The sequence below is a fragment of the Manis pentadactyla genome, chromosome 14, assembly GCF_030020395.1.
Source record: "Manis pentadactyla isolate mManPen7 chromosome 14, mManPen7.hap1, whole genome shotgun sequence".
NCBI lineage: Eukaryota > Metazoa > Chordata > Mammalia > Pholidota > Manidae > Manis > Manis pentadactyla.
In genome coordinates, this window is record NC_080032.1 from 23584399 (window position 1) to 23832986 (window position 248588).

At 40.7% G+C, this 248588-nt stretch overlaps 8 protein-coding genes, 1 long non-coding RNA gene, 1 other non-coding gene and 1 pseudogene across 34 annotated transcripts; 3 read left to right on the forward strand and 8 right to left on the reverse strand.

Moving 5' to 3' along the window:
* Positions 1-7695: 7695 nt before the first annotated feature.
* On the reverse strand, positions 7696-9682 carry IL31 (interleukin 31). The gene is made up of 3 exons (XM_036929333.1): positions 9667-9682; positions 9343-9491; positions 7696-8013 (listed from the first exon to the last, which is right to left on the reverse strand). Exons 1-3 carry the CDS (start codon positions 9680-9682, stop codon positions 7696-7698), a joined length of 483 nt encoding a protein of 160 aa, XP_036785228.1.
* A 5586-nt stretch (positions 9683-15268) lies between these two features.
* On the forward strand, positions 15269-32346 carry LRRC43 (leucine rich repeat containing 43). Of its 5 annotated transcripts, none has more exons than XM_036929353.2 (12): positions 15270-15425; positions 16858-17118; positions 18104-18214; positions 20790-20908; positions 21671-21909; positions 22539-22726; positions 23302-23534; positions 26712-26853; positions 27012-27173; positions 27254-27439; positions 27834-27861; positions 32218-32346. In XM_036929353.2, the coding sequence occupies exons 1-12, from the start codon at positions 15333-15335 to the stop codon at positions 32343-32345; spliced, it is 1890 nt and encodes a 629-aa protein (XP_036785248.2). In that variant the 5' UTR covers positions 15270-15332; the 3' UTR covers position 32346. The 5 variants fall into 5 exon arrangements, with proteins under 5 accessions (XP_036785252.2, XP_036785248.2, XP_036785250.2 ...); XM_036929355.2 differs by lacking the exon at positions 32218-32346 and adding an exon at positions 28869-29921 and having other exon boundaries at positions 20790-20929; XM_036929352.2 differs by having other exon boundaries at positions 15271-15425; positions 20790-20929.
* A 1954-nt stretch (positions 32347-34300) lies between these two features.
* On the forward strand, positions 34301-36152 carry B3GNT4 (UDP-GlcNAc:betaGal beta-1,3-N-acetylglucosaminyltransferase 4). The gene is given in 5 exon segments (XM_036929358.2): positions 34301-35197; positions 35199-35456; positions 35458-35939; positions 35941-36048; positions 36050-36152. Coding segments are annotated over 5 exon segments (1158 nt in total). The 5' UTR covers positions 34301-34990.
* A 1082-nt stretch (positions 36153-37234) lies between these two features.
* Positions 37235-38577, reverse strand: LOC118934134 (DNA-directed RNA polymerase II subunit GRINL1A-like; annotated as a pseudogene).
* On the reverse strand, positions 37235-58450 carry DIABLO (diablo IAP-binding mitochondrial protein). 3 transcript variants are annotated; one of them, XM_036929362.2, is made up of 6 exons: positions 58299-58450; positions 57347-57473; positions 54135-54266; positions 53285-53329; positions 53020-53116; positions 37235-39538 (listed from the first exon to the last, which is right to left on the reverse strand). In XM_036929362.2, exons 1-6 carry the CDS (start codon positions 58346-58348, stop codon positions 39342-39344), a joined length of 648 nt encoding a protein of 215 aa, XP_036785257.1. In that variant the 5' UTR covers positions 58349-58450; the 3' UTR covers positions 37235-39341. The 3 variants fall into 3 exon arrangements, with proteins under 3 accessions (XP_036785257.1, XP_036785256.2, XP_036785255.2); XM_036929361.2 differs by having other exon boundaries at positions 37235-39532; positions 53285-53395; XM_036929360.2 differs by having other exon boundaries at positions 53285-53395.
* Positions 39545-42639, forward strand: LOC118934137 (uncharacterized). 5 transcript variants are annotated; one of them, XR_005033337.2, is made up of 5 exons: positions 39545-39687; positions 41791-41840; positions 41977-42006; positions 42105-42153; positions 42319-42639. It is a non-coding gene; the product is annotated as an uncharacterized LOC118934137 (long non-coding RNA). The 5 variants fall into 5 exon arrangements; XR_008993896.1 differs by having other exon boundaries at positions 42105-42149; XR_008993897.1 differs by lacking the exon at positions 39545-39687 and having other exon boundaries at positions 41361-42006.
* Positions 58451-58568: 118 nt separating the features above from the next.
* Positions 58569-61606, reverse strand: LOC130680869 (uncharacterized). Its single transcript, XM_057492516.1, has 2 exons — positions 59769-61606; positions 58569-58933 (listed from the first exon to the last, which is right to left on the reverse strand). The coding sequence occupies exon 2, from the start codon at positions 58906-58908 to the stop codon at positions 58774-58776; it is 135 nt and encodes a 44-aa protein (XP_057348499.1). The 5' UTR covers positions 58909-58933; positions 59769-61606; the 3' UTR covers positions 58569-58773.
* Positions 61607-63202: 1596 nt separating this feature from the next.
* Positions 63203-81619, reverse strand: VPS33A (VPS33A core subunit of CORVET and HOPS complexes). Of its 2 annotated transcripts, none has more exons than XM_057492515.1 (13): positions 81455-81619; positions 79711-79776; positions 79150-79277; positions 78069-78255; positions 72762-72878; positions 71662-71836; positions 70679-70872; positions 69333-69459; positions 68351-68418; positions 67617-67754; positions 65981-66139; positions 64332-64500; positions 63203-63994 (listed from the first exon to the last, which is right to left on the reverse strand). In XM_057492515.1, the coding sequence occupies exons 1-13, from the start codon at positions 81554-81556 to the stop codon at positions 63813-63815; spliced, it is 1812 nt and encodes a 603-aa protein (XP_057348498.1). In that variant the 5' UTR covers positions 81557-81619; the 3' UTR covers positions 63203-63812. The 2 variants fall into 2 exon arrangements, with proteins under 2 accessions (XP_057348498.1, XP_036785246.1); XM_036929351.2 differs by having other exon boundaries at positions 65981-66118; positions 81455-81617.
* Positions 81620-82823: 1204 nt separating this feature from the next.
* On the reverse strand, positions 82824-207779 carry CLIP1 (CAP-Gly domain containing linker protein 1). 12 transcript variants are annotated; one of them, XM_057492509.1, is made up of 27 exons: positions 207645-207779; positions 157101-157295; positions 153487-154052; positions 142938-143062; positions 141052-141274; positions 137260-137457; positions 136552-136655; positions 134589-134649; positions 133519-133551; positions 130411-130515; positions 126104-126820; positions 124160-124276; positions 123283-123340; positions 122666-122749; positions 121653-121809; positions 120101-120266; positions 119784-119999; positions 114099-114215; positions 112074-112180; positions 110615-110698; positions 107347-107467; positions 94148-94200; positions 88268-88385; positions 88036-88186; positions 87392-87441; positions 85387-85511; positions 82824-85064 (listed from the first exon to the last, which is right to left on the reverse strand). In XM_057492509.1, exons 2-27 carry the CDS (start codon positions 157183-157185, stop codon positions 84839-84841), a joined length of 4167 nt encoding a protein of 1388 aa, XP_057348492.1. In that variant the 5' UTR covers positions 157186-157295; positions 207645-207779; the 3' UTR covers positions 82824-84838. The 12 variants fall into 12 exon arrangements, with proteins under 12 accessions (XP_057348492.1, XP_057348483.1, XP_057348490.1 ...); XM_057492500.1 differs by having other exon boundaries at positions 125876-126820; XM_057492507.1 differs by lacking the exon at positions 137260-137457 and having other exon boundaries at positions 125876-126820.
* Positions 207780-227988: 20209 nt separating this feature from the next.
* ZCCHC8 (zinc finger CCHC-type containing 8) lies at positions 227989-246998 on the reverse strand. 3 transcript variants are annotated; one of them, XM_057492513.1, is made up of 14 exons: positions 246621-246998; positions 245297-245337; positions 242973-243047; positions 241584-241689; positions 240421-240498; positions 236968-237071; positions 236785-236850; positions 236163-236223; positions 235581-235723; positions 235142-235284; positions 232924-233042; positions 231541-231627; positions 231159-231276; positions 227989-229385 (listed from the first exon to the last, which is right to left on the reverse strand). In XM_057492513.1, the coding sequence occupies exons 1-14, from the start codon at positions 246819-246821 to the stop codon at positions 228604-228606; spliced, it is 2124 nt and encodes a 707-aa protein (XP_057348496.1). In that variant the 5' UTR covers positions 246822-246998; the 3' UTR covers positions 227989-228603. The 3 variants fall into 3 exon arrangements, with proteins under 3 accessions (XP_057348496.1, XP_057348497.1, XP_036777963.1); XM_057492514.1 differs by having other exon boundaries at positions 245297-245340; positions 246623-246710; XM_036922068.2 differs by lacking the exons at positions 236785-236850; positions 236968-237071; positions 241584-241689; ... (1 more) ...; positions 245297-245337; positions 246621-246998.
* On the reverse strand, positions 242688-242822 carry LOC118930558 (small nucleolar RNA SNORA9). Its single transcript, XR_005032115.1, has one exon. It is a non-coding gene; the product is annotated as a small nucleolar RNA SNORA9 (small nucleolar RNA).
* Positions 246999-248588: the final 1590 nt, after the last annotated feature.

Sequence of the window (248588 nt, forward strand, 5' to 3'; positions counted from 1 at the left end):
CTGCTAACCGTCTCCTTTTTGTGCCTGCAGTCATCCGATTTCCCCTCCCCCAGCATCCTGCCGGCTCCCTGTCCGTTTGTTGTGTCTTGTGTTGTGAATTCTGGGGAATGTCACTGACTGTGGCCCCATCCAAGCCGTGGACACAGCTGGGATGGGTCAAAGCTGAGTTGCTTCCTAGCAGAGCCATCCTCGCTCTGGTCAAGAAGTAGCTTTCAGCTTGCTGACACCCATCCCTTTTTCAAAACCTGCCCTCCTCCAGCATTTCAGAACTCGCCGCCCTCCTAGAATATGGGCATCAAGCACTAGCTTCATCTCCCATGACACCCATTACCCAGCCCAGGGGCCAGGCTAAACGAGCGCCCGCGGCTGTTCAGGATGCCCGCTCCGCTCCTCTGCACCTTTGCCAGCATTCCCTCCCCGGGAGGCCTCTGCTTGCTCCCCTCTGTAGTGGTCCTGTGTCACCCCCCCTTTGGACTTTGAACTACCTCCAGCACTCCATTTCTGTCACTCATTTCACCTCCACCTTCTCAGTAATGTTAACAGTCACTGCTACTGCACATCAGCCCTGCCTGAAGACAGGAGCCAGGTCTCATTTATCAGTCAGTCATCTACCATGGTGCACTGCTTCTGCGTCCTGGCTGCCGGGGGTACGCTCGGGATTTAAATCTTATCTCCCACTACCTGCCGGGAATGATGCAACAGCCCTATGAAATAGGTTACTGTCCCCACTTGAGAGAGAAGGAAGTTGAGGCTTAGGCACAAAGCTTGCCCAGTGGCAACATCCCCAAGCACAGCATGAATCTGAACTGTAGACCCCGCTGCGTCTGACTGCAGAGCCTTGGCCCTCCCCAAGAAGAAGACCGCTCCCCGCGAAGCATTGTTTACATTATCCCATTTTTATCCTCAGTCCCTATAGAGACTCGTCTTCACTATGCATAGGAGAACCCTAAGGTGTACCTTTCATGGTAAGATCACTCGGCAGACGAGGAGGAGAAGAGAACTTCCTCAGCCTGAGGACAGTGTCTGCAGGAAGCCCACTGCTGACGTACTCAGGGCGGAGGGCTGAATGCTTCCACCCAAGGGAGGCGCAAGACAAGCATGTCTGCTCTCATTCCTGCTGTCCAGCATCCCGGAGGGTCTCATCAGGGCAGTAAGGCAAGACATGGAAATACAAGGCATTCCAGCTGGAAAGGAAAAAGTAAAGGTCTACATACGGATGACATGTAGGAGGCCATAAAGGACACACACACACACACACACACACACACACACGTACTGCTATCAAAGCCTAGTCAATGACTTAAGCATGACTACAGGACACAAGATCAATATACAAAAATCAGCTGCATTTCTGGACATCAGCAATAAACAGCCCCAAAATGAAATTAAAAAACAATTCCGTCTACAATAGCATCAAGAATATAAAATACTGATGGACAGTGACTGTAATGGGGTATGTGGTGGGGACTTGATAATGGGGGGAATTTAGTAACCACAATGTTGCTCATGTAATTGTTTATTAATGATACCAAAACAAAATAAAATAAAGTATAAAATAATAAAGAATAAATTTAATCAAGGAAGTGCAAGACTTTTACACTGAAAACTACAAAACCTTGTTGAAGGATATGATTCCACCACAAAAAGGAGTGAAGCACTGAGGCATGCTTCCGTGTGAATGGACCTCAGACACATCGTGCTGTGTGGAAGGAGCCACACACAAAAGGCCATGTATTGTATGATGCCATTGATACGAATCCAGAAAAGGAAAATCCGTGGAGACAGAAAGCATTTTGGTGGTTGCCAGGGGCTGGCGGAAGGGAGAATGGGGAGTGATTGCTAAGGGGTACAGGGTTTCTTCCAGGGGTGATGGAAATGTTCTGGAATTAGACTGTGGTAATGGTTGCACAACTCTGAGTATATATATATTCATATCAGTAAAGGTACTTTGGCCACCCCAAGGATACACACACACACACACATTTGCACACACACTACTAAATTGCGTACTTTAGAAAGATGAAGTAATTTGTCTAAGGCAACATCACATATAGTAAGTAGAGGACCAGAAACTAGAACCCAAGAATATCTATTTTTAGCACCAAAACTGTTGGGGGAAGAATGTTTCCCAGGCCCTTGAATCAGTAAATAAATAGAGTAGGGGTCTCCAAGAGCCTCTGGATTGTGCTCCTGAAGATCCCTTCTCATTATAAACTACTGTCGTTTGGGATAAGTCCACAAAGGTTTGGGAGCAGGAACATTGCGTCGGCTGCTCTGAGAAGTTGGGTACGCCATGCAAGGAGCAATCTGCCCAGACAGGCTGCTTTGGCTGTGCCATTTGGCTGGAGTCTGAAGAGCAGGTGAAGAGCTGTGAACAGTGGACCCTTCTCTAATCGCAGAGATTGGTGAGAAGAAACCACAGACACTGCAACCCCTGCTGCAGTGAAGGGCCCAGGGTGGCCAAGGGATCGTACCTCTACGCATACTGGTACAACCCTTCAAACCTCTCCATTTTTCATCCTTTCTCCAACTACTATTTCTTTCAAAATTTGAAATTGTGTTTATTTTACTGATTTCTAATATAACAGTAGTTTCAGAAATTTTGGAAAATACATAAAAAATAAAGAAAATTACCCCCTTCCCCAAAGACACTTTTTTCCTGTCCTGCTTTCTGTCCTTATACACTGTATACTATATATATATTTTTAATATTTATATTTATATATTTAACTCACTGGGGAGCCTCATAGATATGGTTATTTATTTATTTATTTTATTAAGGTATCATTGATATACACTCTTATGAAGGTTTCACATGAAAAACAATGTGGTTACTACATTCACCCATATTATCGAGTCCCCCCCATACCCCAATACAGTCACTGTCCATCAGTGTAATAAGATGCCACAGAGTCACTACTTGTCTTCTCTGTGCTACACTATCTTCCCCACAACCCCCCCACACCATGTGTACTAATCACGATACCCTCAGTCCCCTTATCCCTCCCTTCCCACCCACCCTCCCACACCCCTCCCCATTGGTAACTGCTAGTCCCTTCTTGCAGTCTGTGAGTCTGCTGCTGTTTTGTTCCTTCAGTTTTGCTTTGTTGTTATACTCCACAAATGAGGGAAATCATTCAGTACTTGTTTTTCTCCGCCTGGCTTATTTCACTGAGCATAATACCCTCTAGCTCCATCCATGTTGTTGCAAATGGTAGGATTTGTTTCTTTCTTACAGCTGAATAATATTCCATTGTGTATATGTACTATGTCTTCTTTATCCATTCATCTGCTGATGGACACCTTAGGTTGCTTCCATTTCTTGGCTATTGTAAATAGTGCTGCGATAAACATAAGGGTGCATATGTCTTTTTGAATCTGAGAAGTTGTTTTCTTTAGGTAAATTCCTGGGAGTGGAATTTCTGGGTCAAATGGTATTTCTATTTTCAGTTTTTTGAGGAACCTCCATATTGCCATAGATATGGTTTTGTATCTTGCTTTTATAAACATTATGTTTGTAACAATTTAGGATATCATTAAGTATTCTTTGAGAAAATAATTTTGAATGACCACACAATGCCACATTATATGAGACACCATGGTTTTTAAACGATTTCCTTAATATTAGTCATTTGGGTTATATGGCAGCCATGAAATGTGCCTCTCAGGTGTCCTGCTTTGGGAAGCATAATGGACTGAGGGACCCCCACTGCTCTGCTCGCACCACCAGCCCAGTGCAGGGCCTTGCCTCCCCCAGACCTATCCCAGCCGATGACAGTGTGGCAGGAACACTGGGCTGGCTCATTCTTGAGAGATACAAGTTTCCCCTGAGAAGTGACTCGAGGATTTCCTGACAGTCTTGCAAACCCTCTTAGAAATGCACTTCAGTCTGAGAGGCTGCTCCCGACCCTCCTTCCTTCCCTCTTCCCTTCAGCAGGGCCCGGCCTGCCCCCCAGCCCGCTGCTGCCCCACTGCCCTCACAGGCTCTGCTGCTGGGTAGCCTGCTGCCTGGCGGTCCCCCTCATAGAGCCTGTTCCTCATGTGATCCGGGCCGACCAGGTGCCTCCACATTTGTTTGGGTGTTTACTTTGGACGTTTCCACCTCCTGAGGAAATCACCTTAGGGCAGAGTGTCCGCAGAGGGCTAGTGGCTGTGGGGGCAGAGTCCTTTTATAAGATGGCCACCGATTTCCAAAGCAGCTAAGTAGACCTTCCTCTCCACAACCTCATGATCAAGCCTTATCACTTGTAAAACCTCTGCTGCTTTGATGGGCAGAAAATAGGACCTCTTGTTTATTTGCTTGGCCTGGTTACCAGTGAGGTTTAGCGTCGTTTCACATTTACTGGCTATTTGATTTCTAATCTTACATTTAAGCATTTCTTTCTCTTCTCTCTCTTCTCTTTCTCATTATCTGATTGCCTCTTCTATTTCCTTTTTATTTGTCCTCTCATCTCTTAATTCTCCAGAATAATAAAATGACAATCCTTGAAAATGTTTTTCTTACAGCCTTAGAGTCCCTGTTCTTCCTTTATAAATTGGGCAAGTTTAAGCTTTTACTCAGTCTCCCAAAGTTCCCCTTGAAATAAATCAGCCATATCATCTTTTTCATTTCTGCTTTTTTGTGACCCTTGATTATTTGTTTTCCTTTCCTCTGTGAGTCAGCAGCACCGATTTTTATTTAAGTCATCATTTTGAAGTATTTAGATTGCAAGATATGCCACAGAAGTCATTTGGTGGAAGATGTTAGTAAATGTCAGATTTATCACAAAGTGCTGAGATCTGCTTATCTTTTTGCCCTTTTCTAGGTGTTGGCAGATTGTCACCAAAAGAAATTCTGTTTGAGAGTTCTTGTTAGCTGAGTTCCAGGTAGCTCAGGTGCCAGGTTTTAGTCACCTCATCAATGAAGGAATCAACACAGCACAACTGATTCAAAGGACAACACAGGCAGCTAATCTCAGTCATCTGTCTACCCATCAGCAGGGAAGAAAATGAATGCTGGAATGAAATGCTAAGGTAGATGTTCAACTGGTTAATGTCCTACAGTCAATAAAACCACCTCTGGGGCTTTCTTCTCCGCTTGGTAGAAATCATTTGCATCTTATTAATCTTCTACAAGCTCACCTGTTCTGGGACCTAATCAATAATAAATCATGCCAAATACAGTCTCACTCTCCGAGAGCAGTGAGGTCCAACAGAAGCTTCTGCAACAATGGAGACATTCTATGTTGGTGCAGTCCAGCATAGGGGCTACCAGCCACATGTGACTACTGGGCACTTAAAACGTGGCTGGTGTGACTGAGGAACAGGATATTTTTAATGTTTTATTTTGAAATAAATTTAGACAAACAGAAAAAGTTATAGATAGTACAGAGTTCTCATATACCCTTGTCCCAGCTTCTAAACATGAATGTCTTCCGTAACTGTGGTATGTTTATCAAAACTAAGACATTAACACCCTTAAAGTCTTAATTTGGATTTTTGCCATTTTTTCACTATTGTCCCTTTTTTAGAATCCCCTCCCAGACTGCATGGAATCACTGTGTCTCCTTGGTCTCCAAGCTGTGACAGCATCTCCATCTTCCCATGATTCTCCTGACCCTGAGGAGGTTCTGGTCTTTGCGAGAGTACTGGCCAGGGGCTTGGTAGACTGCCCCTCCACCTAGCTTCATGAGGGGCGGGGCTCGTGGCTTGGGGGGAAGAGCTGGAGTGAGGAGCCGCCTTCCCGACACCCCCCCACCCCCCACCCCCACCCCAGGCAGGGCCTGACCAGTGCCCTGAGGGCTGCTGTGGGCCTGGCCCGCCTCTGAGCTGCTCTCTCCCTGCTGGGCTCTGCAGTCACAGTCCAGCCCACTGTCCAGGGCCGGAGCTCAGCTCCACCCCCTGGAGGGGGACATCCAGTTAAGCCCGCCAGGATGATTTAGTAAATATTTGGGGGAAGATGCTTTGAGGCTTTGCAAATTTCCTGTTTCTTCTTTAAGTTTTGCCAAGAGTTAACATTCTCAGGTGGATCTCGCCTGCAGCAGTGACTTCTGAGGGTTCTGGTGGTGATTTTCTGTTTCCCTCATGCCTCCTATGCTCATTAATTGGCTTTCTGTAAGGAACGTTCGCCCCTTCTCCACGTTTATTTATTTATATCACTACAGACTAGTGCGTATTTATTACGTTTTTGGAAGGACATATGGTCATCTCATTGCCTTCTCAGTTTTGGAGGATTTTTCTAATAATAGTAAAGATATTCTGATATAGGACAGTCAAAGAGAATCATAGCTGTCCACTACAGTGGCTATTTTTGGAATGATTGACCAAAACATTGCCATTGGAAGCTAGGGTGTTTGGGAACTTAAAAGCCTGATTAGAGACTAGAGTAGAAATACTCACAAGAGTAAGAATGAGAAGAAATCCAAGGCAGAGTTGCATATCTCAGAGTCCTAACCTCACCCCCCTCATATGGGAAGTCTGGCAAATCACACTCTCTTTGGGCCTAAGTTTCCCCTAAAATAAGATGAAGGTGAAGGTGCTGGTCAACTCAAGATCGGTGGTTCTCAGACTTGAGTGTGCATATGAATCACAGGGAAGTTTCACTAACACACAGATTGCTGGCTGCACTTCTAAAGTGCCCGATTCAGTGGGACTGGGGTAGGGTGCAAGGATTTGTATTTCTAAGCACGTTGCCCAGTGATCTGATACGGCTGGTCCAGAGACAGCGCTTTGAGAACCATTGGTCCAGATGATCTCTAAGAACCATTTACAGCTTTGGACTCAACATTTATTCAACTGATAAACTCTTTGGCCCTGTCAATGAAAGAAGTCACTGATGAAATGATGGAACAGGTCTTTGCAGGAGCAGAGGCTCTGGATGTCCAGTGGGGAGCCATGCAGTAGCCACTGGAATGATTGCCTTTTGCCAGGCATGATGTTCAGTGCCTCTAAGACCCCGTCTCTGCCCAGGAAGGGACAAAGGCTGGGCAGAGATGTGGCGAGCAAGCTTGAATCTGAGTCCTACCACTTAACAGCCGTATGGCCTTGAGCATGTGACAAAAATAACTTCTTGCCTTCCTATAAAAAGAGGACAGTAGTGGTACTTGCATGGCCTGGCATAATGGAAATAAATCTTCAATAAATGGTTGCAGTTGCTGGAATTATTATCCAGTGGGGAGGAACAGCAGTGACAGAGGTGGTATCTTTTCCCAGTGTATCTCATATACCATCAGCCCCACCACCACCCAGCCTGGATTCCCAGCTACTCATTCAAACTCCTTCACAAAAATCCAAAACAGATCATAAGAAAAATTTAATGAAATTTATTAAATAGGTTTAAAGGGCTCCTCCAAGGAGCATTAACAACTCTCAATGCAATAAATATCAATAAATTAATATAACTGCCACCTCCTGCCCTCACAAGGGTATAATGAGAATAAGTAAAATTTAGATGTGCAGAAGAAAAACATTCTAGAAATACCAAGACTAATAACAATGACATAGCTTGGAATCTTTTTCAAATCGATTCATACATTTATAAGTAAGTCCTCCCAGGACTGGCCCATCTGGGAATTCATTGAGATTATTCATTGGAATAATTTACTTGACAACTCACAGCAGACTTCTCTCACTTAGCTGTCACTCTCCCGTTTTTAAGACTCCCTGCATTTCTGCCATTCCAAAAGGAACAGGGTCTACTGGATGGCCTCAGATGAATTACTGGGCTCCTGAGTTCATTGATTTCAATGTACGTTCCACACACATTGAAAACTGTTGTAAAATAGTCAAGATGAATCTTTTACATTCAAAGGTATCCGTGGGCACAGAAATTTTTGTTTCTGGTGCATGATGAAATTTGAGCTTGTCGAGCTGTTGTATGATTTCGCTGATATCAGTGTTATTTAATAATGGTCTGATTGCCTTGAAGTAAGGCAGGATGGCCCGGCTGTTGATGCTGTGTGGCTGTTGGGAGTCAGAGGTGAAGCACGGCAGCGGGTAACGGCTGGATTCTGGCACTCCCATTTCTTTATTCAGCTGCGCAACAAGGGGGAGAAGTGGGTGTGGGTTAGATTTGCAATAACAGCGAGAAATCCCAACAGCTGATGTCTGATGCCTCCTCTGTGGATGGCCCAGGCGAGTCCTTCCCAGCTGCCATCTCAGCAGATGCATGTGCCAACCCTGAGAAGCTATGATGGTCCCTATCCCCATTCCCAGAGGACACTAAAACTCAGTTGGCAGAGCTGAAACCAAGATCAAGTGGTAGACCCAGGATTCCACACCCCTCAGGCAGCAATTCTGAAGCCTGTTCTGATCCCCACTGCTCACCCTGCCTCCTCTGCCCCAGGGCCTGCAGGCCTCCTGTGTCTGTTCTTAGCTGCTGGGGGCTCAGAAGGGTGAGCACTAGGAGTGCACTTGTATTTCCATGCTGCTCCTTCCCCCTTTGTGACTCTTGCTAAAGCCACTATATCCCCCCACCTATTGTCTGGAAAGGCCTCCAAGATGCCAAGGAGTCTTTCCAAACACACCAAGGACTCCAGACCGTGCCCTGGGCTGCCCTCTTCCCACAGACTAAGAACTTCTGAGTTCAATAGGAGTGCTAAGGGCGCCTCACCAGCCTGAACTGCCGAGTCACCTCTGCTCTGCTGATAACAGCCTCTGCCTTTGTGTCTATAAAAACCAAGGCTAAGGTTTAAGTGCCAGGGTGGAAGGGGAGGGCAAGGCCAGTTTCAAGAACTGTGCAGTTTGGTTGTTATTTGTTTGTTTAATCAAAGCTGCCTGAGAGGTTCTATCTTGATCACAACCCTGAGAAAATGACAAAGTATTCACTTTCATTCAGCCTCATATTTTCCTGCCGATGGGGTTGGGCGCAGCAGAACCTCTGCTAGAAGTAGACTGGGCCCTAATTAAAAAATAAAGTACTGTGCAAGCAGACGCCTAATGTGTTAACTGCCCTTCTCTGCAGCAAGAGACTCTGTGACCCACGTGAGGATTTTAGCATCTTGAATTCACTGGGATATTGTTTACAACTTAGGCTGGCATTTGCCACTCATTGGTGGGCTCCTGAATGGGTGGGCAAGATGGACCACCTCTAGGGATAAGCCACAGGCAGGAGAACTCACTGAATATTACTGGGAGCCAAATACCTTAGGGATGAACAAGTCTACTACCCCCATTCCTACAGCACAAGAGAAACGATTGAGTTTTTGGCTGTCCAGTCTCATCCCTGCCTCTGAACCCCACCCTCATAAGAACTCCATCATGGCCCAGCATGTCCACAGCCGTGTCTATAAAGGGTAGACTTCTTGTGGGGACAATAGGACGCATTTTAAAGAAATGGCTTAGAAAAATTTGTAGGGCACTTACATAGTCTTGCAAAAGTTTTTTAGATAAGGGCTGTAATTCCAAAACGATTTTTCGTACGTCCCTGGGTGGTAGCCGATGCCTGAGAACCATATGGGAGGACAGCAAGGTCCCCATGCAGCAGAGCAGGAACAGGGCAAGCCTGGCAGGTCCTGGAGAGAGAGAATGATGCTGTGAGGTACTGGGCCCGACACCCCCACCCGCCCCGCTTCAGCCACTTCAGACGCTGTTGAGCAACCACTGCTGTAGCCCCTCTGGAGGCTTCCCCTAGATCTGGTGAGGCAAGACTGTGCCCAAGAAGGAGCGGACAGCAGGACGCCGCGGTACCTGTGTGGGAGACCATGGTGGGGGAGCGCGTCTGCCTCGACAGCAGCTTCTTGAGCCAGATGAGTTGGCAGTGGTCTTCAGGACATATATAAAGGGCCAGTCATGAGGAAGAAGAGCGATCGATGTCCCGCCCATGGCGAAATCATTGCTCAGATTTTCTCCAAAAAACACTTTCAAATTTCTGCTACCCAAGGCTGGGTGAAAGCAGGGCTGGAAGGAAGTGCTGAGGTTACCCTCAACTTGGGCAGATGCCTGACTCAGTATAGACACACACAGGCACACACAGGAAGGCACATATATCTTTGCCATTTCTTCTTGGAAAGAGCTTGTCGATTTGACTAGAAAAAATTTTGAAGTCCAGGGTTGATGGCACAACCCTCTAGGACAAGGGACTTACAGGAGATGAGGGTCAGGGCCCCACAGGGAATTTCTGCACAGGGTCATGGTGCAGGTGTGTAGGTGTTAAGCTGGCATGAGGTTTGAAAATGTATTATGTTTGGAAATTTCTGAAGCATGCCCATGGCAGTGTGTGGGGCCAGCCCTGTGAATGTAGTGAGTCAAAGACTCCATCTCCACTGCACTTGGCTTTGAACATCATTGAACTCTCAACAGTATCTTTGTGACCACAGAGCCTGGAACCAGAATCCATGTTCAAAAGTTATTTGTTGAAATCACTTATTTATATTTTGAGTGTCAACTTTGACCAGGCACTCTTCCAGAGCCTCAGGAATGATGCTGAAGAAGTCAGACAAGGTTCCTGCCCTCACAGATAATAAATAATGTTAATAAACAAGAAAGTATCAGGGGATGAGAAGAGCTATAAAAACAAAACAAGGTGATGGTTAGAGTGATGGGTGAGATACTTTAAGTCAGGCTATCAAGAACAGTCTCTCTGAGGAGGTGACATTTAAGCTGAGATCTGAAAGATGAGGAGCCTGCCATCAGAAGATCTGGAGAGAGTGTACCCCAAGCAGAGCAGACACTGGTGCCAAAGTTCTCAGGCAAAAGTGAGCTTGATGTGGCCAAGAACGGGAAGCTCGTCAGGGTAGCTAGGTTGAAGTGAGAGAAGGGGAGGATGGTGGAGAGGTGGGGAGAGGCCAGGGCATAGAGGTCCTTGCTAGGCCATGATAAGGAACTTGGATTTTATTTCAAGTGTGATGAGGCACCACTGGATGCTTGTAGGTATGGAAATTTAGGATCTGAGTTACTTTGAGAAGTAAGAAAGAGATAGGCTGCCGAACGGAGAGTGGATTGTGTGAATCCAAGATTGAGTGGAAGAACCAATTACAAGCTTATGTAGCTGTCCGGGTGAGAGATGATGGTGGTTGGGACTGGAGTAGATAGAGATTAAGTCTACAAAACTGGCTGGTGGGCGGATGTGGAGATGAAGGGAGGAACCAGGGATGACTCCTGGGATTTGGATGGAGCAACTGGGTGGTTGATGTGCAGTGAGGGAAAAGGTGTCTGGACAGGGGAAATCAAGAGTCCTGCTTGGAATGAGTTAAGTTCAAGATACACATTGGGCATCTATTCAAGTCATCCATTGGATATGAGGCAAGAGCACAGATCAAGGTCAGGTCTGGGTGGTCCGTAGAACCCGATGCACAACAAAAGAGACAGCCAGGAACCCCCTTCCACCCCGAAACTCCAGTCCCCTTCCAGCCACTGCTGTGTCTTTCTTCTTATCCAAGCTTCTGGACAGGGTGGTCTACACTCACTTTTACCCCAGTTCCCAAACCACCACAATATGGTTTTCACCCTAACAATTTATTCAAAATCCTCTAGCAAAGTCCAAAGAAGGCAGAATTTTGACACCATGACTTTACCCTCTGGTGTTCATTCCCATAATTATATTATATTACATGGCAGAAGGGACTTCACGGATAGAATTTAGGTCACTAATCAGTTGACCTTAAGATATTACCAGGTGGGTCTAAAGTAGTCACATAAGCCCTTGAAAACATAGATGAAGTTAGAAGACAAAGTCAGACTCAAAGCATAACGTTCAACTGCCATTGCTAGCTTGAAGTTGGAGGAGGCCCGGGGAAAGCATGAGAAGGAATGAATTTGGCCAACTACCAGAGAGGTGGGACCCTGGACCCCAGATAAGAACTGTAGCCCCGGCTGATACTTTGACTTCAGCGTGGCATGACCCTGAGCAAAGTTACACCATGCCATTCCTCTGACCCACAGAAACTGCGAGACAGTAGCTTTGTGGTTTTAAACTGCTACTTTTATGGTATACGGCAGCTGTAGAGAACCAATATAGTCTCCAGTGACCTCCTGGTGCTGGCTTAATTTTACTTGACCCCTCCTTGACATGAAATAATGCCAGCCACTTCCTCCTTCTTGAAAATCTCTTTTTCCCTCTCCTTCCATGACAACATTATCTTGATGCCTTTTGCCTCTCTGCCTGGGCCTTCTCAGACTCGATCACCTGCCTGCTTGGCCCTTTACTGGACATGTCTCCGAAGACCCCGCCCTTGGCCTATGTCCCTCACACTTCACTGGCTCCCTCCTTCAAACGCCAGGGCTAAGTGTCCAGCCCTCTCAGGGACATCTCCACCTGAGTGTCCTGCCTGTGCCTCACACAGGACATCGAAGCCGAGGATCGGACCCAGGGTAACAGTGAGAGTAGAGATGAAAGGATGTGGATGGATGGGAGAAATCCATAGGCGGTATTCCTCAGAGAGATGGCGATCGGTAGGATACGGGACTAGTGGAAAGGGGAGAGTTGAGGACATCACCTAGGTTTCTGGTTTGGGCAACTGGACAGATGGCAGTGCCACCAAAAGAGGATCACAAGACTTGTGAAGTAAAGCATTCAGTGTTGACATGGTGAGAGGGAACAGTCAGGTGATGAAGTACAGCGGGCCCTTAGATATTCATATTTGGAACTTGAAGGAAGGAACTAGAGACATAAATTTGGGTGCTGTCTGTACATTGTGGTGGATAAAACTGTAAACCTACCAGAGATGATCAGTGTGAGATGTGCAGGTCAACAGTGGTGCCCTGGGGCACACCCCATTAATGGAACAGGCAGCAGAAGATGGCTTAGTCTGGAACTCTGAGAAGGAACTCTCAACAGGGAAAGAAATGCATGTAGTCATGGAACAAGATGAAAGTGGTTTTCAAGGAGGAGGATATGATTGTCACCACCATATGCCACCGATAGGTCAAGTGAGATAAAGGCTGAGGTGATGCACTTGGTTTGATGACATGACGTTACTGGGAACTTTGTCGGGGGAGTTTGGATACGTCATTGTGGGTGGAAGCCTTATTTTGTGGTTTGGGAAATGAGGTAAAAAAGAGTGAAGACCACCCTGTACAGAAGCTTGGATAAGAAGAAAGACATAGGGGTGGCTGGAAGGGGACTGGAGTTTCGGGGTGGAAGGGGGTTTCCAGCTGGCTCTTCTGCTGTGCATGAGCATCTGTGGACCACCCATACCTGACCTTGCCCTCTGCTCTTGCCTCCTATCCAATGGCTGACTTGATATCGAACAGATGCCCAATGTGTATCTTGAACTTAACCCATTCCAAGCAGGACTCTTGATTTCCCCTGTTCAGACTCCTTTTCCCTCACTGCACATCAACCACCCAGTTGCTCCATCCAAATCCCAGGAGTCATCCCTGGTTCCTCTCTTTGATTTGCTTATATCACTATAGACTCATGGATTTTTATTTTATTCTTTGAAAGAACATGTGGCTCTCTTTTTGCCTTTTATCCCACTTTTGGAGAATATTTCTTGTAATAGTAAAGGTGTTCTGACATAAGACAGTTAAAAAGAATGGTAGATGTCTACCTCCATGTCTGTTTCTGTAAGGATCACATCAATAAACTGGACTTCCTCAACATTAAAAAAATTATTTTCCTTGTGAAAGACACTGCTTAGAGAATGAAAAGACAAGCCTAGGCTGGGAGAAAAATATTTGTAAATCACAAATCTGATAAAATATATAAAGAACAGAATATATAAAGAATGCTCAAAACTCAATTTTAAGGATTAGGCAATGTTTTCTCTAAAATGACACCAACAACATAAGCAACCAAAGAAAAAATAAATAAATTACTTTGTATGGAAATTAAAAACTTGTGTGCCAAAGAACAGTATCAAGAAATTGAAAGGACAGCCCACAAGATGGAAGAAAATATTTGCAAATCATCTATAAAAGAAGCAGTTGGTATCCAGAATATGTTAGAAACTCTTAAACTCAACAATAAAAAGACAACCCAATTTAAAAATGATCAAAGTTTATGAATAGACATATACAAATGGCCAATACGCACATGAAAAGGTGCTCAATATCATTAGTCACGCATTAGGGAAATGTAAATAAAAACACAATGAGATATTTCATACCTACTAAGATGGTTATAATTAAAAATGTAAAATAACAGGTGTTGGTGAGGATATTAAAAAAACCGGAACCATTATATATTGCTGGTGGGAATGTAAAATAACTTTCTGCATAAAACAGGCTGGAAGTTCTGTAAAATGTTAAACAGAGCATTTTCATTCCTAGGAATCTACCCAAGAGAAATGAAAACATGTTGGCACAAAAACTTGTCAGGAGTGTTCAGCATTATTCATAAGGGCCAAAAAGAGGGAACAAACCCAACTGATGAATGGATAAACAAAATGTGGTCTATCCTTACAATGGACTATTATTCAGCCATAGAAAGGAATGCATCCCTGACACATGCTGCAACATGGACGCACCTTGAAAACACGATGCTGAGTAAAAAAAGCCAGACACAAATGGACAAATATTGTATGACTCCATTTATATGAAATATCTGGAAGTAGTAAATCCATGGAGACAGAAAGCATAGCAGTGGTTGCCAGGGGCAGGGCAGATGGGGGAGTAAGAAGTGACTGTCTCATGGGCAGGGGTTTCCTTTTGGGGTTGGGAAACATTGAAAATTAGATTACAGTGATGGTTGCACTACGAATGCAGTTGCACAGCGAAAACACTAAAAACAACAGAAGTCTACACTAAACGGGTGTATCTTACAGCGTGTAAACTATGTATCAATAAAGATGTTGCATTTCCACATTATAGGAACCAGAGTCATCTTATCCCATGAATTTCACAAACCAGTGCCCAGGAGCCTCTACTGTGTGGCCAGCAGTGGGCTAGATGCTCTGAAGATGGAGAGATAAATAAGGCTGGATCAGTCTTAAATGGGGTCTTGGTGCTAAAACGATTCAATATGTAGACAGTGATTAAAACCCCTGACTCAAGGGTTAAAGAGCTCCACATTGAAGTCCGCTGATTTGAATCTTTAAATTGTTTGACCTTTCCAGATCTCATTTCTCCTTTCCAGATCTGTCAAGTGGGGAAATAATTAGTACTTCCCTGGTGAGAGCTTGGGAGGAGAAAGAGAGACTAGCACTTAGAAAGCGCTCAACCCCTGCCGGGAGCCCCAGCCGCGCTACCCGGACTGTGGGGGCCCCCGCACTGTCGTGCCGTTTCACTTCGGCGAGCGCAGACCAGGTCCCAGAAAGCCCAGGTGGTCTGGGGAGGAGTCGGACTCATTACCCGCCGGACCCGCTCGCGCGCCCCTGGGGGTCGTGCGTTCCGGTGCGCCTGCGCCACTGCGGCTCGGGCACGCGCGCGTCCCGGCGGTTGCCTAGTTGCTGGCTGCGCCGCGGCCGACGGACATGGGGGCGCCGGCCGAGACCGTGAGCGCCGTGCTCCTGGAGCACCTGCGGCAGCTGTGTCTGCACGAGTTCCCGTGCGGCACCGGCAGCTGGGTGCGGGCGCCGGCGGGGCCGAGCAGGGACTCAGGGTCAGGGGGACAGAGGGGCTCAAGACCGGGGCCGGGGCGGGGCTGGCCCGGGAGCTGAGGGCCCCGCCGGCCTGAGAGAAGGTTTGGATCCCGGCGATCAGGGCGCGTGGGAACTGGGACCCCGCAGGGGCGGGCGGAATAGCCCCCAGCCCTGGCCTGTGGGCGCTGACCACGAGTGCTGGGCAAGGACCCCATCCTGAACACATCAGGCTGACCTGGGGCAAGGCCTCTTGCTTTCTTAAGACGCCAGGCTCCTTTTGGGGTGCAAAGCTTTTGTCTGGGCCCAGAACTCCTCAGCCTTCAAGTGGCCCGGAACACAAGCCGGGGTGGGGGCCGGTCCTGAGCAGTGCCGGTTCTGCCGCCTACAGGGGCTGGCTTGTCTGCGAGAGGTGTTTCCACCTCCATTCCTGTTCTTGTGTCTGAGGCCAGAAACTCTTCCCTCCTAAAGCGTCTCCCCTCCCTCAGGAGCAAGTCGTGGCTCAGGGAGGCTAGAGCAGGTGCCTCCGCCTTCTGCTTCCCGGCTGCAGAGAGGCAGAGCAAAGCACGCCGCTGGGCATAGTTGTAACAGCTTGAGGAAGAAAAACGGGGTTTTGCTGTCCAAGAAGCCCCCTTTCCCTCCTCTTTTGGTGTGCACACTCATCTTGAGAGCAGTCCTGCACTTGGGTCCCCGCGGCGATGTGGCCAGAGGGGCCATAGTCAGCGAGATGCATGTGGTGGGGATGAGCACACGACCTTGAGCACCGTGGGCTCCTCAGTGTGCACAGGAATATTTCAAGGATCCTGAATGGTGCCCGTGGACTTGGTGGAAGCTGGGGCCACACACTGGTCAGCCCCGATTGGAAGTGGGTGTTTCCTATTTCATAGAGGAGAAAACTAAGACACCAATCAGGGAACTAATTAGTTTGTTTCGTCAACAAACATTGATTGAGCACTTCCTGGGTGCCTGGCATTGTGTTGAGTTTGGGGAAGTAAAAAAAACTCTGGGGGGAATTCTTTGATCTTTCCCTGCTGGCATCTCAAGGTTCTGTTCTCTCCTTTTCAGCCTTGCCACCTCTTCTTCAAAAGCTTTCCCTTGATTAATTATATCTGGCAGACTGCCTTTTGTGCCTCCTGGCTTCTAGTACATAAATCTTTCATTAAATATTTGACCACTTTTACCTACATCTTCAAGATGAGAGTAAACGCCTAAAGGCAGGAATGGACCTTTTGGTATTTTGTATCTTCCTTTGTACTTATATCCATGGCCAATAATTAGTCAGAAGTATTGATTACTCATTGTCTGCATTTCCAAACTCTGTATCCCAGATTGTCCTATCTTACAGTCTGTTCAATTTTTAGTTTCAGATCCTTGTAAGGGCTGTCATAAATTTGAGAAATTCTCCACCTCCCCAATGCAGAATAAGTCCCGATTTCTTCCTCAAACTTGGCGAGCATGGAGGGAGCTGGTCCCCAGGGAGGAGGAGGCCGTGAACCCTGGGGAGGAGACAGTGCAGGACCTGTTGGACTTGGTCTGCAGTCCCCAGTCGCCCTGGGCTCTGCCAGAGGGTTCAAGTGCAGAGGACCGTTTTCTGAGAGAACTAGCCGTCCAGAATCCACTGATGCTCAAAGACACCTTTCTCTACTCCTACTTCAGGTCCCTACGAGTGGTGGGCAGGCAGGTGAGTGCTGGTAACAGCTCCAGAGCACGGAGCTGATGTTAGGGAGATCATTCCCTGGCTCAGCGGTAAGACCTAGGTGTTGGGTGGGAGGGAGGGTGGGGAGGTAGCTGTGCACTCTTCCTGACTGACCTTTGGTATATGACCCCTTCCTTCACCCTTGGACAGAATCCACTGTGTATCTTCTACAGCTGATTTCTGGCACACCCTGCAATTGGCCTTTCTGGGTCCTAAAAGAGACCTTCCAAAGTGTCCATATTGGTTTTACTTAATTTAAACTGTAGGAATCAGGGATTAGGGAGGGACGGCATAGTCCTATGTTAATTTCTGTCACTAAAAACCTTCTTTGCTTATTTCAATACCAGAGCCCAAAAATTACATGGGAACTTGGTCTCAGCCTTCCTGAGCTTGCTTCTCCTTTCCCAGAGAAACTGAATTTACACTGAACCAGGGGCTGAGGAGGGGGAGCAACCCTACCAGTTTGCCTGGGACTTCCCTGTGTTAGTGCTGAAAGCCTCATGTCCTGGTTGCCCCTCAGTCCTGGACAAGCTGGCCAGTCAGTCCCCCAGAGAAGAGAGGCCCAGCCAGGAAGGGCCCCTAATGTCTTTGAAGCCACAAGGAGCTGCGGATTCACAGGCCTTGAACCCTCTGCTCTGACCCTGCTAGGTGTAAACTGGGTGATACCTTAATGCCATTGGGTTCTCTGTGGTTCTGGGGTAGACAGCGCAGGTGTGACTCTTACCCCTCAGAGGTTACAGTCCAACAAGGGACACAGGGCACTGAGCTGTAAATTGTACAACAGCTCCAGTCAGAGGGTGAAGAGGTGAGAGGTCACCACAGCAGCCAGGGCCCTTGGATCCTGGTGGGCATGACTGGGGTGGGGTGGGCAGAGGTTGTGGGCTGTTGGGAAGGACAAGCTGTAGACTTGGCTTCTGCCCCTGTGCTGCCTCACCGTGAGAGCTCTTAGCATCCTTTCCTTCCCTTCTAGGTAAGCCTGGTAGATAAAGACCTCCTGAAATTTCTCAACCTTGAAGAGTTGGTACTGAGTGCTAATCGAATCAAGGAGATCAATGCTGCCAACCTGCCTCCAACTCTCAAGGTATAGGGTCCAGGCTCCACTTAGGGTCTTTGAGCCATCACTGCCCAGAGGCCCTGTCCGTACCCTGCCCCTGACACAGAAGGTTTAGACAGTGTGGCTGTGTGCTGAGGGCCAGTCTCAGACTTTTGGGATGTAGGCCAGTTTCCTCAAAAGGTAAAATTTCCATGTGACCCAGCAATTCTATTCCTAGGTATATGCCCCCCAAAAATAGAAGAAGGGACTCAGTGTACCAGTGGTCCTAACAGTGCTACTCACAACAGCCAAAAGGTGGAGACAACCCAAGTGTCTATTGGTAGATTAATAGGTAAATAAAATGTGGTCTATCCATACAGTGGAATATTACTCAGTCATAATAAGGAATGACATGTGCTACAACATGGATACACCCTGAAAGCATTAGATTGAATGAAAGAGACCAGACACAAAAGGCCCCATTAATTAGATGATTCCACTTATATAAAATATCTTGAAGAGGCAAATCCATGGACACAGAAAGTAGCTTGGAGGGAACTAGGGGCCAGGAGATGGGCACTGGGGGTTGCTGCTTCAGGGGTAGAGAGTTTCTCTTTGAGGTGACAAAAAATTTTGGAAACAGATAGTGATGATGGTTGTACAACAGTGTGAATATACTTAATGCCACCAAACTGTACACTTAAAAAATGGTTAAAATATGGCAAATTATATATATTTTACCAGATACATAAAGTTTAAAGCCCTCAAGCAGAACAGCAGGAAAAAAGAATAAGAAGAAAGGAGAAGGGAGGCTAGATGAAGGGATTTCTGGGATAACATCAAACATACTAATATTCACATTATAGGAGTCCCAGAAGGAGAAGAGAAGTGAAAGGGGTGGAAAACTTATTTGAAGAAATAATAGCTGAAAACTTTCCTAACCCGAGGAAGGAAAGAGAGATCTGGGTCCAGGAGTTGCAGATAGCCCCAATCAAGATGAACCTGAGGCAGCTCATACCAAGACACCTTTTAACTAAAATATCAAAGATTAAAGAGAAAATGTTAAAAGTAGCAAGAGAAAAGCACAGAGTCACAAGCAAGGGAAATCCCATAAAGCTACCACTGATGTTTCAGCAGACACTTTGCAGGCCAGAAGTGAGTGACATGACACATTTGAAGTGCTGAAAGGGAAAACCTATAACCAAGAACTCTCTACCCAGCAAGGTTATCATTCAGAATGGAATGGAAATAAAGAGCTGCTCAGATAAACATAATCTAAAAGAGGTCACCACCACTAAACTGGCCCTACAAGAAATGTTACAGGGACCTCTTTAAGAGGAAAAGAAAAGGCCAAAACTAGAAGCAAGAAAATGATGAGAGAAAAAATTCCACTGGTAAAAGCAAAATACGCTGAAAGAAGTAGATTAATAATTTAAAAGCTAGTATGAAGGTTAAAAGCCGAAAATAGTAAAATCAATTACATCTAAAAATTAGTTAAGGGAATCACTAAATGAAAAGGTGTAAAATAAGACATCATATCCATAGAACATGGAGGAGGGGGAGTAAAAAAATGTAGTGCTGTGAGAAAGTGTTGGAACTTAAGTGACCATGAGCTTAACACAGACCACTGCACATGTCGGACGTCATACATAGACTGCTGGTTCCCACGAACCAAAGAACTGTAAAAGATACGCAAAAAATAAAGGGAGAGGAATCTAAGCATAACACTCAAGAAAGTCATCATCATGCATAAGGGAAAAGAAATACCATGTGATTTCACTTTTATATTGAATCTAAAAAAAAAACAGAAACAGGCTCAAACATGGAGAACAAAGTGGTGGTTGTCAAAAGGATGGGGTGGGGGAATGGGCAAAATAGGTGAAGGGGATAAAGAGGTACAAACTTCCATAATATGTCATGGGGATGAAAAGTACAGCATAGGACATAGAGTCAATAATATCATGATACCTTTGTATGGTGACAGTAACTACACTTAACCATGGTGAGCATTTCGTAATATGTAATTGTTGAATCACTATGCTGAAACCAATATAATACTGTATGTCAGCTATACTTGAATTAAAAAAAAAACAGTTTAAGAAAAAGGTGGGCCGGGCTTTATTATGTCTTCAGCTGAGCATATCAAAATGGTCCCAATTTTAAATTAAATTAGATTCAGTGGCAGAAGGGACTCAGAAATGTGGTTCAGTGCCATGTTAAAAAATAAAAAAATAGGCGAGGCCTTGAAGGAGAAGTACAAGAGCTCTTCACTACCTTTGGGTTTATTCCTTATTGTATGCAGGCTCCCTTTGACTTTCCCAAAGGCATAACAGCAGGGGTGAGAAGTTGCCAATATGCTAAGCGTGTCTCCTGCCTCCTCTCCAACATCACCTCCAGTTCCAGGTGTTAAAGTTTCCTTCACAAAAGGAAAAGAAAATTTCCAACACCTGCCCCAGGAAATTTTTTTCCCTTATTTTAAAGGGAGTGCAGGCAGACAAGGGTGAGGGTGGGGGTGGGCTGTGGCCTGAGCACTGCGTAATTCCTCACCTGTGTCTCAGGGCAGCTGGAGGGAAATAGACTCAGTTTTGACTGGGCTCATGAGCACTTTCTGCCTCTGTCTCAGGTGTTGGAGCTCTGTGGTAACCAGATCGCCAGTGTGGAGTGTCTGTGTGCTCACCCACCCCCGGTTCTCCAGCACTTGGGCTTAGGTCACAACAAACTTCTGGGCCCCTTGGATAGTCTGTACATCACCACTGATCACTGGTAACTTGGGAGCCACAAATGGAAAGGAAACAAAGGGGTTAAGCATGAGATTTGTGCAGTTACCCTGGCACCTTGAAGAACTCAGCTTTGCACTTTTCTCTAGTAACTCCTGGTTGGCTGCTAACTCCAGATGTAGATTTATTTCTCTGACTCAATAAACAAAAAATTCCACTGAACCCTAGGAAAGGATAGCAAGAGGTAGTGGGAGCAGGTGAGGCCTTTGATGCTGTGTGTTAAGAGTGGGGTTCCTCACTTGGACACTGTTGACGTGCAGCTGGAGGATTCTCTGCTGTGGGGGTGGGTGAGCAGCCCTCTGGCCTCCACACACTGGGTGCCAGTAGCACCCGTGCCTCTCCTGCCTGCTGTGGCTTCCCTCTGCCCTCCTCACCACTCTGTCAGTCTTTGTGGAGAACCTTCTCGATAGACAGTGCCATACCAGGATCTACAGGAGATAGCGAGGAGGCGGGATGGGTTGAGGGCCATCTCCTTTCTGCAGTGAGGACAGCAGTGTCTCAGAGGGGCAGCAGAACGGGACTGCCTTGGGTCCCAGGCGGCGCAAGGTGTGAGTGGAGGAGGGGTGGATTTTCCCCTCTGGCCATCAGCACCAGGCCTTCTGCTGTCCTAGACGTGGGGTGCTGGGGACACTGGGCAGCACAGGCCAGTGGCAAGGCCATGCTGCCTGTTCCCACCCCTTGGCTCACCTGGCCCCTTGACCCCTGAGCAGTCTTGCTCCTCTTCTAGGCCCAACCTCATGTCTCTGGACCTGGGCTTCAACAACCTGACGGACCTGCAGGGCATGATCGCCAGCCTCAGCACCCTCCCACACCTGCGGCTGCTGGTGCTGCAGGGCAACCCGCTGGCCCTGGTGCCCTACTACCGTGGCTTCACCATTGACTCCCTGTCCCAGCTGTGTGTGCTGGACGATGTCACGGTGACTTCCAATGAGAAGCACCAGTTCCATGGGCTCAGCCAGCGTGGGGGTGAGGGAGCTGTCACCCGAGCCTCTGCTTGCCTGGCCTCCACCCTTCCGGGTGGTCTGTCTCCAGCTCTCCAGTTGACCCAGACCCTAGTCTGGTGTAGCTCACCTTGGTCAGAGTTCTCCCAGATTTTGATCCCTGTGATGATTGGGACTTGGGGACAGAAGTGGTAGGGAGGCTGGGACCATCTTGGTCCTTTCTCTTCTGAGGCAAATGGGAAACATTTAAAAAATCAGTTTCTTATTTAAGTGATGGCCCGAGATCACCCCCTTGTGGCCCTCACTGCAAGCTGCAGCAGAGCCTGCTTAAGGTCAGGGTGATAAGACATTGATAATAGCTACACCTACTGTGTGCCAGACCATGATAAGTAACAAATTCTTGAGCTGTGACCATCCTGCAAAGCAGCTACTGTCATTCCCATTGTACAGATCAGGAAAACTTGGCTTAACCAGGGGTGTCTTACCCGAAGGGGACATACCCCAAATCGCTGAACTTGGCAGAGTTGGGATTTGAACCCATGTCTGCAGACTTTGAGGCCAGCCCTGTGTGGTGGACAGAATGCAGGACCCAGCTGGCTCTTCCCTCCTGCCTCCACCCGCCTGCACCCTCACCCCTGCCTGCTCCCCTTGCAGATCTCCTGGCATGTGAGGCACAGTTCGTGGTGACTATCGGAAGTGTCAGAGGGGTTCTAGACACTTCTATTTTGGACCTGGAACCAGGGCCCCAAGGCCCTTTTATCACTTACAGCTACTACGTGACCTACGACTTTGTGGAAGACAAAGAAGGTGAAGCCAGTGAATATGGTGGCGTGCTGGCTGAGGTGTGCACTCCTCCAGCTCCTGCTGGGAGGGTGGGGCTCTGCTCTCAGGTCCACAGGGTCTCCTACATGGGCAGAACAGCTTCAGGCCCAGGGAAACACTTACCATGGAGCTTTTTGATTCATACCCTGCTTTGAGTAGGGAACTGGCTGCTTCTCAGTCCCTTTCTTGCAGCTAGAAGACTCCCAAGTCTCACCCTCCTTCCCCCTTGCAATATGAGCAAAGGGCCCAGGGAGGGAGCAGCCCAGTTTCACGACTAGGCTGATTGCTCCAGCCTGTTCTCCAACTACCCCTGCACCTCCAGGCTCCCTCCCATCAGAGGAAAACCCAGGGATGCACCGACTAGGAGAATGGTAGGGTCCCTAGATGCAGAAGGTGTTATGGTTTTCACTCTTGACATGAACCTCTCAGAAGCAACAAGACTGGCTTTTTAAATCAGCTTCCTGCTTGCCTCCTCAGTTCTTGTTTGCCCATGCTTCAAGCTCATCCAAGCGCCTATGCCTGTTTACACATTCACTGGCGTCGGGTAAGAACTCTGCAGACAGCATCTGGATGTGTGTCTGTGTCTTCCTAGCAGCTTGTCAAGCCCTCTCCCAGCGCAGAACAGTTAGGCGAGAGCATTCCTGAAGAGGCTAAGGAGGAGGCTGAAGAATCTCTGGAGTCTGGGCTGACCACCCAGTCCCCGTTGGGAGAGTTGGAGGAGTCCCTCATCTTGGAAGGGTCAGGGGCCTTGTCCAAGTCGATAGACTCTGCGGAGGAGCTAGCCAAGTTGCAGCCACGTATAGATCCCCGGCTCTGCCCGTCTCCAGGGTGAGCATGAGACCTGGCCAGGAGCAGGGCCTTGGGTACCAGGGCTGCAGAGAGCCCAGACCTCTCCTGCCTCCTCCCCATTTGCCCCATAGCTGAGGTCCCCAGAGCCCTGTGGAGAATGAGTAAGGCCGCGGCTCTTGGTGGCTGGGTGCTCCGGGCGTGAGCTGTGCAGGTATGTTTGGACTCCAAGTGTTCAGCTCTTCTTCCTGGACTCCATTCCCTGATGGTCATAGTGTTCTGAAGACTTGAATTTCTTTAGTCACCTGAGAGATAATAAATGGACAGCCCTTCTCATCTCAGCCCTCAGGGTTGAAAATGTTTTTGATTTAACGTTTTAATTCAGCTGGAATTTCATCTGACCTCTAACACATGGTATGGGTCTGCCAATCTGAGTCCCAGGTTCTTTCTGGGCCAAACTAACCCATTTCACGGGCTCCATTTGTAGCACATATATGTCTTATTTGATTCTTAATCATGTTTTTTTTTGGATGTTGTATAAGTTCTTCGTGTATTTTGGATGTCACCCCCTATTAGATGTATGATTTGCAAGTATCTTCTCCCACTCGGTAGGTTGCCTTTTCATATCGTTGATGGTCAGCCAATCTTCAAGTCCCTTTCCCTCTCACTTCTCCATCCCCTCTCCCCTGGTACTTCCATTATATGCTACTTCTAGAAGCTATTCAGAAAGCCTGAGAAAGACCTGGGGTGTTTATCCAAGCTCTGCTCCTTGGGGGGCCTTGAACCCTAATATTGGTCCCTCCATTACCCAGGAGGTGGCCTAAATCTCTTGTGAGCTTCTTGGCTGCCACTTTTGGAACTGGCTCTCACCTTAAGCATTAAAGTGGCACCAAATACTAAGCTCAGTCTTCTTGGCTGCCCTTCTCCCCCAGATTTTGGCCCTGAAAAATTCTCACTGACTTAGTAGTTCTTCACTGTCTTCAAGAGATAATTTTAGTATTTTATCTGGCTTTTAGGATTGTTAGAACAGGAAGGTTTATCCAGTGCCATCTAGTCTACCATTTTCTGAAATAGAGCTCCAACATCAATTTTATAATAATGCTTTCTATTTTTTAAGTCTTATACATTTTATTCTTAATTGTTTAAAGTTGTATTCCTTCATTTACTTGAAAGTCTTTATATTTTCCATGGAATTAGCTTACCCTCCATAGTTCCTCAAATTCAACAATTAGTAAATACTAATCACCCACATGCCTATATCCAGGCATGATTCTGGCTGTTAGCGTTACAAACACCAAGATAGAAAATGATCTGTTCTGTTGAGACATTTACCCATTTCATCAGGGAAATGAATGAACAATAATTACAATGCAGTATATTTGGGAAGCTTAGAGGATTATCTGTGCCCCTATGATGGGCACATACCAGCTGAAAGAAGCTCAAATGTGGAGGAAGGTGGGGATCAGAAGGAAATAGTGCTGGAAAGGTAAAGAGACAGAAAGCCTATTTTTCTTAAGGGGAAACTATGAGAAAGTTCAAGGCATGGGCATACCCAAAGCAGATCTGCATTTTAGGAAGATGATTACAGTGAAGGCAATGGTCTGAAAATAGGTTGTTCAATTCTCCTCTCCACTTCTCCGGTAAATTTTTGAATGCCATCCTTTATGTATTTGTATACAGTATTTTATCACTGGAGTTATATTTTGCATATGCTTTTAAATTCAGGAAGTTATGAAATTTCTTTAATTTAGGAAGTACAGTTATTCACATTCCATCTCTGATTCTGTCTGTCTCTGTCACTAACTTGTTTAAACAGCTCTTATGGTCACATGCATTTCCTCCATTTATATGTTTCCCTTCTAACATTTGTTTTGAATAGTTGATTTACACAGTTTGCAAGCCCTGGACTGACACCATTATTTTGTTGGGCTTACTGTCTATTATATTTCAGCCCATAGCTTTACCTTTGATGGTATGCTCCTTTTCTTAAGGGAAAATTTTCTCCCACCTCAGTGCTGGACTTCTTAATGGTTTGTCACCTATTATGTTCTAATATTAATGTTACTCCTTATGGAGTCTGAGTCCTGATCTGGGGGTCACTTTCTGCTTCTGACCCAGTATCTTCCTATTTTGAGAATTTTTACTTTTCAATATGCTTTAAAAATCTGGGGGTATAAGTAATCCATGCATTTATTAATGAGTCTATTTGTTCATAAAATACTTGTTTTGGTTTGCCAGGAACTGGACAAGAAATGAGGCATGAAAATGAATAATGCCACATCACATTTCTGGAGTTCACAGTTTACAACATCATTATCTTTTTTTATTGTGGTAAAATATATGTAATATAAAATTTCCCATTTTAACTATTTTTAAGCTGATAGTTCAGTGAGGTTTAGAACATTCGCATTGTTGTGCCATCATGATCACCATCGATTTCCAGAAATGATTTTCATCATCCCAAACTGCAGCTAACTTGCCTGCCCCTCCCCAGCCCCTGGTGACCTCTGTTCTACTTTCTGTCTCTATAAATTGGCTGTTCTCAGGCCTCATGTAAGTAGAATCAAATGCTCTTTGCTGTTTTGTGTCTGGCTTATTTCGTTTAGCATAATGTCTACAACTTCACCATGTTGTAGCCTTTGTCACACCTTCGCCCCTTGTCACTAAGGCTGAAGAATACTCTGTTGCCTGGTTACTCCACATTTTGCATATCGGGGACAGTTGGGTCGCTACCTCCTTTTGGTGACTGATGCTGCTGTGAACTGTGGTTGATGTAGCTGTTGGGTCCCTCTCACTCCCTTTGAGGTGTATTTTTTGGAATTCCTGCTTTTTCTTCCAGTGAATTTCCACACTCAGTTTATCAACCCTGTGGCATCCCAAGATGATTTTGACTGGCATTTTGTAATGAGTTGGAATTTGTAATTATTTTGCTTTTTTACAACCATTTTGCCAAACTTTTAAAAACTTTGTGATTTGTGTCTGGCCTGTGTCCCTTGCGGTTCAGCCATGCCCCTGTATGGCCTTCTCACGGCATTCACTGTCTGGCTTTCTCCCCATGCCCAGGCCCTTCCTGGCCCCCGGCCCCTGCTCTCCCTCCTGGCTGGCCCCTGGGCTCCTGTGCACTGTGTGCGGGTGCTCAGAGCACCCTCATAGTCTGGCCCCGGGTCCAGCCGTGTCCCTTGGGTGATGGCATCCATGTTTGCACCTTCCCGTCGCTAGGACAGTTCTCTTCAGCACAGTCCGCAAGCCCTGGGCTGAGGTCATTGCCTGCAACTACGAGATGCAGCACACCCTCAAGGACCTGGTGCGACTCAGGGCCTTCCTGCTGGCAGGAACCACCCTGACCATCGTGGAGGAGAAGGTGGGTGCCAGCGCTCTCCACAGTAAACACCTTGTCCTTTCTCCGCTGTCCTGCTTTCCTGCCAGGCTGCCCTGTAGCCCTGCCTCCTTATTGGCACAGTCTCAGTGCCTTTCCAGAAAGATCCCAGCCAGCCCTAAATGGCCTCTGTTGTCCCCTAGATTCTCTCCTGGCCCACGGTGCTGTCTGCTGTTGATAGTCCCCTGCCTGCCAAGAAAGGAAAAGGGGAGAACAAGAAAGGGAAGAAGGAGAAAGAAGAGAAAGACAAGAAGGGAAAAGACGGGAAAGACAAGGCAGGGAAAGGGGAGAAGGAGCTGGCTAAGGTATGGCCGGGCTGCTGGGCCAGCGTGGCGTGCTCCTGCCCATCTCTGCAGGCTGCCTACCTCCTAGCCTCATTCCACAGAATCAGAAGGGATCCAAGAAGAAGGAGCTTCCTAAACACCTCCGCCAGGACCTGCCCACCCTGCGGGTGCTGGGAGAGGGCATGGTGGCCCTGGAGTCCCTGCTGGCGGGGGAGCCGCTTGTGTCCACCGTGTGCAACTTTGGGGTGATCCGCACCTTGGACTCTGACAGGCTGACGTTTATCAGGGTACGGGAGGGCCCCTGCTGCAACGACCCCCGCCCCGGAAATGGCTCTGGGCAGAGAGGGTCAGGCTGGGGTGGGGGGAAGCTCTGAGCTCCCAGCCCCTCCAGAAGCCCCAGCACGTCAGGGACCGAATGCGCAGGCGGTCGGGCTGCCCGGACACAGGCTCCAGCATTGCCAGCTCCTGGCACCTGGCGGGCCTGGTCAGGTGGGAGGGTCGAGGCAGATGGGCAGGTGGCATACTCCCCCTGGGAGACCCTGCCCTGCCCCCTAGACAGGAGCGATGGGTAGGGACAGGAGCCTCCCACAGATGGCCCTGGAATCTGCATCCACCCCTTCCCAGCCTCTCCACAGACAAGTGAGCGTCGTATTTTGAGTGTGTGTTTTTTCTCTCTCTCAGGATTCAAAGAATAAGAAAGCTAAAAAAGGTAAGAAGAGCCAATGATGGTAACTGAGGGGAGGGAGTGTTTCTGAGGCCCTGTCTGTGTCCATCTGGGCTGCTGTAACACCACCATGGGCTGAGGGGCTTAGAAACAACAGATGTTATTTTTCAAAGTTCAGGGGGCTGGAAAGTCCAAGGTGCCAGGAACGTCAAGTAAAGGCCATCTTCCTGGTTCATGGCCGGCGCCTTCTCACCGTGTCCTCAGGTGGTGAAAGGGGCAGGAGTCTCCCCAGCCTCTTTTATATATATATATATATATCTCATTTCTTTGTCATGAACTTTTTTGTTTTTTATTTTATTTATTTATTTATTTATTTTGTGATTGCTGGTGATTTTTTTTTCCCCCAGCCTCTTTTATAAGGGCACTAATCCCATTCACAAGGGCTGTGCCGCCTGGAAGGCCGCACAGCCTGCCACCACCGCCTTGGGGGTGGGTGGGTAGGATTTCAGCATATGAATTGGGGCGGGGATGGATGTTCAGACTCTAGTAGTACCTTCTGAGGAATCAGCCTGCTTCGGGACCAAGACATGGCAGAATGGAGAACGGGATCTCCCGGCCACTGGGAAGGCCATGCCTGCCTGAGGACCCACCCCTGTGCCTCCCCTGTGGCCCAGAGACAAAGTGGCCCACTGTGGGTTATGCTCTGGGCAGGAAGGGCATCGCGGGGCAGGAGCCAGGATGAGGTGAGGCTGACCCAGGGTCCTGGCTCAGGGTGGCCTGGCCTCAGCTCCAGTTCACTAGCCCTTATTTGCCACATGAGCCTGGACTTGTTGTACAGCAGGGGCAGCCACTGAAGTACCTGAAATAGATAAGTTTAGACTTGGGATTTAGAAAGAACTGCCTGGCTTGGAGGGAAAGCCAGGAGACAGGGAGGCCAGCTGGCAGACAGCTGCCGAGTATGGGGCAAGTCAGAGTGGCGCTGCGTGTGGGAGCCCAACAGTGGGCGGACACGTAAAGAAAGCACCGTCCATCCACACAACGGAATGATTCAGCCACACACAGGAATGAACATGGGCACTGCTGCAGCATGGATGCACCTTGAAAACATGCTGCTGAGTGAGGCACCAGTCACAGAAGACCACAGAGTGTAGGATTCCATCTATGGCAAGTCCAGAACAGGCAAATCCATGGTGACAGAAAGCAGACCTGTGGTTGCCAGGGGCTGCAGGGTGTGATGGGGGGACTTGGGGGGTCACTTAACAGGCACAGGGTTCCATTTGGGGTGATAAAATCTTCTGAAATTAATAGTAGTGGTGATTATACAACATTGTGAATGTGCTAGAGACCACTGAATATTTTTAAATGGTTAAAATGTTGAATTTTGTGAGAATTTTATTCTCAGTGAAAAAGAAATCCACCTAAAAAAAAGTGTAAGGGAGGAAATGATAAGGGCCTGGATTTAGACATCGGTGGCCGGAAAGGTGCAAAGGAGCTGGATCTGAGAGTAATCAGGGACGTGGAACAGGCTGAGCCTGTGACCCATGGGAAGCAGGAGGGGTGTCTGCCTTGGGCTGGCAGATGGGGGACACAGTCAAGAAGCTGCTCTGGGGGAATGAACACCATTTTGCGCATGGGAAGGTGAAGCATGTGCAACATCCAAGAAGCCTTTTGTCACCTGCCCATTGCCACCTGAGTCTACTCCTCTTCCCCTCTCTGTCTCCTTTGCCACCTCCCCAGACTACTAGTTCATCACCTGTTAAAAAGCAGAGACAGTCAGATTGGATAACAAAGGAAGAACCAACTATATGCTGCCTACCAGAAATCCACTTTGGATATAAAGATACAAAAATACTAAAAATGAAAGAATGGAAAACAATAGTCAAAATGGGAGTGGCTGTATAAATGTCAGACAAAGATTTGAGAGCAAAGCCTATTAGGAAGAAAAAGGGTTATATAATACAGGAGTTAACTCATCAAGAGCATGTAACAATCCTAAGCTTATATATCTAATAATTGAGCTTCAAAATATACAAAAGCTGATGGAAGTAGATAAATCCAAAATGATATTCAGAGATTTCAACTTCCCTAAGTAATTGATAAGCCAAGTAGACAGAAAATCAGCAAGGATGAGGGAGACTTGAACCACCACTGCCAGTCAGCTTAGCTAATGGACATTTATAGAGCACTACAGTCAATAACAAGAATACACATTCTTTAAGTGCACACAGAACCAAGGTATCCCATAATCTGGACTCTAATACAAGTCTCAGTACATTTAAAAGACTTCAAGTCACAGAAAGTATCCTGTATGACCAAAGTGGAATTAAATTAGAAATCAGTAACATATATTTGTCAAATCCTCAAATTTTTGATAACAAAATAATACATTTTTTTAAGAGTGTATTATGGTTTTCTTAAATTAAGGTATCATTGATATACAATCTTATGAAGGTTTCACATGAGCAACGTTGTTACAACATCGACGCATATTATCAAGTCCCTCCACACACACACCCCATTGCAGTCACTGTCCATCAGCGTTGTAAGAGGCTATAGAGTCACTACTTGTTTTCTCTGTGCTGTACTGTCTTCCCTGTGACCTCCCCCTACATTATGTGTGCTAATCATCATGCGCCTTAATCCCCTTCTCCCTCCCTCCCCACCCAGCCTCCCCAACCCCTTCCCTTTGGTAACCCTTAGTGCCCTCTTGGAGTCTGTGAGTCTGCTGCTGTTTAGTTCCTTGTTTTGGTTTGTACTTCACAAATGAGTGAAGTCATTTGGTACTTGTCTTTCTCCGCCTGGCTTCAAAATAACACATTTTTAAATGTAAAAAAAAAGTAAAAGAAATGATAGGTCAAAGAAGAAATAAAAAAGGAAATTAGGAAGTATTTTGAATGAAAATGAAAATATAAAATATCAAAATTGGTAGGATATAACTAAAGTAGTATTTAGAAATTTACAGCACTACATGCCTGTATTATTTAGAAAAGCCTCTGAAACTAATAGGGCTGCAGGAGACAGGGTCAGTTTTCAAAATCTAACTATACCACAATGAATAAGCAGATATTGAAAATTTTACAATATTTACAACAGCATTGAAATATATAAAATAAGGATAAATTTGAAAAAGATGAAGTCCTGTATACTGAAAACTACAAAATTGCTGAGAGAAATCAAAGACTTGAATTAGTGGAAAGATGTACTACGTTCATGGTTCAGGAGACTCAATATTGCTGTCAGTTTTCCTCAATTTAATCTACAGCCTCAATATAATCTTAATCACAATCCTGGAGAGCTTTTTTTTTTTTTTTTTTTGGTAGAAATCATTAAGCTGATTATAGTTCACATGGAAATTTAAAGGACCTAAAATAGCCAAAACAACTTTGAAAAAGAACAAAAGACTTAACACTACCAGACTTAAAGACCCATACAAACACAGATTCTTGATTTGTGATGGACCTGTGGGGTTAAGATGGTTTAAAAATGTATATATTTTTTGCATTTTTGCAAATTTAATGTCTGGCTTCAGAGGACAGCTGCATACACATAGCTGCTCTGGGGTCAGTGCCTTGTGAGGTATGTTGTGGTTGACTCTGAAGAAAACCCAGCCTTTTGTCCGTTGTGACTGGCAAAGAGGGGAATATTTAGTAGGCTTTCAAGTAATTGGGTATTCTTTGATATTACATCAAATCTGGCAACTAGTTTTTAAAAGGAGTGTGAAAATCTATATGGATGAAAATTTTCATAATTAGATTAAAGCCCATTGGTCTACATTGCTTTTTTTTTTTTTTTTTACGTTACATTTTGAACGGCTACTTTACACACAATTTGTAACACCAGGCACTGGTTATTTGTAAACTACTGGTTCACTGAGGTATGCAGCTCTTCCAACTGTTGACACATTTAAGTATACAGTATCCCCAAATCACATTCTCTATCACCGCCCCTATCATTGGGTAAGTCTTTGAGTATAGGAAAACTAAGCCTATGGTGGCAGATCCTATGTTCCAAAGTTCTGATTTCCACTTGAAAGCTCAAGTGGTACAAATGTATCAAAATGCTTTCAGTGGTTTTCTCTGAAGTATCAGGCTTACTTCATTCGTTTTTAAGAAAATACCCCCAAGTATTCACGCCTGAATAATCGTAGTTTGTCATTGTTCTTTCAAGGGACCTTGATTTTCCAAGGAAAAAGCAGCTAGTACATGTCGTAACTCAAATAGCTGCCATCTGTTAAGTGATCTAATTAGATGTGACTTAATTTCGTTCCTTATTGCGGTTAAGACCCGAGAGCAGAATCTCAGATTCCGAAACTGCGCTGCTCTCGGGACCGGGGACAGGTGTGCATTTTGGGGGCTCGTACTGAGGCCGGCCCGCTCACATACTCGTGGTTTTTTTTTCTAGAAAATCGGAAGTCTATGACTGCGATGTATGATAGCGATTACCAGCCCGAGCCCCTGTCGGTGGAAGTCCAGATCCAGCTGAAGCAGTGCCGCTCAGCCGAGGAGGCTCTCCGGGCGCTCGCCTTGTAACGCCCAGTAAAGCGAGTCCCAAGCCCACGGCTCCGCATCCGTCCCGCCGCCCGGGCGCTGGGGTCTGGCCGGGGCGGTGGGGGGAGCGGGGTATCCGGGGGAGCGGGACCAGGGGGTCCGGAGATGGGGACGGGGAGATTCGGCCGGGGAGCAGGGATCCCGCCGTGGGGCTGTGGTCTGGCCGGAGGCGCGGGGTCCAGTTGGGGTCGGGCGAGGAAGTGCGGCTTAGGGGTGGCGGATCCGGTCGCCGGGAGCTGGGAGTCCGGCAGGGGGAGCTGGGAGTCCTCCAGCAGGTACGCAGGCGCCGAGAGGTCCCGCCCCCAGAAGCCATGCCCCCTAGAGACCACGCCCCGAGATTAGGCTTGGGGACTTAAGGGGCGTGGCCAGCGCGGCCGGTCCGCGGCCGGAACACGCCCACCGCCCGAGCCCGGCCAGGGGCGTGCACTGGCTCTCTGGGTCCCGGCTCCGCAGGGCGAGCTCCTCGGTCGCGTCCTACGTTGCCCCACGGTTCAGGTAGGTCCGCGAGGGGCGAGTCATGCCGGTCCTGGGGTTCGCGAGGACGCCAGGCCGGGCCGCGGCGAGCTGTCCTGCGGGCCGGTTGGCGACTTCTGCTCACCCCGCTGGGGCCTGCATGGCCGGAGCCGGGCGGGTGGACGCGGCCAGCCTGTGCCGCTTGCCCCGGGCACCTGGACGGGCCGCACTGCTGGCTGTGTTCAGGCCCGAGAGGGGTGTTCCCCGGGGGCTCCTGTGCCATGGTTTGGCGAGCAAGCCTTTGGGGACTGTCGCGTGGAAAGAATGAGCCAGCCGTTGGCCCTTTCCCTTTTCGTACCGTGTTGGGTCACCGAGCCCTGAGGACCCGAGCCCGCTGACACCTGTGAAATAATTGCAGACTCGTAGGACTCAGCACCACGCTTGGAGGGGGGTCGTGCGGTCGCCGAAGCCCCTGCCGAAGCCGAGTTAAGAACCAGGCTTTTAGGCGTCACAGTATGGGGGAGACATATGCTTAGCTGGTACTGATATAGGTTTCACAGTAGGTCTGCCGCGTGGAGAGGAGAGGAGTGGCGGACATGGGGCCCGTATTTCGGGCCCAACGGAGCCTAAATACCGGGGCCCCACGCGGGGAATTGCTGTTAGTTCCGGCAGTGGGGCGCTGTGGGCAAATGGGTTATGGGGTGCACCGCTCATCTCAGTGGGCCTCTGAAACGCACAGGCAAAACCAAACGGCGTGCTTTGCACCCTTCTCGGGAAATGGTACCACCCCTCACCTGGGGCTCCTCACCCCCAGCTGGCATTATCTCCCCTATCTGAAATCCGTCTTCCACACCTGGAATCCATCTATCTCTACCCTTTCTACAGCCAGCACCAAGTCCCAGCCGTGTCTTGGGTCTTGACTAATTCAAGTTTTCTGGTCTTGTTTTCATTTCTGCCCCTTCCACAATCCATTCTCAACAGCAGCAGTAGCCTTTCAAACAATAAATTGTCTACTGCCTCTGCTAAGTCCTCCAGCTGATCATCAGGGCGATTACGATAAAGCCCAATCCCCCACCATGGCCCTTGCACGTGTGCAGACTTAGGCTTTGCCCCTGCTTCACCTCCTACCACGTTCCTCTTTGCGCTCCAGCCACACTACATTCCACCTGTCCTGACAGTTTGCCTACTCCTATTTCCAGAACTCTGTGCTTAACTTCCCTCCGCCTGGCACACTCTTCCCCAGATCTTTATGTGGTTTCATCCCTAATTCAGTTCTCAAATGTCCTTACCAAGGTCTTTCTAAACTACCGTCCACTAAACCTTCCTCAGTCACTGCATGCCATTACACTGCTTTACTTTCTCCTTGGCAGTCTCATGTGTTGTTTGTGTGGTTATCTAAGGGCAGTGGCATTCCTGGCAGCTGGAATAGATTGGTGGCAGTGGCCACAGGGACAGCAGGGATGAGGCTCATGTGCAGATGGACAGGACAGAAGCAAAGCCCCATAGGCCCAGACATGGCAATGGAGGTGAAAAGAGGACTGAGGCCTGGCTTTGCTGCCTGAGCTGATTGCTCTGCTGGTTATGGCGTCTCAGCCTTCGCCCTGGATTTCTGGGAGACTCAGAGAAAACCAGAACTTAGTTAAGTGGCAGGAACGAGTGAGGGGCGGCTCCAGGGGAGCCATCCCTGGTGCAAGCCTCCAGCTTCCCTACTTTCTTTCCTCCATGCTCTTCCGGCTTTTCCTAAAGCCCCGTTTGACTTCTCCAAGAAGCCCAGGCCACACCAGGCAGATATGGTGTTCTGCAGAGGCCACAGCCACATGCTGCCCTGTCATGGTTTCCTTTCCCTCCAGGAGCAAACTCCCCGAGCACCATGCTTGGGGCTGGTCATCTCTGACACACCCAACACAGGGCCCGCCGCCACAGACCAGACTGCAGATGCTTTTTGGGGACATGGTTTGACTTTAGCCCGAGAAGCCCCGAATGTCAGGTTTCATGCTTAGAATTAAAGTAAAAAAAACCTAAAGTAGCTTTGTGGCATTTTCACTAAAGCTCATAAAGTACTTGAGTTTTCTGGGAAATGTGCAAATGCTCAGGACTCCTTGGATTTACAGTGGTTTCAAGTCATTTTAGGGGAGAAGCTGACCCAAAAGCCCTTTGATGATGGCAGCAGAGGGATGGCAGAGCCTGTCCTCTGCGGGAGGGACACACTGAAAAGAAATAAAGCAAGTCCCGAAGGCCAGCAGGGACATGCTGGGCCCATCATGTGCTCTCTCCTTGCAGGACCTGCCATGTTCCACAGGCTGGGCTGGCTGGTCCTGTACATCCTTGCTGGGTTGCTACTTAGCTGCCTGCTCTTCCTGGAGGTGGCGGCCAAGCCAGTGGGGGTGTCCTCTGACCCACCAGCCCTTCTGGGCTCCTCTAGGGCCTCGCCGCAGCCAGTGTCTACCCAACCACATGGTGGCTAATGCCTCTCTATCCCTGCCTAGCTGTCACCGCTTCTTCTTGACCTATCGCCACTGCTGCAACTTCTCCATCTTGCTGGAGCCTTCTGGTTGTGCTGAGGACACCTTTCTGCTCTAGGCCATCAAGTCACAGCCTGGCCATGTGGAGCAGTGTGCAGCCATCTGCAGCACATGGGGCCAGATGGGGGGGCTGGGCCAGGGTCCAGCAGCTGAAGCTGGGGTTCCTCCTAGGGGCGGCAGAGCCTGTGCCCCCAGCCCAGCTGCTGGCCTGTGAGAGCCAGGAGTTTGATTATATCCTTCAGTGGGACTTTGCTGAGGACTTCTTCAACCTGACACTCAAGGAGCTACACTTGCAGCACTGGGTGGCAGCTGCCTGCCCCCAGGCCCACTTCATGCTAAAGGGAGATGACGTTGGCTTTATCCATGTCCCCAATGTGTTGGAGCTCCTGGGTGACTGGAACCCAGCCTAGGACCTCCTGGTGGGAGATGTCATCCACCAGGCCTTGCCCAACAGGAACACCAAGGTCAAATACTTCATCCCACCCTTCATGTACAGGGCCCACCACTACCCGCCTTACACTGGCGGCGGAGGCTATGTCATGTCCAGAGCCACCATACAGCACCTCCAAGGAGCAGTGGAACTCTTCTCCATTGATGGTGTCTGTGAGCATGTGCCTGAGGAAGCTGGGCCTGAGCCCCCTGAACCATGCTGGCTTCAAGACATTTGGAATCTGGCAGCCCCTGGACCCCTGTCTATACAGAGGGCTCTTGGCACTGCCTCAGCCTCCTGGAGATGTGGTCCATGTGGGCTCTGATGACAGATGGACTCAAGTGCACAGCTGCTCCCTTGTCCCAACATTGCGGGGTAGGTTGAGTGAGTGGACTCTTGATTTTCCTGTCACAATGAGAAATCAAAAACCTTGACACATGTCCCTTGAGGATCTATAGGAAATGCTACCTTCGTTTTTGTAACCCCCTCCCCCAAACCTTGCTGACTTTGATAAGGACACTGAAACCCAGCTGACATGTACCAGCATGTGTTCAGTGGGAGCCAAAGCATAGCAAATGCTGACAGAAGACATGGGGAGATTCCTGTGCCCCTGGGGGCTCTATCAGGACACAGGTGTGCAGGGGAGAGGCTGCAGAGGGCCCCAGAAGACTCACATTTTTTTTTTCTCTATTTTATTCTTCCTTTCAACACTGTTTAAAGGCTCCAACATATTAGACAAAGAAATCTTTGATAAGTGTTAATTTCTCTAGAGACAATCCTATGATCACTTAAAATTACATAAACAATTATATATATGAAATTGAAGTTTCTGCAGCCTACATATGCCTCTTTTGGTGGGGGGGGGGGAAGCTACATTGATGACAATTCAACTGTAGCTTTGAAAAAAACAAACCTGGGTTTTCTTACCAAACTAAACCTATCAATCATCTATTAGAGCAATGAACTCAAGTGAAGCATAAGAACGGCTTCTCCCTTCACCTACATCAGTCATCTTAGATTTTTTTCTATACCTCATAGTACCCCAAGCCAATCTCATCATCTAGAAAGACTGTCCACCCTCCAGCATCAACTAAAAGTACTCCTGTTCCTACTCAAAAGAAAGATAACATTCTTCCTAAGGGGAAGACAGGAGGAGGAAACAAACGTAAGCATTTTCTGAGTGTCTTCCTTAGCAGTTCACATCCAATACCTCAATAACCCGATGCAAACATGCACAAAAATCTGTAATACACTCCCTTCATTACTCAGACAAGGAGGGAACTATATTTTCCTAATTCACTTTAGGTGGTGCATGGGACAACTAAATGCTTTTCACTGAAAGATGTAATAAATGCTATTTGATAGAGGTAATAAGAATAAGGAAAGCAGCACTTCTTTGCTTCCATTTGGCTTATAGGAAAAAAATGTGCTCTACTATATACTAAGTATCAGACCAACACACAACATACTGCGAAATTTTAATACAATGTGACTAAACAATATTCAAATATGAAACTTTTCAAGCACAGAGTTATCTTCTGAAAGATAAACTGGGCTACTTTTATAGCTACCTTTTTTTTATAACTTTATAAATTCTTTCCCTCAATGTCTGACACTGATCTTGATACTTGTTAGCAAGTCTGATGTAAGATAATGACATCTCAACAGGCACAGATGCAGGAGCTTATCCCAAAGCCCACTTCAGAATTCATCGTCAGAGGACGGATCATCTTCATCCCTTACTTCTCAGTACTTCCTCCAAGTCTCCCCTTCTGGAGCATAGCTCTGCATTTTAATATTCAGTCTTTCTGCTAATTTTTGTGCTTCGAGCTTGGCTTCCATCTCCTCATAATTCTGTTTCTGCTGTTTCTGAAGTGCCAAAGAGTCTTCTATGGAGAGGAGCTGTGAAGGCAGATGGTGAAGCAGCAGAAGCCGAGCTGCTGTTATGTCATCAAGATGCTTCTTATCCCTGTGCCGTCTTTCTGCTGAGGAAATGGGGGACCCTCCCCTCTGCCAATGACTGAATGAATCCTTTTGTTGTGAAGGTAATGCGTTGGTTTTAAATTTATGTGGTGGGGGCACAGGGTTTTGGGCTCAAATTTCTAGCACTTCCATGTAATGAGGTTTCTTCTGTGTCCCACTACCAAAGCCTATCTCATTCTCAGCACCAGTATTTTCTTGTGAGTGGTGCTCATCTGGGTCCGCAACTGTGATCCTTTGTGACCTATCAATAAACAGGTGGTCAGAGCTGCTAGAATTATCTTCTGCTTGACCTGAAACACGATGCTGAGGGAGACGCTCACTGGCTTCAGATGAGGAAGGCGCACTGGTTCTGCTGCTGGAAGCTGGACACTTGTTCACTGTGTACTCAATGTCTGGAGCCTCTTCATCACCTTTGTGAATAGGATGTACAAGTCCCTGTTGTTGCGAAGTTGCTTTACATAACGACGGTATCTATGGAGGAACAGCTGGGAACTAGTGATGAAGTATCAAGTATCTGGTCAGAATTCTGGGCCTTATCCGTGTCCACATCAATAACTGCAATTGCTTTTTGCCTTAGCTTACAGTCTATACTAACAGGATGAAACAGTTCACTTTTTACTCTAGCTTCTTCACGTTCTGTGATGACAGCTTTCAGTTTGACAACAGAGCCTAAGACCTTTTTACCTTTATCGGGCAATTTGCAAATGAATTTTTTGTTGTGCAAAAGTCTCTCCTGGCACTTCAACATCTCCTGCAGCTCTGCCAAACTCTGCGGCCCCAAGTCCTCGGGAGTTTGGGGCTCGAAGCCGTGGGGCAGCGAGGACATTGCGCTGGGGCTGCGGCTGGCGAGGTGGCGGGCACTCGGCTTCCTCGGCAGCCCTAGCCGCTAGCGCGGGATTCACAGCCGGCGGGGACTCCGGGGCACGGGAGGGAGCCGCCATTTCCCCGGAAGACCGTCACATTTTTTTTTAATACAAAAAAATTATTATTATTTCAGATACAGCAGAGAAATTTGAAATAAGGAAACGAGAAACATGTGTTGGAATATGTCCTGTTAAGAGCACCAGGTACATACACTGCATTCAGCTCAATAATGGGCTTTTGGCCAGATCAGAAACCTAAAAAAATAATTCTTAGAAACAGGACAGGCTCCCCATTTCCCCCAAAATGCACATCCTTGTGAAGGAAGCAAATACTAAATCATATCTGAAAATGTAAGATTGGAAACAGGTTTAACAGCTAATGAACTTGTGGGCATGGCAGAAGGACACCTCTCTCTGGCCAGGCTAATGAGACGCTCTGTGTGGGAAACATAAAGACTGGAGGGTGAGAGGGTGGCTGTGCTGAGCAGGTGAGGTGTTAATAAGCAGGGTGTGGGGCTCCTGGGTGCGGGCTTCTACAGGGCCAGGAGCCTGAGACCATGGGCAAAGGGGACAAGTGCTCACGGCTCACAAAGGCTTCTGGGCTGATAGACCGGGCAGGACATGCCGCCTCCTCTGTGTAGAGAAGGCTGTGATGACTCTGGCCCAGATGGCATCTGCCCTTGCTTCCCCAGACTGAGTGGGCAGATGGGGGCAGCAGCTCAGACCCTCAATCTTCACGCAGGTAGGCCTCCTGCTCTGGCTCAGCCCTCTCGTTCCCTTCTTCCTTTGCTTTCTGACGGAGTTCTTCTGTCTGTGCTTCTGCCAACTTGGTTTCTGCTTTCTGGGAGAGCTGGCGCACCTCCTGCACCTGCGATTTCACCAGCTGGATGTGGTTCCTGGCAGTTATAGAGGCCTGATCTGCTCCTGCGGGAAGGGGACAATTAAGCTGAGTGGACACAAGGAAAGCTTGGGGTCACAAGGTTCCATGGTTGTCATCTGGGCCCTTTGGAGACTTTACATAACCTTCCTGCCAGCCTCTTCTCTGCAGAGAACACTCTACCTCCACATTCAAGGTCTGTATTTTACATTTCATTGCCAAAACCTAAGCATTTTTCTCCAGCTATCAGCAGCTAACACAATAATTATAAAATGCAATCCCTACAATCATCTTTATGGCTATTGCAGCTACACAACTCAGGAGATAGATGTTTCATGATTTTTTTTAAAACAAGTAATACATTTCTTTTTGACAAATTGAGATCACTAATAAAATTGTTAAAGATCTCTTTCTTACCCAATCTTCAGGGATAGATAACCTTGGTTGGAAGTTTAAAGGACATCTTTCTCATCTTTTAAAATGTGACTATATACACATGAATGCATAAAAAAATATTCAGTTAATATAAATTTACATAATGGTACAAAAGATATCAAACGTATTTTTACAGTATTATATTTTTGCTTGAAATGTTTTTGAGATTTCATTCCTTTTACCTGCTACTAGTGTAATTCATCTAGATGCACATGTATCAGTTCATCTATAGAACATCTGGGTGGTTCTTTTCTATTTACTGCTTGAGACCCTTCAGTAGTACAATGTTGAAAGGTAGTAGAGAACAGCAGCACCCTTCCCTTATTTCTGACCTTGATGGTAATACTTCTTACATTTCACTATTAAGGATTACTTTACCTTTATCATGTTAAGAAAACTCTATTCATAGTTGTATTTAGATTTAAATCATAAACGGATACTACATTTTACTGAAGGATCCTTGGGCATATATTGCTATCACATGGGTAGCTTTTCCCCCTTAACCTACTATAGATAGATAGATAATTTCAAGAAGTGAATAAAGTTGATAGGTTTTATTCAATGTTGAATTATTGTATTTTGAGGATAAGTGGCTAAGTGTGACTTACATGTATATTATAAGTAATAATGACCTACAACTTTTTTGTTTGGATGCTAGTCCAGTTTGGGATGAGACATATGCTGGCTTTATACAATTATAATATCTGGGAGGCTTGTGTGTACTCATTTTTTGTGTACTGTTACACTTCATAACACAGGGATTATGTTTCTTGAGATTTGATAAAACTCTCTTGTCAAACAGTCTGGCCTTTGTGTTCATTCTGGGGGAACAGAATGAGAACTATTTTAACTTCTTTGGTTAATGGTCTTTTATTTGGATTTTTTACTTCTTGAGCCAATATTCATATTAAGATCATAATATTCTTATACAATTAAAAAAACCTTCCTATCTATAATAGCCCTTTCTCGTGTTACTTTTGCTAAGAAGTCATACTTGCCAAATCTTTTTTCTTTTCAAAGGAACCATATTTTGCCTTTTCAATTAACTTTCTTTTTAATATTTCTTTTGTTCTTTTTAATATTTCTAACTTACTAGGTTAAAAGTTTATTTTTTGAGTACAGTGAACATTACCTGTCATTCACGGCTCCTGTCCTTTTTATTTACAAGAGCTCCCTCATCTATAGCTCCTTGGGTCTGCTATATACTGCACTTGCCATCACAGTTCTAGGTATCTTTAAATTTCCATTTTGATTTACGGTAGGGAAGGGGGGAGTGACGGAATTTGCTGAATCTGTCACCTGACACAAAATCAGTTTTTACGCCCATTCTAAGACTATATATTTTTTTTCTGCGGGATGGCAAAATTATACATTCAATATATAGATTTGGTTAAGCTTTTAAAAATCACTCTGTTCCAGCCCTTCATGTTCCAACCCTTTAATAGCTTTAATTTTATGGTCTTGAACTGTGAGTATCTGAGATGTAAATGAAACTCAATTTCTCTCTGTAAATCTGTTTTTGCTTTATTAGGTACATATTTCATGACTGAAATCTTAATTTTTCTCTCCCTTTTTGCTCTAGTAGCTTTTGTTGTTAATGGTTCAGTTTATCTTTTTATAACTTTCACCCTTCCTGTGCCATTTTGTTTTAGGTATGCCTCTGTAAACAGCTTTAACTAGGATTATTTTTTTAAATCAATCTAAAAGTATCATTTAGTACATTTACTCTTAAGTTATCATGATTACTTATGTCTGAACTTGTTCCTCTATTTTATTTTGCATTTTCTAGTTAGCAGGCTTAAACTTTTCCTATTAATGAATTTATCAAATTTTCTTTGTCACTTGACACCCCATTCTTCTTTAGGTGTAACCAATATCTAATGTTAAGCCACTATCTCTTCTTTCCAAAAGAAGGTAAGAAAGTTTAGCATGATTTCACTTCTTCCCCCAAACTGATTTATTTAAAAGTTTAACACTCAGAACTTTTGACAAGTTTTACTAAATTCTGTTCATTGTTATCTGTTGTTTCTTCCTAATTTATTTTCTTCAGAGTAGCTGTCCCAGAAAGCATTTGCAGTAGGTAAACTTTGAGTCTTTATATGTCTGAAAATCTTTCACATTTTAATGATATTTGGCTGGATATAAAATTCTAGATTATTGATGTCACCTTGTTTCTAGGATTGCTGATAAGAAGATTGATGTCAGAGTATATATACTTCCTTCGTAGGTAAATCTATTTTTTTCTTACAGTTTTTTAGGATTTTTATATATTTTACATTCTGAGTCTTTTTGAAAAATTCTGTTCAGAACCTTGAATGAGCTCACAATCAGTTCTGGGAAAATGTGTTTTTTCGGATAACGCTTACACTTTACTTTCCCTCTCTTCTGCTAGATCTAAGCCTGCCTAGCTAGGTGGTGAAGGCTGCCTGGGATGTTCCTGCTGCAGGACTTCAGTACATCTTCCTTTCACTGTACCTGGAAACCCTGCTCTCACCTCTGGTGTAGCACTACTTTATGCTACTTTCAGATGTCTACTGTTGCTTTATTCAGTCCAATCCTGTTTTCAGAACCTAATTCCCAGGTTTTGGTCACTAAGAACTCTTTTATTTTTTTATTTAAAAAATCTTTTATTTTCGGGTATCAGATTAGGGGTTCTAGCCCACCAAATCTTAAAAAGGATACAAAAGTATTTTAACATGCCAGTTTCTTAATAAGAGCTGGTCCTAGACTTTAATTTCTGTGAGCTCTCTACTTTTGGACCAATCCAGGTAAGATGTTAAACTATGGTTTTCCTCAGAATACATTTAATTAAAAAACCATTTAGCTCAAGCCCACTGGTTTGAGAGTGATGTCCAAAAACACCCTAGTGAATGAATAACTGCATTTTCTATACTGGACGCCAAGACTCAAAGGATGAAGTCTTGGCAAGAAACAAAGGCTTTAGAATTTGATCTACCTGGCTGAGTCCCAGTTTGGCTGCTTATTTACCACACCACAGTGAATTATTAGCCCTGCCCTCCAGTTTCTTCACCTGTAAAGTGGGAATGGTAGTAACTGCTCTTTTAAATTACCATAAACAGGGGGGGGCGGAAGATGGCGGCGTGAGTAGAGCAGCGGAAATCTCCTCCCAAAACAGCATATATCTATGAAAATATAACAAAGACAACCCTTCCTAGAATAAAGACCAGAGGACACAGGACAATATCCAGACCACATCCACACCTGAGAGAACCCAGCGCCTCGCGAAGGGGGTAAGATACAAGCCCCGGCCCCGCGGGAGCCGAGCGCCCCTCCCCCCAGCTCCCGGCAGGAGAAGAGCAGGCAGAGCGGGAGGGAGACGGAGCCCAGGGCTGCCGAACACCCAGCCCCAGCCATCCGGGCCAGAGTGCAGGGCCCTCGATACTGGGAAAACAGGGCAGCAAGAACAGTGAGCAGGCACTGGAGGCTGGGCGACAGAGGACATAAGAAAAGCGCGCGACCATTTTTTTTTTTTTGCTTTTTTGCTGCTTTGTTTTGGCGAGCGCTTTTTGGAAGTCTTAAAGGGACAGGGACACCAATATTAGGGAAACAGGGCAGAAAGACCGGTGAGCAGAGGCCTGAGGCTGGCACCGGAGAATAAAGAAAAACGAACGACCACCTTTTTTTTTTAATTAAAAATTTTTTTTTTTTTTTAATTAAAAAAATTTTTTTTCTTGTTTTTTTTGTGGTCGTTGTTTTGTTTTGGCGAGTGCTTTTTGGAAGTCTTAAAGGGGCAGGGCGGGCCACTTAATCCAGAGGTAGGGAATCCGGGATCTCTGGGCACCCTAACCCCTGGGCTGCAGGGAGCAGGGAGGCCCCTTACGGAGATAAATAGCCTCCCAGCAGCTCCTGCTCCAACGCGACTCCACCATTTTGGAGTAGCTGCCCGAGCCAGGCCACGCCCACAGCAACAGCGGAGATTAACTCCATAGCAGCCGGGCAGGAAGCAGAAACCCTGTCTGCGCGCAGCTGCGCAGCACAAGCCACTAGAGGCCGCTGTTCTCCCAGGAGAGGAGGGCCACAAACCAACAAGAAAGGAAGTCCTTCCAGCCGTCACTCGTCCCAGTTCTGCAGACTATTCCTATCACCATGAAAAGGCAAAGCTACAGGCAGACAAAGATCACAGAGACAACACCAGAGAAGGAGACAGACCTAACCAGTCTTCCTGACAAAGAATTCAAAATAAGAATCATAAACATGCTGACAGAGATGCAGAGAAATACGCAAGAAAAATGGGATGAAGTCTGGAAAGAGATCACAGATGCCAGAAAGGAGATCGCAGAAATGAAACAAACTCTGGAAGGGTTTATAAGCAGAATGGATAGAATGCAAGAGGCCATTGATGGAATTGAAATCAGAGAACAGGAACGCATAGAAGCTGACATAGAGAGAGACAAAAGGATCTCCAGGAATGAAACAATATTAAGAGAACTGTGTGACCAATCTAAAAGGAGCAATATCCGTATTATAGGGGTCCCAGAAGAAGAAGAGAGAGGCAAAGAGATGGAAAGTATCTTAGAAGAAATAATTGCTGAAAACTTCCCCACACTGGGGGAGGAAGTAATCAAACAGACCACGGAAATACACAGAACCCCCAACAGAAAGGATCCAAGAAGGGCAACACCAAGACACATAATAATTAAAATGGCAAAGATCAAGGACAAGGAAAGAGTGTTAAAGGCAGCTAGAGAGAAAAAGGTCACCTATAAAGGGAAACCCATCAGGCTAACGTCAGATTTCTCAACAGAAACCCTACAGGCCAGAAGAGAATGGCATGATATATTTAATACAATGAAACAGAAGGGCCTTGAACCAAGGATACTGTATCCAGCACGACTATCATTCAAATATGACGGTGGGATTAAACAATTCCCAGACAAACAAAAGCTGAGGGAATTTGCTTTCCACAAACCACCTCTACAGAACATCTTACAGGGACTGCTCTAGATGGGAGCACTCCTAGAAAGAGCACAGCACAAAACACCCAACATATGAAGAATCGAGGAGGAGGAACAAGAAGGGAGAGAAGAAAAGAATCTCCAGACAGTGTATATAACAGCTCAATAAGCGAGCTAAGTTAGGCAGTAAGATACTAAAGAGGCTAACCTTGAACCTTTGGTAACCACGAATTTAAAGCCTGCAATGGCAATAAGTACATATCTTTCAATAGTCACCCTAAATGTTAATGGGTTGAATGCACCAATCAAAAGACACAGAGTAACAGAATGGATAAAAAAGCAAGACCCATCTATATGCTGCTTACAAGAAACTCACCTCAAACCCAAAGACATGTACAGACTAAAAGTCAAGGGATGGAAAAACATATTTCAAGCAAACAACAGTGAGAAGAAAGCAGGGGTTGGTTGCAGTACTAATATCAGACAAAATAGACTTCAAAACAAAGAAAGTAACAAGAGATAAAGAAGGACACTACATAATGATAAAGGGCTCAGTCCAACAAGAGGATATAACCATTCTAAATATATATGCACCCAACACAGGAGCACCAGCATATGTGAAACACATACTAACAGAACTAAATGGGGATATAGACTGCAATGCATTCATTCTAGGAGACTTCAACACACCACTCACCCCAAAGGATAGATCCACTGGGCAGAAAATAAGTAAGGACACGGAAGCACTGAACAACACAGTAGAGCAGATGGACCTAATAGACATCTATAGAACTCTACATCCAAAAGCAGCGGGATATACATTCTTCTCAAGTGCACATGGAACATTCTCCAGAATAGACCACATACTAGGCCACAAAAAGAGCCTCAGAAAATTCCAAAAGATTGAAATCCTACCAACCAACTTTTCAGACCACAAAGGCATAAAACTAGAAATAAACTGTACAAAGAAAGCAAAGAGGCTCACAAACACATGGAGGCTTAACAACACGCTCCTAAATAATCAATGGATCAATGACCAAATCAAAATGGAGATCCAGCAATATATGGAAACAAATGACAACAACAACACTAAGCCCCAACTTCTGTGGGACACAGCAAAAGCAGTCTTAAGAGGAAAGTATATAGCAATCCAAGCATATTTAAAAAAGGAAGAGCAATCCCAAATGAATGGTCTAATGTCACAATTATCGAAATTGGAAAAAGAAGAACAGATGAGGCCTAAGGTCAGCAGAAGGAGGGACATAATAAAGATCAGAGAAGAAATAAATAAAATTGAGAAGAATAAAACAATAGCAAAAATCAATGAAACCAAGAGCTGGTTCTTCGAGAAAATAAACAAAATAGATAAGCCTCTAGCCAGACTTATTAAGAAGAAAAGAGAGTCAACACAAATCAACAGTATCAGAAACGAGAAAGGAAAAATCACGACGGACCCCACGGAAATGCAAAGAATTATTGGAGAATACTATGAAAACCTATATGCTAACAAGCTGGGAAACCTAGGAGAAATGGACAACTTCCTAGAAAAATATAACCTTCCAAGATTGACCCAGGAAGAAACAGAAAATCTAAACAGACCAATTACCAGCAACGAAATTGAAGAGGTAATCAAAAAACTACCAAAGAACAAAACCCCCGGGCCAGATGGATTTACCTCGGAATTTTATCAGACATACAGGGAAGACATAATACCCATTCTCCTTAAAGTTTTCCAAAAAATAGAGGAGGAGGGGATACTCCCAAACTCATTCTATGAAGCTAACATCACCCTAATACCAAAACCAGGCAAAGACCCCACCAAAAAAGAAAACTACAGACCAATATCCCTGATGAACGTAGATGCAAAAATACTCAACAAAATATTAGCAAACCGAATTCAAAAATACATCAAAAGGATCATACACCATGACCAAGTGGGATTCATTCCAGGGATGCAAGGATGGTACAACATTCAAAAGTCCATCAACATCATCCACCACATCAACAAAAAGAAAGACAAAAACCACATGATCATCTCCATAGATGCTGAAAAAGCATTTGACAAAGTTCAACATCCATTCATGTTAAAAACTCTCAGCAAAATGGGAATAGAGGGCAAGTACCTCAACATAATAAAGGCCATCTATGATAAACCCACAGCCAACATTATATTGAACAGCGAGAAGCTGAAAGCATTTCCTCTGAGATCGGGAACTAGACAGGGATGCCCACTCTCTCCACTGTTATTTAACATAGTACTGGAGGTCCTAGCCACGGCAATCAGACAAAATAAAGAAATACAAGGAATCCAGATTGGTAAAGAAGAAGTTAAACTGTCACTATTTGCAGATGACATGATACTGTACATAAAAAACCCTAAAGACTCCACCCCAAAACTAATAGAACTGATATCGGAATACAGCAAAGTTGCAGGATACAAAATCAACACACAGAAATCTGTGGCTTTCCTATATACTAACAATGAACCAACAGAGAGAGAAATCAGGAAAACAACTCCATTCACAATTGCATCAAAAAAAATAAAATACCTAGGAATAAACCTAACCAAAGAAGTGAAAGACTTATACTCTGAAAACTACAAGTCACTCTTAAGAGAAATTAAAGGGGACACTAACAGATGGAAACTCATCCCATGCTCGTGGCTAGGAAGAATTAATATCGTTAAAATGGCCATCCTGCCCAAAGCAATATACAGATTTGATGCAATCCCTATGAAACTACCAGCAACATTCTTCAATGAACTGGAACAAATAATTCAAAAATTCATATGGAAACACCAAAGACCCCGAATAGCCAAAGCAATCCTGAGAAAGAAGAATAAAGTAGGGGGGATCTCACTCCCCAACTTCAAGCTCTACTATAAAGCCATAGTAATCAAGACAATTTGGTACTGGCACAAGAGCAGAGCCACAGACCAATGGAACAGACTAGAGAATCCAGACATTAACCCAGACATATATGGTCAATTAATATTTGATAAAGGAGCCATGGACATACAATGGCGAAATGACAGTCTCTTCAACAGGTGGTGCTGGCAAAACTGGACAGCTACATGTAGGAGAATGAAACTGGACCATTGTCTAACCCCATATACAAAAGTAAACTCAAAATGGATCAAAGACCTGAATGTAAGCCATGAAACCATTAAACTCTTGGAAGAAAACATAGGCGAAAACCTCTTAGACATAAACATGAGTGACCTCTTCTTGAACATATCTCCCCGGGCAAGGAAAACAACAGCAAAAATGAGTAAGTGGGACTATATTAAGCTGAAAAGCTTCTGTACAGCAAAAGACACCATCAATAGAACAAGAAGGATACCTACAGTATGGGAGAATATATTTGAAAATGACACATCCGATAAAGGCTTGACGTCCAGAATATATAAGGAGCTCTCACGCCTCAACAAACAAAAAACAAATAACCCAATTAAAAAATGGGCAGAGGAACTGAACAGACAGTTCTCCAAAAAAGAAATACAGATGGCCAACAGACACATGAAAAGATGCTCCACATCGCTAATTATCAGAGAAATGCAAATTAAAACTACAATGAGGTATCACCTCACACCAGTAAGGATGGCTGCCATCCAAAAGACAAACAACAACAAATGTTGGCGAGGCTGTGGAGAAAGGGGAACCCTCCTACACTGCTGGTGGGAATGTAAGTTAGTTCAACCATTGTGGAAAGCAGTATGGAGGTACATCAAAATGCTCAAAACAGACTTACCATTTGACCCAGGAATTGCACTCCTAGGAATTTACCCTAAGAATGCAGCAATCAAGTTTGAGAAAGACAGATGCACCCCTATGTTTATTGCAGCACTATTTACAATAGCCAAGAATTGGAAGCAACCTAAATGTCCATCAATAGATGAATGGATAAAGAAGATGTGGTACATATACACAATGAAATACTACTCAGCTATAAGAAAAGGGCAAATCCAATCATTTGCAGCAACATGGATGGAGCTGGAGGGTATTATGCTCAGTGAAACAAGCCAAGCAGAGAAAGAGAAATACCAAATGATTTCACTTATCTGTGGAATATAAGAACAAAGGAAAAACTGAAGGAACAAAACAGCAGCAGAATCACAGAACTCAAGAATGGACTAACAGGTACCAAAGGGAAAGGGACTGGGGAGGATGGGTGGGTAGGGAGGGATAAGGGGGGGAGAAGTAGGGGGGTATTAAGATTAACATGCATGGGGTGGTAGGAGAAAAGGGAGGGCTGTACAACACAGAGAAGGCAAGTAGTGATTCTACAACATTTTGCTATGCTGATGGACAGTGACTGTAAAGGGGTTTATAGGGGAGACCTGGTATAGGGGAGAGCCTAGTAAACATAATATTCGTCATGTAAGTGTAGATTAGTGATAGCAAAAAAAAAAAAAAAAAAAAAAAAGGGCAGTTCCTGTGTGGTAACCTCCAACGAGTTCTACACAAGGGTATAAAGGGCATATAAAAGTGTAGGCAAAGGGTCTGTTTGTGTTTATACAGAGGATCAAAGCCTAATTGGGCTACCCCGAAAATGAACTAAGATACGATATGAAAAAGAACTTCCAACATCTGCACCCTCTGGAAGACTCATGCCAGAAGATGATCATCAAAAAATCCCAACAAAGATCCACGCACTGCTACAGCTGTAGATGCACTCATCCCACCAGTTCCTGGTCCTGCCATGTTAATGAGGAAGGAGATATCTAAGCTGGCCTGTGCATACAGTAAAACAACAAAATTGGACTGGATCTATACTGTTGGAACTCAACCAAGAATTAGGAGAAGTGCAAATTGTAGCGCTCCAAAATCTTACAACTACAGACTATTTACTGTTAAAAGAACATATGGGATGTGAACAGTGCCCAGGAATGGGTTGTTTTAATTTGTCTGATTTTTCTCAAACTATTCAAATTCAGTTAGATAATAACCATCATATCATTGATAAGTTTTCACAAATGCCTAGGGTGCCTAACTGGTTTTCTTGGTTTCACTGGAGATGGCTGGTAATTACAGGTATGCTTTGGTTATGTAACTATACTCCTATTATGTTAATGTGTGTGCGCAATTTAAGTAGTAGCTTAAAATATATACATGCTGAAGTTACTCTACAAGAAGATATGTCAAAGAAATAATCAATCTTCCCATGTTTTCTCCCGCCTGCTACTTCTATAGCTTTTCTTCTTCCTTCCTAATTACAACGAATTCTTAAATAGAATTCGTGCCTCATATCAAATTTACCGAGTATCATAACTCCTCCAAGTGGTAAAGATACCTCAAGACAAATGCTGGGCATAGAAGCCACAGGGCATAAATATGCAAAGAAATAAAAAGCTAACCATTTCAAACAATAAGGCTTCTCTCTCACTTACCAACTTAACATTTCCCTGTGTGGCCCCGGAAGATGACTGGTTAGCCAGAGACGGGTAAGATTCCTCAAGGGAGGAACAACCTAAGACAGGCACAGTCGCTGGGGGGTCATCAGGTGAGAAATTGGGGATCAACAGAGGTGAGGCTTAGAACCTCACCCCCCCTGTACTGAGAGAAATCTTCTGCATATGTGGATGTTTTATTGCCCTTGTCTAGCTTGGATTAACACATAGTCTACAGGCACACACCTGATCATCTACATTTGCTCTCTTACAACACTAAACTATGTTTTCTACCTTTATGTTGTATCTACCTACCACTTCAGCATCTTATTAAAAATAATAAAGAGAGAAATGTGGTATCCACATATAAATCAAGTATAAAAATCAAATGTGTATTCATATTTGAACTGACTGTTTATAGTTCATAATGCATGAGCAAAACCAAAAGTTTCTGTGATGACTGCCCTTGTACTGTTCACCATGTAACTTATTCACTATGTAAGAATTTGTTCTCCATGTAAGAACTTGTTCGTTATGCTTCAGAAGATTGGAGACTGACGAAAATTAGGCTTGGGGTGGATTAATGATTGTGCATTGAGCATTGACTCCCCTATACAGAATTTTATTGTTGTTAACAACCATTTGATCAATAAAAATGAGAGATGCCCTAACAACAACAACCAAGAAAAAGTACACACTTCCAATTGTAAAATAAATAAGCAACCGGGATGTAATGTATAGCATAAGGAATATAGTCAAAATATTGTAACAACTTGGTATGGTGATAGCTGGTACTTAGAATTATCATGTATATAAATGTTGAATCACTGTGTTGTACACCTGAAACTAATGTAATGTAATACTGTGTGTCAACTACCCTTCAATAAAAAATAATTATCTAAAAAAAAAAAAAAAAAAAAAAAAAAAAAGAACATATGGCATGTGAACAGTCCCCAGGAATGGGTTGTTTTAATTTGTCTGATTTCTCTCAGACTGTTCAAGTTCATTTGGACAATATCCACCGTATCATAGATAAGTTTTCACAGATGCCTAAGGTGCCTAACTGGTTTTCTTGGTTTCACTGCAGATGGCTGGTAATTACAGATATGCTTTGGTTATGTAACTATACTCCTATTATGTTAATGTGTGTGTGCAATTTAAGTAGTAGCTTAAAACCTATACATGCTGAAGTTACTCTACAAGAAGATATATCAAAGAAATAATCAATCTTCCCATGTTTTCTTCCGCCTGCTACTTCTATAGCTTTTCTTCTTCCTTCCTAATTACAACCCTTAAATAGAATTCGTGCCTCATATCAAATTTACCGAGTATCATAATTCTTCCAAGTGGTAAAGATACCTCAAGACAAATGCTGGGCATAGAAGCCACAGGGCATAAATATGCAAAGAAGTAAAAAGCTAACTTTTTCTAACAATAAGGCTTCTCTCTCACTTACCAACTTCACATTTCCCTGTATGGCCCCGGAAGATGACTGGTTAGCCAGAGACGGGTAAGATTCCTCAAGGGAGGAACAACCTAAGACAGGCACAGTCGCAGGGGGGCCATCAGGTGAGAAATTGGGGATCAACAGAGGTGAGGCTTAGAACCTCACCCCCCCGTTCTGAGAGAAATCTTCTGCATACGTGGATGTTTTATTGCCCTGGTCTAGCTTGGATTAACACATAGTCTACAGGCACACACCTGATCATCTACATGTGCTCTCTTACAACACTAAACTATGTTTTCTACCTTTATCTTGTATCTACCTACCACTTCAGCATTTTATTAAAAATAATAATAATAAAGAGAGAAATGTGGTATCCACATATAAATCAAGTATAAAAACCAAATGAGTATTCATATTTGAACTGACTGTTTATAGTTCATAATGCATGAGCAAAACCGAAAGTTTCTGTGATGACTGCCCTTGTACTGTTCACTATGTAACTTATTCATTATGTAAGAATTTGTTCTACATGTAAAAACTTGTTTGTTATGCCTCAGAAGATTGGAGACTGACAAAAATTAGGCTTGGGGTGGAATAATGATTGTGCATTGAGCATTGACTCCCCTATACAGAATTTTATTGTTGTTAACAACCATTTGATCAATAAATATGAGAGATGCCCTCACAAAAAAAAAAAAAAAGGACAGACTTCCAATGGTAAAATAAATTAGTAACCGGGATGTAAGGTATAGCATAAGGAATATAGTCAAGATATTGTAACAGCCTGCTAGGGTGATAGCTGGAACCTAGAATTATGTATATAAATGTTCTACCACTGTGTTGTACACTTGAAACTCATGTAATGTAATACTGTGTGTCAACTACCCTTCAATAAAAAATAATTATTAAAAAAAAAAAAAAAAAAAAAATTACCATAAACACTGATATAAACAAATGGTACCTATTTGTCCTTTTCTCCATCTTTACAAAAAGGTTCATATAGATTGATGATCTCAAGTCCCATCCAACTGTGTCATTCAGTGACTAGTTATAAATTATCTGAGTTATTAAAAAAATGGAATGTTTAACTATTTGGAAGCAATTATTTTTTTTAATTCATAGTAGTTTTATTCTAGCTTGATAACCCAGTTTCTACTGGTCTTGTCTACAGGGGCCTTATATATTCTGTTGTGCAAATAAATTATTGGTTAAACTTTTGGAAATGGGAACATGTGCTCACAAGTTAGCTCTACAATACAACGGGCCTTAGACCATTTAAATCTCATTTTACAGCTAGATGAAAACTCAAATGGCATCTTCATATTAGACACTTTCACCTACCAGTCTGGTATGCAGCTTCTGCTGCCATCTCTGAAAGACCAACTGCAGTCATCCAGGTGGTTTCCAGCTTCAAGTATTCTTGTTGTTTTGAGGTCATCTGTAAAATAAGGCACTTCAGACAACATGAAGAGATGGAGCACATTTAAAGGGACTTATTTAAAACAGACTTAGAGAATGGTTCCTGGTTAGACACCTTACTGCAGCAATTTATATACCTTACTGAGGTAGGAGCACCAATATTGAAATGCCTAATGACTCTACTTACCTCAACTCTGGCTCCAATGATCACCTGCCATACTTCATCTTCCTCCTGTGAATTCATTTTCCCAAGTAAACTTGTATATTGTCGGTACAAAGAAATTAAGGCATAAACAGCCTACAAATACAGAATAAATAAACCTGAGTAAAGTAAGTCAGAAATATTAGGATTAGTAAGACTTAACCTCAAGGAGATGAAGTTCCATTACAAACTGGCTCTTCAGTCCTCTGCCTCATTGAAATAGCACTACTCTATGAGGTAAAGCCATTATTTCGGGCATTAGTATCTCCACCTGTCAGTTTCTGTGTTTTTAAAAGCTTGTAAGCAATCCAGACAGAAGAATAACTTGATATAGAGGGGAAACTCAGAAGGCTAAGACAAAAGCTGCTGGAAAAATAAAGGTAAAATACACATATAAATCTTTTTGGTTATCCATCTACTAACTCATATAAGTGGTTTTCAAACTGCCCTCACAGAGAAGGCCCTGGGACTGCTGATAGTAGACTTTGGACCCCTTTATACTCCTAAATGAACCACATCAACCTGGTACCCTGTCTTACCTGCTGGGCTGCTATTTAAGATTTTCTTTTAAAAAGGTTTCCTGGGAAAAGTCCCTTGACTTTTAGACCAAGGCTCAGTCAACATTTTTTGTAAAGGGCCAGTAAATATTTTAGACCTTGTGAGCCCTACAGTCTCTGCTGCAGCCATGTAACTCAGGAAAGCAGCCACAATACATAAACGAGTATGGCCATGTTCCAGCAAAACTACAAAAACAGGCATCAGACTAGATTTGGTCTGAGTCATAGTTTACTAAACCCTGGTTTAGATGATCAAGATTTAACAAGAGGACACTTACCTTAGTGTATTCAGTGACTGCTTCAATCAATGCATATGTGGTCTGAGAGAGAAAGGTAGAGGTGCTATCTGTCACCAAAGACACAGCCCTCCTCATCAGGGCATCGTTACTAAGAGAATGAGGCTCTGATTTCTGAAAGACAAGCATTTGCACTCAACTTTTAACCTAAAGCTAGAGCTGAGAACTTTATCATAGAAAGCCAAGTGACAAACATAATTCTCACACTGCAACACTATGCTTCTGTGTTAGCCAAAATATAGACTAAAAAGAAAATATTTAACACAATACAATGGAAATAATTCTACTGTATGCTTTCCATCTACTTTTATTCCCTATTCTCTGCTCCAAAAATCAAACTATTTCTTCATATAAAAGGCTAGTAATTATAACAAGTTTTGTGAAGTTATTAACTCATTACCATAGTGCCAGATGCTTGGGATATAAAGATAAGATATATTCTCTGCCCTCAAGGATTTCAGGGAGGGGGGGGAGGGGCTGAGGTCAACAGAAAACTTGCAGTCAAATCTCATGGAAGCTGTGGCAGGAGTCTGTATGGGCTGTAATAGGTACACACATAAGGGAGCAATCACTTCTATCTTGAAAAGGAATAGCTTAAAAGAAAAAAAAAGCTTTACAGAGTTGATGATAAAGCTGAGTCTAAGAAAGTAAATGGGTGGATATGGGAGAGCAATTCTGAGCAGAATGAGCAGTACAGTCTTGGGGAGGGGAGGTGGAAACAGAGACTCTTCACTCTAACCTCAGCTGATTGGCCTTAAAAAAGGCCAATATAACTATCTGATGAGTTAAGGGAACATGGCTACCTTGATTAAATATTATTGGCAACTGTAATGATGGGTCATCCCTGACTCTGCCTTTTTCTTCCTCAGCAGAGCATTTGCTGTATCAGAAGTAACAAAGAAACCAATTCTTATCATTTGTCTTGTTTTTGCTACTTAAGATTATAGACAACACAGAATCACTGCCTGTTGAAAGCAGCAATGAAGAAAGATCTTTGATATATGAACAAATGAAAAAATTTATTTACCACAGTTATACTTCAATCAACCAAATAATTATTAAGTACTCATTATGTATTTTGCACTGAGGAGCTAGAAAGGAAAGAATGGTATTATCTCTGTTCATGAGCAGCTGATTTTGACATATTCTGATCACTTCTATTTTCATAATGCTGTACATTTTGCAATGCATTTTCATTCATTCCAGGTCTTATCACTTTTTTTTTACAGATGATGAAATAGAAGCTCAGAGTAGTTACTAATGTTCCCCAGAAGATACACACCTACACCTCAAGCCACCATCTCCAAAGTTTGTACTTTCCTTTATACTCTGCTGACTCAGAATGAGTGCCAAATGGATTATCACCAAGTATCAAAATATGTAAGTGGTCCGAAAAAGGGAGATGGCTGTTGGCCAGGAACTAGGAAAGGCTTTAAAGAAAGGTTGGACTTGGGCCTGAAGACAGCTAGGATGTGAACAGTCAGGCACTCTGGGGAAGAGGAAACAACCAGGAAAAGAGTATTTGTTGCATGCAGGGGACCGTCGGGATTTCAGCCCTTGGTAAAATGGATGGCACAGGATGATGGGCAGGGCACTGGAGTGCAGGGAAAGCTGGTGGATTTTAGTTCTGTAACACATAATGGAGAGCCATTGCAGGTTCTGAAGAACCACTGTCCTACAGGACAATGGCTACAGGCTCCTGTCATGTGGCTCAGAACAGAGCTAACTAGGGCCTAAAAAAGGTTTATCAACTGAGAAAGGACCAAACCCAAAATACTCTTCTGAAGGAAGAAAGAAGGCTGTATTAATTGTGGCTGAAAATGGGCTGGTGCTCAAGTAAGGGTTTTAGGATCACTGATTCATCCGAGTGCAGAGATGGTGCTGAGGGTAAGGCACAAAAAGGTGTGGGATCATAAGCCTCTGAAGATGCTAAAAATACCTGTCATAAATGGAATTAATCTCTTCTGTGATAAACACATGTATTTTGCCAAAATGGGATTTGCTGTTTTATATTTAGCTGTTCCCCATAAAGCACATAAACAGTGATTTTTAAAAATAAGGTACCATTTTCATATCACCTAATTAAATCTACCTAGATGTCTACTAGACATATCTAGATGTCACTAGGCATTTCAGACTGTCATTTCCAAAACTGAACCTTGATTTTCTCCTCCCAAAACCTACTCCCCTCCACTCCAGTAAATGGCAACTCCATTCTTTCAGTTGCTTAGGCTTTTTAAAAGCCTTGGAATATATTCCACAACCGCTGACCACATTTGGCCCACTTCTCCCCAGTTAAACTTAGTGCCTGCCTAATCCAAGCCTGGACTACAGCAACAATATCCTATTAGTTTTCCTAGATCCACACAGCACCATTCAAAAACTTACGTGAGCTCAGAATAGTCTTGTGACTAAAATCCTCTGTGGCTATCTTTTTAGAATAAAACTGAAAGCCTTACAATGATCTATAAGGACAAAACACAATTTGATTCTTAGCTAACTCTGGCCTCTATTACTCTCTCTTCCTCATTCTACTTCAGCCACATTAACCTCCTTGCTGTTCATCACATGTATCAGGCATACCCTGCTTCCAAGCCTCTTTCTGCCTATCTTCAAGATAAGACCATGGCTCACTCTCTCAGATCATTCTGACATCTACTTAACCACCACTTTATCAGATAGTCCTACAGGCCCACCCAATCCAAAACAACTCCCTCCCAGCCCTCCCTATTCTCTTACCCTGTTTGTTTTCTAAAAACACTTTTCATCACCTGGCACTTTATATTTGTTTATTTTCTTCCCTTTTTTCCCCCCAGGATATAAGTTTTATAAGAGCACAAACTCTGTTTTGCTTTTATATTTCCAGTGTATGGCATACAAGAGTTGCTCAATAAACTTCTGTTGAATGACAGACTGTTTTGTTGATAGACTGTATGTAATATGCTCTTATTCCCTCTTCTTTTTTTAATACAACTAACTTGACATACTGTTCCTACTGAATAAGGCGATACAAATGGAAATATTAATGTATTTGCTCAGTCATAAAAAGATGCTAATACAATACAAAGTGTACCCCATGTGGGGGATGGGAGCACTGGGTCAAACTAAAGCTTGTCCATTGCCCAGTGAGACTTCAAGAGGACACAATACACTAAGACAAAAACAAAAAATGGAGTGACACGGTAGTATTTTACCTGTGCGATAGGAATTGCACACAGGGTTACACCAAATCCAACTGCCAAAGTTTTGTGCCATGGTCTTATCAATTCTGAGAAACAGCGCTTTTTAAAGTCAGCCACAACAGGAACACACTGTCTGTACCTAAAAACAAATCAAATTTAGTAAGGCACAACCACCAATCTGTAAAAGTCGCTTCAATTTATTTTTAGAGTTTGTAAACTCAAGATCGAGTCAAGGAGGAGCTTAAACGAAGATGTAGGGTCAGTCTTCCAGATGGCAGAGCTCAGTGGGGAGTGTGGTGGACTGGACAGCCCCTGACTCTCTCAGGGGGGCAACTGCCACCTAGCTCCGGGGCACCGCGGCCGTGAGAAAATGCGGGCCCAATGGTTTTACAGTGTAACAAGTTATCAGCTGTGCAGGTTTAAAGTAGGTCTCAAAGTTTTAAAAACCTCAGGCGAAAACAAACGCTTCTGCGGGCAGGATTTAGCTCTGGACCTCTGGCCGAGGTTTCAAGGAGTCTGACGGTCCCCGCTGGACCACACCTGGAGCCCCTGGGTGCGGCAAGGGCCCCTTCTGCGCTCAGCAATCCTCCTCTTTATCCTCCGCCTGCGCAGCCCTCTCCCCCCACTCATCCCAGTGACGTAGGTGGGCCAAGAGGAGCTGTGGGTCGGCCAAGTCGCCCAAGAAGACAGCCCAAGGATGGGAGTACTCGGTTTCGGCGGGTGGAAAAACGGAAAAGCCGCGTGTGAGAAACAAAGGGCAGCCAGGCCGCGGGGGCGAAGGGCCTCCGGCCAGGGGCAGTGGCGGGGCGTCCTCACACCTCCGAGGGGCGGGACGCCGCGGACCGCTCGGCCCGGGAAAGAGCGCTCCAGCAAGGTCAGCTGCGGTGCCGGCCACAGTACTCTCTGCGTCGCCTCCCGGCCTCGCGTCCTGCCCTCCCACCCTTCCGCCCGACCGCAGTGGTACCTGAAAAGGGAAATTACGCTCCGCGACAGCCAGCTCCTCAGAGCCGCCATCCCACGGCGAGCGGGCGCCAGACGCACACGCCGGAAGTGACGCCACTCCGTGAGCTGGGGGCGAGGCGTGGCCTCCTCCTGAGTTGGCCTGGCCGCATGACCACACCCCCGCCCAAGGGAGCAGTCGGGATTGGCCAGAGAGGGAGGGGGCGGGACCTAGGCTAACGACTGTAACGGCAGCGACTGGTGCCCAACAACCGGAACCTCCGCGCGGGCCGGTCCCAGGCCTGAGGGCGCGGAGCCGGCGGAACGAAGTCGGCTGTCGCTAGGGGCTCTGGGACTGGGGCAGGGGTCGCACCTCGAGAAGCATCCTGGCCCGGGCGCCAGGCTCTTGTTAGCGGGTGGAGCGCGTCCGTCAGGTCGCGGGAGGGGGCGGAGCAGCGGAGGCCGAAAGGGGCAGGGCGGGGCGCGGGCCGGCGGCGCTATCACTTCAGCACCAGGAAGTAGGTGGTCCAACCGGCCAGTAGCAGCGCCCCGATGAGAACCGTGTAGCTGAGCAGCACGAAGGCCAGCAGCTCCCGCAGCAGCTGCAGCATGTGGATGGTGGAAGAAGCCGGCATCGCCCTGCGCGGGAGGACCGAGGACCTGCGGGAACAGGGCACTCGGGAGGCCCTGAGCACGCAGAGGACGGTTTCCTCACATGCCCAATCTCCTCGGATGCTGAACAAGCGCTGCTAAGCCAGAGATGTTCTCGGGGGTGTGGATAGGGGGTAGACTGGGTCCTAGCCCTCAAAGAGTAAACACTTTCGCAAGACTAAGGAAACTCAAAGTACTGATTTTCTCCCTAACAACCATCTGGTCGCTTTCATTTACGTTATAGAATTCTCTTAAACCAAAAGTTCCCCCTCTTTCTTAGGTTCTCAATCTGGATCTGGGTTCCTAGGAGAAGCCCGCTGTTCCCAGCCCCCCGTCCTGCATTAGTCTCCATCCCCGCCTTCTCCTCCCATCCACCTCCTGCATATTTAATGTTGTAAGTGCTAATGGCCTGGAGTAAAGCTTTCTCTTCCCGTCACTCCAAGCTGTAGCCCCAGCTGACTGGCGCTGCTTGTGGGGTAAGGTAGGAGAGACTCATTTGGGTATGGGGAAGGCAGCAGGCCCTCAGTGCAGCCCTCTGCCATCCCCCTGGCCCCAAGGCTTGTTAATTCGCAGAGTCTGGGCATCTTTGCTTTGTAGTCCGGCATGCTTGCCCTTCTGGCTCAGGACTACAGGAATGCCAAAGTGTTGGGCACTAATTTTGATTATGGGCTTACCTCCTTCCCCTTTGTGTTCTTGGCTTCTGTTCAAGCTCTGCTATCTTCCATTACAGATGGAATCAAATGGCAACCATCACAAACCTGCTCTTTTATCTCCATTGCTACCCTGCCCAGAAACTTCCCTCAGTGCCAGCCACTAGCTTCCCACTTCTCCCCATTTCACTCACTCAGCAGTTTCCACAACTCCTTCACCGTGGCAGCTCCAAGGTTTTTCTCTGGTGTAGTGTCTGAAGGTAGACTTGTGCGCAATCCGGCGATCTCAGCAAAGCTGAGGATATTCAGGCAGCAGCTGCACTCACCAACTAGGTGTGGTCTGGAGACCAATCACAATCTCCACGTGGTCCCTGAGCAATCGGGGAACTGCGCACAGGCAATTGCAAGCCAGGCGGGGCACTGGTAACCCAGCCCCCCCTCCGCTTGTGTCACCACTGTAGCCCACAGGGCTCTGATGCTGCCTACAAAGCTGACTTAGTTGGGCTAAGCAAGTGATACACCAGGGGGTATTTCATGGCCCTTCTTGCCTTACTTTTCTAAACACTGCAGGTGGAATATAGTTCAAATCCTTTTCTAACAAACTCACATTGAGAGCAACCTCATTCTACTCAGTCTCAGGCTAGAAGAACCACCATACAAATGACATTCTATTAGTGCAAAAGCTATGTCTTTAAAAAATGCAAGTGTGTACACTGATGGACAGTGACTTCAATGGGGCCTGGGGGGGACTTGATAATATGGTGAATGTAGTAACCACAATGTTTTTCATGTAAAACCTTCGTAAGAGTGTGTATCAGTGATACCTTATTAAAAAAAATGTAAGTGTGAGATATATGTATGTGAGAACCAGAAGCGTAGACAACAAAGAGCTTCCATTAGCTTGATTCTAATTTACAGAATTTAGCAGTTTAGAGACTCATACAGTCACCTACCTAACATGCACACTTCTGACTTCAACTCCTTGTTGACTGTGAGACAAAAAGAGCCAGTTGAGTTATCAGCAAACAATGAACGGACCCTTTCTGAGATGTAACAATGAAGGAAAAGAAAGCAAACTTTATGCTGCTTTTGATTATTTTTGCTTTTTGTGGTAGTTTGTAGTTAAAGACTATTTTTTGGCTTTTAAAGCAGGCAGTGTGGACACCAACTCTTCTATCGACATCATCATCCAGAAGCAAATGGCTCCCTAATTTAATCAGGGTCTGTTATTATCAAATTATTGCCCTGGCTGCAGCCCGGCTGAAAACAGGAGCACAACATGATCAAGCTGCTCAGGAAGCCAGTGAGTAGTAATTGCTCCCCAAGAGAATTGGTCATCTGAAGGGCTTCTATGTCCTGCCTATTCACAGGAAAGAAAGAACGTACAGCTGAGATTTATACCCTCTCTCACACCAAAGTAACAGATGAAAAAGAGCCATAAAATAGGCCTGATTCCATCCCCATGAACTTTCACATCCTTCAAATGGACGTCTCAAGGCAGTTAGGTATTCTAGCCTTTGTAGCCTCTAGTCACCACCAAGTTTGGGGTATTTTATAGCAACGGAGTAACAGAAGCTAAGAAACATTATGTGGCTTGAAGTTCACATGCATTCATTTAGAAATAAGAGCATTTGAGAAATTTTACGTTCCTGCCTTTTTCTCCAGTTATCGGCTGACAAAAAGGCATTCTCTATTTTCTACAGTATGTCGTCACTAAACCACAAATGCCTGGACAAATACATCAGCCGAAGAATAATTCACAAATTCACAGTCCCTTAGTAGTTCCTAGTCTGTGGGAGGCTGCGGTTCTGTGCTTGGCCATTTTCATCACTGTCCCTCTTGCTGTCTGCTTTAGACACTCCGTTCATTTTGGTATTTAAAAAATTTCTTCATGAATTCAACTCTTCTGAATACAAACACTTCCTCCAGGTGACAGGCCAGTCTTTAACATCCAACTGAGAACAAGACACAGACCAGCATGTCATGACTAATCATACTCCATTCCCAGTGAGGGTAGTACCAGTGGGAAGTCACACAGAGACCTTCCCTTTCCAGTTCTCTTCAAGACTTAAATGTGCTGTTTTTAATCCTCCTCCTTTTAACCATTACTTTCATGCTCCACAGTTAAACTAGTTTCTTATTTCTGTGGTGGCTAAAATTTAAAAGTTTACAGTCTCTATGTAGACTTCTTTATTTCCAGACTTCTTTATGGGACTGCTGGCACAGCAGAACTGTCTACCCAACTAGACAAAAGTCCAGACAAGATGTAAACAATCCACCCTCTCCAAGATCTCCAAGAATAAATGTACCATTCACATACCCTTTCTCAGTAAGAGCATACCTCTTTGAGTCAAAGACTGCTTCAAGTATTAAATGGACTTACATAGGAGTATAATATATAATTATTCACCACTTTCTATTTGCATACAAATGAAACAATTGATGTTTCTCAGTCTTCTGCAGAATGCATTTTAGGAGCTGACCTAACTATGCTCTGAGCAAGCAAGTATAGAGTCACGAGTGAATATAGACACATGAGAAACAACTGAGTATCTATTCATAAGACAAAAACCCCAGCCAAGGAGACTTGACTGGACTTGAATTGAATCCCATGAGCCGAAAACATTGAGGGATAACTTGGATTTCATTCTCTAAGGCAGCTGAGGCTGACAGCTGCTGGGGCTGGGAGATATAAACTTATCTCCTGGGATCTCCCTGGGATAACAAGTGTCTAAGAAAGCATTTTCTAAAACATGATAGCTTTATTCTTAAGACTACTTCCAAATACTGGATGTCAAGGCCAAATTAAACCAATGAGAAGCAAATCTCTTAAAAATTACCTCTTCTACCTATCATTTTTTTGAAACACAGAATTTCCCTTTTACTCATAACATGAAATGTGCCAACAGAATTTCACTGATGACAAGTCAAGACAAAACATGTATGGTTACTAATTAGCAACCAAAACCAGACCTGGGGAGGGATGCCGACACCCCAGCAAAGAGGGGGACCGGCTAATTCTGCTGGAGACTTGGGTAAGGGCTGTGCAGACATCAATTTGGCCCCTTTCTTGGCCTTAACTCCTCCAGATGCTGGGGTGGAGCAGGAGGGAGGCAAGGAACACATGGACTTCTAACTTCCCCACCATACCTGGTCCCCTCTCCCATGGCCTAACAGTCTCCTGTAGAAAAAGCAGCTGTGACTGCTGGACTCCAAAGACACCAACAAGCTGCACCAGGGGATGCCGAGGTCACCAGGCCAGGGACTGAAACAGCTGGGTGTTCTCAAGCAAACCAAACGCAAGAGGCCGAGTATGGACTGGCCTCAGACTACGGAGCAGTACAAGTGGCAGTAGCCGTGGAGTTGGAGTTGCAAGGTCTGAAGGGGCAAGAGTCACTACTGCTCACAGTGGACCAGCTGGCGGTGGGGCCATCATGGGCAGGGAAGAAAACGGAGCCCTCAGTGGAGGCATCCACATACACTGCAATGTCTTGGAGTGAGTAAAATGTGCACCAAGAAAGTATCTTTGAAAAGTGTCCAAGAAAATTCTCCAGAAGCTATTCCCCAATTATCATGTTCCTCAATGTAAAAGCCCTTGATAAGTATGGGACCCACATGGATTCAGCTGTTAAGACAGATGATAAACTTTGTTTTGGGAAAAGACGTGGTTTCAAACTTCTTGCTTTAAAGAAGCAGAGGAATTAAAACTTGCCTTAATGATTAAGATATGGCAGAAACCGGAGACACTAAATATAATGTGCCATACTGTGCAGGAAAACGAAATCTTGACTCAGTGCTAACGGCAGCCCTAGCCCCCAACGCTTACCCACGGCTTCGGAAACACAGCACTATTGATCAGGGGTGGGGCTTCCCACTTTTCTTTTCACTTGTGCCTCCTCGGTCCTCCCTCAAGAATTGGCCCCGTTTTGTGCGCCTGCATAGATTATCCATGTCTGCCGCCCTTAACAGGTTCCCAGGTCTCTAATGACGATCTGGAGCTCAGAACATTAAAAACTGCCCTTTCTTTTGCCCGGGTCGATCTTCTTCCATTCTTTCTTTGAGAAATTAGTTTCACAAAAGAGAAGCAGAAAGGAGAAAACAGTATCAACTCAGAAGTTGACCCCAAAGGAAATTCTGTATTCCTGTGTTTTTCTTCTGTGGGGTTTCACTTCCTTCAGTAACTTCTTCAAAGGGGCAGTTTATTCTGCAGTTCACCGGTTAAGTCTACACTGAATGCCCTAGAAAGGTTTTTCCATTAGAGACTCTATCCAGCTGGCCCCATTCATGAGTTTAGTGGTGGCAATTACATATTCTGTACCTCCATCTTCCAACTGCGAGAGAAACCGCAGCGCAGCAATTTCGGCAAAAGTTACGCCCCCGAGGAAAAATATCAGAGCGACTCGGTTTTCTCCAGGCTGACCTAAAATTGAAATATTTCAGAGTTAAGAATTCCTTATTATTGGTGCTTCTCTTCCCAGCATTATGCAAACAAAAACCAAAACCGAGTGTGTCTTGGTACAGCTGATTTGAAACTTAGGAACAGATTTTTATCTCTAACTACTGAGATCCTCACCTTGGAGGTTGAGCGGGAGCTCGGGGGAATAATGCGGTCCAGAAGTTACACTGCACATGGGCCGCCAACAGAAGAGGTAGACAGGACTGGGTCTAGATACTTTACAACGTACTTTTCAAAGCAACTGAACAGCTGCACGAACATAACGTAATCGTGCACGGGCAGGCGCCGGCTGCGGACTTACGCTTCTTCTGCAGTCCTGTGGGCAGTGGTTGTCGCTCTTCGAAGTGGGGCCCGGGGAGTATGCGGAGAACTTCCTCGATGCTTCGCCAGCCAGGCCGGGAAAGCAGCTGGGCAAGCCGCACGCTTAGAGGTGCATAACCACTGTACACATAGGATATGTCCGTGGGATTCTGTTAAATAATTAAAGGGAAAAAAGCCTGTAGAGACTTAGAGCCACCAAACTGTGGCCTTCTGGGTAATCCAAAACGATCGGATTTGGCTCTGAAGGAGGAAACACAAGCAAACCCCCTCAACATCCTGCTCCAATCTGCCCCAGTTGGGCTCTAAGCAGCCAAAGGTTCATTTTCGACTCAAATCTTGAAAAGCCCCTCAAAGCATCTCTAGGTACTGAAGATGAAAACTTGTTACCTAGTTTGGCAAGAAACTTCTTGGAAGGTAACTTGGCATTCTCTAGCTGGGGAATACGTACACAACCCTTGAACCTGGCAGTTCTACTTTAAGGCATTTAAACTACAGAGGGGCTTACACTAGAATAGACCAAGGCACAGACATATTAACTGCAACATTGTATGTACTAGAAAAGTTAAATCATAAATGAGGTTTCTGCAACACCACTAGATAGCAATTAAAAAGAGCTTGAAAGAAAGTGGTAAATCACAGAAGAATCTTCAAGATACTGTGAGGTGGCAGGGGAGAGGCAGATCAGAATGGTGAAGAGAGCCCAAATTATACAATATATTAACTATATTGTACAACATAGAAATTAAGAGTATTTATGTTTCCACTAAGAAAAAATAATTCAAGTTTGCTGATGGAAGGGACTATTTAATTATTAGTTATTTTTACAAGACGGAGCCCAATGACGTCTCTTGTGAAAAATCAAAAAGAAATTTAGAAAAGACTGGAACAATTGATGTAAAGCAAAGTGCACCCTACCTTGGAGAGTATGCAATAGGCACCATTTATGCAGAAATGTTTGTATATACATAGACTCTTTCTGGAAGGCTAAGAAACTGGTTACAGTGGTTGCCTCTGATGTGGAAGGAACCCTGTTTCTCACTGTTTGCCTTACTCTGTCCTGGCTGGCTCTTTTCCCACGCATGCTGGGTATTTCCCAGATACTGTCCACCCTTCTCCTTGGTGCTCTGTGCCCAAGAGGTGGGCCACAGACTCCATACCAGGGTGCTTCATGCCCTCTGTTTGGGTTTGGCACCCAACAGACAGTGGAGAGTTGGAGGCAGCAGGAGGCCCACTTGGATGGTCCTGCTTCTGCTCTGGGACATTGCTTCAGGTCAGCTGTGTCCTCCCACCAGAGGCCTCTCCATATGCTCTTCTCTCCAGGCTCTGAGGCAGTTGCTGGAGCAATTCCCCTCTTGCCTTGAGGCCCAGGCTGGTCTGGGCTCCCCACTGCACTGCTACTCCCGGGCCCCTACCCTGCCCACATCTTATGAAACTCTCCTCAAACTGCCTGGTGTGAGAGTACCCTGTTTCGTGCTGAGATTCTGACAGATACAACACAGGAATGTATTACTTTTCCAAAAACATTAGAAAATTGTTTTTGAAAGCAAGGCAGATGTATAGATCCACATGTTGTCACAATGAAACATTAACTAGTAATCAACTGAGATGAAGTGGAAGAGTGTGTCTTACTTGTTCGTTTACATCATCCATCCAGAGGCGTAATGTTTTCCGGATTGTTGGGTAATTGTTTCTGCCCCCTGCCTGTGGTTTCAGGAGGCCAGCCTTCTCTAGGTTGGATAAGGTCAGTATGTGCTCATAGCCATAGGTCTGCAAGAGAAGCCATTTGGCCTAGATGTCAGATCAGAAAAAAGGCTTCTGTAACTTTCAAAAGAGCACACTTCAACACACTGATTTTTTTTTTTTACTCCAGGGCATGTTACCAAAATCCAGGCAATGACTGTCCACGGGCACAGCGACAGGGCAGAGGCTGAATCCTGCCCTAAAACTGCTTGCATATTACATAACCCAGCTCACTGCTTCAAAGAGGGAGGGATTTAAAGTTTTTACTTGAAAGTTATAATTTATGGATGTAATGTAGGTGAACATCAAATAAATTAAAAAATATTTTTGTATGGGATATACCAAGCTTAAAAACCCAAGGCAGATCTACACGTTGTGGTAAGAAAAATCTTCTGTATATGTTCTTTAGGACAAAAAAATGTAATAATAGAATACTATATATTGTAGGATTTTCTTAAAAAAAAAAGATACAGCACATAGTATAATAATATAATAGTATGATTAATTGCCAACCCTTACATAATACTTTCTGTGGGGGGGGGGCAATTTCTGTTCTGTTCTAAGTGCTTTACATATGTGAACTCAGTATTCTTATTATAACCCCTTGAGATAGTTACTATTATCATTTTCAATTTACAGAGAAGTTTAAATACCTTACCCAAGGGCACACAGTTAATGAATAACAGAGCTGGGACTTGGATCCTGCCATTCTCCCCCAAAGTCTGTGTATGTGAACATTCTTTGTATAAAAAGCAAAGGGAGTCAGGAAGCCCACAGACCAACTGCTGACCTTGGTCCTGTCTGAGGAGGGGGTGGGACACTGGGATGTTGACGTTTTGCTGTGTATGCTGCTGCATTAAGTGAATCCTGTATGATCAGAATGCATGTTTTGTTTGTGTAATTTTTAAAAAGACAAAAACAAAACCAAAATGACCAAGAAATATGAATAAGCATTTAGTTATAACAATAAAGTACTTAACTGGTAACAGTCAATTAACTACTGCCTGAGGCATTTCCCAACAGAGGGGAGAATTTTTTAAATTAATGGTGAGGTTTTCCTTATAAAGTAGCATAGGCTTAAGTCTGCCAAGCAATTATTACCAGAAATTTATAAGAAGTTCTCTTCCTCCATCGAATGCTGTCTGGTTAAGAACATGCGTCTAGACCCCAGTTCCCTAGGTTTTAGCACTGACTCTGCCACTTATGAGCTGGGTGACCTTGGGCAAGTTATAGAACTACTCTGTGCTTCAGTTTTTTCATCCATAAAATGGGGCTGAAAACAGTATCTAACTCACAGGGCTGCAGTGAGGATTACACAAACAAATGCACATAAAACTCTTCCAACAGAGCCTAGCACACAGTAAATGCTCAATAAATGGTAAATGTTACTATAATGCAAACACAGTAAGCAATGATGGATAGCAAAGACAACCCCTCTAGGTATTTAAGGACAGTGAAAACAATATACCAGAATAGCAGTTTGTTGTTTGTATTTTAAATATTTAGTAATTTAAAATATACTGACCTGGAGAATTTCTCTTTTGTAATAATCCAAGACTTTCTGTTTGAGTCCACTATTACACACAGATTGGAGGCAAATTAGTCTTAACACCTTGATGAGAGGATGCTTTTGGGCAATACAATCCTCAATGTAACTGTTGACCTGGAAACAAAGTATATGGTATTCCAGCATCTAGCATGTGGTTTGGGGAACTGAAGAACTTGATATTTACTATCACTTTGCAGGGAACAGGACACACTCAGTCAATCCAAATGCCTGTCTGGACACATCTGTCTCTATGGACAACCTCCTGAGTGGCTGCTGAATGTTGGGGGATGTGTCACTTGGTCAATCTCAAGAATAACAGCAATTTATCCACCATAAAGTAACAGGAATGTTTTTAGAAGATGGGAATTTCCATAAATTGAATAGCTTAAAATTTACTATTAGGGGTGGATATTTAAAGGAATTATATGACCAATTATTTCAGAAAGCAAATACCTTAATTTATATTTACTACAGCTTTTAAAGATCTTTGATTCCAGGGGTTGGGTCTCACATCTGTGTACTGCAGAAAGTATCTTGCATAGAGCAGTTAAATATCTATTACTTAATAAAAATCCAATTTTCACATTTTGTATCTGCCCTTAAAAATACTCAGGAGAGGTGTGGGAATCAGGGCAACTGCTTTTCTAGCTATAGTTGTATGTTTGACAAATTATCAGTTACTTGTTAGAAGAGTTTTATTGTTCACATACCTTATCAGTGTCTATTCCAGACATAAACTCCTGCTCCACTGTTAATTTATCAAAGAAATCTTCAGAAGCTAAAATGTAAGTAGCAGTTTTACAACATGGAAATTAAACATATGTCACTTTACTTAAGCACTGTGCTTTAATACATAGCACATGACTAAGAAACAAGACATGCAAAAAGCAAGCAAGCCAAAGGTCCAAATCATCACCTGAAAACTTCTAAAAACACAGGAAAACCTACAACCCTGTACTCCTAAACTGCATCTAGATATAGTTAACCTTTTTCTATCCTTAGGACTCAGATGCAGCTCTTAGAGTCAGTCTCAGTGTCAGTGAAAGATAGCTTCCCAGAGCATTTCACTTGATTTCAACATCAGATTCAACCCAGTTTCAAGTGGTTTTTATTAACATGAAAACAAAGCACTGATTTTTCAATGCTGCATTTTACTTAAGATTCAAAGTAACACATTTCAGGGCACTGAAAATCTACCCAGCTTGTACAGCCTGTATTTTAATGAATAAATCATCTTTGGTTTAATATACATGTCCTGAGCTCTTCAAAATACTCAGTATATGCTCTCTATGCCAATTCTGCAGAAAGTTTTTAAGGGAAAAACAAAAAGAGAAACATCACATTGTTCTAATTAAACAATCTGTAACAACTGGAAAAAAAATGGACTAAAGAAATCAAACCCCTCTTCTTATGGTGGCAGAATTCTTTTGGAAGAATTTTCTTCTCTTATCAATATTCCAAATATTTTATCAGATGGCATTATTTTAATAATGAAAAAAATGAGTTAACCACAGATGAAACACTTCTAACTATGAACATGTGTACACTTAATTAACATTGGGAATGACATACAATATTAAAACAGAGTTCTGACCTTCCCACGGAAGTATCATAGTGCCAAAAGCCATGGTGTCAGACACGATGTACGCAAGTCAGCCCCAGAAGAAAATGATCACTCCAAAAGATACTCACTAGTAACATCTTTGATTAACTCTGCAATCGAGGTATGGTTTGCAAGTGAGCCTCTTGCTGCCTGCATGTGGGGCAACTGAGAAACAAACTGCTTGATCTCCCCAACTGTCTTAGCGTTGTGCCTTTCCTGGAATGGATGAAACAGCAGAACCGTTAGGCACGGAAGATACTCTATTTTTAGGTGCTCTGCTTTTTGTATTGCTCAGAGGATATTTAATTTATATTAATGTGAAAAAAAGAATGAAATACAACAAGTCAGGTCAAACCCAGCTCCAACATTACAAAGAAAAACAGAAAAGAAAAGAAAGAAAAGGTTAAGTAAATGGTGCCTGATTCTACAATAACACTTCTTCAGAGAGCGCCTGCCTCTAGGAAGCTAGGTGCCGGCTTGTGCTGTGATCAGTGTTTTGTGGGCATCTGAGTACTTGAGGGAGACAGTATGAGGTTATCCACCAACATTTCTGAGAAGAAAACATTGTTATGGTAAGAAGGGAACATAAACAGCAAGTTTCTTCTAAAAAAGAAAAAAATCCATTCTTACCACTGAAGCTCAATTGTGAATATTGTCCATGAACAAAGTGAATCTCACTTATGATAAAAAATATTTTTTTTTTGCAAAACTTAATCATTTAAACCAAACTTAAATCATTTAAACGTTCCCACAAAATCAATTAATGAATATAATTACTAAGAAAGATGAAATCTGGAAATACAGACTCAGTGAAAAATTAGTTTTCAAAAATTCTCCTGCTGTATGTTTGCAAAGTAAATATTCAGAGGTGATCAGCTTACTGAACTCCTATGTTTCAAGTGAGCTTAACCAAGAATAAACCAGTGGCAGGCAAGAGGAGGCAGGAAGGTGATAATGAAGCACCAAAGCAAAAGCTTGAGCTTCAGGGACCTCACTCCAGTTAGCACCCAGGTCCCCGCAGGCCCCCGCAGGCCCCTGCTGCAGGCACACCAGCCAAACCGCAGGTGTTACCCCAACTGCAAGGCCTTATTTGTGTACAATTTCCTCTTGAGCAAAGGATGTAATAATGAAAAAGAAGAAAACAAATGTAAGTGATGTAAAACAAATGTTTATGATGAACTCTTGGAAAGTGCAAACACTGCTACTCCACAACCTCCAAAAGGACAAAACACGATGCCTTTCATCATAGGTCTTGGAAGAAAGTTCAGAAAGAAACCCTTGGGTGCTCCAGAAGTTGAACCACGGTTTCTCAGATGAGAAGGTGCCCTATACTGAAGCCCTGCCCAGCAGCCAGACTGTGAGCTCTTTCTCTCCTCGTGGGATGGGCTGTTGAGCCTGTGTCTTAGGAAAGGAGGAAGACACAAAACTGTCTCACCTCAAATGCTGCAGAGATCACCTTTGCTTTCTTGCTAAGCACAGAGCCCACCGCATTGAAGTTTTTATCTCGGATCTCAGCATACAGCTCCTCTGCAGAGTTCAGCTGAAGCTTCTTTGCTTCGGTGGGAAGATCCTTACCACCATCACCCTGCTTTTTAGGTGCAAATTTCTCTGGGGGTAATTTCACATAACCTGAACACCAAAGGAAGGAAACAAGCATTCTGTGTGTGTTCACTGGGAGAACCAATCTAGTGCCCAGGCACCAAACAGGATCTTTGAACTTGGAAGAGAATGTAGGTGGCTTTAGAAAAACTGCATACTGCACTGAGGCTTTGATTTTTCATGATCAAAGTACACTTTGTTCATAAATAAGTAAATCTGGATTACTATTAGAAATTTCTCAAATTTTGAGTGCTGACAGAAACAAACACGTGGGCCAAACTCTGTGACCTCTGATGTGATAATCTGTCAAGCCTGGATTCTGGTGGTCCCCCCAAGTCTACCCTGTGTGTACCAAACCTCCAGTATCAGTCTTTCACCCAGATACGTCCCCACTGTGCTCTCTACTTTAGCAAGAGGGTGGGGCTCCTCATCCTGCATGGACTATACTGCCTGTTCCCCACCAGCAACCAATCACCCAACTCTATCCTTCTTTCCAAACCCAGTATGGATGTCACTTCTCCCACAAGCCTTCCAGAACAACTTCCAGCCATGAAGATCTGTATTCTCCAAACCGCACTGCCTCCGCTCGCAGCGGACAAGCACAGTACTGCACACGAGCCAGCAGCCAGCCGTTGTGCACTGACAACAGTGGCTTGTCCACATATTGTATAAACGTAGTGTCTCAAAGCCAAAAGTCAGTGTTTTAATTTTTTCAAATATTCTGATTTATAGGCAAAGGAGGCACCTTCTTAAAAAAAAAGACCTTTTGGATAGTTTATAAGACTACCTTTTAGTAAAAGTAGATGTCACTTTACTTACTGTTTTGAATGCCATAAATTTCATCGATGAGTCCTTCGTACGTAAGCTGAGTGGCAAGAGGAGTTAATAAATCCACGTTTCGATCAAGCAACAACAGATTATCAAACACAGGAAATATTGAATTTTGGCTTCCTGTGAACTCTCTCTTCATCCTGATCATCATATTGGCCACTTGCTGGAAACAAAACATTGGATCAGGTGGGACCCTCCTGGGAATTAGAAGATTTTAAAATTCAGCTAAGAACAGAAAGACAATCAAAAAAGTAAAAAATGGAGAAAAACTGTGCAAGAGTGAGAGTGGTTAAGAAATAAGCAGCTGCAGAATAGCATTTGCAGTTGGCCAACTAGCCCAACATGGTTTAGCTGATGGCAGCTGCTATTTTTCAGTAAGGCATAAAATCACATACAGTCTATTTTGTTTTTCAAAGCAGTTCTGTTCCATAAAGTCACCACGAACAATGCATCAGTAAGTAACAGAGCCACTGCTTTGAGGGGAGATGTGTGGTTAGGACTCTGTGAGCCTCTGGTCACAACATTTTCACCAACTGACCAATATGTAAACTTGTTTCACATGTGCTTCTGTTTAAAGACACCTTATTTAATGCATGTTGTTGATTCACTAAAATGAACTCACAGCCAACAGCATTATCACGCATGCCTGAAAGAAGCTTATCTGACCCAGGCGTTTTCTCCATAAGGCCCATCACAGCCTCCCTATTCTTGGGAACACTAGTCAGGGCTTCAGCACTACACTTGGGATCAACTTAAACAGCAAGATCACTCCCAAAAAGGACAAAAATACAAGAAGTGTGGCATTTTGTAGTGCACGGCAAAAAGGACACTTGTCTACTGTAGTCTGATTGCTAAACAAGAAGACTGTCACCTTGTTTGACTTCAGCTGAGAACATACACATAGTACAACTCAAATTTTTTGCCACTCTGGGTGAATCCACAAAACACTATATCAATTTTAGGGTTACAAATAAATTTTAGCAAGTAGGTGAATTCACAAATAAAAAGGATGGACGGTACTTGTTTATAAATAGCTTTCCACTTCTCCCCTTTTGTCCTTCACCACCAGAAACACTGCCGCCTCTCACCCGGGCGCACTCTCCTTTCCCAAAGATCTGTGGGATCGTCCCGTACAGGGCCTGCAGGGTCATGAGCCCCTTGGCTGCGTGATAGAGGCTTGTCTGGTCGCTCTCCAGGTAGCACTCCTGCGGGAGGAAGGGCTGATCAGAGTCCGGCCACGGTCTCCTGGGTGCCCACTGCCTGGCACTGGGACTCGGCAGTGGGTAAGACCACCTCCCCTTGTTTCCCACTTGTCAGGAAAGCTGGGGGTCAAGTCTGTTTAACAAAGTCTTTGTTTGGCAGTCTACGCCATAAGGCCAACAGCTCAGCTGTCAGGTGCAGCTGTGGAAGCAACTGTCCTGGGGTAGAGCCTTCTGGAAGAAAGTGTTCACCAGGCACGCCAGCTCTTGTTAGTTTATAGTTCTTAAATATAACTACTGATTAACGAGGACTGACTTGGGGAAGGGGTTCTCCCATTCACTGTGAAGAGGGTAAATGATGGGAGGACCTTTTGGGAGGCCACATGCTAAAACCCATAAACGCACATATTCTTTAACCCTAGAGTCCCAGATGACCACACAACAGAAAACTGCAGTTTTTGGGAACATGAGGCAGATTTTCTTATCTGCTGACAACAAACAAAGGCTGTAACATTTTGAGAAGTAAAAAGGGGATAAGCTGAACAATCTTTAGAGTATGACCTCATTTTTAGAAAACATATTTCTTCAAGGTGGATTTTGTAAAGTACACAAAAATATACCTTTTTACATTGAATAAAGGCCAAAAAAAAATACATACAAATCCAGCTGGTAAGTGAGAGAGGGGCATTGGTCAGTTTTGACTCTGGTAAGTGAGAGCACATTTCTAGACTTAGGTGCCTTGATCAGAGTCCCCCTGGCTGTGTCACTTACCGGCTGGTCCCTAAATCCCCCTGTCAGTGGAGGGAGCATATTCCACATAGCATAAGGATTAAATGAGGAAAATACATGTGGAACATACAATCCCAGCACCTAAACATGCTTTTATTATTTGGAATTATTTGGATTTTTTTTCACAACTATCATCCACTTTGAAGTCAAAATGGTACACTGCACCGGACACCCCCCACCCCAGCCCACACTCAGTGTGTCTCTAGCCTCCAAAGTCAGGAGGGAGAGGACACCAGAGGGATTCAGGAAGACCGGGTGGGCTCTCATGCCCTCCGTCCTCGGAAGAAGGGAGGCTTTCCCCAGAAAGACACTGTGGGGAGTGACTGGTCACTAATGAAAGCACAGCTGGATGATGGCCCTCCCAAGTCTGGTGTATTTTAACATTTCACTGAGTATGACAGGCCAAAATGAAGAATTTCCAAAGACATACTTTCTGGCAAAATTACTTGAAGCTCCCAACTGGGGCAGAACTAAGATAAAAATTCAAGAAAATAAAATTAGGGAACATTTCTCAAAATAAAATTCATTTTTCTCAACTTAAAAAGTTGTATTACTACTAAGACATCCCTTTTATAAGTCCATCTTCTTTAAAAGATTTGAAAGTTAACACAAGATATTCATCTTTAATTTTTTGCTCTAATGAAACTGGGGATAGGGTGATTATTTCTATTACTACCCCAACTCTATTCTGTGCCTGTGGAATCCATGTGGCATTTCAAGCCATGAGGACATTTTGGGGGGTACAAATGTTGATATCCATTAACATTTTAAAACACCTACATACCTACACAAAATAAATACCCTGCATTTTCTACAAAGGAGATAGATTTACATATATTGATTTTTATGAATACAAACGCAGGTCACAATATAATATACCCCGTTACAATGGGTTGAACTCTAATTCGCACATTTTATTTACATCCCAAAGCACAGGAAGATCTAGATGTATCTCCTGGTGCCAAGAAACACTGAATTATGCTTATTATTTAAAACCACATGGTAAAATTACCTCAACTCTAACAGAAATCAGTTCAATTTAACATTAGGTAGAACTCTTAGCTTTATCATCCAGGAAAATCCTTGATTTCTAAACAAAATCTTAAGTGAACACACAAAGCCAAGAGCTTAAAATTCCCAGCAGAAAATAACTCTGTTTTGCAAATGTCCTTTTTTGCAGATTGGTAAAATAAACAGGCATCCCTCCTCTGGACAGGTTGTGTCATGCCAGGACAAGCTTTACTCAGCTGCTTCCAATTCACATTAATTACACAGATGTGAGTTAATTATGGGTGGGTATACCATTAGAGATATGTGACAAACTGAATATAGCAAAATGTTAATTCCAGGATCTAAGGGGTGGGTATACTGGTGTTCCCTGTGTAATTCTTTCACCTTTCCTGTATGTTTGATACTTTCCATACGAAATGTTGGGGGGGTGGGGAACCTTTACCATCACCAGGTAACATTCAGGGTAAGCAAAGCTGTCGGGAGCATGATAAAAAAAAAGGCAAGAAACTCCACTGAGTATAAAATCAATCTGTGGTTCTACTGAGTTCTACTACCCCAAGTTAACTCTTTTAAAGTGGTGATCCTTATAAAAACATACTGGGTTAGAAAAAGTCTCAAATAATTTTTTTTATGACACCAGGGGTTCTCAAAAGTTCTTGTCTCCAGACCAGCAGCATCAACATCATAAATGTGTGAATCAAAGGAGGAAACACAGATAAACATGATCATATTAAAAATACACACAGCAAAAACCACCAGAAGCAAAGTTGAAAGACAAATGTCAAAGGAGAGTAGAGAACAGCCTGTAGACTGTGTTTAGTGACCTACGTACAGGGGTATTCATTGTAGCGCTACCTCTAATGGCACAAGATGAAAACACTGAAATCCCCTTTATAAGGGGCTGGTCTAATAAAGCATGGTACATCCCAACAATGAAGCGTGATGCAGCTTCAAGTGAGGATTAAGAAACATTTTCATATGTGGTAGAAAATGACTCCAAAATGTGGTAGAAAATGACTCCAAGGTACATTAAGAGAATAAAGCAAGATAACAAAGTGATATAGTATATGCCACCATTTGTACAAAGTGAGAAGGGTATTATCATATGTATTATGACCCATAGTTACCTGAAGCGCCTCAAGTAGAAGAAAAAAGAATTAGTAATAGTAATTACTTCTGGGAGGGGATTGGCATTCGAGAATTGAATGGACAATGGCTTACTTTTCACTCTGTACCCTTTGTTATTCAAATAAATATATCATGCCCAGATTGTGTTTACAAAATATTTTCATATAATTTTATTAAAGATAAAGTAATATTCTTTTGAGAGCAAGTGTTCTCTGAAATAAAGATAGTTTCAGAACTGGGGGGGGAACAAAGGTGTGTACTTTCACTGTAAACATATACTGAAAATAATCAGTGGGAAAGAACAGTGCTGGAACAACTGGTTACTCATATGGAAAAATATAAATCAGCCCCCTACCTCACACCAAACACTCCATTCATAAATACACAATTCAAGTTGGATTAAAGACCTGAATATGAAAAGTAAAACTTCAAAACTTTTAGAAGAAAATATAAGATTACTCTATGTCTACAGGGTAGAGAAGGATTTACTAAGACTCAACAAGCACCAACTGAAAGAAATAAAAGTAATATATTTACTTTAAGTTAGAAGACTCTTATCTCCCAATTTTAAAGCTTACTACAAAGTTACAGTAATCAAGATAGTGTGGTACTGGCATAAGGACAGACATATTGATCTATGGAACGGAACTGAAACATCATAAATAAAGTTACATTTATGGACAATTGGTTTTTGATAAGGCTGCCAAAACAATTCAATTCAATGAGGAAAAAACAGTCTTTCCACAAAAGGTGCTAGAACAAATGGATATCCACATGCAAAAGAATGAGGTTGGACCCCTACCTCACATCAGATAAAAATGAACTCAAAATGGGTCAAAGGCCTAAATGTCAGACTAAAACCATAAAATTCTTTGAAGAAAACATAGGTGTAAATTTGTGACACTGAAAGCATAAGCAACAAGAGAAAAAACAGACAAATTAAAAATGTGTTTTGGAGGGTACCAAGTGAAAAGAACCCGCGGTGTGGGAGAAAATATCTGCCAATCATCTATCTGATAAGGGACTTACACCCAGAATATATGAAGAATTTTTACAACTCCTATAATGAAAAGATAAATATCTCATTTTAAAAATGCACCGTGTATCTGAACAGACATTTCTCTAAAAGAAGCCATAATACGGTCAATAAGCACATGAGAAGATGATCCATATTACTAGTCGCTATGGAGATACAAATCAAAATCACAGTGAGATACTACACCCACTAGATAATACTCCTCACCCAGTGGCTAGTGAAATGAAAAAAGACAAGTGTTGAGGATCTAAGATTGGACCCTCATACACTGCTGGTGGGAATATAAAATGATGTGGTCCCTGTGGACAACAGTTTGGCGGTTCCTCAAAATGTTAAACATGGAGTTTAACCATATGATCCAGCAATTCCACTCCTAGGCACATCTAAGACAAATGAAAACATATGTACACACAAAGCCTTGTATGAATGGACACAGCATCATGACAGCCAAAAAAAATGAAAAGCTATCAGTTGCCCATCATGTTTGAATGATAAACAAAATGTGGGGTATCATTACACAGAACACTACTGGGCCATAAGAAGGAATGAAGTATTGTTCCACACTACTACCTGGATGGACCTTGAGAACATTATGTTAAGAAAGAGGCCAGACACAAAAGACCATGTTTCGTGATTTCACTGATGAGAAATCTCCATAATAGGCAAATCCATAAAGAAAGCAACAGAATAGTGATTGCCAGTGGCTGGAGAGGGAGAGATAGGGAGTGACTCCTAATGGGCAAACGGACTCCTTTGGGTATGATAAAAACGTTCCAAAATTAAACAGTGGTGATGATAGCTGTACAACTCTGCGACTATACTAAACACTGCTGAATTGCACACTTTAAAAGGGAGAATTTTATGGTATATGAATTATGTCTCAATAAAGCTATTATTAAAAATTTTAAGTACTTTGTAACTGGAAATGTCTATATGCTGAAAGATATTATAATTAAAGTGAAAAGACAAACCACAGACAGGGAGAAGATACATGCTGCTTTTATAACCCACAATGATTAGTATCCAGGATATAGAAAGAATTCCTCAAAAAGAAATGGGGAAAGAAAACAAGCAATGAGATGAAAAGAAAAATCATAAACATCAGTAAACAAATGAAAAGAGGCTCAAGTTCAAAGTAGTCATGGAAATGCAAAAAACAATATTGTGGACAATGTAAGGCTCATAAATTTGGCAGAAAAGTCTCACATTGAATTAGAAAATGCCAAACTTACTTTGAAGGCACCCTCTGATTCCATGGATAAAAGGTCCCCATCAAATGGAATGAGGTCTAGGCTGTACTCCTCTCTATGAATAAAGGATCCCAAAACACCCAGATCCTTCAACCGCTGTTCACACAATAAACTACGTCGTGGCACAAACAAAATGTGGAAATCTCTTGCTGGGCCATGTCTGTCTTCACTGCAAAAAGAACATTTATTAGCTCACAAGCTCCTTACAGTCACAGACTATTTTGCATATTTTTTTCCCAGAGCCTGGCCCGCTGCCTGGCCACAGCAGGCACTAAATAAAAGCCGGTCAGATAAATGTACAAACATTGACTTTCAAACTCAAATTGCTACAGTTGCTCTCTTTGTGTTTTTTTTTTTAACCATGACAGGAAAGCAGCATTGATTCATAGCCAGTATTATGTGACAGATTTTCTAGCTTCTTCTTAAATCATTTATGGGGCATTAAAGCTCTCAGGTTTATGGAAACAGAGTATCTGTGTCTTACAGATAACAAATGGTTCTTAAACGAAACCATACAGTGACAGAGTCTTATATTAAAATGAAAGATCACTCTTGACTCCCATCTCTCCTTGATGGTAGACTTTCCAAAATAGCCCATCTGCTTTTAAGATTTGAGGGGTCACATCCATCAATTGTACTGTAGAATGCAGACTGGGCTGGACAAACTTCCTCTATAGATTGGAGGCTACATTAAATTTTCATCAGCTCTTACTCATTTTGCTTATGCAATTCAACCATACTACAGTCAGCATATTGAAAAAAGCACATTGAAAAATAACCATTAGAGGCCTTTTTTTTTTTGTATATCAGGGTCTTTTTTACTGATTAAGACCCAAACTTTAAGCTGTCTGGAAAGAATGGGGTTATATGATGACCTCCCTCTCTGTTTGAAGAACTTCACAGCTTCCCAGTTCCCCTATTATATCCTTTCACAACTGCCCCAGTTTTCCAAAAGATCACCTTCCAATGGCTGGGCAAGTGAAGGTGGTTGCAATGAGCTCAGCAGTTAAAACCACTGAAAGGACCAACCTCTTCTGGACCAAACGTAAGTTCTGGGAGATACCTGAGCACATTTTCAGCAATTATATCCATCAATTCTAGCCTGGGTCTGACAAAAAATATAATATTCTTGACATCAGCTGCCGGTAAACGACTTCCTTTAAGTGTGAACATTTTTTCTACTTCATGTTCCTAGGAAAACACATACACAAAAAATTAACAAAAACCCAACTTTACCTATCATATCCAGACTCAGATGTTATAAATGCTCCCAGTCAAATGCACATTAATAATACTTTATTATCAAAATTTAGATTCCCCAAAGCCAGATGGATAAAGGACAAAGTTTCAGGATGAAGTCACGGCTATTGCATCTGAATTCAAATAACTCTCACACACCAGGTAATGTCACATCATACAATGCTAATAATTTCCCTAGAATTAGGTTCAGTACAGAATCAGTGGCCAAATGATCTCTGTATACAAAATGTTAGTCATATATTAGTATAAGTGTTTATAAAGACCACACAGCTTTGCAAGCCAATTACTCAGGAGAAAATACAAAATCCTATTATTTCTGCTAAAGTACAGAATTATTAATCCCTCAACAAAACAGCTTATTTACCTTCAGTAGTGAATACTGTGCAATCAGGCCAAATGGTCCTGTGAGATACTCATCCCAAACTATTGCCTATAAGAGGGGAGAAATGTTCTCTTATTAAGGTTAACATCAGGAATTTCAACAGTATTAACAGAAAATAGCAACCATGCAGAGTAGGACTATTTGTTTCAAACTCTGAATTAACAAAAATTTTAATCAGCTCTGACCACATTCATATCCTATAGTTCTAAAGAAAAAGAGTATCAGGGGTAAGTGATGCTACTGTTGGTCACAGGAAAGTTAAGACTTAATCACTATCCTCAACAGAAAGAAGGAATTTTAGTTTGTTGTGTATCTGTCATGGAATTAATTATTAGATTGAACCACAAGGAAATGCTCAATGGCAGTAGTTCAACTTGGTATTTTATATTTAAGTATCCTATAACCCAATTATATAAAATTCAAACTTCCGTTATAAGTATTACAAATCTTACTTTAACAGAGGAAATTTTAAAAGGTTCAGAAAGTTTAAGTCCATGTCCAAGACCATATAGGGACCTTGGACCTTACATATAGTATAAGGGAGTCAGGACTCCAAACTAGGCCTTAATGACTTTACAGGTCATTGCTCTGTGCTCCCCCCAACCCCTCCAAATTCCAGGCTAATTTTTTTCTTTCCTTTTTTAACCAACATTTTTATTGAGGTCACTGTAGATTAATATTCAGTAATACAGAGAGATTCCTTGTACACTTTGTCCAGTTTTCCCCAACAGTAACATTTTTTTTTTGGTATCATTAATCTACAATTACATGAAGAACATTGTTTACTAGGCTCCTCCCTTCACCAAGTCCCCCCCACAAACCCCTTCACAGTCACTGTCCATCAGCGTAAGATGCTGTAAAATCACTACTTATCTTCTCTGTCCAACAGTAACATTTTGCAAAACTGTATTACAATATCACAACTAGGGTATCAACACCGATGTTACTCAGATTTCCGAGTCACTTCTTGAGCTTGAACTAGGCACCTAGGACTTGCCTGCTTTCTTCTCTCAGGGGCTGCTGGGCACCCAGTCCACCCCTTGAGGTTCTCCTCCTTCTAAGACTGATTGCTGAGCCTCTCCAGTTCTCCTTTTCAGAGCTGCACCACCAATTACTTAGGGGTACTGATAAATATTAAGGGAAGAGGGGAGAGGTAACACCATTTAAAAGAAATCTTAGAAAGCCCTTGATCTACAGTTTCTGACTCAATTGTAAGCCGGGTGCTAGTAAATGCCTAACAGGAGAAACAATCCTATTTTAGGAAGGTCACAAAGAACTACTACCCTCATAATACGTGTGCAGCAGGTGGTAAGGTATCAGTGCTTCGAAGGTACGATTTGTAACAAGTATGTCGTTTTAATGAATAGACACTGGACGGTCTACATTCTTGGGCCGGGCCAACCGCACCCGTCCCAGTGTCTCGGGGGCACCAGATCTGCCCCTCTGGACCTGAAGGGCATCTGGCATAGCTCGTTCACGAGGGTCTGCAATATCACGGCGGTTATTCAGCTGCCACAGAACGATGGCGATGCCACGCCGACTTCGCGATGTACGGCCCAGGCCCCACCGGAAGGCCCCTGCACGCCTCCTCGTTCCCGCCTGCTCGCCGCGTTGGCATCCCAGGCACCTCGTACCTCTGGACCTCTGGAGCTCTGGCGGTCAGAGACCGGATTAGGCCAAGCCGGCCCCAGGGTTCGAGAGCGGTGTCACCAGCCCCATCCCTCACCTTGCTTCCCGCGCACTTGTCCAGGAACTCGCGCAGCTCGCGACGCACCGCCTCGCGCAGCACGTTCAGGTTCACTCGCCCATAGGACAGGTGCGCAGCCATCTTGCCCCACTTTACCCTCAATCCAACCACTTCAGAGCTCCCAGACGCGAGGCCCACCGACGCAGTCATGTGACAGTACGTTCACGTGACCAGAGCCGCTGACGGCACACTGAGCCCGGAAGCCGGAATCGGCTGGTCTGCTGCCTTTTCTTCGTCGGTGCAGCCAGGGTTCTGACGCTGCGCGAGACCAGACCCTTGCCTCAGCCCAGGTGTTGGGCACGGAGAATTGAGGTTAGGATGGAAAATGGATCCTAGTCATCCCGTTTAAGAATCGACTTTCTTCTTAGCAGCCACGTTTACGCACTGTAAATGGTAATTGGAAATTAAACTTGAATGGAAATCTTTTAAATTATAGCAATCAAAAGGTCCTTCACTTTTCTCTTTTAGTTGGGCTACAATTTACAAAAATGGCTGCGACTTTGTATTTCACACAAATCCTATTCGATGTGGATTCCAGGACCCCCACTTGCTTCAAAAAAATTGACATGTTACTTTGTGAGGATCAAAGAGGATGTAATTTACATCGTGTGATTCATATAAAGTTTAGCGGGTGGCTGGAACTTAATTGTTCAATAAATAAGGATTTATTTTACAATTTGTTTTAGGATGTTTCATACGTTTCAGTACTTTGAGGTGGAAATCGGCTATTTCGGATCTCGTGAAGCAGGGGTGAAAATGGTCTCCTAGTGGATGGTTTCCCTCAATCTTATATACTTTGTTAGAAGAAAGGGCTCGGTAAATAATTACGATGGAGTCTGAGTAAACAAAGAGCAGAATTTGGAGATGATGCCGAAAAATAACCACACATGCTTATATACATAGTTCCACTCTCAATTTCACTTTTCCATTAAAGCCATTTCTATTTTAAGATAACTTGTTTCCACTCATGCAGACTGTTTCATGCCTTATTTCTCAACCTGGTTTTCATAGTTGTTCTCAACCTGTGTCACAAATTCTCACATGTGCAGGTTTCTTGTTCAGCTGTGAATGTGTATTAGCATTATCTGTGGGAATAAATATTGAGCTCAGCAGGCCCTGTCATGAGCTGTTAAAGGAGGGCACAAATTACTCTTAAGAGGTGAAATGCCAGTGAAATCTCATGCATGAGTGTAAATGAGCAAGCCCAGCATGATGAACTGCCCTCCTCAAACAGGGTCAGGATGCTAGAAGACGTTCAGCAGAGGTGTTTTACTTGTATAGAGACCCAGTGTTTGGAGACATTGCTGTATTGCTGTAGTTGCTCTGTAAATATTACAGACTTGTTTAGTATTGTTTTTTTTATTGATATATAATTGACATGTACATTGTATTAGTTTTAGGTGTACAACTTAATGATTTGTATATACACATATAATGCAAAATGATCACAATAAACTTTGTTCATAATTTGAGTCTTTTAATTCCTTATATTAAGTACTGAAGACAAGGACTACTGCCAGGGTATTACTGAGGTAAAAGTTCAACTACTAACTCTGTTTTGGAAATATCTACTTGGGGGGGAGTTTGTGCTGATAAAAAAAATGTTTAGTTCAGTAATCATTTGGTAATATCACAGCAACTTACACAGCGTTTCTTTCCAAAACTTCATGGATTAATATATAGTTGGTACTACATGGTGCCACTTATAGTTTGGTCAGATAATATGGTGTGATATAGTAAGGCGTAGCAGCCTTGGGTATTTATTTTATGCTAAATGGGTCATAGAACACTTTGAGGTATAGAATATACCAATTTCTTAAAAGCTGTTTATCAACGAGACTGAAATAGAAGTTGCTATGTGGATCTACAGAGCTTGCTCATTTGAAGAGAAACCACCATTAGAAAGAAACCTGAGAATAACATCAGTTTACTACCACTGGCGAAAAACAATAACCATTTATTAAAGTAGATACCAAACATCTGTTTGCTCAAGTTTTAATACTGCTTTGCATATTGTTTGTGAAACAATTCCTATTATTATAGGTTTATAACCAAAAATTTCAATTACAGATATATTTTTCACTTGCCAAACACACAGTTGATAATCTTGAGGGGAAAATACATCAAAGGCATATATACAGTTATAGAAGTTCTTATTCACATGTAGCTTGGAAGATATTTACTACTTTTTATACATTCTAGAAGACATTCAAATGAAGATAGAGATTTGAGCTGATTGATAAACTTTCGGTGGTTGAGGTCCTTCATTTTATTTTTGTGATAAGAAAATCCAAAACTATTAATGTTGGATTTCTTATCATACATTCATCTAAAAACACAGTAAAAAAAACTTGTAAAGGTTGCAGATTGGTTAATATAGGTGTTTTATACTGGCTGATTAATTAATTGACTGCTGGGGATATCTGTTGTAGAAGGAAAAAGATTTTTGGAGAAAATTTTCCCCTATATTATATCTGATAAAGAAATGAAATAAAAACAAAAAGAAAAAATAGTTGCAAAGCCACGTGATACTACTTCTGGCCTACTTCTGCTAGGTGCTGATCAACATTTTAAGGTAAAAAATATGAAAAGAAAGACACACTGTGTATGTTTTTTCCCAAAATAGAGATTTCTTAAAAATATATACATATAATATATAGAAGCTGAAATTATGCAAAACCAATAAACAAAACACCACAGTAGAGTAAGTGGGTGCAGCATATAGATTATAAAATGTCCCCACAGCAGTTTGGGGGCTTCCCTATCCCTTTACCTGTTTCATGATTTTATAATCACACCCAAGTATCATCAAGCCTGAAATAAAGGCACTACTGACATCAGGTAGTGCAAAGAGCTCAGATATTTCTTTAAGAATAAAATACTTTAAAGGAGTAGATGAAAATGTAAAATGGCACATTTTTCTACTCATTCCAGTGTCAAAGCTTAACCAAAAACATCTAAATATACAAATGCAGCTTGGAAATATTTTAGTGCAAATATTATGAAAAGTAACAGCATAATTTAAAGTTACTTAAATAAGGTATTTTAAGGGTAAAGATGTTCTAGGAGGTTTCCCTAGGGACAGTAAATGTAATGGCATCTGGTGCAATGTCTTATTAAAACTTTTAAAAATCAAGAAGACTAAGTTAGAGGTGAAAACTCACCTACTCAGTGTTTATTATTCTAACTTGTAAGGGGAGACTGAAAGGACAAATTGTTGAAGATCAAAGTATTTTCTTGGATTTGTTGACGGGGGGTCAAAAATAAGGTGAGTTCTCCTGAAGTCCACACACACAATGCTGGTGCTCAGCTGCCCAAATGCTAGTGCGTCTGAGAAGGCCTAGCTCTCAAGTTGAAGCTTAATCAGAAGGTCTCATCGTCATTGCAGTTGGTGGCCCAGTGCCCAAACATCTCACAGATTTCACAGTATGGGCGTTCCTCACTCCGACTGCCGTGATGTGTGGAATGGGGGGGGTCATCAGACATCTGTGCCTGGGTAGGACAATCCTCTGTGTCGTGGAGATCAAAGCAGTCACATATGTCACAGAAGAGGCGAGGTTTCTTCTTGGACTGTTTTTCCTGGTCATCACTACAAAGGTCAACATGTATAATCAGAAACTCATCTCTATCAGAAGAAATTCAAGAGACAATATCACTTGTAAAGAATATAAAATAAGAACTAACTATGGCCAAGGCTGGGAGCCTCATGTGTAAGTACTACAATCCACATTTAAAATTCTCATGTCAGACCATTTATAGTACACTGTCTTGCCATATTTATTGAAATTGACTTATGGCCAAATAACCACAAAGCAACTATGTTTCTCCAATGCACTGGAGAACTTAACTTTAAAAACACACTTATTTAGACAGAACTAAGGTTCCAATTAGTACTGCTTAGTATGAAATACCTGTCATAATTGTTTAGGTCATCACCATTCCCATTAAAGGCTGCTTCTGACATCATCTCCACTTTCATCTTGAGGTCTTCATTCTTCCTCTGAAGGTCCACTATTACTGAATTTAGGAAATCAATCTGATTTGTTCAGGAAAAAAAAAAAAGAAACATATGTAAGATATCTAAAACAGGTGCACTGGTGTATCAAGAAATGGAAGTATATACTCTCATGCTATGGCTGCAGAGTGTGCTGGATGTCACAGGGGCCAATAGTGGCCATAACTGAACCCATGTTTTATACAGACAAACGTACATACACAAAATTTTACAAAAAGTATAACCAGTTCCATTAAACTGTAAAACTAACACAGGACTTTTACATTCTGTAGATAAAATGTTCATGGAGATTCTCAGACCGCCATTTAACATTTAATTGGTCATGGTGGGATGGCAAGTAAATGTGTCTTCAGAGAACAAGGGAGGAGATTTCAAGAGATGGTTCAAGCTCCCTTTCAACTGAGGAGCCACTTTGGCCACATGTAGTAAGAGCAGCTGTGCCAAGACACACCTGGTAACAAGATCACCATCCAGGGGAAAGCCTCTTGGCCTGACATTTCCTTTCACATCAAGGGCACTTTAATTTAAAAACAAACTGTTTCTTCTCCTTCATCAAATAAGAAGGTTTTATTTCTCAAAATACCCATGGAAAAAATTCCACTTTACAATATTACAAAGTATCTGTGTGCATACAGATAATATACATACATATATAATTCACTTTTTAAAGAAATAATTTGGCCTTTTTCTCCTGCTAGGGCAAGTTATGAAGCAAAGCTAGCAATCACTAGCTTTGTGATTCTCTGCAGAATATCCTTTCAACACTGAAGGGAGACCCACTAAATCTGCATCTCAAACTGCATTTTCTAAGACTATATCCTGTCAGAAGCTCCATTTCAGGAAGAAGAAAAGCTACAAAATGGATTTTAGTGGGAAACCACACACACACTCACACACACGCATGTGCTTGCAAATTAGGAAACATAACACAAACCATTTGCTGATTGGAAGAAAAGTGTTGGCAGCGGCAGATGAAACAAATGGAAGCGGAAAGGGAAGGGGGAGAGAAAACATTGTTAATTAAGTTTATGCTAATTGGACATACGAACTAAACAGACAGTGCTATCCAGGGCAAGTTAGTATGTTTGTTGAATTCTTCCATGCCTTTCAAAGAGACATCAGATAAAAAACAAATCACAAACTGAGTTTTTCTTCTTCTTTTTAATGAAAGATGGATTTTGTACCTTTGAATTTTGAGCAGGATAAATGTATTAAAAACATATTATTAAAATTGAAGATAGATATTTTTTGCTTATGTACATTTCCAAATATAGAATAGTTTGCTTCCATATAATCCCATTTTAAAAAATGAGGCTGCTTTGATAATTTTGGCTCTAGGAAACAGTTTTTAAGAACTCTGTCTTTTTAAGGTAAAGATGAGCAAGGAATCTTTTCACACAGCAATTCTATTTCTAGGAATTTATCCTAAATAAATACTATTATTATATGCAAAATGACAGATGTCCAAGATAATTCATTACAGTGTTGCTTGTAATACAATTGAAGATCAGACACATCCCAAATGGACAGGTCAGCTGACAGGGAACTGATTAGATCATGGTACATCATATATTGGAATATGATGCAGCTATTAAAAAGGTAAGTGCAGACCAGCTTATGTAAAAAAGGAGAGGAGAAAGACTATTAGTCTTGGCTTATGTATTCATTTTTCAAAATCTTTGAAAAGATAAAAGACACTAATAACAGACATTGCCTGTTTGGAGGGCTGGGAACTGAGCAGAAGAGAGGTGGGGTTTGGAAGGAAACTTTTCTTCAAATGTTTTTTTAATATTGTTTAATGTTTAAACTATATATATAGTCTAATTATATATATATCCTATTTAAAAGATTAAATGATTTTTAAAAATAGCAAGTAAGCAAAGCAAAGGGAAGGATTTTACCTGACTCTCCTGGGCTCTTTCATCTTCTTCTGCCTGAGTATCAGTATTACCTTATGTTAAAAAAAAAAAAAGAAAGTGGTGGGGGGTTTTTACAAATTGCGATCTCTTTTTCTTGTTATTACAATTAAAGGGCCAGTGTCAGAAACCCATTTTCATGTGGAATTCCCAGATGCGCCTCTGAACACGTGCATGAGTGCTTGTCCCCTCTGGGTGCCTGGGGATCTGCAAACACATGGGCCCTTCCCTTGGTGTTCTCTAGGCTGGCCAGCTGCAGGGGGAGGTGCCTGTTGCATCTACTTGAACTTAAAGCAACAGGCTGTTGTCCTCTCACATGGGCTGCCTCTGTTCTCCTGCCTGCAGTGCACTCACAGAACCCACAGTTGCTAAGGTTGGCAGCCACTACCTGCAGCCAGCACTGCAGACCACAGGGAGGCCCAGGAGTGGGGATGCCAGAGAGGTCCCAGTGTGTGGGACCTGGGTCCTGTCTAGCCCTCATATGAGCAGATGGAGGGAAAGCCAAGAACAAGGGTCAAGTCAAGGACAGTGCAGCAGTGCCTTCCCTTCCAAGAGCATCACTACTAGACCCAGCTCCTCCGCAGGATGCAGCTGGGTGGGAAGGAAGCGCCATGCAGTCACCATTTTACCTGAGGAGCTGCTGAGCTGCCTCTTGTTTTCTTTGAGTTGAAGCTCCAAGTTCTTTACCTTGAGCTCAAGCTTCACCTTATCAGACTCTAGAGACTGAACAACAGAATGCAAGGACTTGGCAGAGGCGTTCTCTCCCCTGAGCACTGTGACCTGAAACACAGCAATTTAGCTGAGGTTTGGAGTTTGGACAAAAAGAGGCAGCAAGAAGGTTCACCTTAGATGGTACTCTACCTCATTTCTCAGTTTTTCCAGTTCTGCATCCTTTTCTGTGAGTAAGGCACTAGTAATACTGATGGATTTCTGCAAGGAAGCTTTTTCTTCATCTGTGTCTTTTATTAATTTGGATTCTCTAAAAGACCAAAGAGTTAAAAATTCCAGAAATCAACCAAGAGAGTGGTCAGTGCACACCTGTCCTAGAACAAACACGCAATTTAGTTAATCTAAAGAAAAAACGCATCACATTGAAGTTTTATAGGGGTTAAGGCTATTATGCTTGCAAAATTTTACTTGAAATTTTACTCACTGTGAGGGGAGAACAAGTCTACCTATGCAGAGACATGCCAGAATCTGCATGTCATTGTGTCCATTTGAATGTAAAGAAACAAGTTAATAACTTTGGAAGGCGTAGAATTAAATATAACAAGATGGTTGCACCCCCAAAGAATTCTTTTAAAAATCTAACCACCCCCTCCCCAGATGAATTCTGTTAATTCTTGAATAAGTTATTACCAAGCAATAACAATTGAAATACACACATGCAAAGCGATTATAATATGGATGTCATGCAGAGCAGTTTTATGCTGGAAGTATCGATTGGTTCTCACTAATTTCAGCAACTTTTAGCAAGTTCCAAGAATGTGTTTTTGAGATCTTATGGGCCAAGATGGTAACAAAGATTATTACTACTATTCAAACTGAAGAATTATTACTTTTTATCCTTAGAATCTGAAGAGGAGACTAAATTGCTCATAGAAATTAAAGGTGATACATAAAGGTGAGCACAGAAATGTTTAAATGGATTTTCAGGTGTAGAGTTAAAGCATGGGGGGCCTGGAGGGAGAACATCAGGGCACTCATGTTCTCAGCCTGACTCAGCAGTAGGTTATCAGCAGAGGAAGGGGGACACTGACCTTGGAGTCAGGGACTAGAAAAAGACTAGGAAGGTAACGGCAGGGAAGGAGGGCAAGAGACGATCCATATGACCCAAAGGGCAGGCTACTAGGTACCCACTTGTGTGTGTTTATGTTTTTGTTGTAAAAATTACATGCTTTCAAAAGTGCCAAGATAACGAAAGACAAGGAGAGACTGAGGAAATGTCACAGACTGGGGGAGACTAATCAGACATGAGATTTAAGGCAACATGGCTTCCTAGGCTAGATCCTGGAAGAGAAAAAAGCCGCTAATGAGAGCGCAGGGGACATCCGGATGACGGCCAGAGTCCAGCTGAGAGTACTGTACCTAGGTTACTTTCCTGGTTGAGATAAACGTGCCAGGGAGTGTAAGCTGCTCACATCAGGGGAGTGGGGTGAAGGGGATGTGGAAACTCTCTGTACTACCCTCACAACTTCTGTAAATCTAAAATTTTTAAATAAAAAGGTTTTAATAATTACATGCAGTGTGAAACAAGAGGAAAAAGGCCTTGTGTCACAAAAATATTTTGGGAAAAACAAAACTGGAGAAAAGTATTCTAGCAGGACCTCAGGCTGCACACCTGCAGCACTGTACTAATGTACACAGTCACCAGAGAGGGCTCCTAACTTAAACAGCAAGCCAAACTACTCCCCTTCTATTAGAAGGAACTGCGAGGATGCAGGGCAGGTAATGGTTCAGTCTATTTTAGAACCGACTGAAGAATTGGAAACTGAGGCCCAGGTTAGAAATGGCAAAATGTATGTCTGGTTAGTGAGACCCAAGATATCCGGCACACGAATTACAAAATTCTTGTGATTTATGGTAAATTGAAATTCTATACAAAGATGAAAATATAAGTGTTGTATTTATCTCATTGTGTGGCTTACACTTACACTCCAGAATGATAAGTAGTAAAAAAAAGAATCTGAGACTTACAGAAATTTCTGAATTCAACCCAAGCATTATATGTACACTGGAAGGGGGTGGGCATTGGTGCTGTTATATTACTTAGTGAGTGACACCTTTGTAGGAAATAGGAACTTGTTTAAATTAAAACAAAACAAAGATTTTAATCAAGGAATGTACAGGCACTTACTTCTTCCACCTGAAAAGCAAGTATGTGAGGTTATCCAAAGACTCAGTAAATCCTGGGCTCTGTGAAGTTTCTATTAAACTTATTTGGTAGTTTATTCTATTGTAAAAGCTACTTCAAGAGCTTGACTTGTTTTAAATCTAACTCAAATTTGAAAATTGTAATTTTAAATATTTTTACTCAAAAATACCAAGATTTGGGCATTACCGAACAGATTCAGATTCTTCTATAATCAAGACCTCCCAGGTTGTGGGTGTCAGGGAGGGAGGAGGATTCCCTCAGCTGGCAGAAGAAAAAATGCACAGGCATCTTTGCTTATTACATACACACAACCTCTCAGTGAAGCTGCTTTCTAGGAAGAAAATTTCTTGTACAAGTTATCAGAGATGTGTGGTTAAGAAAGGGATCTGACTTGTGATTTATATACCGAATGACAGGACAAATAGACTTTGACAACTCCTCTTTATAACAGATCTTCACTACTGGCTTCTTAGGCTATTTCTAAACCCTAATCCCATTGTACAAACCAAGATGGGGCTGAATTAAACCATTTATGCCAACATTACTGACATGTGAGTCACAAACCACACTGACAGGAGGGCCCATGCTATATTTAAGCCATGCTGGCTAAAATGACTTGGTGTTACTAAAAATACTAAGAAGGGAAGATAAACATAATATGAAAGAAGGGCTACCAGAGCCAGAAATCTTTCTCCCAAGGTAACATATTACCCAGATTCTTTCCTTACTACTTACATAAGAAGTAAACTCTAGTAATGAAGCAAATACCTTAAAGTGTTACTGGGCAAGCTTTAAAAATTCAAGATAACAAGAACCAAATATTAGAAACATGAAGAAAAATGCAAATACGGTAAGGAGAGCAAAATTTGCACTGAAGTGTCTTTACTGTACATAGGTATAAAAAAGCTGAGTGTGTGTGTGTGTGTGTATTGCTGAGAATATTTTACAAAACAAAAGCAAGACACAGAGGGACAAAGGCAGCCAAAAAATATATACAACAATTTGGTTTACTAAAAATATATGAAATTTATTTATTATAACGTGGATAGACTTTCTTTAGTCTTACCATTAAAGACACACAGATATAGCAAAGGAAGCAAGAGTCGGAAAGGGAAAAGAGAGGGGTGAAATGAGCGTTGATAAGCTGCACAAGCTCTGAGACAGTCAGACAGTTAGCAACCCACAGTGAGGTTAATGAGCGGAAATAGCACCTGACCTCTTCAGAATTTGTAGAGGTATGGTCAGTGGTCTCCATTCCTGACCATTTATCTTGCATTAACACTAAACACAAGAAATTCTGAGTCCTAAAAGTACACATCTGAGATTTTGGCTCTGGAGTCCCTTCTTTGACATCAAAAAGCCTAGAGAAGGCAGAGAAGCTAAGCAAGTTCCCAAATCTGCTGTAGGCTTTAGGGTCAGAGGAACACTCTTCTCTCCTTCTGACAATTAGAGCCATTCAAGGTTGGCTCTGCTTTATCTATTAGACATCTTGGAACCTGTTTTGAAAGAGGTTTGCTTAACTTGGAGATTGGTTTCCAAAGAAATGACTGTATTTTTAAGCAAAGAGAAAAGGCTTTACTACATATTGCTTAGAATTAGATGGCTACATACCAAAAAAAACCATAGCAAATACAGAAGGAAGCTACTAATTTCTTCATGATAAGTAGTTTCATCCTACAGTCAGGAGAAACTCTGCACAGCAACTATACACTATTATGATTATGTATGTTCATTTACTGCTTCTAAATTAGACCATCAATTAAGATCTCAGCTCTTGCATGAACAACTACATTTCAAATATCTTTATGACTTAAGGACTTGTCAGACATTTAAATTAAAAGCATATCAACTTCTTTTTAATATCTATGCTAGATTAACTTAACTGTTAATACTCATAGACCTACATATAAATCCTTTACCAAAATGACTTTTAGAAGGCATTAAAGGCCCAAATTAATTAGCTAAAATACATTTGCATTCAGATTTTTAGAATAGACGTAACTTTCCATGAGGATTAATTTGACAAAAAAAACCCCACAGTTCCAATTATGAGAAACTACATTTTTAAATTATTCACTATCAGAAAAAATTATCATCTTTATCTACATTTACTGACAGAAAGAATAATTTTCAAGAGACATTCTCTTAAACATATCCAGGACTCAAAAATGGGAGCAAAGATGGTGAAGGGATGATTTGACAGGTACCCAAATGCACTCCACCTTTTTCAGCTGCAGTCTAATCATATTTTGAAAGGCACATAATCAGTTAAATGGTAAGGACTAACAAAGCATAGCATTTTTCTTAAAAAAAAAAAATTTAAACAGTAAGTAAGTAAAGGTACAGTGAGAAAAGAACCAGCATAAAACTCTAGGACCTGGGCTCATACCTGCACCTGAGATCTCGGTCAAGCTGAATACATTATGGGCTTTAGTTTTATCACTTTTAAATGCACACCCCGCCATATATTTCACTGGGTTGTTTTAAGTTTAGATAAATATGTGAATTATGAGGTGTTAAATAAATGCAAGGGATGTTGTACTTACACCAGCCCATTTTTGTATGTTCCCTTGCCAGAAGCCACAGGAACAATCCCTTTCACAGATCTTTGGTAACTGTACACGAGGCCCTTTTTAAAGGGAGCAAGTCCTATTTATGTAAAATTAAACATCCTGAGGCTCACATGGGCAAAGCTGTGCCTGTACACAGGAGCTAGGTGAAGGCTTGCAGACCAGTCACCATACCTCATGGTCATTTGAAGAATACCAGGGGTGGGGCAGTGATGAAACATATATGTTTTTTGGTATAAAATTTTAAAAATCTAAGTACTTATTAATTTTAAAAAGGAGGAGGAAAGATCTCTAGACTGAGGTCTACTGTCTTTTAGACTGTAGTTTTTGGAACCCCAAATATCTTTGTAGGCTAAATAACGCCTCTAATTCCTAAGCAGTTGCCATGCTGGCAGAAGGGAGGGGACACTGCAAGGGTAGAACACATGTCAGTAGTTAGGGACGCTTCCTCTGCCCTGACAAGAATAAAATACTCTGCAGAGCATGGAGGAATTCCTGGTTATGCTAGTCTTAAAGGTTTATTTTTGGTTTTACTTTTGTTTTTAGTAAGAAAAAAGCATGCCACTGTTGTAATGCACACCTATCCTGTGCCCTGAAGGAAAGTACTACACAGGTTGTGGTTCTCAGCAACAGCACACACTAAACTTGCTTGGCATGCAGTAAAAAGCACAGAATTCCTGTAAACACAAACTGCACATTTTAAAAGAGCAGAGACTGTCAGGATGTACGAGCAACAGGCTTCTAAATGATTATTTCTGTGGGCCTGTTTATCCTTACTCAAAAGGACTGTGAGGCTTCATTTGAGTATCATTTGATTATCATGAAAGAATAACAAATAACAGCTCTTTTTTTAGAAAATAGAAGCATTTAAAATCATGTTACCCATTATTGTTGAAAAATTAAAAATTTCATATAATGAAATCAGTATTATTTCTATGTAGATCAATTACTGCATGTAAAATTGCAGTATTTTCAGTTACTGAAGCTAGGAAGTATTAGCAGTATGACCCAATCTGAGTTTAGAATACTTCTGCATAAATGCAACTGAACATAGCTTAAATAATAAACTATTCTTTGTTTTAGAAATACTGAAACTTTTACAAATGAATTTTCATAAATTACCAATTATGAGTACCAGATTATCACAATGCATTTTTCTGAAGATAAGAAGTTCATGTTTTTTGTAAGTCACGTCATGTTCTAACATTTTCCTTATTACACACACACACACACACACACACACACACACACACACATACATACACACACACACCAATAAACAAAAAGAAAGCCTACCTCTTTTTCATTTCTAACAACTGATTATTGAGCACAGATCTCTCCTCTTCCAGCTGGAAAAAAAACACATACAAAAAAAGTTCAGTCCATACTGAGCCCAGAGAGGTCTGTTTCTCACTCCACACATCATATTGCCAGTCTCCAGGACAGCGAAAGCAATCGTTTTCCTTCCGGTGATGAAAAAAGAGCAAGTAGTCACATTATCACAGGATGTCCAGTTATTCATACACAAATCACTCATGACCTGAGTGACCTGCCTACCTCAGGACATGCTGCACCTTAAATAGCCAATAAATGACTTGTTCATTTGTTCAATGAGTAAGTGAAACCATCCCTGTTAATATTCTGGTTCTTTTACTGAAGCAACAGAGGTCAAGTGTCACTACCTCATGGAGGGCTAGGAACAGGTCATTTACTCCCTATGGGTCCCATTTTACACATGCTATATTCCAGGCATTTGTTTCTCACTTATAAAACAAGGAGGCTACAGAAGAATATCCAGTGCTCCTTTAGTTCTAAAACTATTATTTCAACATCCGTTCACGATAAAAACTCTCAACAAAATGGGTATAGAGAGCAAGTACTTCAACATAATAAGGACCATATATGACAGACCCACAGCCAACATCATACTGAACAGTGAAAAGCTGAAAGTTTTTCCTTTAATATTGGGAACAAGACAAGGATGCCCACTCTCCCCACTTTTATTCAGCATAGTACTGGAGGTCCTAGCCACCACAATCAGACAACACAAAGAAATAAAAGTGATCCAGATCCACAAGGAACAAGTTAAATTGTCACTGTTTGCAGATGACATGATATTGTACATAAACCCTATAGAATCCACTCCAAAACTACTAGAACTGATATCTGAATTCAGCAAAGCTGCAGGATACAAAATTAATACACAGAAATCTGTTGCATTCCTATATACTAATGATCAACTAGCAGAAAGAGAAATCAGGAAAATGATTCCATTCACAATTGCATCAAAAAGAATAAATAACTAGGAATAAACCTAACCAACGAAGTGAAAGACCTATACGCTGAAAACTATGAGACACTCTTGAGAGAAATTAGACACCAATAAATGGAAATACATTCCATGCTCATGGGTAGGATGAATTGATATTGTCAAAATGGCCATCCTGCCTAAAGCAATCTACAGATTCGATGCAATCCCTATCAAAATACTGAAAGCATTCTTCAACGAACTGGAACAAATAGTTCTAAAATTCATATGGAACCACAGAAGACCCCAAATAGTCAAAATAACCCTGAGAAAGAAGAATAAAGCTGGGGGGATTATGCTCCCCAACTTCAAGCTCTAGTACAAAGCCACAGTAATCAAGACAATTTGGTACTGGCACAAGAACACACCTAATGATCAATGGAATAGAAAAGAGAGTCCAGATATAAACCCACACATATATGGCCAATTAATATATGATAAAGGAGCCATGGACATACAATAGAGAAATGACAGCCTCTTCAACAATTAGTGTTGGCAAAACTGGACAGCTACGTGTAAGAGAATGAGACTGGATTGCTGCCTAACTCCATGCACAAAAGTAAACTCGAAATGGATCAAAGACCTGAAAGTAAGTCATGAAACCATAAACTCTTAGAAGAAAACATAGGCAAAAATCTCTTGACTATAAACATGAGCAACTTTTTCATGAATATATCAACTTGGGCAAGGAAAACAAAAGCAAAAATGAACAAATGTGACTACATAAAACTAAAAAGCTTCTGTACAGCAAAGGGCACCATAAGTAGAACAAAAAGGCATCCTACAGTATGGGAGAATATATTCATAAATGACATATCAGATAAGGGGTTAACACCCAAAATATATAAAGAACTCACATGCCTCAACACCCAAAAAGCAAATAACCCTATTAAAAAATGGGCAGATGATCTGAACAGACACTTCTCCAAAATAGAAATTCAGATGGCCAACAGGCACATGAAAAGATGCGCCACATCACTAATCATCAGGGAAATGCAAATTAAAACCACAATGAGATATCACCTCATACCAGTTAGGATGGCCAGTATTGAAAAGACTAAGAACAACAAATGCTGGCAAGGATGCAGAGAAAGGGGAACCCTCCTACACTGCTGGTGGGAATGTAAGCTAGTTCAACTATGTGGAAAGCAATATGGAGGTTCCTCAAAAAACTAAAAATAGATATATCATTTGACCCTGGAATCCCACTCCTTGTAATTTACCCAAAGAATACAACTTCTCAGATTCAAAAAGACATATGCACCCCTATGTTAATCGCAGCACTTTTCACAATAGCCAAGATATGGAAGCAACCTAAGTGTCCATCAGTAGATGGATGGATAAAGAAGATGTGGTACATATACACAATGGAATACTATTCAGCAATAAGAAAGAAACAAATCCTACCATTTGCAATAACGTGGATGGAGCTGGAGGACATTATGCTCAGTGAAATAAGCCAGGTGGAGAAAGACAAATGCCAAATGATTTCCCTCATTTGTGGAGTATAACAATGAAGCAAAACTGAAGGAACAAAATGGCAGCAGACTCAGAGACTCCAAGAATGAACTAGTGGTTACCGAAGGGGAGGGGTGTGGGAGAGCAGGTGGGGAGGGAGGGAGAAGGGGATTGAGGTGTATTATGTTTAGTACACATAGTGTGGGGGATCACAGGGAGAACAGTGTAGCACAGAGAAGGCACATAGTGGATCTGTTGCATCTTACTACACTGATGGACAGTGACTGCATTGGGGTAAGGGTGGGGACTTGATAATATGGGTAAATGTAGTAACCACATTGTTTTTTCATGTGAAACCTTCATAAGAGTGTATATTAATCATACCTTAATAAAAAATTTTTAAAAAACAACAAAAAAACGTGGCCCTGTAGTATATTTCTGAACACAGCTGATCAATAGTTTGACTTGACTATAAAAGTAACAAAGTGAAAATTTATATTTTACAGAAGTGAGCACTACTATAGATTCTTGGGAGATTATACAGGAAGCGTAGTAGAGCCAATAAATTAATTAGTCTTCTTTCAAGTTGCTTCTAAGTTATTTTAAATGAGTGATTCTCTCCATTCTTGAAATGTGTATAAATATACTCCCTTGAAATCAATATCATTGCTAATCTCTATCATTGAAGCCTATCATGCTTTAGTTCAGACTCACTTGTTTCTCTTTTCTGAGTAAAACATGAACTACAAAGGGTGTAACCACCCATTCTTAAAGGGAAGTCGGTTCCTAGCTGTTCCTTGCAGACGCTGTTTCCTAACAACCTTCAAAGTCACTGATTGTCACAACTTTAGTCACAAAACCTTTTCAAACAGATGGTAATTCAAATCCCAACCTGCAGAAGAGGAAGAGCTGCTGGGATGGCAGGGAGCCTGAAGGCCTCTGCCAGAGGAGTCAGTGCTCCTCCAACTCTTTCCAGGTCTGAGGGACAGAAATGAGAAATGTAGTCAACAGGTCAGTTAAGGTCACAACATAAGACAGAGGATGATCTCTACATGTTCCTCCCATTTGTGGGATCCACTTCTCTCTGCCAGAGATGCTCAATGAAATGAGATAAAATGAGCTAAAAAGACTCGGCGCTCTGCTGAGATCCTTCTCTTGTAGGTTCTTTCAGACATGTTGATGTGAGAGCTACTCAATGTTTCAGACACTCTAGTTTGTGCCAGGAAAAAAAAGAACTTCATCTAGTCAAAGTGCTTCTAGTTTTCATGAGCTCCAACTGCTCACATACTAACCAAAGGAGACTGCAGTGATCTTATTTAAGTCAATTCACTGTCTTTTCTTGACGCAAATCGGAAGACGATAAATACTTCTTGACACTATTAGCTGAATGAGGTTGAGCAAATTACTGTCTTCTTTATGCTTGATTCCTCTCCTCTTTTACAAAAGGGGATAAATGGTACTGCCATCTCCTTGAGTTATTATAAAGATTAAGTGAGATGGTAGCTATCATCTACTTGTGCTTGTCACATAGGAAGAGCCCATACGTGTGAGCTACTGTCACTGACAGCATCATCATCATACTGGAGTCTGGAAAGATGCGGCAATCATTTCATGAAGAAATTGTGGGGAGGACAGGGAAGATGGCGGCGTGAGTAGAGCAGCGGAAATCTCCTCCCAAAACCACATATATCTATGAAAATATAACAAAGACAACCCTTCCTAGAATAAAGACCAGAGGACACAGGACAATATCCAGACCACATCCGCACCTGAGAGAACCCAGCGCCTCGCGAAGGGGGTAAGATACAAGCCCCGGCCCCGCGGGAGCCGAGCGCCCCTCCCCCCAGCTCCCGGCGGGAGAAGAGCAGGCAGAGCGGGAGGGAGACGGAGCCCAGGACTGCCGAACACCCAGCCCCCGCCATCCGGGCCAGAGCACAGACACAGTACGTGCCCAGGGGACCCTGGATGCTAGGGAAACAGGGCAGCAAGAACAGTGAGCGGGCACCGGAGGCCGGGCGCCGGAGAACATAAGAAAAGCGCGCGACCAATTTTTTTTTCTTTTTTCTTTTTGCTGCTTTGTTTTGGCGAGTGTTTTTTGGAAGTCTTAAAGGGATAGGGACCCCAATACTAGGGAAACAGGGCAGCAAGACCGGTGAGCAGAGGCCTGAGGCTGGCGCCGGAGAAAAAAGAAAAACGAGTGGCCACCTTTTTTTTTAATTAAAAAAAAATTTTTTTTTTTAATTAAAGATTTTTTTTCTTTTTTTTTTTTTTTTTTTTTGGTGGTCATTGTTTTGTTTTGGCGGGTGCTTTTTGGAAGTTTTTGGAAGTCTTAAAGGGGCAGGGCGGGACACTTAATCCGGAGGTAGGGAATCCGGGATATCTGGGCACCCTAACCCCTGGGCTGCAGGGAGCAGGGAGGCCCCTTACGGAGATAAATAGCCTCCCAGCAGCTCCCCCTCCAACGCGACTCCACCACTTTGGAGCAGCTGCCCGAGCCAGGCCACGCCCACAGCAACAGCGGAGATAAACTCCATGGCAGCCGGGCAGGAAGCAGAAACCCTGTCTGCGCGCAGCTGCCCAGCACAAGCCACTAGAGGTCGCTGTTCTCCCAGGAGAGGAGGGCCACAAACCAACAAGAAGGGAAGTTCTTCCAGCTATCACTCGTCCCAGCTCTGCAAACTATTCCTATCACCATGAAAAGGCAAAGCTACAGGCAGACAAAGATCACAGAGACAACACCAGAGAAGGAGACAGACCTAACCTGTCTTCCTGAAATAGAATTCAAAATAAGAATCATAAATATGCTGACAGAGATGCAGAGAAATACGCAAGAGAAATGGGATGAAGTCCGGAGGGAGATCACAGATGCCAGAAAGGAGATCGCAGAAATGAAACAAACTCTGGAAGGGTTTATAAGCAGAATGGATAGGATGCAAGAGGCCACTGATGGAATTGAAATCAGAGAACAGGAACGCATAGAAGCTGACATAGAGAGAGACAAAAGGATCTCCAGGAATGAAACAATATTAAGAGAACTGTGTGACCAATCCAAAAGGAACAATATCCATATTATAGGGGTCCCAGAAGAAGAAGAGAGAGGAAAAGAGATGGAAAGTATCTTAGAAGAAATAATTGCTGAAAACTTCCCCAAACTGGGGGAGGAAATAATCGAACAGACCACGGAAATACACAGAACCCCCAACAGAAAGGATCCAAGGAGGACAACACCAAGACACATAATAATTAAAATGGCAAAGATCAAGGACAAAGAAAGAGTTTTAAAGGCAGCTAGAGAGAAAAAGGTCACCTATAAAGGAAAACCCATCAGGCTAACATCAGATTTCTCAACAGAAACCCTACAGGGCAGAACAGAATGGCATGAAATATTTAATACAATGAAACAGAAGGGCCTTGAACCAAGGATACTGTATCCAGCACGACTATCATTCAAATATGACGGTGGGATTAAACAATTCCCAGACAAACAAAAGCTGAGGGAATTTGCTTTCCACAAACCACCTCTACAGAACATCTTACAGGGACTGCTCTAGATGGGAGCACTCCTAGAAACAGCACAGCACAAAACACCCAACATATGAAAAATCGAGGAGGAGGAACAAGAAGGGAGAGAAGAAAAGAATCTCCAGACAGTGTATATAACAGCTCAATAAGTGAGCTAAGTTAGGCAGTAAGATAATAAAGAGGCTAACCTTCAACCTTTGGTAACCACGAATTTAAAGCCTGCAATGGCAATAAGTACATATCTTTCAATAGTCACCCTAAATGTTAATGGGCTGAATGCACCAATCAAAAGACACAGAGTAATAGAATGGATAAAAAAGCAAGACCCATCTATATGCTGCTTACAAGAAACTCACCTCAAACCCAAAGACATGTACAGACTAAAAGTCAAGGGATGGAAAAACATCTTTCAAGCAAACAACAGCGAGAAGAAAGCAGGGGTTGCAGTACTAATATCAGACAAAATAGACTTCAAAACAAAGAAAGTAACAAGAGATAAAGAAGGACACTACATAATGATAAAGGGCTCAGTCAAACAAGAGGATATAACCATTCTAAATATATATGCACCCAACACAGGAGCACCATCATATGTGAAACAAACACTAACAGAACTAAAGGGGGATATAGACTGCAATGCATTCATTCTAGGAGACTTCAACACACCACTCACCCAAAGGATAGATCCACCGGGCAGAAAATAAGTAAGGACACGGAAGCACTGAACAACACAGTAGAGCAGATGGACCTAATAGACATCTATAGAACTCTACATCCAAAAGCAGCGGGATATACATTCTTCTCAAGTGCACATGGAACATTCTCCAGAATAGACCACATACTAGGCCACAAAAAGAGCCTCAGAAAATTCCAAAAGATTGAAATCCTACCAACCAACTTTTCAGACCACAAAGGCATAAAACTAGAAATAAACTGTACAAAGAAAGCAAAGAGGCTCACAAACACATGGAGGCTTAACAACACGCTCCTAAATAATCAATGGATCAATGACCAAATCAAAATGGAGATCCAGCAATATATGGAAACAAATGACAACAACAACACTAAGCCCCAACTTCTGTGGGACACAGCAAAAGCAGTCATAAGAGGAAAGTATATAGCAATCCAAGCATATTTAAAAAAGGAAGAGCAATCCCAAATGAATGGTCTAATGTCACAATTATCGAAATTGGAAAAAGAAGAACAGATGAGGCCTAAGGTCAGCAGAAGGAGGGACATAATAAAGATCAGAGAAGAAATAAATAAAATTGAGAAGAATAAAACAATAGCAAAAATCAATGAAACCAAGAGCTGGTTCTTCGAGAAAATAAACAAAATAGATAAGCCTCTAGCCAGACTTATTAAGAAGAAAAGAGAGTCAACACAAATCAACAGTATCAGTAACGAGAAAGGAAAAATCACGACGGACCCCACAGAAATACAAAGAATTATTAGAGAATACTATGAAAACCTATATGCTAACAAGCTGGGAAACCTAGGAGAAATGGACAACTTCCTAGAAAAATACAACCTTCCAAGACTGACCCAGAAAGAAACAGAAAATCTAAACAGACTAATTACCAGCAACGAAATTGAAGAGGTAATCAAAAAACTACCAAAGAACAAAACCCCCGGGCCAGATGGATTTACCTCGGAATTTTATCAGACATACAGGGAAGACATAATACCCATTCTCCTTAAAGTTTTCCAAAAAATAGAGGAGGAGGGGATACTCCCAAACTCATTCTATGAAGCTAACATCACCCTAACACCAAAACCAGGCAAAGACCCCACCAAAAAAGAAAACTACAGACCAATATCCCTGATGAACGTAGATGCAAAAATACTCAACAAAATATTAGCAAACCGAATTCAAAAATACATCCAAAGGATCATACACCATGACCAAGTGGGATTCATCCCAGGGATGCAAGGATGGTACAACATTCGAAAGTCTATCAACATCATCCACCACATCAACAAAAAGAAAGACAAAAACCACATGATCATCTCCATAGATGCTGAAAAAGCATTTGACAAAGTTCAACATCCATTCATGATAAAAACTCTCAGCAAAATGGGAATAGAGGGCAAGTACCTCAACATAATAAAGGCCATTTATGATAAACCCACAGCCAACATTATTTTGAACAGCAAGAAGCTGAAAGCATTTCCTCTGAGATCGGGAACCAGACAGGGATGCCCACTCTCTCCACTGTTATTTAACATAGTACTGGAGGTCCTAGCCACGGCAATCAGACAAAACAAAGAAATACAAGGAATACAGATTGGTAAAGAAGAAGTTAAACTGTCACTATTTGCAGATGACATGATACTGTACATAAAAAACCCTAAAGACTCCACCCCAAAACTACTAGAACTGATATCGGAATACAGCAAAGTTGCAGGATACAAAATCAACACACAGAAATCTGTGGCTTTCCTATACACTAACAATGAACCAACAGAAAGAGAAATCAGGAAAACAACTCCATTCACAATTGCATCAAAAAAAAATAAAATACCTAGGAATAAACCTAACCAAGGAAGTGAAAGACTTATACTCTGAAAACTACAAGTCACTCTTAAGAGAAATTAAAGGGGACACTAACAGATGGAAACTCATCCCATGCTCGTGGCTAGGAAGAATTAATATCGTCAAAATGGCCATCCTGCCCAAAGCAATATACAGATTTGACGTAATCCCTATGAAACTACCAGCAACATTCTTCAATGAACTGGAACAAATAATTCAAAAATTCATATGGAAACACCAAAGACCCCGAATAGCCAAAGCAATCCTGAGAAAGAAGAATAAAGTAGGGGGGATCTCACTCCCCAACTTCAAGCTCTACTATAAAGCCATAGTAATCAAGACAATTTGGTACTGGCACAAGGGCAGAGCCACAGACCAATGGAACAGACTAGAGAATCCAGACATTAACCCAGACATATATGGTCAATTAATATTTGATAAAGGAGCCATGGACATACAATGGCGAAATGACAGTCTCTTCAACAGATGGTGCTGGAAAAACTGGACAGCTACATGTAGGAGAATGAAACTGGACCACTGTCTAACCCCATATACAAAAGTAAACTCAAAATGGATCAAAGACCTGAATGTAAGTCATGAAACCATTAAACTCTTGGAAGAAAACATAGGCAAAAACCTCTTAGACATAAACATGAGTGACCTCTTCTTGAACATATCTCCCCGGGCAAGGAAAACAACAGCAAAAATGAGTAAGTGGGACTATATTAAGCTGAAAAGCTTCTGCACAGCAAAAGACACCATCAATAGAACAAAAAGGATCCCTACAGTATGGGAGAATATATTTGAAAATGACACATCCGATAAAGGCTTGACGTCCAGAATATATAAAGAGCTCACATGCCTCAACAAACAAAAAACAAATAACCCAATTAAAAAATGGGTAGAGGAACTGAACAGACAGTTCTCCAAAAAAGAAATACAGATGGCCAACAGACACATGAAAAGATGCTCCACATTGCTAATTATCAGAGAAATGCAAATTAAAACTACAATGAGGTATCACCTCACACCAGTAAGGATGGCTGCCATCCAAAAGACAACAACAAATGTTGGCGAGGCTGTGGAGAAAGGGGAACCCTCCTACACTGCTGGTGGGAATGTAAGTTAGTTCAACCATTGTGGAAAGCAGTATGGAGGTACATCAAAATGCTCAAAACAGACTTACCATTTGACCCAGGAATTGCACTCCTAGGAATTTACCCTAAGAATGCAGCAATCAAGTATGAGAAAGATCAGTGCACCCCTATGTTTATCGCAGCACTATTTACAATAGCCAAGAATTGGAAGCAACCTAAATGTCCATCGATAGATGAATGGATAAAGATGTGGTACATATACACAATGGAATACTACTCAGCCATAAGAAAAGGGCAAATCCAACCATTTGCAGCAACATGGATGGAGCTGGAGGGTATTATGCTCAGTGAAACAAGCCAAGCGGAGAAAGAGAAATACCAAATGTTTTCACTTATCTGTGGAGTATAAGAACAAAGGAAAAACTGAAGGAACAAAACAGCAGCAGAATCACAGAACTCAAGAATGGACTAACAGGTACCAAAGGGAAAGGGACTGGGGAGGATGGGTGGGTAGGGAGGGATAAGGGGGGGGAGAAGTAGGGGGGTATTAAAATTAGCATGCATTGGGGGGTAGGAGAAAAGGGAGGGCTGTACAACACAGAGAAGGCAAGTAGTGATTCTACAACATTTTGCTATGCAGATGGACAGTGACTGTAAAGGGGTTTATAGGGGAGACCTGGTATAGGGGAGAGCCTAGTAAACATAATATTTGTCATGTAAGTGTAGATTAGTGATACCAAAAACAAAACAAAACAAAACAAAACAAAAAAAAAAGGGCAGTTCCTGTGTGGTAACCTCCAATGAGTTCTACACAAGGGTATAAAGGGCATATAAAAGTGTAGGCAAAGGGTCTGTTTGTGTTTATACAGAGGATCAAAGCCTAATTGGGCTACCCCGAAAATGAACTAAGATACGATATGAAAAAGAACTTCCAACATCAGCACTCTCTGGAAGACTCATGCCAGAAGAGGATCATCAAAAAACCCCCACAAAGATCCACGCACTGCTACAGCTGTAGATGCACTCATCCCACCAGCTCCTGGACTTGCCATGGGAATGAAGGAGATATCTAAGCTGGCCTGTGCATACAGTAAAACAACAAATTTGACTGGATCTATACTGTTGGAACTCAACCAAGAATTAGGAGAAGTGCAAATTGTAGCGCTCCAAAATCTTACAACTACAGACTATTTACTGTTAAAAGAACATATGGGATGTGAACAGTGCCCAGGAATGGGTTGTTTTAATTTGTCTGATTTTTCTCAAACTATTCAAATTCAGTTAGATAATAACCATCATATCATTGATAAGTTTTCACAAATGCCTAGGGTGCCTAACTGGTTTTCTTGGTTTCACTGGAGATGGCTGGTAATTACAGGTATGCTTTGGTTATGTAACTATACTCCTATTATGTTAATGTGTGTGCGCAATTTAAGTAGTAGCTTAAAATCTATACATGCTGAAGTTACTCTACAAGAAGATATGTCAAAGAAATAATCAATCTTCCCATGTTTTCTCCCGCCTGCTACTTCTATAGCTTTTCTTCTTCCTTCCTAATTACAACGAATTCTTAAATAGAATTCGTGCCTCATATCAAATTTACCGAGTATCATAACTCCTCCAAGTGGTAAAGATACCTCAAGACAAATGCTGGGCATAGAAGCCACAGGGCATAAATATGCAAAGAAATAAAAAGCTAACAATTTCAAACAATAAGGCTTCTCTCTCACTTACCAACTTTACATTTCCCTGTATGGCCCCGGAAGATGACTGGTTAGCCAGAGATGGGTAAGATTCCTCAAGGGAGGAACAACCTAAGACAGGCACAGTCGCAGGGGGGTCATCAGGTGAGAAATTGGGGATCAACAGAGGTGAGGCTTAGAACCTCACCCCCCCGTTCTGAGAGAAATCTTCTGCATACATGGATGTTTTATTGCCCTTGTCTAGCTTGGATTAACACATAGTCTACAGGCACACACCTGATCATCTACATTTGCTCTCTTACAACACTAAACTATGTTTTCTACCTTTATCTTGTATCTACCTACCACTTCAGCACTTTATTAAAAATAATAATAATAAAGAGAGAAATGTGGTATCCACATATAAATCAAGTATAAAAACCAAATGAGTATTCATATTTGAACTGATTGTTTATAGTTCATAATGCATGAGCAAAACCAAAAGTTTCTGTGATGACTGCCCTTGTACTGTTCACCATGTAAGAACTTATTCACTATGTAAGAATTTGTTCTCCATGTAAGAACTTGTTTGTTATGCCTCAGAAGATTGGAGACTGAGAAAAATTAGGCTTGGGGTGGATTAACGATTGTGCATTGAGCATTGACTCCCCTATACAGAATTTTATTGTTGTTAACAACCATTTGATCAATAAATATGAGAGATGCCCTCACAAAAAAAAAAAAGTAAAAAAAAAAAAAAAAAGTACAGACTTCCAATGGTAAAATAAATAAGTAAGCGGGATGTAATGTATAGCATAAGGAATATAGTCAAGATATTCTAACAGCTTGGTAGGGTGATAGCTGCAACCTAGAATTGTCATGTATATAAATGTTTTATCACTGTGTTGAACACCTGAAACTAATGTAATGTAATACTGTGCGTCAACTACCCTTCAATAAAAAATAATTATCTACAAAAAAAAAAAAAGAAATTGTGGAAAGCTATAATGAAGACTTTAAATTCTGAACTCAACTCTCGCAAACTGCACCATTGATGGGTACTCAATACAATTATCCCAAACTACCCCATCCCAAGTGAGAATTACTGTTCACAAAGTATACTGGGGGGAAATTTTTTTCTCTTTAAGTGTAAACCTAGAATGAATGACTACACAGTATGATTCCCTTTAAAAAGTCACTCTGGGGGCTTCTGTTCTGAAGTCAGATGTGACTAGCAATCTAGCATTTTGATTCAACTGTTAACAAACAAAAAGCAGAATAAGCATTTTGAGCTCAAGTTTTGTTTCAGTGTTTAAAAACTTGTCAGAAACCTTTGTGATTTAAACACAGGAACAAATGTGTTGTGGTTAGCTTACAGGTCATTCCAAGTGTAATATACCTGCTATCTGTCAATGCACATACATACATAGTTCCATTAGGAAATGTTTAAATGTTTTTTTAATTTAAAGAAAAGCAAGGTTCTATTTATGAATGGATGCCAACCCCCATAACAAACCTATATTGTGGGAATATGTTTTTTTAAAACCAATTCTGATGAAAGAAAAAAAAAACCTTAAGAGAAAAATAATTTTGCAATCCAAGCAGTAGTATGGAGAAGACATTGTTCCTTTTCACATAAATGCTTTGCTACTAGATCATTAAATAAAGAGCCCAAAAAGTCCCCGTATATGTGTAAGGACCCACCTGCCCACTCTCTCTCCAGAGTCCTAGAGCAGTGCACTTGGAAATAAGGAAACACGTAACACAGGTAACTTGAAGCCCCATTTTCAATGACCCAACCACCCTGAACATATCTCTGAATACCTCTACGTACCCTGCAATAGCTGCAGACAGCATTCAGAGCTAGGAACGCCCTCCCACCGCCCACTGACCTTTTGGTGACTTGTAATTCCGTCCCTGCTTCTCCCCAGCTCCTCAGCAAGTTTAACGTTCTCTTCTTGCAATGCTGAAAGCTGCTGGGACTTCTGAGCGGCTGCCTGCTTGAGGGTTTCTCTGCAAGGACAGTGAGTGAAGGGTTACCATAGAAACAAGACAGGCAAGGAAACTGTGGGAGACGACCAGCTTCACAGCAGTGAGGAAAATATATCTGGGTCACATGCCCGATAGGATCTATAATAACGGGAGGCAGCATTATCTACACGCAGGAGGGGCTAAATGGCATTCACCTCTCAGGAGGAGGATTGCCACCCACAACTATTACATTTTTTTAAACCTAATAAATACCATACCCACCCTGTCACCACCCACACTGACCCATTGCTAAACACTCACCATACAAAAAGCAATGCTACTATAAAATAAATATCAAATGAAATGGTCAGTATTCCTCTTGTCTTTAGGACTATTTCCATTATAAAAATCATACTAAAACCCACTGCATTGGTAAAGCAATTTACTTTGCTGCCAAGGCACTCTACACAGATCGGTAATCTGTCTTTTGGGGGCAGAAAATAAAAATCTAATGGTCCAATTTGCCAGTATCTATCAGAGTCAAGTGCCGGCGTGAATCTAAGTATATTTTTAGAAAAACTCAAGGTGAAATGCCCACAGGAAATCTAGTTTTCTAATTACATAACAAGTGTTTTATTTTTATTGTATTCTTCCTACAAGGCTAATTTGTAATTAAAAGAAGCAAATAAAAATATAGCCTACTAACCTATATCACAAATATCAGCACATAAAATGTGAACAGTACAGTAATTCAACATCTTCCCAATATTAAAACTAATCCAAAAATACATTTCAAATTATTATTCTTTGGATATGGAAAAAAAATATTTTATTTGATTGCTGGATTTTAGCTTTATGCCATAGGTGGTTTTGATGCAAATACGAATTTTAAGTCTGTGCTGGCTAAACTCCACTTAGTGAGCTGTCATCCATGGCTGAATTCTGAATCAAGTCATCTGGGTATGAATCCATCTGGCTGATGCATGAACACATCTATTTTTAACTGCAATTGTCTAATGGGTGGCAGTCCTTGACATCTTCAATTTTCTTGATTTTTAATTCCCCATCCACCTATGATATGCATACTGGGATAACCTCATGAAGATCTAGGGGAATATAGCTACACAAAAATTATCCTACATTAAATTAGGCATTTTATAGAGATGTTTATTTAGCAAGTGAGAAATACTGAGAAAGAATTTTAGCCTCAGGTAATTAGTCATCCAAAAGCTGGGAGGCTTGATTTTAATTTTGGATCAAAATACACACATACACCAAATAGCTAAAGTTTATCTTCTTGCCAAAGTCCACCAGTTCTTGACAAATAAGATTTCACTTATGATGAAATCATCATAAACTCAACCTTTTATTATTAGGTGGTTCCCACCTTCCTTGAGGACTATTTGGTCTCAGCATTTGTGTGGCCCTTCAGTGATGAGTTTGTGATCCACCTTTTGCTCTTACAGATTTTCATTTTTGCAAATTTTAAAAAATCCTTAGTTTCTATTAAGAGCCCACAGTAAGGAAAATTAAAACAAGGAGCCTAAGAAATATCAAAATGTCCTCAAGCATTGATCTATAAAAACAACATTTGTTTAATTTTAAGTCTGCAAAATGTTTTCATGTAAATTTTTCTCATTAGCCCAAGGAGGCTAATGTTATTATTTATGTATTAAGATGAGAAAATGGAAGCTCAGGGAAGTGGGAAGATTTGCCCAAATCATAAAGCCAGTAAGTTGCAGAAGCAGGAGAACTGGACAGACCACAGCTGTGATTCAGATATGGAAACAACTTTCAATTTTTCTTTAGAGCACAGAGGGCACATGGATTTTATAGAGGAAATAGGCTCTAACAGCCGAACTTCTGGAAATACTCTAAGGAATTATTCTGAAAATTATTACAAATATATTTCTAACAATTCTTTAAGCTATTTTTCTTTCTACATGACAAGATATCTTGAAACAGAAGACTGTTACAGTTTTAAAAACAAGAGGCAAAGTAAACATTGTTAGTATTGACTTGCAAACATTCTACTTATGAATCTGTTATAAATATATTAATTACCATGCTAAATATATTCTAGATTTATTACTGTGCCAGGTGAGTAATTAAAGACAACAATTAGTTGTTTATATCGGTTTCCCTAAGATTTAAAATTACACACCAGGGAAAAAACATTTATTTTTTCCTCTCCACCTGAAAATAGGAAATGGCTAACCAAAATCAAGAGTTTTCCTGAAACAAGCCTAGTAAATACCATAAAGGACAGTTTCCAGTGCCAAGGACAATACTGTACAGTAGGTGGTTCCCACTGGAACTCAGTGTCTACACTGGTGTCCCTTTTCCTCCAGGCACTGAGGAGAGATGCTAGAGAGCTCTAGAGGACATAAAGAACCCCAGACACATGCTGAACCATAGAAAAATAAACAGTTGCCCATTCTCTAACTTAAACACTAGGAACAGTAAAGTGACTGCTTTTTTTTTTTTTTTTTGAGAAGTACTGTTTGCATGACACAGTAATAACAGATGGTCCTTGAAATCTGACCGAGTCTTGAGCAGGGCACAGTGAGTTACTGGGAGCAGGAGCCCTTTCCCCTTGGCCCTCCCATATCCCTCTCCCAGCTTCAGATATATGCCACTGGTGTGTCTCCCATTGCCCTGGCCTCCTGTTAAGGATCCTGGCCACAGTGAGCCAAGTTACTGACAGAAGGGATGATTCCCCCAGGTCTAGTGGGCCAGAAAAAGGTAGACAATCAAAAGCACTCAGGCCCTGTCTGCCCTGTGGTCTGGTTCCTCCTTTCCTGAACTACTCCCCTCAGCTCGAGGAAGGGGCAGGCCAAGGTTAGCAGGACAGCAGCAGGAAACAGTCTTTTGCCCCTGATTCTTGAGTCCATTGGCATGAGGCTCAGCTTTCATTATTCAGTGGAATCATTCAAATAATGAATAGAAAACAATTCGTTTCTTACTAGAGGTGGAACAACCCCACACTAACAGGGTGGAAACACAACAAAAAGATAGAGTAAGGACGCCGAGCACTTAGTACTAGACCAGCATAATGAACTGTATGATACTAGACCAATGTAGTGACCTTTATGAGGATTCCTGAATATAATTGCAGGAAAGAAGAATGTTATCTAATCCCAAGAGCTCTCTTTGCTAGGCCCACTCTGGCCCCGCCCCCTCCATTACCTAGTAGGGCTCAGAGGTGGGATTTTGGCAGTGGGAGGTTGGTTAGGGAATCTTCTGCTGCTCAGATCCTCCCCCACCAGCTGTCTGTGTGACACAAATGAACTAAAGTCACTTAGTGCTCCTAAATGCTCCAGATTAGCATAACTACTTTTGTCACAGGGGAAAAAAAATCCTAAACTGTAACTGAACCCACCCTCTCAGAATTAGTAATGAATTCATTTTTCCCATCACAGTGACCATTATCTATTTGTGTCATTTGGCTCTGGAAGATATGTAATAGAACAAATGTACAGCTCTCTTGATGGCCATTTGTAAATTGATAAACCTGTGTATATAAACAGAATTGCTGGGAACTGTTCAAGTGTCACCTAGAGAAGCATCCTTAAAGCATGGACTAAGGAAGGGATTGACCATCAACATCATGAGCAGCTCAGGTGAGGTTATTTCTAGGAGGGTTTAAGAACTCTCAGAAGAATTAGATATATACTAGTTTAATCCAACCTTGATCAACAAATAGTATTGAGGGTGGTGATTTACGAATAGCAGTTCGGCCTTGATGTTTTTGTTTTTGTTTGAAATTCAACTATTTGTTTGATCAGAGCTGGAAATAAATAATACAAATCCTTGGAGGGCAGGGACCACATACAATTAATCTTTGTATTCTTTCCAGCTTAAATGTACCTAGTGCCAAGGACACACACCAACATTCACCAGATTAACTGGCTAGCTGGCTTTAAATTTTTAGTCCACATAGTTGATAACAGTGTAGTTTTCAAGATAAAAAAGCTAAATGAAATCTACACTGCCACTACCATTTAAAATGCCAAACACTAACCTGCAATAATTATAATAACCGAAGTTGAAAGGCAAGGATTAAGTGGTGGTGTTGACAAAGCAAACAGGGACCAGCCTGTATGTCTGAAACCTAGGGAGCAGACTGACAGGTAAACCTTGACCAGAGTTGTCCAAAATTCTGTTCATTTAATTCCACACTAGGAGATTTCATTACTCTTAAAATCAAGATTACTGATAATCTTAAAAATGACAAGCTGCATTTTATTTCCTATAAGAAAGGTTTTTGAGGGATTTAGTAATAAAGGGTCTAACATTTCCAAATGTTAAGATTAGCTATCATGTAAGCATACTTTTAAAAACTCTGACTCTACTTGTATTTTCATAAGGCTCTGCAGGGTCACAGTTGAATCCCAAATGTCCTAAAAGTCATCAACTAGCGCACATTTCATTTTGATCCTTTGACGCAGCTATAGTTCTGACTTAGCTAAGTTACAGCTAAGTGATTATAGGGATTACTTCTCAGGTACACAACAGCATTTGGGGGGCAGAAAGATGACTATCACTTTCTACTTTATGCACTTGTCAACTGTGTTTTAAATAAGTACATTATTTACCCTTTTGCAATTTTAATTAAGTTCCAAAATTTCTCAGAGATAAAACTTACATTTCTTTCTGGAATTCTTCCATTTTTTGATTCTCTACAGTCAGAAGTTCTTTTGATTTATTCAGCTCTTCCACATTTCTCAAGTTGTTTTCTTTAAGTGTATCCAACTTAAAGACCAAGAGAAAAAAACTTGATGAAATTATTTCATTTTCTAAGATATGACTGGATATTCATGAAAATGTGCATTCAAAAGATAGGAGAAATTAGTCACTTGCAAAAATAAAGTCACATGGGTGAAGAGATTACAAATTACCAAGTCTATTATATAAATAGCAAACCTCCCCCTTACCCTTAATCAGAAAATTCTGGTATATTTGGCCAAAATGTCCAATTAAACTGCTACATAAATTAAGTTTTCTTTCACCTTGTATACATTTCTCAATATTTATCATTGAACTTGCTATTCAAGTATGATCAATCTTAAAAAAAACAAGAAATAAATTGCAAGGCATGACATCAGCAAGAATTATCCTTTGTAATGAAACCAACCCTTTTCCTTCCCCATAGATTAGCAGTTTAGGATATGATATTTTTCAACATCAGTACCAAATATGTGTAGTTCTTATAAAAATTACTTAAATCAAAATATTTATAGATGGGAAAAGATTTACATCTTAACTTCAATCTGAAAAGAGAAAAACCATGTAGTGAGATTCAAGACCACTCACATACATCACCTAAGCATGGAGGATGCAGCCAGCTTAGAGCCTGGCCCCTGGTGGGAAAGCCAGACACGTTACTGAAGTGTTGGGGCTGAGACCAAGCACAGGTTCTGACAGGTGGCTGGAGCCATCAATCACATCGGGTGTGCTCCTGGTACCATGTGGCTTTCTGGGACCTGTGTAGTTATCTCCTACAGCCCTATTTTTGTCATGTCACATGCCACCAGTCAGGAGTCCCAGACAATGTCTTGCTAGTTTTAACACCACTGTATTCCCTTTAATGCTCTCTAAAATTCCAGATTTACAGAACAAGAAAACAAAGTATTATAATGGGACCAAAAAATGATTCATGTAGTTTTGTACTCTGGCTATATAACAAGGACACCAAGGGGTATGTTATATAAGCAATTGGTTCTCCCTGATTCCACCTTCAGAGTTTGGAGATATTCCCTAAAATATTCTCATTTACTTTAGCTTCTAACTTTATCATCTATGATTTTTTAAAAATATTTTCTTCTGTTAGGACTGTCAGTTTTATAAATGTATTCCCTTCTATGTCAAGATTTACCCTAAAATTATCTTGGAATTTCCATGTCTTTGACTTTCCATAATGGGAAGGCCTAGTCTTTATAGAAGCTATTCGAGATGGCTAGCTTCCTTCCCTTGCTTTAATTCCTTAATGTCTTACCTGCCTATCACATTAAAAAGCATCCGAAGTTCTACAGAACTTCACATAACTATTTCAGAGAATCAGTCTGCTCAGGATTTAGATAACAGCTTTCCAAGGAATAGGAAGGGTTGGTATGAGTTGGGAGGATGGGAGAAGGAAAATCAAACAAGGATGCAAGAATGAAAAAATGCTACTTTTGGACAGAATCAAAATGATCTTGATGCTATAAATCTAAGACCTAGAAGTGAATGATTCAAGATGACACAAAAGGGAGCCAATAGTGAGTGAATAAGACCAAGAAAAGGCCCATGTCAAACTCAGGGCTGAGGATTGGAACTTTTAGTGCTCAAGGTTGGGAAAGAGTTGTGAAAAAAAATGTGATTTAAAAGATATAAAACTAGAGAATGTTGTCAGTACCTTCTCCAATTGGTTCTATCACTGAACAATTACCACAGAAAGCCACACTACTAGGGTTTTCCCCTCATTTTTAAAAGTTTGATCCTACTAAATAAGTAATGAAGTAATACACTTTATTTAATATTATGGTTCTTGGTGTACATTTGACTCCACTAACATAGATCAAACCTGTGAAAGGCCACACTTTAAAAAATAAACAATCTTGAGTTAGTGATCAAACATTCCATGAAGTTGATAAGCTGTCCTTTGTACAAAAAGCCATTTAAATCTGATTACCTCATTCTGTAGTTTTTCATTTGTTTGCTTGGTATTTTCCAAGGAGGCCAGAGTTTCAGTCTTCTCTTTGGTCATCTGTTCCATTATCTGCTTGGCATCTTCTGCTGTCTGAACAGCCTAAATATAAGAAAGCACTGTGAGAAATTAGGATATACCTCACCCAGCCCAACAAGTAGCAAGTAGCGCTCAGTGTCTGTGTGGTTAAGGGAGTCACACAGAGAGGATGAGTCAGTCACCAATCCAGTGCCAAACAGACCAAGGCATGAAAGGTCTTTACTCTGAAGCAGAACAAAGTTACAGTGACAAACCCTTTTCATGCCATCTTTCAATAAGCCAAGTGTAATATGCAATACACAATTTCAGACCCCTCTAAATCTTCATCTCCCAAGTTCCAGGTTACACTGACAGCCATGCTCATTCATCATTCTAACTTATGCTTGAGAGAAATGTTCAGTGATAATGAAGAGTAACATTGTTCTACAGCCGAATTTTCTCTTAGTCATATTTATTGTTGAAATTTATTCTGCCTACTTCTAATTGGGAGCTTTTGAAATTACTTACAGTTTAGGTTGGGAAATTTTCAAATAAAAATAAAAATTATTTGGGCAGTTATTAACAAAAGACTCAGGTGTTTATTGAAAAGCACTGAATGGAAAAGTCTATGAGAGAAGCTAGGGGTAATGAATATAAGCATGGCTGTGAATAAAAAAGATAATATGTATAGGGAGACGAGACCTTTGCTGGTAAGATATAAAAATAAATCAAAACCTTTTTAGGTACTTGGTTACAATTTCATGGGGTCTAATAAAGTTTATGGGAATTCTGCATTATTCCTTCCTCACTACCAGCCTTGGAGATTTCACTGGCATCTTCAACTCCAAATACATGGACACAAATGAAGCAGTTAAAAGTCAAATAGAAGATACTATGTCTCAATATGTGCTATTTTACTCCTATTCTTAAGCCTTTAAGAACTACAGTTCACTTTTTCAGGAAAATTTCTCCTAAAATTAAAAAATGTATCCTATTTATTCACAAATTATAATTTTTTCTAATGGCGAGAGACAACTGCAATTAGAAATTTAGTAAAGAGTTGCCCTTTCAGGTGATCACAAATAGCCTGAGACATATAAGCAATGGAATCAATGGGGTGGATTCCCTTAGGTGGAAATGAAAATGGCCCTTAAGCTGCTGAAAAGTTAGTACACAATGTTAGTAGTCTGGGTGCTCAACACCTGCACCTCCCACTTTACCGTAAATGATGGAAGCATCTCGAACTCTCTAACTTTAAGAGCAAGCTTGCTCTTGTCTTTCCTCAAAATACGGTTTTCATTTTGCGATTCTAGGAGGTTGGCTGAAATATGGCTGTTGGTTTTGGCCAACTGGCTGATCTCCTTCTGAAGGATGAAGTAGCTTTCTGCCAGCTTTTCCTTCTCCTTCAGTAGCTCATCCTTCTTCAGTATCATTTCTCTTTTCTCAGCCAGGAGGCTCTTGTTGTCCTGCATCACCTTGGCCAGGTCAGCCAGCATCACCTTGTGGTTTAGCTGGAGGTCATCCAGGACCTTGCTGAGATAGCTGTGCAGCTCCTGCAGTTCTAACTTGGATCTGGACAAGGAGGAGAAATCGCTTTTCAGGGTCTCTATGTTGGCAGTGAGTTGAGCTGTTTCGGCACTCAAGAGCTCCTTTTCCTTGATTATCTCTACCATTTTTTGCTCCAATTTGGTCTTCTCTTGCATTAGGACAAAATTTTCAGACTGGAGCTTCTTACTATGCACTCCTAACTCTTCCACCTCCTGCTCCAGGAGGGCCACTTTCTCGTGGAGCTTATTGCTCTCAGACAGGGACAACTCATTTTCCTTCGCCCTGGCCTCTTTTTCCAGAATGAAGGACTGCTGCACTGTATAGACCTCCTCATTTAGCTTCTGACACTGTTCCTGAAGGTTCAGCCCATCCTTCAGCAAGATGTTCTTTTCAGAACAGCAAGTCTGCAATTCAGCATTCAAACTGTCCTTTGCTTGAAGTATGTTTGTGTGTTCTTTCTCTAGATTCTTTTTGGCATGTTGAGACTCTTTCAGCATCAAAGAGAGATCACACTGGGTAGCTGCTAGTTCTTGGTTTTCTTCTTTTTTCTCTTGAAGTTCTTTCTTCAGAGCATCAAGATTCCCAAAGAGTTTCATCCTCTCTTGCACAATGATTCTTCTGTTTGCAGACTCTCGATTATATTTCGTTTTAAGGTCTCCAATGGTTTTGATGGAATTTTCTCTTTCTGCAAGTAAATATCCATCTTCCTCTTCCAGGACAGATTTTTCTTTCAAGAGACTATCATGCTGCTTTCTAAGCTTAGTAATTTTCTGACAAACCATCTCCTTCTCCGAAGTTAAATAAGTGATCTTCTCATTCAGACTCATTTGGAGATGGACAGCCTCTTCTATGCATTTGTTGAGTTTTTCAGTGATGAGCCTATTTTCACTTAGAAGTTCTTTTTTTTTGGCTATGAGCCTTTTTTCAGATGAAGCCAAGTTTTCTTTTTCATGCAGAAGCTGGATGCACTCAGAGTCTGTGATCTCCTGACTGGTCTTAATTTCTTCCAGGAGCTTTGTGAGGCTTGTATGGGTAACCTGAAGTTGCCTTATCTCCAGCTCAGCCTCCCTCAAAGCTTTGATGGCATCATCCAGCTGTGTCCAGAGCTCACTAGCTTCTGCACTGAGCAGTTGCTTGACCTGGATGGCTTCCTCCAGGCTGGCATTCAGCTTGTCCTGATTGTGAAGCAGCATGTCCTTCTCAAACTGCAAATCTTTGTTGTTTTGTAGAATACTGTCTCTTTCTACCTTTAAGGCTATGCACATGTTATCAAGACTTGACTTTTTCTCTAAAGTTGATTTTTTCTCAGCTGTGAGATCTTCAATATCCTGCACCAAGGTTTTCTGATCCTTGACCAGCTCCTCATAGGTACTCTGAAGCTTCTGAATAAATTCATCTTTATCTTTAGCCAAGGCAAGGTTTTCAGTAACAAGCTTCTTGATATGATCCTCTAGGTGATCTTTTTCTTCCCGATCCTTCTTAGACTCAGCAATCAAATTCTCTTTACTGAACTGGAGTTCTTCTACGAGTGCCTGCAAGCTTGCTTTGGAAGCTTGCAAAGAGTCATTTTCCATGTTTATCCTCAAAAGTTCTTCCTGAGCAATATCGATTTCTTTAAGTACTTTCTCTCTCTCAACAGCCAAAGCTTTCTTATTGAGCTGTTCCTGCTGATAAAGCTTTTCAATGTCTTGCTTTTCTTCTAAGACTTTCTCCTTTTCTAAATTAAGAGTTTCATTTACTGACCACAGTTTCTGTTGGTCTTCCTGAAGTAAAGTTATTTTGGCCTCCACCTCTACAAGCTTTGATAAAAGTGAACCTTTTTCTAACTTTAAAGCATTTCCTTCCTGTGCAAGAAGCTGCTTCTCTGATTTCAGACCCCTCAGCTCTTCTGACATTAGTTCAATTTCTTTTTTGGCTGATGTTAACAAATAAGTTAGCGACTACAGAAACAAAAGATGGAAAGAATGGAAACAAAATGAAATCAAGCAGACAAATGCAAGCCAAAATAACTTAATGTAACCTAAATTAGAGGTTTAAAAATTTTTTACAATGCCATGGAAACATCTGGACACCAAGGAAAAGAAATTAGATGAACAGAGCCCAAACAAATCAAGTTTAGCTCTGCAGAGTGCTAACATATCTACTAGTTTATCTTTGAAACAACTTTTGAGATTATTTCTGATAGCTGCCTAGAAGATAAAAACAATAGTTTGATATCAGGGCATAAGATTCTTTCTTGCCAGTCCGATCATCCAATTATTTCTATCGTAAGATTAAAGAATTGAAGAATTTTTAAAAACACAATCCAAAGAACTACAAAAAGTGAGTATATTTTAACCAAAAAGGGGGAAGGGAGGGCAAGGGAAAACAAATTGTGCTTTTTCATATAACTCAGGCCCTTATTAAAGGGCAATCTACTGGCCTGAGACTGATTTAGTGCCAATATTACATATAACTGCATTGCATAAAGACTAATTTGCTAGGTTTTGGTGACAAAAAGAAGTGGGTTTTAAAAAAATGTATTGGTTTATAAAATAATTTGACCACAATGTCTATGCCAGCTCTGTCCAGAACCTTTTGCAGTGATGTATCTGTACTGTCCAATGTGGTAGCCACTAGCCATGTATGGCCAGTGAGCAGTTGAAGTATGATGAGAGTGAGAAGTTGAGAAGAGACTGAGAAGCTGAATTTATAATTTTATTAAAATTTAACTAATTTAAATTTGATGTGGCTACTGTATTGGACAGCATAGCTATAGATCATTGGCTCTTAAACTAGGCAACACAGAAGCTTCATGGGCTTCATGAACCTCATGATATTTTATATAAAACTTGTTAAGCACATATATAAACTTTCCTTGGGCAAACATCATAAAGTTTCATCAGATTGTCAAGAGTATGTGAGCCACTGTTATTGACAAACAATGAAATCCACAAAAATCAGATATCTAGACAATTTTGGAGGGAAGACAATCCTGTCATTTTAACTAAATGACCCTTGTTAAAAAAAAACAAACCACAAAACAAAATTAACGAGACTTTACACAAACTACTAGAATACTGTGGGTTTCATCAGCCTGTATTATTTTAGTGGAAACAGTAAAAAACTGGAGCCTGGCCAGGAAAAGGGAACCACAAAGACAAAAGATCTGGAAATTATATCCAGTGTTAAATGGCTCATAAAACTGGAGATGTTTTAGAGGGAAAGTCTTGACAGCTGGCATGTATAAGAGAGAAAATTTAGGCACCTTATATAATGACATACATTATATCATGGTCCACTTAATTAATGTTTTAAAAATGGGATTTGTTTCAAGTCCTGCATATGCTCTTCTATTTTCTACTAAACTCCCATATAGACATTTCTCTGATCAGTAATTAAAGAAAAATCTTTTCTTTTCTTTGAGCAACTTAAATAGTAGGAGGGTTGAACACCATTAAGCTACCATAGTCAAAAAATACACTGGAGTACAGATATAATCCTGACACCATAAAATGAAATTCAGTATATCAAGATCTACTCTTATCTATAACAGAATTTTTCTCATAGCCCTTGAGTCCAGCTTCCTTGTCAATGAACTCAGAGTGCCTTCCTGGGACACAGAAAAGCCCTCTCTGGAGTTCTCACCTCTAATTTGTCCTAGAAGAGCTCTGTTCCTACAACAAGGCTCCACTCTCTGCTCACTTGCTTCATTTGGCCTCTGCCTCTTGCTTTGCTGCAAGATGTCTCACCTAACCCTGGGGTAAGGTGGCAGCAAGATGGCCAAGATTAGAGGAATATGCTTTCCCACAACAAAGAGTCTACTGCAAGCAGGCAGACAGAGCTCAGGCAACATAAGGCTCTTTGTGACAGCTGGGAAGCAAGCAGCATAGGGGGTGATGGCCACACGGTTCCTTCAGGAGAAAGGCTGTAGCCGTCACCATCCTGCAGAAGGAGCACCAGTTGGTAGAAAATACTTGCAGCCATAGGATATGCACTTAGCCCTCCTGCCATGCACTTGGAAGGTTAGCCCATCCCATTTGCTGCTGCTTCCTAAGCACCCTGACAGCCTCCATGCAACTTTCCAAGCTGGAAGGCAACAATGTGGCCTCTTCCAGCACGTACTTTGGCTTTGTCAGCTTGTCTCTTCAGCTCCATCATCTCCTGCAGCAAGTTGCTGTTCTCCTCTTGTGCAGCCTTCAGCTGCTCCTTGATGTCTCCCAGCATCTTCTGCAGGTTCTGTAGGGCTTCTTCATGCTTAACCTTTGTCTCAGAACTGGCTTCTTCATACCTGGCTTTGAGATCTTGACACTGGTTGTGGCTCATTTCCACCTTCTTTTCCTGCAGAAACCCCGAGGGAAGGAATAAGTAGTCATCTAGGCATACCTGTGCTGTCCTGCACCTTCCTTGCCAGCAGGCAGTCCCATTCACTCCCTGCTTACCAAGTCTGACAATTTATCCAGCAACTGTTTCTTTTCTTCCTCGTGCCTTTTAGCCACTTCCTGCTGGCTTTGCTCAGCTTTGAGAGTTACCTCCCCAATACTTTTCTGCAGAACGCTTGCATTTTCATCGGCCTTTGTAAGTTTTAGCTGTAATTCTTCTATATTTCTAGAATAAATTTAAATACAAGGTGTCAGAGTTTTTAAAAGAATGCTTTAAATTCTAGTGCTATACTTAAAATGATGCTATTAATAATAATTGTGTTAATTATTATCACAGTTATGAATGCCTAATAACATCTGAAATAAGCCACACAAAAACCAGTAATATGGCTTGCCCCAAAGAGTAATTTTAACAGTTGTGATGAATATATTACTTAGACTACTATAATTGTGAAGGTTATTTTATGTCAATAGGTCAATAAGGAAAAATGAATGAAAGTAAACATATTAGAGGAAACGAGTATTTAGAAAATTTCAAAAATTTTTCAGACTAGATTATCAAAAACTTGTTCTAGTGCCACTTGAGAACAGAAGATATAAAAATGACAATAAATAATTTGAGGTTCTAGCTTAAAGATAACCATTTGGTCAAACAAAGATATACAGAAAACATGTGACATTAACCTAGAGAACAGGCTCAGATGAGTTAGAGAATGGATCTGGGAAACTTGGGTTATACCTCTGGATTTTACACCTATGAAACACCTACAGAAAAGGAACTTCTCAAAGGCACTGTGCCACAGCCACCAGGGCAGCTGTACCACCCTCACACCAAATTTGACAAAACTGGCCATCGAGGCCCTGTCACCAATCACCCACCAACACTGAATGGCACATGGATGCATGGCTGGACATAAGCATAACTTTACCAAGTATGCACACTTTCAGAACCAGAGGTCCTAAAATGTCCTGTAAAAGTTTGCCTTATAAAACATTTAATTTTTATATGGCAGCTACTAAAAGAAAAAAAAATCAAAGCAACAAGAACCTCAGAATGAAGACAAGAATAGAGATTAAGATAAAAGAAATGTCAGCACTGTGGAAGTGCAGTGTAGTGACTAAGAGGAGCAAGGGTTCTGAGACCAGACCACCTACATCTGAAACCTCAGGCAAGTTACTTAGCCTTATTAAGCCTCAATTTCTTTTTCTTTAAAATGGGAACAATAATACATTCACCACATGGGATTATTATGAGAAATAGACAATATATTCTATATAAAGCCGTTAGCATAGTGCATGGCATGTAGTAAGCGCTTAATAAATGTTACCTATCATTATACTGAATAAGTTAAAAATATTTTTAACTGCCCATACAAGATGTTATTGCCATTGGTAAGCTACTCACTTTTATTTACAAGTCACCTGAAAATCTACAATATTGTATTTCTTCAAGGTTCAATAGTTGATTCAAGGATACACAAGTTATACAGAAAAGGAAGAGAGACAGAGAACTTTAGAACATAACACCCCTGATTATTTGGGCTTCCCTCCCATCTAGACCTGGCTTTGGAGCCTAATGTAAGCAGGCACTCTTGTTAGCATTCATACACACCTTTCTTTCAGACGTAATTCATCATTCATTTTTGTCAGCTGAGAAGAGTTATCTCCTGACATTTTCATTATTTCTGCAATGTCATTTTCCAATTTTTCCTTTGCCTTTATCAACTGCTCTTCTCTTTCATCTCTCTCTCTGAATTTTGCTTCCATATCTGAATATAAAGGGAAAAAATAGCACTGTTGTATTATCACCCAACAAAAAATTTATTGACTACATCCTATATGCCAAGTCTTGCTCTGGGAATTTCTGCATACAGCAATTCCTGCCCCCATGAAAATTATATTCTAGCAAAGAGGACAGACAATAAACAGATAAAGAAGGAAAACAAGTAGTATAACTGATAATGGTAAGTGCTAAGAGGAAAAAAAAAACAAGCAAAGAAAGGAGTTAGTGATATGCCTGAGATGGTGACATTTAAGTAAAGACCTGGGAAGTGAGGGAAGAGGAATGCAAGCAGAGGGGAAAGCGAGTGCAAAGGCCCTGAGGCATTAACATGCTTGACATGCAAGTATCACTAAGGAAGCCAAATCTGGTTGGAGTGGAATGAGCAAGGAGAAGAGCAGTACGAGTGAAACCAGAGAGAATGGGGCCTGGTGGTGGTAAGAACCACTGGGAGATCTGAGGGAGACAGGAGTCTCTGGGCCATCTTGAGCAGAGAAATGGTATGTTCTAACTTTAAAGGATTGCTTCAGCTGCTCTTGAGAACAGACTAAGGTGGGGAAGGGCAGAAGGAGGCAGACCAGGTGGCCAGCTGTTACAGCAGCAAAGAGGAGAGGTGATGGCTGGCTTGGATCAAGAGAAGTAGCGGGAGTAGTGAGACATGGTGGATACTGACTTGTTTGAAAACAGGGCAGAGAGGACTTGCTGAATTACAGACCTTTAACAAGCATTTTATCACAATAATGAGTGAAAAAGTAACACCTGAATGGTAGGTTATTGTAACATCCTACAATTATGTCAAATCCTGGGAAGCCTACTATAATGTCTGGTAACCAGAGACATCTTACCTGTTAAGTTTTCTCTCAACTTCTCCAGTTCAGAAGACAGCACGTTAAACTGTTCCTCTTTTTGGTGTAATTTATTTACAGTTTCTATTCAGGATAAAGTTAAAGGTTTAATATATTTCACATTTAATGAGCCATCTAGGGCTTGGCTGTCTTACAATCAAATCAAATCATGCGCTTGAGATTTGAGATCACAGGAATACTAAAAGTCCCATGACAAACCAAACTGTTACCTAGTGAATCTCAAGTAGTAAGCATGCATTTCTCATCTGACTCCCCAAGTCCACAGATTTAGGCAGGCACCAGGCATTCCTCCTAGCCATCTCTCTTCTCTTTCCATTTAAAACTCAATAAAGCCATCAATGACTAAAGCATAAAAGTAAGATAATACTTTTCCCACGTATACTTAGATTTCAATATGGAACAAGTTTTAAGTCAAAAGAAGAATTAATGGGAATTTGAGGCTTCAGGAAGCCAACAGAACCCAGGATTAGTGGGTACTGCAGGCACTTCCCAAGCAGTGAAATTAGACCACAGGAAGCATCTATTTTCTTCCTAGAGGGCAGCTCCAGTCGGAGAACACAACATTCTCTAAAGCGATCTGCTCATATAAGACATACCTTGCATACTTCTCTGAACAGAAACAGCCTCCTCTGAAGCATCAGCAAACTTTTCTTTCTAAAGAAAAAGAATTGGATATTCAGAATAAGAAGATTTCAAATTATAAAAATAAAAAGTTTATATAAAGAGTATTAGTTACAAAAATAATCAGTTACAACTACAAAACTACCTGCTTTTTGTTGCTGGTTTTGTTTCACTAAAACTGACTTATACTTAAAACCTGTATGTGTCGGTATCCCTGGCACTCTTCCTGGTTATAAGCCTTGGGTAAGTTCAAGTTCTTGATGCAGGAGAAAAGGTAGAAGGAGGACAGTTGAGAAAAGGAAAGAAAAAGGTGTCTTAGCAATTTGGGATTAAGGGAAGACAATATATAGGAAGGGAAAAAAATTTCCTAAGGTGGAATAAACTGAGTTGTACAAGAGAACTCTTTACATTTATTGAATTAGACACCACCCTTTGTGCACGAACAGTGTGCTCCAACGGCTTGCTCGCTTGCTGTCAGGAGGCAAGTAGGAAAGGCAAAGGGCAAGACCTCATTAGATATGAAACTTAGTGTGTCCAGTGTATAATCTAGAAGATCCCTGTGCTCAGTAAAGCTAAGTAACCAATACCATGCCAAAATAATGCATTTCCAGAGGCAAAGGATATGTATATATATATTTTAAGGTAGTACCTACCTTTACTGCTAGTTTGGTCTTATCTGAGTCCCTTCAAGGTATTTATCAGCCAACGACTAATATACTCAATTTAAATAAATACTTTTAAAGAGAAAGGAAATAGATGCAATACTTTTCTCTTTATGGAGATTTTTGTTTTTAAACAGGAACAAGTCAATGGCCAGAAACCCTGAGATTCAGATTCCCGACAGGTACTTACCAAAATCTGAAGTTCTTTTTCCAAAGCCTCCTTCACTTGACTGATCTCACTCAAGTTTTTCTGGAGATTTTTAAGTGACAGCTCTTTGCCCTGCAGCTCTTTGGTAATGCTACTAGCCTACAATATGGAGTCATGAAGCAAATGAACAATAGGAAACAAAAAAGAATGAGGAAGAAAAAATAAAATATAAAACACTTGTGAAAAACAAACATAACCAAACACAACTAAAAGAAAGGCAGGCATGGGTAAAAAGTTGTCCTGTTTTGTTTTGTTTTTTAACTCTAAGAAGCCAATGACTTTTCACAAAATCAGTTATAGATATGATTGTCTAATGCTTATTTTAAAATAGTCCAAGTAGAGTATTTTTCTATCCCTAAGTTTGGAATATCAGCATGACTGTGGATAAAATGAGAGTTCCTGTGGCCAGGATTCTCACCTGGCCCTGGCTGACTAGCTCACTGCACACCTGTGGGCAATACAAGGCTGCATGACCTAAAGCAGAAAGTGCAGGTGCTTACTTTCTTAATAAGTTAGTTGGATAATTTCATTTTCTGGACTTTAAAAACCTTAAGATGGGAGTGGTGGATAAATGTGGTCAGTGTTATCATAACTTTCTGTATTTTTGTAAATGCTTAAAATATTTCAATATTTAAAATAAAAGCTTTAAAAATGCACAAGGAAAGAGTCATCAGAAATTCGATTTCATTAAATCTTGATGTAAAAAAATGGACCAATGACTACATATTATCTACCAATTTATTTTTGGGTTTCAATTGGTATCTAGGAACCAAGTGAGGAGATTTGAGAAAAATTTCTTATAATCAGTCTGTCATCTTCAACTGCGGTTACTTAGCAATGTTTGCTGTTTGTTTGTCCTCACCTCTCCCCATTTAACCATCACACCCCTTCCTTCTTTGCCAATAGAGCAGCAAAGAACACTGAGCATCAGCACCAGTGCTTCAATGGCAGGACGACAGGGAAAGCATACTCACTCCTCAAACAAACCTTACAGCAGGAAGATGACACTTAACAAGGCTAGTTAGTAAGAAATGCAGCTGTAAGTGTTTCATATAATTTCCTACGCCTCGATCAGAAGCATACTTGTCCAATTGTTGCTCAAAAAAGCAGGGATTCAAACATATTCTCATAGTAACATAGGAAAACCTCCAAGGAGACTTAAGGGCAATGCAAAAGGCTGCAGGCTCTTGACCTTAATTTTGCTGTGACTGTTAACCAATCACAGTATGCTTGTTTACAACAATCAAGTGGCACTCAGAGTTCATGTTCTGTTTTTACAAATAACCTTATGGACAAGGTGGGAAAGGAGATAATCTAACTTTCTATTTTATTCATTCATTTACCTAAACACCATCATTTTAGGGAGTCGTCCATTTTAAAAAGAGATTATAGACAGGAACCATGCTTAAACAGGAGATCACCATAGCACAGCCCCAGCGATAATAAACGATCTGGATAACAGGAAGCCAAACTAAACTCACATAGTTTAGCCATTATTTTCTCTAATCTCCTCAGATGAAACCATACTCAAGATACTCAGAAGATACTACACTCAACTGGAAATCTGTTAGCACCAAGCTATCTCATTTAGGAACATCAGGAATTTGGAGGACGAACTGCCTCAACTCAAAAATAACGTACAATGCAACACAGGAGTGACAAATGGAAAGCAAAAGGGTGGAGGATGTCAATACAAACCTTGCCACTTTCAGTGTTCTTTTCAATCTCTAAACCTTTAATCTGTTTCTCAGCTGCCTCAAGCTGCTGTCTAAGTTTCTCAATTTCCGATTTACCTTCAGAACTGGCTTTCTGAAGTGCATCAAGATCCAAGAGCTTTTCTTCAGTAGCCTTGAGCTGTGCTGTAAAATTACCAATAACCTTGGTTTGTTCATTGCATTGGGCTTGTAGTACCTCTAGCTCTTTTACCTTTATTTCGGCTTCCTGTAATTTGTTTAAGGTGTCTTCCATTTCTACTAGGTGCTGGTCTTCTGCTCTCTCCAGTTTCGCTTTGAGGGCTTCCAGACTATTCTCTTTCTCCTTAATGATTTTCATAAGTTTAGCCCTTAGGGCTTCTATCTCTTTTGAGTGAGCAGACCGTTCGGAGTCTTGTTTGTTCTGCAATTTTTCTATTTCATGCTGGTAATCTAGTCTCATTTTCTCTGTTTGCGTTTTTAGCTCGGCAAATTCTGCTGTCTCCATTCCAATCCCCTTGCTGAAGGACACCTTCAGCTCCTCCATCGCCTGCTGGTGGGACGCAATGGCAGTCTCCAGCTTGGACTTCCACAGGACTATTACATCTGAATTCTCCTTGTTGGCATGGTCAAGCTTGCTTTTCAATGACTCGTTCTCTTTGGAAAGCTTCTCTGTGGCAGCCTGAAGAGCCTTTATCTCCTTCAGTTGTGTTTCTTCCCGGGCTCCAAAATGCTCCTTCAGAGAAGTTATTTCCCTCTGGTGGTCAGCATGGGTGGCTTCTAACTTTTCTTGCAAAGAGCTTATCTCTTGCAAAAGGGAGAGTGACATATCGACATCCCCCGCAGGCTTACTGGTCTCTAGCCTTCTTCTCAGCTCAGCTACTTCCTGTACTCTCAATGCTAGGTCTTTCTCTAGTTCCATTATATGGGATTTTTCTGACACTGTAGCCACCTATTAACAGCAGTCCAAAGAAAAAGAGATCATTTAAATAACAAATCACTGACACTTTCTTTAGCCTTGAAGTTCTTTAGTAACTATTCCACCTCAGGCAGAAGCCTAGCTACAACAAATGCCTACATGCGCATCATCTCTAACTGCCACAGTGGCTTAAGCCCAATTCTGAGAGCTCCAATTCAAAATCATGACCTTTGGCAAACTTCCACCACTTCTGAGATGCCAGAAGAAACTAAAATTGGTATTTCTGTTTCCGCTAAAGAACCTTGAGTGAGGGAAGTTTCTGTAACTGATAAGTTAGAAACAGTAACTTTCAAAGTTCTCAGATATATCTGTCTGCTGAAAAAAAAGAATCCTCATTTTGCTTTTTTTTCCTACTCTGCTTCACCAGGATGTATACATGCTCATCTATCTGATGGAGATGATTTTGAAGAACAGTGCTGTCCAATATAGTGCTGACAGCCCCAAATGGCTACTGAGCACCTGAAATGTGATTCATTTGAAGTGACAAGTGCTGTAAGTATAAAATACATTAGATTTTGAAGATTTCAGGAAAAAAAAAAAAACCTTGTTAACAATTTTTATATTGATTACATGATGAAGTGATAATATTTTGGATATGCAGGTTTAAATAATATATGATTAATTTCATATTTTTATTTGTATGTATTTAAAAAGTATGTTAATGTGAGTGCCAGAGAAATTTCAATTATCTATATGGCTTTATTAGACTTCTATAATATTGGATAGCACTGGTATAAAGGTATAAAGTCACCTATCAAATGTTTCAGTGAATACTACATCAACTACAGAATAAAAGCTTCAAACGGATAATGAAGAATTTGCTAACCTTTAAAAAAAAAAAAGATGGAATACTTACCTGAAAAAATATATAAGAAACCTATAGAACCCCCTTTTTTCTGTCAGCATTTTGATGTACACATCTTGTTCCCTAACCCAGTGGTTCTCAGACTTTATTATACACATGAATTACCTGGGATGTGTGTCTAAAATGCTGTTTCCCACATATTTTGATTCTATTTCAGCTCTGGGAGAGTACTCAAGAATTTGCTTTTTTTAAACAAACACCCCAGGACTAGGAAAAATGCATCCTTAAACTGTGTCCTTTTATTCTTAGGAAATTATTTCATTTTCCTCTGCTGTCAGGCAGTCAGTTTAGTACACAAAGTATGTGAGAAATGCAGCTTCAGACACAAAAATTATTTTTTACTAACCTGGGAAATAGAAGGGAACATGAATGATTTAAAAATACCAGGTAGTCCCAAGTTTCAAGGATTAAAACTTCTCCAGATTGAAGACTCCTCTCCCTTACTGCCTTTTCTGGGACAGAAAATAATGGATGTGTATGTTTCCTTCATTTGATCTGCCCATATAATACAGATAAGGACTAAAATGTCCACAAAAGAATAGGAAAAGAAAACACTTGGGTCTTCAAAACTGTGTAATCAAGTCATTAAGGATTTCAGAGCTAACTATAATTGTTGTGTTTTAGGTTAAAGATGTTAATTCATTACGTACTTTTTTCTGGGGTTGGGGGGAGTCCAAGAATTTATTACCATAAACTAAGGTACAAAACATTAATAAACCCCACTGCTATAAGGTCTATAATACAAATTAAATCAAACAAGGAATACCTCTTAATTAGGCACAACAAAACAGTCAAATTGAAGAAATGTCAAGTAAAAAATAAGTGAAAATAATAAAGAGTGTGATTATACTTCATCTAGGGTCTTCACAGCACTCCCATTTCTTATTTAATGTCCAAAGTCTGCCCTTGGGCAAAACTATCTGTGTCTGACTCTCCCATGAGTTTGAGGCCATAAAAGTCAGGTATCATTTCTCACTATTTGCTAATATCTCTACAGCACCAAGCACAGTGTTTATAAACTGGACTTATTGGTTTAGAAGAATTGTAAAGTGCTTCCCAAAAAGGAAAGTAGGTGATATGAAACGTAGATGGGTCACAGGTGGTTTCACATAAAGCAATCCAAGAGTGAGCCTTTCCTTATAGAAAGATTAACAGCTTGAATCTGAAATTCTGAAACCATGTGGTGAATGGATGTCTTTTAACGCACAAGGAAAAAAATATTAAAGTTGTTTGCTAATAAAGCTACATGGGAGAGGAGCTCAGAAGTTAAAAAAAAAAATTCCTATTTCAACAGACGGCCACACAAAAGAGCTCAATCTTACTATTAGTCCCTTGTATTTCCCAGATCAAGTCTTTGACTGTCAAGTAACAAAGAAACCACACCAAACTACAAGGATTTCTTTTCTTACCAAATACACAGGAGAGATCTTTAGTTCTGAGGCTAACTAAAACATTTTATTTCTTCTTAAAAAATAAAAACTTAAGATTTAGAGAACAGAAATACTTGATTATATAAATTTTTAGATCAGTCAATGATTTCTCAATAAGAGAAATTTCTAAAAATACTAGTAATTCAAGAGAAAAAAATCAGGATACCAAACTGATCAGAGTTAATTTTTGAAAATTTAAAGATCTGTGCAACTTAGCCATTGACAATGAAATGCATGATTTAAAAGGTATATATATATAAATATATATACACACACATAGCATGTTTTCTGATACATTAATGACTCATTATTTCTTTAAGCTTTCAACACAAAACTACTTCCATGATAAGCAGACTCCATGCTGTGGTGGTCAAGAGCACAGACTCTGGGGCCAAATGGCTTAGATACAAATCCTAGCTCCACTATTACTATTAGCTGTGTGACCTTGGGCAAATTATTTAATCTCTCTGTGCCTTGGTGTTCCTCACCTGTAAAATGGGGACAATACTACCAGATCCCTCCCTGGTCTTTGTTAATACATGTAAAATGCTCAGAATAGTGCCTGGCACCAAAGAAGCATATGTAGGTGCTTTCATATGTAAGTAAGCAAAAATATGACTAATGCAAGTGGCTCCAAGGGCCAAACAGGGATCTGGGGGCCGTAAGAAGCCATTCTGTCCCCAACACACTTCTTCCTCCAGGCTGCTGAGAGTTTAGCCTACTAGTGACAGGGAGGGAATGCAAAGAAAGATCAGGCTTTAGAGGAAAAGGTAACCGGGCTGAAAGTCCTCATTCAAAAGAGTCGGTGTTTCACTTCCCGCCCCCAGGAGGCCAGGGCAGAAGGCAGGAGAAGAAAGCTCAAGTAAAACAACAATAACAAAAATTATTCAAAGAATCCAGTAATTAGGATTTGAGAACAAGAGGACAATTGACTGCTTGTGGCCAACTGGAGCAATGTATTTAGGGGTATGCATACCAAGAGCCTCAAATGCAGTGTGGATGTCCACACAGTCAATGCAGTTGTAGAGTTTTTTATCTCGACTTGGGTTGAGTTAACTAATGGAATAGGTCTTTACCTTTGACAAAAGATTTGATATAAACACCTGTGCCTACCCATCAGTCTAAGCTCATGAACACCTGAACAGTACCAAGACCAAACTCAGGTTGAACCACTGGGTCAAGGCTTAGGCCAACTGCAAGGCACGTCACACTAGGCGTCCACCATTCACATACATGGGTCTGCTTCATTAAATAGTGAAAACCATTACCCTAGTGTCTTCTAACTCCCTCTGGAGTTTGTCAGCTTTGGTCTTTTCAAAGAGCAGGCTCTGTTCAAGCTCCTTAATGCGGGCATGCTCCAGTTTGGTCTGCGTCTGTTAGTAAAAAGGAAGAGGAAGAGAACACAACAGTGCCACCGTGACATGCCAGCACAAGAGGAGAGAGAGCGGCATGCAGGCTGAGCCACCAGTACCTTTCGCCAAAGAATGAACAAAAAGGGCCTATGGATAAGGGAAGAGGATGGTCCGGGATGAGGTGGCTGGGGGTGAGGATGAGCACTATGGAAAGAAGGATGAGGTGGGCAGGGGACATGAGCTATCTACTGAGAAAGAAAAATGAAAACACATGAGGCAAGATTGAGTGTCAGATGCATGCAGCCAAACATCAGTTATATCAATAAGTGACGTTTATCAGCATAAATTAGAATAGTTAATATCCTCTAAACTATCATTTTCCCTCCCCCCTACAACAGCTATTTGACATTAATGTGTATGTAACTGACTTGGTGACTTGAAAAAGTAGATAGACCCTCAAAATAAACATCACTATCACCTAAATATGGAAAAGGTAACGTCATAAACCTTGTAAGTGCTCAGTGAGCCCCTGGAGAAGATCCCTGCCTTTGGCATACAATTTCATGTGCACAGGGTCAGGTCTTAGACCTAATGAGGGGAACCCAAGGCAACCACAGCAGGGGCCTTTGTGGAGATGGGTGAGAAGGATCTGGGATTCTTAGCACAGTTCTCACATGTGACAGGGGAGGAGCCACTAAAGCTCTAATTTCCTTCCAACAATGGATTTTTCAGAGCCTATTTGTCACCAGAAAAAAAGAAAGAAAAGGGAATCAGAATCACAAAGAGAAAATTCAGTAATCATGCTGGGCAGCCTCTGTCTCTAAGACTCAGCAGGAGAACTGTTTAGCTAGAACTGGTAAGGGGCTGTCTCATTATCTTGATCCTAAGATGAAGCAGTTCTTATCAGTTTAGAGGGGAGAAATGGTGACTCAACACAAAGGCATGAGTTTGAACTCCATGCACAAATTGCTGGTAAGATCCCCGTCATCACTTACTTAGGCTCTTCTGATGAAGGACCCCAGAAGGTGATCTCTTTAAAACAGAATCTTAAATTAATTTGAAATAACCTAGATATCAGTCTGAATGAACCTATTTGCCCACTCCCCTCTCCTATTCAAGAGGCTATCAGAATAATCAACTGATAAAACTGCTCCCAGCAACTTCTAGTCACTTGTATTAACTTAAATATTTTGTGGTTCTACATGATCAAATGTATTAGTCTGAACAATTACAGGCAATGAGAAAAATGACAACTCTATATAAAGTAACAAAGTAGTACAGAGCTTAGGTCGCCTGCTTTACATTATAAACATCTTTGCTAACCCCAATGGCACTCTGGGGGATTTCAGTGCCTTCAAGAGGTCACTTTGCTTGTGAACCACTATAAATAAAGTATCATGGAATTTTTAAAAGGTGAACAAAAAACTTTTTTTTAATTCATCAAGTGCTTCAGCTCTTTACACTCAACAAAAATAATGAAGTAAAACTCAAAACCTAATTGTCTGGAGAGTCCCCTTGGTCAATATGTGCCTTAAAAACATTAAGTTGTTCAATTTACCTGCTTTCACAGGAAAAGAATCTAATCCAGATCTATATGATTGGGGTCACAACCTCAAGAACTGAAATCCAAAACTAACAGTAATAAGCAAAAAGTAGCCTTTTTTCACCTCTTGACACTGAGTTCAGTACCTCTGGATGAAAGGTCACCACTTCCAGAAGAAAAGCAAATATCTATTGAATGTGACCTCCCCAATCCAAGATGTTCCAGATGACTGCAGCTGACCTCCCTACTGGCAAGTATGCATACAGATGATCTGCGCTCTACAGCTGTATTTGATCACTTATGAGCAAGGTACCTAGAGATCTGTTTCTATGCCATGGTATGCAGTAAAAACTGTTCCACTGAACAGGACAGTCCTCCTTTTAGAAGTATTCCTTTCGTAAGTAAGACAGAGTACCCCAAGAGGAAAGTCCTGGGACAGGGACTGAGGGAAAGCAAAGGCTCTGTGAGAAGCGCACAAGAAAGGCAGGAGGGAGATCCCATGCAGACTGACACGGATGCAGCAGGAGCCTGTTTCGGAAGGAGAGAAGAGACCCAGATCACTGAAGTAGCTGCACAAAAAGGAAACCTTCAGAACGGAGACTTTCTTAAAAGTTCAGTCTTGAGCTGTCTATTTCAGCTGTCAGGAGGTGGTAAGAGGAAAAACTTTTTTATTTTTGTTCTCTTGTGGTGGTAAATCAAGGTAAAAACTTTTGGGTTCTTTCAACTGGCATCACAGCAGGGTGCTTTTGAGGCCACTTAGGTAAGACTGGAATAGGGTGTTTGATCTTAATCAGAGGGTGGAAGGAAAAAACATCTGCATGTCTAGTAGCACTGCTACTAGAAAAAAATCTCACTTTGGTAATAATAAATTTAAAACACACAGTGTCTTCACTGAAGAATACTCACCTCCAGTTTCAGAAACTAGGGAAAATCAGCCTCAACAAGTTAAATTTGACTTTCTCACTAGTTGCACTGGCAAGCATTGGCCAGAAGAGGGAGCTCACACAAAAGGCAATTAGTCTGGGACTCAACACGAGCCTTTTACTCTTAATGAGAATAAAATTAGACAACTCATGGGACACTTTCCCCCAAATTTCTTAAATTCCTTCACCTAATATGTCTTATGCTTCAGTCAGCTATACTCTCTCTTATAATAATTATATTAAAATTAGAAGACACTATGAATTAAGTGAAGAAGGCCAGGCACCCAGACAAAAATTTTTTCTTCTTTTTGGCAAATTCTTTGTAGAGCAAACATTTGCCTATACATTAAACATATGGATCTATAGAGCTTAGTCATTACCTACAATTTCTTCCGGATATAAATGTAACTGCTTTGAAAGTCACATGCACAGAAATATTAAGGTCAAAGTCTCAAGGTCAGATTATGCAGTTAGTATTTTGAGTATATCAATAAGCATTTTAATCTGTAATCAATCTGTTAACAGGGGAAATATCCACACAGTTAAGTGCCCTCTTACATTCTCAGGATCTTCAGAAATCTGGCTCTTTTGCTATCAGTAAAAAAATAAAAAAATTAAACAACAAAAGAGAGATTCAACTAAAATTCCAGTATGTGATAGGGTTTCAAAGTAACTCTGATTAATTTCAAGTAGGTGAACCAGATAGGCTAGACTAGCCAAGTGCTGATGTAAATATTTTAACTTGCCCCTCCCCAAAACAGCCTAGGCTGTATTTCGTGTGAATTACATGATGATATGAAACTTCTGAGACTTTGGGGTGTTTTTAAATGGATGAGAACAACACAAACATCAACTAAAGGAATGTGACTATATATGAGATGAGTGAAGAAGATATCTATTAAACTGCTAATAATCCATTAAATTCTGGGCTTTACAAAACCTGGAATTCAGCCAAAAAATGCTTTTTTTATTCTGTTGCCTGTAAAGATACATTTATTTCCAAAGAAATCAGAGTTCCTAAACCAGACTCTAAAATTGTAATGGTAGCAAAAAAATGTATATTCATAGAACTGCATAGACAAGTGCAATTTTTACTAATATTACATATTAAGGTGCCAAAAATCTGCAAAATTTGAAAAAATGTAATAATTTACATTTGTCATCTATCTAGCAGTGGTTCAAGAAATTTTTTTAAAAATCAACTATTAAAAAATAACATTTATTCCTTCTATAAAGATAAGAAGGATTTATCTATCTCAACAGAAAAGAAAAGCAAAAGCAAAAAACTTTCTTTTGGACTGTTATGATGAAATAAAGCATGCTCTTTAAAACGCTATTTCTGCTCATCAGAGGAACATATAGAATCTCACTGAGGACACACTGCCAGATTTATGACTTGATTAAGTCAAATTCAAGGTCTTGGATTTTGAAGCACAAGAAAAGAGTAGTGAAAATTTGGCCACCCAAGTCAGGACACCACAGGCACCTCAGCCGTAAGCCCACAGCCCCGCACAGCCAGAGCTGGGGTCCTGCTGTTCCCTCTGCTGCCACACGCATCAGCTGTGTAATGATCTCACCCGCATTTCTGGTACCCAAAAAGGCTTTAGAGAGCTGGAGGGGTTTGTTACCTCAAGATCGCCTTTAGTGATTGATTCTTCCTCAACCCGGAACTGCAGGTCCTCAACCTTCCTGTGGAACAAAACCAAAACAAAGCACTTAAATAACTAAGGAATACATCTGCCTTACCAAAACACACACACACACACACACACACACACACACACACACACACACACACACGTGTATGATTAGTACCCTGGTGGAATTAGCAGATGATGGTGGAAAGCAATGCCACATAGAAAATAAAGAAATATGTCTTTCGGTCTCCAGTTTAAAATCTAAGAGCACTACTTTACTTTGGAAACTCCAAAGTTTTAGCCAGGTATTGATTCCAGAAGGCATGAGGTAATAGTCAAGAAAAATCAACTGGTTCCCTTGGTCATAACTACCAGAATGGGTCTAATCAAGACAAGATCAGCCTAAAGGGAAAAGGTTTTATTACCACAGATGTAAGTTTGAGATTTCAAGTCTTTCTACTTTCTACTTTCCAATAACAGAACGTAGAGGAAAGTGGCACAGAAAACAAACCTCTCTTTATACCATCCCATATCAAACTATTTTCAGGTTAGATCAGCAGGCTACTCAAGCAGGAAGCCCCAGGATACCACCAGTACCTGTTCCAGGACTGGGAGAATAAAGTTGTGAATGATTTGGGGGAGAAACAATCAAGGACCCTATTTCTTTGCTGCTAATTCACATTTTCACATTTTAAATTCTTTGCTATTGGGTGTGGCTTTCAATCAATGCCATCACCAAGCCCATGAACTTTGATATTCTGAAGATTTATAAAATCCAGGTAACATCCATACTATGAATCTTTATAAAGTTGGATGTAAGACAGGGAAGAAAACGGGGACAAAGTTCTTAAAACCTATATGCAAAAACTGAAAGACTGTCAAACTCACTAGCATTTCTAACAAAATGAAGAATAAAAAGTTCTATTCAGTTAAATCAGAAATATAATCGTAGGTTAAAGCCCTCAAGCTTATTAGAGAGCAGCAGGACATTTCTACTGCCCAGCTGTCAGCAGAGCAAGAGCCTGTTTAGGAACTCAAGTAAATGGCATTCATGCCTTGGCATACAGAAGGGCCTAGAAGGGTGTGAATGACTTTTAGCCATTTTTTAGGGTTCAAGGAGAATTTCCTATGCATAGTGTTTATCTCTCCAGCGAGGAAGTAATTTCCTTGATAAGAGACTGCATTATCCCTCCACTGTATCACCTAACCACAGCAGTGCTTACAACCATCCTGAACACAGTTATACCAGATAACTACTGAATTAAGTTGCTGCTATCAGAAATGACAGAAGATGGCATTAAATGCAGCAGAAGACAACATACTGGAAATGTTCAAATGGTTTCCATGCTGACATTGTTTTCAGAGATATTGTTTGGCAATGGCCTCAAGAAACCCCCTTTTTTAAGAACCAAACTTGGCGTTCTGTCTCACGTAATTTAGTACTAGATTTCATCCCATCCTGGATAATTGTTTCACCTGAGAGCTTTGTTTTCTTAATGAATAAGTAACTCAAAGACAGGGACCTATCACCCACCAGGTACAACATAATTTTATGATACATGGAAGGTGTTTCCTAAATACTAGGTAACCTGAACCTAGAACAGCCTCTCCCCAGGACCACCTCTCCAGTGGAAGCTGGGTTAGAATTAATCCCACAACACTAATTTAAGGCTATCCTCAAGAGAAGGTTGGGCACACAGGAGTTGCTTAATAAATAGTTGTTAAGTTAATCAGGCCATCTCTAGATGATTCCAACTTCTCAAAAAAGTAAAAAAGTCACATCAGAGCAAACCCTCCTCACACAGTATGAAGAGTCTGATTTCCACTGAGCACACAGTCAGTCATCCCTTTGGTTCTAAGAGTTGACACCAGAAAGAATGTCAATGGGGAAGTTTTTCCCATGATCATTTAAAAGGAAAAGGCCACACTTGCATGGGGAATAGTTTGGGGTCACCTTTTCTCCTCTTCCAGTTGGTTGAGAAGCTCTACCTTCTCCCTGTCAGCAGCTTCCACCATTGTCCGCAGCTGGTCCATCTTGGCCTCCAATTCCAGGACATGCTGTGGAAGGCAAGATGTCAGTGAGTGGCCTCTTTCTGACCCAGATACAGGCCCATGGATGCCTCCAAAGAGCTACAGCTAAGTGGTACCAATGTGGGTTGGCATTATTTTAAAACCTCTCCAGATTAAAATGCTATGATCTTTAATAGGTTATTTTCAGCAGCATTCCTGGAAGCTAGAGGAAAACCACACCATTAAGCAATAAGCACAATGTCAAAACACTTCTCATCTTTTCTGAAACTGAAACTCACACAAAAGATAATCTACAAAACAGAGATATAATCACTGGTAAAGTCCTAGTAAACAAGCTCACCTGACACAGGCAGGACTCAAGACCTGGACATAAAGGCCTAAAGACTAAGGTAGACTCAAGAAGAACAAAACTTCACCTTTAGATGTAAACTGGTACCCCAGGACACAACTTTCAAACACACCCAGCAAAGACACTGATACTCATTTCCAGTGCTCCCAAAACTAGCTCCCCAGCTCCAAGCACCAGGTACACTATTCAGCCGCCTCCCTCAACACAGAAACTAGTACCATCTCACAAGATCAGCTTAGAACCCGTCACCAACTCCGCAACTAGGTCAGTGCCAGACTTCACCTGGTCGTGTCCGTCCCGGGCCAGAGCTAGCTCCTGCTCTATCTCCCCCACGTGGCTCGTGGCCTTGGCCACCTCCGCCCTCTCTAGGTCCCGCTCAGCCAGCAGCTGCTCAATGTGCTGCTGCTTCTCCTTCAGGGCCTCCTGGAGGGCAGTGGTGCCGGAGATCTTCCTGGCGTAACGGGAGGAGGTTTCAGTCAACTGCAAAGGAAAGTTAGAGAAGTGAAGGGCATGATGCTCTCAGGAAGGCAGAAGAGAGCGAGGCATGCATGGTGGGTGGCTCCGCAAAGCAAAAGCACTGCCTTGGACGCAAGCTTGCAAATTAGTAGGACAGGCTTCTCATCAAAAAAACAAGACAGCCTGTAAATTTCACAAAGAACACATCACTGTGAAGAGGTCATGGTACAATCACGAAGACGTTTAGAAGGAGAGTTAAGTGGCTCAATTCAAAGGTACCTTGAGCTCAGTTGACAGGGCCCTGCAGGAATCTGGAAAAATTCCACAGAACCCATTTAACAAGTTTCTGCACTTTGGCCTGAGCAGCTTTAATACTTATTTTCTTGTGACATTTTGGACAATCTTTTGATCCTTTGACTTGAGGTTGAGACTTTTTCAGCTTCTAAAACTGGATTTTTATCAGGACTTTCTTGATCTTTCTTTCAAAATGAAAGGCACAGGAGATCCCCCCAGAGATCTGGCCTTGAGGACCTGAATCCCAATCACCAGAGAGGTTTAAAAAGATAGATTAAGAGCAAAACTGTATCTGCCTTTCAAAGTGTGTGTGAGTGGTTGGGATGGTATGCATGTGTGTGTCAGGGCAAGTACACAAGGAAAAGTAAGGACATGGGGAGGAGATAAAAGAGGGAAAAGAGAAACCTGCTGAAGAAGAGGTAGAGGAAGAAAAGAAGGAGGCACATGGTGAATGGAGAGGGAGAACAGGTGGGGAGAGAGACGGAGCAATGAGAGGGGAGCACATCTCAGCTCCACCATCTGTTAATCTTTGCTATTTCACACATAATTTCTCCATCTTGAAGCTAAATGTCATGTAAAAAAAAAGAGAAAATAATCCTCTATTAAATGTTAACAGGTTACTTGGGCAAGTGGAATAGTATTCTTCCAGGCTGGGCTGGAGGCTGGGAGGTAGCACAGAAGCCTTCATCCCTCGGCAAGTGTGTGTCCAAGGCCATTTATTTGACTGGCTCTGGAACAATTCAGCCTTGACTTCATCTCATGCAATCAAAGCCTCATTTGCTGCTTGAACGCTCTTCTCTTAATTGGTCTATCGGAGCCCACATTCAAGATTGAGAATGACAATCTGTCATCAATTAATAGTCAGACAGTTTGACAACTATGTTTAAAGAAATCCAATCAAAACTAAATTGCCCTTTACTGTTTCTATTTAGTGAAATTTCTTGAGATACTCAAACCTATGGATAGGGGAGGAATGTCTATTCTCTCTTTTAGCCATCTGATCTTGACTTTCCAATTTTTGTTATGTGAAGAAATCACACTTTCTTGTACTAAAATTTCTTTCTGAATATACTAAATCTGAGGTTACCAAACCCTGAACAGAGAGAGATACCCCAGGGCATGGCAGCAAACTCACAGGGCACTGTGTAACATTTTTAAAATTCAAAGGAAACGTAGCGACACCTGCTGGAACACCTGCGAAGCACTCGCTTGAGGCAGTTCCATTCCAACATGAGATTGTACTGCATTCCTTTCCATAACATCATGTCTTTCCAAAGCTAGGTTTTGGCTGCTGCCAGGGCAAAATACAAATACTGTGCAAAAATCAAGGGGCAAAGGAAATGAGGGTGGCAGTGTTCACTAAGATTCCAAGGTTTGACAAGATGTGCAGTGACCAACATGAGCATACAACCTAGTAGTAATCATGGTTACTTAAAAATGAATTAAATTTTTTTTCCTTTCAATAAATTTGTATCACTGTTTTTGAACAGCTACTAAGTTTTTAGGACATAAATATTAGTTGTTTGGGCCTAAATACTTAAACCAAACTGTCAGCTATTTCTTTTGGCCCAGGAGACTATTAAAACATAATTGAGACAATAAAGGTGCTGAGAAGCCTGGTCACTTCTGTGCTCAATACTTTAAAAAGATCATTTTGCATTAAAGAATATTTAGGCTTTTACATATAAATGCATGGGATTAGACTGTGAAGATACACTTCTAGGAAGGCACACTTTCAATTATTCTGTATTTCTGACATATACCTTTACAGCAATTTTTGGTTTAGAAACTTTAGCCTTCCTATGTAAAGATACACAAAAACAAGCTGTTTCACAAAAAGGCAAGAAGACTCATTGTTTTTTTGTCAGTTTCCTTCACTGAATAAGGTGAGCTAAGAGGAACCAGAATTGGCCTGAAAAATAAGAGGAGAGGTTGTGGAGAGCAGGGAGAGCTTGGTTATTTTCCAAAGAAATGGACACTTATAGCATAATAAAAGTTCTCAAGAAAGAATTCCTAATTTAGTATATACTCTTCCCAGAGAGTTGTTCCTGTTAGCAAAGCAGGCTAATGTCCACATTAGAGTTTGCTGATCCACTCTGAACAAGGATTTGCCCAAACAAGGGGTTTCTAGATGCACTGGTGGCATAGTGGTGAGCATAGCTGCCTTCCAGACAGAGTGGTTTCTTCTCTGTTTCATTGTTTCTGTCAAGCTTTTCTCCCAAAAGTCCATTTGTAACTTTTCTGTTAAGGATGCAGAGTTTCTTCTTTGATTCAAAATGAAACAGTCCAAGCAGGTATTTATTTTCCCTGAACATAGGAGGAAGAAAGTCCAGCTGGCTGGAGAGGGCACACCCCCAACTTCAGGGAAAGATTCCTCCGCCTCTCCCTTCCCCACCTGACAACCATGGAAGAGAAGGCAGAATGAGGCCAAGCGCAGGCAGCCCTACTCCCATCACACCAGTGAGTGCACTGACTCCTGTCTGCAGTTCACCATCATAACAGAGGTCCAGAATTCAGTTTGGAGTATAATCTTGTGCTGCCATTTCACGCTTAAACAGCATTTGCTATCATCAAGTAAATAAACTTATGGGCAGGATGAAGCCAAAAAGGCATTGCTCTGACCTTAATAAAACACCGTATTAACAAACAGAATGAGATACTGCCTGCTTAATTTTAATTTTAATGATTCTATTTTTACTGATCTAAATGGGGAAGAAAGGGTAAGAGAGTAAGAGGGAGAGGGCACTGGAGATGGAGAGCAGAGACAAATAATGGGTTTCCTAGCATCCTTTCAAGTTCCCTAAGTTCCCCTCTGTTTTCTCTGGCCCAAGTCAGGAATACTCCCCACATGAAATACTTTCAATGACTGTATTAATATCAAAATTCTAAGAACATGCCTTTTCTCAAAATACTTCAGTTCAAACACACTCAACATACTTTTAAGTCAAACAATTTTCAAAAGAGACCTATGTCCTTGAGGAAAAGGATTCTTCCAATTTTCCTGTCACTCTTGTGCCCAAAATAATTTTGGTGAAAAGAAATCATCCCATATATTAGACTAATCAGTAGTTACTACAGATTCACCAACTGGTACATCTTAGAGCCTTCAGAATCAGAAAAGAGCTGTTAAAAACTCCTTCTCTCAAAATTTGTATTCTTCCTAAAGTTTCATTGTGTGACACTTGTAAGGATTTTCACAAGCTACAAGTAACATCTAGCACAAGGGCAAGAGGTGACTGTTTCTTAAAGCAAAGCAGTGCATGGACAGTGGGCGCTCATTGTGCCTGGGAGGTACAGACATGCAGTCAGAAGAGGGAGGCTTACTAATCCTGTGCGACTGGGCTTGCTGCTCACGGAGGAGGCCACAGAACTCATGGAGCTGAGAGAGGAGGCAGAAGGGCTGCGCTTCAGGCTGGCGGGCGTGGTCGCCATCACCCGCCTCACAGCAGCGGCTTTGGCCTTGGCTGGAGTAGTAGAAGGGAAGCCAATCTTGGTCACTTTGTGGACAGGAGCAAACAAGCCATATTTGGGTTGACACTGAAAATACCTTTGGAGAACAATGATAAGAAAAGCAACAAAAAACTTAGTAGCCAAAAGCTCTCCTAACTCCTAACTTGTGACAGGTTTGCTGTGAATTCTGATAAGTGGGGGCGATATACTATGTGCAGCATTCACATGTATGTAGGCTGATAAATTACCTCAGTGATGTTTTAGAAAACACACTAATAAATAACAATGTGATAAACAGGGACAGAACTACTCATCTGTTACTAAGGTTCTATGCAAAGGGAATAAGTATCTCTACTATTTGATAAACATACAGCAGGGGTGTTGAGCCATATAATGATCCCACTTAACTAAAATCATGCTAAACAAAGGGAAAAAGAAATTGAACAAACACCTAACTCTGGCAGATTCACCAAAGTAAAGGTGGAGGTATATTAGACAGTAATGTCAGTTATCAGTTGACACTAGAGATCTTACAACTCTAAAGAATTATAATAATGTGAAGAAGGAATGACTTCATAATTATTATAGCACAAAGAGATGTTTATCTCCTCCAGGAATTATTATTGTATTTGACAGATAAAGCCCATATGCTTATAACCAACTTGGAAATGTTTTATATGTAAAATGTTAACAACACTTTATCCTATTAATAATAATGCATCATCTTACTACACTGATGGGCAGTGACTGCAATGGAGAATGGGTGGGGACTTGAAAATATGGGTAAATGTAGTAACCACATTGTTTTTTCATGTAAAACCTTCATAAGAGTGTATATCAATAAAACCTTAATAAAATAATAATGCCTCATATACCACACCTGTGCCCAAGGCCTTCAAAACACCTTGAAAAAGCAGTGTGGGAAATTCCTTTTGCATTCACCACATCACTTAACTCCCATTCTATTTCTAGGAGGTGCAGGTGGGGTCATTCTCACAGCAGATGAGGTATGCCTGCCATTTTGTTTGTTCTCTTGCCACAGAACAGAATTCTTGTCATCAGATAAGAAGACATATTTTATGTTCTTTTCCCAACAAAAGCAGCTTCCTTCTCCTCACCCCAACCCCCAACCCCAACATCCAGGAACTCATTCAGACGTTGACTGCTATCAAAAGGGAGAGAAGCCAAAAGTATGACATATTTCCTTCCTATTTTGTAAAACAGACTGAAAATACTGTATATGATACTATAATGGCAGACACACGATACATGTCATACATCTATCTAAGCCCACAGAATATACACCATTAAGAATGAGTCCTAATATAAAATATACAGACTTTTGCTGATTATGATGTGTCAATGTAGGTTCATCAGTTTTAACAAGTGTACGATCTCATGGAGATATTGATAATGGAGGGAGGCTGTGCACATGTGAAGCATAGGGCATATGGGAACTCTCTGCACCTTCCTCTCAGTTTTGCTGTGAACCTAAAACTGCTCTTAAAAAAAAATCTTAAAAATAAACAAACTGAATCCTTGTTCAGAATTTACTCAGATGTGTTACACATATTACTAAAGAGACATATATTACTAAGTCCAAAGACCAACTCCAATTCTAGTGGGAAAACTTGTAGATGAGTCTTAGAAAATAAAGTGTAGCTCTTCAAAACACTTGTTTCCACTTTATTATACTCAATCAGTGAGATCTGCCAGAGCGTCTTTACATGCAAGAGGGAGGCAGTCCAATTCAAACAAACCTGGTTCCAGCCACAGCCCCGTCGTTCTTCCCAAGAGGTTCATCTAACTCCACACCACACCACTCCCCCTTGGCAAAGTCTGTCTCCCCAAGAAACCGGACTACGCCAGCCTTAGTACCACCGACCTAGAAGAAAAGAATATTAAAATGAAGAGGTGAACTTAATTCCATAGCTTAATCCTTTGCAGTTGCTGCAACCAATGCCTAAGGATGAACGCCACCATTTCTACCAACAGCTGCTTCTCTTTACCTTCTCTCAACTCTCCAGAGACTGGCAAAGTTTACCTGGTGGATTATATTCCCAGAGGGATCAGATACCAGATATATTCCCATGACGGAATAGCCTCTGTAATATGTAGTCATGAAGGCTGTTCACCATACTAATTAGTCCCTTTCTTAGAAAAACACTACAGAAGGATTTTCCTGCTTCATAATAAGTATTTTCTATAAAAATCAAACCTTTATATCATTAAAGAATAACAAAATTCATCCATAATCCCTACACTTTTGTATAATAAAAGCAATTAACAATTGCAGATTATTTGTTCATCTTTCCTTTTACATCTTTATCCATGGAAAGCATGGAACCCAATTAACATATACATATTAAGGACTAATATTCACATGTCCACACATGTTTGCTGTTGACTTCTCTATAATATGAAAATGTAAATTCTTTAAAATATTTGGCTCTGTTGATATTTTCCACTGTGGGGCTCTCCATTTGTTCACAACTGTTCAAATTACTATTCATCACATTTTATTTTACATGAACTGCTCAAAGCTATCATTTTTTGTTGTTTAACTTTGTCCCAGCCATTGTTTGATATACTATGTGGACATTAACTACTTCTAAAATTATCTCACCAGCATCTACTAATTATTCCTTTCTTTGCCATTACTTGTCTACTTCAAATACTCATTCTATCATATAGTCTTTCATGTGCACATGAGAACACAAAGCTGTGTCTGAGTCTTTCTACAGCTTCAAGAGTTCCTTATTTGGGTTCCTGTCATAGCATTCCAGCTGCTGCCACTATCCAATCTCTCAAGTTGCTGGTGCTGGCTTCCCTTATGACTCTTCAGACTATTTTCTTTTTTTTTTTTTTAGATAATTATTTTTTATTGAAGGGTAGTTGACACACAGTATTACATTAGTTGCAGGTGTACAACACAGTGATTCAACATTTATATACATGATAATTCTAGATACCAGCTATCACCATACCAAGTTGTTACAATATTTTGACTATATTCCTTATGCTATACATTACATCCCGGTTACTTACTTATTTTACAATTGGAAGTGTGTAAATTTTTTTTTTGTGTGTGAGGGGCATCTCTCATATTTATTGATCAAATGGTTGTTAGCAATAAAATTCTGTATAGGGGGGGGTCAATGCTCAATGCACAATCATTAATCCACCCCAAGCCTAATTTTCGTCAGTCTCCAATCTTCTGAAGCATAACGAACAAGTTCTTACATGGAGAACAAATTCTTACATAGTGAATAAGTTACATGGTGAACATTACAAGGGCAGTCATCACAGAAGCTTTCGGTTTTGCTCATGCATTATAAACTATAAACAGTCAGTTCAAATATGAATACTCATTTGATTTTTATACTTGATTTATATGTGGATACCACATTTCTCTCTTTATTATTATTATTTTTAATAAAATGCTGAAGTGGTAGGTAGATACAAGATAAAGGTAGAAAACATAGTTTAGTGTTGTAAGAGAGCAAATGTAGATGATCAGGTGTGTGCCTGTAGACTATGTGTTAATCCAAGCTAGACAAGGGCAATAAAACACCCACGTATGCAGAAGATTTCTCTCAGAACAGGGGGGGTGAGGTTCTAAGCCTCACCTCTGTTGATCCCCATTTTCTAACCTGATGGCCCCCTTGCGACTGTGCCTGTCTTAGGTTGTTCCTCCCTTGAGGAATCTTACCCGTCTCTGGCTAACCAGTCATCTTCCGGGGCCATACAGGGAAATGTAAAGTTGGTAAGTGAGAGAGAAGCCTTATTGTTTGAAAAGGTTAGCTTTTTACTTCTTTGCATATTTATGCCCTGTGGCTTCTATGCCCAGCATTTGTCTTGAGGTGTCTTTACCACTTGGAAGAATTATGATACTCGGTAAATTCGATATGAGGCACGAATTCTATTTAAGGGTTGTAATTAGGAAGGAAGAAGAAAAGCTATAGAAGTAGCAGGCGGAAGAAAACATGGGAAGATTGATTATTTCTTTGACATATCTTCTTGTAGAGTAACTTCAGCATGTATAGGTTTTAAACTACTAATTAAATTGTGCACACACATTAACATAATAGGAGTACAGTTACGTAACCAAAGCATACCTGTAATTACCAGCCATCTCCAGTGAAACCAAGAAAACCAGTTAGGCACCTTAGGCATTTTTGAAAACTTATCTATGATATGGTGGATATTGTCCAACTGAACTTGAACAGTCTGAGAGAAATCAGACAAATTAAAACAACCCATTCCTGGGGAATGTTCACATCCCATATGTTCTTTTAACAGTAAATAGTCAGACTATTTTCTTATTTTTCTTACTTTTTTTCTAAGCTTCTTTTTTTAAATTTCTTTTCTAAAAATGTCTCCGACTGCAGGAAATTAAGAACATTAAAACCAAAAAATAAATGTTATACCTGTGTGTGCAACACCTAGACAGGCCCTGCTGACACGTGGGCTCATTTTCACTGAGCGGCTGCTAAGTATTTAAGAACAGATGCCTCACAGGGGGTACCCACCTTACTCATTTTTCACTGGGGATGTTCACCTTTTTCTTGTTGATTAAAAAAAATAACTCTTTATACATAATGAATTTAAACTAATTCTTGAAGAGCAAATACATCCTCATGGTTCCAAAGTTTTAAATATAAATATGTATCAAGGGGAGAGTCTTCCTTACTAAACTCCTGTCCTGTCTACCTCACTCCTACTATCACAGGTAAGCACTATTGTTTATAATGTCTCCTTCCTCCCAGCATTTATGCATATAAATGCAAATGTTAATTTATATTTTTATTCCTTTTTACTTTTACACAAAAGCCAGTACACTGTGTGCACTGTTCTGTACCTTGTTTTGTTCCATATCCAAATATAAAGAATTACTTTCTTTGTGTCTACAATTGCATGGTGTTCTAGTTTATTAAATCAGTTCCTACGTATAGATAATTTGGTTTATGCAATAAATTTAAAAACCATTTTCGCTAATTCTAAAAAGTCCAGTGGGACTGTGTGAAATGTAGATTACCTTGGGAAGGTAATTAATTTTACTCTTTACAAGGAATCAGCATTTGGGTTTTTCCCTTTTGTTTTTGATATTCTCTATTTTATTTAACTTATATTTTATCTTTACTATTTCCTTTTCCTTCCTCGTTTTGGATTATTGTTCTTTCCTTCCTAATTTCTTAAAAACAATACTTAATTTTTTTTCTTGCTTGTTAATGCTAAAGGCATTTGTTTCTAACTTTTCTCTGAAAATAGCTTTCTATGAGTTTGGGATGGCATTTTTTTCCAGCTTTGTTTAACCCTTTGTTGAAGATGGAAAATGTTAAAGCCTCAAGCTATACACTTTTTCACTGAAAGGGAAACTTTATGAGACTACTTAAGGACCCACAGGAGTTATGTTATGGTTTAAGGAGCTCTAGACAGGAAGGGCTTGTGAAGGGTGGCAGTGCAGGTGCTCCATAACAATGTTCTGATGTCACAATGGGTACCAATGAGAAGAGACAGGGCTAGAGATTGGAGAAAACCACCCAGCAGGCACTCTGTGGTGTCTGTCACTGTAACCTGTGATGCCATGCAGAACAAAAGAGGCACTTGACAGACTGCTGAAAAATGAAAGGTGACCTTCTCTGCTGGGACATTATCTCACCTAAAGAGTCAACCCAGCCCTGGCAGCTCTCCTGGGCAGCTCTCCTACAGAGAAAGGGAAAGTCCTCAAGCCCATTTTCACCCACCATTCCTAACAGCACCCCTGTTGTCATACTTCACAAGTTTACTCCTCCTCTTCAAGAGTATGCGACAACTGTGTTTAAAACCCTCTGCTTCTTTAGACAATATTTTATGAGCACCTGCTGTGTGTCAGCACTGTCCAAAGTGCTGGGGATAGGACAGTGAATGAGATAGAAAGGTGCAAAACTGCTATAGTTCCTAAATTCTGGTCGAGGGAAATGGACAAGGAGCAAGTAAATAAATGAAAAGATAATTTTAAGTAGATGGCTGTGAAATGAAACAGGGCAGGGGGATGTGATAGTGTGTGGAGGGTCTCTAGCTGGGGTGGCAGGGCAAGAATCCCTGAGGAGGTGAAGAATCCAAGCCAAGACTCCATCTGAGCCAAGACTGAATGACTACACCAGCTGTGCGAAGACTGAAGAGCAGATCATTCCAAGCAGAGGCAACAGCAAATCCTCAGTGAGAATCAGTCTGAAGTGCTGAGGGAACAGCAGGGAGGCAGGGATAGTTGGAGTGGAGCCAGAAAAGGACAAGTGGAGGGAGACAAGGTCAGAAGGGCAGGCAGTGTCCAGTCACCTGGGTCCTGCAGGTCCTAAGGAGGAACTTCAGAGTTTTATTTTACTGCAGCGGGAGCCCCATGAGGTAACACTGTGTGGGTTTTCATCACTGCTAAACTTACAGCACCTACAACAACGCCTGGCACACAGAAGACTATGTATTTACTGATTGAAATGGAGAGTGTTAAATACAGCTGTCACAGCAGTCGTATTTTCTCTAGGCTATATAAACAGCCCAGCCCCTTCATTCCCTTATGATATCAGCCAGAGTCTCCCAATCTCTAACACATTATGGTAAGTAAACTCCCTAAAAAATTAATATGACAAGAGCAGGTGAAGCCAACAGGTATTATCTTATAAGCCCTAACTCTCCCTGAATAAATGGGTAAGGAAAAGATTACATAATGATGAAGACACCAGTTAGAAGGGAGAAAAGTTATGCCTGACTTGCGCTTCAATGCTTGAGACTAATCTTCCCTCCTGAAAGCACGTTAACTCTTTCAGGAGTCAGGATCCCAAGAATGCCAAGAAACGGGAAAATAACAAGAATACCAGGATCCCAGAACACTAAGAAACAGGGAGATGGCTAACTTTTTATCTCAGAGAGTGCATGTAAAACTGATAACTCTTCCACATAAGCTCTTAAGTACCAAAACTGTGACATTTTAAACCATGAACACTATTCCTTTAACAAAAGTTTAAATTAAAACTAAATAAATAGGTGAGTGGATAAACAAAATGGTATATCCATGAAGTGGAATATACTCAGCCATAAAAAGAACAGCTTCCCCAAGGTATGACCCCTAACCAAAAAGCATCCCCCCAACCCAGATAGATGATGACCGAATCCCAGTATAAATGCAATGTCACCACCAGACTCAGAGATTCAGAGGTTTTAAGTCACAGGATTGGGGAAAAAAGAAGAAATCAAATTATTAGAATTAATATTATACATTGTGGGAACATAAAATGTTCAGGGCTTTTTGGATTTAACCTGACAATACCTACTACAATTTTAAATGTTTATATATTCCTTGACTCAGAAATTTTAATTATAGGGAAAAAATGGGAACAATCTAACTGTCTATGATTAAATTAGGTACAGTACTTCCAAACAGTGTGATACCAAACAGCAACTTACTATTTTAAATGACAAGTTGTATTTTCTAGCATAGAAATGCTCCAAATCTACCAAGTATTATGAAATGTATGTATAGGATGACCTCACTATGTGTGTCATATTTTAAATTTACACATTATAGATAAATCTCACAAACATAATGTTGAACATATCAAAAAGATATAAAAAAAAGTACATACTGGATGAACTGTAGCTATTTAAAGCTAAAACATAAACAAAATAAATCTTGTGAATAAAAGTATCTTTTAATTCTCAGGAAGATTTTTTTCCCTTTCATAGGCTCCCAAGACCTATAGATTGCCACATAAGATGTTTAGTGTTAAGAGCTTTGGGAGCAGCTCCTAAGAAGATAAAACGTGGTACTTTAAAAATACAAGGCTGAAAAGTCTCCTTTTCATATATGGTCATAAGCTAAGAATTCAGTATGAAACATACAGTCCCAGAAACAGAGACAACCATACTGAAACAGAAGAGCTGGAAGTTGATTGAGTTTCTCAAGAACCTGACATCACATCCTTGAAATATCAAATACACCTGAAAATGCAGCAAGACCATCTCAAAAGCATTAGGGGTAATTAGTTACCCCAGGGACTCCCAGTCTGGAAAGAGGTATGCCTTTGGGAGTCCAGCAAACCGCAGCATCAACGCAAGGAAGCTCATCACATGGGACAGATAAGCACTATTCACTAAGATCCACAAATTATTCAATGAGAACACATGGGAACACACAGAGGCCTGGGAGCAGTGGGGACACAGATGGGTTTGTTATAAGCAACTCTGATAGAGCCTCTTCCAGGTTCCAGGCATCACCAAAATCAGCACAACTCACTGTACAGCTAGTTCATCCCATAGTGACTGTGAGCGTCAGGTGACAAGGGCGAGCTTCTCTCCACACCCTGCCTTCCTCAAGACATGAGTGCCTAATACAATCACATCTCAGGAGCTCCTCTTTGGATCTTAGAGAGATAATTTAGCTAAACACCGTATCTAATGCAGGAATCCACTTTCCTGGCCTTCCTGCAATGGGAGGAAGATGTGAAGTTAATAGAGCAAGGTATATAGGTGAGTACAGGTACATAGGTGAGGCGTGTGGAGAAGGCAAGCTGCACTCTGGCCCTCTCTGCACTAGTTAAAAACATGGCAGGAACCATGAGAGCAGTACTGGGAGGTTCTAGACTGATCCTCACATAACAATGATTAATCATCTTAGTTTCATTAGGATTGTGGTATCAACACCATTTTTCTTTAATTAGGAAAATTCAATATAAAATATTCTATGTTTTTAAATCTGATTTCCTTAATATATTCCTTTTAAAATAAAAATGTTTCATATTTCAAAATAAAAGATTCCTGTTAAACAGAGTAGCATGTTAAAGTAGAAAAACGATAGGATCTGTGAACAAGTGGACAGTGACTCATGTACATACATACCTCATAGCTACATGACTTAAGGTGAATCACAGTTCTTCTCTGGGCTTCTAGATAATAAGCAAAAAGAGGCATTTGGTGATCTCAAAAGACCCTCTAAAATACGCTGTGATTCTAAGGTACTCCTGTAATTTCTTCTAGAAATACTAACCAAAGGGAGTAACTAATTTTATCACCTCCAGTAACACACTTAGAAGACTTAAGACTCTCACAGACTCAAGTTAAATTCTGTTCCAAGTATGCTACTTTTGAACATGTAATTAGGATTTTCCTAGAAATATGTCGTTTAAGCCTCTACAAACCAACCTGCATCTGCAGATTCTCCATCCATATTCCATTGAAGATGTAGTTAGTCTCCCTCCCTCTTCAATCAAAGGCCAGTCAACCTCCTGTGCACTCGTGGTGCCAACTCCTCCCAGGAACCTCATTCCATCACTGCTCCCCTCTCTCTACTGTATCTTCCCCTGTTCCTCTAGTCCAGGTCATTTGAGTCAGGATATAAATACTCTGGACTCTGCCATCTTTAAAAAAATAAAATCTTCCTTAGATCGAACTCTTCCAGTGTTGGTCTGACTGCTGTGCTTTCCTTCAACAACCAACTTCTTCAAAGAACAGTCTCCCCAGAGCCACTCTCATCCTCCTCTGATCCATTCTTTACAAAGCAGCCAGAGTGATATTTCCAAGCTACCAATTCAATCACATCACTCCCAGCACTCTCGAGGTAAAAAATTAAAATCCTTAACACGATTGGTCCTTACAGGCCCCAGGTCAGGAGTGCCTGCAGACCCCGCCTTGCAAACAAGTCTTATCTTCCACAGCCTCACGCACCTTCCTCAGAGGTGCCGACTCCTTTCCATCTCAGGGAGCTTGCTTCCTTCAGCTAGAACATTCCCTCTCTCCACACCACTGACTTCCACCTGGCCAATTCCTAGTCAAGGTCCACTTTAATCATGACGTCCTCATGGAAGACTTTCATTAAGAGCTGAACATGCCAACTTTAGCCATTTTGTCTGTTTAGCAATCAAGCAGCACACTACTTAATTGTTTCTCACTTTGGTTGGTGGGAATGGATCGCTTTCTGTTTAGAAAGTATGCCATGTGCTTTCTCGAATGGGAAAGAAAGTTGTTTACAGCTAAGCACTTACAATGGCATTGCATATAACCTGCAGTCTACTCCACAAAGCATTCCTGAATGAAGGTAACAAGTTTCTCATCTAACCAAAGCTTACCAGGTAAGTATATACCAAGCCTTATTAAGTGTCTATACTCTTTGTCCAAGTAACTCCACCTCCATAAATTTTTTTCTACGAAGGTAAGATATACATACACATACAAAAAAATGTTAAGGGCATTCATGGCAGCAATATACCACAAAAATGAGAAAAATAAGGTAAGCATCAGAAAACCCTTATTGGAACAAAAGAGCAGTTGTGCCACATTCAAAACTGGTATAGCAAGTAAATATGAGCAGAACAAACAAGATACGGGCTGAGCTGCATAGCAGTGAAATGCTCTTTAGAACACTCCAGCTTTCAAAGCCGTGGCCTTTGAAATTCATGATTATTGGAAGAGGGAACCTACTAACCTTGAAACTAAGGGATCCAGAAGGAACCCCTTGAAGGTAACAGGTATTAAAGGGCACCCACAGGTATGTGGGGCCTCCTGGATTCATGATGCTACAGGATTGGGAGACAGAAGTCCTGGCTTCTAACTCTAAAGTCTGCCATGAATTCACTGCCATGAAGTCACTTCATTTCTCTGGGCTTAAGTTTCCTTATCTGCAAGACAACCAAATCACAAAGAATACTTCCAATTTTATAATCAAACTATCAATCATCAGATCTACACAACAGGTTCTGGAGTAAAAACACCTAAACTTAAATTGCAGGTACACCACTCATCAGGTTGGAAGCCCTTCGCTTCTCACCAGTTCCATAGGGTATATACCCCAGGACATTGTTGGAGCACAGCATGAGACACACGGCACACTCTAAGGGCTGAGAGCTACTTGTGTTTTCCTATTATAGCTGACCCTCGAACAACATGGGTTTGAACTGCATGGGCCCATTTATACACATTTTTTTCAATAAATACATTGGAAAATTTTTTGGTGATTTACAAAAATGTGAAAAAACATTTTTTGCCCTCTAGCTTACTTCATTTTAAGAATACAGCATGTAATACATAGAACATACAAAATATGTGTCAATCAACTGTTTCTGTTATTGGTAAGGCTTCTAGTCAACAGTAGGCTATTAGGAGTCTAGTTATAGGCTATTAGGAGTCTCGGTTTTCAGCTGCAAGAGAAGGGTGAGGGGGCGTCAGTGCCCCAACCCCCATGTTGTTCATGGCAGACTTTAGAGTTAGAAGCCAGGACTTCTGTCTCCTAGTCCTGTAGCATTATGAATCCAGAAGGCCCTGTATATTGTTATAAGCTATCAAGCCTGATGGAATTTTACAGCTGCTGAATAGATATAAGGAAACCAAAAGAAGAGGGTTAAAGGTTCCCAACAAATTTCATGCCTTAAACTACACTGACTGATGTGTTGAAAGGGTGAAATAATAAAGCTTTAAATTGTCACCAGTGAGAACAGTAGCTACTATTTCTTGAGTGTTTGCTGTGTACCAGGCACGGCTCAGAATTTAACAAGCATTATCTAATTCAATCCTCACAACAATGCTATGAGGTTAGTTCTCTTATCACCTCATTTTTACAGATGAGGAACCTAAGAAGTTAAATAACTTGCTGAGGTCACAAAGGCAAAGCTGGACTCAGCTTGTGTTTTTAGTACTGCGATGCTGCCCCTTGTTTAAAACAAAGAAGAAATCAATCATTGTGTCACAAAGTCAGGGATTCTAGAATATAGAGCATGTGGGCCTTCCAAGTTGTGTTTCCTGCTTATTAGTAAAACAGAAACTGTTGTACATTTCCTTCCCCTTCCTACATCTAAACCTCATCATTTAAAAATCACAGAAATTCTGAAACAACATCCCATGATGTCTGAGTTTTCCCAGATGTCTGACATTTAAGGAAGCAGGATCTTATAAAACCTACACACCATCCTTAAAGCAAAAATTAATTAAAAACCATGGGAAAAAATTTATAAACATGTCTAAGTCCAATTCAGAGATTGTTTTGTCAAGTAAAGTTACCTTAATATTTACTAGTTGTAAACTCAACATTCTTTTGGTTAAACTGGTAGATAAAACTGGAAGCTATCATTGCAAACCTATGCTCATACTGTGCTCAAACTCCACAGCCAGTTTCTAATTGCATGTTTACACATAAACTAAACAACTAGAAAAGCTGGTTAAGTTCTCTATAAATGACTGATCCATCACTCCAGAATGGACTCTGAGCCTGTTTATGTGCCTTTCAACCATTCATCAGTGATTATATCTCAGTTCAACACCATGATCTTAGGAGATTTCTGGACTCACCAATACTCTGTCTCCCATTTTGAGCTCTCTTTCCCCTTTCTTGATTGAGCCAGCCTCGGAGAGGTTGGAGATAGATTCACTGGCAGTTTTTGTAAGGTTGCTGATCTGTGATGTAGCTGAAGGTTCCTTTGCTGTTGGCTGGGATGATTTATGGGGGACATTTGAGGAGGTGGCTGGGGAGGATGACACCATGCTGGCCGCAGAAGTGGACAGAGGTGAAGTGGCTCTGGAAGCGTGAGTCGTCTGCAGGCCGTTAGCTTCATCTGCTGCCTGAACCTTCCTTGTCAACTTTGAAGGTCGGGTGAATATACCTTTTAAAGGCTCACACTGGAAATACCGGACTCCTGCCACTGAACCATCATTCTTGCCTATAGGTTCATCTAAAACAATCCCAGCCCACTGGCCTGGTGCAAACTGGGTTTCTCCCAGAAATTGGATAAATCCAGGCTTATTCCCGTTTACCCAAACTCGCTCCCCAACACGAAAGTCATCCACAAATTCTTCTTGTGTCTCAGAGGTTGGAGTGCTTGATGCTTTCTCACTGGATATTGTTTTTTCTACTGGAGCTGCAAGAAAAAACAGAAAAAAGGATGAGAGAAAATTCAGTGTCATATTCAAGCAGACAACTCCTAACTTGAAGGAAAATAAACTAGAGAAAGCCAAAAGCAACAGGAATAGCCACAACTATTCTAAAGGTGTTCTGTTTATCTTTTGTTCTTTCTTTTTTCTTCTTTTTTTAACACGGAGGCAAAAGTACTTGATCCATCACCACCATTTTCAATGCTGTTGAAACTGAGTGAGCTGGTGAGATTCAATCTTTATTTGCAATTAAGATTGGAAGAAGTCAAAACAAGAAAAAAATATTAGTCCTTTTTCCAGAATTCATCATATAGGTCAGATTTCATCCTTCATGCCACCCGCCACCCTGCACATCATGAGCAAATACCCATTCAGATCCCCTGAGGTGGACTCTCTTCCCACATTTGACTTGTTAGTGAAAACTGAGAAGACCAAGACTGTTTAACCACAGAGATTCACAAATAGGCTTGATGAAGGAGGGGATCCAGTGCTGCATTCCCTACCATCATTATTCCAAAACTACCAATGAACCCTATGCCTTTGCTAGCAGAGACAGAAATACAGCAAGGAAAAAAAGACCATCTGGCCAAACTCCCTGTTAAGGCAAGGCAACTTTGTGCAATCTCTACCCTATGCGAAAGACAGAAGTTAAATTTTGCCAGAAGTGTGAGCTTAACACTGGAAATGCATTCATGCATTTATCAAGCAAGGATTTATTAAATATTTGGAATGAGTTCTCAAAGCAAACCCACATTTTTAATCATATTACCATTTACTAGGCATATCATGACCTTAAGACGTTAACTCAATCTCTCTGAGTTCAATTTCTTCATCTCTAAAGGAAAAGTAATGTCCCTTGTTTTTTTAAAATGAGGATTACATGAAATAATGTATTTACTCATGCTCCCCCCTTTTTTAGTTCCTACCACCCAGGACTAGTTTCAAGCATTATTTTCCAACAGTGGACAAAGCAAGAGAGCACAGTCCACACCCTCATAGAGCTGAGTCTAGAAGTGAGGAGGTGGGCAGTCAAGAGACATACCAAGTAACTTCAGGTGGTCTAAATGCTGTGGAGAAGGCAGTGCCTTTGGGCAGAGCAGTCAGGGAATGACTCCTGAAAGAGGTAACATCTGGCCTGAAGCCCGATCAACAAAAAGTGTGAACCATGCAAAGACTGGGGAGCAGTGTAGTCTCTTTTTTTTTTTTTATTAAGGTATTATTGATATACACTCTTTAGAAAGTTTCACATGAAAAAACAATATGGTTAATACATTCACCCATATTATTGTGTCTCCCCCATGCCCCATTGCAGTCACTGCCCATCAGTGTAATAAGATACCACAGTGTCACTATTTGCCTTCTCTGTGCTACACTGTCTTCCTCATGATCCCCACCACACCATGTGTGCCAATCATAATACCCCTCAATCCCCTTCTCCCTCCCTCCCCACCTGCCGTCCACCCACCCTCCCCTTTGGTAACCGCTAGTCCCTTCTTAGGAGTCTGTGAGTCTGCTCCTGTTTTGTTGCTTCAGTTTTGGGAGCAGAGTAGTCTTGAAAGCCTCGAAGGGGTGCTGAACATTTTTACCCTACATAGAAAGGGAGACTGTGGAGTTTCAATTTGTAGAGGGTTTCTTTTTTCTTTTAGAAGAGAGTAGATGCTCTCAGAACAGGTAATCTGCCAAAGATGGCCCAGCCTAGTCAGTTTTTTAGAGTCTGTTCTAGCTCTGCACATCAACAACTCTTCATAGGGTGCTACAAGCATGAATTTCTGAAAAAATGCTTGAACTGGCAATTATTTCTTTGCCAAGTACTATTGGGGAAACTAAGTTGAGTCACTCATGATCCCTGGGGCATGCATGAAAAATGTTAGAAGTGAACAAGTCAATTCTAAAATAGGGGTGTACATAACAGTGGAAGCCTTCATGGAAGGGCTGGCATTTGAAGGGATCATAAAAAGAGGAAGGACTTTGAGTGGAAGAATAGGGGATGCCAATTTTGACTGATCACCCCAAAACTAACCAGCCCTGAAATAAATCAATTTCATCACAATCCTTTGCTTTACCAGTAATGCTCTCCTTTCATCTAAGATCTACTATGGCTCTCTGATAAAAACATAAAATGTCTTGATACATGAAATGTAAATAACTTGGGCTCTTCACTCAGTCAACAAATATTTACTGGGCTCCTGTTATGTGTCATGCAACGTTCTAGGTAGTGGGTGGGATCCAACAGAGAAAAAAAGCACAAAGATCTCTGCTCTCCTGGAAGATCAATGAATGTGTTTATGAAAGAACTTGAAAAAATAACATTGGACTTAATATTTTATGGTGGACGCCTGACTGTCCAGAATGGCTGATAACATCAGATATCTAGTACCGTATAGGTCACATTAAAAGACCATAAAAGCAAGTACCAGATGCCCTCTTTCCTGTCTCTCTTGAAGACTTTAGGTATCATTATGGTATGTAAATTGGAACAGTGGATTAGGAGATGGAGAACAGATAAGAATAGGTTGCTGAAGATAATCAAGGACATGGATTCATCTATAAAATGGGGGGAAAGGTTTCCCTCATGAGCCATACTCAGGCCACTGTACTGCCTGCTCCACTGACACCATGGCCAACTTCAGACCAGTTAGCATCATCAAATCTTTGAAGCCAGACTAGTCTCTGTTTTCTCTGCACATTCCTAAACCCCAAGAAGAAAGGTCCAGATGGGCTCAGGAAGACACATGGGGAGAAAAACAACAGAAAAACCCTAACATTGTAAGGATCAAATAGTGAATTACTTGACAACTATTTTAGCACCTTACACAATATCAATGAGGTAAAGAAGATAGCCTATAAAAAAAAGTAAACTCTCATTTGATTAAGACTTTAAGATACAGAATTCTACCTCTTAATTAAAACTTTTCCAAATATTTTTCAGAATGTGAACTTTTTTAAGATTGTCTGTTTGAAAATTTCAAGTTGAAGCCTTCATTTAGGATTTGCGATTGAAGTGTCTGCTATTAAGGAAAAACATAAAGCATTACCAGCAGTGGGGGTCTTCAAGGCTGTGCTTCCAGGCTTCAGGATCCTGGTGGGGGCCTTCAGCCCACTTGGCTTTAACAGGCTCATTGTCCCTAGGATGTCAGAGCTGTGTTTCCTTTGCCTGTTGCCACTACCTTTCCCCAAACATTGATATAACTGTGGGTATTTCTATAATGAAGTCAGTTTCTGGGTTAAATCTGCAAACAGAAAATACAAACAGACTTTAGAATCTATAGGAGAAAGAAAGTAGACACAACAGTTATTATTCAAGTAGCTTTCACAACATTAACTTTTCCTTATATGTGGTAATAAACCACCTCCATACTGAACCAGGAACCTAGAAAGCTCTAGACATTAAAAACATAAAGATGGAGGGAGGATTCAAGATGGCAGCATGAAAGGTGAGACAGAAAACTCCTCCCAAAACCACATATAATATGAAAATATAGTTAATATAACTAATCCTAAAAGAGCAACAGGAAAGAAGGCTGTGCCAGACTGCATACACCTGGAGAACAGAGCAGACTTCACAAAACAGAGTAACATACCAAAGCCTTGATCTGGCAGAACCCAGGCCCTTTCCCCCCCACAGCTCACCACAGGAGAAAAAGAAATGGAGCTGGCAGGGGGTGGAAGCCTAGGACTGCTGAACACCCAGACCTGGAGATCTGCTTTGGTAACATAAACCTACATTGCATGGTGCTCTGGAGATCAATGGGGTTGGAAAGCTAAAAGCTAAAAATGGAGAGACTGAGATTCCAGCCATTTGTGGAGGACACGGATCCACATCTGGCTGCTCTGAGACAAAGGAAAAGAGGGCAGTTTGAGAGGCTTCCTAGCAGCGAAAAGTCTGCTGAAGGGGCGATGTTTGCACAGAGCTTGTTGCGCAGGAGAAGGGATAGGTAGACAAGGTTGTCTGGGTGCGCTCTGCCCAGCAGGTTGGGAACTTTCAGGAGCTTCAGGTGCTCCATCCCCCTGGCTGGCTACTCAGCTCCAAGGCCCCACACTGTGATATAAACTCTGCTGCATTTTCCTCCTGGCATGCTGGCACCGGCGTCCAAAATGGCAGTCCCTGCCATGGCATCAAGCCAGCCAGAGGGAGGCCCCACCTATGGCAGCTACAGACGCAAAGCAGAGAAGCTTACACCTGTGTGCTCTGCCCACCGGTTCTGAAAGTGGAGACAGGCACAGCAGCCAGGAAGCAGGAAAAAGCTCTTTCCTCCCCCCAGGCACCAGGGCTGCTCCCCTGCAACCCCTGACATCACTCCAGGGGCTGAGAAGCTCCAGAGACTAGAGTTTCTGGGCACCAGAGGGGGCCACATACAAATATGAAACATCAAAGGAACCTGGTTGAAACAAAAATCTCGCAAACACCAGAAAAAGGGAAAAATGAAACTGAACTCACCAATCTTCTTGAAAGAGAATTCAAAAAACAAATCATAAACATGCTCATAGAGGTACAGAAAAATATTCAAGAACTCAAGGACAAATTTAGGACAGAGATTCAATCATTAAGAAATTCCATATCTGAAATGAAACATACAATGGAGGGATTTAAAAGCAGGTTAGATGTAGTAGAAGAGATGGTAAATGGAATAGAAATTAGAGAAGAGGAATACAAAGAAGCTGAGGCACAGAGAGAAAAAAGGATCTCTAAGAATGAAAGAAGACTGAGAGAACAGTGTGACCAATCCAAATGGAATAATATTCACATTATAGGGGTACCAGAAGAAGAAGAAGAGAGAAAAAGGGATAGAAAGTGTCTCTGAGGAGGTAATTGCTGAAAACTTCCCCAATCTGGGGAAGGACATAGTTTCTCAGGCCATGGAGATGCACAGATCTCCCAACACAAGGGACCCAAGGAAGACAACACCAAGACATATAATAATTAAAATGGCAAAGATCAAGGATAAGGGCAGACTATTAAAAGCAGCCAGAGAGAGAAAAAAGATTACATACAAAGGAAAACCCATGAGGCTATCATTAGGCTTCTCAATAGAAACCTTACAGGCCAGAAGGGAGTGGCATGATATATTTATTTCAATGAACAGAAGGGCCTCGAACCAAGAATACTCTACCCAGTAAGATTATCATTTAAATTTGAAGAAGGGATTAAACAATTTTCAGATAAGCAAAAGCTGGGGGAGTTTACCTCCCACAAATCACCTCCACAGTGCATTTTGGAGTGACTGCTATAGACAGAAGTGTTCCTAAGGCTAAATAGCTGTCACCAGAGGAAATAAAACCACAATAAAAAAAGTAAACAATTAATTACTAAGCAGATGCAAAATCAAATACCCCCAAAGTCAATCAAGGAATAGACAAAGAGTACAGAATATGATAACTAACATATAAAGAATGGAGGAGGAAGAAAAAAGTGGGAAAAGAAGAACCTTTAGGTTGTGTTTGTAATAGCATAAAAAGTGAGTTAAATTAGACTGTTAGATAGTAAGGGAATTATCCTTGAACCTTTGGTAACCACAAATCTAAAGCCTAAAATTGCAATAAGTACATACCTATCGATAATCACCCTAAATGTAAATGATCTGAATGCACCAATCAAAAGACACAGAGTCCCTGAATGGATAAAAAAACAAGACCTGTCTATATGCTGCCTACAAGAGACTCACTTCAAACCCAAAGACATACACAGACTGAAAGTAAAGGGACGGAAAAAATTTTCATGCAACTAATATGGAGGAAAAAGCAGGAGTTGCAGTACTTGTATCAGACAAAATAGATTTCAAAACAAAGAAAGTAACAAGAGACATAATGATAAAGGGGTCAGTCCAACAAGAGGATATACCTATTATAAATAGCTATGCAACCAACACAGGATCACCTACATAAGTGAAACAAATACTAACAGAATTACAGGGGGAAATAGTATGCAATGTATTCATTTTAGGAGACTTCAACACACCACTCACTCCAAAGGACAAATCAACCAGACAGAAAGTAAGTAAGGAGACAGAGGCACCAAACAATGTATTAGAACAGATGGACCTAACGGACATCTACAGAAAACTCCATCTAAAAGCAAGAGGATACACATTCTTCTCAAGTGCACATGAAACATTCTCAAGAATAGATCATATACTAGGCCACAAGAAGAGCCTCAGTAAATTTAAAAAGATTGAAATCGTACCAACTAGCTTCTCAGACCACAAAGGTATGAAACTAGAAATAAATTCCACAAAGAAAATGAAAATCCCAGAAACACATGGAAGCTTAATAACATGCTTCTAAATGATCAATGGATCAATGACCAAATAAAAGCAGAGATCAAGCATTATATGGAGACAAATGACAACAGTAATTCAACACTGCAAAATCTGTGGGATACAGCAAAGGCCATGCTAAGAGAGAAGTATATTGCAATACAGGCCTACCTCAGGAAAGAAGAACAATCTCATATGAACAGTCTAAACTCACAATTAATGAAACTAGAAAAAGAAGAACAGATGAGGCCCAAAGTCAGAAGAAGGAGGGACATAAAAAATAGTAGAGCAGAAATAAAAATATCAAGAAAAATAAAACAATAGAATCAATGAAAGCAGAAGCTGGTTCTTCGAGAAAATAAACAAAATAGATAAACCTCTTGTGAGACTTGTCAAGAAAAAAGAGTCTACACACATAAATAGAATCAGAAATGAGAAAGGAAAAATCACTATGGACACCTTAGAAATACAAAGAATTATGAGAGAAAACTATGAAAAATTATGTGCTAACAAACTGGATAATGTAGAAGAAATGGACAACTTTCGAGAAAAATACAACTTCCCAAGTTTGACCCAGGAAGAAACAGAAAATCTGAATAGACCAATTATCAGCAAGGAAATTGATCTGGTAATCGAAAAACTACCTAAAAACAAAATCCCTGGACCAGGTGGTTTCACTGCTGAATTTTATCAAACATTTAGTGAAGACCTAATATCCATCCTCCTTAAAGTTTTTCAAAAAGTAGAAGAGGAGGGAATACTCCCAAACTCATTCTATGAGGCCAGCATTACTCTACTACCAAAACCAAGCAATGACAGCACAAAAAAATAAAATTAAAGACCAATATCCCTGATGAACATAGATGCAAAAATACTCAACAAAATATTAACAAACCAAATTCAAAAATACATCAAAAAGATGATCCATCATGATCAAGTAGGATTTATTCCAGGGATGCAAAGATGGTGCAACATTCAAAATTCCATCAACATCATCCACCACATCAACAAAAAGAAAGACAAAAACCACATGATCATCTTCATAGATGCTGAAAAAGCATTTGACTAAATTCAACATCCATTCATGATAAAAACTCTCAACAAAATGGTATAGAGGGCAAGTACCTCAACATAGGAAAGGCCGTATATGACAAACAAAAGCCAACATTATACTTAACAGCGAGAAGCTGAAAGCTTTTCCTTTAAGATTGGGAATAAGACAAGGATACCCACTTTCCCCACTTTTATTCAACATAGTTATGGAGGTCCTAGTCACAGCAATCAGACAACACAAAGAAATAAAAGGCATTCAGACTGTCAAGGAAGAAGTTAAACTGTCCCTGATGTGGATGACATGATATTGTATATTAAAAAATCCTAAAGAGATGGGATTAAAGATGGCGGCATGAGAGGAGAGAGAGGCTTCCTCCTAAAACTGGATACAATTAGAAAATTTAATTGGCGCAACTAATCCTGACAGAGCAACAGGAAAGAGGATGACTTCAGTCTGCACACACCTGGAGAAAAGAGCAGACCTCAGCGAACGGGGTAACGTACCAGAGCTGTGGCTCCGCAGGACCCGAGCCCCTCCCCCACCCCAGCTCACCGGTGGGAGGAAGAGAAACAGAGCAGGGAGGGAGTGGAAGGCCTGGGACTGCTGAATACCTAGCTCCGGAGATCTGCTCTGGGAGCACAAACCTACATTTCATGGTGCTTTCATGAGACTCGCATGACTACCGGGTTGGAAAGTTAATACAGGCAGAGTTCCTGGGGAGACTGGGATTCTGGCTGCTGGTGGAGAGCAGGGATCCATATCCAGCTGCTCTGAGACAAAAACTTATACCTGTGTGACAGGCCCACTGGCTCAGGCAGTGGAGACAGGCACAGGAGCCGGGAGGCTGGGAACAGCTCTTTCCTCCCCCCAGGCACCAGTACCGCTCCCCTGCGACCCCCAACATTGCTTCAGGGGCTGAACAGCTCCAGAATAGAGCTTCTGGACACTAGAGGGCGCCATATACAAACATGAAACACCAAAGGAACCTTGTCCAGAGTAAAATTGTTAATACAACTACCGAGAAAGATTTAAATGATATGGACCTCGTGACTCTTCCTGAAAGGGAGTTCAAAATAAAAATCATCAACATTCTAATGGAGGTACGGAAAGACATCCAAGAACTCAGGAATGAATTCAGGTTGTAGATACAGTCGTCGAAGAGCACGATGGAGGGTATTAAAAGCAGGTTGGATATGGTGGAGGACACAATAAATGAAATAGAAACTAGAGAAGAGGAATACAAAGAAGCTGAGGCACAGAGAGAAAAAAGGATCTCTAAAATGAAAAAATATTGAGAGAACTCTGTGACCAATCCAAGTGGAACAATATTCGCATTATAGGGATACCAGAAGGAGAAGAGAGAGAAAGGGATAGAAAGTGTCTTTGAGGAGATAGTTGCTCAAAACTTCCCCAATCTGGGGAAGGACATAGTCTCTCAGGCCATGGAGATCCACAGATCTCCCAATGCAAGGGACCCAAGGAAGACAACATCAAGACACATAGTAATTAAAATGGGAAAGATCAAGGATAAGAACAGACTGTTAAAAGCAGCCAGAGACAGAAATAAGATCACACACAAAGGAAAGCCCATCAGGCTAACATCAGACTTCTCAGCAGAAACCTTACAGGCCAGAAGGGAGTGGCATGATGTATTTAATGCCATGAAGCAGAAGGGCCTGGAACCAAGATTACTTTATCCGGCCAGATTATCATTTAAATTTGAAGGAGGGATTAAACAATTTCCAGATAAGCAAAAACAGAGAATTTACCTCCCACAAACCCTCTCTACAGTCTATTTTAGAGGGACTGCTATAGATGGAAGTGTTCCTAAGGTTTAAAAGCTGTCACCAGAGGTAATAAAACCACAGTAAAGAAAGTAGAACAGAGAGAGGGAGCCAAGATGGCGGCCTGAGTAGAGCAGCAGAACTCTCCTCCCCAAACCACATACATTTATGAAAATATAACAAAGACAACTCCTCCTAGAATAAAGACCAGAGGACACAGGACAACACCCAGACCACATCCACACCTGCGAGAACCCAGTGCCTTGTAAAGGGGGTAAGATACAAGCCCTGGCCCTGCGGGACCCGAGCGCCCCTCCCCCCAGCTCCCGGCGGGAGAAGAGCAGGCAGAGCGGGAGGGAGACGGAGCACAGGACTGCTGAACACCCATCCCCAGCCATCCGGGCCAGAGTGCAGACACAGTGCATGTGCGGGGGGCCCTGGATACTAGGGAAACAGGGCAGCAATAACATTGAGCGGGTACCGGAGGACACAAGAAAAGCGAGGGCCATTTTTTTTTACTTTTTATTTTTTATTTTTTTCTGTTTTGTTTTGGCGAGCGCTTTTTGGAAGTCTTAAAGGGATAGGGACCCCAATACTAGGGAAACAGGGCAGCAAGACCGGTGAGCAGAGGCCTGAGGCTGGCGCTGGAGAATAAAGAAAAACGAGCGGCCAGTTTTTTTTGCTTTTTTTTAATTAAAAAAATTTTTTTTTTTTTTTTTTTTTGTGGTCATTGATTTGTTTTGGCAGGTGCTTTTTGGAAGTCTTAAAGGGGCAGGGCAGGACACTTAATCCAGAAGTAGGGAATCTGGGGATCTCTGGGCACCCTAATCCCCTGGGCTGCAGGGAGCACAGAGGCCCCTTACAGAGATAAATAGCCTCCCAGCCGCTCCCCCACCAACGGGACTCCACCACTTTGGAGCAGCTGCCCGAGCCAGGCCACGCCCACAGCAACAGCACAGATAAACTCCATAGCAGCCGGGCAGGAAGCAGAAGCCCTGTCTGCGCGCAGCTGCCCAGCACAAGCCACTAGAGGTCGCTGTTCTCCCAGGAGAGGAGGGCCACAAACCAAGAAAGGAAGTCCTTCCAGCCGTCACTCGTCCCAGTTCTGCAGACTATTCCTATCACCATGAAAAGGCAAAACTACAGGCAGACAAAGATCACAGAGACAACACCAGAGAAGGAGACAGACCTAACCAGTCTTCCTGACAAATAATTCAAAATAAAAATCATAAACATGCTGACAGAGATGCAGAGAAATATGCAAGAGATATGGGATGAAGTGCGGAGGGAGATCACAGATGCCAGAAAGGAGATTGTGAGATGTCAGAAAGGAGAAATGAAACAAACTCTGGAAGGGTTTATAAGAAGAATGGAAAGGATGTAAGAGGCCATTGATGGAATTGAAACCAGAGAACAGGAACGCACAGAAGCTGACATAGAGAGAGATAAAAGGATCTACAGGAATGAAACAATATTAAGAGAACTGTGTGACCAATCCAAAAGGAACAATATCCGTATTATAGGGCTAACAGAAGAAGAGAGAGGAAAAGGGATGGAAAGTATCTTGGAAGAAATAATTGCTGAAAACTTCCCCAAACTGGGGGAGGATATAATCGAACAGACCACGGAAATACACAGAACCCCCAACAGAAAGGATCCAAGGAAGACAACACCAAGACACATAATAATTAAAATGGCAAAGATCAAGGACAAAGAAAGAGTTTTAAAGGCAGCTAGAGAGAAAATGGTCACCTATAAAGGAAAACCCATCAGGCTAACATCAGACTTCTCGACAGAAACCCTACAGGCCAGAAGAGAATGGCATGATATATTTAATGCAATGAAACAGAAGGGCCTTGAACCAAGGATACTGTATCCAGCACGACTATCATTCAAATATGATGGTGGGATTAAACAATTCCCAGACAAACAAAAGCGGAGGGAATTTGCTTCCCACAAACCACCTCTACAGGACATCTTACAGGGACTGCTCTAGATGCAACCACTCCTAGAAAGAGCACAGAACAAAACACCCAACATATGAAGAATGGAGGAGGAGGAACAAGAAGGGAGAGAAGAAAAGAATCTCCAGACAGTGTATATAACAGCTCAATAAGTGAGCTAAGTTAGGCAGTAAGATACTAAAGAGGCTAACCTTCAACCTTTGGTAACCACGAATTTAAAGCCTGCAATGGCAATAAGTACATATCTTTCAATAGTCACCCTAAATGTTAATGGGCTGAACGCACCAATCAAAAGACACAGAGTAATAGAATGGATAAAAAAGCAAGACCCATCTATATGCTGCTTACAAGAAACTCACCTCAAACCCAAAGACATGTACAGACTAAAAGTCAAGGGATGGAAAAACATATTTCAACCAAACAACAACGAGAAGAAAGCAGGGGTTGCAGTACTAATATCAGACAAAATAGACTTCAAACCAAAGAAAGTAACAAGAAATAAAGAAGGACACTACATAATGATAAAGGGCTCAGTCAAACAAGAGGATATAACCATTCTAAATATATATGCACCCAACACAGGAGCCCCAGCATATGTGAAACAAATACTAACAGAACTAAAGGGGGAAACAGACTGCAATGCATTCATTCTAGGAGACTTCAACACACCACTCACCCCAAAGGATAGATCCACCGGGCAGAAAATAAGTAAGGACACGGAAGCACTGAACAACACAGTAGAGCAGACGGACCTAATAGACATCTATAGAACTCTACATCCAAAAGCAACAGGATATACATTCTTCTCAAGTGCACATGGAACATTCTCCAGAATAGACCACATACTAGGCCACAAAAAGCCTCAGTAAATTCCAAAAGATGGAAATCCTACCAACCAACTTTTCAGACCACAAAGGCATAAAACTAGAAATAAACTGTACAAAGAAAGCAAAAAGGCTCACAAACATATGGAGGCTTAACAACACGCTCCTAAATAATCAATGGATCAATGACCAAATCAAAAAGGAGATCCAGCAATATATGGAAACAAACGACAACAACAAAACAAAGCCCAGCTTCTGTGGGACGCAGCAAAAGCAGTCTTAAGAGGAAAGTATATAGCAATCCAAGCATATTTAAAAAAGGAAGAACAATCCCAAATGAATGGTCTAATGTCACAATTATCGAAATTGGAAAAAGAAGAACAAATGAGGCCTAAGGTCAGCAGAAGGAGGGACATTATAAAGATCAGAGAAGAAATAAATAAAATTGAGAAGAATAAAACAATAGCAAAAATCAATGAAACCAAGAGCTGGTTCTTCGAGAAAATAAACAAAATAGATAAGCCTCTAGCCAGACTTATTAAGAAGAAAAGAGAGTCAACACAAATCAACAGTATCAGTAACGAGAAAGGAAAAATCACGACGGACCCCACAGAAATACAAAGAATTATTAGAGAATACTATGAAAACCTATATGCTAACAAGCTGGGAAACCTAGGAGAAATGGACAACTTCCTAGAAAAATACAACCTTCCAAGACTGATCCAGAAAGAAACAGAAAATCTAAACAGACTAATTACCAGCAAAGAAATTGAAGCGGTAATCAAAAAACTACCAAAGAACAAAACCCCCGGGCCAGATGGATTTACCTCGGAATTTTATCAGACATACAGGGAAGACATAATACCCATTCTCCTTAAAGTTTTCCAAAAAATAGAGGAGGAGGGGATACTCCCAAACTCATGCTATGAAGCTAACATCACCCTAACACCAAAACCAGGCAAAGACCCCACCAAAAAAGAAAACTACAGACCAATATCCCTGATGAACGTAGATGCAAAAATACTCAACAAAATATTAGCAAACCGAATTCAAAAATACATCAAAAGGATCATACACCATGACTAGGTGGGATTCATCCCAGGGATGCAAGGATGGTACAACATTCGAAAGTCCATCAACATCATCCACCACATCAACAAAAAGAAAGACAAAAACCACATGATCATCTCCATAGATGCTGAAAAAGCATTTGACAAAGTTCAACATCCATTCATGATAAAAACTCTCAGCAAAATGGGAATAGAGGGCAAGTACCTCAACATAATAAAGGCCATCTATGATAAACCCACAGCCAACATTACATTGAACAGTGGGAAGCTGAAAGCATTTCCTCTGAGATCGGGAACTAGACAGGGATGCCCACTCTCCCCACTGTTATTTAACATAGTACTGGAGGTCCTAGCCACGGCAATCAGACAAGACAAAAAAATACAAGGAATACAGATTGGTAAAGAAGAAGTTAAACTGTCACTACTTGCAGATGACATGATACTGTACATAAAAAACCCTAAAGACTCCACCCCAAAACTACTAGAACTGATATCGGAATACAGCAAAGTTGCAGGATACAAAATCAACACACAGAAATCTGTGGCTTTCCTATACACTAACAATGAACCAACAGAAAGAGAAATCAGGAAAACAACTCCATTCACAATTGCATCAAAAAAAATGAAATACCTAGGAATAAACCTAACCAAAGAAGTGAAAGACTTATACTCTGAAAACTACAAGTCACTCTTAAGAGAAATTAAAGGGGACACTAACAGATGGAAACTCATCCCATGCTCGTGGCTAGGAAGAATTAATATCGTCAAAATGGCCATCCAGCCCAAAGCAATATACAGATTCGATGCAATTCCTATCACATTACCAACAACATTCTTCAGCAAACTGGAACAAATAGTTCAAAAATTCATATGGAAACACCAAAGACCCCGAATAGCCAAAGCAATCCTGAGAAAGAAGAATAAAGTAGGGGGGATCTCACTCCCCAACTTCAAGCTCTACTATAAAGCCATAGTAATCAAGACAATTTGGTACTGGCACAAGAACAGAGCCACAGACCAGTGGAACAGACTAGAGAATCCAGACATTAACCCAGACATATATGGTCAATTAATATTTGATAAAGGAGCCATGGACATACAATGGCAAAATGACAGTCTCTTCAACAGATGGTGCTGGCAAAACTGGACAGCTACATGTAGGAGAATGAAACTGGACCATTGTCTAACCCCACATACAAAAGTCAACTCAAAATGGATCAAAGACTTGAATGTAAGTCATGAAACCATTAAACTCTTGGAAGAAAACATAGGCAAAAATCTCTTAGACATAAACATGAGTGACCTCTTCTTGAACATATCTCCCCAGGCAAGGAAAACAACAGCAAAAATGAACAAGTGAGACTATATTAAGCTGAAAAGCTTCTGTACAGCAAAAGACACCATCAACAGAACAAAAAGGAACCCTACAGTATGGGAGAATATATTTGAAAATGACACATCCGATAAAGGCTTGACGCCCAGAATATATAAAGAGCTCACATGCCTCAACAAACAAAAAACAAATAACCCAATTAAAAAATGGGCAGAGGAACTGAACAGACGGTTCTCCAAAAAAGAAATACAGATGGCCAACAGACACATGAAAAGATGCTCCACATCACTAATTATCAGAGAAATGCAAATTAAAACTACAATGAGGTATCACCTCACACCAGTAAGGATGGCTGCCATCCAAAAGACAAACAACAACAAATGTTGGCGAGGCTGTGGAGAAAGGGGAACCCTCCTACACTGCTGGTGGGAATGTAAACTTGTTCAACCATTGTGGAAAGCAGTATGGAGGTACATCAAAATGCTCAAAACAGACTTACCATTTGACCCAGGAATTGCACTCCTAGGAATTTACCCTAAGAATGCAGCAATCAAGTATGAGAAAGATCAGTGCACCCCTATGTTTATCGCAGCACTATTTACAATAGCCAAGAATTGGAAGCAACCTAAATGTCCATTGATAGATGAATGGATAAAGAAGATGTGGTACATATACACAATGGAATACTACTCAGCCATAAGAAAAGGGCAAATCCAACCATTTGCAGCAACATGGATGGAGCTGGAGGGTATTTTGCTCAGTGAAACAAGCCAAGCAGAGAAAGAGAAATACCAAATGATTTCACTCATCTGTGGAATATAAGAACAAAGGAAAAACTGAAGGAACAAAACAGCAGCAGAATCACAGAACTCAAGAATGGACTCACAGGTACCAAAGGGAAAGGGAATGGGGAGGATGGGTGGGTAGGAAGGGATAAGGGGGGGAGAAGAAGGGGGGTATTAAGATTAGCATACATGGGGGGTTTGGAGAAAGGGGAGGGCTGTACAACACAGAGAAGGCAAGTAGTGATTCTACAACAGGTTGCTACGCTGATGGACAGTGACTGTAAAGGAGTATATAGGGGGGACCTGGTATAGGGGAGAGCCTAGTAAACAAAGTATTCGTCATGTAAGTGTAGATTAATGATTAAAAAAAAAAATGCAGTTCCTATGTGGTGACCTCTAATGAGTTCTACACAATGATATAAAGGACATATAAAAGTGTAGGCAAAGGGTCTGTTTGTGTTTATACAGAGGATCAAAGCCTAATTTGGCTACCCCGAAAACGAACTAAGATACGATATGAAAAAGAACTTCCAACATCAGCACTCTCGGGAAGACTCATGACAGAAGATGATCAGAAAAAAAAAAAAAAAAAAAAACTTCAACAAAGATCCACGCACTGTCACAGGTGTAGATGCACTCATCCCACCAGTTCCTAGACTTGCCATGGGAAAGATGAAGGAGATATCTAAGCTGGCCTGTGCATGCAGTAAAACAAAAATTGGACTGGATCTATACTGTTGGAACTCAACCAAGAATTAGGAGAACTGCAAATTGTAGCACTCCAAAATCTTACAACCACAGACTATTTATCGTTAAAAGAACATATGGGATATGAACAGTCCCCAGGAATGGGGTGTTCTAGTTTATCTGAATTCTCTCAGACTGTTTAAGTTCAGTCGGACAATATCCACCATATCATAGATAAGTTTTCACAAATGCCTAAGGTGCCTAACTGGTTTTCTTGGTTTCACTGGAGATGGCTGGTAATCACAGGTATGCTTTGGTTAGGTAACTATATTCCTATTATGTTAATGTGTCTGCACAATTTAATTAGTCGTTTAAAACCTATCCATGCTGAGGTTACTCTACAAGAAGATATGTCAAAGAAATAATCAGTCTTCCCAGGTTTTCTTCTGCCTGCTACTTCTATAGCTTTTCTTCTTCCTACCTAATCACAACCTTTAAATAGAACTCGTGCCACATGTCGAATTTACCGAGTATCATAATTCTTCCAAGTGGTAAAGACACCTCAAGACAAAAGCTGGGCATAGAAGCCACAGGGCATAAATATGCAAAGAAGTAAAAAGCTAACCTTTTCAAACGATAAGGCTTCTCTCTCACTTACCAACTTAACATTTCCCTGTATGGCCCCGGAAGATGACTGGTTAGCCAGAGACGGGTAAGATTCCTCAAGGGAGGAACAACCTAAGACAGGCACAGTCGCAGGGGGCCATCTGGTGAGAAAATGGGGATCAAAAGAGGTGAGGCTTAGAACCTCACCCCCCTGTTCTGAGAGAAATCTTCTGCATACATGGATGTTTTATTGCCCTTGTCTAGCTTGGATTAACACATAGTCTACAGGCACACACCTGATCATCTACATTTGCTCTCTTACAACACTAAACTCTGTTTTCTACCTTTATCTCGTATCTACCTACCACTTCAGCATTTTATTAAAAATAATAATAATAGAGAAATGTGGTATCCACATATAAATCAAGTTTAAAAATCAAATGAATATTCATATTTGAACTGACTGTGTATAGTTCATAATGCATTAACAAAACCAAAAGCTTCTGTGATGACTGCCCTTGCACTGTTCACCATGTAACTTATTCACTATGTAAGAATTTGTACTCCATGTAAGAATTTGTTCGTTATGCATCAGAAGATTGGAGACTGACGAAAATTAGGCTTGGGGTGGATTAATGATTGTGCATTGAGTATTGACCCCCCTATACAGAAATTTATTGTGGTTAACAACTATTTGATCAATAAATATGAGAGATGCCCTCATAATATATATATGTGTATGTGTATATATATAAACACACTTCCAATTGTAAAATAAATAAGTAACCGGGATGTAATGTATAGCATAAGGAATATAGTCAAAATATTGTAACAACTTGGTATGGTGATACCTGGTACCTAGAAATATCATGTATATAAATGTTGAGTTGCTGTGTTGTACACCTGAAACTAATGTAATGCAATGCTGTTGTCAACTACCCTTCAATAAAAATAAAAAAAAAAGAATGCAGCAATCAAGTATGAGAAAGACCAATGCACCCCTATGTTTATCGCAGCACTATTTACAATAGCCAAGAATTGGAAGCAACCTAAATGTCCATCGATAGATGAATGGATAAAGAAGATGTGGTACATATACACAATGGACTACTACTCAGCCATAAGAAAAGGGCAAATCCTACCATTTGCAGCAACATGGATGGAGCTGGAGGGTATTATGCTCAGTGAAACAAGCCAAGCGGAGAAAGAGAAATACCAAATGATTTCACTCATCTGTGGAATATAAGAACAAAGGAAAAACTGAAGGAACAAAACAGCAGCAGAATCACAGAACTCAAGAATGGACTCACAGGTACCAAAGGGAAAGGGAATGGGGAGGATGGGTGGGTAGGAAGGGATAAGGGGGGGAGAAGAAGGGGGGTATTAAGATTAGCATACATGGGGGGTTTGGAGAAAGGGGAGGGCTGTACAACACAGAGAAGGCAAGTAGTGATTCTACAACATTTTGCTATGCTGATGGACAGTGACTGTAAAGGGGTTTATAGGGGGCACCTGGTATAGGGGAGAGCCTAGTAAACATAATATTCGTCATGTAAGTGTAGATTAGTGATACAAAAAAAAAAAAAAGGCAGTTCCTGTGTGGTAACCTCCAATGAGTTCTACACAAGGGTATAAAGGGCATATAAAAGTGTAGGCAAAGGGTCTGTTTGTGTTTATACAGAGGATCAAAGCCTAATTGGGCTACCCCGAAAATGAACTAAGATACGATATGAAAAAGAACTTCCAACATCAGCACTCTCTGGAAGACTCATGCCAGAAGATGATCATCAAAAAACCCCAACAAAGATCCACGCACTGCTACAGCTGTAGATGCACTCATCCCACCAGTTCCAGGACTTGCCATGGGAATGAAGAAGGAGATATCTAAGCTGGCCTGTGCATACAGTAAAACAACAAATTTGACTGGATCTATACTGTTGGAACTCAACCAAGAGTTCCAACAAGAATTAGGAGAAGTGCAAATTGTAGCGCTCCAAAATCTTACAACTACAGACTATTTACTGTTAAAAGAACATATGAGATGTGAACAGTCCCCAGGAATGGGTTGTTTTAATTTGTCTGATTTCTCTCAGACTGTTCAAGTTCAGTTGGACAATATCCACCATATCATAGATAAGTTTTCACAAATGCCTAAGGTGCCTAACTGGTTTTCTTGGTTTCACTGGAGATGGCTGGTAATTACAGGTATGCTTTGGTTATGTAACTATACTCCTATTATGTTAATGTGTGTGCACAATTTAAGTAGTAGTTTAAAAACTATACATGTTGAAGTTACTCTACAAGAAGATATGTCAAAGAAATAATCAATCTTCCCATGTTTTCTTCCGCCTGCTACTTCTATAGCTTTTCTTCTTCCTTCCTAATTACAACCCTTAAATAGAATTCGTGCCTCATATCAAATTTACCGAGTATCATAATTCTTCCAAGTAGTAAAGATACCTAAAGACAAATGCTGGGCATAGAAGCCACAGGGCATAAATATGCAAAGAAGTAAAAAGCTAACCTTTTCAAACAATAAGGCTTCTCTCTCACTTACCAACTTTACATTTCCCTGTATGGCCCCGGAAGATGACTGGTTAGCCAGAGACGGGTAAGATTCCTCAAGGGAGGAACAACCTAAGACAGGCACAGTCGCAAGGGGGCCATCAGGTTAGAAAATGGGGATCAACAGAGGTGAGGCTTAGAACCTACCCCCCCCCCGTTCTGAGAGAAATCTTCTGCATACGTGGATGTTTTATTGCCCTTGTCTATCTTGGATTAACACATAGTCTACAGGCACACACCTGATCATCTACATTTGCTCTCTTACAACACTAAACTATGTTTTCTACCTTTATCTAGCATCTACCTACCACTTCAGCATTTTATTAAAAATAATAATAATAAAGAGAAATGTGGTATCCACATATAAATCAAGTATAAAAATCAAATGAGTATTCATATTTGAACTGTTTATAGTTCATCATGCATGAGCAAAACCAAAAGTTTCTGTGATGACTGCCCTTGTACTGTTCACCATGTAACTTATTCACTATGTAAGAATTGGTTCTCCATGTAAGAACTTGTTCGTTATGCTTCAGAAGATTGGAGACTGACGAAATTAGGCTTGGGGTGGATTAATGATTGTGCATTGAGCATTGACTCCCCTATACAGAATTTTATTGTTGTTAACAACCATTTGATCAATAAATATGAGAGATGCCCTCACAAGAACAACAACAACAAAAAAGTACACACTTCCAATTGTAAAATAAATAAGTAACCGGGATGTAATGTATAGCATAAGGAATATAGTCAAAATATTGTAACAACTTGGTATGGTGATAGCTGGTACCTAGAATTATCATGTATATAAATGTTGAATCACTGTGTTGTACACCTGCAACTAATGTAATACTGTGTGTCAACTACCCTTCAATAAAAAATTATTTTCTAAAAAAAAAAAAAAAAAAGTAGAACAGCTAATTACAAAGCAAACGCAAAATTAAATTAACTATCCCCAAAGTCAATCAAGGTATAGATAAAAAGTACAGAATTTGATACCTAATATATAAAGAATGAAGGAGGAAGAAAAAGGAGGAGAAATAGAAAAGAACCTTTAGATTGTGTTTGTAACAGCATACTAAGTGAGTTAAGTTAGACTCTTAGATAGTAAGGAAAATAACCTGGAACCTTTGGTAACCATGAATCTAAAGCCAGAAATGGCAGTAAGTACATACCTATCGATAATCACCCTAAATGTAAATGGACTGAATGCACCAGTCAAAAGATATACAGTCACTGAATGGATAAAAAAACAAGACTCACCTATATGCTGCTCACAAGAGACTCACCTCAAACCCGAAGACATAAACAGACTAAAAGTCAAGGGATGGAAAAAGATATTTCATGCAAACAAAAGGGAGAAAAAAGCAGGTGTTGCAGTACTAGTATCAGACAAAATAGACTTCAAAACAAAGAAAGTAACAAGAGATAAAGGACATTACATAATGATAAAGGGCTCAGTCCAACAAGAGGATATAACCATTATAAATATATATGTACCCAACACAGGAGCACCAGCATATATGAAACAAATACTAACAGAACTAAAGGAGGAAACAGAATGCAATGCATTCATTTTAGGAGACTTCAACACACCATTCACTCCAAAGGACAGATCCACCAGACGGAAAATAAGTAAGGACATGGAGGCACTGAACAACACACTAGAACAGATGGACCTAATATACATCTATAAAACTCTACACCCAAAAGCAACAGGATACACATTCTTCTCAAGTGCACATGGAACATTCTCCAGAATAGACCACATACTAGGCCACAAAAAGAGCCTCAGTAAATTTAAAAAGATTGAAATCCTACCAACTAACTTTTCAGACCACAAAGGTATAAAACTAGAAATAAATTGTACAAAGAAAGCAAAAAGGCTCACGAACACATGGAGGCTTAACAACACGCTCCTAAATAGTCAATGGATCAACGACCAAATTAAAATGGAGATCCAGAAATATATGGAAATAAATGACAACAACAGCACAAAGCCCCAACTTCTGTGGGACACAGCAAAAGCAGTCTTAAGAGGAAAGTATATAGCAATCCAGGCATATTTAAAGAAGGCAGAACAAACTTAAATGAATAGTCTAACATCACAATTATCAAAATTGGAAAAAGAAGAACAAATGAGGCCTAAAGTCAGCAGAAGGAGGGACATAATAAAAATCAGAGAAGAAATAAACAAAATTGAGAATAAAACAATAGAAAAAAATCAATGAAACCAAGAGCTGGTTCTCTGAGAAGAAAAACAAAATAGATAAGCCTCTAGCCAGACTTATTAAGAGAAAAAGAGAATCAACACACATCAACAGAATCAGAAACAAGAAAGGAAACATCAAGACGGACCCAACAGAAATACAAAGAATTATTAGAGACTACCATGAAGACCTATATGCTAAGAAGCTGGAAAACCTAGAAAAAATGGACAACTTCCTAGAAAAATACAACCTTCCAAGACTGACCAAGGAAGAAACAGAAAATCTAAACAGACCAATTACCAGCAAAGAAATTGAAGTGGTAATCAAAAAACTACCCAAGAAAAAAAACCCCGGGCCAGACGGATTTACCTCAGAATTCTATCAGACATTCAGAGAAGATATAATACCCATTCTCCTTAAAGTTTTCCAAAAAATAGAAGAAGAGGGAATACTCCCAAACTCATTCTATGAAGCCAACATCACCCTAATACCAAAACCAGGCAAAGACCCCACCAAAAAAGAAAATTACAGACCAATATCCCTGATGAACGTAGATGCAAAAATTCTCAACAAAATATTAGCAAACCAAATTCAAAAATACTTCAAAAGGATCATACACCACAACCAAGTGGGATTCATCCCAGGGACGCAAGGATGGTACCATCATCAACATCATCCACCACATAAATAAAAAGGACAAAAACCACATGATCATCTCCATAGATGCTGAAAAAGCATCTGACAAAATTCAACATCCATTCATGAGAAAAACTCTCAGCAAAATGGGTATAGAGGGCAGGTACCTCAACATAATAAAGGCCATATATGATAAACCCACAGTCAACATCATACTGAACAGGGAGAAGCTGAAAGCTTTTCCTCTGAGATCGGGAACTAGACTGGGATGCCCACTATCCCCACTGTTATTCAACATAGTACTGGAGGTCCTAGCTATAGCAATTAGACAAAACAAAGAAATACAAGGAATCCAGATTGGTAAAGAAGAAGTTAAACTGTCACTAATTGCAGATGACATGATATTGTACATAAAAAACCCTAAAGACTCCACTCTAAAACTACTAGAACTGACATTGGAATACAGCAAAGTTGCAGGATACAAAATTAACACACAGAAATCTGTGGCTTTCCTATGCATTAACAATGAACCAATAGAAAGAGAAATCAGGAAAACAATTCCATTCACAATTGCATCAAAAAGAATAAAATACCTAGGAATAAACCTAACCAAAGAAGTGAAATACCTATACCCTGAAAACTATAAGACACTCTTAAGAGAAATTAAAGAGGACACTAACAAATGGAAACTCATCCCATGCTCTTGGCTAGGAAGAATTAATATTGGCCATCCTGCCCAAAGCAATATACAGATATGATGCAATCCCTATCAAATTACCAACAACATTCTTCAACGAACTGGAACAAATAGTTCAAAAATTCATATGGAAACACCAAAGATCCCGAATAGCCAAAGCAATCCTGAGAGAGAAGAATAAAGTGTGTGTGGGGGATCTCACTCCCCAACTTCAAGCTCTACTACAAAGCCATAGTAATCAAGACAATTTGGTACTGGCACAAGAACAGAGCCACAGACCAGTGGAACAGATTAGAGACTCCAGACATTAACCCAAACATATATGGTCAATTAATATTCGATAAAGGAGCCATGGACATACAATGGGGAAATGACAGTCTAACAGATGGTGCTGGCAAAACTGGACAGCTACATGTAAGAGAATGAAACTGGATTACTGTCTAATCCCATACACAAAAGTAAATTCAAAATGGATCAAAGACCTGAGTGTAAGTCAAGAAACTATAAAACTCTTAGAAAAAAACATGGGCAAAAATCTCTTGGACATAAACATTAGCGACTTCTTCATGAACATATCTCCCTGGGCAAGGAAAACAAAAGCAAAAATGAACAAGTGGGACTATATCAAGTTGAAAAGCTTCTGTACAGCAAAGGACACCATCAATAGAACAAAAAGGTACCCTACAGTATGGGAGAATATATTCGTAAATGACAGATCCAATAAAGGCTTGACATCCAAAATATATAAAGAGCTGACGCACCTCAACAAACAAAAAGCAAATAATCCAATGAAAAAATGGGCAGAGGAGCTGAACAGACAGTTCTCCAAAGAAGAAATTCAGATGGCCAACAGACACATGAAAAGATGCTCCACATCGCTAGTTATCAGAGAAATGCAAATTAAAACCACAATAAGATATCACCTCACACCAGTAAGGATGGCTACCATCCAAAAGACAAACAACAACAAATGTTGGCGAGATTGTGGAGAAAGGGGAACCCTCCTACACTGCTGGTGGGAATGTAAATTAGTTCAACCACTGTGGAAAGCAGTATGGAGGTTCCTCAAAATGCTCAAAATAGACTTACCATTTGACCCAGGAATTCCACTTCTAGGAATTTACCCTAAGAATACAGCAGCCCAGTTTGAAAAAGACATATGCACTCCTATGTTTATCGCAGCACTATTTACAATAGCCAAGAAATGGAAGCAATCTAAGTGTCCATCAGTAGATGAATGGATAAAGAAGATGTGGTACATATACACAATGGAATATTATTCAGCCATAAGAAGAAAACAAATCCTATAATTTGCAACAACATGGATGAAGCTAGAGGGTATTATGCTTAGCGAAATAAGCCAAGCGGAGAAAGACAAATACCAAATGATTTCACTCATCTGTGGAGTATAAGAACAAAGGAAAAACTGAAGGAACAAAACAGCAGCAGAATCACAGAACACAAGAATGGCCTAACAGTTACCAAAGGGAAAGAGACTGGGGAGAATGGGAGGGTAGGGAGGGATAAGGGCAGGGAAGAAGAAAGGGGGTATTATGATTAGCATGTATAATGTGGGGGGTGGGGGAAAGGGAAGGGCTGTGCAACAGAGAAGACAAGCAGTGATTCTACAACATCTTACTATGCTGATGGACAGTGACTGTAATGGGGTTTGTCGGGGGGACTTGGGGTAGGGGAGAGCCTAGTAAACATAATGTTCTTCATGTAATTGTAGATTAATGATAACAAAATTTTAAAAATGTAAAAAAAAAAAACACTAAGGAATCCACTCCCAAACTACTAGGTCTAATATCTGAATTCAGCAAAGTTGCAGGATACAAAATTGATACACAGAAATCTGTTGCATTCCTACACACTAACAATGAACTAGCAGAAAGAGAAATCAGGAAAATGATTCCATTCACAGTTGCATCAAAAAGAATAAAATACCTAGGAATAAATCTAACCAAGGAAGTGAAAGACCTATACTCTGAAAACTACAAGACACTCATGAGAGAAATTAAAGAAGATACCAATAAACGGAAACACATCCCATGATCATGGATAGGAAGAATTGATATTGTCAAAATGGCCATCCGGGCTAAAGCAATCTTTAATTCAATGCAATCCCTATCAAAATACCAACAGCATTCTTCAACGAACTAGAGCAAATAGTTCTAAACTTCATATGGAACCACAGAAGACCCTGAATAGCCAAAACTATCCTGAGAAGGAAGAATATAGCTGGGAGGATTACACTCCCCAACTTCAAGCTCTACTACAAAACCACAGTAATAAAGACAATTTGGTACTGGCACAAGAACAGACCCATAGACCAATGGAACAGACTAGAGAGCCCAGATATAAACCCAACCATATATGGTCAATTAATATATGATAAAGGAGCTATGGACATACAGTGGGGAAATGACAGCCTCTTCAACAACTGGTATTGGCAAAACTGGACAGCTTCATGCAAGAGAATGAAAATGGATTATTGTCTAACCCCATACACAAAAGTAAACTCAAAATAGATCAAAGACTTTAATGTAAGTCATAAAACCATAAAACTCTTAGAAGAAAACATAGGCAAAAATCTCTTGAATATAAACATGAGCACCTTTTCCTGAACACATCTCTTGGGCAAGGGAAGCAAAATAAAAAAATGAACAAATGGGACTACATCAAGCTAAAAAGCTTCTGTACAGCAAAGGACACCATCAGCAAAACAAAAAGGCATCCTACAGTGCAGGAGTATATATTTGCAAATGACATATCCAACAAGGGGTTAACATCCAAAATATATAAAGAACTCACATGCCTGAACACCCAAAAAGCAAATAACCCTATTAAAAAATGGGCAGAGGATATGAACAGACACTTCTCCAAAGGAATTCAGATGGCCAACAGGCACATGAAAAGATGCTCCACATCACTTATTATCAGGGAAATGCAAATTAAAACCACAATGAGATATCACCTCACACCAGTAAGGATGGCCAGCATAGAAAAAAGACTAAGAGTAACAAATGCTGGCAAGGATGCAGAGAAAGGGGAACCCTCCTACACTGCTGGTGGGAATGTAAGCTAGTTCAACCATTGTGGAAAGCAGTATGGAGGTTCCTCAAAAAAATAAAAATAGAAATGCCATTTGACCTGGGAATTCCACTCCAAGGAATTAACCCAAAGAAAACAACTTTTCAGATTCAGAAAGACATATGCACCCCTATGTTTATCCCAGCACTAGTTACAATAGCAAAGATATGGAAGCAACTTAAGTGTTCATCAGAAAATGAATGGATAAAGAAGAGGTAGTATATATACACAATGGAATACTATTCAGCCATAAGAAAGAAACAAATCCTACCATTTGCAACAACATGGATGGAGCTAGAGGGTATTATGCTTAGTGGAATAAGTCAGGCCCAGAAAGACAAATACCAAATGATTTTCCTCATTTGTGGAGTATAACAGTGAAGCAAACTGAAGGAACAAAATAGCAGCAGACTCACAGACTCCAAGAAGGGACTAATGGTTACCAAAGGGGAGGGGTGGGGGAGGGTGGGTGGGGAGGGAGGGAGAAGGGGGTTGTGGGGTATCATGATTGGTGCACATGGTGTATGTGGGGTCACGGGGAAGACAGTGTAGCTCAGAGAAGACAAATAGCGACTCTGTGGCATCTTACTACACTGATGGACAGTGACTACAGTGGGGTATGGGGGGGACTCGATAATAAGGATGAATATAATAACCACATTGTTTTTCTTGTGAAACCTTCATAAGAGTGTGTATCAATGATACCTTAATAAAAAAAAATGAAGATGTAGCTGAACTGGGTTTAAAAGCAATTTGCTACCCTAAAAGCAAGTGGTTAAGTCTAGCAAGATACTTTTCTTTATAGTATCTAACATTACCAGCTCAGTACAGGGCCTAAATACCACACAATCCACATAAAGGAGAAAATTGTATACCAAACATAAGAGGGGGGAAAGGGGGGCCTTTTTCAATTTTTACTCCATTCATTTCTCTATTGCTGAAGTTTTATGATTACAAGACTATATTACTATATATTTTTAAGTCAACAGAATTATGCAATATTCAGTATAAAACCATGTATATGTTAAACTAGAGAAGGGCTCAAACTCTGTAAGAAAAAGCTGTATCTGGGACCTACGGAAGGGAAATTATTTTTGTTCTGTCTATGGAAACATAATCTTTTTCTGATTTACTCAAGACCAGGCATGAATCTTTAAGTTCTGGGCTCAGGCAAAATAATATTTTGTCTTATTCTCTTTAAGAGACAAGGAAGATCTTGAGATTTTTGGACCATAGGAAAATATTTCCAGACATAACACCTAAAAACAGAACAATTCAAAGAGAAAAATGCAATTTACTGATTCTGTCAAATGACTGTGTTGTGCATTTTTCTCTGATACTGGAGCCTGGATGAGGAAGCATGGACCTTAACTCTGTCATCCTCTCTCACAAGCAGTGCCAAGCATCAGCAAAGAATCTGGCCAGGGATGACAGAGAAGGGGTTATTGCCCCTGTAACAGGTTGAATGGTGCCCCCTCCTCAAAACATATCTCCATCCAGAACCTGTGAAAGTGACCTTGGAAAAAAAGTTTGCAGATGTGATTCAGGTAAGGATCTTGAGAATGAGATCATCCTGAGTTACTTGGGTGGGCCCTAAATCCATGACTAGTGTCCTCACTGGAAGAGGAGAACACACAGAGAAGGCCACATGAAGATGGAGGCAGAGACTGCAGTGATATGCCTACAAGCCAAGGATGGCCAGCAGCCACCAAGAGCTAGGGGAGAAGAAGGAGAAGGATTTCCCAACACCTTAACTTTGACTTCTGCCCTCCAGAACTGTGAGAGAACATATTTCTGTTGTTTCAAGCCACCCAGTTTATGGTAATTTGCTACGGCAGCCCTTGGAAACGAATCCAGCCACCTAAGTTTTTCTGTTTGAAGATAATCAGACTGGACAGAAATCAATCCAAGAGAGCTGCCTCATTAGGCCCATTCTGCAGAGTTCCCATGGTTCTTACAAGGGACCAAAGGTACAAGGTGTTTAAAAAAATGTCAAAGGTAAATTGTACAGTTTGGTGGAAGATTCTGATTAACAGAGAAAGAACTGCTGTTTACTTGAAGACAGTGGTTGCCAATCCTGACTATAAATACAAAACCCCAGGGCTCCTTACTATCACCACCATCATCATCACTGCCATGATGGTGGCAGTGAGTATGGGAGCCTGTGTGCCATCCAGTGGTTCTGATTCAGAGTCAGGTCTGAAGCCACTTGCTTTACCACCAGGCCCTCACCAAACACTTCCCAGAAGTTGCAAGCAGAGTACCCTCTTTTGCTACTGCCTTAGACAGATAGAAAAGATTGGCTGAGTCCACTCTGTACTCAGTTGAGAAACACTTCTATATGCCCCCAAAATTTGAGGAGGATGGGAATAGGCTAAGTGCATAAATTACTATGAGGCCTTGTTATGTTCTGCCTACTCTTGAACCTGGTCCAACATCACGAAGTGACAAGAGTTAAGTAGGTAAGAGCAGAACAGAATGGTCCTGGGAAAGCTCTTATGGTGGCAAGAGGAGAGGGTGAAGTATTCCTTAAAATATTTCACTCAGGCAAAACAGTGAATTCTTGGGTGCAGGTCAAGCACTCCTCCCTAAAGAGAAATTTTGAAAACCACCACAATGAGCAACTAGGCAAGCCCCAGCCAGTTTCAAACTCTGCAGCTCAATATCCTGAGCTCATCAAAATATGACCCACAAAAGGCCTGAGCCTAAGGAACAGAGCACATGGTTATCAGAAACCCAAGAATGGTCATAAACTCAAAACCTATGACTCTGTGGTCTAATGTTCATGTCTTTGGCTCTAGGTCCATCTGAGTTTCTTGAATCCCAAATCAAGGAACCGTAACCAAGATTTAACGAAAGAGAAAGTCTAGTCTGTCTCGAGAAAATAATTAGGAGCAACAATACCAATGTTGTTTTTTTAAATCTTCCAATTTAAGTTTCTTCTTCATGCATTAGTAATGAATGGCATGTCAGGCTTGCTCTCAAAAATCAATTCACTGAGAAGCAAAAGATCAAAGTCTTGGTTATGGTTATCCACAAAATGTAATGACCAAAAGCAACATCTCTGCATAATGTTTCAAGGTCAGTGAATGTCACATTGAAACTAATCAATTCCAAAACACATGCAAAAAGAAAGACATCCTTGCCTCACTAATACACTGAACATATTTGAATTTTTGATGCTTGTGCTCACTGAATCAAGAGTTTTGAACCTAAAATAAGACAAACTACCTTTCTCCTCACCTCCCATCATGCATGGACCATAGTACATGGAGTATTATAATTTAGATTTAATTTTTATGCATATTACTACCCCATTTGAGCCTTACAATATATGGATTATTATTGAGACTACAATACTGTTATAATCCCTTTCTAACAAATAAGGAACACCTCAGAAATTAACACATGTACTTCATATAACATATTAACTTATTAATTGACCTACTAATTTTTGTTAATGACCTGCCACCAAAAGTCATTTAACTAAGAAGCCAATGTAAACACAGGTGTGATTCCAAGTCCAAATTCTTTCTACTAAATTGAACATTCAAATTTAGTAGACCACATACTAAGATTAAAAACATTAGTACTAATATTACTAAAATGACCTAAATATGTATAGCACCCAAACACAAACATAAAACTGTCTTATTTGTGTCTGTCTCAAAATAACCATGAAGGTAGGTGAACAATTTTCATTACACCCATACATGGACAAAGAGAAGGAAGGTCTGAGAGGTTAAGTGGCTTTCCCAAGATCACTCAGCTAATGATATAGTGGCCCTTTGGGGACCTGTTGCTTTGCCTCATAGATTAGCTTCCGGAAGGACATCTTCCCACTAGAAGGTCATCTTCCTCACTTAACTATTTCCTGAGAAACTACTATGTAAAAAACACTCTTCCATTTTCTCATGGGCTGGTGGGGAAAGCAGGAGGGGAGCCTCTGGGAGGCTCAGAGCGGGTGCTGGACACACAAAAATATTTGTCTTTGAATAAAGAAACAGGAGCATATTAGTGAAACGTAGTAGGAAAGCCAAGCAGCACAAAGTACACGTGAAGTTTGTGGTCATGAATTTAAAGTACAGCCAGTCTCCCATTATTTTTCCTCTAATAACAAGCTATGCTCAGGCAGATACAAGGAAGGTGGGCAGCTAAGTTCAACCATACTTAAAATTTTGCACGTTAAAATAGAAGGGAAAAGCAAAAAGCAAGACAGGTGATGGTGATTTTTATGGAGCATTTTAAAGGAGGGATGAAAACAGGACAGGGAATCTGAGATGTGTGAAAAGGGAAGTGAAGACAGGCAGGGTCTGAGAGTGAAAAAGAGGCAATGTCAGGGAATGACAGAATTCAAATGGCCACGGATCCTCAAATGTGTGCCCAAATTTCCTGGGGATCTTATTAAACTGCAGATTCTCACATATAACCACACACACCAGTGCTTCTTTCATATGCATAACTTAAAAATTTTTAATATGAAAACACACCAAAATGAAGAAAGGAGATCATGTATTGCCAAACTAAAAAGAAGTATAGATCAAAAAGTCAAGAAGGGAATAAAAAGAAAATGTGTGTTTTCCTGGCACTGGAAAATAAATATAGGCAGTTATGGAGCAGGTGTGTTGTGGTTATGGAAAAGGTGAGTTAAGGTTGCAAAACTGGATGAAAACAGGCATTGAGGACATTTAGGACAATGCTCCTTCTGTGGTCAGGTCATGGTCTGGGTTTCCAACAGTGATCAAAGGGAATGGTGTCATCTGTCATTTCTCTCATAAATCCACGAAGTTATAGTTTATAAACTACAATCTCTAGATTTGTTAGTGTGATTCAAGAGTCTACTCTCTTGAGTTAATGGGTTAAAAAAAAAGAAGTTTCTAAGCTTACCCAGCTGAGGTTAAGATCACTAAGGTAGGAGTGGTACAAAGACTCACCATCCTGCCAACTCAAGTTCGTTCCTAAGACACAGTGGTTCTCAAAGTGTGGCCCATGCACCCCAAGGGCACCTCTGGGACACCTTTAGGGAGTCAAAGCTGTTTTCATAACTTTAATAACACCTTATTTGCCTTTTTCTGCTATGCTGACATCTGCACTGATGGTACAAAAGCAATGGAGGGTAAAAACTGCAGTTGTTATGTCAAGACAATGGAACCATACTGTATTGTTCCTTGCGTCAATACTTACAGAAAGAAAAACAAAAACCATTTCCACATAATGCTGCCATGAAGCACCTGAAGCAGAAAAATGAATAATTTTACTAAATTTCTACCCTGAACACATGCCTTTTTAATACTGTGTAAAAAATGGGAAGTACACGTGAACCACTTTTAAATACAACACCACATACACCACTGTACAATGACCAGCTCAAAGAAGCATGTGTGCAATTGAGGAGCAAGCTCAATTAGCCACTTTTTTCATGGACCATCATTTTTACTTGAAAAAAATGACAAACTCCAGTTACTTAGACTTGGGTCATCTTCTTGAAAATGAACTTAGAGTCTGTCACTTCAAGGAAAGTAACTATTTGCTGACAATGATAAATGTTAAAGCTCTCAAGAGAAACTTAGAATTCTAAAAAACACTTCTTCCACTGTGAGCGTGACAGCTTCCCAATACTGAAGACTTTCTGATGACATCAATGGTATTGACAAATATAATCGGTTAATATTATATAATGAAATATAACAATACTTGTAAGATCTCATTAACTTGGTGAATCAATATTTGCCAACCAACAATACATAATGTTACAAAATCATTCATGAGTAAAAGATTCATTCATAGCACTATTAGACCAATGGATTTTTATGTAACAATAAAAGTACATTCATAGAGCTTCAGATTCCACTTGGAAGAAACTATAACCCATCAAGTTTTTAGAGCATTATCAAAAAGGAAAATCTACCATTATCTGAAAATGTTCTTAAAATACTCTTCCCTTTCCTATTCATCTGTATGAGGCCAATTTTCTTCATGTACATCAACCAAAACAACTACCCTGAATTGAATCACTACAGATTCAATGCAGAAGCAGTTGTCTCTATGAAGCTTGTTCTCTGTTAAAGACATTACAGATTTGCAAAAATGTAAAACAATGACATTGTCTCATTAAATACTTCATTTTAGAAAATAGCTATTCTTCATAAAAAATTTATGTAATGTAATGAGTTTGTTATGACTTCTGATGAATTAATAGGCATTTCCACTTTTAACTAGTATGGTAAATATCAATACATAAAACCTACACAAAAAAGCTCTTGGAGACCTCAATAATTTTTAAGAAGGTAAAGGTGTCCTGAGGAAAAAGTTTGAGAACTGCTGCTATATTCATTTATACTTTGCATTTTGAGTCATAAAGGTTTGAAATCCCCCATTTCATAAGGGCTTCCAGAAGCATATGATTCTAGTTCAGGTACTTATAGACCTGGGTTAGCAAGTACAGTATTTACTCCTGTATTATCACTGTTGTAGCACTGAGTGGGGTTGACAGAAGCCACACTTACAATTTATGTGAAGACCAGAGGTATATGCACAAAGTAACAAGAACACAATTATGCATTAAAATTGGAGTATTTATACATGTAAAACAGGCATTTCCCTAAGGTGGTTATCAGAGGGACTGGGGCTCTAAGTCAGTGGTTCCCAAAATGTGCAGCCTCATCAGCATCACCTGGGAACTTGTTAGAAATGCAGTTTATCAGGGCCCCTCCCACACCTACTGAAATAGACTCTGGGGTGGGCCCAGCTATCCATATTTTAAGTTCTGGAGATTCTGTTGCAAAAGTTTGAGAAGCACTACTAAGTGATTGATAAGGCTCATTTTCTCACACACGTACATGAACCATCCACATGACCAATTTCCCAAATCCCATTGCAGAAGCCATGGTGCTGTCACTCTAAGCTGTTGCGTCAGGCATCTCACTCAGCCTCAAATACCCTTTGCAAATGTTATCTTCATCTGCTAAAACCTTACTCAGGAGCCATCTCTGGCATTCATCCACCCACAAAACTCCAACCCTCAAAGATGAAAATGTGTGCATCTGCAATTCCCCATAGCACTAAGTCTGTACCTTTCTAGCACCTAACACACTGAGCTCTGTGTATGTCGTCCAGATTCTACCAGGCTATAAGTGTCTTCTAGCCATTTTTATATTCCCCACAGTGCCTTATAAACAATAACTAAATAAAAGGAGAAAAACAACCTCAGTTGTTTAAATAACTTTACAAACCAGCTGGGGTGTATCCAGTATTTTAAAAAGTTATACTTGGTGCTTGCTACAGGTGACAAAAATATATGACACACACCTAAAGTCAAGGAATTTACAACGTAGTTGGGGACAGAAGACCCACACATATGAAAAATTACTAAGAATACAATCAACTTACAATACCAAACTATGAGATGATCTGGAAGTGGGATCTAAAAGATGGGAGAGTGGAGCGGATTAAGGCAGAAAGAAAAGGCTGTGTGGGTGAGGCAGGATTTGAGGGGAGCTCAGCGGTTGTACAGGTGTTGACAGGATTTTCAAAAAGGCAGAGAGAAAAGATTTCAGAGAAGGCGACAAAGGAAGGAAGAGAAAAGATAAAAAGCAAGTGATTAAGACAGTGAGAAGCTCAGCTTGGCTAACATCAAAAGATTATTGTAAGAAATCAAGTTCCAAAAGTAAACTGAAAAGGCATTCTAAAGAGCCTTAGAGCTCAATCTAAGAAATATACCATAATCGGCTCTTACTTACCTTTCACTTCAAATGAAAAGCCTCCTTTACTTCAAGATTCTACTGGTACAAAATGAAAGATGTCTACAGTTTCCCCTTGAGCTCTATATTTATTTCATTTGTTCATTTCAGTTTTCTTCACCTAGCTACCATTATCAAGTAAGGGTTGGCAGCCTTTTTCTAGTGGCATGCCAAGTCTTCACTCACTTCAACCACAGGAGTAGGTAACAAATGGGGGCTGCCAGGGCAGGTCTTAAATTTCAGGGAAGAGTCATGAGCATCTAAAGTTGATGATTAAAATGGAAATACAAGGGAAGGTTCTCATCTAAAACCCTTCAGCTAACACCTTAGCAAGGAAAAACTTGGAGAGGTTATAAAGATTAGATACCACTGAACACAAATGACAAATTATAGTCTTCTTTACTACTCAGCATGCAGTGGGAGGGGAGAGGGACCAGATATTCCATAACCACCTTGCCTTGATGACTTCTGGTATCTTTCTGTAAACTGCTCACCCCAGTCTTAATCCAAACTGCAAGCTGGATGCCTTAGATCTGCACCATCCAGTGTGGAGCCATTAGCCACATGCACTGTTTAAACTTAATTTTAAATTCCTTTAAAATGAAATACAAATTGAGTTCCTCAATCACACCAGCCACATTTCAAGTGCTCAACAGCCACAGTGAAACATACCAAACAATTTTCACCACTGCAGAAAGTTCTGCGGGACAGCACTGTTCTAAAACCTCCTGATGAACAGTGTCCTTCAAAGCAATCAGCCAAGGAAACACTATGTTTGAGTAATACTGCTTTGGTCAAAATATTTTTAACTCCTCTTCTTGAAATAACTCCAGAGACAGTTCACAAGTTGCACTTTATTGCCAACCCAACATGGTAGAGACCCTCTCAGTCTCTCAGCACTCTAGATTGGACTTAGCTCTAAACCACCACTGGATGTTTTCAAAATGTGGATCAAAAACCTTAAAAATATGGTGCCCAATTACTGAACATAGCAAAAATGTATCCAAGGCACATAGGTGAATTCCAAATTTCAAAAATTATCACTGTATGACTGCCCTTGTAAGAATTTGTTCACCATGTAAGAACTTGTTCGTTACGCTTCAGAAGATTGGAGACTGACGAGAATTAGGCTTCGGGTGGATTAATGATTGTGCATTGAGCATTGACTTCCCTATACAGAATTCTATTGTTGTTAACAACCATTTGATCAATAAATATGAGAGATGCCCTCTCAAAAAAAAAAAAATGATCACTGTAGTAAATGAACAATACCTCCCTAGATGAAAAAACTTAAGTTCTGATGTATCTTTTCCATCTATTTTTAAAAGTCAGTCACATTGCTTTGTAATCTTGTTTTACAAACTAGAACATTGCAACGTATTCTATACACTAATGCCCCAGAATCCTATTTTACACCATTGACTGATACCACAGTTTTAATACTTTTTCAAGCCCAGAACCATCTGTAAAATGTTTATCTCTAGAACTTAACTCACTACTGAACAGTCAAAAACAGCTACAATTTTGCTTGTACATTCTCAGATGGAAGATGCACGGAGACAGATCTACTTCCTAGCACCAACTATGTACAGGAGAAGGGCTCCTGGACAGACAGAAGGCTCAGCTGCGCATTCCCTTCTCACTCTCTTTCTTCTCACTAAAAGGTTTACATTTCCACCTAAAACCAGGAAGCTTTGTTGCTAAGTATCAACCCTAGAATAGTTTTTTGCTGTTGTTTTTTTTCCCATGTGTAACCTACAAGTTTAAGAGACAAAAAAAGCCAGGACTGAAATAAGCCAAGATTTTAAACTAGATTAATACTCTAACTTGTGATTTAACTCTGAGATCTGATCTAAATAACTAATTGAAAAGGGCAAGCTATTTATTTCAGAGAAACAAATTACCTTAGGCCTATCCCCTTTGGCTTCCCCAAAATAAGTGTGCTTTACATTTCTTGAGGATGTCAGCTTTATTCAAAGTTAGGATTCTAGAAAGCAGGACTATTCTCCTTCCACCCAACAAAATACAATGTGTTCTACCCTCTAGGAAGTCAACACATTTGTCTAGTGTGCTAGATACTGGAAAATACCAGCATCTAGGGAGGTGTCAAGTGATTAGAACAATGCCAGTATGCAGCAAGCACGACAAATGTTAGCTATTATTATTTCTAAGGATCCAAGCACCCCAAGTTCCTGTTAGATATAACTTCTCCTGCTACATGTTATTTCATATAAACATCAGTCTTCCTTTCTAAACAAATTTTCAGAGCTTGGATATAGTTCCAGACTATAACTTCCTCAAAACAGAGAACATATACTTAACTATAGTTATTACTTTTAATAAGCAATCTATAAACTGCCTCATAAAGGTAAGAATATTGAAACCATCCAGATAAAGAAAAATTTTACCTGTAGTATAAAGCAGTGGGTTAGTTATCAGGACCTTGAAGGAGGGGGTAAAAAAAAAAAAAGACATGACTCCAGTAATGAATCCCAGTTTGGAGGTGCAGCCAGTGCCAACTAACACTTCATTCAAAGCAGAGAGAGCTGTTACTGTTCCAGCTGACCCAGGAAATGACCAGAGTGTCATTTCAAGATGCCTCTGAGATCACCCCTCTATGAACATGCACTACATTCAGACCTCAACTTGGTGCCTCTTCCATGAAAGTTATGTTGCAAGGGGACTGGGAATTCAGAAGTTAAAGATTCAGTTCCTGTCTTCCTGCACAAGAATACATGGTGAAAGCACAGAAACTGACTTAAAGCACTTGCGTGTCCCCAAAACTAAAATTCACCTCGAGTTTGCAATTTCAAGTTTCTATAACCCATGCATACAGGATGGCTCCTTTCTAAAACGCTGTCTTAAGGACACCCCAGTAAGAGAGACACATTTGAAAAGAAACACATCTAGAGGATCCAGAAAGAGCTCTCCTAGTCTCAAAGAAAGTAAATAGTTTAAGACTCTAGGTCTTGCATGTTTAACAGGGACATGTAACTGTTACAGAGGGGAAAAAGAGGGAACACATAGGAGAGTGCTTTAAAAAGAGCAGTCTACCTCAAAACATGGGATATTGAGTCTGATAGTGATACGCTTTGTGGGAGAAAAAACAGAAACAAAACAAATTTTTTCTTCTTTGGCCACCTAATCTCTCAACTTCAACTCATAATATCAAACTTAGAAGAAGGGTTTAACAAAGAAACGATGGGAAAGGATGACTTATTGAGGACTTGCACCCTCTATACAGGAACACAGGATTTTGAAGGTTGTGTTTGTTTAAAGGAAGACAATCCTTAAGAAAATTATACCTATTAACCATCAGAGACTAGATTTCTGGATATTTGTGTGAACCAACACCTTTTCTTGTTGTTAATAACAACTAAAACAAGTAGAGCAAAAGCAACATATTCAAAACCAAATAACGACATCTCAGTTGTGATGTGACTGAATTTAGGTGTCTGGGTCATTAATAATTTATACCACTGATAACCAAGTCTAATCATTTCAAATTGTTACCTGCCTGGTAACAATATGAGATATATCTACTTGCTGTAGATCTATTTCCACAGAAGAAAAATGTGTTTATTTGCAGGAAACAGGAAAATTGACTGCAAATTACATGGTAAATAGAGCCACTGAATAACCACATACCCTGATCCACTGTTGAGTTTTCTGTTTTTAAACGTCCTGCCAGAGGATATTTTAAAACAATGGTTTTCCTATCATTATACAATCTTCAGTAGGATACAGAGGCCCTACCACTAATGTCTTTACTTTTTATCTACAGAGGTTGCAGAAAAGTCCACACAAATCTAATAATATGAAACAACTGGTACCTCATGGTGTCTGTAGAATTGGGCCAGGCCCCAGCTCATATTTGCCACAAGATGAACAAACATTTTGAGCAACCCTGGCTATGAGGTCATTATGATGACCTCACAAACAGGAATTCTCATGCTGGTGTGTCTCAAGGATGCACTTTAAAGAAAAAACAGAAGGCTTTGTATCCCCAGATCTGGAGCTGATGGTTCAAGGAATGCACCTTCTCCCAAAAAACCACCCTCCTAGCTATGATAAGCAGCATCTCTCTCCAGTACTCACCAGCAGAAGCACTGCAGGTGAGAAGAGAAAAACACATCCACCAAGTACTCTGCTCACCACCAAGAATGTATTTGTATTTACTTCAAATTTGCAAGTTTTCATATCAGTTCTGTTTCAAACACCTTAAGTATTCCCTACAGGAAAATTAATCTGTTACTTAGAAATTCTGAAATGTTACCTCTGACTGGCTACTCTAATATATATTGCTAACTTCACCAGCCCCAATATTTACTCTGTTTGCTAAGAGGAACAAGGACTACAATGTGTAAGCTAGAAGTTCATTCCAAAAATGGCCAGTGTGTAAAGCCTCACCACAGCTCTGCAATAGTGTATCTTTGCTGAGAAAAGGTAAAATTGCCAGACTTTTGTTATTGTTGTTTTTTCCCCCTCTTCTGAATTTTGGAATTTATAAGGCAGTACAGAATAAGAATTAGTGAAATTTTATTATTTCTAAGTGGTTAAAATTTCTAAAATTGGAAGGAAATGTAACAGAGGATTAATAATAATTATCTCCAGGTGATGAGATTATTGGCTATTTTTATATCTTCTTTGTGTTTTCTTGGGTTTCTCAAATTTTATTTAATGAACAGGCATAATTTCTTAAACAGGAAAAAAATTAATGATTTTTAGCCTCAGTAAAAGGACTTCAAGCAGGGACCCTACTGTGCTGCTTTCTACCCAGGATCATAAATGCAGCACGAAGCAGGTATGAGATGTTGAATATACATGCAGAATTCTGAGGTGTTCACCAAGCCTATTTCTTTTTCTTCCTGGAGTCACAGACTGCATTTCCCAGCTCCCTTGGCAGCATGCTTTCACCACAACTGAGTTTCTAGCCAATGGGATGATGGAAGCGAGTGGGATGTGTGCCCCTCCTAGGCCCAGCCCATAAAATCTTCCCCCTGCAATACCCACAAGGCCCTTAGAATGACTTGATGGGGGTGAGCAGGCAATCTTGAAAGCATGAGCTGAGGACAGAAGGATCACAATGCAGAGGCCTGACTCCCCTCCTGAATCACTTTCCCATCAGGAAATGACTACCTAAGACCTTTCCATAACTCATAAACTTTCTTCTGTTTAAGTCAACAAAATTAGTGAGGTTTGTTACAGAAGCTAACTTTTCTTACCTATTATGGTGGCAAAGAGATAAAAAAATTTTTAGAGCATTGGAATCATCTTGGCTGAGTAAACACAAGAAATTATTAGGATAAGAACAGAGATAGAAATGCTTCAAACCACAAAAAGCATAATTATATGAATAATAAAAATACTATACTGTCTTAAAAACAAAAAGACGTTTTATTGGCAAGAGCAAGATAACGTTTAAAAAACACAAATATGATTACAGCATCGAAAACTTACATAAGATAAGACCAGTGATGAATTGGTAACTGCTAAATTAGGTGATGGTACTATTCTCTCTACTTTTGTATGTAAAATTTTCCACAATAAAAAGGTTTTATTATAGAAGATATTTTAGTAAAATCCAAACCCTGCCTTCTCCCTAACCCCTCATAATCTAAAAAAAGCTTAAACAATTTACAGAAACAAGCGGTTTCTCAAAACAAGTAGTTCCCCAAAATAGGCATGAAGTAAATTGTATTCAAGTGAAAATGAATAATCTTCATAATTCTTTTGATTTTCTAAGGTTTTGTTTACCCTTTTTTGGTGGTTGTTTTGCTGTTTTTGTTTACTGTTGTAAAAAAAAAAATGTTGTGGCTTCAAAAAATAAAGAGACTCAGACTGAGAAATACAGACCTGGGCTCTGCTGCAGCTGTATTTCACCCCTTCCCAGCCCTTGATATCCTCATTCATAACCTGAGGATGTTGATTAAATAAGATCCATTTCCAACTGCATCCTTTCGTGGTCCACTGCTCTGGATTCAAATCCAAACTCCTGTAGCGAAAGAGCAAGGATTCAAAAGTGAAAGCACTGTGGCTCTCACTCTGCCAAAGAGCACCCGGCCATAAGGGAAGAAGAGCCCAGGTGGATAAGATCAACTGCTAACAAGGGCAACATCTCTGGCATACTAGAGCATGGATGGCACTGCATAGCCCCAGGCAATCCCATCTCCACACTTCACTTCAGTCAGTCCCTTCTTAGTTCATTTTGCCCCATCAGCAAAAATGAAAATACTCCTTTATTTGCTAAATCTGGAAATTCTGTTGGGAGGCAAAGGAGAGTGGAAGAATGTGCAATGAATTTAATCTGCTAGGAGAGGGAGTTTAACACTGTGCCTCCAGAAACAGACTGTCTACCTAGGGGGAGTGGGCATGGGGATCTCGGAAACCCAGCCTCAGGCAGGCTAAGGAACTTACCTGGAGACAGCTGCATTCTGAGACTTCTGAGCTCCCTTCCAATTCTACAAAGTTATTAAGTCCATGAACTTAGTAACAGAGGGAAGGGGAAATAAGTTCCCAGAGCAATGAAAAGTCTCATTGGAAAGATGTTTCTGAAAGTGATTTTCAAGTCACTCAAGAGAAAAATTCAAAAGCTGTGTTCTAATATCATATTCCTAAATTTGGGAGATCCATTCACAGCTCAATCCTGTCCCCTGAAGTCATGGTTATGTAAATGTCTGTTGTATGCTGTGTCACTTACTGTCTCCCGCCCCCAACACAGGAGATGCCGTAACCTGAGCTTGTCTGCCTCAGCTGCTGAAAACACTGACACAACACTCTGGGACCTTTCCAGATTGACTTGTACTTCCACTAAAGAAAGGCAAGTCATTTGATTTTTCCCCCTCTTTCAGTTTCATTCACATTGGTATTTCTGTACATACAGAAAAGACTAGAAAAAACAAAATTGAGATTTTTCATATTTTTCATATTTTCTTCAATTCCTTAGTAAAACAAGGAAGGTCAAGTATCTCAACTTTACAGAAGACTATCAAAACCCAAACAATAAGCTAACAGGCCTGTTTGGGGCCAATTTAACCTTTAACTCCTATCTAGCTGAATGGAGCTTATGTCCAGGGATGGGCAGCACACAGTCATGTCTGTCTCCAGAGCATGGGCTGTTGTTTGTACACCTGAGGCCCACAACTGCTACAGGCGGCCTGTTCCTATAAGTAAGGGCATCAGGCGGCACAGGAAATGACTCTAAAAGAAGTCTCCAGGGATCTCTTCTCCATACTCTCCCTGCCCTCTCTTCCTCCTCTGGACTCCTCCAGCCAGTGTGCAGCCTTCTATTATTGCACGATGAATCACTCTCCAGTCTTGTTTGCATACTGTGCTATGACTAAGGTCCTCAGGGGCAGGGATGAGATCTGTCGTTGTATCCAAAGGACCTAAAAAAGTATCTAGTACACAGAAAAGTTCTGAACTGACTCAACACCAAAACAAGAACCCACAGAAGCATGCAATACTGCAATTTTCAAACTAGAGTGTCAAGTAACTGTATCTCACTCTTCATAGCATTTGATGAAAAAGACAGCATTAGAGGGTTTCCCAGCCCTGGAGTCCTTTATCATAAGTAAGCCAGTAAAGCTCTGGGCAAACTGTTCAATTGTTACCTCTAGTAAGCAGTAGGTAAGAGCTGTGAGTGTCAAATTAGGTCATTACTTTGTTGACAATACTATACTTTAGAAAAGGGCTGTCCAATAGAATTAAAATGTGAGACAAATGTGTAATTTTCAGTTTTCTAGTAACCATGTTTAAAAAATTAAAAACAGCTGAAATAACATTTTATTTAACCTGATACATCTAAAATATTACTTCAAAATGTAAACAATATAAAGATTCTTAATAAGCTGTTTCACATCTTTTTTTATACCAAGTCTTTGAAACTTAGTATAACTTGAACTTGACATATTTCAAGTGCTCAATAGCCAGGTATGCCTTGTGCTTCTGTACTGGACAGTACAGTCTAGAATACAAGTTTAAGGCTGACTATAAAGTAGCTCTCCTCTTTCTTGGCATTGATAATAAAGTTGTCATATAACCCAAACTCCCCTAGGCATGCAACATTCATCTTTCCAACTTCATTACAACATATGTAAGGAAAAGGAAAAATGCAAACTCCTGGATATAAAACTGTGAACAATTTAATTGCTCTCAATATAAAAAAGGAAAAAAATAGCATTTTTACAATTAGAGGACCCTTAAATCCCTATTTGGCAGGAGATACATAAGGTAAAAAGAAGCCCTACTTGGAGCACAACTAATAGCTTAACATTAAGAGTTTGAAAATATCCCCACACAAAACTCAAACGAAGTACAGAGATAGAGTTACAGATGAAAATTTAATAAGTGTGTCTCGAGATAAAAGGAAGGAACCTGAAAGTGAGGGACTGGAAGATTTATGACCAATCTAGCAGGAGGCAGCCTTTTACAAATGAAAAGTGAGTGAGAGCATTACTCTACTGAAGCACCATGGTGCTTAGCTTTTTCTGTCTTCTGACTCCAGGAAACCATCTCAGAGTCAAGGAATGGTGCCACAAGAACACATGGAAAGACAGGCTTGGGGACTGGAGAGAAAAACTATAGGAGAAAAAAAGGTTAAGGATGTGACTGCAGTGTCAGTTATTTGTTTCTTACAATCTGATATTTTTTTCCCCCGTAAACTTTAGTAAGTTGCCTTTGACTTAGAAACAGCCTATGGCTACAATTTAAAATATAAGATCATTCAGAAGACTAAATGAAGACACAGAATACTCCTTGGAGGATGGAGACAGGTGCATCTCCTCCAGGGCAGAGTATCTGGCAAGCATGTGAACTGATGATGAGTGACACGCAGCCACCTCAGGTCATCATTTGTTTGGCCTTCCAGAAGCTTGCCCCTCAAACACAGGGAAAATGTATGTGATGTCACCAAACACAGTTTAGGCACAGAAGAGCCACTACAAATCAGTGCAATAACAAGGGAGATAATCTAAAGAGCAAGCAGGGGACTAGAGCCATTTGATTTCAGCAGCTACTGACAGAGTGGTTGGTTTAAAGGATAATGGGATAAACTCTTCACCATGGGAGATAAGTTTATTAAGGTTGATTCCTATGACGGCAAAGAGGGAAATTCCAAACTGCCCCTCCACTTCTTTATCATACCACCTCCAGCAGAGCATTCCAAGACTTAGGAATAATGAAAAGTTTAGCCAGCTGACATGCAGATCTGTCAGAAGTAAAGAGAGCAATTTTCCAAAGTGGAAAGAGAAAGAGAATCCATTTTCCAGAGCTTTTTTGTGTGCTTAAAAGGATGGAGCAGTGTCTCAAATTTGTTCAGGAGACCAGAGCATTTGGAAGTAATGGTGTTCTTAATAGAATACCAAGAAATACTGGGATACAATACAAAATCTAAGGTTCCTAAGTATATAGTAGCAGGAGCCTTCGATGTAAAACAAACCCCTCTAATGAAGTAAAAAATGAAATTAAGAAAACCACTGTTCATTATTTAATTTTTCATCTAAATTAGAAAAACCAGTATCTAAGTCTAACTTGAAGATTACCAGCATTCTTCAAAGACCACCTGGCTAAAGAAACAGAACCTCATAAGGACTGAAAGTTACCCGATGCCTCTCACAGTGCCTTCAAGTTATTTTTATATTGCTTTTGATAAATTTACAGTTAATCCATTAGCCGAAGACAGACCTGGTAATAACTTGTATTTGTGTAGTGCTAAATTTATACGTTTCAGAAATTATTATGAAAAATGACAAAAATAGTAAAATAATGTAAGGGAAAAGGAGACATGGGAGATACAAGTAAAATGTAAAAAACACCAGCTTGGTGCCACTTGTCAATACTTCCACTCAATTCCACATCTATCCAGTGTATTCCTTTGTTCTTACAGGATTAACTAAGTACAAAGAGCCATGTGTCAAAATAAGAGCACTCACAGCTACTCCTCAAAATCATGGTCCTCACTGTCTTCACTTACAACAATTTCAGATCAGTGTGCCTTTCCTATGGTAGGTTATCTTAATTGAATACTAAAGCCATGCAACCTGTCCTTTTTTATTCCATTGTCAAGAATGTTCATAAACACCCACAGGTCCTCAAAGATCTCCAGTCCCTGACTGCCCAGCGAGTGTTCATCCACATCCTGATGGGTTGTGCTGCTGTCATCACTCTGCATTCGTAAGGGCAGCACTCCCTGAAATATCCTAGTCAGAAAATGTTAAAAGATTCCAGGAGGAATAATCCTACTTTTCTTTAGCCTCTGTCACCTAATTTTTTCTTTAGCCTCTGTCACCTAATTGTATGGGAAGACCACTCTTTTCACGAATATTTATCTACATATGTAAGTATTTATCTATATTTCATATACAATACATGGCATTTAACTTTTTAAACAGGTCAGTTTTAAAATATTAATACAAATACTAACAATGCAAACTGCATATCTCTAGCAAGAATACAGTACAAAAGATGAAAGATAAGTGAATAGCGTAGTCACTGTTTGTTTAAAAGTATCAATGTGAAAAGCCCACTTAGACACTAACGGACTGGCATAAGCCAGGAGGAGTTGGAAAATTGGCTCCTTAATTCCAGTGGTGCTGCAAGGGTGTTGTACTTCCAATTTCTAACTTGTAGAGCCCTTACAAAGCAATTCATAAAATCAGTCTGCCAACCTTAAGTGTTGGTTTGAGACTGTCATATAACCAGTTACTGAAGATAAATAAAAAGTTTACCACACCTTCCCATCAAAATAAGGAGAATTTTAAGTGATTAAAGATTCAGTTTAGGATGTTTGCTGAGTGAAATCAGAACAAGGTATCAAGAGAGAGACATATCCTCTTGAAAAATTATTCAGTGCTTGAAAATTATGTTTTTAAAACTTAAAGTGTGTAGAACAGAATACTGAGTACAAGTTGTACCCAGAGTTTCAAAGTCTGTAGCAGTTTTAAAAAGGAGAGGGAGGGGGCCGACCCTATGAAGGCAAAGAGAGCTGGAACATTACACAATTTTTTTAAAGGATGGAACTCTGTGCCATGATGCAACTGCCTGCAATTATGAATGTCTTTGTACAGCTCAGACTGAGTGGAGGTTTCTTATGTTCCTGCTACTTAGATAAGCAGAAAATAAGCAGCCTCCCAAAGTTCCTCCATCTGCAAAAGAATTTTTTTAAAGAAGGGAACATGGAAAGTTGAATAATTTGAGCTGTTTTGTTCATTTACACACAGGTCTCTACAAAATTCCAGTGACTTTGTAACTCAGACCACCAGCATCAGAGACAGATCTTAAAAGGGACTAAAATTACTAGGCCTGGTTAGTATCTCCCAGAAGAACTTACTTAATAGGTCAACAGCAGTCAATTACACTAATGTGTCAAAAAGAGCAAATGTGCTTAATATAGCATCCTAAAATTTTAGAATCAGAAGAGACCTTGGCAATCTAGTTCAACTTCCCCATTTTACCACTGAAGAAACTGATTTCAAAAAGTAAAATCACTTGTTAAGGTCACAGTTACTCAACAGTCTAGGACTTAAACCCCAACCTCCAGCTTAAAGGCTCCTGACTCATAACATACGCTGATGAATATGTTTCTGATCTGTTATATATATACAGCAGTAGATGAATGAGTCAATCTCAAGGCACATTAAAATTGGTTTCCCTTTCCAGTCTTCACAAAGGAAGAGAAGCAGTCATATTGTTGCTTGCCCTTAAACAGGCAGACACTGCCCATACTGAAAGCAAATGCATACCAACTGTTCGTTCTGAACAAGAAAAGGGCACAAAGACAGCTCACATAAGAATCAATTACTTCCTTACTGGTTTTTTTCCTCTGTAAAAAAAAGTGTTCTTGTTTTTACTTTGCAAATGGGAAAATTTAATACTTGCTATAGGACTTTAGAGCCAATGGAAAAAATAATCCAATTTCTATTTTTCACAATAGTGAAGGATACCTGGCTACTTCGAGAGCAGATATCACTCTACTAATTTTACTTACATGTCCCTAAGATAATTTTCAGTACAAGTGCCTTAGATGCTGTAAATGGAGACTAGGAATTGGTTCCGTTTGGATCTTAACACCCAACTTCATTGCTGATTTTTTTTGTTTTACCTCTTTGGATATACAGACACACAGCAAGTTCTATGAGACCTTAGAAAGAAGAACCCCACCTTTAATTAACTGTGGGAAATAAAACTGACAAGCATACAAAAGGGCTTGAAATTTTGCAAAGCACAAGTTCTAACATGAAAGCATTGAGTTGCTTTTCCATGATGAGTATTTAACTCATAAATTACAAGTTCCTCAGTGACAACTGTTCATTAAAAATGTGCCCTTTAATAATGGCAAGGCACTTGTACTCAAACTTTTGAAAACATGGCAAGAAGAAAGGTTTTAATTTCCCATACTAACAGAAGTGGCTATTTTCCCCCATTCTGACCTAAATGAAAGAAAACTGAGGTGCTGAACCCTAAGTCCCTTTAGCAATGGGCAGTCAGGAAGACACAAGGGATTAAAGAGAAGGGGAAGAAGAGTTCTAACATCTACTGAGTTTTACATACATTAATTTATTTAAACTTCACAACAACTATATGAAGTAGCTATTATCCCTGATTTATAGATGAGAAAACTGAGCTCCAAAAGGTCAGGCAGTTTGTACAAGGTCTTCCATAAAGTAACAGAACCAGGATCTGCTATCAAGCTGAATTCTTGCTCTTTCCTGACTTCCCTTAACAGCTATGGGTTTCCCAAGAGCAGAATGTGTACCTGTTAAATTCAACTTTGTGTCTCCAACATCTGGGCTAGTGCCTTTCTTCAGCAGGTGTTCAATAAATGCCTGCTGAATATATGAGTTTAACTGGTAAACTCGACAATGAAGAAAAACAATCCCAACTCAAAACTGGACAAAGGACTTGAACAGACATTTCTTCAAAAATATACAAATGGCCAATAAGCACATGGAAAGGTAATTAATATCACTAGCTATCAGGCAAATGCAAATCAAAATCACAATGAGATACCACACTTCACCCTCACTGGGAATGACTGTAATCAAAAAGATAATAACGAGTGTTGGAAAGGATGTGGAAAAACTGAAACTTCATTTTTTGTTGGGGATACAGTCACTTTGGAGAACAGTTTTGAAGTTCCTCAAAAGGTAGAGCCCCATATGAACCAGCAATTCCTCCTAGGTATATACCCAAGATACTGAAAACATGTCTAATAAAAAACTTAAACACATCGGAAAAAGACAAATATCAAATGATTCCACTCATATGTGGAGTATAAGAACAAAGAAAAAAACTAAAGGAACAAAACAGCGGGAGACTCACAGAACCCAAGAATGGACTAACAGTTACCAAAGGGAAAGGGATTGGGGAGGATGGGTGGGAAGGGAGGGATAAGAGGGAAAAAGGGGCATTACGATTAACAGACATAATGTGGGGGTGGGGGCACAGGGAGGGCTGTACAACACAAAGAAGACAAGTAGTGATTCTATAGCATTTTACTACGCTGATGGACAGTGACTGTAATGGGGTATGTGGAGGGACTTGATGATGGGGAGAGTCTAGTAACCATAATGTTGCTCATGTAATTGTAGATTAACGGTACCAAAAAAAAAAAACTTAAAACACAAATTAATGTTCATTATTCATAATAGGCAAAAAGTGGAAACAACCCAACCAGCTGATGAATAGACAAATAAAATGTAGTCTAGTCATATAACAGAATATGATTCAACCATAAAAAGGAATGAAGCACTGACATATGCTCCATGAATGAACCTTGAGAACATTTTGCTAAGTGAAAGAAGTCAGTCATATCATATGATTCCATTTACATAAAATGTCCAGAAGAGGCAAATCCACAGTAACAGAGAATAGGGCTGGGAGCCCAGTGCTGGGAACTTTGGGAGAAATGAAGAGTCACTGATAATGTGTTTAGGATTATCACATATAGAGAGAAGATATTCTTAGTACAAAGAAAATAGTCTAAAATGGATTGTGGTGATGGTTGCACAACTCTGCACAAAACAGGTAACTGGTATACCCAGTAGTGGTCCTATATACCACCTACAACCAAATATTTTTGACCGAAGATCATAAAAAAAGACTTGAAAAGATAAAAAAAAAGATCAGAAAACTTAGTGATTATAAAATGCTAAAGACAGAAAGATGGACTCCTCATCAGGGAAGCCTCTCCTTGATACAAATCCAAATGTCTTAGTTTTATTTCCTGTTACCTGCCCCCATACTACAAAGCAGTGGACTATCTGTTATTATCTCAACATACTACTCTTATGCCTCATATCTTGCAGGGTCTGACCTGGAATGTCTCATCTAACCTTTCCCTGCCTAGGAACCCTAGATTTCCACCAATACCAAACCAAGGGCTGACTCCTACTTCAGAAGCTTTTCTTGACTCCCTCCCATACACATACACCCCCAAGCCCAATGAACTGATCACCTTCCCCTGTCCATCTCATCTCCATTTTAGCCTAGACCTTACCTAGAGTAGCTGTCTCACCTTGTGAGACAGAGAGCCCCTTGGACCTCAAAGAGTCTTCCCAGCACTCAACAAATGTCTGATAAACTGGCATTTCTGGGGTTTTTCACACTGGCCACTTTTTATTGGTAACCTTCATCTGAAAGGCTTTACTAAAAATTTAACCATACACAAAATAAACACAAGTGACCCACAGACAACCAGTGATACAGGACTGGCCTTTCCTGTCTTTGTCTTCCCTGGCCTCTTTGATATCTGAAAGCACTGACTCCCTCTGCACTACCATCACCCCCGGAAGACGTTATCTAGAGATCTCTGGTTCATCAAGCTAATCCCTTTCATCAATATAGCAACCCCACAGGTTGGACAGGGTAGTTGTCATCTCATTTTATAAAGCAAGAAGCAGACTGAGAGGTTAAGCAACTTGCCCAAGCCAAGGCCCAAGCAAATCCAGGACCTCAGACTTCTAACAGTAGTTCTGATTCTCCATGCTGGAGACTAGTTCCAGTGAAATTATTACAATTTTAATTACTTAAACATAGTAATATAAATCTAGACATAAGTTTTTTTTTAATATAAAGAAAAAAAAGACTGCAAGGACATACTTTAAAATGCTGAAATGATTTTCTCTGGGCAGTAGGACTATAAATCTTTGCTTTTTTCTGTGTTTTTATGTGTGTGTGTGCTTTATATATGATGCATTGAACCATTATAAGAAAATATGTTATTAAAATGTAAAGGCCAATGTAAAACCACGTAAAAGTATACAAGGAAAAATGTAAAACTGAGAAATAATCACTTCACTAGAAAACACTTTCTCAGATCTAAATTTGACTCTAATACTAGATTCTCAATGTAACAACCTAAGCCATCCATATATGCCTTACAACAAATTTGCAATAGAGTTTCATGGGATATACACCATTTTTCCAGTCACCCACGTGTAAAAGAAACTTAGGGATAAAGTTTTCTTTCACTTAGGTTGTAAAAGAAATTGCCACGCCTGTTAAGTTTATTTACTCTTTCATCTGGAAAAGAAGAATCTAAATAGGTTCCTTCCTGCCTTAAGGTATTTAGAGCATAATAAGAAATTACTTGTATGGAGTAAATCTGTTAGAGAGAGCAGGAGGTCATAAGATTTTTTTGGGAAATAAACCAAATAACTTTTTTCTTTCCTGAGAAGAGAGGGAAAAATTATGCCAAATATTTCAGTGTACTATATGACTAGAGATTTGCAGAATCTGGGAAAAAAAAAAAAACTCTAGTTTTATAAGGTTTTATGCAAAGTTATAAAAGTTTTTACTTTATGCCTTCCCTTTACACATCAAACCCAAATTTTGGATGATTTGCACATCCTGAACATCTGGATCTCCAGGCCCTTAACTTCAGAGAAGATACAGTAAATCAAGGACTTGGCAACTTTAAGTGTGAAAAAACAGGCAGAGTTAGAACTGGGATCTGATCCAAGCTATGTTTAGACAAAAGTAAGCAAAGGAAAATACAAATATCAAACTATTTAATTCAAGTCAGAAGTTTATTAGACCTTATGCTCATTAGGGCATTAGGGAAGCAAAATATATGTAGCCTCATTAGGATTCCTGAGAAGAGGTAGAGAATACATTTCCCCAAGGAAAGAAATACCAGAGAGAGTTCCCAAAAGGGATTCTGTAATAGGACTACTTCCTCCTTTCAAAGATTTTGCAAATAATACTTTTAAGACTTTGCAGCAGAACCACAATAAGACAATTAAAAAATCAGACCCACCCATTGAGTTAGTGCTAGTGGAATCTGTCCTTCTGGAAATGCCAGGTGGAGATTCAAAAAAAAAAAAGCTCTTTACTAATTGTAGCCAAGATTCCTTGGTACTTGGTGTTGGTGCCAGGGCCAGGATATTAACCCAGATGTCCTAGCCAAATTCAAGGTTGGTTAATTACTGTCTGCCAACCTAGCAAAAAAAAAAAAAAAGTTCCTCTCTATTCCCTGATTAAAATCTGAAGGGGGTCACTCTTACTTAAAATTCTTGTATAGTACCACCAGTCAATATGTCTTCCCTTAAAAGTGCATCGTAACTCAAATGCTGATTCAAAGCATACGGATTCTTTGAGTTTTATACATGGGAAACATACACAATATATATTAAAAATATATAAGATGATATACTAGTTTAAAGTCCCCCTTAACAGTTATCTAAAAAATTCATATCCAGGGCAATATTGACACTGCTTCCCAATTAAGATGGGCAAGACTTACATGAAGGTTTATATTAAACAGACTTTGAACCACAGACTTTTAAGACTAAAAAGGAAGGCTTTGCTGCTAGAAGCACAATATCAAGAAAACATTATATATGCAAATATCAGTTACAGGGTCTCCCAGAGTTAAAGATCTTGCATACAAATAGGCAAGTATTCATATCAATAGCAATAGCAAGTCTGAACATCAAGTACTGGTCTGGCCTTTCTGGCAGCCACTTAAGGTTCCACTGCCAACATATTCTGTGCAATGCTTAAAATAACATAAACTAGGGTTCAGTTTCTAGCTCTGTATTCATTAGCTGTGTGGCCTTTTAGGCAAATTAGTAAAATCCTTTGAGCCTCTGGTTCCTTTACCTTTTAACTTTTCCTTCATCAAAATCACCATAATATAGCATTATTCTGTATCTTTCAAAATTTAAAATATTTTGATAAATACGTATTTTAAGGACTACAACCTATATGGTGTTAAATTATTTGCCCCCACCCACCCAAGCTCCCACCTCAGTACCTTTGTCCTCGTTGTTCCCTCTTCTTTGTATGCTCTTCCCTCTGGGATCTACAGTCCCTCACTTCCTCTAGATCTCTACTCAAAAGTCACATTCTCAGCAAGGTCCCCTCTTACCACTCTACCCAAAATTTCCATTACCCCAACTCTTGTCCCCAAAACCTCACATTGTCTTCCTTCCTTGATTTTTCTTATCATGTATCACTTTCCAACATGCAATAAATTATATTAACATGGTTACTGTCTGCCTCCCATACCTGAAGAGTTCCAAGGGAGCAGGGATCCTGTTTTATTCACTGCTGTATCGCCTGTACCCAGAACAGCACCTGGCACACAAGTAGGTGCTCCATAAATATTTGTTGAGTGAATACTGAATGAGATCTAATTACAGCCCACACATAGGTACACCATAGCTCCACAAGCTGTCTTTGGGGAGACTATCAGAACACTTCAAAAAAACTAAAAAGAGAACTATAGGCTTGTCGTGACTAATAAACAATACTGTCCATTCTTTATATCAGAAAAACACACTCGACCTCATACCTCATTTGTACAAGGGAGGGAGGAAAAAAGCTGATAACTAGGACAAAGTAGAAAGTTCTGAGATGAAAAGTCTTACTTTAGTTAACACCACAGAGACAAAGTTTTCCTTTAATGTTAACAAATATTAAAGCCATCTGCCTGTGACCTTACTACATTACCCCATCTCTTTTTTCTTTAGCTTTGACTTCTATAAAACTAATCTTGACACTTATGGACTTCATATTTTGAATTAAGTAAATAATAAATGTTTACTGAACACATAGGACTCCGCAGAATCCTGCAGAGGGTGCTATAAAGTGAAATACAAGATCCTTGCCATATGTATTCCCAGAATGCATATGTGTATATATGTGTGTGTGTGTGTGTGCATGTGTATATATGTATATCCAGAAATATATCTGCAAAAATAATGTAGAACACCAAGCAGTCAATATGTGACAAAATTCAGAGGTGCCTACCTGCATATGGATTATAAGAGCACCAATTCATCTCATATATATATATATATATATATATACACATACATACATATATATTATATATAAACCACTGGGCTTAGAATTCCAACAGAGAGAAAAAGCAAGAGTCAAACCTTACTGAGTTAAGTTCACATGCACTTATAGGTCACATGGGATGTGACAGACTCAATGTTAGACACTGGTAAAAAATAATTTTTTAATGTAAGTAAGAAGGGCCAAATTCTAAACTAAAGAACAGAAACCAGATCAGCTTATGTTGTGCTGAAGAACAGTAGGAGCTTAAGCAACTGCTGAAAAAGTAGGGAAGGGCAGGATCTTTATTTTTAGACAGAATATGGATGCAGGGTCCTCACCTGGTTTCAGTTTGAACTAGGCCTAGTGGGAAGTCTAAGATGTACTTTACCATGTTCTATGCACCTAAAAACCCCAGCACCAACCCTTGGCCAAGCAATCACCCACTTCCTTTGCTTTAGTATAGTAAAGGCCAGGCTTGTTCCTTGCCCAAGATTCACTATACTAATTTAGTAAGTAAGCACCTGGAGTCAGAACCTGGGAACTCAAATCCTGACACCACCAGCTGTGTGACCCTGGGCAAAGTACTTGACCTTTCTATGCCTCTTCTGTAAAATGGAGATAAGATAGCACCCTCATTGAGTTAGGCTGATTAATGAGATAAAACACATAAAAGACTTGCCCAGAGCCTGACCACTGGAAGCTCTCAATAAATGTTACTATTTCCAGAGAAAAAAAATGCCCAAAAGCTGAGAAACAACAACAGAGAATTCTTGCAAATGTTACCATTAAACCCAAAAGTCAAATACATTTGGTCTCCCGACTTGTGGATACTATCGGAAATAGCAATGATAATAAAACAGCACCAACCAGAATCATAACCTACCAGGCGCAGCAACACTAATACTGAGCTTTTACTGGCCAGGCACACTTACAACAGAAAGAAGGCAAGCCTGCTGAGTCCAAAAATATATATATATATATATACCCCAAAATTGCACAATTTTCTCCACCCTCCTTTTTAAATACGGTAACTGGCGCCCAAGTTTTGCTGAAAACAGGTATTTAAAAGCATTACAGACTTAATGTGTAATTTCTTCATACCAAAGAGGTGGGGCTGTGACGGGAGGAGGGGTGGCGCTCGGTTTCTGCCAGATGGAAAAGCCACATTAAGTGGAGAAACAGGCGAGTTCAGGGTTTATGCACAGACCAAAATCAGCTTTTTGAAGCCCAGGACGTCCAAATTAGGGGCCTCAGAAGGCTCTGCTTTTAAAATAATCTCTGAACAAGTGTCATCTGTCCTCCGAGCCAATCCCCGGCCGAGACAGAAGGTTCGTTACGGGGCGGCGGTGTTATTTCAGAAATCCTTGTCACCTCTTGTCATCCACCTTTTCCAAGAATCTCAGTCCCCCGTGGCGGGGGGGGGGGGGTAACAAAAGCCACGGCCAAGCGGGCCGGAGGCCAGCCGGGCAGCTCTCTGGCGGGCGCAGCCAGAGGCCACGGCCCGGGTGCCCTCCATCCGGCTCGCGGGTGCCAGCGCCGGGCCCGAGGAGCGTTCAGGCGGCCGGGCGGCGGCGCCCGGGGCAACAGGTCCCGCAGGGCCTCGGCCTCCCCTCCCGGGGCCGCGGCCAGCCCAGACCCCCGGCCGAGCGGGGGGCCGCGGGGCGCCGGGGAGGGAGCGGCCCGGGGCGGCGCAGGGCACGGAGTCCAAGCTCCATCTTGAGGCGGGCGGAGGAAGGGAAGGCCGGGCTCGGCGCCGACAGGGCCGGCCACTTTTCCGGCTCCGGGACGAGCGCCCCAGGGACCCCTGGCCTCCGAGGCCACCCTCCCGGGACTCCGCGGCTATCCTCAGGGGTGGCCCCGCGCGCGGGACTCGGCCCCCTCACGGACTCCGGCCCGGCCCCGGCTCCCAGCCAGGCGGGCAGGAGCGGGCCCGGCGGGGCGGGGGGGACCGGGGAAGGGGAGAGGGCCCGCGCCGCGCCCTGCTCACCGCCGCCGCCGCCTCGAGAGCCGCCAGTCGCCGCCACCTGCCCCACTGCAGCAGCAGCCACCGCCTCCCGGCTCGTGGGCTCGGGGCGGGGGAGAGGGTGACGCGCCGCCGCCGCGGGGCCGGGCGGGCGCGCGCCGCCAGGAGAAGACGCGGCCGCGGCTCCTCCCCGCGCGCTCCGTCGTCGCGCGCCCGCCCGGCCTCGCGCCCTGCGCCCCAGCCGCACTGGTCCGGCGGAGCGCCCGACGCCGCCGCTTTGTCTGCACCAGCCCCGCGGCTGCCCGGCGGCTGGCCCGCGGATCCTAAGGAGCACGGGGTGGGCAGGAAGGTGTGAGGGAAACCCTAGAGGCCCGGGCTGAGGGGCTTCTCAGCCTTTCGGCTAGTTCCGTGTTTTCTGAAAGTGTCCCAGAATTTGCAAGTCACCCCCGTTAACTCCTCTCAGTCTTGACCACCTCCTGTTAGTTTGGAGCCGGTTCTTTTTTTTTTTTTTTTTTTTTTAAGTCAGGCCCAGGGTGAGAAATCTTTTGAAACAGGCTAGGAGGAGCTGCCCTCAGCAGGTTAAGTCTAGGGAGCGTCTTCTCCGCCCTCCTCTCCCCTCAGAGAAAGACTCAGGGTGAGGGCGCCTAGAAAAATGCTGGAGGAGCTGCCTACAGCAACTGAGGCTTGGGAAGGACCATCTCTACTCTTTCTTTTCCTCCAGGGAAAGACTCAGGGTTCAAAATCCCTTCAAACAAGCGCAGTACTTGCTCCGTTAGTTTGAAAAAAGCCTCTTTTATTCGCCACAACCTCTTGGACGGAAGCCCTGGCTAAAGTACCGTCCTCCCTTCTCCCCCAGGGCTCGCCTTCAAAGGCTTTTGAAAGGGGCCGCAGGGAGGCAGCAACAGCGTGCTCGGGGCCGCTGCAGCAGAGGGCGACGGGCATTTCACTCCCACGGACCATGGCAACCTCAGAAGTTTTGCAGCTCCTGGTAGGAATTTGCAGCTGTCAGGGAAGCCCAGGATTTTGCAGCGACTCGGTAGTGGATAAAGAGGCCCAGGATTGCCTCCTCCTCCCTGGTAAAAGAGAATAATCAAGAGGGTGACCCCTTTGCTGACCTTTATTCAAAGCACCGTGCTGCCCCGACCAACAGGCCTGCACAGAGCAGGGGAGGGAACTCCACTGGGAAAGCAGGACATTCTGAATAAAGTAAATCTACCTGCTGCCCTTCCCCTCAATTCATGTTTAAAATCACAAAAATTCTGTTTTCCTAATTTAACATCATCCTAGTTTGCAAGCTGGGAGATCAAAGTGGTGGTGGCACCCCTGAAATCTAGTATCTACATTCCTAGTCTGAAAGGCATACCTCACCCCTCATCTGAACGTGTTTCAGCTGGAATAAGCAACCCGTGTAATCATAGATGCCATAGAATGTTCCAAAGACGACTATTAATGGTGGGGTGCATCTATAAACTCTTCTGTTTTTCTCTTTTCTACTCATTCTGCTGAGCCTGTCTGTATTTCAAAATGCTGATATTTTATTCATTATGAGTTTTTTGTATTCATTTAGACTTTTTAAACATTGCATTAAAATATCATCTCTCTGAACTACTGAGTTTTAGTGCCCCCTTAAATTTTGTGACCAAGGCCTAGTCACAGCCCTACCACACAGGGCATTGAGTGCCAGCAGCCAGTGTTAGGACTAAAAAAGTTGCTCAATCCTACTTCAAAATAGTGTTCACATTCCATTTTTAGATTGAGCCACTGAGCTTTTAAATGTGTGTGTTCTATACAAGTGTTAGAACAGCTCAATTGACAAGTCTTTGGAAGATGGGGATGTGGCAGAAGTAAAAACCAAGTAGGTTCTCCCAAATCCTCATTTTACAAAGTGGGTAAATACCTGTTTTTTCTTTCTGGAACAAAATACAAAGGTTTAATCATGTCATTAATGTAACTAATACGGATTAACTACAAATAGTGGCAGAACTGTGTTGAAGGGGAGAGGTAATGGTGCTTTAGTCATAGAAAAATGTCAATGGATAATGTCTACTGTTCGTAAATAATAACAATATATTTTTAGAAGTATGGAAAGTTGCCACCAGAAAAACAAAAAGCAAAACATTAATTGTATCTGGGGAAGTGGGCAGAAGGGTTGGTTTTCATTATATACTTGATATATATACTTTATATTTTAAACCCCTGCATGAATTACCTTTATTTCTTTTTTTAAAAAAAAAATGGTATTTAAGATCCTCAAACAAAATGGGTAGAGATTGTTCTTCACACAGTGGTAGGTATTAATGGTTCATTTCCACAGAGCTCTTTATCATTAATTCTTTTCCCAGCCAGTTTTCTATAATGCAGCAGGTTGGTTATTTATTACCTGTTGTGCTCCACCCCTTCTAGAATGTAAATTCCAAGGCAGCAAGGATTGTTGACTCATTCATTGCTCTATCTGCATCCCCAGACACTTGGTCCATAGTAGATTATACTTTTAAAACGGATAGAGTATAAAACTTCACACTCTCAACAACTGGGGACTACTTTCCTGTGTTTTCTTTTTTTTTCAAGCAATAGATGTTCATTACATAAAATTAAAGCAAGCAAAATTAAGAAAACAAAATTATTATAATCCCACACATCCAGAAAAAATTAGTACAAATAATGGCTTTAAGTTAATTCATTACTGTTTATAAATATTTTAATCTCCCACTAAGGCACTAGTAGTTCTTACCACCATTCAAAAACAACACTCAGTATAAAATAGTGATTGGAGAGTTGTTTGTAAATTGCTGTAAAGATGTGAGGATTTACAGAGCTTTTAAAATAGAAGATGAAACAAATGCTGTCAAAACAAGAATACTCCTTAAATTAAAAGTAATTTTCTTTTTCTTTTTTTTTTCCTTTTAAGTTCCTGAACCATGATAGATAGGTCATAGTAAAAAATGTAACCCCTAAGAGATAATCCATGATTAAAATAATCTTTGTAAAGAAAACACAGGAATTCATTTTCACTGGGCTATTTTTTAAATCACATCTGCTTTTATTAGCATTGTTTCAGAAACCAGAGTCAAGTTAATTTCATTCACTCATCCAACAAATATTTACTGAACCCCTACTGTGTCCCAGGCACTGTTCCAGGTACTGGGGTGTACAGCAGTGCAAATCAAATCTCTGTCTTCTAGCCTTGACTTTTACTGCTATCTGGTTTACTAAATCAAGGCGGGATAATCATAGTTCCATGAATTCCATTGGTTTTATGCCCACATGAATAGAATACACCCGACTCTACCCCTTGTCAATTTCATTCGGCTCTGCTAAAAATTAAGGGAGAGATTTATAAAGTCAGATACAAGAAAAACATTTAGGTTAACGTTGATGTTTTAGGAAATATTAACGTTTCTTTGTAAAGGTAAGGACCTAGTACTGGGTCATTTAATCAAAAAGTGACTAACTCATACATATATTGAATCATTATGTTGTATACCTGGAACTAATATAGGTCCATTATATCTCAAAAAAAACCACACCAAAAAACAGTACTAACCCAGAGCAAGGTGGAGTTTTAAACTGTGAAGAAAGGAAACAATAAATAAATCCCACTACACATGATGAAGCATTCATAGACTATTTGGGTCCAAAATTTAATTTTATCACTGAAACCAATTAAGACTTTATACAAACAATGCTGATGGTAGTGATTTCATGGAATTTTTTAAAAGCTACATGATGAAAGAATGACAGGCTACTAAATTTAAATTCATAAGCTCACATCTCCAGGAGAACCATCTTGTGACAACAAAAGCTGTATTGTACACATTCGGCTAACAGAGCTAAGCTGGTAGGGCAGCACACGTTTTGATGTAAACTGTATTTTAGAGCCTTCTAAATAGACTAGTGCTTTGAGTACAGGGAGTTGCATGATGAGGGGGTTGAATGAGATAACTTAGAAAATTCCTACCACAAACATTTTCAAGATTCTGTGGCTTTTATCCAGTTAAACCAAATGTTTATGAAGTCAGTGGTTGATGCAGCAGTTCTAATCTGATTCAACAAATATTTGTTGAGTGTGTGAAAAGTTGATTCTATCTTCAGCAAAAATCAAGCAGATGCAAACAAATACGTGTATACACATGTTCATAGCAGCACTATTCACAATAGCTAAGAGGTGGAAACAAGTGAACTGTCCATTAACAGATAAAATGGGTAAACATATTATGGTACATACATACAATGGAATATTACTCAGCCAAAAAAATGAAGCACTGACATAGGCTTCAACTTGGGTAAACCTCAAAAACATGATGCTGAGTGAAAGAAGTCAGACACAAGAGGACATATATTGCATGATTCCATTTATATGAAATATCTAGAACAGGTCAATACATGGAGGCAGAAAGTAGATGATGGTTGCCAGAGGCTAGGAGCAGAAGGGAGTTGGGAACAATTTCTCAGTGGGTGCAGGGTACCCTTTAGGAGTGAGAAAAATTTTTGGACCTAGACAGAGAACAACATTGTGAATGTACTAAATGTTACTGAATTGCACACTTCAAATTGTATACCTTGAAATGGCTAGTTTTGTATTATGTAAATATGATCTCAATAAAAAATAAGTACATACATACATGAAAGTAATAGGTAATCCAAAAACAAGCCAAGTAGAGAATGGATGATAACCAGATAGGTGGGAGATTTTTGGAAAAGAGATTTGTAAATTCAGAGGCAGTTTGGACTAAAGTCCTACCCAACTCTAATATTCTATTATTTTACAGATTGAGCTCTTCCTTAGTGTTCAGTTATGACATCTGGATGGATCACAACTATATTAGATCTAAAGTTTAACTGTACAAAAGAGATCAAAATTAAATGTGGATATAAATCTAAGGAAAGGTGGGAGTTGTCAGCCTCTGCCAGGGCTTGCATTCAAATAAAATGACTAAATCTCCTTTAGATTCCTTCTAAGAGGATAGGCTCAAACAAAATAGGCAAATTTTAGTACTACCCACAATCTTGCAACCTGGAGATACCAGATAATTTTTAAATGGTTTCAATTAAAAATTTTAAATCCCACATTAACTAGTTTACTTAATTCTTCATACTAAGTTAATTGATTTCATGCCTCATAGTCTGTGTGAATATATATGTATGTGTCTCTCTGGCTGTAAATTTATTCCATGTGAAATAGTCAGTTGGATACACTTGGGATTAATGGTTGTCAAAGAGACTCATATCAGGATTTCCTGGGGAAAATAATTTAAACAAAGCAAGGTGCAAAACAGTGTGCAAAATATTCCTTTTTTTAATAAGCGAGAGAGAGAGATAGACATAAATGTTTAGTGGAAGTATTTATTTTAAGCAAAATATCAATGCATTTTTCTTGTCTTTCCTCACACTTGGTCTTGGCTCTAGACAGCCCAAAGTACCCATTCACCATTAGTGGGGGGTAGAAGGGAAGGGAAATAGGCTTATTACCCAAAAAAAGCAAAGAAAAAGAAGGAATTAATATTCAGGTTTTGACATTCAAAAATAGGATCTTTTTAACAGCTTTATTTAGATGTAATGCACATTCCCTGCAATTCACCCAGCTAAAGTATATAATTCAATGTTTTTTAGTATACTACATTATTAATTTTTTAAACTGTGGTAAAAAATATATAACATATTTTTACCATTTTTAAGTGTACAACTCAGTGGCATTAGCTGCACTCACAATATTGTGCAACCCAAAATAAAATTTTGCAGAGAAAAAAAATGGGTTGATATTCCAGCATTGTCAGGGGAGAAAGGATTATTAAAAATTCCTCTAGCTCCCATTTTTCATATGAAATAACAAATTGTGGGCTTGGAAGACCACAGAGTTTCTGCTATGATGTAAAGAAGAAACTCCTGTCTAACATTAAGACTTAGCCAGGAGACTGGAGATGGGAAGAAAGAAAATGTGGTACAGAAGGTATCAGAGAGAATGCTGTACTTCCAGACCTGGGAGTTGAGGAAAAAAGAAGAGAGACAGGTGAGGAAGGCAGATCCGCAGATTGAGATCTGGGGCACAGAAGGAGGTTGGCTCCCAGAACAGGACCCTTCATGCCCACTCCACATTTGAGAATCTGGAAGAAAACCCTTAGGTAGGGTGATAGGTCTATACGAACATTGTTAAGAAGGTGGGCAGCAAAGTCAGGCATAAGGAAGATCTACTTTGCCCTTCTGTGCCTCCCTTTGACACTGGGTGGCATGAACAGCTGGTTGAGAGCTCTGTGTACATGCTCTGCAACCCACTATGGCAGCAGCATGGCAGAGACCCAGAGGCACCTGCTGTGCCCATGAAGGGAGGAAAGGCTGAGTCAGCAGGAGGAGGCATTGAGTCTTGACTAAGCCAAGAAAGACCATATGTTAGCAGCAGACTCCAAGCAAATACTCGGACATAGATCTGAAACAGTCGCCCTCAAAGAACTCAGCTGTGGCTGACTGCTGATTGACTACCCAAGGGCCTTCCCCCCTTTTTTTTAACCTAACAAACCGTTTTTATTTAACATGGCAATATGCCCAACAATTATGCTCACTTACTCAGACTTTCCCTAGGAGAGTCAGCTGGAGGTGCTTCTGGGAAAACTTCCTTCCCTGATAAATGTAGATGGACACAGATGTGCTATCTGGAGCTGAAGCAGCAATACTGTTACTTCCAGTTCAGTGGATTCATTGCTGTGTCTCCTGGTGGAAACATTTTCCCCCTGGGAACCAAGACCTCCAGACTAGTAGAGAATTAGGTTATAAGGACAAGATTCTAGAATTTTCCTGGCGGATCATTAGGGGTAATAGTAAATGGTACCACTTCCATTTCCATTTTTTGATTCCTGGACCTGTGAATACTGGCTATGGGAAAAATAGCACCATATATTAGATGCTGATTCAGAGCATGAGTATGAAGACAAAAGTTAACAGGCCAGGGTGACAGAACAGAAAGATTGAAAGAACATGATTCCTCTCTGGGGCAAATATTTGATAAGAACCAAAAATAGTTCTAATTAGAACAATAAAATAAATATTTGAGGACTAACAGACCAGTCGAAAAGCAACTTTATGAAGAGAATAGTAATGGCTACTGAGAATTTTTTTTTATTACATGTTCTGTGTAATTGTGTTTTACTCCAAATTTTTCAGAAAATGTACATCACTTGTTAATGTTTTGTGAATTTAAGTTTGCTCTGGGGTGATGCCACATAGTTCTGAGTCCTGCTCCAAGGTAGATAGGGGCCCAGAGAAGACCAAAACCTGCTTCTAGGAGTTCTCCCTCAGTAGAAAGCCCTCAGATGGTGTTTGCATACTCTGTAATGTATATAATCCATGTGTAAATACAAACACATGTAGTATTTTCACATATAAATCACCTCATTGTTCTGGATTTTGCCCGATAAGGAATTTTATCATATTTTTAAAAACTTTTTGACCACCTAGGTAGGTCTCAGGTTGAACATTAATGCCAAGCATGTAAAGTAGTCACTTTTTCCCCAGTATCTTGAACCTCTCTCTCTCTGCTGACTCCTCATTAGCATGTAAATGTATTTAAGCTCCTTTATCTTAACAAAATGAAACAAAACAAGACCCACCCTCAACACATCTTTACTTTCCCAGCCGAGCTTCTGGAATAAATTCTGTGTGCCTAATGTTTCGTTCCCCATTGCAATCTGGCTTTCCCACATCACTTAGCTGAAATTATTATTGCCAACATCATCAATGACAGTTACGTCATTTAGTGAACATGTGACATAGCTATCATTGATGACTTTGGCAATAGTCATCAAAAAAAATTGATGACTTTTTGCCAAGGATCAAGGAGTGGGAACAGCACTGACTCTTCAGTTCTGTATCAGGAAAAGGGGCTCTGAGCCTATCCCAAGAGTCCCCAAGTTAGAATGGCAGCAAAAAGCTATAAATGTCCACTTCCCCTTCTACTACTTAAAGGGCCTCAGTTCAAAGCAGTCCTAAGGGCAACTGCTATATTTGAATAAATTTCTCACCAGTCAAAATGGTTATTTTGTCAACCTTCCCCGTACATACACCAAGGACAGTTGCATGTCAGTATCCTCATGTTATCCTCAAAAAGATTCCAGAATTCAGTGAGTTTAATGAGATCTTTTTCACTTCTTCAATTATCATTATTCTATCAAAAATCATAAGCTAGGTTCAGAGCTCATCACCTCATATCTTCCATTTTACTGTTTGTCCCATGGGACCTAAGACTAATGAATCTTCCTGGCATCTTGAAATCAGTTTTCTGTATGTTGCACCACAGTGCTTTTTCATTTTCTGTGTGAAAACCATAAAAGCAAAAATTGGCACATTTGGTGAGGAAGTTAATTTTAGTTTAAAATGTTCCTTTTATCATCACAGAGCAAGGCTTCAGGCTGCTTGAGTTAATTTTCCTTTCTGTGTTTATTTCAAGGAGCTTAAGTGCAAAATAAAATCAGTTTGTATTTTTTCCATTACATAATTTTTATATAGTACTTCTGGTCTGGCTGTAAAAATGCAAATGATCAACAACCAAAAAAGTATAAACATGCATATATATCTACATATGCATAAACATACACATAGAGATGATAAAGCTAAATGTACAAAGTCATAAGACAAATTTTATATAAGTGAATTTATTTACACTTGATATCTCCTTCAGAAAACAGAGAAACAAAGATAGTAAAATAGTATTTCTCAAGGGGAAGAAAAAATACTGTCTTCCCTGAAGAAAATTTAGCTTTCCAGCTACTTATGCTGTAAAAATCTGCTTTAGAAAACTACTTGCCAGGAAAGCCAAGCACTTATATTTTCCATGTCTTCAAGCTAAAAATATGTCTAGAGTATAAGCAGTAATGCATGGCTTCAGATCTGCATCTAAACAGTAATGGCTAATTACTTGTTATAATATTGTATCCTTATGAGAACAGGAGGTGTGGATAAAATGAGATTTCCTGTGGCCAGGATTCTCAACTGGCCCTGGTTGACTAGCTCACTGCACACCTGTGGGCAATACATGGCTGTTAACTCTATATAAAGAGCTCTGCCCAGTGTTCTGGGCGCAACACTGTGGCAGGGCTGCAAGGCTGCAGGAAAGCAGAGCAGAGGCTGGAGTGGTGGCAGTGCCAAGGACAGAGGCCCAGAGGACAGGTGTGTGGGACGACTGTGCAGAGAGGCCCGGAGGACGGCTGTGCAAGATGACTGTGCAGAAAGGCCTGGAGGATGGCTGTACAGGATGACTGTGCAGAGAGGTCCAGAGAACAGCTGTGCGGGATGGCTGTGCGGACAGAGGGCCCCAGAGGCAGAGACCGGCTTGCTGCCTGCAGACTCGCTCTGAGTGAATGGGATTTTAGTGACTGACCTGCCACCTGGAAATAAAGTTGGGTATAACCCTTTCATCCCAAGAACGTTTTGCTGTCATTTTCTTTGTTCACATTGAATTCATAATGAACTTGCCCAGGGCTGAAACCCATTGGCAAGATAGGAGGTAAGTGCTATTATCCTCATTTCACAGGTTAAAGAGCTAAAATCAGTTAAATTAAAAGCTCAAGGCTACTGGAGTCAATGAAGATCCAAACTCAAAGCTTTCATAGGCCTTCCTACAAAATTGATGAGTGTGCTTTTTTGCATTCAGACTGTTGGCAACTGTTAGGTTGAACTATATGAAATTACTGGTAGCCGATTATTTTTGTGTACAAAAACAGCAACTTCATATGGTTCAACCTAATAATTTGTTTACATTTATTGTGGTATAGTGTCTGTGCAAAGCCCAAAGCAATTTATTTCTTCTCTTTGTAGCACTGTCCAAAACAGAAGGTCCTTGACAATCTCTTCTTTGACTCTTAGGCAAGTTAAAATCATATACATTATCACTTAACCACCTCCACTTGTATGGATTACCTATTGCTGTGTAACAAATTAGTCTGAAATGTAGTGGCTTAAACCCATAAACACGGTCTTACACAGTTTCTGAAGGTCAGGAGCCAGGAGCTGCTGTGTAGCTGAGTCTTCTAGCTCAAAGGCTCTCATAAGGTTGCAGTCAAGATGTCAGCTGGGGCCATAGCCATTTAAGGCTTGTTTAGGGCTTGATATGCATTCTCAATGGAGTTTTATTGACCCCAAGGGGATGAAAATTTGTTCTTGGAGTTAGGGGAGAGGGGCAAAAAATATTAGATATTACCATGGTTTGTGGTTCTAAAGTTCAACCTTACCTGACAAAATCTTATTCCTTAGTATTTAATGTTTCCCTCTAGGGAGAGATTAAATAATTATATGAAACTTTCAATGTAATCATATTATTTAATGTTTCTCCTTAAGGAGGTGTCTTAGTCTATCTGGGATGCTATAACAAAATACTGGGTGGCTTATTGTCTTGCCAATGGGTTTCAGCCCTGAGCAAGTTCACTATGGATTCAATGTGACCAAAGAAATTGACAGCAAAACGTTCTTTGGGGTGAAAGGGTTTATTACCCGGCTTGTTCTCCCGCGGTAGATAGAGCACTAACATCTCTGCCTCCACCCAGAGCACTGGGCCGAGCTCTGTATATAGCACAGTAATAGCTTATTGCCTGAAGTTGTGGAAGTGGTAGCCTAGCAACAGGCCAGTTACATCATCAGGTGGTTTAAGTTCAGTGAGGATCCTGGCCACAGGAACCTCAACTTCCCCACACTTATAAAAAATGGAAAATTGTTTCTCACAGTTCTGGAGGCTAGAAGTCCAGGATCAGGGTGCCGGCAGGTTCAGTGCCTGGTGAGGGCCCTGGCTCACATGGCAGAAGGGGTGAGGGGGCCTCTTTTGTAAGAACTGTAATTACAACATAAGGATGCCATCCTCATGACCCTATTACGTCCCAAAGGCTCCACTCCTAACAATATCTCCTTGGGGCTTCAACATATGGATTTTGGGGGACCCAAAGATTCAGTCTGTATTAGGGGATGATCATGAAAAAGAGAAGGCATTACAGGGGGTTGAAGGATCCTTTCCAGAAGGGCTCACTCTCGTGGCTGCTAGCAGGAGGCCTCAGATACTTGCCATGTGGGCTTCTCCACCAGCTGCTTTTGTGTCCTCACAAGGAGGCAGCTGACTTCCCCCAGGACAAGTGATCTGGGAGAGAAAGCAAGGGGGAAGCTTCAGTGTTTTTTAGGATCTGGTCTGAAAATCACAAACAACACCTTCACAACACCTACTCATTAGCAGTCCAGTCCACACTCAGGGACAGAGGGCTTAGGCTCCATTGTTCAAAGAGAGGAGCATCTAATACGTGGAATTATTTTAAAACCCCCACACATGCCGACCCAAAACACTTTTAAATGTTTATAAGGCTTAGACATTCTACCTTGCAGAAGTATCCTGAACCCAACATATGCATGGCTCTGCATACTTGTCAACTCTTGGGATTATCAGATGTTTAAATATCTGTCTTGCCAATGGGTTTCAGCCCTGGACAAGTTTGCTATGGATTTAATGTGACCAAAGAAAATGACAGTAAAATGTTCTTGGGGTGAAAGGGTTATACCCAACTTTATTTTCAGGTGGCAGGTCAGTCACTAGAATCCCATTCACTCAGAGTGAGTCTGTATGCAGCAAGCCAGTCTCTGCCTCTGGGCCCCTCTGTCTGCACAGCCGTCCTCTGGGCCTCTCTGCCTGCACAGCCGTCCCACACAGCTGTCCTTTGAGCCTCTCTGCACAATCATCCTGCACAGCCGTCCTCTGGGCCTCTGTCCTCGGCGCTGCCACCACTCCAGCCTCTGCTCTGCTCTCCTGCAGCCTTGCAGCCCTGCCACTGTGTCCTACCAAGAGCACTGGGCAGAGCTCTTTTTATAGAGTCAAATTTCCCACAGGTGTGCATTGAGCTAGTCAACCAGGGCCAGGTGAGAATCCTGGCCACAGGAACTCTCATTTTATCCACACTGTCCATTCAAAAATTTTGAAACAATCTCTCATGGTTTTAACTTGTATTTTCCTGATTACTAATGAGCTTGAGAATCTTTTGATATGGCCACTCAGTATATCTTCTTATGTGGATTACCAATATCTATCTTTGCCCATTATTCTACTGGATTGTTTATCATTTTTAAAACTGATTGCAGATGTTTTTAATATATTCTGATCATATATATATTTGTGCAATATATATATGTATATACATATATACATTTTATTTCCCCTCAGTCTGTGGCCTATTTTTTTCACTTTTTAAAATGGTGCTTTTCAATGAACAGATGTTTTAAAAACTCTAGGTCACAAAATATCCCCTATATTTTATTATAAACATTATCAAGTTTTGTTTTTCACATGACATCTTTTATTCTCCTGGGATAACATACATCCCCATGGACAATGTATGAGATGTCTGTCCCCCCGATACTTGAATCCTAAATGCATAACCAATGTCATTCCATCAAAGACAGGCCGTCAGAAGCTACCTAGAAATAACTATGCATATGTTCCTGCCAGATAAAGCTATTTGAGTCTCAGATGAAATTCCTAAAGCTAAAAGAAGATAAGGGTGCTTAAATTTGCTGAGGCCAGTCAGATGTTGAGATTACATTCTGTTGTTCTGAAAGTCTCTTACATTTTATTAGCATTTATATCAGGCAGCATGATTTCAGCACCTAGTCCACCCAGTCTAGTTTAAACAATAAGGAAATTTATTAGCTCATAAAACGGGAAGTTGGGATCAGAGTTGAGCTTCAGAGTTGGTTGATTCGGTGACTCAGCAATTTTCTCAAGCACCCAAAATCTTCTCTTCTCTTTGCCATTTGCAGTCAGCTTCATCCTAAAGCTGGTTGTAAGATGGTTGCTCAAGCAGTTTTCACATGGCTTTCTAAGCACACATGTGTACACACACATCCTCCAGTCTGCCTCTCATTGCCTCTGATTGGCCCAAATTTGCCCAGGTCTGCCCCTTCTGAACATACCATGATCAGGGAAAAGTGAGCATTGCATTCCCTATGTTCACCACATTATTTTGGTTTTTGAAGACTGTGGAGAAGTTCCGCCAAAAAGCCTTTTTTTTTTCACATCTGATTTTTCCTAGCACATGGACAACCACAGTGAAGACTGTATTTCCAGACTGCCTGAGTTACTAGGTGTGGGCATGAGATGAAGTTCTGGACAAGCTGAAATTGCATGTGCAAGACCTGGGAAGTGTTCTTGAAGGAAGAGGGCAAACCCTTCCCTTTCTTTTCTCTGTCCACTGACTGGAATGCAGACACAAAGGCTGGAGCTGGAATCATGATGTTGATCCCAACACTTGTGGAAAATCACTTGCAGCTGACTAGAGGATCCTGGGTCCCTGATGATGGAGGTCCATGAGCATGTTCAGGTAGCTGGGACTACTGTAACAGAGCACTTGCAAACTGGGTAGCTTAAACGACAGGCATTCTCTCACAGTGCTGAAGGCAGGTCAGCAAGGTTTATTCCTTCTGGGCACTCAAGGGAGAAGCCATGCCTCTCTCCTCTGGTATGTGCTGGCTTCTGCGGCTTGTGGACGCAACACTCTTCTCTCTACCTCCATCTTTACATGGCGTTCTCCTTGTGTGTCTGTGTGTCCAAATTTCCCTCTTGTAAGGACATCAGTCATATTGGATTAAATGCCCACCTATTATGGCTTCAAGAAGTTTAATCTTTTTTCCGAAGTTACTCTTGGGCTTCTTGTCTCTAACTGAAGTCAAAGGCCTCTGGACTTGGGGGTAGTATTCTCAGCCTACTCCAAACATTCAGTAGTACTTTGTAGCAAGCGCGTGAGGTTTATCATGTTCTGCTTCATCAGGTAGTTAATCATGGTCTTTCTCTTTCCTCCCAGGTCTAGAGGTCTTATTCTCCTCTGAATGAAGAGGTCTCAGGAAAATGTATTGCTTAGTGTAGGTGCTGTGCAAATAATATTTATGCCATCTACTTATTCATATGCACAGGATTCAATTTGTGTCAACTTTGAATTGTGTCAAACTGATATCTATTGCTATCATCAATTATGTGACACAAAAACAAAAACAAATGACTTTAAGTTTGAATGTGGTGCTTTGGTACCGATCTTAAGATAAACAATTTCTTGGAAGAACATCTATTCTTATATGCCAAATAGATAAAAATAGAGTGTTCAAAAATTTAGTGTACTAAAGTCAGGTTGGTTTGTTAATATTACTATTTGACATTGTTATCCCAGTAGTTTCTGATTTTAAACACTATCTTATTCCACTTAATTTTTTTCCTATTCTGGTAGTTACCTGTTTTTAATCCCAGATAGTTCCAAAATAAGTGAGTTCCAAAACAATTTAAAAAAAACATGGTATCGTTCATACTGGAGAAGCAGTACAGAATGCACTAAATGATGTATGAGAATTCTAAAAAAACTAAACAGACCTAACAATACTTTCCTTGAAGTATACATAGTAGTAGATTTTTTTTAAAGTAGCCACAGTATTTGTATGTCATCTCCTCAAGAGGTGGAATCTCCTCTTTCCCCACCCCTTGATTATGAGCTGGTCTTGCCAACTTGCAATAGAATATGGTGGGAGTTATATTGTGTGAATTTCAGTCAAGGCTTCAAGAGGCCTTCAGCATCTGCTTTTGCCTTCCTGGAATGCTTATGCTGATAGTAGATAAGCACAGTCTAGACTACTGATGATGTAAGGATAGATGGAGAGAGGGGCCCAGCTGGCAACTAGTATCAATGCCCCAGACATGGGAATGAAGTATCTTTGCCCTTCTGTCCCCACTCAAGCCATCGAATAAATGCAGCCACATGAGTGAGTCTAAGTGGGCTGATCAGAACTGCCCAGCCAACCTCTAACTGATCATGAGAAATAATAAATGCTGATATTATAAGTCACTAGTTTTGGGGATCATCTATTACACAGCAATACATAACTGATACACACATAATCTTTAATGTATTATTAAGCATTAGTAAATTATTAGCCAAGTTTCAATTATACATATCAACAAAAGACAGGATGAGAAGTAAAATGCCCAGAAGGTAAAATACATGAATATTAAATAATTTATACAATCAACTAAATTAGATAATAAGTACATTAAAGTTAGCAATAAACAAACTTAGGTATCTTTTGGAATGTATATGTGATCACTCTACACTAAGAATGGAATATATCCTTGCCCTTAGGACTAAAAATTTCTTTAATTCAGAAAAATGAGAGGACAATAAAAGTTTAAAAAAAATAATTGTGCAAGGATGTAAGTTCTCAGATGATTGGATTCCCATCCAGACTTACTAATTTTCATTGTACTTTAAAAATCAATATTGTGATTGAAGAAGACTACACACCAGTATCTTTATGAATATAAATGTAAAATCCCCAACAAAAGTACTAAAAAATTGAATCCACCTATATATAAAAAGGATTATATATCACATGGGATGTATCCCAAGAATACAAGGTTGGTTTAACATAAGAAAATCAGCAAATAGAATATACAGCATCAATAGACTTAAGGACAAAAACCACATGATAAACTCAGTACAGAAAAGGTATTTGACAAAACTCAATACTACTCCATGAGAAAACACTCAACAAACTAGGATATCAACAAACCCATTCCCACCATAACTGAAGAATATTCAGTAGATCATCTATGTTTTGTGCCTATAGTTATTCATGTTTTCATTTGTAAGATACGATTGGTTGCAACTTGTTAAAAGCACAATCAGGCCTATTTTTGCCTGTATACATCCTAAATATACCCAAGAGTGAATCATTCACACAAAGCATATTAATATGATGGTAATTTTGCTCTGAATATCACAATAAAGAATGAGCTTAGGGAACAGCCTCAGTTCATCGAAAATGAAATGCAGTTCATGGTGAAGGAAGCCTAAAGGAGGCTGAAACACAGAAACGCAAGAGTTAGGAGGGACCTTAGAGTTTACAGAGTTCAAAATCTTGCTCTGTGCCTGAGTCCACTTCTTATCAAGATGCCAGCCAGTCTCTAAACAGTAAAAAAAGGATTATTTCAACTTTCAGATCTAGTCACTTAATCAACAAAACTTTATCGAGCATTGACTAATGCACCAGGCACTGTCCTAGGCACTTGGGACATATCAGGGTACAAAAAGCTACCTGTTCTTGTAGAACTTAAATCTAGTGGGGAAAGGCAGACAATAAACAATAAGCAACGTAATTATGTAATATGCTAGATAATGGAAAATGCTATGGAAAAGAGAGAGTAGATCAAGGAGACTGGGAGCGAATTGGTGGTGTGCATGTATGTGTGTGTGGAGATTAAATCAGGGTCAGAGTAGTCTCCTCTGAGAAGGTGAAATTTAAGCATAAACTCAAAGTAGGTGCAGACTCAGTCAACTGGATTTCAGGGGAAAAGCAGTCCAAGTGGAAACAACCAGAGCAGATGCCTTAAGGTGGGCCTGAGAAACCTCTCTTCTGACTGCTCTAAATGCAAGTATCTTAACTGTGAGTCCACAGACCTTTTGGAGAGCACTCAGAGAAACCTATTATTTCTTTCAATTATGAATGTAGGCAACACATTCTGCTCCTACCATGTGCTTGCTATGCCTGTCCTGACTTTTGATTCTCTAAATCATGAAACCATATTAACTTTCAACCACCCTAATATAGGAGGGCCTTAGCATTACTCCATGTGTCATATATAAAAACTTTAAACAGGTCCAACGCAACAAACAGAATTGTAATTGGTTTAGAGAGTCAAAGATCAGGCCAGGCACGGAAGGCATGGAACAGAAGGAACTTGTAAAAAGACTGTGAGAAATCTGCCTTGGGTTTAATCCCACAACCTGTCCTAATCCAGTTTCACTTGTCATTCCCACTATGACTAATGAATTAGCCTCTATGTCTGACAACATTAAGAACTTACTCTGGTATGATATGGCCTCTGCAGAGGGGTAATCTCAGCAGTTCAGTATGGTAGAAAGCCGAGTCAAGTTTCCACTCCTGGCATTTTCAATAATTACTTGTTATTACAAAAATTCCAAATGTAGTCAGATCACTGATAGTTAATTTTGTTTAAAAAATGCATTTCTGATATCTAGAATTTGTAACATACAGAATTTCTTGTTACCACGGACATAATAAAAGGATTAGGATCCTAACTTTTTTTTTTGCATCATCTGTTTCTTTTTGGCTAGGTTATGGAATATTCTTTTTTTTATGGCTGTTTATCTTTTTCTTTGAAAGTTTAATTGCATTTAGTTTTTTGGAGGGTATCATTAATGTACAATTACATGAGCAACATTATGGTTACAAGACTCCCCCCATTATCAAGCCCCCACCGCACACCCCATTACAGTCACTGTCAGCATAGTAAGATGCTATTGAATCACTACTTGTCTTCTCTGTGCTATAGTGCCTTCCCCGTGCTCCCCACCCCCCCACTACATTATGTGTGCTAATCATAATGCCCCTTTTTCCCCTTTTTCCCTCCCTTCCCACCCATCCTCCCCAGTCCCTTTCCCTTCGGTAAGTGTTAGTCCATTCTTGGGTTCTGTGAGTCAGCTGCTGTTTTGTTCCTTCAGTTTTTTCTTTGTTAAGTCATGAAATATTCTTGACATTTTGCTACAGTCATTCTTTCTAGATCTTTTCTTCACTTAATCCATATGTTTAAAAAAATTCAATAAAAGAAAGACAATGACATTGCCTTTCCAGTTTATCAGAAAGAACACCTAAAGTATAGTGATATGTTAGGGCATAATGAACAAAATCTGGACAGTAATTAGTAAAATTATCTAAATGAAAACAAACTTGGAGAGTTGTAAGGAGGGTTAGTCTTATTAATGATATAATTTAAATAATGGGGAGGAAATTTTTCAATACCAGTTTCAATCAGTAACCACACTATTGGATATCAGATATGGAAGTCTTTTGGAATCTAGAACATCACACCAAAATTGTCAATTCACAAAGGAAAAGGTTCAAAGATTTGACTCACAACAATTTGAAACTTCAGTACTCTAAAAAGTATCATATAATTAAAATACACATGACAAATTAAAAACTTGATTTTGTAGTGTATCTGACAAGAGAGAGATTTTTAATAGAGCTACTCTATATTAAGTAAGCCAATAGAACAATGAGCAAAGAATATAAAGACAATGCATAGAAGAAAAACTGGGTTCTTGGGGAACTGAGTCATGCCCTACAAGATGCTTGGGTATTCAAAATTCTTGCTATACTCCTGTGGGTTTTGCCTGCTAATGATAATCTACAAAGTAGGAGACAGAATGGCAAAATGATTCCAGCAGAGAACTTGAATAGAACCAACTAGGAGGAAGCCAGAGGTTGGTATTAGTGACCACATAAGGAAATGCAACCTTCTGAAAAAAGAAACTGATTGGTATTTCAGCAAGGACTGGGCCTTCTTTCCACTTACCTGCCCAAGGAGAAGACAGCTGGACTTGTTTTAGCAACCTGTATTAAAATTCACATTCCTTTTAACCCAGGTAACATCAGAAACTGGTCTCCACCCGTGCTCCAAGTCCATCCTGAAGTACAAGTGTTTGGTTATGACCTCACCCACCCACACCTGGATACCTGTCACAGCCTGGGCAAGCCCAAACAATAACCTACCTCTTCCTCCAAACAACACTCTTCCCAATACTCAAATACAACCAACAGAAGACTTTTTTTTAAAAACAGGGCACCTTCTTGAGGAAACTGCTCCCATTGTTCTGGGCTCCCTTCTATAAAACATCTCCCCTCCTCAGTTCATTCTGAATTCTGCTTTAGTATTTATCTTTCTGAAGTACACTTGGGTGACATCACTCCTCACCAAGCTATCTTAAGCAGATCCCTGTCTCTAATACAACTCAAACCCCATTGCAAAGCCATCAAGAGTTGTTTCATGGAATAAACAACCTCTTTACAAGTCCCTTTTTCTATCATTCTACACTTCTTGAGTATTCCTGCTATTTCCTATACATTTCAAAGCTCCTTTAGTCTGTGGAAATCCTCCTACCTCCTAAGGATTAGCTCAGAAGTTTCCAAGAAGTCTTCCTTCCAAATGAATACTTGAGCCCAGGGCCCTGTGAATTTGAAACCAGTCCTCCCTAGGTGCTTCCCCCACCACCCCAAAATGGCCCAGGTACCTTGGCCTCTTTACATGGCCTCTTAGTCTCCTGAGGGAACCATCCTTTTCTCCCCTGGAGTATTATCTTCTTAGAGCAGATTCTGTCATTTTCTTTTCTTGCCCCAAAGCACGTAAAAGAACTTAACATAGTGTGTCCTCAGTAATTGAATGAATGAAGAAATAGGAGCCAGTTTTTGGAGAAACCAGTGCATTTATAGAGCTTTTGACAGGGAGGCAGTACAGTGAGAGCACGGGTATGGGGGTTGGAGCACTCTGAATTTCGGTTCACTAGGTGACTGAGCAGCTGTGTGCCTTAGGTATTTCCTCTAAAAATTGCTAGGTAATATGGTGGTTGTGAAAATGGGGTACTGCACAAAAACACCATGAAATGACACCTGTGGCATATGCCAAGAAGGTAACTGTTAGGTGTCTCTGGTATTCTAGTGCAATGCTGAAAGGGCCCTTAAACAACTACTCTATGGTTAGGGAATAGTCAAGTCTGTGGCTGAAGACTGGCCTCTCAACAACCACTTCAGGTTGACAAATCCCTTTCACTGCTCTGTGCCACCAAAACTTCCTTATGTTACAAATACAATGTGGTGATAATGTATTTACCTGATAATGTATGTGAAAGCACTATGTCAACTTCTTTAGGATTACTTTTATTACATATTCAGAGAAAAAAGCCAAAGATTTTTTTTTTAATTCAATCTCTGACATGTTGTGTGAGGGCTTTGAAAAGAAACTTGCCCCTCTCATATGGTATTCCTTCCCTTTACAGTTTATAGAACAGTGAATTTGATAAGGTTCTCATTAAAGAAACAATCTCGATGGGTTATGTTTTGCTCCCTCTGCTGGCCTGAGAGCAGGATAACACTGCCTGAGACTAAAGTTCAAGTTGATCATCTCCATGTTTATTTTCATGGACCTGACTATAAAGATGTAACGGCATTCCACAGAACAAGAAAAAACATGTAGTTTCAGCTCTATCTTATATATCTGACAATTAAAAGCAATCTGTTTATATCTACTTTTTAACTATTAATCATCTTAGGGTTCAAATCTAGAAAGTTATTTTTGTATAAAGGTTAGCTGCCCTCCATTTTTTTTTTAACCAGAGTAATGACTTTAAAAGAATCTACTGTTTCTATATTTTGGCTGAAATCCAATGAAAACACTCAGACTGGAGATTTTTTACACTTCCTTTGCTACCACTAATTTTTGCAACACGATTTACTTCCAAACCGACAAGGTTGTACATACTAATTTAACTGTGAATCACTTTTTTGTATTCAAAGTTTTACATTATGTATATGAAAACTAATTTATTAAACCTTTGTACACAAAGATGGACAAACCTGTATAGCAAACTTATACGAAGAATGAAGTTACAAAAAAGTAAAAGTGTTATTAAAATCAATGCATGTAAATCACTTACAAAAATACCCCAAGTGGGATACAGCTGCTGCTCCCTGATTTTTCTCATTTGGTTGTCGGAGTTGAAATACGAATTTAAAATGGCTAGAATTTTTTCTTTTAAAAAGTGATATATTAAACTTATATACAGGATAATTAGCAAAACGTAGAAAGGGAAAACAATGTACAAAAGACATAAAAACTATCACTCTTGATGGACACTCACAATCCAAAAGTAGTATAAACCTTAACAAACGAGCTCTAAACCAGCTCATACTTACACATTTTCCCCCAAGATTTTATCAGTGAGAATAAAATATAATAAGCCAGCAAGCCCAGTCTTTCCATTCTTTAAAATAGGCCTGAATTTAGGCAATTAAGCCTTGGACAGATTTTTAAACAATGCAAGGACAAATAGGAAAACAATTTTCTGTCCATTTAATACTAATTAACAGAAAATGACATTACAGATAATTAAATAGCTCTTGGTGCTAGGTCAGACAGTTATGTAGGAGTCTTTTTGTTTTTCTGCTGGTTTCGGGGTGAGTTCTTTAACAAGTTTCTTATCCTGAGGTACATTCCAGTAGACTCTGCCATATTCTCAAATTCGAATGGCGTTATTCCAGTTGCAAACTTGCTCATGTCTGGTATAGGACTATGAGTTTTAGTGGTTGTTGAAGGACTGGTGTCTACATGGAGCTTCTGGCTGCCCCCATTCCTAATGTCACAATTTGACACAACACTGCCATTATCAAGAAAAGCACCTTTAGGATCTTCCTGAGCAGATTCTTCCTTTTCCTTCTGACAAAGCAATGTAGGCTCAGAATCTGGACTCAAGGACTCATGTTCAACCTCCATTTTCTCTGCACAAGTATCTGGTACCTCAGGCTCATCTGGCATCTGCTTTTCAGATGTTTTTCCCTCTGGGAAAGGGAGGTCTAGCTCGTTTGGACACGGTGAAGAGGCAACTGAATTCCCAGTTAGAGGTGTGTCGACAGGAACATCAGAATCACTGTTTCCACTCTCGGCCTGCTCGAGGGCTGCCCATATCCGCCTCTGCTGCTCTTCGAGTTCCTCCAGAGTCAGTGCATCCTCGTCCACAGCGGCAGAGGCTGTTCTGGTCTGGGGTGAGTCACTGGGTGTCAGTGGCGGGGTGCCCTTGGGGAGCGGAGGAGTGAAGATGGGCGGAGGAGTTCCCCGCGGTAGTGGGGGAGGTGTGCCAGGGGGCAGTGGTGGCTGGAACCGAAAACCTTTGCTGCTCGGGGAACTATGCGGTACCTCTGCGTCTGAAATAAGTTAATAAGATACTTAAAGTTCTCGTAGAATTTCGTTTTACTAACATTTTTTATTCGAGTCAGATGGATCCAGAGATTCAATGACCATAAAATAACTGGCTCGAGAGGGGCAAACTGGATCCTCAGCAACCATGACTGCCACCTAATGTTCTCAATCCACCTGACAGAACACCTGCAGGAGGAGCTTGGGGACCTTGTGGTGACAGGAACCTTAAGCACCCACCCTGGGAAACCCATTTGCATGCTGTGTATATCGACAGAGTGAGGAGAGAGCAAGCATGGCGTGCAGATATAGGGTAGTTTCTAGTAATTGCTGGAACTGAAGGGCTGGGTCTGTGGAAGAACACAGTAGGGCCTCTGGCTGGACTGCCAAGTGGGTGGAGGCAGAAGAAGAGGAAGCTGAGGAGAAAGGGCAGGGTTCCCAGCCTATTTCCCAATTCTGTACCTCTAGTCTAGATTGCATGTTTGAACTGCGGGTTCATGTAGCTCTGAAAACACCTGAGAAGTGCTGCACTCTGGGAACACAGCTGTGTCTGGCACAACTGTTTTTGGGGCTTGGGGGAATTGTTCATTTTTAGAATTTCATAGGTATGTGACAAAAGGCTGTAATATTTCTGTTTCCTATAACTCTTTCACCCTGTTAGAAGTGAAACTGGATATTAAGTAAGGCTGTGGGTGCTGAAAGTTTAGGCTATGAACTCTACTCAGTATCAACTCCTGTGGCTGAAACTAAGCAAAGTAAAAAATTTGGGGAAATGGTTTGGGGTCTGACTTTGGACTTTGAAGTCACTCATGCAGAATAACTCCATTTTGGACTTTAAAGGGATTTAATTTATGATCTTTCAATTCTCCCTGGCAACTTTGCAAATGGGCAGGGAGGGAGGATTCATATTCAAATCTGGGGCAATTTATATTGCTGGCATCTTATTATTAGCATATTTGAATGAATCTTATCTTCATGTTGCCATTCAATCTCACTTTAGAACATCTGACATGCCATACAGGACCAAAGTAGCTGGGCACAATTTGGACTGGGAAATTGTTACAAAAAATGGATCTTCTGTCTTACATTCAGAATGGCCTTGGAGTTTTTTCAATTAACACAAAGTTCTGATCCACACCAGAGTCTTCTGGGGGCAAAATCTGAGCTACTCATCAGCAGTCCTAAGGGGCAGCCCAAAGAAAGAGTGGCTGGTACTGGCCGAAGGGGGACTCAGAAGGTGAAAGCATGACTGTCCTGACCAAGGATCTGCTGAAAGGACTGTCCCAATCCTGGCTAACCACAGACTCCATGTTAAGCCCAGAGGGTAAAGAGAACAAAAAGCGAGAGAAGACCAGAGGGCTTCAAGGCCTTTGTTCCACTTGGATTTTCAGGGCATAGATTTTCCCCATGGTCTCCTTTCCTGGGCAGAAGGAGTGACTTACTGAGCTAATACAGCTGGAGGAATAACCAGGAAAGCTTGCTGCAGCTCTGCCCATCTTTCCATTGCTCGTCTCAGATCACTGACCCTATAGGAGGTGCCAGTTTCAATCTAGGACTGCTGGGTCTGGGTGGGTTGATCTGCCCAGCTCAGGAACTTGGTTAACCGACCCAAGTGGCCCTTGCAACAAGCTATGTCTTCCAACTCAGCTTATATCAGTAATAGTGGCGATGCTCTGATCACCAAGGATAAAGTAAGATGTTCACTATGTAGTTCTGGAATGCAGGAACAAACATATCATCCTATCTTCTCAATGACGTAAAAACCACGGGATAAAACCTACCTGAGTCGAGCTCCATGTCAGCAGGTGAGGCTGCCGAGCTGCCTTCCCTCTTGTGCTTCTTGGGACTGCCAGGACTAGACTGAAACGAAGACCGCTTGCTGCCAGACCTCATACTCGGCTAGTGGAGAGGCCAAACCAAACACTCATTAGATGGGGCACATAAAGAATTCACCTCCACCTGCCACTTAAACATGAGGTAGAAAACCACTCTGGAGCTAAGTCTAGGCAATGGATGAATGCAGCCACCTCTTTCTTTTGACTCATCAGAAAACACAGTGCTTTACATTCAAAGCAAGAAAAAGCATAAGATGCTAATGAGTTTCAAATTCCCAAAGACACACGCCATAGATTTTTATAAACCACACCCTGAAAATCTATTTACCGCTTGGAAGTTAGATGTTAGGTAATTGGCAAACACGTCCTTCTGCTGACATGCCTGCATTGGTATGGAACCAAACATCCTCCACTCCTAATGATGGAAAGAGACGGAAAAAATACATCTGTATTTGGAAAATGTCATACTGTGAGATTTGTTCAAAGGAGGTATGTAGAGGTCTTTAATTACGTTTCTGCTTCATATGGCACTTTCCATTTTTTGTGAATTACTGAAAATACTGGTGCATTGAAGGAAAAAAAAAAACCCCAGATCTGCCTGCAGAATGATCAGGACTGAATAAAAAACAATTTGACAAAATCACTTGCCTCAAAAAGGTTCTCCCTATTACAAGGAGAGGCTCTAGGCAGGAAGGACAGGGACTTTCTTTTGGCCCACCTGGCTGTCTCCTTCCCATGATGCACTTGCCCTGCTAACTGTTCAGGGCTCCTTTCTCCTGACCCATTCACTCATGCTGAATTTCCCACCTTCTGTTCTTTCCCTTTCAAACTGAGTTCTCATCTTTAAGGTTTCACATCACTTGTTTCTCATCTCCAATAACACTTTCAACAGTGCATCTTAAGAAGGATCACTTTGGGCTCTAGTGCAACCCACAGACTCCAGGGTCAAGTCAGGCAAGTCTAAGGGTGGTACTCAGGAATATGCATTTCCAAGGAGCTCCCCAAGGGGACTCTCAGTAGGCTGGCACTTGGACCCACTTGCAGAGGCACTGGTGGTTTGTTCATGCAATTTAGCCCTTAATTAATTACACACTTGTCTTTGTATCTATTTATTAGACTCTAAATTCAGACCTTTTGCTTCTTCTCTACTGCCCAGTTCCTAAGAACACCTTGAATGCATTTTGTATTAAAATACCACTACACCATCACAATAGTTAGCTGTTGAATCTTGAAATGTAAGAGCTGGAAAAGAGTCAGTGTAGAAAACCATTCTCATATAGGGCAAGAAATTTTATGTTGAAGGGGAAGAAAGAATGAGAAAAGAAGTTAACAGTATACTTAGATTTGCTAAGGCAGAAATTTACTTCCCAAGTAATTCTGTAAAACTTAAAATACTACCTCAGAACCATCCTGTATTTAAAAAAATCTTTCAATTTTGGAATAGTTTTAGATTTATAGAATCTAGCCATTCTATTTTAGCTCCTTTTCTTAGGGCATAAAATCAGAAAAAAATGTGGATTTTTGTTTTTTAATGAATATGAGATATCACCTAAAAGTCTAGTCAACTGAAGGGAAGTAAAAAAGTTAAACACATAAGTAACACATTTATTTCCTTAAGTAAAAGTAACAGATACATAAGCTAACATTATGAACCATCTTTAGCATAATACTGTCACACCCCAAAAGAACAAAAAAAATCCAATATACTTACATCTGGAATTCCTCTGGGAGTAGATGTATTAAAACCTGGATAGTTTACCAATTTTGAGAGATCATAAGTGATGCTTTTATTCTGTTGTACTCCAGCTTCTGTTTCCCCAGGAGCACCATCTATTACAATCAAAAGAAACCAATATTGCTAGAAGCCAATATAAATCTTTTTCTTTATATTGGAAGTAGACCTAGAAAGTGCTTACATTCACAGCAACATAATTATTCTGAGAATGGCTTTAATTGTAATTTTTCTGAACCAAGAGATTAGAATTTTCAAACAACATGAGATAAGTATTTAAGATCTTGGAAACTTTGGTTCTTCCAAGGGTTGCTTAAAAGTCTGTTTTGTACTGCTCTTTATGATTTATGCCTGATGCTCTACCGTGATGTTTTTATTTAATAAGCATTTATGTAATACTTATGCACTGGATAGTATTTTAAACAGTTTACAAGTATTAACTTAGTTCATCTTCACAATAACCCTAAAAGGTACATACTCATTAAAAGTAAAGGTGAGAAAAGGATACATGGAAAACACTATTATTTTGAAAACTACTAAATAAATCATGCATTTATTTCTCCAGTCCTATGTCTATAAACCTAAGGTAATCAAAGGGTTTATGAGAAGTACTGAGGATATGTAACCACTTTGCAACCCTCATTTTAACAGGTATCACCAACAGCTGATTTCATCACAATTCACAGTAAATGAACAGGGACAGAGGGACATGCTAAAATAACACCATGGGACTGTATCAGCAAAATCTCAGACAGTATAAAGGATAAAATACACAGTTTTGTTAAAAACAGTGAAGAGAAAACCTATGGTTAAAAGAGACTGAAGAGACTCTTAATCATCCACAATTTTCTGTCCAAAGAATCCCTATTTAGACAAACTAGAAAAGAAAGAGAAAAAAACAGAAAAGCAAGCACCTACAGAAAGTAGAAACAGTAACTTGGATGTTAGCATGACTTGGGGATTTAGTAAAAGGACAGTGCTAAATTTCTCGGGAACTATTTGAGAAGAGGAGGCTTGGTGAAGTTTAAAAAGTATTTTTATTTTTAATTACCTAAGCAATATACAGAAACATTTTAATTTTTAAAAGATTTAGAGCATTAGGGATGAACTAAAATCTTTAGCCCAATTCTCTTTCCCTTCTTAGGGAGTCACCACTGTTGAGTTTGCTTTATGTTGGTTCAGACCTTTTTTAATTCAAAAAAATGTACATGTTTATTTAATACCTACCACATTCCAGGCACTGTGCTATATGCTAGGGGATATATAGGTATGGTGAACAAAACAGGTACGGTTTTAGCAATTACAAACCTGACAATTTAGTTGGGAAAACAGAAAAAAAAATATAAAAACTGTGATAGGTATGAAGGAAATGGTGCAGTGCTAAAGACCGGCAAGGCCAGTGGATGCACAATAAAGAGACTTAATTAAGTGGCCAGGGAAAGTTTCTGTAAGTCTAACTCCTGAAATCTAGAGAGTTCTCGGTTAAGATCTTTTAAAAATAATTTTTAAATAAATGAGTCCTCCTCAGAGAAAACACTGTTTTTTATCCATGTGGTTTGTTCTTTCTTCTTTTCTTAATTTAATATCAATGGCATCATAATACGTAAGTTAACCAACTTGTTTTTCACTTGGTTTTGCACACAGATTTTGCCATGTCAGCTCATACAGATTTACTTCACTCTTTGAGTACCGCAGGCATTCCACAGCCGAGATCTACCACGGTTTCCTTAGCCATTGTCTTTTAGGGCCTTAGTATTGTTTTCAATTTTGCTCTATCATATTAGATGCTACAAAATTATACACACACACATTTCCTTGTACACCTGTGAATATTTTTCTAGAGTAGCCACAAGAGAATTCCAAAGTAAAAGAGGTTTTATGTATTCTAAATTTTATGGGTCTCCTGGCATTGATGGATATATTTCTGTTTCTCATTACTGAGAAAGGCAAGGGGCTTATAAGGATTAGCTAGAGAGTTGATGCTTTGGTTTAGGTAGTCATTGAGCACATCCATATAACTATCCAATCATTCTCAATGAAGTGTTACTTTCTTCCTTGTAAAACAAAGGAAGCATCATTACATGTTTGTTAACTCAGCACACATACTAAATAAGCCAGCCATTCCTATTACACTTTATTGTGATTCTCTAATTTGAAAAAACACTTAAGCTGACTTATCTAACCTAACATACCATACCTTTTCCATCATAGAGTGCCAGCCCTGAATTCTCCAATTCGGCTTCTTTGAGCCACCCTGGTGGGTATCCAAGCTGGCGCATCCGATATATAAAAGGTGGAAGGCTTTTGTCCGTCACACCCAGTGCATCCTGAAGTTCCTCACTAAGTAAAAATAAAAGGGAAAGAGAATACTGTATTCTTGTCTTCTTGTTTGAATGAAAACACAAACTGTTCCTACGTTTTAAAACAATCCTCTGTCTTAGGTCACAGAGCATGTGGCAAGGTGCCTAACAAGTACATAGTTAAGATTTCAATTAGTGTTTTGAATAAATTGATGTATATTATCGAGAGCTGGGCCAGTGTACACTTATATACTGATGATAATCCTAAAGATAGAGAGAATGTTCCAAATACTGGGGAAATAGAAATGGCATTCCATGGTAGAGTGACAGAGGTACCTAATAACGCCTGGCTTGAATCGTCCAAATCTTTCTTCTACTTCTTCTGCATGGTATCGCTGCTGGAAATTCTGATTACTTGTCTCACCACAAGCATCCATATATTCCTTTCTCTTTTCACTTATCCTAGCAGCATTCCGAGGCTAAAATTGTAATGCATTTGAAAAGAATGGTATCAAGCAGTTTAGAAATACTTCAGAAACTAAGTAAGTACTATTTTACATGAGCAAACAGATTATTCTAGTTTTACTGTATTAGGAACAAGTATAAAAGAGAGGGTGGTATTTGAGAAAAATAAGTAAGAGAAGCAGTCACTTTAATTTCTTATTACCTTAACATTATCATAACATAAAATCAAGTTTTTATAATAAGCTGTCTAAAAATTAACTCTCATATGTTTCATTGATCTCAAATATAAAGCACTGTAATAATTTCTTTAAAATATCAATTTGAAAAGATTTCAAATTCAATGACTACAGGAAAGTAAACAGGAAATTTCTTCCTATCACATGCCATAAATGTGTTGAAAACATTAGAAGTTCTGGTTCAAAGTTATTATTTTTTTATATGAGAAAAATTTACCATTGGGCAATCTTTCATTTGATGTTCTTCAGAACCACAATTGAAACAGTGAGGCTTTGGCCTATTTGGTCAAAAAAACAAAGATTTTCATAGTGTAAATGAAAATATAAAAGCAAATCAATAATACTCTATACGACAGCAAAGTGTATCAAAGTGACAAGAAAGCACGCAGATACCAGATTACTAACATCTGCAATAATGGGTATACGTTTACCTCCTGTACTTAGTGATTTAAACTTACAGTACTTTTTACCAAGTCTCTTAACCAAGAACCCTATCTGTTACCTCTGAGTTTTGTCAGTGGTTAGTAACAGAAGAACTGAGGCAAACAGAGTACATTTCCTTTAGGTAACTTGGAGAGGGACAGATGGTTATGAGACAGCAATCAAATTGACAGCAACAGTTACACCTCTCCACCCACCCAGGAACATTAGGTGTAAACCAATGAATTCCATAAACAGATGACTGATTTAAACATTTAATATATGTGTATGTATTAAAATTCTAGCTTAATCTGCAATTTATTTATAGCAAGCCAGCAATAAAGAATATTAATTTTCCAAACTAAGAGTTTATGGTTTTGATTAAAAAAAAGAAGAAAACAAAACAACTCCCCACAAACCTTTTTGCCTTTACTTGTATTTCTTGCCCTTCTAGAGAAACAATGTGGCTGAAGACTTGCTGGTACCTTTAGTGAATTTTATTAAGGAATAGTTATCATAAGTCTGTAAAATTTGGTAAATTTTTTTAAAGGTGAACTTAATGGCAAGATGCATAAAAGATCTTCATTCACTATGTAGGATACTTGGGTATTTCCCATCCTTCGGTAAGCTGAGGGTTTTCATTTAGTAGCGGTTGCCCCAATTTATCAAGGCAAAAATTAGTAAAATACAGGACACTTCCTACAACCTGCAGAAAACAAGTCAAAAAATATTGCTATTTAAGCAGAAAAAAGACATTGAATAATGTAAGACTATGATTAATTGTTTTAACAATTTGGCTTTGGATGAAATTACTAGAATATAATCAACTTCCTAGTTAAAGGAGCCAGATTTTGATGTGTAAAACTACATCTCCACTTTCTTCTGTGTCTCCTAGATCACCGAGTTTCTCTATTAGCTCATTACTATCAGCTGTACTCTCTCCAGACTTAAAAAATAAAAATTCCAACTTTCACTTTCAATTCACCATTTCTTTGCTTCCCTTTGCAGCAAGACAATTCAGAAAAGTTGTCTATATTTATTGTTTCCATTTCTTTTCCTTCCACTTGCTTTTCTTTTCTGTCCACTTAAAATTTTTTCATACAAGAAAGTAGGAAAAAATGCTGCAATGAACACCCATGTACTCTCTACCTAGATTCAACAATTGTTCACTGGTATTTTTACGCTCACACACACACACTTTCTTTTTACCTAGCCATTTGAATAAAGTAACCACAACCACTGTCATCTTAGTCTAAGCTATTATTTTCTTTCATCTGAAATTATGACAGTAACTTCCTAACTGGCTCCCAGCTTCCACGTATAACCAGCTACAGCCTATTTTCATGATGCTTTACCCCTCAACACTTCAGTATGGGTCTTCTAAGAATGAAGAACATTCTCCTGCAACCACTGTCACACCCAAGAAAATTAATACCCCCTTAGTATCATCTATATCCAATTTATATTCAGTTTTCCCTAAGTGTCCCAAAATATCTTTTACAGTTTTCCCCCCAACAAGTCAGGATTTAAGGTTCACACCTTGCATTTAAATGTTGTGTTAAGTCTCTTTTGATCTAGAACAGTCCCCCACTTTTTTCTTTAATTACACTGACACTCTCTCTTGAACCTCTCCAGTAAGGGTTCTGTTCCTATCACTGCACTAAGCTACTTGACAGCGGAGGCCCCCCCACCCCTCCTGCCCCTACCCCAGTAAGCCCCATGTGGCCAAATTCAACAAGCAGTTTCCAGTCTTTGTCACCTATCAGCAACAATCGACTCAGGTGATTCCTCCATACTTCCAGAAACAAAATCTTCTTTTGGCCTCTGGGACACCATTCTCTCGGTTTTCTCCCTACCTTGCTGACCAATTCTTGCTCCTCTTTGCTAGATCCTCCTCAGCTCTCCATCTTCTGTAAGGCTCAGTCCTTAGTCCTGCTCTCTATGTGCACTCTCTCCATGATTCATCCAGACCCATGGTATGAAATACAATTTATATGCCAACAAGCTCCAAATGCCCAGTTCTGACTCTAAGTCCGATCACATATATGTAGTTGCCAACTTGACAGCTCTCCCTGGACATGTAAGGGGAATCTCAAACTCACCTATTTGAAACTGAACTGGATTCCAATCCCCCTCCAAACCTGCTCCTCCCACCAGGCTTTCCCCTCACAGACAAGGTAATGACATTCTTCTAGGTGCTCCGGCCAAAAACTTGTCATTCTGACTACACTCTCGCTTTCATGTCTACACATCCAATTCCTCAACACATCTGCTTAGCTCTACTTTCAAAGTATATCCAGGATCTCATCACTTCTCATCACCACCACTATACTCCAGACTAAGCTCCCATTTTCTCTCACCTGAGATTAACGTAAGAACTTCCTGACCAGTTTCCAGCTTCTACATGTAACCAGCTACAGGCACTTTTCCAACACTTCTTTTACCAATTCAAGTCCGATCATGTCACATTTCTACTTAAAACCCTCTCATGGTTTCCTATCTGACTCAGAGTAAAACCTAAGGTCCTCACCGTGGCCTGCAAGGCCATGTGAGGATGCAGATCACACACTCTGGAGTCAGAAGGCCTAGACTCAAACTGTGGCTCTGCCACTGACTACCTAACAGACCCCTGGCAAGTCTGTCTGCTTCCTTGTTTGTAAAATGAGAATAAGACTAGTACCTTCCCGAGGAGCATCTCTAAAAAACTTAGAACATAACCCAGGCACAGAGTGAGCAATGTGTTGGCTTGTGCCCCAGGGCTTTCCACTGACTTTGCCTACTCCCTGGAGAACTCTTCCCCCAAACTGGAGGCTCACTCCCTCAGTTTTTTCAGGTCTTAGCTCCAAAAGGCTGCTACTAACTTATTATGCAAACCAAATATCCCTCAGTTACTAACTCCTTACACTGCTCTATTTTTCTCCAGAGTACTGTCTTCTCCCAGTAGGATGTAATTCAATGAGAGGATGTAATTTCCTTTTCCCTTTTTTCTCATTGCTTGAAATGAGAAACCTAGCACAGCCCCTGGCACAAAGGTGCATAGTAAATATTTATTAGTACTTATTAAAGGACAAAATTAATAGGTACATGAAATCCCAAAACCTTAAGAGTTCAAAGGTAAATGAAAAGTTATCTAGTTCAAATTCAGATATCTTTTTTAAAGTGCCTTGACAGCAACTTGGTCTTTGATTTTTCCGGAAATGTGGAATTCACTTCTTTAAAATGAAATATACCATTTTTTCACATTTCTCATAGAAATCTCCACTTTCTAAAAGTTGTACTGAAAGGTCTCTTTGCAGCCAATCCAATGACTGGTCCTAGTTCTGTCACTTGGCACATAAGGTGATCTAAAATGAAACCTTTTGCAAGTAAGTTTTTATCACATTTGCAAAGATGTGACATCCCTCGTAAATCCCTTCAATAAGGCTGTGAGCACTTCATCATCCCAGCAGCCCCTTGTCTTTAAAATTAGTATTATCAATGGGGCACAATACTCCATAAGCATAAAAACTAGTCTTCCTTTAAGAGAATCCATGATTATATTAACTTCTTTAAAAAAAAAAAAAAAGATTAAGTTGCAAAATCACACCACCACATGGCACTGATACTGTTGAATTTTGCACAGGTACTGGATGACCTAAATGTGGGTTCATTCCTGCTAAGCTTCTTCTGTTTTTCATCCAGTGTTTGAGTCTGTCAACATTTCTAATTTCATGTCTCCATCTGTTATATTAGCTATTTTTCCCTCTCTGTTTCATCTACCTGTAAGCTCAATAAGCATGCTTTTCTACATCTTCATCCAAGGTTTTTGAAAATAAAAATGAAGAGGTTGATCAGGACAAAAATGAAGTCCTCTAAAGTGTGTCTACTGTGCATGTAGTAGTTATTACAAAGCAAACTGTAACACTGATAGTCTGAAGTCTACACTGTTGTTAATGAAAGAATGTGATCATTTGATGACATACGACTGAATCACTTTATCATTTAAATGCCACCCAAATGACATAGGCTAGGAAACATGTATCTGCAGAATTCAAAACTAAAATGCCCAATCTTACACTAAAAGCTTCTTTGTTGTTTTGAATGGCACAGGATTCTTCTGCGTTATGGTCTTCTTCTAGCACAACACTGGATGGCTAATACAAAGAAAAATACACGTGTTACAACAGACTGATTTCTAACAACTTTAAATTTCAAATATTAGGAATTTGAATATACCCCTTGATTTTCTAGATACGTAACTGTCATAATTACGGTGAACTTACAAGTTAGGAATGTTTATGAAAGTAATTTCACAAGTGGGAAAACTAAAAAAGATACAAAAGCATCATCTGAGGTATTAGCATACATTATGACTTTGTGTTAATGAGTATTAATTATGGAACTACCAGGCTTAAACTGGCAAGGCAGACTTTATCTTGAAATCAGATAACCAGAAAGATTTTAAAAATTATAATTTTATATTACTGGTCAATATTGACAATAAAACTCTCATAGACCTCAAGCCACTACAAAATTCTGGAGTGTTTCTTGGATCAAAAATTAAATATTTGGGATGGTTTTCATGTTAAAATGCATTCTGCTTCTTAAACCTTTAAAAATTGTATATGGTAGGTGAAACCTAAAAGTGATAAAACCTTTAATTGATTAGAATACTCCATTCTCCAAACTCAGGATTAATAGCTAAAGATCCTTATTTGTGAGACTCTACTTATCTTTTTAAAGAAAAAAGCCCAGAAATCACAATTTTGATTTTTTAAACATAAATTCATGCTCTAATATTCATAGTGATATTTCATATCTCTGGGCATGGTATTGATTTCTTTAAAACACATATAAAGAAAAAAAAGGATGGCACATGAACCTATTGGTTTTAGATAAAGAGAATCCATCTTTTATAAACTCCAGAAATATGAATTTTTATACCCCTCACCACTTAAAAGTAATTTTCTGCCAAAATCATGTGTCCAAGTTAGGGTATGGGAAAGAAATGGCCTTTAATTTTGAGAGTAGCCAGGTCTGAATGTAACTCCCCCGAGAAAAGAAGCCATAATCCAAAAGAAATCCCAGTGGTTGTACAGGTCAGACTGCAGAGAAAGAAACCTGGCTGAATAGATAATCTGAATCACTTTGGTTTTGATCCAAGAGGATCCCCGCAGCCTAGTAGCTGAAAGTGAAAAGCACAACTTACTCATCTTAAAGTCTCTTAAGTTTGAAATACCTGGGGCAAAAGATTAAAGGAAGTCCTTTCCACATCATTTTTCTGCTGTTCCTCAAATCTTTTCACTAAATTTGATACAAATTCCTCTATTTCTTGATGATATTGCCTGCATAAGATGACAAAATGGTCAGAACCCAAACACTGCATCAATTGAAGTCTTATGCATTATTATATGTCATGCCTAAGTTTTGTTATTTTTGTTCTTCAGAGGTTTATCAAATTGCTGACTCTGTAACACTCTGGAATCTATTCCTTAGGAAAAAATACACATTGTTGCCAAGTTAACAAAATGATTGTAATAACCTACTACAGTGCTTGACACATATAACAGTTGGCAAACATTTGCACTAATAACTAACTAACTTTCATTTATAAATTTTATATATTTAATTCTTGAATACATAAAGCATATAAATGGATTTAAAATCCAAAAAAAGCAAAAGGGTTACATAATGAAAAGCTTCCTTTCTACCCTGTCTCCTAGCCACTTATTTCTGCAACACAAAGTCTGCCAATGCACTGCTTTTCGGTATCCTCCTCTCAGAGACTCTACACGTATATAAGGAAGTACCTATATAAACATTAAACTGGAAAAAAATTAAGCCAAGTTGCAGTGTGAGAACAACTACTGAGGTCTACTTTCTCCAGCTCTTCCAGGTTCAGAACCACATTCACCAAACATTCTTTAATGCTCAGTTTGGGACGTGCCAAAGGAGACCAGGGTAGGCTGCAGTTGGGCAGCCAACTTCCTCTTCACAGACTTGATCCTTCAAGTCTCTTTAGGTCTGACATTCTATGATTTCTGCAAGCAAATTACCAGGTGAATGGTGCACAAATTAGACTGCCATGAGCTAGAGTAGATGCAGATTTTTTTTTGTTGCCCTGCACCGAGTAGATGCCGAGCTTAATCTGATCGTGACCACAGTGCTGCCCAGCACCTTGCTGCTGCTGCTCTCCCCACTGCGCCTCCCCACCCCTCAGAGCCTCAAGATCCACCTGTGCTCAGATAAAGTATGGAATGGACCTGCCACCCAGGTTACATTCTATGTATGGGTCTCTCAGCATATAAGATGATATCATCAAGTGACTCAGGTGGGGGCAGGCAACGATCTGAAATGTCTATGACCAGGCTCTAAGGAAGAGCCAGAGCAAAGCTTCAAATCATTTCAGAACATTTTAGCAAGCACTGCAGGAATGCACTGAGTTATCCTAAAACCAAACATGCTGGAAGGCTTGCAAAGGTCTGGTTTCAATAATAAAAAAGAAAAATCTTGTGGGTAAGCTCTGAAGATAGCCAACAAAGTAATACCTACAAACAGTTGACTTACAGAAGACACCATCTGATAAACACATTAACTCATTATATTTAGCAAAAAGAAAATGACTTACTTTGAAATAACATTGTTCATAAATAGAATCTGTAGTAAAGGTCCATCTAACTTAGTATTGTTCATCAATATTCCACTAAAACAGAAATTAAAACATATTCTTAGAATATATTAAAGTAAAAATTGTATATGCATATATCAACACATAACTTTGGTAATTCTTCAGTAGCAAAGATTATACAGTATTTTACAAATAAGATCAAGAGCCTCCAAGAACTCCAGCTTTCTCAGAAAAATCTGAGTTTTCACCAATATTACCTACTTAAGTTTTATACAGAGGTATCCCTTAAGAAAGATATTTTTTTAAATGTCACAAAAAATTAAAAATCATAAGATTTCTTTACCTAATGGGTACTGTCTTTACAAATTGGGGTGAGGGAAGATCTGGATAAACCAGCAGGTTACAAGAATCTATTTCTAAAAGAAGCCAAGTGAATATGGCTTGGAAATATATAGGAAAATGAAACACACTTCATAAAGAAATGGATAGACTCTTGGACAGCAGAACACATCCCATTATCCCAAGTGCAAGATTCTAAACTAGAGATCTAAAAAGTATATGTTCCTGGATTTGACTTTCAAATACTGCAAAACAGACCAAAATGCAGCCTAGAAAGCTGCTATAGAGTCTTTTTGATACCCTGGAGCCATCTGAGTTTGATTCCTCTTCTTCTCACCTGCCTCCTATTCCTCTACCTGTCCAGCATGTGAAATAAATCAGTCTGTATTTGGAACTGCTCACATAAAGTAAAGAAATAAAACATGAAGAGGTTTAGAGATTTGTTTCAATTTGTGAAAACTTAAGTTTTAAAAAATACATCATGTTTTTAAAAATGCATGCAAAAGTCTTGATTGGAATCTAGTACAAACAATTAGCTAAAAAGAAATTCAGGTGGGGAAATCTGAATACAGACAGGGCTGGGAATGTTATGAAGGAAATCATGCCACTTGTGACAATGGTGGTGTGGCTATGCATGAAAAACTATTTTGTTTTAAAATTACATTCTGAAATATTTGGACTAAAATGTGTATATGGGATTGGAAGAAGGAAATACAGCAAAATATTAATTGGTAAATCTAAGTGAGGAAAATGTGGACTTTAACTATACTGTTCTTTCCACTTTCTGTATGTTTGCGATTTCTCATAAAAGGAAAAAAATACAGTTTACTGGACAAAAGAGAAACTTTTGATCATGACAATTTAAAAATTAGGATTAAACTGAATTATCTAAATGATTTTATTTCTTTTTGTTCCTGAGTTTTCTGTGGAATGCTTTATCAGCCTAACAATATTGAGGGCACTAATTTTACAAATAATTAATAATTTATTCCATTTTTATGATACTAATACTTGCTTCTTGTATACTGGCAAAGCCTACAATACTATACTCATTTGAACTCAGGCGATTATAATCCCTTTGAAATAAATATTTAATGTTTAAATTATCAACTCTATTAGATGACATGTGCCTATCTAGATATTTTAAATATGTAAAAATTATGATTGTTGTGAAATCCTAGTTGTACTCGATATATTTAACATCTAACCAAAAATGAGTTTTAGATACACCAAGGATGCTCACACAGAGGAAGGATGGTGCAGTATGGGAGGTATTGCTCACTCCTGGCATCCTCAGGTTCTATAACAGTATGGCTAAATTCTAAAAATTTAAACTTTTAGTCACCAGTGTAGCCAGTTACCACCAGCTGGTACAAGGGACAAAAAAGTGCATGTGAAACTTCATCATGGCACCCCCAAATTCTGAAAGCTTAGAAATACCATTCCACAATATTGTAGAGTGATCTGTTAATGTAAATTTAGATTGCGATATCAGCACTTAATCTCGTTAAAACCAGACACCTGAATGCAAATCTACTCCCTGTACTTTTTTAAAGCCACACTACTCTCTCTTCTTCTAAAATGTTGTATCTTGCATTGTTTCTATTTAAAAATGCATTTTAATTGTGTAAATAAATCTTCAGCTAGAGTAATACTGTAACCTTAATTCTAACTTCCTAGAAATATCTGTTGAACAGGAACAACAACTGGGTTGACCACCTGTCTATTCTGAACACAACATCAATTTTCTGGATGTTTCACAAATATTTTCACTCAATACGTCAGTTTAGAAGTTTAATGCAGTTATGAGAATTCAAATTTTACCCCCACACACTAAAAATAAAGGGTCATTACTCTGCTTTCTTCTGAGTACCTTGAATAAAAAATGATACAGAAATCCTACAATCCTTTTTACAAAGAAGTTGTAATTAAATATTAACGTCAGATTAAAAAATAAGCAATGGTGTAATTTCAAGATCTCCTACCTTGGTCGAATCAGAATGTTCAATTTTCTTTTTAGTTCCTGATGTTATTCCTTGTTAAGGAATTGAGCACTCATTAAACAGAATCGTGAGTAACGTAAATTTAACTACTAACTCTCACTTGGGTGTCAGAATGTTATAAACATTAAAAGACCACAAATATTTGGAGGATGACACACTGAGCTTCCGTTTTGCTGCAGGGCTAGGAATTTAGACCCAAAAATTAAAATAGTTTTTTCATTTCTCCCAATACATTCTAAGACGGGGTCAAGTAGTTCAAAACTAACAAGACTGAACATAAATGTTCTTCAAACAAGAGTGTCCCGTCAAGAGTTAAACAGCCATTCACTTAAGAAAAGTTTCCAAGCTAAAAGCATCATGATATGCGAGAAAGTAAATGCAGTGTAACAAACTGTTAATAACTTAAGAATCAAAGATGGAAATCTGTTTATTGTACAGTCCTTTCAACTCTTCTGTATTTTAAATTTTTACATTAAAAAATATAGAGGAAAAGGCGTGCATAAAGTATCAGACTTTGGAAATCTTTGAAGGTGATTTTCCAGCCGCTCTGAAGGGTCTTTTACACGTTTTAAAAGGAAAACTACTGGAACCAAAATTATCTGTATATATAGTGAAAAAAGTCCTCTAAGAATGTAAATAAAAATACCAACAAAACTTGCTAGAAAGTCTGTAATCACGGAACTACTAGGCAAAAACGTCAACTTTTTTGGCGCGTTTTTCGTAAAGCTTTGCAATGCACCTTCAACACAGAAGCTATCTCCAAGGTGAACGTCAGAATGAATCCCCAATCTTCATCAAGCAATTAACCAATTCTCTACGCATGCCTCGAATACTTAAGGCCCCCAACCCTACATCTTAGGACCACTAGCTTTTGCTCCGCCATAAAAAGAAAGAAACGCCACGATCTACGTATCCGGTATCTCCTAACACATAACATGATTGCATCAACTTTGGCTTGGCTGAAAAAAATGAAATCGGAAAACGACTCCAAAGAGGGGAGACAAGTGGTGACCAGTCTGCAATCTAACATTTGAAAGAATCTGAAATAATCCTAAAAACCGGTCCCAGTTTGGGGGACGAAAGGAGCCAATTTAGTTCTGGATACCGATCCCAGAAGCGGGGAGAGGTTAGCGCCGAGGCCCGGGGGACCTCTGACGCAGCGCGAACCCTAGATTCTCAGCCCCCTTGCGGTACAGGGTGAAAGAAATTACTTAGAATTATGGCCCTCTAGGAATTTCCGCCCGCGCCCTCCCAGGCAGGGATCCACCAAACGTCCCAGTGACAGGGCCCAGCGAGCGGGAAGGATATTCTCGGCGCGGAGCTGCTCGATGGTTTCCTCGCACTGCCGGAGCCGCTCCCGCAGTTCCGCATCGGCAACCCCATTCTCGTCCTCCTCGCCGCCGCCGTGGTCTTTGAAGCGGGTGTGAATGGGCTTCAGGATCGACTCCTCTGGGTGGTCAAACGCCTCGAATAGCTCTAGGTCGCCAAAATCTACCTCTGCCGCCATTTTGGGCTGTGGGAAAAATTCGAGAAGAGGCGGAGCCGGCCACCGGGCCAGGGGCGAAGGTTGTAGGGCGGCACCGCTCTCTCAGGCTCCGGCAGCACTAAGCCATCCAGTAGAGTTTTCTCCAGACCTTAGGCCGCCCAAACTGCACAAGGGGCATGCCAGTTTCGAGACTACGACTCCCAGAATGCAATGGCGTCCCATACCCACTTCCTAGATCGCTAGGGAGCATGGCATGTTGGGAAATGTGGTTTCTAAGCGACTTTTAACTCATTGTTTGCATTGCATACTGGGATTGGTCCTTTCTAAGACAGCTGGTCTCGTTCAGAATGTGTTAAAACAATATGGATTATCCCTGCTATGCACCAAAGACAGAAAAATTAGAGCACGATGCTTGGCCTTGCATAGATTCTGGGGAGCGTACTAAACAGCAAGAGAATAAGGAACTCGTTTTGCCACAGACTATCATGATCTTGTACAAGCTAGTTAAATTTATTGGGCTTGTTTCACTTTTTCATGAAAAACGGTCTTGGGTTTGGGGTGGTTTCTCTCGTTCAGCCGCATTCATTCAATAACATTTATCTAACCATGTTCAGTGTTCTAGGCACTGTAGTAGGACCTGAGGATGCCCACAGTGAGCAAAAGTAGAAATTCCTGCTCTTGTGGAGCCCGCAGTTCAGCAAAAGAAAAATGTGTCCCCACTCTAGACTCAAGGTTGTTGATGGGTATTCATTAGTGTGTGAAATAAAGACAAAGCTGTGGATATTTAACATAAATTTGACAATCTGCAGGAGTTACTGGGGCATTGTGAAAATGAGGTTTTAATTAACTATTAGTTTACCTAAAGTTGGTGGCTGACTGGAGGATGGAATTAAGAGCATCCTAGGCTGAAGAAACAGGTGGAATTAAAGGGCAGAGCATGGAGCAAGATGAGCCTGGACCATTAGGCTAGTACTTCACAGATCACATTAGGGATCCTCTCTCCACCCCCAACATTGGAAATTTCAACATTTTGAACAGGTTGTGTGTTTGTGACCCACAAATTTTCACTTTGATGATGCAGTCCTGATTGTACTATAGAAAAACAATTGGAGATGGAGCAAAAGTAAAATTTCAGGTCTAGTAGGTATTTTGGTCTACAAATGTTAGCTTGAATTAAGGTTGTGACAATAGCAGTGGAAAACATTTATAAGCAGGGGATATTTAAAAAATAGAACAGAGCCAATTGAAGGGCTGGATATGGAGAATGAGAAAATGGATCGTGAATATTTACCAGGACTTGACTTAAAAAACTGAATACATGATCATCAGAGAGTAACAGCTGCACGGCAGGTTTGGGAGCAAAGAGGGAGTTCCTTCTTTGGCTACCTTGAGGCAATTTCATCCTCACAGGCAATAAAGAAGTAACCGAACTGGTAGAAGCAATTTTTGAAGCATTTGGTTTAAACACATCATTGGTATATTGAAGGCAAAATCTGAGACCCCAGTGGAGATGTTTATTAGGCAGTTGGAGCTTGGGTGAATTTCTGAGAACAAGTCTGATCTGAGAGTCCCAAGTTTTTATAGGAAGTAAATGAAACCGTGATGAGGATGCTTAACAAAGCATGAAGTGAGAAAAGTCTAGCCTGAGTCCTGAGAAACTGAAAGGGGTGGGGAACCATAACGACTACAGAAATTGATGAAAGGCCATAGTGGTAGAACTAGGATTGAGTCCCATAGAAATTATATTGAAGTATATACTTAAAAATCTTTTGGCCTATTAAATCATTA

Bases quoted from the DNA above. Each gene is read 5' to 3' on its own strand.
- DIABLO (XM_036929360.2), bottom strand. From the start codon at position 58,348: ATGGCGGCTCTGAGGAGCTGGCTGTCGCGGAGCGTAATTTCCCTTTTC. The intron at 57,474-58,298 runs GTACCACTGCGG...ATTTGTTTTTAG, and splicing joins AGCGTAATTTCCCTTTTCAG to GTACAGACAGTGTGTTCCTG. The intron at 39,539-53,019 runs GTAGGTGAAAGT...CCCTTCCCGCAG, and splicing joins AGAAGCTGCATACCAGACTG to GAGCAGATCAGGCCTCTATA.
- ZCCHC8 (XM_057492513.1), bottom strand. From the start codon at position 246,821: ATGGCGGCAGAGGTAGATTTTGGCGACCTAGAGCTATTCGAGGCGTTT. The intron at 237,072-240,420 runs GTAAGATTGGGC...TGTTTTCTGCAG, and splicing joins ACAACAAAGAAGCTTTTAGT to GTTGTAGGAAGTGTCCTGTA. The intron at 231,277-231,540 runs GTAAATAGATTT...CCTCTCCACTAG, and splicing joins TAACATCTAACTTCCAAGCG to CCGAGTATGAGGTCTGGCAG.
- VPS33A (XM_057492515.1), bottom strand. From the start codon at position 81,556: ATGGCTGCGCACCTGTCCTATGGGCGAGTGAACCTGAACGTGCTGCGC. The intron at 72,879-78,068 runs GTAAGTTTGGCA...TTCCTCCCGCAG, and splicing joins AATCAGAGGGTGCCTTCAAA to GAGTGCTACCTGGAGAGCGA. The intron at 64,501-65,980 runs GTAAGACACACT...ATTATTTAACAG, and splicing joins TGGATGATGTAAACGAACAA to AATCCCACGGACATATCCTA.
- LOC130680869 (XM_057492516.1), bottom strand. From the start codon at position 58,908: ATGCCGGCTTCTTCCACCATCCACATGCTGCAGCTGCTGCGGGAGCTG.
- CLIP1 (XM_057492512.1), bottom strand. From the start codon at position 157,185: ATGAGCCTGTTAAAGCCAAGTGGGCTGAAGGCCCCCACCAGGATCCTG. The intron at 117,620-119,783 runs GTACGTGCTGGA...TTGTTTCTGTAG, and splicing joins GACAAGCTGACAAAGCCAAA to TCGCTAACTTATTTGTTAAC. The intron at 114,216-115,351 runs GTAAAGTGGGAG...TCTTATATTTAG, and splicing joins AGATGCTTCCATCATTTACG to GCTGTTCAGACAGCAGAAGA.
- IL31 (XM_036929333.1), bottom strand. The intron at 8,014-9,342 runs GTAAGTGCCCTA...CTTGTTGCGCAG, and splicing joins AAAAACTTTTGCAAGACTAT to CTGAATAAAGAAATGGGAGT.
- LRRC43 (XM_036929352.2), top strand. From the start codon at position 15,333: ATGGGGGCGCCGGCCGAGACCGTGAGCGCCGTGCTCCTGGAGCACCTG. The intron at 21,910-22,538 runs GTGAGGGAGCTG...CTCCCCTTGCAG, and splicing joins TGGGCTCAGCCAGCGTGGGG to ATCTCCTGGCATGTGAGGCA. The intron at 27,174-27,253 runs GTATGGCCGGGC...CTCATTCCACAG, and splicing joins GGGAGAAGGAGCTGGCTAAG to AATCAGAAGGGATCCAAGAA.